Consider the following 288,358-nt stretch of genomic DNA (forward strand, 5'->3'; position numbering starts at 1 on the left):
TACATCTCTATGACTCTATGACTGTAAATTGGTGAAGGTGAGCAAAGGTCCATCTACGTTGATGGTAAAACCACTGGGCATGTTTGCCTCCTTCATTGATGATTAGAGTTTAAATGTTCCAGACTGCACCTTCAATGGCAGAGTTATAACAGGCACATTTGGATAGATTCCAAGGCATGTTGCTCATTCATTCAATGAAACAAACCTGAATAAGGTAATTCTTGACATTGAGGACATCCTGACAATGATGGTGCTCTGATGAGACTTTCAGTATCAGCACTGGTTCAAGCCTATCCCCTGTACAACCAAAGAACCTTGACATTCTACTTATCCTTCCCGACCTCCTTTTTCATGTCCCCCTGTTCCCTGTTCCCATCTTTCCAGACTTTCACTCTTTCCAAATTCATACCTCATGGAGAATGTAGCAGGCCTCTGCAATGAGAAAGGAGTACATTGTATATTCGATTGTTTCAGGAGCAAGAACCAGTGGTTGTTTAAGCAGGTGGCTTCATTTGTCTCACCTGTCTCATGTTTTCAGAAAGTGGTAAGTAGCTATCTCTTCAAGGGATTTCCCTTCTCCTCTTGAACTTCATCAATGGAATTTGATCAGCCAAGAACACCTCCCCACTGTAAGTTTCCCTTCAATCACTTAGCCTGCCCTCGATAGTACATCCTGTTTTTGTACCCCATCTAAATTGGAATCTGCCTTTTAAGAACCTCATGATGTTCTTTGACAATGTTTACTGGCTGCCTTCTTCCTTTACCTGGTGAAACTCACTGAATCAGCAACAGCATCAGAAACCTCCACTTGCATGCCTCCAACCCAACAACTCTTGACTCCTTTGTAGATCAAATATCTGCCTAATCTAGCCTTTAACGTATTCAGTAACACTGGGGCAGAGAATCTGCAAATACTAAGAGCCCTCCCTTCTCAGATAAAAGATTTCTCCACATCTCAATTTTAACTGGAAGACACACCATCTTGACTTGGGACTATATCATTGTTCTTTGGTTACAGACAATATTCCTGAACTGCAATCTTAAAAGCACTGTCCCTTAAGTCTGCCTGGTTAAAGAATTCATCATCACCTTCTCATGGACAGTTAGGATCGTTCTGTTCATGCACAGAAAGTGGGCATCACTGAACAGACTAGCATTTATTACCTATCTCTAATTGCCCAAAGGGTAGTTCGGCATTAACCACATTGCTGTGGATCTGGAGTCACATACAGACCAGACCATATAAAGATGGCAGTTTTCATCCCTGGTGTGCATTAGTAAGCAAGATGGGTTCTTCTCCAATAATGGATTCATGGTCATTATTAAAATCCTAATTCCAGATATTTACTAAATTCACTTCTATCAAGACAGAATTCAAACCTAGGTCCCTTGGATATTACCAGGCTCTCTGGATTAATGGTCTAGTGGTAGTACCTCTAGATCATCAATCCCCCTTTGCCCTTGGAAAGTAAATGTAAGTTTTACCAATGAGGTTGACATGCCAGGAGTGAATAAAAATCACCTTTCCGACGTTACAGCAATATTGGCCGAATCCTTTCTTTTAGCGAAAACAAAGCAAAGAATTTGTTAAGTATCTTGCCATGTCCTTTTCCCACATAGGATTTTCTTTAGGTCCTTAATTTATCCCCCTTTATTTGGGATCACCACTTTTGCTTTTTATAAACCATTGAACATAGAAACTTCTTGTTATGTACTCAAAGAATTCTAATAATTTTGTCACATAATTACTTTTCAATCAATATTTCATCTGCTAATTTATAATATAATTTGACATTCTAGAATCCAATCTCTTTAGAAAGTTCATAACCAATGTGTTATTTATTTTATGGTTATTTTATAAGTAGAATGTTGAACATTAGTCCTGTGGATTTGCCTAATGTTAGTCCCTAAAGTTTCTCTGATACTTTTTCTCTGCTGCTGTTAATTATTCCACCTGCCTCACCATTATTAACTCCTTGTGACACAGATGGTAGTGTCCATTTTGCTGAGCCAGAAACCTTGGGTTCAACTTCAAGTTGAGAATTGCATTCATTATGCAACCAGTATCAACTTTTGAATCCTTCCAGCAGGAATATTGGCTGTTGATAAGAGGGGCAAAAAAATTCTGGTCAGTTATGTGATGGAGAGAAATTGAATCCTCCATTTTTATCAATAGCTCCATTCTAAAACATGTGTGTAAAAGTGTATGCTGCCATCTTATTTCCAACTCCTCGGGCGGCAGTTGGACTTAATTGTTTGGCTTCCTAGTATGGATCAGATTAGTGCCAAAAATTGATTCCAGATGAGGTGAATTCAGGATCTGCATCCTTATCCCACCTGTGGTGGAGATTGTGGCACTGTGGGTCACATCTCCCTCTGGGGAGAGAGCTGACAAAGAATTAGCCCCTCTTTTTCAGGTTCGCAATTATTGTTCGGAATCTTCCAAACAATGACTTGCAAACATTTTCCAGATCCAGCATTGCTACATTTCCTCTGTGATCCTCCAATCTCACTGAAAAACAAATGTGCAGAGCAGATTCTCCTGGGAAACTCCACTGAAGTAGAGTGGACCCAGAAAAATTAGTATGTATCCCATTTGTACACCATTAGCTGCTGTATTCAGCTAAGTTGAAAGGTCCAGTCTCTGTTTGCAGATCATGAATGGATAAGTAGATAAATGGATGAGGTGTTCAAGGGATGGTTGGGAGCAATCAGGTGGCCAAGAAGTAGTTGGGTCAGGGGTTATTTGGTTTGTCAAAGTAGTAGTCAGATCTTGTTGCCCTGTAATCAGGTCTGTGGTAATCTGGTTCACACAAAGAGGCATTTGAGGTCATCAGGTCAGGTCAGACAATAGTCAAGTTTTGGGTGGGTGGTCAGCCATGTGGAAAAGTCAAGTGTTTGGCTAATCAGTCTGGAGTGTGGCAGAGAGAGTGCTCATGTGATTGGCTCTTGGTCAGATTGTCAGAGAGTGGCTGCTGGGGGAGTTCCTTGTTGAGTTATCCAGGCTTCAATCTGGTTTCTACATTAAAATTTCCTTGATACCTTTCAAGTTAATTTATGTGTATCTGTCCCAAGTCATTGACTCTAGGTCAAGATTGGAGGTATTTGTGCAGGGTCGTAGACAGCAAGGAATTATCCAGCATTTAAAATTTTCCAACTCATTATGAGCAATGTTGCCAGGGTTGGAGCGTTTGAGTTACAGTGAGAGGCTGAATACACTGTGGTTATTTTCCCTGAAGCGTAAGAGGCTGAGAGGTGACCTTATATTGGTTTATGAAAGGCATGGAAAAGGTGAATAAACAAAGTATTTTCTCCATGGTGGGAGAATCCAAAATTAGAAGGTGTAGGTTTAAGGTGAGGGGGGAACTTTTTCACGCAGAGGGTGGTGCATGTACAAAATGAGCTGCCAGAGCAAGTGGTAGAGGCTAGGACAATTATAACATTTAAAAGGCATCTGGTTGGGTATATGAACAGGAAGGGTTTAGGGAGATATGGGCCAAGTGCTGGCAAATGGAACTAAATTAATGTAGGATATCTGGTCAGCATGGACGAGTTGAACTGAAGGGTCTATTTTTGTGCTTTATATCCCCATGATTCTATGACACTATGAATTCCACAGCTCCTGATATATATGTTTCTGTCATACATCTGGACCCTGATTGCTTGGAGACTAGAAGTTTTGGGCCTAAACCTTCCAGCATAGAGTAATACACAGAATATTTATTTCCCATCTCTGTCATTTCCTCATTCCCCATGAAAAGTTTTCCAGTCTCTGCAGGGTCAACATTCATTTTCTTCACTCTTCAATGTGTTTGTAAAAGCTCTTACAACTTGTTTGTATATTCAGGTCTAGTTTATTTGTCATTGTCATATTCTACTTTCCCCTTTTTTGGTCACAATTTGTTTATTTCCAAAACATTCCCAATCCTCAGGTTCTTCTTTACAACTTTATGAACCTCTTCTTTGAATCTGATAATGCGCTTCACTGACTTGATAAACTTGGTGCTGGTTATCAATTACTGAGCTTCTGTTGTTTGAGGTTTTATTTATTTTGCTGTCTATTGTAGAAATCTAGAAGCAGAACAATTTCTCTTTTGCATTTTAACTTGTCCAAAAATATCTTTGAATCCTCAATTGTATAATACACAGTACATCCACTGAATAAGTGAAATTCTATTTTATGAAAATTTCACCCATGGTTTGGGAAAACATTCTTGATGGTATTATCAATTTTACATTTCTTCCATGAGATTTCAGGATTTGCATTGTTTAAGGTTTGCAGATCACGAGCCTGTCCACTTATCGATGATATCCTTGGTGATGTGCCATTTGTGAGTCTGCAGTATTAATCTTTAAATACCTATAGTTTGCAGTAAAAGGAGAAACACACAAACCAACAGGATTTATGCAGCAAATCTGAGTTTGCAGATGCTCTGTTAAAAATTTTAGATATGAATATAAAGGAAACTGAAAATAAAACCTTACTATTGCTGTATTTTCAAGTCCTTTGTGATGATATTTAGTCAACACATACTTGCCATGCTCTATTTCATCATACATCTCCTCTCTGCCCTTAGGGAATGTATTCAGACAGATGAATTGCATTTTAGGCGATGAAAGATGTTACTGCTAAAATTGAACTGCTAAAATTATTTTGTCAAGAAAGCTTTAAGAACATTTTAATGTTTATTTACAATCTTAGTTCAGCATCAGAACATAGGGACCTTCATTAGCCCATCTTATAATAGCAGGACTGTAAAAGAAAATTAAAATGATAAATAATTTTCAACATGAAAACCCAAAATGTCACAATATGAGCTGCACATCAATTATTGCCTACAGAAAAAAAGATAATGTTTTTGTTTCACATACAACCCTTGAACAGAACTAACACAGTTTGGATGCAAAGGACTATTCATGGGACTGCTAAGACAAGATAGGAATGTAAGTTCATTGCTTCAAGGATTGTACATCTCTAATCTGTCTACTTTTCTGTGAAAACTACAAATGGTAGCCTTGGTCATGAGCCATTTGTGCTTCTGCATTATTAATCTTTATATACCTACAGTACTTAAAAAATATAATTAATGGTTACTTCCAATTTAAAACATTTAGTCAAGATATATGTTCCCATTTTCCAGCCATGTTGGCATTGCCAGTAACACAGCATGTAAATGTATGGGAAAAATTACTTGCAAGTGAAGAAAAATATATATTTAAACTGTGTTATCTTACAAAATAGCAATTTTCTGCAGCTCTTCCCACAGTCATCAGTTATTATTCTGTTTTGCCAGAAAATCTGCAATTTGTTTAAAAAAAGGATTACCATCAAGAGTCTCCTTTGGGTGTGAAGCCCATTATACTTGAGTAAGAAGTAACTTTATTTTAATAATTATTATGCCAATGTAACAATCTCAACTTTGAGGAGCAACAGGTTGAAAAACAATTCCCCTATTCATAAATTTTGTCCACTATGTTTTGATCACATTTATTTGTGCTTGAAACATGGCATGATCTAAACTTACTATCAGTCTAACTGTATCACTGATTGTAAGCCAAGAAAAGGCAGTTTCTAAAAAAGAATTGTGGACGAGGGTTTCATTTCACTGGCTGAAAGGACTTACAAATGACCTAAAAGCTGACTTGTACAATTTTGCGGCCGCTGCTTAGTTGTGTTGAACTTATTTTGAGGAGAACCTAGAAGCAATTGTCCTCATCAAAATGGAGACCTCATTTGGGGTATGGCTGGATCTGGTTTAAATGGAGGAAGAAGAAAGGAAATGCATGATGCACTTTTAGATTCCAGAGTTGTAAAGGCATCATGAAAGGAGGAATTCAGTGATAGCTTTTGAAAAGAGTATGCTTATTGCTGGATCTTAAAAAGGAATCGCGGGGGGATCCAAGATGGCGGCGACCCAGCAAGTCTGAGTCTATAGTGCTCCTCCCAAGACTTGGGTAAAGTGGGTCACCCATCCGCACCACACTCACCAAATCATTTATAATAGCTGTTTAATTTAATTAGTTGCTTAGTATTAAATTTAAACAATCTAATATTTAATAAAACTGACCAAAGGGAAGGGAGCCCGCAGCTCTCAGCAAGCAGGAACCCCTCCCCCCACCCTCTCCAGCTGCAGCTGAGGCGTTCTCAGCCGCCCCGGGGGACTTACCTACAGTGACAGGCCTTGTGGAAATGATCTCCAAACTGGATGCGAAGGTCGACACTTTTATCAAAGAATCCCGAAATCGATGGGACTCACTCTCGGCCGCGCTGCAGAAGCACGACCGAGACATCCAGGAAATCGAGCGCCGAGTTGGAGGGGCGGAGTTAAAGGCCGCAACCTCCGAAACAACAGCTCAATCGGCCCTGGATCAGGTCCGGACTCTCGAACAGCGAGTCCAGACCTTAGAGAATCACATTGACGACCTCGATAATCGAGGTCGTCGAAAAAGTATTCGTTTGCTGGGCCTTCCCGAATGGGAAGAGGAAGGCCAGTTTACAGCATTTCTCAAGCAGTGGCTGCCACAGCTTTTAAATTTGGAAGCTGGATCAGGCCAGGTAAGGGTGGAATGGGCCTACCGGGTCGCACCAGTGCCCACACCCGGTCCTGTTCCGGCTGCAGAGCTATAGGGAGAGGCAGATACCCCTAGAAGCTTCTAGAAATCTTGGAAAAGACCCCCAAGTTATGATCTATAAAGGATCCAAGATCATGTTATTCCAGGACATTTTCCCAGTTCTGGTCCGAAAGAGGAAGGCATTCGACGAGGCGAAGAAGCCGTTTAAGGGACTTAAATATTCAGTACTCCTTACGCTACCCAGGGACGCTACGCTTTAACCATGAAGGATCCGTGTATAACTTCGGATCGCCGGAAAAGGCCAAGGAATTCTTGGACTCTCTTAGATAAACTGTAAGAGATAAAGGATGTTGGTTTGCCTTTCCTCCTGCTTTGGTTTATATCCTCCCCCCTTCTTTTTCTTTTTTCTTACCTTACTGTTTGATATTATCATGGGGGGTGGGGAGAGGGATTTGATTTTCTCCCCTCCCCCCCGGGGTTGTTTTCTTTTATTATTTTATGTATATATGTGGGTATGTATGTATATGTGTGTGTGTATATATATATATATTATATATATATATAAGCCGGGGGATTTGGTTAACGTTGGTGGGGGGAGGTGGTTACCTTATTCTATTTTACCTCTGTTTTTAGGAGCGGGGTTGTTTCTCCCTTGTTATTTTGTATTATTATATTTAATTATTATTTGTTGAGGTTGTAATTTTATAGTTATATGTTTATATATGGTATTAACATTACCAAATATATCCAGGTGTTGGTGTGGGTGGGGGTAGGGTGCTCACTGTTAACTCTAGCTTTGTATTATATCTGAATTCTCCTCATTTTATTGAGGAGCGCCTGGGACAAGGGTGGGGCATTGGTTGGGAGAGGATATGATGGACTTTGGAAAGGAAGTGACACCCCCTGGGAACAAGGGGGAAAATCTCCACTTAAATACGTTTTATATTTTTTTTATTATTTAGAAATAGTTTTTATTATACTGTTGTGAGCGTATTAGAGAGCCTTTATTTTTGTGAATTTTATATGCTCTATGCTCGGGATGTTCTGGATAGGGTTTCCCCTCCTGAGGGGTCTCAGATTGGCCCGGATGATTATGGTTGATCAGTCGGTTAAGTGGTGCACCTGGAATGTCAAGGGGAGTAATTTGCCAGTCAAAAGGAAGAAAATATTATCAAATCTTAAGAAAGAAAGAGTTGATATAGCTCTCCTACAGGAGACACACCTGCCGGATAAAGTACACTTGAAACTACGACAGAGTGGATTTGATCAGGCCTTTTTTTCTTCTTTTAGCTCAAAAAGCAGGGGAGTTGTTATTCTTGTTCGGAAGAATTTCCCTTTCAAAATCCTAAATCAGATAAAAGACGAATCTGGACGATATATTTTGATTAAGGCCCTTATAAATGGAGAGGAATATGGGATTTTAAATTTGTACTGCCCCCGGCACACCCCTTTAAACTTATAACGGAAGCCTTTTCAAAATTGATGGCTTTTGGTGCCCATCATACAATTATAGGGGGAGACTTTAATTGTATTATGGATCCGGAAATAGATAGGATTCCCAAGAGTACTGCAGGAGTATCTCCCAGATCTAGACAATTGGTGGATCTGAACGAAGAATTAGGATTAGTAGATGTATGGAGATGTCTTCATCCACAGGGCAGAGATTTTTCTTTCTACTCCAATCCACCTAAATGGCATACCAGAATTGGTATGTTTTTTGCCCCCTCGATTTTTAAAAATTCCATATCATCCTGTAAAATAGGTAGTATAGCAATTTCCAACCACACTGCTGTGTATATGGAAACTAAGGCGAGGAATAATGGGACATCTCCTCGGCATTGGCGTATGGACCCCTTCCTGATGGAAGATAGTAAATTTGTAAAGTACTTCTCTCAAGAATTTAAAACTTTTTTAGAAATTAATTCAGGTATGGCTAGCAACCCATCAATGATGTGGGAGACCATCAAAGCTTACACGCGAGGTTTGATCATCTCCTACTCAGCGACCCAGAAACAATTGAAGGGAGAACAACAGCGTCTGCTTGAAGCTCGCTTAAAAGCGGCTGAAACAGCATACACTGATAGACCTTCTATTATTAAATTTCAAAGGATTACGGCTCTTAGGACAGCTCTAAACACTACGCTTACTCAAATGGCTAAGAGGGAAATATTATTTGCAAAACAAAGGTTATATGATTATGGCGACAAACTGGGTAGATACTTAGCATTTCTTGTAAAGAAGAAAAAGGCCCCTCAGACTATTACGTCTATCAAGGAAAGTACGGGTATTTTGACTCATGATCATAAAAAGATTAATGTGATCTTTAGAGAATTTTATTCTGAGTTATATAAATCGCAGAATTGTGAAGATAGGACTAGGAGGATACAATCATTTTTTAAAAATCTGACCTTTCCGGGCCTAACTCCGGAACAGGTATCGGTCCTAAATGCTCCTCTAACAGTCCAAGAAATACTTGATGCAATTAGGCAACTTCAGAGTGGTAAGGCACCGGGCCCAGATGGTTTTCAAGCTGAATTCTATAAAGAATTTACAGAAATATAGGCTGGTCCACTTATGGACATGGAAAACTATGCATATAGTCAGGGCTGTCTCCCGCCTTCACTGAAAAAGGCAAATATCTCTCTTATCCTTACAAAAGGAAAGGATCCAGAAGATTGTACATCATACAGACCAATATCCTTGCTAAATGTAGATTTTAAAATTCTTTCTAAAACGTTAGCATTGAGACTAGAAAGGGTACTGCCACATATTATAAAGGAGGATCAGACGGGGTTTATTAAGGGCCGTAGATCATCCAATAATATTAGAAGGGTTTTGAATATGATTCAAGCCTGTCATCAGGGAAAGATACCAGGAGTAGTAGTTTCATTAGACGTGGAAAAGGCATTTGATAGGGTTGAATGGTCATATTTGTTTTACACATTGGAAAGGTTTGGCGTTGGACAGGTGTTTACCAAATGGGTCTCAACATTGTATAGTGATCCCAAAGCAGTTGTGGTTACCAATGGATTAGGTTCGGATAGCTTCAGTGTGGGTCGGGGCTGCCGTCAGGGATGTCCTCTCTCGCCATTGTTATTTACGCTAATAACCACTAGCAGAAGCTATACTAGCTGATCCTAATATAGCGGCCCCGAGGATTAGTACAGGTAAGCATAAAATTACCCTTTATGCAGATGATGTTCTTCTATTCCTCAGTAATCCTCTGATGTCTGTACCTCGCTTAATCCAAGTTATTAATACATTTAGCGCATTCTCAGGCTATAAAATTAATTTTTCAAAATCGGAGGCTATGCCAATGGGTGGCCTTGCTATGACATCCCACTTAGTGGACGGATCCCTTTTTCCCTTTCGTTGGTCCCAGGAGGGCTTCTTATATTTAGGCATTTTTATTACCCCAGTATTTGGTCAGTTGTATAAGGCTAATTTTGCGCATTTACTGGAAAGGATAAGGCAGGACCTCCAACGATGGGGAGACCTTCCAATTTCCTGGTTGGGCAGAATAGCACTAATTAAAATGAATGTCCTGCCCCGTCTCCTATATCCTATGAGAATGCTTCCAGTGATGCTGCCGAGGATGACTCTACGTAAATTATATGGCTGGCTGGATTCCTTTATCTGGAATCATAGATGGACCCTCATTCAGCTGAAGAAGCTACAGCTTCCACAGGCAAGGGGAGGATTGGACTTCCCAGATTTTAGGAAGTATCAGTTAAGTTCCTTATTAAGTTACTTAGCTGATTGGGTCTTGTCTGATCCACAATCAATCTGGATGGATATCGAGGCCTCTCAAGTAAAATACCCACTTATTAACCTTTTATTTTCACACAAGAGGAAAATCATTACAGATCACTGTAAAAACCCTATAATACTAAACACAATTAAGGCTTGGAATATAATGTGGCAAAATGAGCGTAATTCACATAAAACATCTCCCTATGCACCGATAGTGGGAGCATGGGGATTCCAACCGGGGTTTACAGATGCCACTTTTAAACTCTGGAGATCCAGGGGTATCTCATGTCTAGAGGACCTATTTAAGGATGGGGTCTTGATGTCATTTGAACAGCTGTGTCAGAAATTCGGATTACCTAATGGAGACCTTTTTCAATACTTCCAAATTCGAGACTATATACAGAAGAAGACTACATTATTAGATAGTCTTTATAAATCAGATAGAGAATGTAGTGTCCTACAACCAGTGGGGGTATCTTCCGTCAGTACTATTTATCATTTACTACATGATGAAGTATCGGGAGATATGGATAATCTGCTTAAAACATGGGATCAGGATTTGGGACTAGAAATCTCTATAGAAACATGGAATGATATTTGGGAAAACACTAGAAGAATTACTATCTGTAACAGAACCCTGGCTATCCAGCTGAAGATACTTCATAGGGCCCATATAGCACCGGTTTGATTGGCAAAATTTAAGGCAGGAGCATCTCAAAGGTGTCCCAAATGTAAAATAGAGGTGGGCACTCTTGTACATTGCCTATGGACCTGTCATAAGATCTATAGATATTGGACTAAAGTAGCAAGTACCATGACAGAAATTTTAGGAACGGAAATTAAAGTGGACCCTGTATCTCTCCTTTTGGGCTTTTCGAACTTTCCCTCCCTGGACATGTACGGGAAGAGACTATTTTCTATTCTCTCTTTCTGTGCAAGGAAAAATATTTTGGTGAACTGGGTGGCTGAGGGCCCCCCTGGACTTTCAAATTGGCACAGATTAATTATGGAATGTATTCCCCTTGACCTCCTTACAAATATGGTGCACCGAAAGACCGAATTATTTTATAAAATGTGGCAGCGGTTCTTGAATTACATAAATACAGATATCTTGGCTATCCTAGCAAGGGCTTTTATTTAATTGAGATTACAAACCTGGCTGGTCCAGGCCCCTTAGGATAGGAATCCCGCACGAATACGGGTTTTATTACATTTGATGTTAACACATTCCGAGCATGTAAGAGATTTAAATATACACTCTGGTTAGTTGTAGGTTAGATTAGTAGACAGTTGAGTTTTGTTTTTTTTTTCTTTTTTGGTATTTTTTCTTTTGTTAAATTTTGGCTATTGTATATTTGATTTAATTGTATATCAATGTTTGTATTTGAGAGTTTTGTTTATTTTTGTAAATTTGTAAATATGTTAAATTTCTAATAAAAATATCTATTAAAAAAAGGAATCGCAGCTTTGAATGTTGTATAGGAATTGCAAGAAAGCCGTGGGTAACACGGTCCTGCAGCCACAGTCCATCACCTGTTTTGGGCAGTTTTGCTCATTTCTAACTGCTCTCTGTTCCTTCTGTTCTTCTGTTCCTTTTTTAATTTTTCTCTGTCTCTATTTCTATTAGTTCACGATAAATGAATAATCATTGCAAGACCATTGTTCTTATGATTCTGTATCTTGGTGCATGTACCTTGGATGGCACCTTGTGTGGCAACACTATACACTTTTCATTGTACTCCTGCACGTTTGTACTTGAGAACACATGGCAATAAAATCTAAATCTAAAAAAATCCAAATCTAAAAGTAAACTTGACCAAACTTCCTCACACCCCACATACTGCAAAATCTCTGTTGCATTCTATCAGTCTCACGCTTCCCATTGCATATGTTCAGATGTGCAGACTTCCATTCCAGTGTTTTCAATATGTATTCCTCTGTCCTCAGCCAAATGCTCCCCCCCAATGTGATTGACAGGGCCCTCCAGATGTCTGATCCAACACCCTTTGTACTTTTTAAGGTTTGAGGCCTCAAAAGTGATCTTAAGGCAGTTTATTAAGTTTATTATGAAGCAGCAACTTGGCTATGATAAATGACTAAATAGTCAGGAAAACATATGGCCTGTGACATATAAGAGCTGTTTATTGATCCCAGAGGATAAATGGACAGATGGTGCAGAGGGAATGCTGATCTCTGTACTTTGTAATAATAGTTGTCTGCTCAGAAGTCAACGTGTTTGGAACCTCTTCCCCCAGGCTTCCCTCATCTTTCCTGGCCTTCCGCCATCAGATGAGCACTTCCCTCTGACCAAACTAACATTAAGTCATTTACCCTATTTCTGTATCTTGCAGTTCACGCTGTCAATCACCTGCTTCTAACCGATGAAAATGGGTTAACAAACCCAAGATATCAGGGTGGTCATGTTCTCCCTTTTCTCCCTTAGACTATTGTTTCGTTTACTACAGGTTGAAGTATCTATGTTAACCTTTACCAGCCACTTGTACAGATAAGATTAGAAGACACCGTTCTACTCAACTGGGAATGTCAGCTTGGAACCCTGAAAGAAGAGATCTCAACATTTATAGGAATTGCGTTAAATTAAACCTACTAAATCCATATGAATTCGATAATGTTCTTGAAAACATTGTATCTTACAGCACTGGATTAGTGGTGCTGGAAGAGCACAGCAGTTCAGGCAGCATCCAACGAGCAGCGAAATCGACGTTTCGGGCAAAAGCCCTTCATCAGGATGGGCTTTTGCCCGAAACGTCGATTTCGCTGCTTGTTGGATGCTGCCTGAACTGCTGTGCTCTTCCAGCACCACTAATCCAGTATTTGGTTTTCAGCATCTGCAGTCATTGTTTTTACCTTATCTTACAGCACGTTTGGTCTCACTCCATCATCATCCTCTGAGGATCATGGAAGGGAGTTGCTAATCTTCACTTTCTCTTGAAGCCTCAATAGATCATCCTTTCCATTTCTATTTCTTCCAGCATGATACTACCACCAAACACATCTTCCATACTACTTTCAGCATTCTGAAGGGGCAATTCACTAATCCAATCTTTGATATGTCCTCGAACTGACCTAACCATGCCACCTTTCCATTGTCATGAACACAGGTCAGAACCCCAAAGTACTGTGAACATTTTTAATTTGTAATTTCAAAACTTTCTAGTTGAACAATTAGTACATCATAAACACGATTTGCCCAGGAACTGGACTGTAGCGGTAGAGAGCTGTGCATCATCAGCATCAATCAAACTTCCTGATCCGTCTTGATCCATGGTCAAAATGAGTTGGAGATTGATCTGAATACAGCAGATGAGAATTATCTTTATACCTTAATACCTTTTCATACTCCAAGTGTTCCACAGTGGTGCTGAAATGCCTCCAAGACCTTTGGACTTGAACTTGGTCCCACTCACCCAAGCCTTCACATGCCACTGTAAGCAAATCCCTGAATCACTAATGCTACCAGACTTTACAGCTGCTGTCATTTGGTGTTGCAGCTCACATCATGCTCAACACTGATTGAAGTGGCAGAAATGGACACTCTATCAGCTCCTTGGGTCCATCAGTAAAATCGAGGAATAATACAGGACAAGCCATTTCAAAAGTGCAGGGAGGCTACTTTGAGAGATGTTAATCTTCCCTTACATACTTTACTCCCCATAAACACTGATAGATGATGCAAGGCAGATTTATTAAACTTGCTTTTGAATTGAAATTATCCAAACTGCGTCAATTTCATGAATCGAACTGAAATTTATTGTCCGAAATTTACAATATGAATCAAGTTGGTTATGGTGAGGGAGTTGAAATACTGTTTGTTGAGAGTATGAATTCTCATCAAGTTGCATTGTACTTTGATTATATTTTCCTACACTGCTTTTTGACCAAAAGGTCTACTATTGGAGTACAATGTCACTACAGGATACAGCTTAAACATTTTAATTCACTTTTTCAATTTCTATCCAATTACGGAGATGAAATATAGTTATTCTGAAAACTGTGGATGAAACACTGGAGACCAGGACCTTTCAGTTGCAAATGGAAATCAGCAGTCAGATATCCAATTGTTTTACAATAGTTGAAAGGTTTAACATTGAAGATTTCTAAATGTAGATGGTGTGATTTATATTTATGTTTTAACATAACTTATTTTAGGTTTGAAATTTGAATTAGTGGTAAATGGGTTTTTCTAGTTTTAGCCATGGTGATTCTTTTAAAATGACTTGAGAGAATAGCTTTCAGAACGACTGGGTTTTTATTGACAGAGGGTTTATGATTGAGAAAAATAGATGATTATGTATCAAGGTTTTAGCCAGAAAAGTCCAGAATTTTTTTTTTAAATCTGAAGGGAATCACCCATTGTATGGAGAAAAATATGTTCTTTGGTTTGCAGTTTGGGAGTTTTACAGAAGTCTTTGGATGACAATGAATGTAAAAAGCAATCTCCTACAATGGAAATAGAAAATAGTTCTCAATCTTTGGACACTTTGGAGAAAGATATTCAGGTTGAGCTAGAAGCAGAATCCAGGAATAATAACAGACATTCTGAAAGGAGGATAACGTACCATAGGAAAGCAACAGAATTTACACATTCATAAGATGAAGACACACATGAGGAGCCAACGCAAACAGGAGGCCAAACAACAGGTACTAAGAGTCAGTGTCAGCTCTGTAACACACTTTACATGTGAGGCTGCAGTCATATGATGGTTATGTCACTTGCTTAGTAATGCAGCACCTGAGCCAAATGCTCTGGGACACGAATTCACATCTCAATGGCACATGTAAGCATAGTTGTGGATGTAATTGATTAATATGGCTGATTCACCATTGTCCTTCAGGGAAAGAAAGCTGCCATCCTTGCCTGCTCTGGCCTACTTGTGAATCCTGATCCACCGCAACGTATTTCGCTCATAACTGTCCTCTGGGAAATTGTGATGAGAAATAATTATTGGCCCATCCAGTGGTGCCAGTATCCCATGAATGAATAAATATAAGTAAAGGTTCATAGGAATAAGCAGTGTCCAGTTATGAGATTGCTCAATCTGTAAAACTACAGGTCACTTCCAGAGCGTTTCCAGAGATACGACAGAAAATATATCCAATGCAGAGGAAACTAATGAACTAACTAACTGCAATTTGACAGAACAGATTTGCATCTGCGGACACCTCATTAATTTAATGTTTGTGACAGGGGGTCAGTGTCACTGTTTTAAATGATCAAATACACAAAAACTAAAGTTACAGCTTACAGAAGTAAGACTACATAGTACAAGAGGTATAACTTTTAATTTTAAAGGTACACTACAAGTAATATATCTCCAGGCCAAGATGGTCAAATATGGAAAAGTATGGGACTAGAGTAAATATGTGTTTGAGGACAGAGTGGGCTGCAAGGTCTCTTTCTGTGCTGGACAACTATATGAATCTGATCACTCTGGATCTCAAAGGAGACAGATATGGTCAATGACTAACTAGCTCGTGTAACTTTTATTTAACTACTATCATGTGATAAACTGCACCTTGGTGAGTAAAGTTTCCTCTTGTTAAGACTTTTTTAAAAAATTATTCATTTTGTGGGATGTGGTCATCGCAGGATGGCCAGCATTTATTGCCTATCACGAGTTGCCCTTGAAAAGGTGGTAGTGAACTGCCTTCTTAAACTGCCGCAGTCCACCTGTTGAAGGTTGACCCACAATGTGATTAGGGAGGGAAGGCCAGGATTTTGACTCAGCAACAGTGAAGGAACCATGATATATTTCCAAGTCAGGATGGTGAGTGACTTGAAGGGGAACTTGAAGGTGGTAGTGTTCCCATAAATCTGCTGCCCTTGTCCTTCTAGATGGAAGTAGTCATGAGTTAGGAAAATAGTGTCAGAAGATCTTTGGTGAATTTATGCAGGACATCTTGTAGTTAATACATGCTGCTGCTACTGAGCGTCGGTGGTGGACAGACTGGATGCTTATGGATGTGGTGCCAAGCAAGCAGGCTGCTTTGTCCTGGATGGTGTCAAGCTTCTTGAGTGTTATTGGGGCTGCACTCATTCGGGCACGTGAGGAGTATTCCATCACATTCCCAACTTGTGCCTTGTAAATGGAGGACAGACTTCGGGGAGTGAGGTGGTGAATTACTTGCCACAGTATTCTTCGCCTCTGACCGGCTCTTAGACTCTGTGTTTATGTGGAGAGTCCAGTTCAGTTTCTGATCATGGATAACTCCCAGAAGTTTGATAGTGGAGGATTCAGTGATGGTTAATTGAATGTAAAGGGGCAGTGGTTAGATTGTCTCTTAATGGTAATGGTTATAGCCAGGCATTTGTATGGCATGAATGTTAATTGCCACTTGTCAGGCTAAGCTAGGATATTATCCAGATCTTGATGCACTTGGACATGGGCTGCTTTAGTGTCTGAGGAGTAATGAATTATGCTGAACATTGTGCAATCATCGGTGAACATCTCCACTTCTGACCTTAAGATGGTGGGAAGGTTATTGATGAAGCAGCTGAAAATGGTTGGGCCTCGACCACTATCCTGAGGAATTCCTACAGAGTTGTCCTGGAGCTGAGATGACTGACCTCCAACAACCACAACCATTTTTCTATGTGTCAGGTATGACCCAAACCACCGGAGAGTTTACCCCCTGATTTCCATTGATTCAAGTTTTGCTGGGGCTCCTTGATGCCATACCTGGTCGAATGCAGCCTTGATGTCAAAGACTGTCACTCTCACTCACCGCTGAAATTCAGCTCATTTGCCCATGGTTGAACAAAGGTTGTAATAAGGTTGGAAGCTGAGAGGCCCTGGTGGAACTCCAACTGGTCATCATTGAGCAGGTTATTACTGAGCCGGTACTGCTGATAGCATTGTTGATGACATCTTCCATCACTTTACTGATGCTCGACAGTAGAGTGGTGGGATGGTAATTGGCCATGTTGAAGTTAACCAATAGACCCTTAGATAAAGTCAAGGCAATATGAATGGTGGCAGCATCCTTCCATCTACAAATAGCTCACTATTTAAGGCTGGAATTTTGGAAAGGCAGAGGGGAAGGACACACAAGATTCATTGGTTTTTCCTTTATTTCTCAGGAAGGTAGAAAAAACCCATGTTGAAGCATTCAGAGAGCATTCTCAATTAAATAATGAGATGGGAAACATGCAATTCTTCTTCCTGCCTCATTTTAGTGCATCTCTTTGGTCCAAAAATACATCAGATCCAGCATACGTCATACCCTATCGCACATCCCAATCACCACTAGAAATCCTTGGAAACTCTGTTTCTGCATTGAATGGAAACAAATTCAGTCATCTGAGTCTTGCTATCCTTTCCTGAGTCTTACACAGGGGACATACAGGATCCTAAGAGGAAAATCAATGCTAAAATTTCAAACCATTTTACAAGACTAATTGCTCTGAGATTCCAATTGGCATTCTGACTAAGTCCATTAAAACATAAAACTAGGAAGCTGCCAGATTTGGTCATCATACTGAGGCAGATGGCTGTAGCTGAAGTAATAACAAAAGCACCCTATCCCTGGGCTAAGCAGAAAGACGTTTAACAGATTTCCAGTTATTTTGTACTTGATTGGGACGAAATTTGAATCAGTTGATATGCTTGGTGAAGATTCAAACCCCCTCAGGAAAAATTAGTTCAGCTAATTTCGGCATGGTGGCTCAATGGTTAGCACTGCTGCCACACAGCACCAGGGACCCAGGTTCAAATTTAGCCTGTGCGAATATCTGTGCAGAGTTTGCACATTTTCTTTGTGTCTGCGTGAGTTTCCTCCGGGTGCTCCGGTTTCCTCCCAAAGTCCAAAGATGTGCAGGTTAGATGAATTGACCATGTTAATTTGTCCATAGAGCTCAGGGATGAGTTAGTTAGGTACATTAGTCAGGGGGAAATGTAGAGTAATAGGGGAATGGATGGGAAACTCTCTGGAGGGTTGGTGTGGACTTGCTGGGCCAAAAGGCCTATTTCCACACTGTAGGGATTCTATTCTATGTTCATAAACTGGAACATGACAATGATCGGTGGAAAATTTCTGAAGATTCATCGTCATTGGTAGGACTGTATGATAAGGAAATATTGAAGGATTTAAATGACTAATCAGAAAGTAAAGCTTTTCAAATACATTACCTCCTTGAAGTCAATACCTATTTGCCGATTTTATTATTATTTGTACAATTACAGTTGTATTTCTTACTCCCAACATTTCAAAAAGGAGCTCTTTAGCTGTAAAGCGTTGTGAGGTATCTGCTTGTCATGAAAAGTACAATCCGAAAGCAAATCATTCTTTCTGATGCTGGTTTGTGCTGATTGTGCTTGTTTGACAATAATAGTGCAGAGTGCTGACGCAAATGATTACAGTGCATCTTCACGACAAGCATGACCAAACTGCAGGGTAACTGGATGCAATGAAGTTACTGCAATTTTAGGAAAATAACTTATTTTATCAAATTTCCAGGAATCGTGGTTGGTTTTATGTAAATTAATTATACATTGATCAGCTGTAGCTATCAATCACTATTAAACATCAGAAGCTTTAAAGAAATAAAAAGGATGAATTTTGACCGGACTCCTGTTTATAAATTATTCGTTCAGTGGAAGATATGTGAAATCCTAAAAATAATACAGAAACATGATTTAAATTGCCTTTTTCAGTATTACTGTTTCTCCTCAACTGAAGGTACAGAACATTGAATGCTTGCAGAAATTCATTGCAAACTATTTTTTTCTTTACTGTTTAGATATTAGGTGTCACCTGAGATGGGAAAATCCAGTGGGAAGGCTCATAATCCCATTATGAAATATATCTGTTTCCACCTATTCATTAAATGGAAAGAAAACCAAGCATGTCATGCCATTGGTATATCAGCATCTTTTTCAAATTGTCCTCTCTGTGCTCCACTCAACGGAGCAATTCAAAATCTAAAGAATATACACCAAAATCTAATCCTTAATTACACAATATTATAGGCCATATACCGCAATATACTTGGACAAGAGGGAATTTAGAATAGGGAATAGATTTTGTTTCATGTAAAGATTTTAATTGCTACTGCCTCTAAAGTGACACCAAATTACACTAGAGGTCACATAACTATGGCAAGCCAGAAGTGAACAATATATAAAAGCATTACTTGCAAATATGATTTCCTCCATTCACAAAAATCTTGCATGCTCTATTATTTGTTATAAGTTACCCAAGGTCACTCCTATGCTTGGACAATAATGTATTAATATTCCTGAACAAAACTTCTTATTAGTACCAGTTGGTCATACTTTCATCAGTCTTCTAAGATGTATTATTCCATATCTGGGAACTGTTATTAGGGTAACTGGTATTGCTGATCCATTGCACTTGTTGGGGAAACATGGACCTCTGGGACTACTGGCCATCCTGCAGACTGTGCAGTGGGTAAGGTTCATCAGCTGTGTGCAATGAAGAAACAGTTTCTCTACTTGCACATATATGTCTGCTGTTGCAACAATAAAGCTGGTCATTCATGTCTACTGCATATGATTGAGGTAACAGCAGTTTCACACAGGTCCCAAGATGTCACACACCAACTCTTGTTGAGAATGTTGAACGTTTGTAGTCTGAATGGCCTTTAAGTGCAATGATTGAGAAGTTTTATCAAAGAGAAATTTGGCTTTTTGTCACTTCACATTGATTTTGTCACTCATTCCTGTTACTGCCTCTGGTTTCATTTAGTTTTTACCTCTATTTGTTGTATAGATAGAAACTAGTGTAACATTGGTCATTGGTCTAGACTTCACCCCTTTCCTTCAGTAGATGTATTTCTCCATTATAATGTTGTCTTTTACAATATTGCACTGAATTTGATAATTTTTATGATCCTTTTGGCAATTTTCAAATATGCCAATGACCTCAACTCAACAACCTGCCCAATGACTCCAACATCCCAAATGCCAAACGCAAACCCTCAGAGTCCAATTCCTGACCCTACAAACCTGATTGCCTATCCTGTTTCCTCAATGTTACAGTTTAGCCTTTCTAACTTGACTGGTCATCCTCTAAATCCCTACCAACCCAACCCCATTTCCCACATCTCCAACTCCATTCTCCCATCCAATCATCCATTCATCCATCCACTCCCTCTCACACATCGAATCAACCATCCACTCACCCCTTCACTTATCACACACTCAATAATCCATTCACTCACCTACCCACTCTCTCATTCATGAAACATTCACTCACCTAATCATTCTGCCATCACTCATGTAGCCAGTCCATCATCTTCCCACTCACTTTTGCACCCTTTCACTTCCACTCCCTGGCAAAGCTATCCAGTACAACTACATCACTAATATTTCACCAATCATGTGGAAAATTGCCCAAGTATGTTCTGCCACAAATGCAGGAACAGTCCAATTCAAGTAATTATTGTCCCAACATTCAGCTCTCAATTAGTAATGAAGTGAAAGAAATAAGCAGTGCTATCAAGCAGTACAACATCCAGAAAAAAGGAACTTACCTTGACTGGCATCATATCTACAAACATTCACTCATTCCACCACCAACACACAGTAAGCAGCAATGTGTAACATCTACATAATGCAATACAGAAGTTCAGCAATTCTTTTGACAGCACCATCCTCATTCACAACCTTTACCATTTAGAAGATCAGGGGCACCAGTTATATGAAAACACATGCAAGTTCCTCTACAAGCCATATATCATCCTGACATAGAAATGTATCATTGATTCTTCACTATCATTGGGTCCAAATGCTGGAACACACTCCATCAGCACTACAGGTGTACCTGCATCAAATGTACGGTAGTGGTCCAAAGCAGTTCACCAACACTTTCACAAGAGAAACTAGGAATGGGCAGTAAATGCTGGCTAGGCAGTGAGATTCTATAATGAACCTCAGATTACAACAGGATCTGGACCAGATGGGCCAATGGGCTGAGAAGTGGCAGGTGGAGTTTAATTCAGATAAATGCAAGGTGCTGCATTTTGGGAAAGCAAATCTTAGCAGGACTTATACACTTAATGGTAAGGTCCTAAGGAGTGTTGCTGAACAAAGAGACCTTGGAGTGTAGGTTCATAGCTCCTTGAAAGTGGAGTTGCAGGAGATAGGATAGTGAAGAAGGCGTTTGGCATGCTTTCCTTTATTGGTCAGAGTATTGAGTACAGGAGTTGGGAGGTCATGTTGCAGCTGTACAGGACATTGGTTAGGCCACTGTTGGAATATTGCATGCAATTCTGGTCTCCTTCCTATTGGAAAGATGTTGTGAAACTTGAAAGGGTTCAGAAAAGATTTACAAGGATATTGCCAAGGTTGGAGGATCTGAGCTACAGGGTAAGGCTGAACAGGCTGGGGCTGTTTTCCCTGGAGCGTCAGAGGCTGAGGGGTGACCTTATAGAGGTTTACAAAATTATGAGGGGCATGGATAGGATAAATAGGCAAAGTATTTTCCCTGGGGTCGGGGAGTCCAGAACTAGAGGGCATAGGTTTAGGGTGAGAGAGGAAAGATATAAAAGAGACCTAAGGGGCAACTTTTTCACACAGAGGGTGGTGCATATATGGAATGACCTGCCAGAGAATGTGGTGGAGGCTGATACAATTGCAACATTTAAGAGGCATTTGGATGGGTATATGAAAACGAAGGGTTTTGAGGGATATGGGCTGGGTGCTGGCCGGTAGGACTAGATTGGGTTGGGATATCTGGTCGGCATGGACAGGTTGGACTGAAGGGTCTGTTTCCATGCTGTACATCTCTATGACTCTATGACTCTATAATCAAGTAAAAATCAAAGGGTAGTGAGAAATGGTTTAAAGTTAGTTGGGAATGTAACAGAGTATGTTGTCCTTGGCTGTTTCTTTTTCTCAGAGAGGTTGTAAAAGACTCCAAAAAGTCTAAGTTGAAAGATTGTAGGGCCAGTTTGATTATACCTAACATACACTGCCTCAGGAAAAAGGCTTTCAAGTTCGTAAAAACACTCATACTAGGAAAGGAGAGTGGCCAGTTCTCCCAACTCAGCTTTTCTCTGGTTCGGATTGGGTTTTAGCAGTCATATTGAAGAAGGTGCTGGACCGAAATAAGCAGATCCAAACTGGAACTCTCTCTCTCTGACTTTTCTCCTGTAAGAACCTGTGTTTGATTTTACCTTTTGTGCTGTTTATAAACGGACTGTTTATGGGGATTGTTGCAAGCATTTGGAACAGCATCATTAAATTGGGATGATCTGTGGGTTTTGGGATAGATTAAGTTATTCTGTAATTTGGTCTCTTTTGTTTGTGTTTCATTTGGTAATCTTGTAAATAAATTCTGTTTTGTTTAAAACTAAGTGATTTGACCAGCTGCCTCCCTCCTGGAATATCCGCATCACACCTGCTTAAGACAACTAGCAAAGTTCAGGTCTGGGCTACTTTCTTGTTTTGAGGGGGTCTGGCCTGGTCCATAACACATTGGAGTTGGAACTTTAATCTAAATGACCACCAATCAGTAAGAGATAGTCCTGAGGGGGCACCAGTTTATCTCTGAATGTCCTGATGGCTGGTATAATAACCATTTGGAAGCCATTTGGCATTGCTTCTTTAAAATGTTCCCCAATATCTGAAAGATATTAGTTAAAACATTCACTTTGAATGCACTTGCTCTCCTGGAGGTCTCATTGTCACAGTGCAGATGTTAATGCTCCTGATGTGCTACCTATTTTAATATGCACCACTGACATAAAATCCATCGAGGGCACTTTCCTTTTTATTCTCAGGGTGCAATCATCACAGAGATGGCGAGCATCTGTTGCCACTCTTGGTTGGTCCTGAAGCACATAGTTAAGGTTCTCCATCAAATCTATTGGGTGGAAAGTTCAGGATTTTGATTGATTGATAATGGATGCATGGCAATAAATATCCAAGTTAAGATGATGCATGATTTGGAGGTGAAACTTAAGATGATGTTGATCCCATCTACTGGCTGCCTTCAAATTTCTAAGTAGTGGAGGCTGATGTGTTGCTACAGATGAGTCTTAGTAAATTTCTACAGTGTACTTCATAGTTAATATTAACTGTAGTTACAGCCATGGTAGAACAGCTCGATATTTATGCTAATGAGTGAAATGCTTATGATTTTGTGATTCTTGGTATTATTGCAGCTGCACACACCCAGACAAATGACAAGTATTTTATCATATTTCTGGTTTATGCCCCATTGGTAATGGAGAAACATTTTACAGTCAGAAGGCAAACCACGCAGTGCGGCATGCCCTGAATCTGACCTACTCTTATAATGGATGCTCTAAGTGGTTGGTCTAAATTAGTTTCTTGTTAATGATTACCTCCAAGATTTTTTGTCTAGTGCATATGTAAGATTGAACAAGTTAAACCTCAGATGGAGACTTGTGCACAGTTCTCAACATCACACCTTAAGAAAGTTCAGATAATCCTACAGTGTGGAATCAGGCCATTGAGTCTAAACCGACCTCCTAAGAGCATCCCACCCAGTCCCATACACCCTACACAATCCCATAACCCGGCACATCCCATGCTAATACACATACACATCCCTGGAGACAATGGGCAATTTAGCATGGCTGATCTACCTAGCCTGCACATCTTTGGACTATGGGAGGAAACTGGAGCACCTGGAAGAACCCCATGCAGTATAGGGAGAAGGAACAAACTTCACACAGACAGTCATCCAAGCTTGGAATCAAACCTGGTCCCTCACACTGTGGGGCAAAAGTGCTAACCACTGTGCCATCTTGATGTCAATACACTGCAAAGAGTTAGAAGGGGTATATGTGAATGATTCCAGGGATAAGAGCTCCCGCTGGGAGGATGAATTAGAAAAGTTGGGACTCTGTTCCTTGGAGAGGAGAAAGCAAAGAGGAGATTTGCTTCAAAATTTCAAAGTCATGCATGGTCACAATCAGGAAGGAACTGTTCCCTTTCATAAACTAATCAAGAACAAGAGACAGTAGATTTGAAGTAATTGGTAAATGGGGTTAATGTGTAGTGAGAAACATATATTTTTACACAGCGAATGGTTTGGTGCTGCCCTTTCAATTTCAAATAAACCTGTTGGACTATAACCTGGTATCATGTGACTTCTGACATTGTCCAACTCAGTCCAACACTGGCACCTCCACATCACTACTTACAGAGATTATGTAATTACAATTGTCTCGCTCAAACTTAGTCAGAGTGGGCAGCAATAAAGTTCTGGAAAGTGCTAAGTGTCAGGTCTTATTTGAACTCTTTAGTTGAATGGGTCAGTTGCTTGTCCTACTAGGAGTGGGACAGACAGGTTGTTAAAGTGATAGTCAGGTACCTGATGCTTTCTTACCAACGTGTAACTGCCTGCATTGGCATTGTCAACCTCTAATAGAGGCTTAATAAATATTTAAACATAACACTTTGTGGAGCACTTCTGTTCAGGTTGCTCTGAACTTCCTGTCATTTTAATTCTCCATCTTGCTATTCAGAGCATGGAGACTACCTCAACCTGTCCCAGTTTTTAATTTGTTGGCAAAGTTGCCCTCTATGATTTCTTTGCAGCACTCGACATGACCAGTGCATATCACTTTCCTTCATTACCCCATCCCTGTTGTCCAACTTCATAAAATTGTCTTTTGCACTTGTGCAGTTGCAAGTTTAACTCAGGATTAAAACTCAGGGTGTAAGTGTAAGAGCTGAGGTGAGTAGCACATCGTGTGATCACCTCTGACAGAAATCAGACTCCTGCACCATAGCAAAAATTACCAGCTGGCCAGTAGGTAAGGAAGGATTCTTGGATGACAGGATGCCCCAGTAGGATCTAAATAGAACAAACACCGATATCAGTTAAATGTACAGAGGCTCAGATAGGTTCAAAGGCAAGTGGGCTTGAAAAGGGGTAGGGAGAGCCAGTGAGTTCTATTAGTCCAAAAGCATACCTACAACTTTGAGCTTACCTGATCATCCAGGCCACAATGCTGTAGAATTTCACTCATGGCCAGCTACTGAGAGCTACTGATGGTATCAACAGTTCTGATTGTATCATAGTCTCAGCAACATCATCAGATTTCAAACTTTAAATCAAAAGGGAAGATGCTGAAACTCTCAGCAGCATAGGCAACATCAATGGAAAGGGAAATGTATTTGATGTTACAAGCCAAATGATCTTTTGTCAAAACTGACATATCTAATGTATATCAAATTTTTTAAACAAGTACAGAAATTAAGTACAGGCGAGGGGGGGTTACAGACGGATATGTCTGTGAAAGGACAAGATGCAGCCCTGTTCAAATGACAAAAGAGAGCAAAGCAAAGTAAAATTCCAATTGGAAAAGCAAAGAGACTAAAAGATGAGAATTGGGAGACTGTAAATGATACCAGCAGAATCATCACCAAAACCTGGGTATCCACACATATAGGATCAGTGGTAATGATGTAAAATTTTAAACTCAGGGTTGAGAGCATAAATTTGTAAACATATAATCTAAGGATGAGATGTTGATACTCAAGCTTCAGTTATTTTTTTTAAAATTGGAACAATGTGTGAAAATGTGAGAGGTCAAAGTGGGAGTGAGGTGGAGAAGTAAAATGACAGGAAGCTCAGAGCAGACTGAACAGATGAGCTCCACAAAGTGTTTAGCTGATGTTTGAGTATTTATCAAGCCCCTATTAGAGGTTGGCAATGCCAATGCAGACAGTTAAACGTTGGTAAGAAAGCATCAGGTACCTGACTATCACTTTAACAACCTGTCTGTCCCACTCCTAGTAGAAAAGCAACTGACCCATTCAACTAAAGAGTTCAAATAAGACCTGACATTTAACATCTTCCAGAACTTTATTGCTGCCCACTTTGGCCAAGTTTGAGCTAGATAACTATAATTACATAATCTTTCTAATCACCCGATCACATTATTAGGTTAGTAGGTAGAATGACAGATATAAAGCTGCTCAATAAAGAAGTGACTACATAAATGTTTTGGCCTTAGACTTATTTTGAAAATCATAAAACCTAAAAAAAAGTAAGTTGTCTTACATTTATCATCATCATTAAAAAATGATATTAATTGGCTTCACAAAGAGATTCATTTGTTTTACAGAAGTGTAATCACTGAATATACTCAGTAAGCTAGGCAATATGTATGGAGGTGCAAACACTTCTATTACATCAGGGTTTCATGAATTAATTCAATTTGTCATTTCCTCTTCCCAACACTGAGAATACTGAAGGAATCATTTTCAGCCTCTCTGTAAATTAAATCTGTCGCCACTTCTTTCACAGAGATATAGTGAAAAAAGACCTTCAACCCATTGTGTCCATGCCAGTCAAAAGCAACTATCTAACTATTATAACTATTTTCCAGCACTTGACCGACAGCCTTGTTTGCTTTTGCATCCACAAGCTCATATCTAAATACATCTTAAATGTTATATTCAGATCAAAGTTGCTTCAAAAGCTGGACCCAACATTCAACTTCTGCAGGCATTCTTTAGGCCTAATTGGGCATATAGGCCCCACGTTTGACACCACCATTTTGAAGAATGTCAGTGTTGAAAATCTCCTTGGAACTGCTCCTGCTTCAATTCAGTCATTTCTCTGGAAAAGCCATGGAGTAAGGAAAGCTCCAAAGACTCCCCAAATGGTAATTTTCTTGATGATTTCTGGCACCTTGTGGTATTATCTACTGCTGCCAGCACAATGTCCTGAATAAGGGCTGTTTAAGTTAGTTTTTTGCACATAATTGTTTGCTTCTACTTTTTCTTGGACCTATGTAGTGATTACTGGTAGAGGATGTAACATTATAAAATATCTACAAAAGACTCACGTTCTTAGCTAACAAGAAGATTTATTGCAATAAGTGCAACTGCAGCTGGTCAGGCATAGTTTGATGGCCTGAGGTAGCTGGTATAGATAGTTCTGTCCCTTCCAAAAGCTGGAGTACACTTCCTTGCCTCTCCCACCAGACAGTATGTGACATCAGTAGATTAATGTGTACATTAACCACTATTTTATAAAACTATCAAACCATGTTCACCAGGAGCCTCCACTACCTATACTATAATAAAACCATAGTGATTGAAATAAGGGCCAAGTGAATATCTTTGGCTATGACATCCTTGATTGGGGCTTTTAACCTGGGCCAATCAGGGAGCCCTGGCTGATAGATATAAACAGGAGATTCAGTCTCCTCATTATAGGGTTGGCTCTGAGCTAGATGGTCAGAGTTCATGTACTGTGCACATGTAAATAAAGGGGGCTTGGTGATTGGATATTGGCCTCTGTGCAGTTATTTCATAAACAAAGAACTGTACGTGCTGGAAATCAGAAACAAACTGAAATAGGAATTGCGGAAGAAACTCAGCAGGTCTGGCAACATCTGTGGAGAGAAAGCAGAGTTAACATTTCGAGTCCTGTAACCCTTCATCAGAACTGAAAACAACTGGGAAAAGCTGGTATTTCAGTTGATGAAGATGAGGAGGGGTTTGTGGGGAATGAGTCTGGGGGAGGGTGGGCGGAGAGTGAGACAGATAGATGAAGACAGTAGCCAGAAAGAGGCAGAAATAAAAGAGAAGCAGACAAAGGGGTTAGTTGATAACATACTGGGGAGGAAGAGAAGCTGAATAGGTGGTAACAGAGGGTACTGAAGAAGGGTCACTGGACCCAAAATGTTAACTCTACTTTCTCTCCAGAGTTGCTGCCAGACCTGCTGAATTTTTCCAGCAGTTTTTGTTTCTGATTTCCAGCATCCGCAGTGTTTTTTTTCTTGATAATGGGCGTTATGAATCGTTGAAAATGAGTTGGCTGTGCTGAGAGCAACCCATACAGGACAGGACCTGAGGTTGTGGGGGTGGGCAGCAAACATGAGAAAGGTGTTCATGTTCTGAAATTGTCAAACTCAATGTTGAGTCCTGAGGGCTATAAGATACCTGGGTAGGAGATGAGGTGTTATGCTTCCAGCTTTCATTAAGCTTTACTGGAGCACTGCAGTGGGCCTAAGGCAGCAATGTTGGCATGGGAACACAGTGCTGCATGAAGTAGCAGGCAACTGCAAACTCAGAGAGAGAGCAGATGTGTTCAGCAAAGTGATCAGCTAGCCTGCATTTGATCTCATGGTAGAGGACACTCCACTGTGATGCAAGTACAGTAGACCCACTGTCTTGTCTGGAAATCGTTTTGTATGGAGAAAGGATTAATCGCATATTTCAGTATTAGAGAAGCTGTATTTGAAATGCTGTAGCTGAACTGTAAGCAGGGATGTTAGTGTGTGGCTTTTACTGTATCATCAAGACTCGTAATTACATTGCGGCTTCAGTCATCAATTTCTCTGGAACTGGAAGAAATGAATGTCTCTGAAAATCCAATTATAGACATTTTATTTAAAAATATAATGTAAAAAAAGCTATATGTCTGGGGTATATTACCAACAGGATAAGTTTTAGGCCAAAATATTTACTAAGTCCCTTTTTTATTGAACTATTTTATCTCTGTTATTCTATTGCCAATTTAATATTGGAATCCAGCTGGAATCAGGATATTATTTACAATGCTTGGTTCATTGTAGAAACAGTGTTTTTTTATTTCATTAATAATAGCTTCTTCCACCCACAGGCTCCCCGCAGAAACATGCAACCTGCAAAGAAACTGATTCAGTCAAAACAGATCAATACAACTTAGCACAGTGATCCGGAATTGACGGTTGGTAGCCTACTTACATCAAGAACTATATTGCTGTTTGATTTACGAACAGTTCCATTCTCTCCTAGCTGTTGGTATAATTTGTTCTGAAGATTGAAATGGATGCAGCTATTAGCCATGTTTTAAGGCAGAAGTGACATTGCTCCATAAATTTAACAGAACATTTAACAGAAAAACTGGAAAAGGTCGCTTGAACAAAGTGATACAAATTTAATAAATATGCAGAAACACAGATCTCTAAATTTAGATTTTTTTTCTTGATTCATGAAACATGGACATCACTGACTGGACAGACTTGCCCTTGAAAAGTTGATGGTGAGCTGCTTTCTTGAAACGCTGCAGTCCATGTGTTATAGGTGGACCCATTAGGGAGGATTTTAACATGGCAACAGTGAAGAAACAGTGATATATTTCCAAGTCAGGATGGTGAGTAGCTTGGAGGTGCATTTATAGATGGTGGTGTTCCCAAGTATCTGCTGCCCTTGTTTTTTTAGGTGGAAATGGTCATAAGTTTGGAAGGTGCTGTCTAAGGAGCTTTGGTGACTTTCTGTGGTGCATCTTGTCAATTCTACACACTGTTGTGACTGAGCATCAGTGGTGGAGGGACTAGATTTTTATGGATATGGTGTCAATCAAGTGGACTGCTTCCTCCTGAATGATATCAAACTTCTCCAGTGCTGTTGGCACTGCAGTCACCCAGACAACTGGGGAGTATTCCATCATGTGCCTTGTTAATGGGGAGTCAGGAGGTGAGTTATTCATTGAAAAATTCCTAGCCTCTGACTTGCTCTTGTAGCCACAGTATGTTTGTGATGCGACCAAAAGAGATAATGCTAGAAATTCTCAGCAGGTCTGGCAGCATCTGTAAGGAGCTTTGACAAAGGGTCAGTTAGACTTGAAACATCAGTTCTTTTCTCTCCTTACAGATGCTGCCAGACCTGCTGAGATTTTCCAGCATTTTCTGTTTTGATTTCAGATTCCAGCATCCGCAGTAATTTGCTTTTATTATGTATGTGGTGAGTTCAATTTTGTTTCTTGTCAATGGTAATCCTCAGGATGTTGATAGTGGGGGATGGTAATGTCATTGAATGTCACGGACCATTGGTTAGATTGTCTCTTATGGGAGATGGTCATTGCCTGGCATATGTGTGGTGCAAATGTTACTTATCACTTTTAAGATTAAGTTGGATATTTTCTATGTCTTTTTGCATTTGGACATGAACTGCTTTAATACTTGAAGGCTCATGGTTGGTGCTGAGTATTGTGCATTCATTGGTGAAAATCCCCTCTTTTGACCTTACGGTGAGGGAAGTTCAGTGATAAAGGATCTCTGGAGAACTCCTGCAGAGATGGAAGAGCTGAAGGAAAGAACGTTGGTAGGGGAGCAGCAAGTTCTGGAGCACAAGTCATCATTGCTCATACTTAGTGCCTCCAACTATTTCATGATGTGACATGGAGTAAATCGAATTGGTTGAAGACGAGCATCTATGATGCTGGGGAACCTGTGGCCAAGTCTTCATCAAATCCCAAGGATTCCAGAACCATTAAAAATAGAGACTGAGACCAAAATCCAGATTCCCATCCCATTTCCAGTGCACACACTTTCTGGTAGCATGAGAAAAGAAGGTAAGAAGCAGGCCGACATCCTGCGCAGCCGAAATGGGATCATTACCACCATCCATTAGTCCCCTACAATTCTCTTTAAGTCAGGCCACTTCTCCATGACATCTGGTTCATAGAACTCCAGTGAAGTCATGAACCATAGACAGTATTTTTGGAATCTTTTGAAATGTAAATGCAAAAGTCTTAACCATGCCCCACTTCATCCACCTCTATGGCTTTTCATACTCTTCATGCCAACTCATGGTCACCCACACACACCCCATAGCCACTCTTATCCACCATCCCAGTTCATGTCACGTTCATGCCCATTCATTCAGCTTACTCTCCATACAAAACCAATAAATCCTACCATACAAATTGCTGTTATGGTGAGAGGGAGCATCTTAGTCATGATTAGAAAATGGGTCTTGAATTTCAATCTTCTACCAAAAAGGATACCAATTTGATGGGAAACGTGATACAGTCTGAGCAAGTGTCAGCAAGTGAAAGAAGTGGCGACAGATTAAATTTACACAGAGGCTGAAAATGATTCCTTCAGTATACTCAGTGTTGGGAAGAGGAAATGACAAGAAGTGTCAAGTGTTACAGCATCTGTTATAATTTAAAAGTTCTGGTTGATTGACACATCTAGGTTGTAGCATAGTAGCTTTTAAAATCAACGGGTGTTTTTGAGCATTCCTCGCAATTTGTATTGTAGGATTTATTGATTTTGTGCAAATAAACATTAAACTATTGACAAAAGAGATCACAAAGAACAGATTATTATAACATCAGTAGCTTGACAATCTGCTTCACACCTATGTCAATGAATTCATTCACATAGACCTTCTGTGGGTATCTGGACTTTTAGTAAAGCCTCATTATGCTGAGAGGTGCAGGAAAAATTTATTTTAAAAGAAAGGTTACGAATAGGTGCTTTACGAGGACAGTTGAGAGACAACCACTTTGCAATACGTTGGGAGTCCCACAGCTATAGGATGGCAGATTTCCTTCTCTCAAGGATATTAATACTAATTAATAATAGCTTCCTAATCACTATTATTGTGAGTAGTTTTTAATTCTAGATTTATTTTTGAACTTAAATTCCACCAATGTCCTCAGGCGATTAGCCTGGGCCTTCAGGTAACCTGTGACATTATCCCTACACCATTACCTCCCACAAAAAGTAGGTCAGAGGTTCAGAATTCTACAGCAAGTGACATCCCAACTTCCCAAAACTGACCCACTATCTACAAACCATAAATCAGGAATTTGATGGAACTTTCTCCACTTGCCTGGACAATTGCAGTTCCAATAATATTCAAGAAACCTGAGTCCAAGCCAAAGCAGCCCATTTGATTGGTACCTCATTTACCACTTTAAACAGCCACTCCCTGCACCACCAATGCCCAGAGGCAGCAGTGTGCAGCATATACAAGATGCACTGGAGAACTTAAGGTTCCTTTAACAACACCTTCCTCTTCCACATCACCGCTATCACTCAGAAGGGCAAATGTATCAGGTATATGGGAACACCCTCCAATGTACACAATATCCTGATTTAGTATAATATTGCCATTCCTTCACTGTCATGGGTTAAATCCTGGAGTTCCCACTCTGAGTAAGCTTACATCACATGGACGCAGCAGTTAAGGAAGATTGCAGAACACCACCTTCTCAAGGGCAAAAAAGAATAGGCAGTAAATACTGATTTAGCCAGTGAAGCCCATATATAGTGAATGAATAAAAAAATACAGTGTAGGATTCTATCAGAGTGGGGAAAACATGGTGTAGGAACAAGACTCAAATCCACAGGCTGCAAGGGAGTGTAGCAGGATCATATTAGCAATTTTCCCAAAGATTGGTGAAAAAATGGCACCATCACCAAATCCTGCCAATTAGGAATAAGGGGTGAGCTCATTACATTACTACCCCAATCAGAGTTAACAATGAGAAAGTGGTCCTTCTCAAAAAATAATCAAGATAGTGTTGTGCAAAAGATATAAATGCAAGGTAAGATAAAACCTTTTCGCACAGTGGCGACAGTTGAGATTTACAATGCACTGCCTGGAACATGGTGGAAGCAAGTTTAATTGAGATATTCAAGAAGGAATTGAATAATTGTTTGAGTAGAAACAACTGGCAGGGTCATGGGGAAGACAAGGGAATGGACAATGTTGAAGTGCTCAGAGAGTCAATGATTTTGGATACCTGAGGAGAGCATCACTGACCTGCACGTTCTGATGCAGGATGACATTTAGTCCCTCAGATTTGGGGAACCCAATGCCTGTGGCTGTGAAAATGACAGTGACAATGAAGTTCTATACCAGCGGCTCCTTCCAAGGTGCCAATGATCACGGCATTAAAGAAGTGGCAAATCCAGTCTTTTAAAAAGGCGAGAGTTTTTTCATGGCCCAGCCGATGAAGATCATGTGCCCTGAATGAATAAAAAGAACATAATTACAGTTGGTCAGCCATTCCCATCTACTAGTAATCCGATTGATGAGTATCAAAGGAAGGATTACCCTTCCATTGACAGTAGTCTATGGGCTTACTAATATTGGAATGAATCATTAAAATGCCTTTGGCAGACGGCCAGGTTTTTGAGTAGCAAGAAGTACATTATTACATAACTGTAGGCTAACAGGTTATATCTGTTTAAAACTGGTTAACCACATTAATGCAAAGAAAGAAGCATCTCAGAAAAATGAAGAAACAGTGGCACTTGAAATGAACATACCAGTCATACAGGTCCTCAAGTTCAAAGTCTACAAGACTAGTTAATCTGCTATATCTCATTCACCAGTTTTGCTGGGTTATTTTCCTTCTGGGATTGTTGTTTCCTAAGAAATAGGTTGATACCACATGTCTGGTGACTGTTGAACAGACTAACAATAAAATGACTAGAACTGACTACTCACAGCTGATTATTTCTTCATAAAGTGTACAATTTATATTCACTGGACAGAGCTATTTCAAAGCTTCTGGCTAAGACATAAGACCAATTGACTTAACGTCAACATTGCTATCCTTTGTAAAGTTTTTTTCCAGATTCCAGGCATTTTGATGAGTTTTCCATCTAATCCAATGCAGCAGGCTATGTTGACTGCTATCAGTGATTAATTGTTGAGACTGATCCCAGCTACAGACACAACACCCTTCCCCATAACTACAGATTTCTTGATAAAGAGACAATAGGGAAGATGGCAAAATGCGGACAGACTGTCTGCCAGTCTTTTGGAGCTGGTTGTCTTTTTGGGCAAATGGACTAGTATTATTAGAATACAGAAGTTCTTTGATTGAAATATGAGGCATTTCTTCTTGATTTTCATTCTTGATAGCTTGAGGAGGTTCTCATCTGATCATCTTTGGATTTACAGTCCTTCCATGTCAGCAGAAAAATATATTAGTTAGGAAGACAGCGAAAAAGGGCACCAGGCACAGCAGGCTAAGACAAATACAGTTTCATTCCATTCTTGATCTCACAATTGTCAGGGTTGGAATGGTGGGAGTGAATTGCAAGTTATCATAAATGCGTGAGACTGTGAGGCTTGGGAGGACAGCAGATTTTCTCTAGCATCTGGTAGAAGTCAAATTCTTCTGTGAGATCCATAAAATCAAGTTGGGGTGGTGTTTGCTGCACTCTACTGCAAGAGTCCTCAATTCATTCCAGTTGTGGGTGGGAAACCCCAGATGGTTGCTCCTGGATGAAGAGGAATAAACTATCTCCCCTTCTCTATTCAACCTCTCCCTGGCTGGTCACTACAATGTTAATTTTAAAAGGATCCCATACTTCATAGACACATTTTTCCTGCCCAAATGTGTTTACCCTTTAAAAGGAGCCAAGCTTTCTTGTGTAAAAGAAAGAATGGGCTCATTAGCTCCTAACATTTGAGTAATGATCACGAAACACCAGTAAAAATGAAAAAAATCAGGTCTTGACTTGTCTGTGAAAAATAGATTGTGGAATATTGTGGCCACTAAAGAGGGCAATTCTGATATCTATAACTTTGACAGTTAGCAATTACTTGAAAATTCTTGGTCCTGCATTTAAACACAAAAATTTGTTTAGCTTCTTTCAAAAGTAGCTTTGCTGATTTTATTTGTCTTCTCCAATCAGAGAGTGACCTTATTTCTCTTCATCTGAATGTAAAAGGGTGTCCAATGGATGTTCTCAGCTTGTGTTAGCACATTGAAATAATACTAGCACACCAGTATCACATAACGTATAAACCATTGGTTATAATTGATCTATAACCTCCTTTCTTGTGTAAGGATGAAATATAAGCATGTATTTGGCCCAAAGCTGCCTTTCTTTCGAAACATCTCATGGTGGTAATCGAAGAAACATGCCTTGGAAGATTGGTTTCTGCCAAAAGGTGGTGGGTAATCAGCCCCTCATTATCAGTGTAGTCATGGGGGGTCACAGTGCAGATTTTCTTCAATGGCATTTCTCCATTGCTGTCTGAAATTGTCTTGACATTCTTCAGGTGCAACATTCTGTGGTTCCTATTGATGGTCAATGTAATCTACACAAATATGTTAAAGAAAGCCATTGATTTTACTTTCTCAGCTTGCATGTACTTCTTTTAAAAACACATATTGTATGTATAAGTTCAATATATCCATAAGTAATTTGGGGTTACACCCATTGTGAGAGCGCTCCTCTCTTGAAGCTGAAAGAGAGAGAGGTTCACGTCGACTGTGGATGTATCTGTTCTGAAGCCTTTGGGTCTATTTTGTTGGCTGATGAATTGTACCTCATTGGAATGATTCTGACAAAGGCCTTCACTGAGATGCTGAGAATGAGATGCCCCAAGAGCTGTTGCATCTATTGAATTGCCTTTGATGATGTTTGTGTTATCCATATCCTATGGAACCAACTCTTGGAGGAGGAGGAAGTTGTCAAGGTGCAACTAGGGATAGGGTTTTCCCTACTTGAGTAGCTCCGCTAGTATTTCAAAACTTCCAGGCACTTTACTTCCGACTGAGGATTCAATAGGCTTGTCTATTAAATAATACACTAAGTTCATATATAACAAGTAGCTGCAGAACTTTACATAACTTGCCTCTAATGCACCCAATTTCTTCCATGCAATTTGAGTTGTGTTTTCTCTATTCTCGAATGCCAAGTGACTGTCATATCTCATGTTTCAACAAGCTCCCAATGCCATCTTGACCTTGCCACGTTATTTTAAGTTCTACTCCGAGCATTTCGGGGCGCAATTGGAGCTGAGAGTTGAGGAAGAAGTCTATTACCCACAGCCCGTGAATATTCCAACATGTCCTGGCCCGAACTGAAACAGCAATCTTGGATCATTTCGCTTCATCCACAGGCACTACCCAGCCGGCTGAGCAATTGCAGCACGTTCTTATGTTTCAGCTTTCAGAATGTTTAAGCTCTGGGAGAATGCTGCTTCGTCATTTCCATCTTCCTGTCGATTCCATTCCAGGTAGGAGCAGAGATCTGGAAAGATTTGGACACAGCCCATGTGCATTTGGCTCACAAACCGAGGGGAGAGAGGAGCCAGGTCGCAGATTTATTTTCAATGAGGGGAAATACATTTATCCTTTTTCTGTTTGCTTGTAAAAATGTAGTATTTGAGACAGAATACTTAGCTCGCTGTGCGCTGCAGCTCTCTGCTGTTCCCTGAGGGGCTCTCCTGATGTTTGGGCTTTCTGAAGTGAATCAAGCTGACAGACAGGTTTATCTAAGCATCATCTTCTCTCCCCAGCTCCTTACGTCTCTGAAGCCCCTGCAGTCAGCACATTTGCTAGCAGCAGAAGGTCGTGGTTTGCTTGTACATTAGGAACAAGCAGTTTCGGCCGCTTCCTGGATGATTATTTTGGAAACTGTCACATCCCATCATCGTCTGGTCGCTCCTCCCCTCCGCACCGAGTTCACTCACTACTGCATCCCTCTTGCTCTCTCTCTCTCTCTTTCCTTACTGCTCTCTCTCTCTCTCTCTCTCTCGCTTCAAAACAGACTTTTCACCTTAATACTGGCCGAACTTCATTTATTTATTTATTTATTTGGCTTTGTGATTTGCTCCTGGTGTTTTTGTTTTCATTTTGTTCCCCCGCTACCTCCTGTAGAATTCAGTAATTTTGGAGGCACAGGGAAGGATTTCTTCCTCAGCTGGTGTCGAAGGTAAGTCCTTTATTTCTTAATCATTCCCTTCATATTGTGCAAATCGGGTTCCTCGGTTAAAAAAAAATAAATCTGGGCCATAACTGCTTTGCAACACCTTTTATTTATTGTGGAAATGTATGGCCGAGCAGCGGGTTTGTATTTTGTTTGTTTGTATTCAATGGGCTGTTTACACAAGTTGTGATGCTCTGCTGTAAAATAAATGCCGTTCGTTTTGTTTGTCAATAACGAGGCTGCTGGAATCCTACCGCCCCCTGTCACCCCTATCCGGAGGGAGAGTGAGGAATGACTGAGGTTTGGCAGGAATAGAGTCCTCATTGAAGATTTTACACTTGAGTTTCCCTCCTCGAAATTCACGGTACAGTAACTGATTTATCACAGCGTTATAATCCTGGTTATCGCTCCCCTGAGAAGGTTTAGCAAGAGCTGCTGTCCAAAATAAAACATAAATTTGTTCCAAATGTGCTGGAGGCGAATGCCAGTCCTAATGACAGATCACTTGTTCGATATTAATGTTGTCTCAACATGTGTTGTATCAGCGAGTTTTTTTTTGTTTCAAATGTCAAGGTAGAGGGTGGGCTAAGTGTGCTATATATATATATATTCATTACATATTCTGGGGATAACAGTTTGTTGGCGGAGGTCAGAACTTGTTAGCTTTTACACCAATTGTCAAGCCTAACTGCCTCAATGTTAATAGGCAGCACGGAGGGGACAATCTCGCAATGATAATTCCCGTCGAAAGGCGTTTTCAGGTTTGGGGACATGTCTGTTTCCAAAATCGCGCTGTGTTACCTTCTGTCTTGGAATCAGTGTGCCCAAGCGGCTTTTCGAGTTGATCTCAGTAGCTGCTAGAAGCAGAATACATTCATCCTGTCAGTCTAACAGAGTTATAAACTTTTTTAAAAATCATTATTACAATTATTGGATTTCGAATACTATCTGGAATATCGGGATTCTAGTGCAATGTGACAGTCGATTTTCTTTCTGGTGGGTGTCGCTAGCTGGCCAGCATTCATAGTCCATTCCAGCTGCCCTTGAGAAGCTGGTAGGGAGTTACCTTCTTCAACTGCTGCAGTCCCTGTGGAAAGGACTTCCAGGATTTTGGTCAAACCCTAGTGAAGGAACACCTTTCCAAGTCAGGATGGTGAGTAGCTAGGAAGAGGACTCGCAGGAGGTGGTGTTCCCATGTCTCTGCTGGCCATGTTCTTCTGGGTTGAAGCGGTTGTGGGTTTGGAAGGTGCTGTTTTGCTGACTTTCTGCAGTGAATCCTGGAGATGGTGAGCTCTCTGAGCTGTTACTGAGTGTCAGTGGCGGAGGGAGTGGATGCTTGTGGATATGGTGCCAATCAAGTGGGCTGCTTTGTCTTGGGTGGTGTCAAGCTTCTTGAGTGTTGTTGGAGCTGCCCTCATCCAGGCAAGTGGGGAGTATTCTTTCAGACTCCTGGTTTGTGTCTTGTAGCTGGTGGACAGGCATTGGGGAGTCTCGCCACAGCTAATGCTGTTTGGAATGCAAGTAGTCCTGCTTGGTAGCTTCACGAGGTTGACATCTCATTTTACATATGCCTGGTGCTTGTCCCCCTGGCATGCCCTTCTGCACTGTCCACTGGATTGATCCCCTGGCTTGGTGGTAATTGTTAAGAATAGCATATGCAGGCCATGAGTTTGCAGAACATGCTGGAATACAATTCTGCTGCTGTTGATGGCCCATAGCACCTCATGGATGCCCAGTATTGAGTTGCTGGATCTGTTCTAAGTCTAAAAGTGTGACACTGGAAAAGCACAGCAAATCAGGCAGCAGCTAAGGAGCAGAAGAGTCACCGTTTGGGTCATTAGCCCTTCTTATGCCCGAAACATGAACTCTCACCTGTTCCTCAGATGCTGCCTGACCTGCTGTGCTTTTCCAGCACCACACTTTCCGACTCTATCTCTCACATCCTCAGTCATCAGTTTTTCCTGTTTTAAGTCTATCTCATTTAACACAAGGGGTGATAGTGCCACACAACGCAATGGAGGGTACTCTTAATGTGAAGGTGGGACTTTGACTCTACAAGAACTGTCACTCTTATCAATACTGTCATGGAAAGATGTATCTGCAGCTGGCAGGTTGATAAGGATGAAGTCAAGTATGTCTTTCACTCTTGTTGGTTCCCTCACCCCTTGCCGCAAACCCACCCTGGCAGCTATGACCTTTAGGAGCCAACCAGCTCAATCAATGGTGCTGCTGTTGAGCCACTCACGCTGCTACCAGATACTACAATGCAAAAAGTACAATTTTCAGTTATTTTTTTCGTAAGTTATTATACAGTTCAATCTGTGGAGTACATTGATAATGATAATATTTAAAAAGCTTACATTTTAGAATTGGAGACGTGCTGGTAATTGGGACTTGATAAGCAGCAGGTCAGATGCAAAACTAAAGCCGACAATATTAACTAAATGCTTTGAAGAGAGAGTACACATGAAATATTTATCACTTATTAGGAGGTTAACAAGTAATGATTCATAAAGCTACAAATTTAAACTTGCTGATTAAGCAGCATGCATGATTAGAAGCTTCAGTTTGTCACTGTAAATATAAATTGTCTCTTTGAAAATCATTCTCATCCTTGTAGATCATTAATTAAGGGTAGTTCGGTAAATTCATTAGATTTATGATTACTGCATTGTTGAAGTTTTTTCACTTTTCTGGAAGTCATGCTGGAGGATGGTAGTCTTGAGAGTTGACATACTGTTCATGGACTGCATCCTATAACAACCTCATGCGTCAAGCAGTCTCTAAATTTCCCTGCCAGTATGCTTCAATTTCAACCTTAGAATGCCTCAACTCATTGCTGTAGCAGAATCATATTTTCCATTTTTCATTCCTTCCATGTATTCTCTGGCCTATTTGAATGAGATTTCTAATGTTGTGCCAAATTTCTGTTATGGAGCCATGAACATTGGTAACTAGATTCAGACTGCCCAGAATAATATTGTACATGATCCTTAAATATAGCAGAAAATGGAAACATGAATGCCATAATTTTTGATTGTGTAATGAATTCAGAACAAGGTTATGAAATTTTGGTGTCTAACTCATGTAATTGCCCAGCTGTTCAAACATATTCATTTTAAAAAACTATATATATATATATATATATATAGACAGAGAGAGGCATGTAGCTTGTGGACTTGTTCTAGTGGCATTATTTTGTTCCTTGGAATGTACTTTATATTAAAATATTATGCAATTTCCATAATTTTATTTTTAAAAAGAGCTAAAAGAAAGATGAGAAGCATCTACATGATTTGTTGAGGTGACCAATGTTACTTCTAAATGTTATTTCCTACTCTACTGAACTATTCCATTGTCGCTCAAAATTCTAACGACAGGCAACAGATCAGAATCACAAGGACAGTGATGAAATTGCCCTACTCCCTGATAGCACCTCCTCGTTCTCTTGCTTTAATAGAGAAGATGAAAATGAGTCTACACAGAAAATTCTAATCTAATAAGGGGTAGTCAACATAAGAAAAAATGGGTGGCACGGTGGCACAGTGGTTAGCACTGCTGCCTCACGGTGCTAGAGACCTGGGTTCAATTCCCACCTCAGGCAACTGTCTGTGTGGAGTTTGCATGTTCTCCCCGTGTCTGCGTGGGTTTGCTCCGGTTTCCTCCCACAGTCCAAAAATGTGCAGGTTAGGTGAATTGGCCATGCTAAATTGCCAGTAGTGTTAGGTGAAGGAGTAAATGTAGGGGAATGGGTCTGGGTGGGTTGCTCTTCGGAGGGTTGGTCTGGACCTGTTGGGTCGAAGGGCCTGTTTCCACGCTGTAAGTAATCAAATCTAAAATTGGCAAGATTTGACCAGCAAATGAGGGATAAGAAGAAACATGATCATGGGGAAATGAGCAAGAGAGATAGGTTGGATCAGTAGTATTCAAGCAGCGAGTTTTGTTTTGGGAAGCATAACTTTCATTTAGAATGTACATTTTTTCCCCTTTGTTTTGATCTTTTTGTAGGTCCTTTTCTGTACTCTGCTTCTATTATAGATTTTTAAGGGTATTCAAATGCTGTTCATTTGATTGAAACAATTTTGATACTACCTGATTATATAATGCCATACCCAGCCTCTCCATAGCTGGAAATCTATGAGATGAACATAACAAAGATCATCTTTTAATATGCAGATTTACATTTTGATGCTCCCAAGTATATCTTAGGAGACCTTTTGCAAACAGGAATAAACACTCTCGTCCCCAATCTATGACCTTTAAAATTCTGAGTACTTGCTATTTTTAAGAGATTTTGCGACCGGTTCCAACAGTAACTGCACTGATATAAGACAGTTAAATACCACGTTTCATACAGTAAACTGCATGATCATTCTTTTACAGCTGTGTAATATTTCAAACCATTGCAATGAGTTTCATTTCAATGGATCATTAAAAGCTTAAGTGCGAGGATATAAAAATAAGCTTAAAAGAGGAAAGAAGGGCGGCATGGAGGCTCAGTGGTTAGCACTGCTGCCTCACAGCACCAGGGTCCTGGGTTCGATTCCCACCTGTCTATGTGGAGTTTGCACATTCTCCCTGTGTCTGCATGGGTTTCCTCCGGGTGCTCTGGTTTCCTCCCACAATCCATGGATGTGCAGATCAGGGGAATTGGCCATGCTAAATTGCCCACAGTGTTAGGTGCGTTAGTCAGGGGTAAATATTGAGTAGGGGAATGGTTTTGGGTGGGTTTCTCTTCAGAGGGACGGTGTAGACTTGTTGGGCTGAAGGGCCTGTTTCCACACTATAGAGAATCTAATATAATCTAAAAAAAAGATAGAAAGGAGAAGGAGTTCAAGGCGTAGACATTACAGGTGCTCTGTGACACAGTATTAAAGACAAGAGGTCTGAGTGGGAGAACACCATGAGCCAAATCTTCAAATAGAGGGAGTTAAAAATCACGTAACACCAAGTTATAGTCCAACAGGTTTACTTGGAAGTACAAGCTTTCAGAGCACTGCTCCATCATGAAGAGCTTTTACTCGAAATGTCGATTTCCGAGGCAGCTCCTCGGATTCTGCCTGACCTGCTGTGCTTTTCCAGCACCACTCTGATCTAAACTCTGGTTTCCAGCATCTGCAGTCCTCACTTTTGCCTGGTTTTTAACTTTGTCCACCCCAGTCCAACACTAGTACCTGTACAACATAGGGAGTAGCAGTGCACTAAACGTACACTGCTAGTTTGCATCTAATCCCTGAGGAAGTCCAGATGCACTCACGCGCACTGTATTTGCCTCAGAAGCTTACATTTCCCAAGTGCTGATTTGTGTTCTTTGGGATCCCTCATTAAACTGCTTCTTACACTGATCTGCAGTATTGAGACTTCAGCTAAGATGCAGGCTACTTACCCATGTGATTCCCTGGAATTGTTAGGTAAGGTAACCATATCATCCTAGTCCTGCACTGGTGTTAGAGAGAGACAACTGGTAATGGTTTAACCTGCTGATCACTGCAATTGAGGCGACGGGACAGGTTGAGAGGGAGAGACCGTAATGATAAACTTCACCAGTGCAGGAGTTAACACATGCTGTTAGCATTATTCTATATCGCAAACCAGCCATCCAGTCAATGAGCTAACCAACTACCAATGGTTAGGACCCTCATCGAGATAATTGAGACCACTAGGCATTTACAGTGTATGGTCAATGAAATGCAACAGATATAAATCATTTATCCCCCTTTTAGTTTTCTTTAATGTTCCAAGTTTAAAGAAATAGCTAGCAGGAAAGCTTTAGTTTTAAACAAAATCAGAGGTTAGTTTATTGTACAACTATTACCAAAGTTACCAAGTGAAGGTGTGATAGAGCTATCAGATACAAGACTAAATAGAATCAGATACACAATAGCTAATAAGATGAAGTCATTTGGATGTCCAAGAAGCAACGTCCCAATCTTGAATTTGAATCATGATGATACGATTGCAATTAATTTGAGTGGGAGATCCGAAATAGGTAAATTCAAATTTTGATTAGGGTCAAGCAAACCTGTGTTTTTGGAAGTTCTTGTACTCTTCGTAGTCTATCTGACCATGGCTATTCACATAAATAAATGTTAAATGCCCTCTACTGCCAGTATTAAATATTGCTTTGTTGGAAACCCCTTTAACCTTAGTTGATTCTGTGCCAAAACTAAACTGGCTATCATAACCATACACAATGTACAGTTTGCAGATGACTACAATGCAATGCTGTTGTCCACTCGGCACAAGATTTGCAAGCCACTCGCAATCTTGTCAATTTTACATCCAATAAAATGGCAGGTCCTCGAATGCTGCTAAAACAAAACTCCTTTTTCAACTTGTACTTGGTCTGCTCAATATTTCACCGCCAATATATGTTGAAGGAGAGACTCTGCAATATGTTGAACATTTCCCATACTTTAGTGGTTCATCTTTCAAAAGACTACCAGTGGCATAGAGATCTAACACCAGATCAGCTGTAGCAACTCAACTTTCCGCAAACTACAGCAGTGAGTGATAATAAACACCTCCACAAGTCAACAAAACTCCTAGTGTACAGAGTAAATGTCCATCAACACAGTTATGTATTAAGGTAAGATTTGAAGTGTGCATCAGTGAGACAAAAGTGCTAAAGAAATTTCACCAGCAATATATCTGCTGCATTTTCCCAATTCATTAGGAGGCCCTTCAAACAAACTCTAATGTGCTTCTTGAAATTCTCTGAGTATTCAGGCAAAATTTCTGCAAAATCAACTTTTGATGACTCTGTTCAGATAGTCAAAAAAGAATGTCCTCTACCAATTCCTGTTCTCTCAACTCTCAAATGACTAATGTTCCTCGGGAGGACAAATGAAACACTATAAAGACATGCTGAAGCTCTCTTTGACCTGTAACAGCATTGATTTAATGACGGTGAGGAGTGTGCTGCAGTAATTCGAAATGTGGACAACACATCCAATAAGCTCTATTGTGCTTTGATTCATAATATTTCAATAATTAAACAGAGTGACAGCAGAGAAAAAATGAAAATTAAACAATTCAGATCACACTAGTGGATTAAACATCTTGCCCAAGTGCCCAAAGAGACACAGGTCAAAAATCATCCTGTATCATCACATAAAGGCACTTGACAGAAATCGTCAAATCTAAATAGATGACATTCTTGAATACAGGGACAGGTGATGATAAAACCATATAAAATGGGAGGAGAAGAAGATCATAATTAAAGTATTGTGTACAGTTCTGGTCGCCGCTGTACAGGAAGGATGTGATTGCACTGGAGGGATGCACAGGACATTCACCAGAATGGAGTAGTTTATCTATGAAGAGAGGCTGGATAAGCTCAGGTTGTTGGGTTTTGTCAGTATAGACTTGATGGGCCAAGTGGCCCATCTTTGCTGTACTGTATGAATCAATGATTCTAGGCTATTCAGTCCATTGAGTCTGCTCCATCATTCAATGTGATCATGGTTGATCCTTATAACTCTAGATTTCTAACTGTTTTGTTCACTGATGAGAATACTGAACTCTGCATGAGCAGTTTTCAATTTTATTTCATTGAAAAAACCTCATGGCTCTATGCCTTACCCACAGATAACCTGTAGAGACCCCCACACTGAAATGAACACTGTTCAAATGTTCTTAGGCAGTTGCCTGTGGATGAATGGTGGGTACCTTTCTGTCTCCACTGAATACAAAATTCACATCATTGTTACTTCGTATCTTGTCTTTACCATCCAATACTAAGGCATTTACAAATCTTCTAATGTCTAAAAATTGTAGCAAATTAGTGTGTGTATAAGGCAGGTCATAATAATTCTAAAATGTGTAATCATATTTTATAAGTGGAACAGTAAAAATTTATAAGTCTTTAAACAAATTTGATTTGATTATTTCCTAGCTTTGTTTTATGGAAACTATATTATATCCAAAAATAAATTGGATTTTTCATTGAAAATAGAAAAAAATGGTTTTTCATTTCAACATGTTCCTTTTATAGCTAAACTCCAGTTGATTCTGATTATCATTGTAAATTGTGTTGAATGCTTACCGTACCAGCAATATAAATCCTAATGTTTTAACAGTTCCAAACCTTATCACTATTAATTGGGTAAGTATACAGATTAGCGTTGAAGACCAGGAATCATGATACAATTTATGTACAAGGTTCATTTTAATTCTGTTCAAATATTTACAAAAAATGAGATTTATTATAGCATGATTGAATTCTGACCCATTCAGTGTTGTATGATTTCACAGCATGTGCACAGAGGAAATGCACGTGGAAAGTACCAGTGGTATAAATATTTAAATGCTCTTTATGCTTTTTGAATAATATTCAAATACCAGGTGAAAATAAGATTATGCAGGTGTTTTCCAATCAATATGTTGTTTTCATGTATCAAAGAAGTATTATATAACTCAATTGTGAAATACCTTTCATACTGAGCATTCAGTAAGTTGACACAACTATCTAGAACTTTATTTCAAAACAAAAATGTATTGGGGTGAGATTGCCGAAAATTTATATGTTTTTAAAAAATACCATTTTGTAAAGTATAACTTTTCAAATTTATTCAAAAGGAAAACTTTTCTCATTAAGTATTTTGCAAGTTAGTAAATTTTAAAAGTTTGCAACCTAACAACAGCATTTAGGTATTTCAAATGCATAAAGCTGTGGATAGCTTATATATCCTTAAAGCACAGGCAGGTGGGAGGAGTTAAATTTGGGATTACGGTTGGCATGGACTAGTTGGGCAGAAGGGTCTGTTTCCATGCTGTATGACGCTATGACTCTTAATTTGAATAACGTTATTGCATGAGATTAATACTTTTCCAGTCTTCAATGAAAAAATATTTGTATGTTTTCATTCTTGCCATTTCAGATTATTGTTATTTATAGTTTTCAACAACACTGATAAACTAATTACACTGGCAGAAATGAGGCTGGGTGCAGCTTCTTCCTCCAGCTTTCCTCTCCATAACTCCATGCCAGTTCTCCACCCTGTTTCAATTCTACTCCAAGAAGAGAGTCCAAGTCTTTTACGGGACAAGATTAAAAATGCAAAGAGGACCCTTGAAAAGATGAATGCTTCTGCAAACTGCTTGGCCAAACAAGCATGAGCTGGGCAAACCTCCAAGTGTAGCCTCAATACAATCTGACTCACTCACAGCATATTATGGTGTGGGTATTGGAAATGCCTGCTCTTCCTGCACTGAAATTTCCATATTAATAACTGAGACAGAAGAGAAACAGATCTGCGTTCTGCTCCAAATGTCAAACTTCTACACTTGTGATAACTATTTTGGAATTTTGCCTCACTTCCTGCTTCTTAGTTTGAACTCCATTTTATTTAGTTTGCTGTCACAATGTCCCAAAGTTAACATTATCCTGTTCGAGTTAATTTAATATACAAAGAGATTTTAAGCTGCAAATATTGCTGGAAAATAAATCACCAGAATTAACAATCAGAACAGCAGCTTGCTTACCCTAAAATAAAAGCAAAATACTGTAGATACTGAAAATCTGAAGGAAACACAGAGATTGCTAGAGAAACTCAGCTGGTTAAGCAGCATTGATGGAAAAAGACTGTCAACATTTTGACTTCAGCATGACTTTACTTCAGAATGCAGGGTGATCCAAAGAGTTGTACTGGGCTCAAAGCGTAAATTCTGTTTATCGCTCTCCTGATGCTGCCAGACATGTTGAGTTTCTTCACGATTCTCTGTGTTTGTTAGAGCCCTCCTCCACTTACTACCAACCAAATCAGACAGGCAGAAGTTGAGCAGTGCTGCTAGAGTGATGATTATTGCTGAGACAAGCTGAAGACTTGGATCCTACTGCAGGTAGGCAAGGACAAGATATAAAATTATGAGAGAGTTGAATGCTGGAGTGAAAATCACTCTGGGGAAAATATTAAGGCCATGGTGATTGAATGCCAAATCCAGATTGAAAGGGAGATGAGCGGGTTTAAGAGTAGCATTGCAAACTTAAATAAGGGCAAGCAACTATGTGGGCATGAAAATTGAGCTAACCAGGAATAACTGAAATGTTAGGCTAGGGATGGATCAATGTGGAAACAATATCAGACACTTACGGGGATATTTCAGAACACTTGGAATAACTGCATTCCTACATCAAGAAACTTACTAAATTACTAAACCCACCATCAAATTGAAGGAAGAAACGTATCGTTGGGCAAAGATGAATGGCAGATCAGATGATTGATAAAAATATAAAGAAAAGCAGAGGATGATTAGAAGGTTAGTCAGGAGGAAAAAGTTAGAATATGAGACAAGCTACCTTGAAATGTAAAAAACAGATAGCGAGAGTTTCTACTGGTCTTTAAAAAGGAAAATAATGAGTAAAATGAGTGATGGTATGTTCAAGAGTGACAATGGGAGTTAATAGTTAATAGGAGAATATTGAAATGGAATATGAAATGAACAAGTATTGTGCTTCTGTCCTCACTATACAGAGTACAAAAAACACTCCAGAATTAGCTATAAAACAGGAGGTGAAGAGAAGAGAGAAACTCAGTTAAATTACAATTGCCAGGGAAGAGGTACCAAGCAAACTAATGGAGTTGTGGTTGACAAGCCTCCAGGTCTAGATGGACTTCATCCTGGAAGATGTTAGAAGAGATAACTAATGAAGTAGTAGATAGATTTCTGTTAATTTTCCATCATTCTTTGGATGCTGATAAGTTTCTTTCAGACTGGAAAGTAGCAAATATAATACCTCTCTTCAAAAAGTGAGGAAGGCAGAAAACAGGAACATAGACCAGTTAGCCAACATCTGTCACAGGAAAGGTGTTAGAATCAATGATTTAGAGAGGTTTTAGCTACGCGCTCAGAGAAAATCAAGGTAATCGGAACAATCTGTATGGGAAAGGGGTTAACCAATTCATTAGACTTCCTTGATAAAGTAAAAAATGTTATGGATCAAGGGGAGTCCGTAGACAGACTGTACATGGATTCATTTGAAAAGTGTCACATCAAAGATAATTGTGGGAAGTGAAAAATTGTGGCGAACACTTGTGCTTTTAACACAGATAGAAGATTGGCTGACTAGGAGAAAATAAAACATGCATAAATGGATTTTGTCTCGTTAGCAAAATGTGGCAAGTGGAATCCTTCAGGGATCTGGGCTGTGACATTAACTTCTTATAACTTACATCAATGACATAGATGAGGGGAGAAAAAGTATAGTAGGTAAATTTGCAGAAGGCACCAAAATGGATAGGAGGACATGATGTGAAGAAGACATAAGAAGTTTGCAGACAGAAGTAGATCAATTGAAGGAGAATACAGGAATCTGGCAGATGGAGTACGACCTGGGAAAATGTTCTTTTTGGCAGGAAGAATTTTTAAAAAGTTATCCTTAAACAGATAATGTCTGCAGAATTCTGAGATGCAAAGGAATCTAGGATTTCTCGTCTGTGATACGCAGCTACAGAATGTGTTCAGGAAGACTAATGAGATGTCATCATTTATTACAAGATTGACTAAAGATAAAGGCAAGGATAGAAATTGCTGGAGAAACTCAACAGTTCTAGCAGTAACTATGGAGAAAAAACAGTTAAAGTTTCAGATCCAGTAACCCTACTTCAGAATAGATTCAAAACGTTAAATTTGTTTCTTTCTCTACAGATGCTGCTAGACCTACTGAGTTTCTCCAGCATTTTCTGTTTTTATTTCCAATTTCCAGCATCTGCAATTATTTGTTTTAATATAAAAGCAAGGATGTTGTGCTTCAGCTATTCAGGGCTTTGGCGAGGTCACATAGAACATAGAACATAGAAAAATACAGCGCAGTACAGGCCCTTCGGCCCTCGATGTTGCGCTGACTGAAGCCTACCTAACCGACACTAGCCCAATAACCTCCATATGCTTATCCAATGCCCGCTTGAATGACCATAAAGAGGGAGAGTCCACCACTGATACTGGCAGGGCATTCCATGAACTCACAACCCGCTGAGTAAAGAATCTACCCCTAACATCTGTCCTATTCCAACCTCCCCTTAATTTAAAGCTGTGTCCCCTAGTAACAGCTGACTCCATACGCAGAAAAAGGTTCTCACTGTCAACCCTATCTAAATCCCTAATCATCTTGTACACCTCTATCAAATCTCCCCTAAACCTTCTTTTCTCCAAGGAGAACACCCCAAGTGCCTCAGCCTTTCCTCATACGATCTTCCTACCATGCCAGGCAACATCCTGGTAAACCTCCTCTGCACACGTTCCAGTGCCTCCACATCCTTCCTATAGTATGGCGACCAAAACTGTACACAATACTCCAGATAAGGCCGCACCAGAGTCTTATACAATTGCAACATGACCTCAGGACTCCGGAACTCAATTCCTCTACCAATAAAGCCCAGTACGCCAAAAGCCTTCTTCACAGCACTATTTACCTGGGTGGCAACTTTCAGAGATCTGTGTACATGGACACCAAGATCCCTCTGCTCATCCACACTACCAAGTAGCCTACCATTAGCCCAGTAATCCATCTTCTTGTTACTCCTACCAAAGTGAATGACTTCACACTTAGCTACATTGAACTCCATTTGCCACCTTTCTGCCCAGCTCTACAACTTATCTATATCCCGCTATAACCTGCCACATCCTTCTTCGCTGTCCACCACTCCACCGACTTTCGTATCATCCGCAAACTTGCTCACCCAGCCTTCAAGCCCCTCCTCCGGATCATTTATAAAAATGACAAACAGCAATGGTCCCAAAACAGATCCTTGTGGAACACCGCTGGTAACTGCACTCCAAGATGTACCTTTACCATCAACTACTACCCTCTGTCTCCTTCCAGCCAGCCAATTCCTAATCCAAACCTCCAACTCACCCTCAATGCCATACCTCTGTAATTTATGCAGTAGCCTACCATGGGGTACCTTATCGAACGCCTTGCTAAAATCCATATACAACACATCTACTGCTTTACCCTCATCCAGTTCCTTAGTCACCTTCTCAAAGAACTCAATAAGGTTTGTGAGGCATGACCTGCCCTTCACAAAACCATGCTGACTATCCTTGATCACATTATTCCTATCCAGATGTTCATAAATCCTATTCCTTACAATTCTCTCTAAGACTTTGCCCACAACAGAAGTGAGACTCACTGGCCTATAGTTACTAGGGCTATCCCTACTCCCCTTCTTGAACAAGGGGACCACATTCGTTATCCTCCAGTCTTCTGGCACTATTCCTGTAGACAACGACGACATAAAAATCAAGGCCAATGGCTCCGCTATCTCCTCCCTAGCTTCCCAGAGGATCCTAGGATAAATGCCATTAGGCCCAGGGGACTTATCTATTTTCACCCTTTCCAGTATTCCCTGGACCTTTTCCCTACATACCTCAAAGCCATCTATTCTAATCACTTGTGACTCAATATTCACATCAGCAACAATGTCCTGTTCCTGAGTGAATACTGACGAAAAGTATTGATTTAGTGTCTCTCCAATCTCCTCTGCCTCCACGCACAACTTCCCACTACTATCCTTGACTGGACCTATTCCTACCCTAGTCATCCTTTTATTCCTGACATACCTATAGAAAGCCTTATGGTTTTCCCTAATCCTGCCAACCAAGGACTTTTCATGTCCCCTTCTCACTGCTCTTAGCTCTCTCTTTAGATCCTTCCTGGCTACCTTATAACTCTCAATCTCCCCAACTGAACCTTCACGCCTCATCTTTACATAGGCCGCCCTCTTCCCTTTTACAAGGGATTCCAATTCCTTATTAAACCACGGCTTCCTCACAAGAGCCTTTCCTCCCTGCCTGACTGGTACATACTTATCAAGGACACCCAATAGCTGCTGCTTGAACAAGCTCCACATATCATTTGTGTCCTTCCCTTGAAGCCTATTTTTCCAATCCACACATCCTAAGTCATGCCTCGAATAGAATGCGTAATTTTGATCTTATATAAACTCCACAAAGATAGCTCAGAGGAGATGCTACCTGAAATGAGTAGATTAAGGAAGGCTGCAAGGAGAAGCCTGGGAACTATTGACAGGTGAATCTGAGGTCAGTGCTGGGTAAGTTGTTGGAGGGGATTCTGAGAGACAGAATTTGGAGAAACAAGGGCTGATTAAGGATAGGCAGCATAGCTTTGTGTGTAGGAAATTATGTCTCAGAAACTTGACTAAGTTTTTTTTAAGGAGATGACCAAGAATATAGATGAGGGTACAGTGGTAGACGTTGTCTACATGAACTTTAGTAATGCCTTTGCCAAGGTTCTGTATGATAGACTGGTTAGTAAAGTTAGATCAAATGGAAGCCAGGGAGAGCTTGCCAATTTGATGCAAAATTAGCTTGACAATAGGAGACAGTGATTGGTGGTGGAGGATTGTTTTTTGGAATGGATGTGTTTGACCAGCAGTGTTCTACACCGAACAGTGCTGGATCCACTTTTGTTTGTCATTTATGCAAATGATTTGGATCAGAAGATAGGAAGTATAACAGTCAGGAAGTTAATCTAAGTTTACAAAGGAAGCTCGATCAATTGGGCCAATAGGCTGAGGAGTGGCAGATGGAGTTAGTTTGGATAAATCGAAATGTTGCATTTTGATAAGGCGAACAAGGGCAGGACTTAAATAGTAGGGCCTGGGAAGTGTTGTAAAACAGAGAGATCTAGGGATTCAGGTGCATATTTCGTTGAAGATTGCAAAACAGGCAGATAGCTGGTAAAGAAGCATTCATTGCTCAGACCATTGGGTATAGGAATTCGAGTGAAATGTTGCAATTGTACAGGACATTGGTGAGGCCAATTTTGGAATACTGTGTACAGTTCAGGTTGCCCTGCTATAAGAAATGTATTATTAAATTCAAGAGGGTACAGAAAAGATTTGCAAGGATGTTACCGGGGCTGTTGGGTTTGAGTTATAAGGATAGGCAAGTTAAGCTGGGACTTCTTTCACTGGAGCATAGGAGATTGAGGGTGACCTTATGGAGATGTATAAAGTCCTGAGGGGCATAGAAAATGTGAATAGCAAATGTCTTTTCCTAAAGTTGGGGAGGGGGGTGGGGGATGTTCAAAACTAGAGGGCATAATTTTAAGGTGAGAGGAGAAAAATTTAAAAATGACCTGAGGAACAACATGTTCAAACAGAGGATGGTTTGTATGTGTAATGAACTGCCAGAGGAAGTAATGAATGCGAATAGAGCTACAACATTTAAAAAACATTTGGACAAGTCCATGAAAAGGAAAGGTTTAGAGGGACGTGGGCCAAACACAGGCAAGTCGGACTAGTTTCATTTGGGAAACTTGTTCAGCATGGATGAGTTGGACCGAAGTGTCTGTTTCCGTGCTGTGTGACTCTATGACTAAAACATTAGTTAAAGGTAGGGTTTATTTAGAAGAGTGAGGGGTGACTTGATTGAAATGTATAAGGTCCTGAGTGGTCTTGACAAGTTCAATGAGTAAGCAATGTTTTCTGTTGTGGGTGTGCCTAAAACTAAAGGACGCTGTTTGAAAATTAGAGGTTGTCATTTTAGGACTGAAATGAGGCAATTTCTTTCTCCTGGAGTGTGGTGCATTTTTGGAACTCTCTGACTCAGAAGCTGATGGATGTGAGATAATTGAATATTCTTAAGACAAAGCTAGATAGATTCTTGTTAAGCAGTGGAATCAAAGGATTTCCGAACTGGATGGGAAAGTGAGATTTGAGACAGAAACAGCTCAGCCATGATTTCACAGGATCATGGAGCTGTGGCAGTGCAGAAGGAGGCAATTTGCCCTGTTTTACTGAATGTAGACAAGCAGGAGGCTGGAAGAACATAGCAAAGCAGGCAGCATTAGGAGGTGGAGAAGTTGACGTTTAAAATGTAACCCTTCTTCTGCACTGGGGAATTCCTGAAGAAGGGTTACACCCAAAATGGTGACTTCACTTCCTGATACTGCCTGGCTTGCTGTGTTCTTCCAGTCTCCTGCTGGTCTACCTTGGATTCCAGCATCTGCAATTTTTTTTGTCTCCATCTTATTGAACGGCATAACTAGCTTGAGGAGCCAAATGGTTTACTTCTGCTCCTACTTTGAGTGTTTGTATTTATGTTTGTGATACTGTCTTCTTACTCTTGGCTCTCTCTTTATCTCATATATGCTTATTCCCTGAGCTGTAGCTGGGTGGTTAGTGTCAAACTGTCCATAGCAAAATGCTGAATGCACCATAAAATGGCCCCTAATTCTGCCCCTTAGTAACAGAATTATCTTCTTTGGTCAGCAGCCTTTCTGCCTCCAGTCAAGTCACTGGTAGAACCTATGGCTGACAAGAACTCATCAAGGAATGTTTCAGTACAGCTCCCTACAATTTTACTTTACCCCCATCTTCCAGCCTCCCTACCAAGCATCAGTAAAATCCAGGACAACGATTCAAATAAAAATAATGTAGCTGAATCACAACAGGATGCTTTCTGGAAAATTCAGTTTGCATTCATATAAATCTTTAAGGTAATGAGTATTCCAAGTTACTTTGCAGAGGATAAATTAAACAACAGTAGAAGAGTTAGGAGAAAAGATTGGTTGAAGGTGTCGTTTAAGAAGTAGTAACAAAGTATGCAGGTTTTAAAGAGGTTTTTCAAAGTTTAAACTCTCCTGTTGGTGATTAAACAGAGTGGGCCGAGAATATACCAGCAAGCAGTGCTGGAAGACCAAAGGACATTACATAGGAAATATGGAAAGGGAAATGTTAGTTGTGGTGTTAGTTGATAAAGGTATTTACAAATTTCTTTGCAAACAAGGACATTGATGAGACATTTACTGTATTGTAGGCTGTAAGCTAATGGAATTGTGTTAAGGAAGGACAACTGCAGCATGTATATCAGACGTTTTGATGGCTTTGGAGCATAGATCTTGAGATATTGAGTCTGAAGTTAGTGGAGACATGGATTCAGTTTACAACCGACATGGTGGTGAGATAAAGGTGGAGACAACCAATGTTCCACAAGTGAAAGTAAATAGTCTTGGTGATTGAAAGGATGTGGACATTGAAATCCAGTTTGATTCAAGCAGGACAATAAAATTATCTCTCCTTAGGTTCAGTATAAGTGAGAGTTCACATTGCTAAAATAAAATAATCTTAGGATGTCTCCAGAAAAGATCAGAGCCAATTAACTACTTTTGAAGTGTACCCATTGTTGGAATGCATGGATGTGAGGCAGCTATTTTGTATATAACAATGCTCCATCACAATGAGTTGATAACCAGATATATTGCTTCAATGATTTTATCCAAGGACAGGTATTGTCATCTGAGAGAATAATCCAGCTCTTTGAAGGCAGATGAGGTCTCCGTTTAATTTTAAATCAAGTTTAGAATCAAAATGGCATTTTCTATATTTTAATTAAGTGACCTATGCAAATTTTTTCATCAGGAATTTATAATTCAATTTTACTCCATAATCTAATTGTATTAACAGAAACCACCAGTATTTTCCTTTCACTTACGTGTATGAGACATTAAATCATAATTTTCTTCAATGACTTGTAATGCTCTGTAGCAATGTGTAGCAATATGTGATGCGGGGCCTATAATCAGTTGAGTAGATTGATGTTAAAGAGCAAATGCAAACATAGCTTAATTCTTACATTTCATTTTAATTTGTGGCTTGTGTCTGTCAGTTTGATGGAAATACCACCCAAGCAATGACACTACAATTTTTTTTACTCACTTCTAGTACCTGTGTGTTGCTGGCTGGGCCAGCATTAATTGCCAATCTCTAGTTGCCCTCAAGAAGGTGGTGGTGAGCGAACATCTTGAACCGCTGCAATCCTTGAGCTGTACATTCACCCCACAATGCTTTTAGGGAGGGAAAATAACTTATTCATTTCCAGTGTCAAAGCTAGGGTGCAGGATATAAGGATGCAGAATGCGTGAAAGTTCCAGAGGGGTAATCTTTTATTCCACTGGCACCAAGCATATAAATAGTTCGGTGAAAAAGCTTATCTGAAGGAAGTTAGCATTTCACAATGGGTACCCAGCACTGAACACTCCAAAATAATGAAAAGCCATTCCTGATCTAAACGGTTTTGAGAAAGCTTGTCTTTTGTCTTTTGCCATTCAAGGATTTAGAAATGTGAAGAATAATGCTGTCACCAATTAAAGAAGTTTGGATTGAAGAATCAGACTCTTCAAGTTGCAAGTGGCAAGGTATAATGGTTGATCTTTTGGAAATCTCATGTCTCAACTTGAGACCATTCCACACAATCAACGTGGTCCCACACCAGCAACAAAATCCTTTGCTGTGGCCACAGTGTCTCTGCTGTTTCTCGCTATGTCACAGCCTGTTCCTCCAAGCTGTACTGTTTCTGATCCTGCCATCTGTGAGGCCACCAATGAAAACTGCTTCCTTCTCTGAAGGAATCCATGAGGGCCAAACAATACTTCAGCCCAGTACTGTCAGCCACATCTCCACCTGTTAGCAAGGTCCAGGCTAGCAGCCATGCAGCAGCCATTGTGAGTTGTCTCCCCAACTCAATCACCCCATTATGAAGCTCTGCATGCTTTTCTAAGTTCTGGGTCTGATCATTGAGAATTTCATTGCCTTGGTGCTTGTGCTTTCTTTAATACTGCTTGTGGCAATGGATTCTCTTCTTGCTTCAAGGGCATTGGTGTTCAGCAAGGAAACCAGTTCATCATTTGGTTTGATGGTGCCTCAAATGTTAAGTTGGCTTGCAGAGCCAATTGCAGATATTCCATTTGACACCGCTGTGAGAAGAATATGTAAAGACATTGACTTTTGATATGCTTACTTGTCGGAACCTGTTTTTGTTTTCCTCAAATTTTCCAATTGCTTGACGACAGAGACTTCTCCATTTGGATCAGTCCACACTTGTTCTTTTCAGTGTGTTGGGGTCCACTTAACAGTACCAGAATCGGCTTTCAGAACATTTTGTATCAAAGTTTGGGACATTCTCCAGTCCAGGTTCCCTTGCTCGTTTAGAGATGGAATATTAAGTCTGTAAACATCAGTCCTCTCAGCAAACCACATTGCAAATGTAGCAAAGCTGAGTTCTGATAATTGTGATCAATACCACATGTGGAATACTTTTCAAGAACATTATCCTACCACCTGATGTTGTGGATGGATCTGAAATGGTGAAGGTGAAATATATCTGGTTGTTGAATTGTCCACGCCTCACAAGCATGAAGATGTTATGTGAGAACCTCATAGACAAAGATCTTTTTGAGTCAGATGCACGCTCTCTTCAAAGCCTGTGGCTAAGGCTGCCAAATGCTGAGTTTGTTTTTGTCAGGAGATAGACGGTCCCATCACTTAACCTGCCTTTACTGGAAAGGATGCTTCCGAGATATCAGAATTCTGTGTCTGAGCTAAGGGATGTATTGTTGATTGTCACTATGTGGTCTTGGAGTTTGTGGCCAGATATAATATACGAGCTAATATACGAGCTCTCTCCCATTTGCATTTATTATGAGAACATACAAACTAGGAGCAGGAGTAGGCCATCTGGCCCTTTGAGCCTGTTTTGCCATTCATTAAGATCATGGCTGATCTTTTCATGGACTCATCTCCACTTACCTCCTCTCACCATAAGACTTAATACTTTACTGTTCAAATATCTGTCTACCTTTGTCTTAAAGACATGCAACAAAGTCTTCATTGGGGAGAGAATTCAAAACCCTTTGGGTGAAGAAGTTCCTCCTCAACTCAGTCCTAAATTTGCTCCCCCTTATTTTGAGGCTATGTCCCCTAGTTCTAGTTTCACCGCCAATGGAAGCAACCTCCTTACATAGAACATAGAACATTACAGGGCAGTACAGGCCCCTCGGACCTCTCTGAAGCCCATCTAACCTACACTATTCCATGTACGTCCATATGCTTGTCCAATGATGACTTAAATGTACTTAAAGTTGGCAAAACTACTACCTTTGCAGGCAAAGCATTCCATACCCTTACTACTCTCTGAGTAAAGAAACTACCTCTGACATCTGTCCTATATCTACCCACCCCTCAATTTAAAGCTATGCCCCCTCGTGCTCGCCATCACCATCTCCCTGTCCACCCTAACTAACCCTCTGATTATCTTATATGTCTCTATTAAGTCACCTCTCAACCTTCTTCTTTCCAACAAAAACAGCCTCAAGTCCCTCAGCCTTTCCTCATAAGACCTTCCTTGCTTCTATCTTATCTATTCCCTTCATAATTTTATATGTTTCTATAAGATCTCCCCTCATTCTTTTAAATTACAGAGTGTATTCCCAGCCTACTCAATCTCTCATCATTAGCCAAATCATTATGAGCCTTTAAGGAGCCCAGGTGACTGCAGGTAACTGGATGCTCTCTGGAGAGAATACTATGAGAGAGCACAGTCGTTATTGAACAAGAGTTTACTGTCATTGTGCACAGTTCATTATGTGTTGCTCCTGGTGTTTGTTTTTTTTAAGTATGGCTGTGCTATTTATTTTAACTCCCACTTTCACTGTTTCTTTCTCTTGTAATTATAACCCTGCTATTCATTCATGTCAACTTTTAACATGATAAATGTATTTATCCACATTTAAAATGGAAACTCTCCATGTAAACTTGTCATGCTATAATTACACGCTCTCACATCAAACTATTGCAGAGTAACCATTGCCAAGAGGGTGTAATTACAGGATGGTAGGTTTATGTAGGGAGGTACCAACATCAATGAAGACATATGAATTTATGATATAAATATAAAAATAGAATAGAATGCATAATTACAATGATCATTATCCTGAAATGATCCCTGACTGATTCTTGATCCATCTGGTCCACATCATTCCCATGAAGCATATCCAGCAGTGACTCCTTTCTTACTGAACTGGAAACATCAGATGTAGAAAATTCTCCTGAATTTAATCATGGAGTTCTCTGCCCTTTACACACTAATCCAGTTTACATTAGAATATCTATGTCACTCTGTATAATTAATCTATATTCTTGCACTTCTCTGCAAATTTGTTTCTTGAATTTTATCCCACTATTTGGTGCTCTGTAGAATTCACTGAATAATGTAATGTTACCTGAACTTTTTTTTTAGCACAAATCAAATGGATTCTCTCCCTCCAGTACATCCTGTCTCTCCAGCAGCGTAATACTTACCTTCAACAAAACTGTCACCTTTCCTGCTGATATTTAATCCCTATCTTTCTTGAACATCTTGCATCCAGGGATATTTAGGACTTTGTCCTAGCCTTTTTTGTGCCAGATCTCCATTATCACTTAAATAAAGTATCTCCATGCAGCAATCTAATCTGTATTTATCACATTCCATGTATTCACATGCATGCGCAGTATCCTCAATGTAGACTTTATTACTTTGTCTCTTACTTACTTTGATTCTGATTTGCTTCATCCTGTACAACCGTGGCATCATGATGCCATAGCCACCGCGTTACAGTGATCAGTTGAGAATGTGGAATGGAGGACACAACTGGGCGGCACTGGGCGGCACGGTGGCACAGTGGTTAGCACTGCTGCCTCACAGCGCCTGAGACCCGGGTTCAATTCCTGCCTCAGGCGACTGACTGTGTGGAGTTTGCACGTTCTCCCCGTGTCTGCGTGGGTTTCCTCCGGGTGCTCCAGTTTCCTCCCACAGTCCAAAGATGTGCAGGTCAGGTGAATTGGCAATGCTAAATTGCCCATAGTGTTAGGTAAGGGGTAAATGTAGGGGTATGGGTGGGTTACGCTTCGGCGGGGCGGTGTGGACTTGTTGGGCCGAAGGGCCTGTTTCCACACTGTAAGTAATCTAATCTAATCATCTAATCTAATCTAATCTAATACACTTCATTTCTGACTGGGGTTATCTTTGATTAGTGAATGTAACCCCATACCTCAGCATCAACTGTTCCATACCATGCCTTCCTACTATTTCTAACCATTAAGCTGCAGTTATAACATAAGAACCAAAACAAAATAAACAGACAAGTGTTTTAAATAAAATGTCAATATACCATACAAATATCAACCAGTCACCCTGGAGCAGTCTCTTTGTGCCTGTCTTCTATGTGCCTTTGCTTCTCCACAGCACTAACCCACTGATCGCAGCATTGGTGCCCGATGTCTCCTGACATCCAGTGAGAGAACCTGTAGTTGGCTTTACAAGATGACCTTGAGCGTCCTTAGCATGAGCAGGCCTTCTTTCTGACTGAGTTATCTCAGGCCTGGCTGCCTGAGGGGCAAATGTAAGGCCATTGGTTGGGTGGCAGAGTGGGATCATGAATGCTGTCAACCTGAGAGAAGATAACAGATTTGGGTTGTAGGCAGCACCTCAAAAAATCCAAGCAAAGGTTCGTACAAACTTTTGGACTGTTCTGAGAGCCTGCAGCCCACTATCTACATTAATATCCACAGCTGTAATGGCTGCTGTCTGAGCTTGTGTAGAAGCAAGCTATACTTGAATTGCTTCAGTCTGAGCTTACACTACAGCAGCCATATGTTGAGTTACTGATGCTGAAGTTGACTTGGAAGCTCAGACATCATCCATTACATGCTATACCATAGGGTGGCGCAGTGGCTCAGTGGTTAGCAGGGACCTGGGTTTAATTCCAGTTTTGGGTGACTGTGTGGGGTTTGCACATTCTCCCCGCATCTGTGTGGGTTTCTGCAGGTGCTCCAATTTCCTCCCACAATCCAAAGAAGAGCAGGATAGGTGAATTGGCCATGCTAAATTGCCCATTACGACCCAGGATGTGTAGGTTAGGTGGATTAACCATGGGAAATACAGGGTTACGGGAGGAGTCTGGGTGGGATGCTGTTCAGAGAGTCGGTGTGGACTTGTTGGGCTGAATGGCCTGCTTCCACATTGTAGGGATCCTACAGTTTGATCCACATGTGAGCTGAATGATGTTGGCTATCACTTCCACCTTGGAAAGGATAGACTCCAAACTCTGTGCCAAACCAGTGCTGGAATAATCTATATTTACTGACAGTGACCATAGACTTTGCTACATGCACAATGTATCATGTGTGTATGCCCATTATCCTTTGTTGTAGGTAACCTCATCTGGATTCCCTGCAAGACAACTCTTGTGCGACCTCGCTCTGTTCTCACCTTCTACCCCACCAACCTCTGCATTCAAAGCATCGTCCTCCACCACTTCTGCTACCTCCAAAGGAACCCCATCACCAGAGATATGTTTCCCTCCCCAACCCTATCAGCACTCTGAAAAGACCATTCACACTGCAACTCCCTTGTCAAGTCCATACCTCCCAACAGTCCACACCCCACTCCTGGCACCTTTCCCTGCCACTGCAGCAAGTGCAAAACCTGCGCCCACACCACTCCCCTCCCTCCATCCAAGGCCCCATCCAGTCCCTATACACCTCCATCCCCCATCACAAAGGCCTCAAAGCCCTCCGCTTCTTCCTTTCCCGCTGACCCAATCAATACCCTTCCACTGAAACCCTCCTTCGACTGACTGATCTGGTTCTCACTCTGAACAACTTCTCTTTCCAATCCTCCCACTTCCTCCAAACCAAAGGAGTAGCCATGGGCACCCGCATGGGCCCCAGCTATGCCTGTCTCTTCATCAGATATGTGGAACAGTCCATCTTCCGCAGCTACACTGGCACCACAGCCCACCTTTTCCTCTGCTACATCGATGACTGTATCGGCGCTGCCTCGTGCTCCCACGAGGAGGTTGAACAGTTCATCTACTTTATTAACACCTTCCACCCCGACCTCAAATTTACCTGGATCATCTCTGACTCCTCCCTCCCTTTCCTAGGCCTCTCCATTTCTATCTTGGACGACCAACTCAACACGGACATTTCCTGTACACCGACTGACTCCCACAGCTACCTAGATTACGCCTCCTCCCACCCTGCCCCCTGTAGAAACGCCATCCCATATTCCCAATTCCTTTACCTCCGCCGCATCTGCTCCCAGGAGGACCAATTCCAATACCAAACAACCCAGATGGCCTTCTTCTTCAAGGACTGCAATTTCCCCTCAGACGTGGTTGACGATGCTCTCCACTGCATCTCCTCCACTTCCTGCTCCTCCGCCCTTGAACCCTGCCCCTCCAATCGCCACCAGGACAGAACCCCACTGGTCCTCAACTACCACCCCACCAACGTCCAGATACATCGTATCATTCTTCGTCATTTCCGCCACCTCCAAACAGACCCCACCACCAAGGATATATTTCCCTCCCCTCCCCTATCAGCGTTCCAGAAAGACCACTCCCTCAGCAACTCCCTCATCAGGTCTACACCCCCCACCAACCCGACCTCCACTCCCGGCACCTTCCCCTGCAACCGCAAGAAATGCAAAACTTGGGCCCACACCTCCCCCCTCACTTCCCTCCAAGGCCCCAAGGGATCCTTCCATATCCATCACAAATTCACCTTCACCTCCAAACACATCATTTACTGCATCCGCTGCACCTGATGTGGCCTCCTCTACATTGGGGAGACAGGCCGCCTACTTGCGGAACGTTTCACCTGCACCAACCAACCCAAGCTCAACCGTGGCTGAACACTTTAACTGCCACTCCCACTCCGCCAAGGACATGCAGGTCCTTGGCCTCCTCCATCACCAGACCATGGCAACATGACATCTGGAGGAAGAGCGCCTCAACTTCCGCCTAGGAACCCTCCAACCACAAGGGATGAATGCAGATTTCTCCAGCTTCCTCATTTCCCCTCCCTCCACCTTATCTCAGTCCCAACCCTCAGACTCAGCATCGCCTTCTTAACCTGCAATCTTCTTCCCAACCTCTCTGCCCCCACCCCATCTCCGGCCTATCATCCTCACCTTAACCTCCTTCCACCTATCACATTCCCAATGCCCATCCCCCAAGTCCCTCCACCCTACCTTTTATCTTAGCCTACTTGGCACACCTTCCTCATTCCTGAAGAAGGGCTTATGCCCGAAATGTCGATTCTCCTGCTTCTTGGATGCTGCCTGACCTGCTGTAATTTTCCAGCAACACATTTTTCAGCATCCTTCCACCTCCATCAGAAATTTAGCTGCATCTCTACCAATGTCATCTACTGCATCTGTTGCACCCAGTGGGGTCTCTACATCAGGGAGACAGTACACCTTCTTCCAGATCATTTCAGAGAGCATCTCTGGGACACCCACACCCACCAACCCCACCACCCCATGGCTGAACACTTTAACTCCCCCTCTCACTCCATCAAGGACATGCAACTCCACCACCAAACCATTACCACCCGATGCCTGGAGGAGAAACACCTCATATTCCGCCTTGCCACCCTGCAACCACACGGGATAAATGTGGATTTCAACAGTTTCCTCAATTCCCCTCCCCCCATATTATCCCAGTTCAAGCCTCCAACTCGGCACCACCCTCCGGACCTGTCCATCACTCCCCCACTGACCTATCACCATCTCCCATACCTTCATCCATCTATCGCTTTCTCAGCTACCTTCCCCAAACCCCAACCACCTCCCATTTATCTCTCAGCCTCAACCCACAAGCCTCATTCCTGATGAAGGGCTTATACCCGAAATGTTGATTCTCCTGCTCCTCGAATGCTGCCTGACCTGCTTGCTTTTCCAGCACTAGACATTCGACTCAAGGGCTGAAAATGTGTTGCTGGAAAAGCGCAGCAGGTCAGGTCATCTTCCTGAAGAGGTGCTTATGCCCGAAACGTCGATTCTCCTGTTCCTTGGATGCTGCCTGACCTGCTGCGCTTTTCCAGCAACACATTTTCAGCTCTGATCTCCAGCATCTGCAGTCCTCACTATCTCCATTCGACTCAAGGGACTTTATACCTGTCATAGCTGTACTATCTTCCTTGGCTGCAGCTCATTTCTGTCAATTATAGTCATAGAATCATCAAGATGTACAGCATGGAGACCCTGTGGTCCAACTCAGCCATGCCAACCAGATATCCTAACCTAATCTAGTCCCATTGCCAGCACTTGGCTCATATCCCTCTAAACCGTCTCTATTCATATACCCATCCAGATGCCTTTTAAATGTTGTAATTGTACCAGCCTCCACCACTTCCTCTGGCAGCTCATTCCATACATGCGCTACTCTTTGCATGAAAAAGTTGCCCCTTAGGTCCATTTTAAATCTTTCTCCTCTCATCCTAAACCTATGCCCTCTAGTTCTGGACTCCCCCACCCCAGGGAAAAGACTTTGATTATTTATCCTATCCATGCCCCTCATGATTTCATAAACCTCTATAAGGTCACCCCTCAGCCTCCGATGCTCCAAGGAAAACAGTCCCAGCCTATTCAGCCTCTCCCTGTAGCTCAAATCCTCCAACCCTGACAACATCCTTGTAAATCTTTTCTGAACCCTTTCAAGTTTCACAAATCCTTCTGATAAGAAGGAGACCAGAACTGCATGCAATATTCCAAAAGTGGCCTCACTGATATCCTGCACAGCCACAACATGTCCTTCCAATTCTTATTCTCAATGTTCTGACCAATAAAGGAAAGCTTACCAAACGCCTTCTTCACTCTCCTATCTACTGCGACTCCACTTTCAAAAAATTATGAACCTGCACTCCAAAGCTTCTTTGTTCAGCAACACTCCCCAGGTCCTTACCATTTAGTGTATAAGTTCCTGCTCTGATTTGCTTTTCCGAAGTGCAGCACCTCACATTTATCTAAATTAAAATCCATCTGGCACTGCTCCGCCCATTGACCCATCTGATCAAGATCACATTGTACTTTGAGGTAACCTTCTTCGCTGTCCATTACACCTCCAATTTTGGTGTCATCTGCTTCTATACCTCCTACATTCATATCCAATCATTTATATAAATGATGAAAAGTAATGGACCCAACACCGATCCTTGTGGCACTCCACTGGTCACAGGCCACCAGTCTGAAAAGCAACCGTCCACCACCACCCTCTGTCTTCAACCCTTCAGCTAGTTCTGTATCCAAGTGGCTGGTTCTCCCTGTATTCCATGAGATCTAACCTTGCTAAACAGTCTACCATGTGGAACCTTGTCAAGCGTCTTACTTGAGTCTATATAGATGACGTTCATTGCTCTGCCCTCATCAGTCCTCTATGTTACATCTTCAAAAAACTCAATCAAGTTCGTGAGACATGATTTCCCACAATCAAAACCATGCTGACTACCCCTAATCAGTCCTTACCTTTCGAAATACATGTAAATCCTGTCCCTCAGGATTCCCTCCAGCAACTTGCCCACCACCGATGTCAGGCTCACCAGTCTATAGTTCCCTGGCTTTTCCTTACCAACTTTCCTAAATAGTGGTACCACAATAGCCAACCTCCAGTCTTCTAGCACCTCACCTGTGATGATCGATAATACAAATATCTCAGCAAAAGGTCCGGCAATCACTTCCCTCGCTTCCCACAGAGTTCTGATCAGGTCCTGGGGATTTTTCTACATTTATGTGTTTCAAGACATCCAGCACCTCCTCCTCTGTAGTATGAATACTTTGCAAGATGTCACCACCTATTTCCTGACATTTTCCCCCAATTTCCCCACATTCCCTCCCCTCCCCCACCACCACCAATTGTTTCATCTTGAGCTGATCCTACCTCCATGCTGTTCTCTAAAGTATGAACACTGCCAGTATCTGATCTGATGTCAGACAGTTCAAGGATGCATGATGCCTTTTCTAACTGCCTTGCTGCTTTTCCACCTCCTTCACTTGTATCACAGGTCAGTTCTTTGAAATGTAAGAGAAGGAAAGTTAAAGTTGTGTTTGTGTGAAGGCGAGGCTGGGGAGAGGTGGAACAGGATGACTGGCTTTAAGTAATACAGGATAGCTCTCAATGGTATTGGCTCTCTTGGTTTTGCAATTGCTGCTTAGACATGCACAAGAATTCAGCATGACACAACAACCTAGTAAATGTAAACTGCACACAGAAATCACTTAAATAAGCAGGCAGCGCAAATTTTACATTCTGGCTTACATCAAAAGACACAGTCAAATTTGTGAGATCTGCACTCTTCCGAGTGAACAGCAATTGGCTTTACTGAACATAGTTACACATGTTGGATGGTTAGAGAGGATGTCTTAGTGCAGCCTCATAGACCTGGCTCCAACTCTAAATGACCTGACATCACTGTGACATTATTCATTTTTCACATGCTCAGTAACTGTCTTTGGAGTAAAGGTGCAATTCCATTTACTCTGTATCTCACTCTTAATTCTTCAACAGTATTCCCTTCATCAATAACATTTGATCATGTGCATTCAATACTTTTACTCTGCATCGCAGAATGGCATCAACAGATTGCTGAAGGTGTACAGCTAAACACTGCCCTGATCCTTGTCAAGCTTCTTCTTCATACCTGTTACAACTTGGTATTTGCTGGAATGTTGGCACCGGTTTACCCAATCCTGTTGAGCATTTTCTAACAGGTACGGTAAAGTTTCTGAAAAAGGGTCACTGGACCCGAAATGTAAACTCTGATTTGTCTCCACAGATGCTACCAGACCTGCTGAGTTTTTTTTCTGGCAATTTCTGTTTTCTCTTCTGATTTTCAACACTCGCAGTTTTTCCTTTTCTTGTCATCTAAAGAGAAGGTTTTTCTAATGATAAAAGTACTTGCAGTGTGGATTATGGAACTAAATTACTTTTGTACTTCCCTCAATCTGCATCTGTTCTCTCAAGTATTTTTTTTCCTTTTTTACAGTCATAGAGTCATGGAGTCATACAACATGGAAACAAACCTTTTGATCCAACTAATCCATGCCAACCATAATCCCAAAGTAAACTAGTCTCACCTGCCTGTGCTCAGTCCATATCCTTCCAAACATTTCTTATTCAAAATTGCCCCTCAGTTTTATTTAAATCTTTCTCCTCTCATTATTAAAAATATGCCCCCCTATCCTTGATGACGGGGATGATTGATTTCTTCCTGTGACTAGCCACGTGCTCTGCCATCGGCCCTTTCCCACACTTTCTCCAGGCCCTGCGAGATCTTTCCCATTCTGCAGTTCACCACCTGGGAATGCCTCAAAGTGTGGTAGCAATTCCTCTCCACTTTCATGGAGTTTCTCTTCAAATATTTTCCACACTGCAGCTTTTGGACCTCTGGATTGGCTTCATGTTTTGCTCTTCACTTCAGCCTCTTAACCACAGTCTCCAGTTCCATGGTTCTGGTCATCATGTAGCAATGTGAATGAGCAAAACAAACTTTTTTCAACAAAGTGAGCAATAAGAGAGATCATCTATGCAATCTGATGACAATCTGTCATAGCACCTTTCACACATGGCTCAGTAACTATACTTAGAGTAACGTTTCAATTCCCTTTCCTCTACAGGCACAAGCATGGGAAAATAGAGGGTCACACATATCTTTCTCAGGGTTTATTATCATTTAGAGCCAGTCTGGACTCTTTGTTCAATATTGATGGAGATAAACTGGCAATATTTTATCATAATATTTGAATAGAGTATAGGACTATGGAATCTTATATCTGATTACACTGAATCTGAGTACTCACTGAATGGCAGGACATAAGAAGCTCAAAGAACAGCGAAGATCTTAGGGTGTTGGTCCCTGAAGGTAGCAGAACAGATTAACAAGGTAATTAAGAAGGCATACAGGACACTCAGTTCTAGCAGTTATGGCTTAGATTATATAAGCTGAGAGGTTATACTGAAGCTGTACAAAACTTCAATTAGGCAACAGCTGGAGTACTGTGTGCAGTTCTGGTCACTGCACTATAGGAAGACGGCAAGGCACTGGAGGAGTTGCAGAGGAGATTCACAGAGGAGGATGTTGCCTGGGATCATAGAATCACTACAGTTTGGAAAGAGGCCATTCAACTTACCAATTCTGCGCCAATCCTCCAAACAGATTCCCACCCAAGCTTTGCACACCGACCCCATCTACATAACCCTGCTTTTACCATGGCTAATCCACCTAGTTTACACATCCCTCAATAATAAGTGCGTGTGTGGCCCATCCACCTAAACTGCACATCTTTGGACTGGGGTAGGAGCAACCAGAGGAAACCATGCAGACATCGGGAAAATGTGCAAACTCCACCAGATAATCACCCAAGTCTGGAATCGAATGTGGGTCCCTGACACTGTGAGACAGCAGTGCTAACCACTGAGCCACCATGCTGCCCTGGTGAGTAAAATGCAGTTGTTCCCCTTAAGTAAAGGGTCAATGACAAGAGGCCATAATTTTAAGTGAAAGGCAGGAGGGTTAGAGGGGAAATTGAGGAAAAGTTTCCACCCAGAAGGTGGTGGGAATCTGGACCTAACTCTCTGAGAGGCTAGGTGAGGTGGGAAACCTCACAACCTTTAAAAAATATTTGAATGAACATTTGAAATGTCATCACATTCAAGCTATGTGCCAAATGTAGACTGAGAGTAGCTTTTATCAGAGCAGACTCAATGGGCCGAATAATCTTTTCGATATTGCATGATTCTATGATCTCTTTTATTGTCTGTAATAGCAGCTATATCCATTGTTGCTAACAAAAGACAATATTTAATGTGTACTCACTGATATCCCATGGTCTTCACAGAATGAAGTCATAATAAAACAGAGTTATGTGGTTTAAGCTTTATTATTTTGCATAGATATATTCAAGCCTCAATTTTAATGTCAAATATTCTATTCTTATTTTTGCATATTCAATTTACAACTTATTGTATTTACATTTATAATACAAATGGCCTATGTAACTTGTTAAATAGTAATTATGCTATTGCTCATGAACCCATCCTCAAACATGACCCAAGTGAAAGTGCAGCATTTATTTTATGTTCTGTAAAATGTTAGAAGTACGAAAAATAGGGAAAGGTGAAAAGAGAAGGAAAAGGAGAGCACTTCTCGCGTAATTCCTTCAATTTTCAAAAATAAACAGTTCAATTAATTTTGAACGTTTGTCTTATTGCCAGTTTAAAAAGTTCACAGCTTCCTGCCTGGAAAGGCTACTGCCTGTCGAAATTTGCTTGATCTATGGTCATTTGCTAGCACTCCAGTTAGCGGGAGGATTGGGTTTCCAGGATCTTCAGTTAAGTATGGTCAGGGATCTGGACAGAAGAGGTCTAACCTTTCCTTGTGGCAACCGAGAAAAAAAAGCACTTCTGCTTCTCTCGATCCACAAAGGAAAGGTAAAAGCCAACACATCTTTGAAGAGCTTCACTGTTTCCAATATTCTTCTGAATATAGTTTTCTTCTAACTGCAGTGACTTCCCTGCTCACTGTGTAACTGTCATGTCCTAACAAATTCACAGTTGAAAAAGGATGCTGCTGACTGCTGATGGGTGTCTTTTTGCCTCTTTAGAAGATTAGGTTATTGAGAAGACATTGGACTCCACATCACACAGCAGAAGTTAAATCAACTGGATAAAAGCAAATTACTGCGGATGCTGGAATCTGAAACCAAAAGCGAAAATGCTGGAAAATCTCAGCAGGTCTGGCAGCATGTGTAAGGAGAGAAAAGAGCTGACATTTCGAGTCTAACTGACCGTTTGTCAAAGCTTTTTAAATATTTTTGATTTGTGCTGGATGCAAATACAGTGAGTATTGTTTAAATTAGTGATGCAGTACAGGAAGAACACTTTCTCCAATGAAGTCACCATACTGAAGGTCATATTTTAATTCAATATCTCAGTTATTAAAAATGTCAAGTACCTGTAGGTTTTTTGCCTGGATTATTACAGTGACTAAGTGACAATCTTGTATAACTACGTTTTCTAATCCATGCTATATTAAAAGACCAGCTAACACAGTAAAATATTGACAAGGATTGTGCACAGCAGGTTGGGACACTAATTTTTTTAGAACCACTCTTCCGTTCTTCCTATGATTATGAATTCAACTCAGCAAAAATAATTGAATTTTCATGACTCACTGGGGTAGCATGCTGGAAATTAAACCCCTCTAGTCCTGGGTTTGTCACAACAGTTAAAGATTTTAAAACAAGTATGCAGAATTCCCCAATTCACCTGACTTTCAGACTCAGGTCGATAGAAAGCATGAATCAGGTTTCTGTACCAAGCAAGAATTATTGACACACTTATCTGTATGTTGTTCCCATTCCCAAGCTCTTCTGTTACCTGACAACCAATCTCACAGTTGTTGGCAAGCAAAAGATCTTTGTCATCAACGATTGGTCAACTTCTTCTTGCCACCCAGAGTTGAATACAGAACCCTTTGACTTCTGTTCATCTGCAAGCATTTCAATTTCAACTTGTTTGAAGAGAAACTTACAACGCTGGCTATATGAGTAGCAGCTTACTAGCTTTCAAGCATTCCTTTAAAACACTGCTTTTAAAATAAGCTTTCCTCATTTCAGTTCACAGTCTTAAAAAAAACACAAAATAAAAGGGCATGATTCTGAGAAGGCTTTTGTTTAACTGCTTGGTGTTAAACATTATGACAGTACACCTTATAACAAGAACATACAATTCAAAGACACTCCAATTTGACAGTTTTATGTATTGTATGGGAGATTTGGAATTAATTCTTTTTATGAACGATGACATTTCTTGCCAGGTCAATAATGATGGTGCATCCCCAATTGTTCTTGAGAAGGTGATTGTGAGCTGTCTTCATGAACTGCATTGCTTCAAGAGATGTAAGGACATCCACAATACGATTAGGAATGGCGTTCTAGGACATTGACCACCAATAGAGAAGGAACAACAATGAGGTGACAAGTCAGGATTGTATGTAGTGTCGAAGAGAACATACTAGTGTTGCTGCACCTGTGCATCTGCTGCCCTTTTTCTTTTAGGTAGTAGAGATTGCAGGATTGGAGTCCAAACGGAGTGTCACAAAATAGGTTATTTCTGAGTCAGTGCAGTCTGATAGCTCTATTGATAATTCCTTCCGTCACTTTGCTGATGATCAAGAGTAGACTGATAGGATTGTAATTCATGAGGTTTTATCCTCGTTATCAGGCGTGGCTAGTTCTAGACCCCATGTCTTCAGTGTTATGCCAGCATGTTGTGTCAAGGCCCAGAGCTTTTACAGTACACAGGCACTTTGGCTGTTTCTTCTCTCATGTGAAGTGAATTGAATTGACTGTAGACTTGCATCTGCGGTACTGGAGACTTCAGTAAGAGGATGAGATGGATCACTTCTGGTTGAAAATTAATGCAAGTACCTCAGTCTTATCATTTGCACTAGTGTGCTGGGCTCACCCATCATTGAAGATGGGGATATTTGTGGACCCTTTGCCTCCTGTTTATTAGTTATTTAATTGTCCACCACCATTCATGGATGGATGTGGCAAACTGCAGAACCTAGATCTGATCTATTGTTTGTGGGATTATGTTAGCTGTTTGACATTCAAGTAGGCATGTGTTGCAGCTTCAACAGTTTGCTACCTTTTGTGTTATGCATGGTGCTGCTTCTGGCATGCCCTTGAACAGTCTTTATTGAATGCAGAACAGTGGAAATGAAGCCTTCTTGTTATATAAGGAATGTTTATTTTATTATTTGAAACATTTTAGTCTGTGTTTTACAATTTCCATTTTCAGTAAAGTTACCCAATTAGTTTGAATCTTCAATTAGAAGTTATGCAATATTTGTTCCATTGAATTTGTAATACCTAAATGTTTCATACTTATTAATATATTTTTGCAATTCATTGTATACTCTGGAATGTTGCCAGGGTTGGAAGATTTGAGCTAGAGGCAGAGAATGAATAGGCTGGGGCTGTTCTCCCTGGAATGTTGGAGGCTGAGGGGTGACTTTATAGAGATTTATAAAATCATGAGGAACATGGATAGGATAAATAGACAAGGCCTTTTCCCTGGGGTGAAGGAATCCAGAACAAGAGAGCATAGGTTTAGGGTGAGGGCAGAAAGATTTAAAAGGGACCTAAGGGGCAACTTTTTCATGCAGTGGGTAGTGCATATATGGAATGAGCTGCCAGAGGAAGTAGTGGAGCCTGGTATAATTACAACACTTAAAAGGCATCTAGATTGTTATGTGGATAGGAAAGGTTTAGAGGGATATGGGCCAAGTGCTGGGAAATGGGGCTAGATGAGGTTAGGATATCTGGTCAGCATGGACGGGTTGGATCGGAGGGTCTGTTTCCATGTTGTGCATCTCTAATGACTCTATGGTGCCTCACAACTTTCCTCAAAAACAAAGACATAGCTGTGGTAATGTTGTGCAGTGCATTTGAGATATAATAGTCACTGAACTGTGTTGCTCAATGGTCTGCAAAGGAGTTCACTTGTTATAAGTATGGCTCAAGCGGTACATACTCTAGTATTACTCGACACTGCCCCTGGAGACAAAATGATCATAATCAATGCTAACAATGGAAATACTGGTCACGCTCTACACTTAGAAGTAATGCATAATAATTATGAATATATATCAGATTTAATAAATAATGTTAGCTAATATTATTGAGTAATGAATAACGGCAAGTATATTCCAAGGCCTGGGTCCTCTATTTTCATTAACATCTGTTACCTCAACTTCATGTGTTTCTCAAACTGCACTACATCAGCATTGTGATGCAGTTCTGTATGTTCTACATTAAGGTAGAACAAAGTACCATGAGTCTTTATCATTTTATATTGTTGCACAATTTTAAGGGTGATCTTAAAAGCATTGTCTATTGTGAGTTTATGTTGTGAATAGAAAAGTTTACAAATAGATTTTTAAACTCAGTTTTGCAAAGTACGTATTGATGGCAGCATTTATTGACCATCCCTAATTTATTTGCAAAGTTGTTGCTGCACTAATGTCTTAGAAGGTTCGTGTGTCATGTGGTGGGAAGAATCACATTGATGCATGGAGGGTATTCTAGGATTTTGAGTCAGCAACAGTCAACTAACAGCGGTATTCTTCCAAGTCACGATGGGGTGTGACTGGGTGACTTTCAGGTAGCGGTGCTCTTATGCATATGCTGTCTTGTTCCTTCACATGGTAGAAGTTACAGATTTGGAAGTTGCTGTTAGAGGAGCCTTGATGCACTTTAGTGAGTTGTTACAGTGTATCTGGTAGATGCACATTACGCTATGATGTACCAATGGCAGACTGTGTAAATATTTAAGGTGGTGTTGGGGTGCTGTAGATGCCTTCTAATTATTTTTCTTTCCCTGTATTTCATGCTCTCTACTTGATTCTCTATTGTGTGTTCTACCTAACATTTATTATAGGTTTCCAATTCATGTTGTGTCAGTCACTGGGATGAGTGCACGGTGGAAGAGGTTCTGTGAAGCTGACAAACTCTAAAGGCTTTGATCAATTACACTGTAAAGCCCCAACTAGAGGCAACCTTATTGAGACATATAGGATCATGAGGACTCTTGATGTGGCAGATGTGGGAAAGTTGATTTCCCTTGTAGGAGATTCTATACCAGAAAACATAGTCTCAGTGAATGTTGTCACCCATTCAACACAGAAGTAAGGAAGAATTTCTTCAGGTTGCAGTGAATCTGTGAAATTATTTTCACCACAGAGAGTTGCAAAGAACTTGTCATGAAGTATTTTTAAGGTTGAGGTAGACAGTTAGAGCCCAGGATGGAAGGATGGGCCTTGGGGTAATTAGAAGGAGGTCATTTGGCTCACTGAATCCATGCTGGCTCTCTGTAGACTTACTTAATCAGTCCCAATCCCATGTTGTATCCTTTTGGTCCTGCAGGTTTGTTTCCCTCCAGTATTCATCCAATTTCCTTTTGAAATCATTGATTGTTTCAAATTCCATCGCACAGAGTTCCAATTCAATGCATAAAAAAGATTTTCATATACTTTTCTGACTTCACTTGCCCAAAGCGTTGTCCATTTACATCAATATTGTAAATATTGTGTTTTCCTTTGCATGTACTCATTGTATTGTACTGTACTCATCTCCACATTTCCACATCTCCACATACCTTGATGTTGTCCTATACCCCAGTCCAGGCATTCCCCACATGCGTTCGGGATACCACCCACGCCGTCCACCTCCTCCAAAACTTTTGTTTCCGGGCCACCAACACCTCATCTTCACCATGGACATCCAGTCCCTATACACCTCCATCTGCCATGATGAGGGCTTCCAAGCACTCTGTTTCTTTCTCCACTGGCATATCCACCAGTACCACTCCACTGATACTCTCATTCGTGTGGCTGAACTGGTCTTCAACCTCATAATTTCACCTTTGAATCCTCCCACTTCCTCCAGACAAAAAGGGTAGCCATGGGCCCCAGCTATGCCTGTCTCTTTGTCGGTTGCGTGGAACAGTCGATCTTCCGCAGGTACACTGGCACCATTCCCTATCTTTCCCTCTGCTACATTGATAACTGTATCAGTGCCACCTCGTGCTCCCACAAGGAGGTTGAACAGTTCATCAACTTCACCAACACATTCCACCCTGACCTTAAGTTCATCTCTACCATCTCAGACACCTCGATCCCCTTCCTGGACCTCTCCATCTCCATCAACAGTGACCAACTCTACACTGACCTCTTCCCAATTCCTCCGCCTCTGCCGCATCTGTTCCCAGGTGGACCAATTCCACCACAGAATACACCAGATGCCCACCTTCTTTAAAGACCGCAATTTCCCCTCTCATGTGATTGATGATGCCCTCCAGTGCATCTCATCCACTTCCTGTGCGTCTGCCCTCGAACCCCACCCATCCAACCACAACAAGGACAGAACCCCTGGTCCTCACCTTTCACCCCACCAACCTCCTTATACAACGCATCATCTTCCGCCATTTCCACCACATACAAATGGACCCTCACCACCAGAGATATATTTCCCTCCCCCTCTCTTGTCTGCTTTCTTAAAGACCATTCTCTCCATGACTCCCTGGTCAAGTCCACACTCCCCACCAACCCACCCTCCCCTCTGGGCATCTTCCCGTGGCACCACAGAAATCGGGAAACCTATGCCACACCTCCCCCCTCATCTCCGTCCAAGGCCCCAAAGGAGCCTTCCATTCCATCAGAGTTTTACCTGTAGTTCCACACATGTCATTTACTCTACCCATTGCTCCTGATGCGGTCTCCTCTACGTTGGGGAGACAGGACACCTACTCGCTAAGCCCTTCAGAGAACATCTCTGGGACATCCGCACCAACCAACTCCACTGCCCCATGGCCGAACACCTCATCTCTCACACTCTGCCAAGTACACACAAGTCCTGGGCCTCCTCAATCACCAAACCCTAACCACCCGACACCTGGTGGAAGAGTGCCTTATCTTCCATTGGGACTTCCAACCACACGGCATCAATGTGGATTTCACCAGTTTCCTCATTTCCCTCCCCCCCCACCTTATCCTAGTTCCAACCTTCCAACTTCGCACCACCCTCATGACCTGTTGTACCTTTCCATCTCCCTTCCCACCTATCCACTCCACCGTCCTCTCCGACCAATCACCATTACCCCCACCTCCATCCACCTATCACAGTCTCAGCTACCTTCCCCCCCAGCCACACCCCCCTCCCATTTATCTCTCCACCCCCTCGGCTCATAAGCACATTCCTGATGAAAGGCTCTTGCCCAAATCGTCAATTCTCCTGCTCCTTGGGTGTTGTCTGACCTACTGTGCTTTCCCAGCGCCACACTTTCAACTCTGATCTCCAGCATCTGCAGTCCTCACTTTCTCCATATATTGTACTGTAACTTATTGTTATGGAAATTTGCATTTATATAATGCATTTCATGATCTCATAATATTTTGAATGCAAGTAGTTTTGAATGTTGTCACTGTTGTCAAACGTTGCAAAGTAGGTCTACCAATTTGAAGGAAGATCCAACACGCAGCCATGAACCAAATGAACAGATACACTAATTTTGCAGTATTGTTTTTCAAACATTAGCCACAGGAACACTGACATTCTTCTTTGAATACTGCTGTGGAATCTTCACCAAAGCTGGTTTGTGGGTTTTCAATTTAGAATCCAATCTAAACTTTGACAATTAATTCCTGTCTTTGTGTTGCATTAAAATGCCAGCCTAGATTGGGTTTTCAAATTCTGGAGTGTGGGTTGAACCCATGCCTTCTCAGGCAAGGATGCTACATCTTAGCACAGTTGACACAATAGGGGGAAAGGGAAGGGTGGGGTAGCAGTAAGATTTTATTGCAAGGCTAATTATTCCACAGATGTGATTGTCACTTTTTCTCTAAACGTCATTCCCAGTGGAATATTCGGATGCTAAAAATGTTGATGTTCAAAATATTGGCTTGCCATGCTGTGCAAAAATGGTCAAAATGAGTCATCAGTTGCTAGGTGGAGACATTGCTGAATTTTGTGTTTTTCTTCCACATATATTTGTTTCCATGATAAACCAAAAATACGTTTTTTTAATCAAAATGAAATCATTTACTGTATTTGAAACAAATACAGGGTGTATATACCTGGGTCAGGAAGGTTAGTCTGAGGGAATTAGACCAAACTAAGGGGCTGGGACATTGAAAAACTGAACGAGTGAGGGTGACTTTGACCTGGATATTGACAAGGAGGACTGGGCCAGATGTGTTGTGAAGGTCAGTGGGATTTGACTGATCTGCTCTGGCGCTGCCTGCCACCCCCTGCACACCCACTCCCTTTACCAGAGTCTCCACGTGCACTCTCTCACCTCTGCAGCCACACGCATGCGTCTAATGTATCTCTTTTCATCCCAAACGATAGGTTCCAGGAGGAAGAGGCGGGATGGGACCGTTTAATGAATATCACAAGGTAATGTCGCTCTGGTATTCCCCTTTCTTAACCCCATTGCCAGCCCTCAACCTGATGGTGCCCCAGGATGGGTTAGATTCTTGTGTGGGAAGGGGTTGCTGATGCTGATGTGGGAGATTTTGTCGCATGTGTGTGTGTAGGGAGGGAGGGAGAAATTAGTGATGACTGTTGGCGTTGCTGCAGAAGGTGACTCCCTGAAATGCTATTTTCTAGATCGAGAGAGAGAGAGAGAGAGAGAGGGGATGGAATTTTTTTGGCGCAGTGAGTTGTCTATTTGCATGGAATTGGAGGGGGGAGTGGAACTGGCGTGTCGCTTTGCAGCTCTCTCTCTCTCTCTCTCTCTATGTGTCTGTGTCTCTGATCGCAATGTCTGACCGAGAGGCTGACAGCAGCAACTCCTCCTGCCGCAGACACACAGCCCCTGGCTGCCTTTAGAGGCACAGCACAGCCGGGATGGAACAGGTATGTTGTTCCTCTGCTTTATTCCCGGCTCGGTTCGGACGGGAGGATGTGTGCAGTCTCTCCCCCTCTCTCTCTCTCTCACACACACGTTTTTTTTCTCTCTCTCTGTTGGGCAGGATCAGAAGGTGCGAGAGAAGCGAAGTCCACGCAGCCGCATCCCGAGACTGGTTCTCCGCCCTTATCCCCACATCCAGAAAGGATCGCCCTCCTCCGAGTCCCCGATCTCCGAGGAGGAGAGTCGGGATTACGACCTGAGCTCCGGGCACTCCCGGAGGTCCACCACCGTCAGCAGCATCAGCTTCTGTTCAGGTACCTCTCTGGCGAGCGAGCGTTCATTATTCGGGTTTCCTTGCATTATTTAAACCTCTCCCAAGGACTACGTGCTCTCTCCTTCATTGCACAGACATCTGTTTTGTGTGGAACCCAGCATTTCTGTTTACAGTTTGATAACAAGGCTGTACCCGGTTAGTGACTGTGCTGCAGTCTCTCCTATCTGTAGGACTGCTGCCAAAGTCAAGACAATGTGATGTCAGATAAAATATTGGAACGGTCCCAAAGAGGGTGGAATCCAGATGCAAAACGTTCACTGGTTACCATTTTCAGCTTTGAGACAATGGAGTGTTCTCTCTCTCTCTCTGTCTCCCTTACAGGGTCATCCAGCTGTGTCCACAACACATTTACATGGACACTGTCTTACCAAATTATTTGGCAAACTTTTTTTTTCCTCATCCCTGAATGGGCGTTACAAAGGCAACCACCCTTCTCAAATGAAAGCCAATCCTTTATATCATAAAGTGTAAATAATGCAGGCCCTATGGGAGATGTGTTTATCAGCAACGTGTTGAGTGTAGATTCTGAGCACGTTTTTCTGTGTGGCTTTCAATGTTCCTTTTATTTTCTGGCTGTGGTTACTCACTCTGTTGTTTGCATCAATAATTTCAGACAGAGGTTACAACCACAACCAGGGAACTTTAAACCTTTATCCAAGGATGAGTTTGAGCTGGGCTTTTGGGGTAGGGGTGACTTAAAGTCTGAAAAATTCAGCTGAAACTAACTGAGTCAGGAAAATGGAAAGTATAAAAACATGCTGCAAAGAGATAGTTTGGAACATTTAATTGATCGAAGTGGTGAATTTTATTGGAATATGTTTTCCAAGCCGGAAACACAGTAGCTTCATCAAGGCAAACACTTTGTGTAATTCAGGAGATGAGTGCCTTTTACATTGATGTTTAGGATTTAGGCCTCAGTTTCTGTTATCAGGCACCACCATGACAATTTTTCCCATTTCACCCCCATCCCACGGATCCTCAAGGCACCCAATTCCAGCAGGGAGTAGTCTCTACACTTGCCCCTCGGCTCCTGTTCCACTTGCCCAATTTCTGAACCACTGACTCCCCCACGTCTCTCTCTGCAATCTCCTCACTTTGCCCCTACCACCACCTATCATCCACTACATCAGGATTCTTCACCATCCACAGCAGCCCCCAATTCCCCTGCAGCATATATACTCACCCTCACCCTCACCCCATCAACCGTTAGGCTTCCAATCCAACTTCACTACCAGACCACCCATATTTTCCCCACCCTCCCAATGGCCACACCACTGATTTTCTCCTACCTTACCCTCTGAGAATCCTGAATTCTTTCCTACCTCACAGCCAACCCCCCAACTCCACTCATTGGGCCTTCAATTCAATCTCCAAGCTACTAATTTCTCCATAGCCTCCAATTCTCTTATCTGAAGCCTTTGACCTCTTTCCAGCCCTCTGGTTCTTCCCTTCAAGGTTCATGAACATCTCCTAGGCCCTGGTTCCTTTTCCATCCCAACTCTGCGCCATCGTCCAGGTGTTCGACTTTTTCCCTCCTCTCGGAACGCTGAAATCTCGCTCTAAGGAACCTGTCAACCAACATCCTCAGTAAGCCAACATCCCATCTTTCAAGATTGTCCCCACCTTACCTGGTCTTGTTTCATCAAGAACTCCTTGCTGTATCAGGAGTTGGTTGCTGGTTGGCAAGCGATGGTCTGATTGGTGACCTCACACAGACTTGGTCTGGAATAAAAACTCCAGCCTGCGTATAAATTCTCAGTTCTTGAGATCCCCATGACTGACTGACCCAGCAAGTGATTCAATAAGTAAAAGTGCAGCCCAATATTCCTCATACGTCCTAATGAAATGGTGCAAGCATAGTTGCCCTAGCTGTCTCTTAAAAATAACTATACCGTAACATTGCAGATTTGGTCGAGGCGTTCAAGAGAAAATTGGATTGTATTCTGAAAGAAAACATGCACAGGGCTATGGGGAGAAGGCTGGGGAATTGCAATAGCGAAATGCTTCTTCAAAGAACCCACACAGATGTGGTGGGCTGAATGACCTCTTTCTATGCTGTAACCATTCTGTGATTTGGTCAAAGTGATGACTCAGTCTCATAAGAAAATAAATTTTATAATAACATCAGTAAGTTGGGAGAAAATATTCTCTCAATACCATACCATTAACTGAATATTTTAAATACAGCTGAATACTTCTTTCCTTTGGGAAGATATACATTGTATTTGGATGCGTTTTTGAACAGTTTTATGTATATGTTTCATTCTATCAGTGACTTAAGTCCTAATCTAATATGTTTAGCAATAAATTAAATTGATGCTACGACTCTACAGTACATTGTGTAATATGATGAATAAGTAGTGAGTAATTACAATAGACATTGGGATTTGAACAGTTTAATAGCATGTTATCCTAAAGAAAATTGAATTTGAATGTAAAATATTAAGGGATCTGTGACTAAACTTTATTTTGAAGACATGCCTGTTAATTGATAAATGTTGGTAACAGGACCTTCTGTGAAACCTGATTGGAGATGTCTTTAGTTGGGTGAACATCTGAGACAGTTGCATTTCTGTACTATCTGTCATTTGTATGACATCAGAGGTCAAAAAGCAATGGTTAAGGTAATTACTACGTTGGATGTGCTGCTTTGGAAACAAATCATTTTGCAACTCTCAACCTTGGAGTCAGCAGTTAGTTTTAATTAAGTATTTATTTTATGTCATTCAGTTCTGAATGAGTCCATTAATAAATAGATTAATTGTAATAAGTATAGGCTTTTGCTTCTCTTTTAAAAAGTCAGCAGAGACATCAATTAATGTCTCCTTAGTTGGACCTGTTTGTAAATTTATAACTTTTAACAAAGTGAAGCTGAAGCTAATATTTTTTTTAATAAACTGCCAAATACCACTATAGCTTCATTACTCTGGTAACCACTTCAAAATGTCTGGATGAAATGTTAAAATGCAATAAAAGAACTTATCTCATCAATCTTATCGATCTCTAAGTCAGCTATTTATTTGTTTTAGATCTATATTTTAACCAAATCTAAACATCCTAATTTCAGCACCATTCTCCTAAAAATACTACTTTGTTTTACTTGAAGATGGCAGCGACATGGGTTTATGTGTAGATGTCATCAAACCTATTTATTTTGTGATTATAGAATCAGAGTCATACAGCATGGAAAGAGACCCTTCGGTTTAACTTGTCCATGTCAACTAATTTTCCCAAACTAAACTAGTCCCATTTCCCTGCATTTGACCCTGATCCCTCTCACCCTTTTCTATTGATGTACCTATCCAAATGTCTTAAATGGTGTAACCAAACCTGCATCTACCACTTCTATTCCATACATGAACCACCCTCTGTGTGAAAACATTGCCCCTCAGGTTCCTTCTTAAATCTTTCTGCTCTCACCTTAAAAATTGCCCTCTAGTTTTTAACTCCCCTGCCCTAAGGAAAATAACTTTGCTAGTCACCTTGTCTGTGTCCTTCATACTTTTGTAAACTTCTATAAGGTGACCCTTCAACCTATGCTCTATTGAAAAAAATCCCAGTCTATGCAGCCTCTCCTCACAACACAAACCTTCCAATCATGGCAATATCCTGGTAAGTATTTTCCGAACCCCCTCCAATTTAATAGTATCCTACCTACAGCAGGATGACCTGAACTGTGCACAGTACTCCAAAAGTGGCCTCTCCAATGTCCTGTACAACTTCACCATGACGTCCAAACTCCAAATTCAGTGGTTTGAGCAATGAAGGCAAGTGTGCTAAATGCCATTCTTTACCCCCTGTCGACCTGTGATGTAACTTTCAAAGAACTATGTATCAGAACTCTTAAGTCTCTCTCTGTTTGACACTACCTAGGGCCCTACCAGTAATTGTGTAACTCCTTCCCTTGTTCATCTCACCATCTGTTGAAATGGAAAGGGCTGATGAAGCACAAATGTTTTGTTATTGAAGACATTCAAAAGTGATACTTTTTTAAAAAAAATTCACAGAATCTGAGCATTTCTGGCTGGGCCAGTATATCTTGTGCATCTCTAATTGCCTGAAATTCAGGAAAGTGGCGATGAGTTGCCTCCTTAATCTGCTACAGTCTTTGGCCTGTACTGACACCCACAATGCTATTGGAAAGGTGGTACTTCAGGATATTGTCTCAGTGACTGTGAAGAATGGTAATACTTTTTAAGTCTTGGTTGCGTGTGCCTTAGAGGTTCCCATGCATCTGGTGACCTTGTCCTCCTATACAATCGTAAGGAACAGGTATAGGCCATTCAGCCTCTTGAGCTTGTTGTGCAATTCAATAGCATCATCGCTGATTTGACATTCCTTACATCTACTTTCCTACCTCCACTGGTTGCAGGTTTGGAAGGTGCTATTGAAGGAGACATGATGAGTCACTGTGTGGCAACATGTAAATCATCCACACTGCTCCCATTGTTTATCAGTGTTGAAAGTGATGGGTTGCTAATCAAGTTGTTACTAGCATTGAATTTCTTGACTGTTGGAACTATACTCATCCAGACAGGTGGAGATTGTTCCTGTTCATCTGGGCAAATGAGTAATCCATCACACTCCTGATTTGTTCTTTGTAGGTGGTGGACAGAAGGTGAATTACTTGCTGCAGACTTCCTTGCCACTGACCAGCTTTTGTAGCCATAGTATTTATATGACTGGTCTAGTCAGGTTCTGGCCTATGATGATCCTCAGGATGTTGATCGTGAGGAATTCAGTGGTAGTAATACCATCAAACATCAAGAGGTCGTGGTTAGATGCTCTCTTGTTGAAGATGGTCATTAATTTGAACTTGTGTGGAATGAATATTGCATGCTACTTTATTAGCTCAAGATTGGATATTGTCCAGGTCATGCTGCAAATGGACACTAACTACTTCAGTAGCTGAAGAGTCATGAAAATTGCTGGATATTGTGCAATCATCAGCAAGTATCCCCACTTCTGATCTCATGGTGAAGGGAAGGTCATTGATGAAGAAGTTGAAAATGATTGGGATTTGGGAAACTTTCCTGTGGCAATGCCACCCTCCGGATGAGATGATTGATCTCCAGCAATCACACACGTACTCCCTTGTGCGAGTTGTAACTCCAACAAGCAGAAGATTTTGCCTGATTCCCAGTTTTCCTTGGGTTCCTTGATACCATTCTTACTTGCTGCCTTGATGACTAGGGCAGTGTCACTCACTTCACAGCTGGAGTTCAGCTCTTTTGACAATGTTGGAGCAAAGCTGTAATAAGATCAGGAATTGCATGGCCCTATCAGAACCCAAACTGAGTGTCAGTGATCAGTCTATTTCTTTACATGTGCTGCCTGATGACAGTATTGACAACCCTTCCATTACCATGCTGATAAATGAGAGTAAGCTGGATCAGTCAGTATTGGCCAGGTTGGATTTGTTCTGCTTTTTATGGACAGAGTATACCTGGGCAGTTTTCCACATCTGTTCTGAGGAAGGGTCACTGGACATGAAATATTAATTCTGTTTTCTCTCCACAGATGCTGTTATACCTGACTTTTTTTCTTTTAGCAATTTCGGTTTTTGTTTCTGATTTCCAACATCCACAATACTTTTTGGTTTTCAGTTTTCCACGTTGATGGGTAAATGCCATTATAACAACAGCTTGGTTAGTTAGTGGTGTAGCTAATTCAGAGTACAAACCTTCAGTACATTATGGACTAGGCCATCGAAGTATTCTAAGGCAATAACCTAAATCCTAACATTTAGTTAAAGGTATGTGCAAGTGCTGTGTCCCAGATGTGATTTGTTTTGTCCGCTATTAGGCCTTGATCAAAAAACGCTTGTTCTTACGACACAACTAAAATACAGAGAAAAGAAGAATTGTCATAACTTTCACTCTATTGAAATAGTCAACAAGACAATACATAATGTAACCACTAATCATTAACTGTCTGATATAGGCAGCCTCACAATGAACATACAATTTGGCAAAATTGCAATTCAGCAAAATGATTACGATCCTCATGTGCTGTCTTTCTCCAGTCCAGAAGAAAGAAACCATCTGTCCCTTTTGATTCTTAAAAGGAGGTTGCTCATCTGAGACTTTACTCGAGCTGTTTTCATCAGCCAGCCACCTTCAACTCACTAAAAGTAAAACTAAAAATGACTCTGGGTCTGTCAGCCCTGACCCCGCCCACTCATTATTCATTTGGCTCATTTTAAAAAAAAACACCCAGGGAGAATTCAAAAGCTGTTCACCAAGTGCCTGTCCGAAGGAGTCATTTCGACATCCCTATGGCAATAATTCTCTGCAACAGAAACAGGACAGACACATCTGTCTTAAAGGCACAGTATGTCACAAGTACTATTGCCTAAATATTGTCCGGCCTTAGCCTTTGTAGTAACCAGTGCCTTCAGCTAGATGAATTGAATTGGTTGAAGACTGAGTGTGATATTGGGGACTTCAGATGGACGCTGAGACGGATCATCCACACCATATATCTGGTTGAAGATGGACACCAATGCTTCAGCCTTGAATTTTGCACTTACATGCTGGACTTCCGCACTGAAGATGAGGTTATTTAGCTTCCCCTTCACCACAGTTCATGACTGATGGGCAGGACTGCAGAACGTGGATCCAATCTATTGATTGTGGAATCATTTAGCCCTAGCTGTTGCATGCTAATTCTGCTGCTTAGCAGATCTGTAGCCGCATCAGATTAACACCACATTTTTAGGTATTCCTTTTGTTACTCCTGGCATGTCCTTCTGCAGTCTTCATTAAACCAGAATTCATTTCTCAACTTGATGGTAGTGTTGAAACACAGTTCTATTGCTCATGGCCCAGAGTATCTCAAGTGCTAGGATTTGAGTTGCTAGATTTTTTTGAAATCTATTCCATTTTACATGCTAGTAACAATGGAGGGTAACCTCCGTGTGAAGATGGGACTTTGTTCCCACAATGTCTATGCTGTGGTCACTCTTAACAATACTGCATGGGCAGTTGTAGGTGTGACATGCATATTTGTGAGGACAAGATAAAAGTTTTTTTCCTCTAGATTACCAATGGGGTGACATTCCCACTACTCCACTAGCTCTCCAACATAAATGTGTCAGTGACACAGGAAACATTAAGAGCCATCACATCTTATGAATTATTCTCTCCCAGCTAAAATTTAATGCACTCAATTTTTTGTGTGTATGTTTCAATGTGACCAATTACAATTATTTGATTATTAATTAAAGGGAGGAAAGCTGTTTTACTTTCGTTTAGCATTTTAACCATATGCATGTGTATGTTAGAAAATTGAAAAATAAGATGTCAGATCACTTTTAATGTACTTTCCATTTCCTCTTTAAAAACCCTTTTTCCCCAAATAAAAGACAATTTTCTATTTAGGAGGCCGTCATCCTAAATGTAATGTATGGACAATTTTGAATTACTATTTGGAGATTATGCAGCTGCAAATAGCTCTCCTGACCCCCACATATAACCCCAAATGAGTTGGAAAGAACTAATCCCACATTTTGACAAAATACTTGGGGCAATTATGAACCATAAACAGGACAGTGCAGAGCTTAAGGACATTGGCACATTGCTGGAGAGAGCAGGCAGGTGACAGATGTAGGTCAGTTCAGAGAAATGTGAAGTGATACACCTTGGTACAAAACCAAGGTGTAACCAAGGAGAGCCAGGTTACTATTCTACATGTTGTGCAAGAGCAAAAAGGTGGGGTGTGTATGTACATAAGTCAGTAAAGTTGGCAGGACACTTGGAGAGAGTAGTTAATGAATAATTAATATTCTAAAGTTTATAACTAAAGGCATAGAGTAATAAAGCAGGGTGGTTATTATAAACTTAAATAAGACCTCACCTGAAGTATTGTCAGGTTCTGAGTGCCATGTTCTTGAGAAGAATGTGAATGCAATGAAGACAATACAGAAAAGGCTTATGAGAATGAAACTTGGGATGAGGTTCCTCAGTTATCAGGAAAGATTTGAGAAGTTGAGACTTTTTTTTGTTTTCTTTAGGGGCAATAGGGAAATTTAGTAGAAGATTTGAGGTCATGAGCAGATTGGACAGATTTAAATCTGTCCAAACTGTCCACACTCAATGAATGGAGATGGCAGAGCTTTAAAGAAACCAGTGTGAAGTTAGAAAGAAAATCTCACATCGCGAGTTAGGATCTGAAATGTACTGTGTGGAACTGCGGCAGGGGTAGGTTTAATTAAGGCATTCAGAGAGCATTGTTTTCTATTTAAATTATCCAATATGCAGGGTTATTGAAATTAAGGTAAAATGCTTTTAGAGAGCAGTGCAGACAGTTGAATGGCCACTTCCTCCAGTATAACAATTCTGTGATTCTATTGACAGTTCCCAAATGAACATTATATGAAATGTAAGCTGAGATTGCATTTACCAAGACCATGGGCAGAATATTAAGGGTAAACATGTATCTGTTCTGTTTGTTCTTAATTACTAATTTTCCATTTCGGAAGTCTGGTGTACAATGACAGGTGAAACAGCAATGGAACTGGGACAATATAGAAGCTAAAGCAACATTATCTTCCAACATATGAATCAAAAGAATCAGATTGTTGCTGCTGGGTTTTTAGATTTTTGTCAAATTTAAGACATTTATAGCCAAAGCAAAATAGAGCACCTCTACAGCAGGAAGAATATTTACCAGATGGTGGAATTGATCTGTACTTCCCGCATTCTTTCAATTGCGAGTCATACATCTTCATAAAATGTTGCATTTGAGCCTGAAGTTTGAATCTCACCCGTAGTGCTTCATGCAGTTGCAAAAAGGTGTGGAAGGCTACACTCCGATCTAAAATATAGACTTGACTGTAAGTTCACCATCCTACGAGGCAACTGGAGCCATTGAACTTTTTTTTTGTCCTTTGGATGTGGGCATCACTGCGTGTGCCAACATGTATTCCATATCTCTAACCACGCCTGCACCTTCTGAGGGGCAGGCGAATAAGGGAATAAGGGGGGAGGTAGATCACTACCTTACTGAAATATGTAGGATTCTTAATGGGTTTGACAGGGTAGATGCGGAAAGGTTTTTCCACTTCTAAATGAGACCAGAATCAAGACACACAATCTCTGAATAAGGGGTATCCAAATCGAACAGAAATTAGGAGAAATACCTTTGCCAATTCAAACAAATTAAAAGTTGCTTTGCAAAGGCTAGTGAATGTGTAGAATTGTTTACCACAGATGGGTACAGAAAATGGATCATGATTTATGTTCAAGGCTGAAATAGACAGATTTTTAATCAGTAAGAAATTTAAGGGTTATGGGCAAAAGACAAGAAAATGCAACTGAGGATTATTTGATCAGGCCATCACCTAATTGATGGCAGAACAAACTCCATGGGCTGAATGGTCTGCTAATCATGATCCTCTGATTTACTGTCCCTTACCCCATTTCCTAGTCCGCGCTTTTCCAGGTATGGAAAATGTAGCACACCCAACCACAGGAAGCAATCATTGCTGGTTTATGACAGTGGAGTCTTAATATTTCCAATTCTTCTTAGAGCTGCATTTGAACACTTTTTTTTTCTAATCAATTTGTTCAGAGCAGACCTCTGGAACCAATGTGGAACCTGAACCCGGTCCTCCCAGTTCAGGGTTAGAGACACTACCATTGCACCACTAAAGCCCATGACCTAATTTTCTCTAATCCACCCATTGAGAGATGCTGTTACACACCTCTGGAGCAATTAGGGCCTCCTAGTTCATTACCTACGTCATAAGTGCCCTAGAGCAATTACTATGCAAATCAGCTGACTTTGCTTGATCCGGTGATGTGGATTCATTCGTTCACAGCTAAATATGACGCAGCTCCTGTAAGCGTATTATTGGCCCTTGATGCAGACCTTTTTTGAAGTTAGAATATTATTTAAGGTTATTTAACAAGAAGAGATTGTAAATAAACAATTGGTTTTAATAATCTGGTGGATTATTTCTGAAATTAGCAAAACTTTCCCTCCGATTCATGCCTTAATTCCCTGCATGCCTCCACTATACTGTCTTGTGCATAATCAATCCTCACAAGGTTCTTGTCTGCTGCTACTTTGCCTTGCTAAGTTTCTCACTTGATCTCTTGTCACTATCTGCAGCTATTTCTAGCAGTCCAGAGCTCCTGCCTTTAATCATGCACTTGGGAAACAGCCACCTCCTCCTCTTCCCCCCCCATTAACGAAATGGAAACATACTTCAACTATTTCAAGTATTGCCTGATAGACGAAAGTAAACAACATCTATCAAAACAATATCTGGTTATACATCTATTTATTAAACAATTGTCTTGAAATGATTATCATATATTTGTATAAATGCTTCAATTGATAAGTGATTTTACAAAGAGAGATTGTTGTGCAAAAGTAAATTAGGGCAATTATTTCTTAAGTCTAGAATCTTCCTGATTCTACTTACTATTTTGAACAGGGCAATCGCTCCCCCAACACTCCCCACCCCCACAACCACCATCACTTCAGACCCCCAACTCATGGGAGCTTACATGTTGCAGCAAGGAGCATTCATGAGTTATTCTTACATAATGAAGCTTTTATTAGTTTAAATTGTGTTCTCCTTTTCCCTTGAGCCATTTTGCTGATGAGGTATTATCACTCATATGCTACAAGGACAAAATATAATAAATACAGAAGGATCATAGATTGATGTAGTGCAGAAGGAGATCATTTCATTCAGTCCATCATGGCTCTGATGGAACTATCCACTAATCTCATTCGCCTGCTCATTTCCCAATCTCCTGTCAACGTTTTCATTTCAAGTACTTACCCAATTCATTTCACAACATCATTACTGAATTGCTTTCAATCATCCTTTCAGACAATGCATTCCAGATTGCAACTGGGTGTGTAAAGAAAATGTTTTGCTCAAGTTCTTTTGCTAATAACTTTAAATCTACATCCTCTAATTGGCAACCATTCTGCCAGTGCCTTATTAACTCTATCAAGACAATTCAATTTGGAACAACTCTGGCAAATCGCCTCGTAACCACTCCTGCTTTAAATTTATTCAGCATCTCCACAATTAGTTGAATTTATATAATAGAACATAGAAAAGTACAGCACAGAACAGGCCCTTTGGTCCACAATGTTGTGAGGTTTAATGTAAAAAATAATAACTTAACCTACGCATTCCGTAACTCTCAGCTTTCCCTGTGCCTGTCCAGCAGTCACTTAAATGCATAACACTAATGTGTACGAACAAGCCACTCCCTGGTGAGAATCCCACCTGGCCCTTCAACATTTTTTTAGCTCTCCTCTTTCTTGCCAATGCTCATGATCAATGGCTGGGAAAATTCAACCCATGATCCTGGATTTCCATTTTTGGTAATTCCTGAAGGTAACCATATGTAGGATTCGTAAATTAACAACAAAATTGTTGGCCATTTCCTATTTCCAAATAGGTTTTGGCTTTAAAGCTACAAATCTAACATCTTCAAAACTAATGTACTGAAAATATAACAGTTGAGCATCAGTAGGTGAAATAATTTACATCGCTTCAGTCTGCCTTAGAGTTGTTTCACCTTGAAGTTAAAAATTGCACAACGGCAGGTTATAAGAGGAAGTGAGGACTGCGGATGCTGGAGATCAGATTCAAGAGTGTGTTGCTAGAAAAGCACAGCAGGTCAGGTAGCATCCGAGGAGCAGGAGAATCGACGTTTCATGCATAAGCCCTTCATCAGGAAGGGCTTTCCAGCAGCGCACACAATACCAGTTTATAGTCCAACAGGTTTATTTAGAAGAACTAGTTTTCGGAGCGCTGCTTCTTCCAACTCCTGTTGGACTGTACCCTGGTGATGTGTGATTTTTAAACTTTGAACACCCTAGTCCAACACTGGCACCTCCAGATCATTTCTGCTTGAAGGTAGCTTGGATGTAGATGAAGACTGAACTCCTCTTTAGCTTAACTAGAAACTTTGCACATGAAAGTAACATTGCATCATGAACCCAGAAATAGCATGTTATCAGGTCCTGCGAATGATCCGAGCTTCCAATCACCTGATTGTTTTCTTTCTTGTCCTCGTTGGGCAGATGATACAGGATGTCCCAGCAGCCAGTCAGTGTCTCCAGTTAAATCCCCTTCGAAGTCAGCCAGTTCCCTGTTGACGTTTCCCACAGTGAGTGAAGAGGAAGAAAGTGGACGGAAACCAAACTCTGGAGCTGCAACAGAGTGGAGCGTTCAGCACATCAAACACAAGAGGGAGCAAACGTTATGTCTGGTGCAACCAGGTAGGGAACCCTGATTTAAATTAGTTGATATCATGTGAACAATATTGAAATATATCCAAGCACAGTTGGGTTGTCCCCAGCTTGAGAGTTTCAAGAATAAGGAAAGATTGTATGCATTAAGTTCTGTTAGCAACTTTTAGAACTGTCATGGTGGCTTTGTAAATTTACATCATGATGTAATAGGCCAGATTTTCCTGAACCATTTTAAAAATGAAGAGCGACATGCATTTTTGACCCATTCCCAGCTTTTATGAAATGAGGTTGAGTGTAATGAACCCACATCTTTATTTCCTTACCTGAAACGTTCCACAGCCTCTGCATATTTTCCAAGTCAAATGCTTTTTATGTACTAGGCCCGAATCCACACCGTACTAGGTTTATGGGCTTACCAGTGGTGTGTACCCAGCTGCAACTGCGGGGTTTCCCAACTGCTGCTCCAAGATAAGTGTCCTGTAAAGACTAGCTAGAGTGGGTGAGAGGAGAAAGATTTAGAAGGTACCTGAGGAGCAACCTTTTCACGCAGAGGGTGGTTTGTATGTAGAATGAACTGTCAGAGGAAGTGGTGAGTGCAGGTACAGTTACAACATTTAAAAGACATTTGGATAGTGAATGAAGGGGAAAGAATTAGCAGGATATGGCCCAAATGCAGAAAAGTGGGTCTAGTTTGCTTTGGGAGACTTGGTCAGCATGGACAAGTTGGCCTGAAGGGTCTGTTTCTGTGCTGTATGATTTTATGATTATAACTGGTGGTTTGTGGACCCTCAGAGTCATAAGCCATGGTCTGAATGAAGGGATATTTTGAAAGGTAATCTCAAAAGATCTTTCTTGTCTATCTTCATAACAGCCTCCTTGCAAGTTCATGTCCCCCAGCTGAATCCCAGTGGCTCATCATACCCTTCATGATAAATCATCCCCTTCCATACCTATTTACACAGTATACACAACAAATATTTGTAGTGAACCCTACAGTAATGATTTGTGTAAAGTGCCTGAGAAATAAAGTAAAAGTAACCAATGTGCCCCAGCCCTACAGAAGCATCAATGAGATAAACCATGAAGATGTCAATAAGAGAATCATTTAAACTTATGCAAATACAAAATGAGACTATGATGAAAGAAATCACAAGAAAAAAAATCTTCTAATCCATGAAGATTAAACAAGATCCTGGCTTGACCCTAATATTGAAACCAGAGAGATTTGAGGTAGCCTTCACATAAATCTATGTGATCAACTGGGGAGCTTGCATGAATAGTGAATTAAGCAAATGCACTCAGAGGGAGAAATTAATGAATTGAAATGAAAGTTGAAATCAGCTAGAGTTCAAAGCCATTTGGTTCTTGGGGTGGAAAGCAGTTAAGAGAGTTTGGTGAGAACATTGGCCTGGTACTTGAAGTTGTAAAGAATCAAGATTTGGGGTAGCACGGTGGCTCAGTAGTTAGCACTGCTGCCTCACACAGCGCTAGGGACCCAGGTTCAATTACAGCCTTGGGTGACTGACTGTGTGGAGTTTGCACATTCTCCCCATGTCTGCGTGGGTTTCCTCTGGGTGCTCCGGTTTCCTCCCACAGCCCAAAGATGTGCAGGTCAGGTGATTGGCCATGCTATATAGCCCATTGTGTTAGGTGCATTAGTCAGAGGGAAATGGGTCTGGATAGGTTACTGTTCAGAGGGTAGGTGTGAACTTGTTGGGCAGAAGGGCCTGTTTCCACACTGTAGGGAATCTAATATAAAAAAAAATCTAATGAGGTGTTGAAGAGGTAGATCGGGACAAGGTGCTCAATGGAGGATCAAGTGCTAGGTGTCTGCGAGGACTGACTTGGTGGTAAGTGCCACAACACTGCCACAATCATCTTGGTCAGGCAATCAATGGAACGTAGAGCCAAGGGATGAGGCTACAGTTGTGGAGAATTTGTTATCACCCCTCAGCCAGGCTTGGGTCAAGGCTATAAAATTAACATAATCATCCACAATAAGTTCATAGATGGAAAGGACTTTGTTCATAAATGAAAATACCTCTGCAGAGAGATGCATCAAGGAGTGTAGCAGCTGGGCCAATACTAATGTCCATAGGTTGAACACTCATAAGAAGTTAGTAAGGTGCTCAAACCTTGAAAATGGGAAGACAGCCTGAAATGTTATTATAATGGGAGAATGTGTAATAGGCATGGAAGACTCTTCTGGTGTAATTGAGGAATAAGATGACTATTTAGTTTATATTATAATGAATGAAGCGTTGACAAATGTAAAATCAGTTATATTGATTATAAATGGGATAATCAATTGGGAAGATTGATTATCTGTACGAAGTATGAGTCAGTGATGCAATAAAATTTCCTGCTTGTGGTAATGCAGACAAAATGATACAGTAAATGATTTTTGAGTATTTTTGAGTGTAGTTCTGGGGAAATGGAGAACGGGAAGCATTGGGACATTACATTGCCTGATCTCTCAATGTGCTGGTTGTAATAATTGCAGAATAGTAGGAAAGCTTTGGGATTTGGTAGCATTAAGGAATAGAATAAGAGATCTTCGTACTATCAAAGCTATTTAAACATCAAATATTGTTGTTAAAGTCTGACAGATTTTTTCCATAAGGAAAATGCAGTGAGACAGTCCCATGGGATACAGCCTTTGCAGTTTACACTTTCCACTGAGAACAGAATATCATCATATTTTTTTTTGTTTTAAAGCTGCTCTTTTAAATGATTTGATTAGTTCTGTTCATTGTAGGGTTCTGTCACTGCTCATAGTTATGATTTGTTGTAGTTGTTTGCATGCAAAGTGGAATTTAAAGGAAATACTGATGTATACAGTACTGCTGTATACCATACAGGGATAATCCCTGATACATTGCCCACAATGTATCAGACTAAGAATTGGTTTATAATGTCGGGAGTGTTATGCTAAAGTGTACACACTTTTTTTGCTGCTAAGCTGGGGCTGTGTTTCAAGGAAATACGTTTAACTGGGGTAAGTAATCACAAGCTGCGATCACTCAAATCTGATGTTTGATAATGCAAACTAACAACTTGGAAAATGCTTTTACGTTTCAGATTTCACCTGAAAAACTGCCAGCAACTTGAGTGATTTGTATGTGTTACAAAGTATGGCTTACCCCTTTTCAGCATTAATTAATGCAATTCCAATTTGCTTTGAGTCAAGAGATGTTATGTCATAAATATATTTTGGCCACTGACTTACAACCATTGGAATAATTAAATTTTATTCAAGTATTGTCAACTTCAATGAAATTTTCTCAACTCTGATTATATACAAATTTGCATACAAAATGTAAAATTGTTTGAACATTTACATGATAATGTAGCTAATTTATTGTTTTCTGTTTCAAAGCTGGCTACAGTCCCTGCAACTGGTGTATCATGACACTATATTGAGACATGGTTATATTTTTGAATGTTACATATCCACACTGTACTCTCTGCTCGTCCTCCACATAGTACATATTAAATCAAGGGGCTTACACAGTCCTGTTGTTGAAACAATGTCTATTTGAAAACAGGTCTGCATCTCCATACAACTTAAAAGGCTTGCTATTTTCTGTTGCAGACAGCTCCTATGGATTATTTTCTTATCTGCCTGCCTGGTAGAAACCAGGCGAGGAGATAGGTGGTGAAGATGGAGTGGGAATATAGCAGTCCCTCATCCATCTCAATCTGACCTCCTGCACCAGGTAGTAAGATGGCAGAGTTCTCTTTTAAAAATTCAAATTTGGCTTGAATGATGATTATCAGTTTTAAATGAAATATGTTGCAGATAAATGATCAAGAACACTGTGTACCTGCAATTAGTAACAAGGCAGTAATACCAAGGGGGGTTAAGTAATGTCCAGAAGCAGAGAGCAAAGCCTTAGATAGGGTGAGGTTAGAGCCTTACAGTTACCTGTCTAAAATGCAAGACGTTTAAAATTCAGAAAGAGTGCACATGTCAACATTATCATTAATACAAAGATCTTTAAATAAATAACTGGATATTCATAGCAAGGGCATATGCCCAATCAAATTTCTTTCCTGACAGGCCCAATATGTTCTGTTGCTGTGCACGAACAGAGCTGTTTATCAGGCAGACTTCTGCATTCCCTCAAGAACAGGCTTTCTTTTAATAGGCTCAGTTTTTTTTCCTTCGTTTTCTGTTGTCATGGCAAACCGTACGGCTGATTTTGTTGAACTGCTAAATCATTTAAGGACTGTTCCCTGAGCAACAGCAATGTGTAGTGTATCAACAGCAAGGTCGGGAGAAGAAAGCCTGGATAGGACCCTTGCACATATTTAACTTTGTAAATTTGAAGTGAGACACCAAGATGGAAGAAAGTAGAGGTAAAAATATACTCGGGGTATTTAGTTTTCATTCAGTCTGAATTCCTGGCTGCAAACCTTGATGCATTTATGTTATAACTATTCAATTTATAATGGCTAACAAAAAAGTAGGAAGTATAACAACATGAATACTAATTCCAGGCAAATTGCTAATCTGGTCAGGAATTTGCTGAGAGATAAAGAGCAGAGTTATGGGCAGGTGCCACATTTGGACGAATGTGACCAATACCCCACCATATTTATGAATAACTTGGAAGATGGAATAACGACCTTTGTTTTAAGTTTGCCATTGACATTAAAATATGAGTATTAAAAACAATATAAATGGTAACATAACTTGACAAGGGTATGTTAATAGGTTAAGCAAATGGTCTAAACTGTGGAAAATCAGTTTCAGTACAGGCACATTTGAAATCATCCATATTAGTCTCAAAAAGTATTAGTCTCAAACACAGTATTTTCTACGCCATGTAAAGCTTGAGGTTTGGAGGTCCAATAAGACTTGGGAGCTCTGATACATAAAAAGAAACCTCAAATTTTCTGCTCTCACTTCCCAATATATATCAATGTGTATCTTTTATTTTGTTTGCCGCATTAGTTTTTGTTATTATAGATTGTGCCAATTTTGAATAGTCAGGTGCTTTTAAAAGCGGATTTTCTTACCGGACATGACAATATGTTTACATCTGTCATTATTTGATGCCCCACATTTACTGAGCTGGAAATATTAAAAAAATCTGTCTTCTCACCTCCCCTTAAAGTTAGCAATACAATCCTTTCTGGCTGATCTACGTCGCTTCCCGTAACAGTGAAGCTTGACTAAGCAGTCAGCTATACAGCACCATAAACTTCTAAACCACTGCAAGTATTTGACAGATCAACCAGATTGTCACTTTCTCCACCGGTGACAGATGCATTGTTTGCTGGTGACAACATCTTCATTTTTGCAATTGTCATGACCAGAGTCTATGAAGGGAATGCCAAAGAAAACTCGATTGTTGTCAGTATTTTTCATTTGAATTATTCTTCTTTTAAAAAATTGGACCATCTTGTTGAACTCAAAATGGCCAAAGCAGATCATCTAATTAATTTTCAAGCAAGCTTTGGATAAAAGAATACATCAAGGCCCAAGAAACTAAATTGAGTGCTAATGCTATTACAGGAAAAGAAAGGAGAACCACATTAGAGAGTCTGAAGGGGGGGGTTGATAAAGCTACATTGTTAGCTTAACAACCTTTCAGTCAAGATGGGACACTTGACACCTGATATACCTGACTTTGTCATATATTTGAAATCTGAATTTGATGAATTGCTTAAATAAAGCATTCTGGGAGTGTAAGTCAGTTGATGTTTGACCTTCCAGAGGGAGAGCAGGCGTTTGCAGCCTGCCTCAGACACTCTGTCTCTGTCTCCAAGTTGCTGGCTGGAAGAAACTGAAACTTTGCCTGCAAAAAGGAAAACTACTCACAAACAGAAAATACAAATTTCTGGAGAAACTCAGCCAGTCTGGCAGCATCTGTGGAGCAAAAACAGAATTAATGTTTTGAGTCCAGTAACAAATTCAGCAGGGCTTGCAGTTCCAAAGGAGGGTCACTGGACTCAAAACATTAACTCTGCTTTCTCTCCACAGATGCTGTCAGACCGGCTGAGTTTCTCCAGCAATTTGTTTTTGCTGGTCTTGGATCTCCATCAAGTTCAATCCTCTGTTTTATTTTTGGACAACTACTAAGCTTAGTTCGATGAGGAAACTGTCATTGGACAGTGACCTTCCAAGAACTTATAAGTCGTGAGAATTGATTTCCAATGCCTTTGGATTTAACAAATCTTGTAATTTATAACTTATCTTCTCTCATGTCCTGTCCTCCTCTTTGCTGTTTATAAGAAGTAGCGAAGCAATCACTCTGTGTGTCAGTTATGTAGTTAATAAACTTATCTTTAATTTCAATTTTGACTTTACTGGGACCAATGTCAATGATGTCCTGTCTGGCTTGTTGTGTCCGATGCTACAGTACATCATGCAGAAGGTGATGTTGCTCTTGCACTGTTTGCTCTGCTTCTAGTTCTTCAGAGTCTGTCACATTACCTATTTGCCTGCTTCAGTTGTGTAGAGCACAGTGTACCAGGATTATATGATGCACATGATCGGTGCTGTACTTCCAATCTTTGGGATCTAATCTTTGGGAGGTTTACTGTTATCTCTACAAAAGTCCTGGCTGCGATGTATTTGCACTCGGTCTCAGTCAGGGATCATCAGGCATGGTTGAAGAGGGTAAATCTTGTCTCCCAGGAGCCATCCTTGTGAGGAATATGGCTCTTGGAATGAAGAAGGAACAGAAGAGTTCTCAGAGATATAGGCATAATGGCAGCTCCCGCAGTCCGTACCCAGACTTTCAGACTTTGAGGATGGTCAGTTTTAGGCCTCCTGTATATCCTGTCCATCTTCAGCTGTGATCTTGTCATATGGAGACTGTTCAGCAGCTGTTGGAGGTTGTTGTTGATCCTGTGCTTGGTGGTGCATCTGTTTCTCTGTCTTTGTTGACTTGACTACAGCACTTCAAATTTGAGACTGTTCCTGTGTGTGTGTGTGTGTTGGTTGCATATGCTGCTGTCACTTGTGATATTGATATAGCTCAGTGAGTACAGCAACATTTTCACTCCCTTGCCTAATGACAGTCATAGACTTAGCCTTATCAATCTGCCAACCTCCGATGCAAATATCCATGACGGGAAGAGTCAAGACCATACGTTTCTTATAGAGACAAAGTCACGCCTTCACATTGAGAATATCCTCCATCATGTTGTATGGCATTATCGCTGCGAAATGGGACAGACCATGAACCGATCTAGCAACTCAAGACTGGGCATCCATGAGGTGCTGTGAGCCATCAACAACAAAACTTACTCTAACACAATCTACTGTCTTGCAACCTGGCATATCCCATTCCCTTCCCCTTCCCCACTTAATCGTTACCATCAAGCCAGGGGGTTAGCCCTAATTCAATGGAAAGTGCAGGAGAGCATGCCAGGAGCAGCATCAGGCATACCTAAAAATGAGGGGTCAACCTGGTGAAGCCAACAAACAGGACTACTTGCAGCATATGTAGCAAGTAATGGACTGAGCTAAGTGATCCCGCACCAACGGAACTGATCTAACCTGTGCAGTCCTGCCAAATCCAGTCATGAGTGCTGCTGGACAATTAAACAACTCACTGGAGGCAGAGGCTCCACAGATATCTCCATCCTCAATGATGGAAGAGCTCAATACATCACTGCAAAAGATAAGCTTGAGCATTGACTGCAATCTTCAGGCAGAAGTGCTGAGTGGATGATCCATTTCCGCCTCCTCCAGTGATCCCCAGCATCACCAACACCAGTCTACAGCCTATTTGGTTCACTCCATGTGATAGCAAGAAATGTTGCAGCTAGTGGATACTGCAAAGATAATACTAAAGACTTGTGCTGCAGAACCTGGTGCACCCCTAGCCAAGCTGTTTCGATATATCTACAATAACTGGCATTTACCTAACAATGTGGAAAATTGCCCAAGTATGTTCCATATACAAAATTACTGCCCATTGTGCTGGATGGTGTGATCAACAGTGCTGTCAAGCAGCACCTGCTCAGCAATAACCTGCTTACTGACGCCCAGTTTGTGTTCTGACAGAGCTAATTAGCTCCTGACCTTATTACAGCCTTGATTCAAACATGGACAAAAGAGCTGAATTCGAAGTGAGGTGACAGTGATAGATCTTGACGCCAAGGCTGCATTTGACTGAGTGTGGCATCCAGGAGCCCGAGCAAAGCTGGAGTAATTGGGAATCAGGAGGGAAGCTCTACTGGCTGGAGTCATACCTGGCCCAAAGGAAGATGGTTGTGGTCGTTGGAGGTCAGCCATCTCAGCCCGAAGACATCTCCACAGGAGGTCCTCAGGGTAATATCCTCAGCCCAACCATCTTCAGCTGCTTTATCAATGACATTCCCTTCATCATAAGGTCAGAAGTGGGGATGTTTGTTGATGATTATACAAAGCTAAGCACCGTTTGTGACTCCTCAGATACTGAACATATCCAAATGCAGCAAGACCATACCCAGACCTGGCCTAACATTTGCAACCACAAATATACCAAGCAATGACCATATCCCAGTAAGAGACAATCTAATCACATCCCCATTACATTTAATAGCATTATCATCACTGAATCACCCACTGTTAAATTCCTGGGGATTATCATTAACCAAGAATGGAACTGGACACACCATGTCACATGAAGAGTGCTGCATGTATGGAATGAACTGCCAGAGGAGGTGGGTGGTGGTATAATTACAACATTACAAAGGCATCTGGATGGGTATATGAGTAAGAAGGGTTTAGAGGGATATGGACCAAATGCTGGCAAATGGGACTAGATTAATTTAGAATATCTCATTGGCATGGATGAGTTGGACTGAAGGGTCTGTTTCTGTGCTGTACATCTCTATGATTCTATATAAATGCAATGGCTACAAGAGCAGGTCAAAGGCTAAAAATACTTGCCTCCTGACTCCCAAAGCCTGTGCACCATGTACAAAGCACAAGTCAGGCGTGCAATGGAATCCTCCCACTTGCCTGGGTGGGTGCTTGAATAGTTATTGGGAAGATGCAGCAAAGTTCACAAATAAGTTTCCAGTGTTGTCGGGAGATGCTGATGTTCAGAATTTGGATTAGAGTCATGGCGGTGAGTAACGTATTTTGAGATGCTTCTTGTATCAGAACAATTTCATCATTTTCCTAATAGCGAATATCTCCTTCCAGATCTTTCTATTTTTCAATGAAGAGCAACATACCCATATTGTCTTCCTAACTGCTTGCTTTACCTACTGTCCACTTTCATTGACTGGTATACAATGGGTGAACAAAGGGAGGTCCCAATCTATCACTACTTAAATAATATTTAGCCATTCTAGTTTTCCTACTGTACTGGACAAATTCACATTTAACCATGTTAGTCTACCATGCATTCCCCCCCCCCTCTCTAAATTGCTTTGAAAGCTTTTGATATCCTCCTCACTGTCTCAATCTCACAGCTTTTTGTCATCAAAACTAAGGCTCACAGGATTGACACTCCTTGTTATGCAGAGGAAATTCATCAACACCAACATTCACCTGCTGTGAGGTAATTCTGCTGCAGTCAAAGTCTAAGCAGAATCGATGGACCAAGGAGCCTTATTCTGCATCTATATCTTGTGATCTTATTATCTATGTGGGTTAGATTTATATTGCTCAAATGCCTACGGAGCTATTCTGAGAGTTTAGGTGACTAATGCTTACATCAGAACTCCCTTAGTCTCAACAGCATCAGTACTTCGCCTGTGGAATTCTCAAAAGGTTGTGTTGTCACACAGAATTCAACTCAATAAATGGAAGAATTTACATGCTAAATTGGATTGATTTTTGGTATTAAGCAATTACTGAATTTGCTTACACCTCTGTCTTATTGTGATGCTATCTAATCTCCTATTCATTAACATATCCAACAATATATTCTGCTTTTGAATTCTCCTTTCATGTTTGTTTTTGCATTATTGTTTCATTTTATTTAAAAGAAAAGAAAATCTCCAGGTACTGTCTGTTACCAACTCCTGCAGACAGGGAAGGTAAGACATTGTGGCTGAGTAGCTTCTGCCTAGTCATTGTTAGAACCATTGTATAATCTTCAGATATGAATCATCATTCAGACAAAAAATATTGGTCGACTCTTGCTTTCAAATCTCAGCCACTAAATTTCCTTGAATGTATTTTGGCAACCTGATACATTAAGGAAAGCAAATCTTAGCAGGACTTATATACTTAATTGTAAAGTCCCAGGGAGTGTTGCTGAACAAATAGACCTTGGAGTGCAGGTTCTTAGCTCCTTGAAAGTGGAGTCGTAGGTAGATAGGATAGTGAGGAAGGCGTTTGGTGTGCTTTCTTTTATTACTCAGAGTATTGCATACAGGAGTTGGGAGGTCATGTTGTGGCTGTACAGGACATTGGTTCGGCCACTGCTGGAATACTGCGTGCAGTTCTGGTCTCCTTTCCTATCTGAAAGATTAGATTACCTTAGATTACTTAGTGTGGAAACAGACCCTTCGGCCCAACAAGCCCACACCGACCCTCTGAAGAGCGACCCTCTGAAGAGCAACCCACCCAGACCCCTTCACCTAACACTACGGGCAATTTAGCATGGGCAATTCACCTAACCTGCACATTTTTGGACTGTGGGAGGAAACCCACACAGATACAGGAAGAATGTGCGAACTCCACACAGACAGTTGCCTGAGGTGGAAATTGAACCCGGGTCTCTGGCGCTGTGGGGCAGCAGTGCTAACAACTGTTCCACCATGCTGCCCATGTGAAACTTGAACGGGTTCAGAAAAGATTTACAAGGATGTTGCCAGGGTTGGAGGATTTGAGCTATAGGGAGAGGCTGAACAGGCTGGGGCTGTTTTCCCTGGAGCGTTGAATCTATTCGCCATGCATAGAGTAGAATGATCCTAATAAAACAAAACTAAAGGTACATATTGTAGCATCTGCTCTGTGATGTCCTAACAAGGGAAATCATTATCATTGGTGCTGTTCGTACCAGGATGTAATGTTCAACCCAAACTGGGCTCATTGAAGTAATTTAGAATGTAGATTAATTTTATTCTGTTTTAGCTGGTTGTGGGTTTCACTGGAAAAAGCCAGTTCTTACAATTCATCGGATAAGAAACTGAATGACAGCTGAGTACTAAGTTGAGGCTAAGTCAGGTTTTCACTAATTGCTGTCTTTGGATTTCAATGTTCTTACACACTGTCTAGAAGTTTTGCTAGTTTCAGATTCTTTATTCCGTATTTTGCAAAAGATTTCACATCACAGCTATTTCTTCTTTAATTGTTGCAGTGGGATTGAAAAATAAACTGCCTTTAGTTTGGACATGTGCAATAAATTTTCATTTGGAAAATTGTTCTGGCATTGGCAGTAGTAGGAGCCAGTGTTGTTTTGGCGACATGTGCTCTGCTTTTTATATTAGTGCTTTCTTCGTTTACGTTCAGAAGTAAAATACAGTAGAATGAAAATCCAAAAATCTAAAAGAACAAAGCAATTCTCAAAATGTGCAGAAGATCTGGCAGCATCTATAAAGAGAGGTTATAGATAACATTTCAGAACTGTGACCCCAAACATCTTGTATTGGGAAACCTGGTGAAGGAGAGAGCTGGCACAGGATTGGAACAAGCAAATTTTCACATGTCTCACAAAAATACGGACATCGATAGGACACCTGCATTTCAGATGAAAGATCACACTATTTAAGTACTCCATTTATCTCTATAGTATATAGTAACTCTATTAGTCACTATAGTAACCCTATTTACCAATAAGTACTTTCTTTTTATTGTCTTGTATCTCAAAATGGCAACGGATTGTGGCGACAGAATACTGTTCATTGTATCTCCCTGATTATATGTGAAAATAAATCATTCCTTCATTCAAATCTGAGATTGCCTGACTCCATCAATCCAATTTGGGAGAACCAGCTCTGAGCCTGTGGACTTTTATTCTGGGGGTTAGGGTTCTCCGTGCCAAATGTTTAAAAAGTGCCTAATTAAAAAGCCTGCCTCAAAGCTGTGGGACTGTGGTTCGCTTATGCTGTCAGTAAAACAAAAGGTAACCTTTAGTCCCTACTCCCTTCTCATTCCCCATGCCTCCTAGACACCCTCATGGCTCACTTAAAACTCATTGGCAATCTGGGCCCCTTCATCCATCCTGTAGCCCCAATGCCACTCATCCCAACTCTCCCACTCATCCCAGGACCCTCCCTAAACCCTGTGATAACCTATACCTTTCACTTTATATCCCCATATCAACTAACTCCATATCCACCATGGGCAGACTTCAGGAGCCATGTTGAGCTGAAATAAAATAAAGTTCTAACTACTTATCAGGTATTTCACTATGATGTTTACTAAAATACCCACATCAATAAAAGCTTGTTTAAAGTATTTAAATCCATTCAAGTATTTAATTTCATACAAGAACAGTCATTTGTATGCAGAGCCTCACATTAAGGAAATAGGGAAATCCCCGGCAGTTACAGACCAGTCAGTCTCACGTCTGTCATCTGCAAGGTGTTAGAAAGGATTCTGAGGGATAGGATTTATGACCATCTGGAAGAGCATGGCTTGATTGAATGCAGTCAACATGGCTTTGTGAGGGGCAGGTTATGCCTCACAAACTCAATAGAGTTCTTAGAGGATGTGACTAGAAAGGTTGATGAGGGTCGAGCTGTGGATGTGGTTTATATGGACTTCAGCAAGGCATTTGATAAGGTTCCCCATGGTAGGCTCATTCAGAAGGTCAGGAGGAATGGGATACAGGGGAACTTAGATATCTGGATACAGAATTGGCTGGCCGACAAAAGGCAGCGTGTGGTAGTAGAAGGAAAATATTCTGCCTGGAAGTCTGTGGTGAGTGGTGTTCCACAGGGCTCTGTCCTTGTCCTTGGGCCTCTACTGTTTGTAATTTTTATTAATGACTTGGATGAAGGGATTGAAGGATAGGTCAGCAAGTTTGCAGATGACACAAAGGTTGGAGGTGTCGTTGACAGTAGAGGGCTGTTGTAGGCTGCAGCGGGACATTGACAGGATGCAGAGATGGGCTGAGAGGTGGCAGATGGAGCTCAACCTGGATAAATGTGAGGTGATGCATTTTGGAAGGTCGAATTTGAAAGCTGAGTACAGAATTAAGGATAGGATTCTTGGCAGTGTGCAGGCACAGAGGGATCTTGGTGTGCAGGTACATAGATCCTTTAAAATGGCCACCCAAGTGGACAGGGTTGTTAAGGAAGCATATGGTGTTTTGGCTTTCATTAACAGGGGGATTAAGTTTAAGAGTCGTGTGATCTTGTCGCAGCTCTATAAAACTTTGGTTAGACCGCACTTGGAATACTGCATCCAGTTCTGGTTGCTCTATTATAGGAAAGATGTGGATGCTATGGAGAGGGTTCAGAGGAGGTTTACCAGGATGCTGCCTGGACTGGAGGGCTTATCTTATGAAAAGAGATTGACTGAGCTCGGACTTTTTTCATTGGAGAAAAGGAGGAGGAGAGGGGACTTAATTGAGGTATACAAGATAATGAGAGGCATAAACAGAGTCGATAGCCAGAGACTATTTCCCAGGGCAGAAATAGCTAACACGAGGGGTCATAGTTTTAAGCTGGTTGGAGGGGATGTCGGAGGCGGGTTCTTTACACAGAGAGTTGTGAGAGCATGGAATGCGTTGCCAGCAGCAGTTGAGGAAGCAAGGTCATTGGGGACATTTAAGAGACTACAGGACATGTATATGGTCACAGAAATTTGAGGGTGCATACATGAGGATCAGTGGTTGGCATAGCATCCTGGGCTGAAGGGCCTGTTCTGTGCTGTACTGTTCTATCATCTATTAAAGATGACTAACTTGCGGCAGTTCATCACAGTGTGAGCTTACAACCCTCCGTCTGTCACCGTGTTGGATTATGGAGCAGTAATGCAGAAGTAGTGCTATAATGATGGCCCTCAACAAACAGCTGTCAAAATTAGAAGCCTTTTTTCATCTATAGGTTGTTTCATTTTCAAAAATGTAACGATAAAGGGATTCAAATTACTTGACAGTTCCGTAGAACCCATACGCTTTCTTCATGCAATCTATTCTTAATAATCCCAAAAGGATGCCTTACGTATCCAAATGCCTACAACGCACGCACCCTTCATCCCGTAAAACCGGTGTGCGTGGGATACAGGTACAGACCTTCCGCATGAAGACCTTCCACATTCAGGCCTCCAGAGCCATTTCTTCCCTTCCAATCCATCTCCATTTGCAACATCCCCACCTTCTGGAAATGTGTAGTCTGGCATATCATAATTAATTCCTCAAAGCATAAACCCGAGGGGCTGCTTTTCATGTCTGGACATGTTCTGGTAAGAGTTCAGGTGGTTGATTCTTAAAGATGTGGGCTTGCTGTACCATACACTTAGTTTTTCTTCTCAAAGGAGCAGCTTTCTGTTTGGCTTGGACCAAACAAAATCTATGATCTAAGTAGAAGAAAACTTTGCTGTGATGGATTTGAGGTAATATGTTTACTCCCTGTTGCAGGAGACAATAAGAAGGTGGGTACTGTTATTGGAAATTAACATCATTAAATCTGATATTCAGCAAATAGAATGGCTGACAGCAACGATCACGTGGAAACAGAGGAGGCACTGCACCAGTGTATGCAAATACACACTGTAGAGGGTATACTTGAGCATGATCCATTTATGTAATTAGAGCTGATCTCCACTAAACAGGATTGATTGTGTCTTACTGCTGACAGTTCATTGTTGGCAACTTAAGCCAAAGCAGCTTTTGCTGAGGGATTTTGAAAAGGTGTAGCCAGTTTTGTTCAGCCACAGAGAATGTCTATAACCGGAAGGTACAGCAGTGTGTACTATTCAATTAACCTTAGGTTGATGTCTAAAAATTTGTTTTCATTTCTGAATTATTTAACAATTGTCAATTTAATTGTGATTTTAGTATGGAGTGCAATGGGAACAGTGTGGACCCACTATGCCTACATGTATACATGTAAGTTCTATCTATTGCATACAGCTGTGCTGGCTCCTGAGATGTCCCCTGATCCAGGGAAACCAGCTGCATAACATGTAATAATAGAAAACAGTGCACTTTTGGTTAACCTGTGATTCTTTTTAATACAATTCTGTTCTTGTGTGCAGGCAGTGAAGCTGACTTTAGTTCCTCCAGTAGCACAGGCAGCATCTCAGCACCTGAAGGTCTTATGTCCAGTACAGGTGGTAAGCGGAGCTCGGCTTCCCGCAGGTAAGCCTTGTTAACTTTGTAAAAGTTACTGAGGGGTTGTCTGGTTCATGCAACACAAGCCTATTGAGGTAAAAAAAGGACATTGAGATCTGCAGCAATCAGAAATATCAAATATCCATTTTCTCAAGGACCTTTATTACAGTGTCAATTTGACCACTGACTAAATGGATGATTTTTTTGGAATTTTACGGAGATGATTGCCTGCAACTTGGTGAAAAATGAAGTCGATGCAGAAGGTGGGGTGACTTGTAATATACCCTCCCTCCCCCCAAAACCCCCATCCTTTTCCCTCACACACATACACAATGTGAACTTTGACTTTGAGAGAATTGAAGGGAGCATTCTCTAAATCTAGCTGTTTGGAGTTGTACCAGAGTTTTGCTTCATTGTTGTGTGGAGCAATGCCCAGCTTCTGCTGTTTTCAAATATTATCAGAGCATTCCAGATGCTTGGTATCCAGGGAGTTACAGGTCAAACCTTCCGCCAAACGAAAAACTAGCTTAATGCAATCGTGTTCATTAACTAAGTAACTTATAAAACTTTAAAGTTTAAACAATGAACCAGTCCCCGGTTGGTTGTATCAAAATTTGTCTGTGTTGGCATATTTTTAAATTCTCAGACTATTTCCTACATGTAAGGTGCAATCAGGGTTGTGATTCCAGGGGCAGAAATTTCAGGCGAGAGGCTGGAGGTTAGCAGTTCCCCATGGTAAACCAACAACAGAGTGCAAGCCTACCTTGTGGCCATAAAGTCAATGGTATTCCTGCCCCTCGTTGGCATGATGCCCACCCTGTGGAACTGCTGGAGCTCCTACTGACCCGATGGACACGGAGCTCCATACGGGGACTGCAGGCAGGCTCTCAAAAGAGTTCCACGGGAACCCTGGGCTAAACTAAGCTTGGGGGCTTTGACTGTGGAGGGTTTGCAATTTTTGGTGTGGTTTGGGGGTTTGATATGAGGGAGTTGGAGGTGGGTTTTGAAGTATATGTGGATCAGTGTATTGTCTTGTCAGGGCTGCCCCCAACAAAGGGCACCTTCCAAAATGAGTACGTGCATCCCTTACCTACCCACCGTTTCAGAACCTTTAAACCGACTGCTCAGGGGATTGACATTATACTGTGGGCTGGGTGTTATTTGACTCAACCACCAGCCTCCCCGTCCATACTGAGCAACGTGGGTAGGCTAGCCAACTGATCTTTTTTTTTAGTTTGGTTCTGTCTTTAGAATGAGATGACTGGTGGTGGTTTGACCTAAGGGTCACCGCACCTCAGGTGATGGATGAAGAGGGCAAGTCCTTTTATGGTCATCTCGGCTGGTGCAGGAATTGAAGCCACACTCTTGGTATCACTGTACATTACAAATCAGCTGTGCAGCCAGCTGAGCTAACCAACCTTTTTTACCAGCCACAGTTTCTTACATACTGTACCTCTTTTCAGTCCTTTATACCTGCAAGACAGGCCTGTTCTGTCTCCAGTAACTACTGCTCCATACAGATGCACCATCCTTCCACTCCAAAGCCAAAACACATCCATAGGAGTGGGAGCATGTAATATCCAGGCTAAGAATCAAAGAAAATTTATTTTCAAAGTTTTTATCATGAGTGACTCATCCATAATGCTGATTTAACACCTGAGTGACAAATTGAAAAAGTTCCTCTCTTGCTTTTTAGAAGAAATTTACTAAATTCACAAACTTACCAAACATGTTAAGATGTTCACAAAAATCTCCAACAGTTTTTGTTAATTTTGTAGTTTCCTTTGCCAGTTTGAAAAATAAATAGTGCACTGATGTATTTTACTGTGTGAAATTTCAGCAGAACCAAAATTGTATACATACATAACTGACATTCTAAATTTTATATATAAAAGACTAAGAATTTTGCATTGAAGTTGCCAGTGAATCCTCACTAACTTAAGAAAGGAATAATCTAATGGCTGAAATTAATATGTTTGGACAAAGCAACATAATAGAATAATATATGGTCATGCCATGGATTGACTATTGTAAACATTAAAAAGCAAGCACATACTTTTCAAATACCCTTTAATTCCTCCACATTCCATGGATGACTAATCAAATATACAAGTGTGCATTGGTCATCAATTGTTACATTGTCTTATGCGTTTTAGGACCCTCATCATAAGTTGCCTGTAAGTAGATGTTATACTGAATATTTACTCAATGACATTATGAACGTGTATTCCAGCGACAATGTAAATGTAGGCTATGGGCAACATTTACCAATCAGTCACTGAAACATTGCTGTCAGGAATGCCTATCATTCGTTAAATTGCAAATGTTAGAAAATACAACTGATCTCTCAGTGCCTGTAAAGAAAAAAGATTAATGATTTGGATGTGATCCTTGACCAGAATACTACAAAGGGCTGGATTTTAATCAACTCAGTAGTCCAATAATAGAATGGAGGCATATTGTATAATCATCTCCTTAACTTTTGTCAACAGAATATGGTCACCTGGTTTTGACCTTCATAAAATAATTGCTCTCTGAGCTACACAAAGGTGTTATTGAACTAACTATGACGCTTAATGAAAGAGTATTATATGGCATTGTATGTATTCTGCTGTTTGTTTTGTTGTAAAACTTGCCCTTAATAGCTCTTGTCACTTTTCCTTTAATGATTGTTCTGTGTGTATTGATTATAAAGCAATATCAAGTTTCTCTTGAGGTCATAGATTTATTTCCAGTGTTGGAAAAGTTGCTGATTGAGATTGCATACTTTGTGTTATGTAATACGAATTTAATCTATACTTTATTGATGTAAGAATAACTTGTTCTCAAATTGTCAGCCGTGGTGTTCATGGGAGAGGTAATGCATCGAGTGGCCTCAAACAGTCGGGGAGCCCAACTGTAGCACGTGAGAAAGATCCAGTCTCAGCAGTGTATAGAAATACAGCGAACATTCGCGATACCTATGGAGCTTCATCTCGCAGCAGTAGCAGTAACTCTGGTTCATATAAAGGCAGTGACAGCAGTCCAACTATCAGGTATACCAACGAATGCTGGTAGGAGTTACTTATTATTTTGCTGGTCAGAAGTACTTGGCATCTGTATATCTTATGCACAAATTCTGATTAAGTGTTCAAGTTTGAATATTTGGCTTAGACAAAAGTCTTGACTAATCAATTTACAATTTTAATGCACATCTTTCTTCAGTAGTGTACAGTCAATATTCTAAAGAATAAAGTGTGATTCTATTAACTGTTTTGATTATTTCATTGCTTATTATGACAAAGAAACTGTGTAAGGAGATATTCCTTTTGTTTGCTGAATGTGGAAACCAAAGTAAAACAGTTTTCAGTGGATTGTTTAACAGAGACCTGCAAGTGTAATTACATCTCTAAAGATGGTAAGATACATTTGAGAAGACTAGTTGATAAAAAGCATGTAGAATGCTTTGGAAAATGGGCACATTTGGATTTGTTAGATATTAAAATGTTAAAAATCTGAATCTTGAACCCAAAAACCGCCTTCTGGTGTTAAGAGTTGGAATAAAGACTGAGTTCCCACAAGATGTTATAATAATTGAAATATTATGGTGAAACTGCATTCCTTTATGTTTAAGAATTATTTTAAATTTAACCCTGGCTGGTCTCTGGAAGTCCAACGACTGAAGGAAGGCAAAGATGGCTTTATCCAGTTGGTAATTCTCTATTCTCTTACTTTCAGGATTCAGTTTACCTCTTCACCTACTGCTTGTGATTGAAGGCCCTACCCTCTAAACAATTCCACTCATTTCTGGTTTCTCATCTCTCTCTGATGCTTTTAATCTCTGTTTAACATATCCAAACCATTGCTTAACTCTTTTGATAAACCTTCCCCCAAGCGATTCTCCAGCTTAATTGATAGTAATTTAATTGGCAAAAGTAACAGAAGCGTGATGAGGACGGAGTTACTATGATCTGGCACTTATTGATTGAAAAGATTTGGAAGCAGGTTCAGTCATCAGTTTTGAAGAGAATTGGTTTCTGTGAGTAGGATGTTAGGACTAATTGGGTAACTCTTCTAAAGAGTTGGCACTGGATAGGCTAACTGGCCAATGTTGGAGCTAATTTGTTCAATGATTCTGTGTGACATATATAGCTAACCAACAACAACTGCAAATAACTAGGCACAAAACATTTGAGAGGAACATTCTCTTAGCTAATTGTGTAAATATTAGGTTGTAAGTGATTTGCAATGAGTTTGTCCATAAATGGCAAAATTAATACTTAAGCAATGGAATGATAAAATGCTTGAAAATCATTTTTCCCTTCACTTTATATAGTCGAAAATATAGTGGAAGTCTAACTTGATTGCTTAGGAAAACTACATGCTCAGCAACTACATTGAAGCTGTGTGCTATTGAAGAATGATGACATTGCATATTTTCTCTTATTCCCATGTTGTACAATTGTTTTCTCTTCTCTTGGCTAGGGATTTCTCATAGAGTCATAGAGGTTCACAGCTAGAAACGGGCTCTTCGGCCCAATTTGTCCATGCTGCCCAGTTTTCACAATTAACCTCGTCCCGTCGCCTGTGTTTGGTCCATATCTCTCCATCCTATTCCATCCATGTACCAGTCCAAATGTTTCTTAAATGGCAAAATTGTACTCTCCTTCACCACTATCTACAGCCCATTCCTTTCATCTTGTTGCAGCTGTATAAGATGCTGGCAAGGTCACATTGAGTGCTGTGAGCAGTTCTGGTCGTCCAACTACAGAAAGGTGTCCTGCCTTGGTTTAACCTGCCAAAATGCAACACCTTGCATTTATCTAAATTAAATTCTATCCGCCATTCCTCAGCCCACTGGTCCAGTCAATCAAGATCTCCCTGTATTTCCAGATAACCTCCTTCACTGTCCACCATACTACCTTCCTAGTGTCACCTGCAAGCTTATAAATCAACTAGAGTTCTTCTATTTGCAATCCTCTAGAGTGGAATTTCTATTACTTCACATGTTTTACTGGGATTTCTAGTCTGAGACCAACCATGAATACGACAAATACCCGTCTCTTCCTATTGGTCCACAAATCTGAATAAAGTCAGAAAATAAATGTGGGGCGCTCAGTGGCTCAGTTGTTAGCACTGCTGACTCACAGCGCCAGAGACCCGGGTTCAGTTCCCGCCTTGGGCAACTGTCTGTGTGGAGTTTGCGCATTCTCCCCGTGTCTGTGTGGGTTTCCTCCCACAGTCCAAAGATGTGCAGGTCAGGTGATTGGCCATGCTATATAGCCCATAGTGTTAGGTGCATTAGTCAGAGGGAAATGGGTCTGGGTGGGTTACTCTTCAGAGGGTCGGTGTGGACTTGTTGGGCCGAAGGGCCTGTTTCCATACTGTAAGGGAATCTAATCTAAACTACATGTTGCTGAGTTAATGAGCCTAAATATAAACCCAAAAGTGTCACTGGAAATTTCTGAGATGCCGCTTACACAGTCAAAACAATCAGAATGAGATACTACCCTTTTGACCTTTGCTTATTGCTTAGGAGTTTTATCATGTGAGTTTCCCATAGTTCCAAATCATTTTATAACAGAACCATGTGTTTACCTGGATCATAACAATTAGCATGCTCATTTTCTGAAATAGTCACTGTTCTGCAAACACTCCTTTGAGTACACAAGCTGAGAACAATTAGCAATCCGAGAAATGCTGATTTAAAAATCACACCAAAACCAGGGGGTGAATTTCCAGCTGCATTCTTCCAATTTTCCACTGCAACGTTGGCAGAAGAGCAACAGAGTTCTCAGAAATGTAAAAACTGTTCATGCTAAGAAAGTAAGTTTCCGTGGCACTTGCACTGCAGTCACTATGTATGAGCAGGGAAATTCCCATACAAAATGATGCCCTACTGTTTCGACAAGTGTCATTCTGAGCTTAACCAGATCACCGGCAGGCAGATGAATCAAGGAGAGGACCAATCACAGAAGGACTGGCAATAGTGGCCTAGAATATTGTTTTGGAACCTTGAGAAGCATTCTTTTTGCATGCATGTATAAGACAAAAATGAATCGGCTTAATGGTGTAGGCTATCGGGTTAGAAGGTGAAGATGTAGAAAATCATCTATTGAAGTACTTAACTGCAGTGTCATGATAACATTTAATGTGTGCATATAATTTACCCAAAGGCAATCAAATTCACTCTACTGTATTGTTTGTGCAGCATAAAGTTTATCCTTGTCATCAGAAAATTTAGTTGTCATTCCTTCAATCCCTTTATCAAAATCATTTATATAAATTGTAAAGAGTTGAGGCTCCAACACTGACCCCTGTGATGTCCTGCCAGGCTGAAAAAGATCTGCCTGTTCTTACACTCTGTTTCCTATTAGCAAGCCAATCTTGTATCCATGCCAATACACCATGAGCTTTTATTTTCCATGATGTTTTTTGATGTGGCATACTATCAAATGTCTTGTCAAAAGCTAGAGCCTCAAAGGTTCAGTGCAGACCATTCCCCACTTTTGCCAGTTTTGAGACAAGTGCCCTGTGAACCAGAACCCACTTCTCCCACACCAGTCTTTGAGGCACATATTCATTTCATGAACCGAACATGCGCTCTGCCACTTAGTAATCCAAAGGTTATTCCTTTTGAGATTCTGCTCTTCAGTTTGATGCAGAGTTTCTCTTATTGTATAAGCGCATCTTCTGCCTAAGTCATTTGGAAGATGTGGAGTTGCCTGTGTTGGACTGGGGTGGACAGTGTTTAAAAATCACACAAGACCAGGTTATAGTCCAACAGGTTTATTTGGAAGCACTAGCTTTCAGAGTGCTGCTTCTTCTTCAGGTGGTTGTGGAGGATACAACCATAAGAGACAGAACTTCTAGCAAAAGATTACAGTATCATGCAACTGAAATGATAACATTAGGAAGATGGATCATGACAATTGAATGCTCTCCTTCCCATTCCAAGTTCCTGTCCAGAAATGGCCCTAAGCTTGACACTGGGCAAGGAACAGTGCCATCTGAACTCCCTCTCTTTGCTGCAGAGAACAGTGCCCCCTATAACTACTAATTCCTTTTTTTTTGTTGACTCCCCCTATACCACTGTGTCCTCCTATATGACTGTACCATGGTCAGACATCTCATTGCAGCCTGCACTCTCAACCAAATCAGAGAGCTTGAAACCTGTTGGACAGTTGCAAAGGCTGAGGGTCCTGAACTTATTTTTCTCTGGATCCCATTCCCTGCCTCACTCACAGTCACAGCCTCCTTTCCCTGACCGCTGTGGTTTAATATTAAAGTATAGTTACAGCAGCACAGTGAATAAGAGCTGTATTTAGAGAAAAGTAGAAATAGCAAGGAAAGATCTAAATTAGGATGGTAGTGCTATGCAAGCCTGCATTTTGCAATAAGTCCACTTCTTATACTGTGGTTATCATCAAAATTAATAGGAAAGTATTGAAGCCATTTTTCTATGGTCCCTGTGCCAGCTCTTTGGGAAAAATCTCCAGTTAGCCCCACCTCCTCCTCTTTCCAAGTAGCCTCGAATTGGGCTTAAATGTCAAAATTATTACAATTTAAAAATATGTACTAAAAAATTCAGTATCAATGTGTTTTTTCATTACATAGTCAAATCAATTATTGGTTAGATACCAAATGTGCACCTGTAAAATTGAATAAATAATTTTACCTAAGACCGTCAATAGATTGCAGTTTAACTTTACATCATATCTAGAGGAAAAAAAAAGTAAAACAATATGAATAATGTGTGTAAGGAAAGAATGAGTTCTATTGTAGATGAGACACTGATCTTCACCTCCTGGAATTAGTGTTCGAATCTATCCTGAACTAAGAAGATGGTATTTAATTTGTTTGTAAAAGAGGCTGTGAACTGAGTTTACAAATTTTCAATACAGTTTTCAATTGGTAAAGGGCTAGAACACAAACCTGCCCTTAATTGACATTATTTGATCTTCTCAATTAGACTTAAAGTGGGGAGTTCAAGAAAAAACATAATTGCAGAAATTATTTTCTCAAGATGATACAGTATATTGTTAATTGTGCAACTATGCCATTGGACATAGTGGTGCTGTGGTAGTGTACCTACCTCTGGGCCAGAAGACCTGTGTTTAAATCCAATCTGCCGGAGACGTGTAACAGATGTCTGATTGAGGTTCATAAACAATATCTATAACTGTGCTGTGCCATGGATAACTTGGTAAACCTGACCCGAAGAGTAACCCAGAAAATAGGTTATGCATTTTCAAGCATGTGTAAACTCTTACTCTGATAAAATATATATATTTATTAATGAACTCCAAGAATCAGGTAATGGTGTTTGATTGAAGGTTTAAAGGAGCAAGGATATTTAATGAACTAAAACAAGTAAAAATTATGAACACATTTACAGATATGGGGAAAAAAATAAAAATTAGAACTGTTGCAGTAAAAACTAAACACTAAAACATTAATGAATTATTATTGTAGGTTGTGGTGTAGAATTTTGCGGATGTGTAAGTCTGATTTGACACTCTGGATTCAAAATTGTATTACAGGCTACAAATTATTCATAACTAATGGCCTCAGGCATATTTTTGTCGGTGAACAAATTATGGGCCGTGCTATGAAAACAGCCGAATTCATGTGTGGAAGGAGTAGTTTAATTGATTTATTATGAATCTTTTTGGGCAAACCTTGGTGTTTGTTACCAATTACTGCTTTCACTACAGCTGACTTTAATTACTTCAATAAACAAAAGGAACCATGTTCCCTTCCCTACACACTTGACAAAATGTCAGCCAAATCCTGACTCCATTCAGTTGAATTGGCAATGGCTCACCTTTCCTCTGATGTCTGTTTTCAATCCTGTGATAGCCCCACAGTGTTATATATGTAGAACAAAGTGTTGAAATCACATGGTTTACTGTGAACAATTCCATGGCAACTACCTGTTGATTTTTGTTTTTCGGATTGTCCTAGATTTAATTTTCATTGCAGCAGCTGCACAACAGATGTCTGTGCTTTACTTCTAATTTATTCTGGGTCTATTTTCTCTCCATTACTGTTATTGATCTTTTCTTTCAGCTGAGAAGGCAGAAAACATTATACTATGACAAGAAAGCCATAATACCAATAATTTTAACATTTCTTATGCTTCTGAAGGACTTGTGTGGATTTGTACCAAAAAATGGATTGTGCTAAATTGCTGACACCAGAAGAGAGTCTTATTTTGTCACTCGTTTTGTGCTGCACAACTCTTAGAAGTGCATATTTGCAATTCGGTCATATTCAAGTATTAAAATAGTTGAAGTATGTGATGCATGCTTGTATCTAATAATGTACTCTCTCATTTTGTGGGGTGATAATTGCAGTATTGAAAGAACACGATGCATCATGCGAATGCCAGGGAGTAGACCCAAGAATGGCTTTATACATGGACAAGATTTTGATTACAGTTAGGAACTTACAGATTTCATTACTTCTCTGTTATAGTCCAACAGAAGGCCAGTAGTTATAATGATGAAGAGATCGAAATTTTGGAGGTCACATAATAACTTTGTTTGGTTTAACTAAGAGAGAAAACCTGTCCTTATGTTCTGAAGGTTTCTGTTAAAAGATGCTGCGAATGTTATTTGTATAAACGTTACTTGAAGTAGTGTACTATATTGGTGAATAATGGCTCTGTTCTATCTGACTTTCATCTTGGGAAAAAAAAAATCCCGAAAAGACTGCTTTTGAAGTAATCATAGTAGCTGCACTCAGACACGCAAATGTCACATTCTGGAGTGCTTCTCTTCCTCTTTCCTATTTTTAAACATTGTGTCAAACACAACCAGCTACTCTTAACCCAAAAAACTGAAAACCTCTACATGCTGCAGTAAGATCAGCAGCAGATATGAAACCATTGGTACACAGTTATTACTGAATCATGCAATTTGCAACAGTGTAGATTGTCATCTGAGGCAGGCAGAGTTGATAAACTGCTATCTTACAGAACTCCTCTGTGTATTCCTTTTGTAGATAAGTTTCCTTATTGTGATTTGGTGTAAATCTGAATTATAATTTCTTTCTATTCCTACTATTAAGAATGAATTGAGATTTTTCCAATTCCGTTTAAGAAAAATTGAGCAATGAAAGAATGGCTCATTCCCCAACACTTTATTTTTCATTCTACTATCACCCAGTTGTACTGACCAGCTGTCCACTGTTTACAATTGTTATGAAGAGAGCAAAGAGAGAGTTTAGAATGAATTTCCCTCTGTGGAATATTATGTAGTATGGAGTGTTTTGCCTTAGTTAGACGTTAAGGTATATTTCATTGATGGATGGATAATGAATTACCATGAGACTGTTGCTAACTGTTGTTTAAGACACATCTGGTTCACTAGTGTCCTTTAGGGAAGGAAAGATGCCATTCTTATGAGGTCTGGACTACATGCGACTCCAGACCCACAGTAATATGGTTCACTCAGTTGCCCTTTGGGTTGGGCAATAAATGCTGAAACTTGATCAGAAATTGCTAGAAAGACTGAGCAGGTCAGGCAGCATCTGTGCAGAGAAAGCAGAGTTAATGTTTTGAGTCCAGTGACCCTTCTAGAGAACTCAGAATAGTAAAGTGGATGGCATGGTGGGTCAGTGGTTAGCACTGCTGCCTCACAGCACTAGGGTCCCAGGTTTGGTTCCAGCCTCGAGCAACTGTCTGTACGGAGTTTGCACATTCTCCCTGTGTCTGCATGGGTTTCCTCCCACAGTCCAAAGATGTGCAGGGCAGGTGAATTGGCCATGCTAAATTGCCCATAGTACTGGGTGTATTTGTCAGAGGGAAATCGGTCTGGGAGGGTTACTCTTCGGAGAGTTGGTGTGGACTAGTTGGGCCGAAGGGCCTGTTTCACACTGTAGGGAATCTAATCATCTAATCTAAATGCTGACCTAGCCAATAATGTCCATATCCGATGAATAAAGAAAGAAAAAGAATCAAAGATAATGTAAAGGCTGCAGCAAAGTGAATTAAATTTGCACTTGCAAAGTGTTAGCATTACATGATGGCTGAATAGTCACATCTGGAGCTATAAAATGTTTGCAAACTTGTGACTATTATGGTATTCTTGAAATTTAAAAAAATAGCCCCAATAACATTTTAGTGACTACTAGGAAATTGTGTCCCAGAATTCATTCAATAGAAACCACCTTCCTCCATCAATATATGGATCATTCTTTGTGACAGCCCTACTTTATTTTTTAATGAAAGTGAAATCATTTGAGACTTTAAAAACCATTAATGCAGAGATTGAATGTCTGCTGTAAGGGCTTGTGCTCAGTCTTGTGGATGTTTAGGTTGAGTTAAGTATTCACAAAGCCTACCTTTTCCTGTCCCATCATTGACAAGTCCTTGAGTTCTGCTGGGCCACAATGATGTACTGAGCAAAACTGTGTGCATTGCTGAAAAGCAAAAATGGCTCTCATTGGTAGAGAGCCTTGAGCATAGGAAAAGATCATAAGATGCTTCACAGGAGCATAATAAGACAAAAAAAATGACACCAAGCTGTAAGGGAAGGTATTCACGCAGTTTAGCCAACTATATATAGCTAGTCAACAGCTATGTATTAAAAAGGATCTTGAATAAGTGCGAAAGGTTGCAAGATAGAGAGCTTTTAAGGAGGGAATTTCTAAGATTGTAACCTGGACAGCTAAAGTAATGATTGTCAGTGGTGGGAAAGAGAGGGCGTGCTAAAGATCAGAATTGGATAAATGCAAAGTTCTTCGAGGAATGGGCTATCATGAATTTTGAACGTGAAAATTTTAAAGTTGAGCCCTTGTAGACAGTATTTCAATGTGTAAGTAAGAATAAAATGCAGTTGTTACAGCGAATGTGGCACAGGAATTCTAGAGTAAATGTTATTGTGCTCATGTGGTGGGAACTTTACACAAAAGCATGGGGTTTACCTGAAGACAGCCAAGTCCAATGGGCTGCATTTCACCACACCAAAGCATGTGGGTTGGAAACAGGTTGGGTTAAAATTTTTAAAATCTCAAAAGCAATTGTATCATTCCTTCGACCTGCACACTCCCAGGTTTAATTAGACCGTCCATGAGACAGGCTGGTAATTTAAATATGTCAAGTGTGGTGCTGGAAAAACACAGCAGGTATTTTATCCCCACCAACGTCCATATACATCGCATCATCCTAAAAACACAGCAACTGAGGAGCAGCATAATCGACATTTCGGGCAAAAGCTCTTTGTCAGGAATGAGGCTGCGAGCCGAGGGGTGGTGAGGTAAATGAAACTGGGTTGGGCTGGGGGGAGGTAACTGAGAGTGCGATAGGTGGATGGCGGTGGGGATGAAGGTGATAGGTCGGAGAGGAGGGTGGAGCACATAGGTGGGAAGCAAGATGGGCAGGTCATGAGGGTGGTGCCAGGTTGGAAGTTGGAATTGTGATAAGGTGGGAGGGAGAGGAAATGAGGAAACTGGTAAAATCCACATTGATGCCATGGGGTTGGAGGGTCCCGAGGTGCAAGATAAAACGCTCTTCCTCCAGTTATCGGGTGGTTAAGGAGTGGCGATGGAAGAGGTCCAAGGCCTGTGTGTTCTTGGTGGAGTGAGAGGGGAAATTGAAGATATCGGCCACGGGGCGGTGGGGTTGGTTTTTGCAGAGGAGACTGCATCCGGAGTAATGGATGCAGTAGATGACGTGTAGAAGTGCAGGTAAAGCACTGATGGATGTGGAAGGTTCCTTTTGGGGCCTTAGACAGAGGTGGGGGTGGGGGGGGGGGGGAGGTGTGGGCGCAGGATTTGCAATTCCTGCAGTGGCAGGAGAAGGTTGGGTTGGTGGTGGGCCTGGACTTGACAAGGAGGGAATGGTCTTTACGGAAAGAGATAGGGATGGGGAGGGACATATATCTCTGGGGTGGGGTCCTTTTGTAGGTGGCGAAAATTGTGAAGGATGATGCGATGTATGTGGACGTTGGTGGGGATAAAGGTGAATCCCAGGAGGGATGGGATTCGAGGGTAGATGTGCGGGATGTGGATGAGATGCATGGAGGGCATCATCAACCACATGGGAGGGGAAATTACGGTCTTTAAAGAAGGCGGCCTGGTCTACACCACCTCCCATCCTGCTCCTGTAAAAACATTATCCCTTATTCCCAATTCCTCCGAATCTGCTGCATCGGCTCTCAGGAGGACCAGTTCCGCCACAGAACACACTAGATGACCTCCTTCTTTAAAGACGGCAATTTCACTCCCACGGGGTTGATGATGGCCTTCAGTGCATCTCATCCACTTTCCGCATCTCCATCCTCAAACCCCACCCCTCCAACCGCAACAAGGACAGAACGCCCCCCACCCTCCCCACAACCCCCCCCCCCCCCCCCCGGTCCTCACCTTCCACCCCACCAACCTCTGTATACATCGTATCATCTTCCACCAGTTCTGCCAACAGACCCCACCAGCAGAGAGATATTTCTCTCCCCACCCCATCCACTTTCCGTAAAGACTATTCCCTCCTCGACACCCCTCTCACCAACCCACCGTCCTCTCTCGGCACTTTCCCCTGCCACCACAGGAATTGCAAAACCTGTGAACCCCCCCCCCCCCCCACCACTCGCAACCTTTATCCAACTAAGGCCCCAAAGGACCTTCCACATCCATCAGAGCTTTACCTGCACTTCCACACATCATTTACTGTATCCATTGCTCACGATGTGGTCTCCTCTACATTGGGAGACAGGATGTCTACTTGCAGAGTGCTTCAGAGAATATCTCCGGGACACCCGCACCAACCAACCCCACCACCTCGTGGCCAAACACTTCAACTCTCCTTCCTACTCCGCCAAGCACATGCAGGTCCTGGGCTGTCGCCATCACCACTCCCTAACCACCCGACGCCTGGAGGAAGAGCACCTCATTTTCTGCCTCACGACCCTCCAATCACCTGGCATCAGTGTGAATTTCACCAGTTTCCTCATTTCCCCTCTCTCCTCCGCCCCCAACCATATCCTGTTCCAACCTTCCAACTTGGCACTGCCCTCATAACCTGTCCATCTTCCTTCCCACCTATTCACTCCACCCTCCTCTCTGACCTATCACCATTACCCCCACCTCCATCCACCTATTGCACACAGTTACCTTCACACTTATCTCTTCCCCAACCCCACCTCCCAATTTATTCCAGATGAATTCTCCTGCTCCTTGGATGTAACCTGACCTACTGTGCTTTTCCAGCACCACACTCTCAACATTAATCTCTAACATATTTAAATATCACACCAAGACTGACGAGCTCTGTCTTAACCTGCTCAGTGGGTTAAATTCTGACCAGTTCACTTTCTCAGGCCAGGGAAAGGCCATCAGCTAAAGTGATCTGAAGTCATTAGATGCCTTTATGTTACAGCTTGTGGTTGGAAAATAGGATCTCATTACCCCATTTGGCCCGGATGCAAAGGCCTTCTGGTCTGGAATCAGACCCTGAAATGTCCCTTCTTCCATCCTTTTGCTTCGAGGCTTTGGATCGGATCTACATGGCCCTGTGACTTGTCGTATATTTCTCATTCAAAATTTATCCCGTCCTTAAAATGTAATCTATACTGGAGCCAGAGAATAGTTGGCATGGGATCCAGATGAGCAATTAGCTTATGTAGATCTATCAATGAAGTATCATGTGAGCTCAATCTTTTTATGTTGCTTAAGTAGAATAGATCAGTTTTGTTAACTATGTAGTTACAATAGAAACCTGTGGCTTGTGAACAGAACTGTTTTTTATCATTCTGCACATGTAACCAACATAGCAACTTTTTCTCTCTTTCCTCTTTTCACTGACTTTTCAGAGAGAATTACTAAAAATAAATAACATAAGTAGATTCAATTTCTGGGTGAATAAAACAGTGGAAAGGATGGTTTGCCTGTCGTACTTATATCTTTGAAGACTGCTCACAACATTCGGTTCAGACAAGAAACTGAACTCAACCATTTGAGCAAGATGAATGAACATATGTAGTCCAAATGACAGGATTGGGGAACTGTTCTGAGTTACTGGTTTCTCTTAACTCAGATGTCTTACAGTAAGCTTCAAATGTTACCTGTAGAATCTGCCATAATATCATTGGGAACAGCTTAAAGTATTCAACTCATTTTTATAGAAAAAGATAGAAAATAAGGTATATATTGAATTCTTCACAACCATTATTGTTTTTATTTAGTTCATTAAAAGTGAGATTTCCTTTTTTGAATCCTTCAATTGTTTTGTTCACCTGGACTTCAATAACTCACTCTCTTCTTTCCTTTTACTGTCATTATCTGCATTTTCCAGGCGGTCTGGTAAATACACTTCTTGCAGTGATAATCATGGCATTACGCCCCCAAATCCGGAGCAGTACTTGACTCCACTGCAACAAAAGGAGGTTACCATTAGACATCTGAGGACAAAACTAAAGGATTCTGAAAGCAGCCTTCAAGAGAGGTGGTAATTATTTTAATTCTAACAACTAATAAGTTGTTTACATTCAACTTAGATTTTGGTGTCAAACTTGCCTAACCTTTCCTGAATGAAAACCTGTGGTGAGCTGATAAGGCATCACATCTGAGAGATGTTGGGAAACATGGCAGGGGATCCCATTGAATTCATATCATCATTTTTCTTTAGTTATCAGATTTGCATATTACAGTCAATGGTGAGAAAACTGAAATTAAATTCAAAATTACAGATTGATCTTGATTTTAAAAAGGTACATAAGGTGGACTATCAGAGTTGGCAAAGCAACCCACACTAAACAGGTTGTGTGCAGCTGTTTAAAGTGTTCACTGTGAAAACTAAAAATTACTGCGTCAGATTGACTTGAGAGTTTGGGGTCACTTTCTTTTTGTATCATTGCTACCTTTGTGCTTTATCTGTTTTTAGATATACTCATCATTACCCCCTTCTCTAAATCTATCTCATTCAACCTTCAGGCCAGGTAATATGCGCACAAACTTGAGTATGTGGAATAATTTATTTCTGTAAATGTGCCATTGCAGGTCTGGAGGTTCATAGAGATATGAGAACAACAGGCATTTGTATTTTTTTTAAAGACCTCTTTCTACTCTCCATTCCCCATCTCCAAATTGTAGGAATTATTTATCTTGCCACTGACACTAGAACACAAGGTTATGTGCTAGGTCTTAAGTTTGTATAGAAATAAATGTATTTTCTTGAATAATTCATGTGACATGCCTATTAGGTAGGTATCCACACGCACGCACTCACTCATTCACTCACTTAGGACACCTTCACTTCTATTACACTTTTTCCACCAATTGTTCCTGCTCTCAATTGAATTGATTCATGGCCAAGTTTATGTCAGAGTAGACAAGCAGGAGGCTGGAAGAACACAGCAAGCCAGACAGCATCAAGAGGTGGAGAAGCCAACATCTTGGGTATAACCCTTCCTCCTTCAGATGCTGCCAGGCTTGCTGTGTTCTTCCAGCCTCCTGCTTGTCTACTTTGGATTCTAGTGTCTGCGTTTTTTTTTGTCTGTAACTTAATATATTGTCAGAAATATGAGGCAACCTTTGTGAAAAGAAGAGTGATACTGAACATTGAGTGTGTTTTTGGGACAGGGATTAAGGATTTACTCAATTCTTGCAGAAGTGAGTCTGGGAATACACCAAGCAAGAGAAGGCTCACAATGCTGATTCTTCACCTCGGAGGTAGAATTGTAAAATACTGCAGTCACAACTTGAGAATAGAAATCAGTGGCTGCAGAATTGTAAGCAAATGTCAAATTTATTGCCCATTTTCTTACAGTCTACCAAAATAAGGGGGTGTTAATAGTTACTGCACACATTCATTGGCATCGGTATTTGCTCCAACAAACACTGAAGGTTATTATCTAGATTCATTTCTGGTAATTAATATTTCTTTTCCTGTCTTTCTTCCTTCCTTCTATCTGGTTTTTTAATCTTAAGTAGGTCAGTATTCTCACTTTCATCACTCCCTCTAGGTCTATATTTTTAGTTACTGATTACACCTGCTTCCTCCTCCTGTCACTAACTTTAGTCTAAGTTCCAGCAGCTTGAATCCTCTCTCTGATTCTTTGCCTTTCCTCTCTTTCATCTCTTTTTCTGAAGGCACGCTACTACATGTACTTTTTCCTTTATCTGAGGTCCCCATGTCAAGTATTTCTGAAGCTAAGTACCCACTGTATACTCTGTCTCCTGAATCCAAGATCCTACTTTCTGCAATTTATTTTTTGTAAATCAAATTGTGGTTGTTCCCCTCTTTCTCTCCTGTGTTGTAACTCCTACTCCTGCTTTCCTTCCCAGTCTAAATTTGAACTCCCACTGGTTTCTCCCTGTCTATTAGTACTTCTCGCTTCCTGTGTCTCTTTCTTCCAAGCCCCTGCTGTTTCTTGAACCCAAAAACCAAATTCCTGCGCTTCCACTTACTTTACTCTCTTGTAAAGTAATTTGCTTCTTCCTCTGTCCGCATCTTATGCGTGTCTGCTTCCTATTGGTCTGCTGTCAAAGTTCCAACACTTGCTGCTACCTGTCATAATTCACAATCGTCTGTCTTCTCTTTGCCTTCTGCTTGAGTGCTTCTTGATTTTGACCCCAGTGAGTCTGATTCTTAACTTAGAAAAATGTTAACGTAGATTAAATTATCTATTTTTGAAAACGGTAGTAGAATACATTTATCATGAATTTACAAGTCTTCCCTCGACTTGAATGTTTTGCTTACTCAAAGTAATTCTAAATGCAACGTCTTGCGAATTCTCCTCAAGGAGGTCATGGCTTTGCGGTCATATCACTGAGCTAGTAATCCAAGCTAATGTTGCGGTACACAGATTTGAATCAGAATCAAACATTTGAATTCAATGAGATCTGAAATTAAAAGCTAACTTAATAGCAACCATGTAACCACCTTGGATTGTCATTAAAACCTATTGGGCCTGTTGATGTCCTTGAGGGAAAGAAATCTACTGCCCTTACGTGGTCTGGCCTAAGTGTGACTCCAGCCCCACAACAATGTGGTTGACTCTAAGCTGCCCTCTGAAATGACCAAGCAAGCCAGTGTTGGATTAAACTGTTCGAGCCTAAAGGAAGACGATTGGTTGGGAGTGATGTGCTTGTGCCAACATTGGGAGACCTTTCCCCCACACACTTTGACCCCCAGCATCTGCAGTCCTCACTTTCTCCTCGAAGATTTTAACCTACTGCGAATCCTCTTGCAAAGATGCCTTCCTTGAAGAAGCTCTCTTTCTCCCTCTACGAGGATTTCAGTGAGTCCCTCTCTCACTGCACACCCCAGGTCATCTCCTCTGCCCAGAGGCTCTTCAGCCACATTCTCAAACAGACTCGCTACCACAGCCACATCTCCTTCCTCAGCACCTGCCTACGGAACCGACTGACCCCACACGGACTCTGGTCTACGTTCAGACCAACAAAATTTGGACCCAACCAGGACAACCAGTACCCACAACAAATCCGAAGCCTCCTGCAACAGACCTCCCTCCGATCCTCCGCTCCACACTTGCAGCCATGCGCCGCCACCTACATTCCCTACAATTAGACCTACCCCAGCTCAGGACAACACTCTCACAGACTTGTAAAGGACCTCTACTATTCTTCATCCACAGAAGAATCCATACACTAAACAAACAGTTCTTCCTAGCATTCCTGAAGAAGGGCTCGTGCCCGAAATGTCGATTCTCCTGCTCCTTGGATGCTGCCTGACCTGCGCTTTTCCAGCAACACATTTTCAAAATGAGTAGCACCCTGGTATTGTCAGTAATGTTTCATTCCATGTGACCCAAACACCACCACCACCTTCCCTGGATATGATCACTTGTATCAAACCACCAGAGGTGGGAGTGCAGTTGTATACAGAGGAGAAGCCGTTGCACTGAGGGAATTCAACATTGACTTCAGACACTCCCATGGCAGCATATTACATACTGCTTCAGAAACCCATCCTGGACATACTCTAGAAATCCATCTCCACAGTATCATTGCTGATTAGATTTACCTAGACAATATACAAATTCAAATGTATAAATCAATACAGAATCAATGACTTGACATGAAGTGCAACTTTGTATGTACTATTCTCACTACAAAAGTTTGGACTTGAGGAAATCCAGCTTGGAAGCCAGCTAAATCATCATGGGCAAGACTTTTGAAAAGTCAGCCTTACTGTCATCTGACAACAAAATCTAGGCCATAATTTCCAAATAGTCATACAAAATTGTGATTGCTTCCTTGGTGATGGTCAACAAAACAACATAATTAGTTAAAAAGAACTTTGGGAAAGTTCTGACAAATTATCAGAGCTTCGCATTTTTAATCAAGCAGAAGGATGATCTTTACAATGAACAGAAAACAAACTGAAAGTTATGGCTTTAAGAGAAAGCAAGATACAGATAAGGAAGAGTCAGGATGTGCAGGTGGTGAAAGAGAAGTGGAAGAAGAATAAATATTTAAAAAGTTAATTTCAGCAGATTTCTAGAAATTCCTTCTTGAGGTGAAGGTGATGCTCGCTAGGCCAATATTACTTACTCCCATTTGCCCTGGAGAAGGTTGTGGTGAGTTTCCTATTGAACATCACATGGAGGAAGCAGAGATTGGCAATGGCACAGAATGCCCTTTTGGTGGGAGAGATCAATGTCTATCACCTAGAGTGCCTCAGTAGCAGCATTTTGACTGAGCTGCCCTAATCCAAAGGGACATAGCTGTTGGCCTTGTTCTCTGGTAAGTAGTGAGGGAAGCAGCAAGAGGGAAAAATCCACCTGACCTAATCCTTATCCATCTACCTATCATAGATGTGTGTCCATGACAGAATCAGTAGAAGTGGCCACCATACTGTTCTTGTGAAGGCAAAATCGTATCTTCACATTGGAGATACTGTCCAACATATTGTGTGGCACTACCAGTGTGCTAAATGAGTTACACTTCAACCGTGAAGCATTGTGTGCCATCTGCGTTGTCGCATTCTGTAACCTCTCAACCCAGCTTATTTCCCACTCTCCCATAATGATCAAATAGGGAGCTCAGAGGTTCAGTGAAGAATGCAAGAGCAGCACCAGGCATGCCTAAAAATTAGGTGTCAGACTGGTGAGGCTATGACAAACGTCTACCTCTGTACCAAACCGTGGGAGGAGCATGTAGTAGATAGGTCTAAGTGATCCCATGACCAGTAGAACATGACTCTGTCTGTAGTCCTAACACATCCTGTCATGAATGGTAATGGACAATTAACAAGATGTGAAGATTCTATAGATGTCCCCATTCTCAACAATAGGGGAACCCAAGTGCAAAGGACAAGGATGAAGCATTGGCATCCAAGTGCCAGGTGGATAATCCATCTCTGTGCCACTTGATCCCCACCGTCAGAGATGCCAGTCTTCAACCAATTTTCTCTAATCCATATGATGTTAAGAGAAGCCTGGGGGCACTGGTTAATACAAGAATGATGGACCCTGACAACTTTCCAGCCATTTCACGAAGATGTGTGCTCCAGAATTAGCCATGCTCCTAACAAACAGCAGATACATGGGAACCCCACAAACTGCAATCCTCCTCCAAGTCACACAATATAACTGAGAACTCTGTTGCTATTCCTTTTTAGTCATTGAATCAAATATATTGGAGTCTTCCAAATAGCATTGTGGATGTTCCGATATCCCAAGGACTGCGATAATTCAAAAAGGGAACTCACCACAACCTTCTCCAGGGCAAATGGGAGTAAGTAACCCAGCGAGCATCACCTTCACCTCAAGAAGGAATTTTTAAAAATCTGCTGAAATTAACTTTTAAAATATTTATTAGATTAGATTACTTACAGTGTGGAAACAGGCCCTTCGGCCCAACTAGTCCACACTGACCCACCGAAGCACAACCCACCCAGTCCCATTCCCCTACATTTACCCCGTCACCTAACACTATGGGCAATTTAACATGCCAATTCACCTGACCTGCACATTTTTGGACTGTGGGAGGAAACCAGAGCACCCGGAGGAAACCCACGCAGACACAGGGAGAATGTGCAAACTCCACACAGACAGTTGCCTGAGGCAGGAATTGAACCAGGTCTCTGGTGCTGTGAGGCAGCAGTGCTATCCACTGTGCCACCCATTCTTCTTCCACTTCTCTTTCACCACCTGCACATCCTGACTCTTCCTTATCTGTATCTTGTTTTCTCTTAAAGCTATAACTTTCAGTTTGTTTTCTGTTCATTGTAGAGATCATCCTTCTGCTTGATTAAAAATGTGAAGCTCTGATAATTTGTCAGAACTTTCCCAAAGTTCTTTTTAACTAATTATGTTGTTTTGTTGACCATCACCAAAGAAGCAATCACAATTTTGTATGACTATTTGGAAATTATGGCCTCGATTTTGTTGTCAGATAACAGATAACCTTTTCAAAAGTCTTGCCCATGATGATTTAGCTGGCTTCCTAGCTGGATTTCCTCAAGTCCAAACTTTTGTAGTGAGAATAGTGTGTACAAAGTTGCATTTCTTGTCAAGTGATTGATTCTATATTGATTTATACACTTGAATTTGTATACTGTCTAGTGAAATCTAATCAGCAATGATACTGTGGAGATGGATTTCTAGAGTACGTCCAGGATGGGTTTCTGAAGCAGTATGTGATGAGACCAACTAGGGATCAAGCTGTTTAGATTTAGTAGTATGTTATGAGAAAGGGCTAATTAATAACCTCACTTTAAAATAAAAACCATTAGGAAATAGTGACCATAACATGAGAGTATTTTACATTAAGTTTTATGTGACGTAGTTAATTCTGAAACTAGAATCCTACATCTAAACAAAGTGAACTCTGAATATATGACGGGCACATTGATTATGATGGATTTGGGGGAAAAAAAAATTAAAATATTTGATAACACGCAATATGTAACATTTTTAAAAATCAATACATGGTCTACAACAAATAAACATTTGTATTGAGGATTTGAATCTGAGGTAAGGTGAATCATCCATTGTTAAGAAGATAAGTTTAAAAATCGCGTTGGATCAAATTAAATTACTTTTGATTTTGCTAGAAAAATATTAAGCCAGAGGAGACGGAAAGCTTGAAATGCAGCAAAAGCTGACCAAAAAAACTGATATCGAAATAGGTTAAGATAATACAAATGCAAGCTAACAAGAACCACTAAGTCAGACTGTTAAAAACTTCTTTAGATCTGTGAAAAGGGATAGATTTGCAAGGAAACATGTGGTTGCATTCTGGCAGAGACAAATGAATTTATAGTAGAGAACAGAGAAATGGTGGAGTCACTTTTGGAGATGACTTGTGAATGTTGGGTATTTGGATTTTCAGAATGTTTTTGGTATGGTCCCAGGCAGGACATCAGTAAACAAAATTAGAATCCACTGAATTGGAATAATGATGGATTGAAAATTGATCAACAGACTGGGGACAGCAATTAGAAATAAATGAATCATTCTCAAGGTGACAGGTTGTTATTAGTGTGGTACTGAGAGTTTCAGTGTTTAGGCAGTGCTATTCACATTCTACATTAATGATGTTGATGTTGTGACTAAATGCAATATTTCTAAATTGGCTGCTGACGCCAAACTTGCACTCGCACCTTATAATGAGGAATGTGCACAGAGGCATCAGGCACAGAAGAGAAGAATTGGTTCCCCTCTTCATAAGCCCCTGGACTGTTGCCCCCCTCCACCATCACCACCACCACCAAACATTGATTGCCTCAACAAAGATTTTTAAATACTTTTTCGAACACAGCTATATTATACTTCAGTTAAGACATAGTACTAGCCAAGACTAAGGAGCCAGTTACAAGATTTTATTGACTGATGGAAAGAGGACTTATGTACTAACTCTAAGAAAAATAATAAAACACAGCATCTATCACAAAGGTATAAAGTGTAAAAATGGAAGAAGTGCCAAGTACTAAAAAAAAATTAAAATGGGGCAGTTTAAAAATCAGTAGAGTCCTTGATATTACTTTTTATCATGAGGCCATGATTGTCTTGTATCCTTTACAGCAGCAGTAAAATTTGTAAGTATTTTTTGAGTTCTTGGTGAATGAATGTTCCTTCAATTTGCTGTGTCACTAGGCTCAGTTTTAAGACAGTGAAGTAAACAAGCAAGAGGCTGAAAGGTGGCATCAGGAGGTAGAAAAGCTGACGCCTCAGGAATAAGCCTTCTTCAGGAACAGTTATATCCGAAACGTTGACTTCTCTATCTCCTGATGCAGCCTGGCTTGTGTTCTTCCAACCTCTTGTTCATCTTCGTTTGGATTCCAGCATCTGCATTTGTTTTCGTCTGTATTTACGAGACGGAGAGGGACTGAGACTTCCAGTTGCTGCTGTTTGAGTCTATTTTCACCTCTCTCTTAAAAGTTGATACCTGAAATGCAATTACTTCGTAGACTCTCACATCTGGCTTTGTTATTTTTCACAAACCAGATAATTTGCAGATAACTTTTATTCCAATATGTGAACCCTCCAGAGATGTGTAAATCAGACAGAGAACATTTCTCAAAGACTTCTTCTTTTCTATTTTGTCGGCATGTTAATTTCCGTTTATACTTAGTCTTGTTTATTTGTACCTCCAGGAGCTTGTCTAGATGGCCACTACAACCGTCTTGAGTCAGTGTTTTTGCTTATGTAAAGCCACTTTAGCCTATTTTATCAAATCAGATATGGAAGTTGAACAAGCTGGAATATAATGTGAATAACTGAAGTTATTTGTTACAAAGAAGCAGAAATACATATGGTATTTATTGATATACGAGCTGTTGGGAATTCTTAATGTTGAGAAGGACCTTGGTGTCCTTTTTTGTGAGTCATTAAAAGCTAAATGCAGCAAGCAGTTAGGAAGGCAAATGGTGTATTGCCTTTCATTGCAAGAGGATTTGAATCCAGGAATAGAGTCACGATGCTGCAATTGACAAAGGGCTTGTTGAGATCACTTATTGAGACTGATTGATTGATTGTGTATTGTTGTGGTCTCACTATCTAAGGAAAGATATACTTGCTATAGAGGGAGTACAATGGAGAGAAATAAGAATACTTGGGACTGTGGGATTACATTATAAGGAGAGTTTTCAGAAACTGGGCAGGCATTCTTAAGAGTTTCAAAGAATGAAAGGTGATCTCACTGAAACTTATGATCCTCTTAATAAGGCACCAAAATGTGGATGTGGGATAGAATGTTTCCCATAGCTGCTAAGTCTAGAACAAGTCTCAAATAAGAAACTTAAAGAACATTTAAGACTGAGATAAGGAGGAACTTCTTCACTCAAGCTGATGAACCTTTGAAATTCACAAGTCTAGAGGGCAATCAATCACTGAGCATGTTCAAGACAGATGTCAGTAGATTTCTGTATATGGTGAAGCCAGTGCAACAGTATGCAGATCGGCACATGCAGAATGTGCCAACAGCTATACATCTTAAAGGGGACTTCAGTCAAGAGATAGGGGACTTGTAGGGAAAAATGGCAATGAAGTAGATGATCAGTCAAGATCTGTTTGAGTGGCATTTGCTATGTCCCTGTCTCTCTTTGTTCATGTGTAAAGAATGCAACAGTGCACCCAATTTAGTACACTAACAGCAGTATCAAGATTTTAGCTATGTATGTGTGATGCTGTAAGTTGTCAGTTTTTTGCAGTACAGACTTCAAGTAATAAGTCATTGCACCTAAATAGTGAATTAATGTATATCATCAAAGGTAGAGTTGCCATAGGAGTGTGCTGTCATGAGACGGGTGAGGGAAGAGATTGAAAAGGACGGTCCTGCACAGTCACATCAGCTGGTGCAGGAATTCAGCCCACACTGTTGGCATCACTCTGCATCACAAACTGGCTGTCCAGCCACCTGAGCTAATCAACTCCCAAACCCAGTTCATCAAACTTATGGGTGGCACAGTGGTTAGCACTGCTGTCTCACAGCGCCAGAGACCCAGGTTCAATTCCTGCCTCAGGCAACTATCTATGTGGAGTTTGCACATTCACCCCGTGTCTGTGCGGGTTTCCTCCCACAGCCCAAAGATGTGTAGGTTAACTGCATTAGGCAGGGGTAAATGTAGAGTAATAGGGTAGGCGAATGGATCTGGGTGGGATACTCCTCGGAGGGTTGGTGTGGACCTATTGATCCAAAGGGCCTGTTTCCACACTGTAGGGTTTCTATGATTCTAAATGGTCATGTTCAGACCAGAGGGCCCACAAAAAGGGAAAACAGCAAAAACAATTTTACGAGGCTGCACTGGCAGGACATTAGTGGTGTCAGGCATAGGTTCTGAAATCAGATTGAGGCATATTTCCATCTGTGACGATACAAGACTTTAAGAGGTATATTTCGTCTTTTTTAATGAAGAAAGGTTGAGACAGAAGTGGCAAGCAGATTACTCCAAACCAATAAAGTAAACAGTTTGTGAGGCCTTGAGTTTTTTAAAATTGGAACAAAAGAAGCAGCCTGAATGGGTAGGGTCCAGCGACCACAGAACCAGAAGTTTTAGTTTTAGCTTTCTGCATTTGCTGGGTACTTGAAGCTGGATGTGGAAGCTCTTCTCCTCTCTCTGTTGCAGCTAAAAGCTGATGTTCTGTTCCTGCTGCTAGAATTGCACATGAGATCATCTATTTTACTGAACTTGCCTTTGCTAAGCATGATTTTATGGGATGTTACTATATCGGAACAGTTAATTAGTAATGGGACTTTAACTGTGGTGGGTGCCAACTGTTAATTCTCAAGCCCACCAGGTAAAACCTGGCAGAGTGGTAACCAGGCAATGGAAAGGAAGTTTCTTTTTTGGCCATGTGACCAGTGGAGACTTCCCAAAGGTAACGTTTCCCTTAGGGTTTCCATATCCACGGACCTTGCATCTCTGGACTTGGGAGCCTGAGTACGGCATGAATCTGGACCCAGCTTTTAGTCCAGCTCCATTGCTGCATGTGCTGATGGATCAGGAGAGGGGCCAATAATTTTACTGGCTGCAGCTCTCAGAGAGAAGGCCTCATTTCCAATGGGGTATATTATGACCAGACCAAACCTTCTCAAAATATATTAAGAAGCTAATCTAGACCCTTAGTTTTTCTTATTTTAAAAGGCAAATGTAGGGCATTGCATTCCAGACGCCATTCCATTGGTCAAACTACTCGACTTTAAGTAAACACACTTTATTTTTAACACTACAGTAAAAATACAAACAAAATAAAAATAAAAGGCTTAACTGTAACTCTACTGGAATGCTGAACAAAATAATATAAACTATTACTAATTAACTGTTCCGATATAGTAACATCCCATAAAATCATGCTTAGCAAAGGCAAGTTCAGTAAAATAGATGATCTCATGTGCAATTCTAGCAGCAGGAACAGAACATCAGCTTTTAGCTGTAACAGAGAGAGGAGAAGAGCTTCCACATCCAGCTTCAAGTACCCAGCAAATGCAGAAAGCTAAAACTAAAACTTCTGGTTCTGTGGTCGCTGGACCCTACCCATTCAGGCTGCTTCTTTTGTTCCAATTTTAAAAAACTCAAGGCCTCACAAACTGTTTACTTTATTGGTTTGGAGTAATCTGCTTGCCACTTCTGTCTCAACCTTTCTTCATTAAAAAAGACGAAATATACCTCTTAAAGTCTTGTATCGTCACAGATGGAAATATGCCTCAATCTGATTACAGTGGAAGAAGACCATTAAATCATCATTCATCAACCACTTAAGATGCTCAATTGACTCTGCAGCAAACAGACCACCGTAAGTCTTCATTACAGTCAGTGAAGTCACAGAGAATTGAGTTTCAGCATCCCGGCCGACAGTTGCACTAATGAGAGCCCGTAAACCTGCAGTCAAAGAAGGGGAATTATGTTGTGCATTTGTGTTCACTAAACATAACGTTTTATTTTGCATTTGCAATTTCTTTTAGTGGGTTTTACTTAGTGGATTAGTTTTGTTTTCAAGTTTTCTGGGGTTTTTTTCCATTCCTGCCAGAACTGTTCTTTATTATTTTTGTTTCTGGTTTCTATTTAAATCATACCAAAGTGGTGAGGTTAAGAATTCCTTTGGGGTTCCAATATAACATTTTTTTAGATTAGATTACTTACAATGTGGAAACAGGCCCTTCGGCCCAACAAGTCCACTCCGACTCTCCGAAGAGCAACCCACCCAGACCCATTCCCCTACATTTACCACTTAAAATGAGAAATGAAATTTCTTTTCAACCGTGGGCTGGATATTACATGCCTTTGCCAAATGTGCTTTTGGTGGTGTGGTACATTAAAAAGGGTGAGTGCCCAGCCCGCTACCTTCCTGTTCTTCCACATAATATAAAGGGTGGGCAGGTCCTAAAACTGTCAGCCTATCCACTCTATGTAAATACATAAAGATCAACTGAACTTGTTATTAGTTGACCCTAGTATATTAAAAAAATTGCAGGTAAAGACCAGCAGGTCCGGCAGCATCTTGGAGAGAAATCAGAGTTAACGTTTCGGGTCCAGTGACCTTTCCTCAGAACTGATGGTGACTATATTGCTCATGTCATAATAAGGTTGGCATGGGTAGGCAGGTTGAGTGGGCAGCCTGTTGTTTCAAACATCAGGAAGGAAGGTGAGATATTTTGTGCAACAGGAATACCACCCCAGAACACAGTGTACCCACTTCCTTCCTCCCTGTGTGTACTTTACAACCCTAACCCTCCACTCCCCTACCCCTGTCTCTAAGACTGCCGAACAGTCTCCATCTGATGCCCCTTGCAATGTTAATGATAATAGTCTAATAATCAGTCACGTATCAGGGATTCAATGAGTTAGCTTAGTTAACTAGTAAAACACATTAAAGTTATGAAGCAGACTTTGCAGAAAGCCAACTAATTTCTGATTGTACAAACCTTTCAGACCTACAGCAGATTTGCAGACAGAGTTGCAATATTGTATTCGTAGAGTGCATAGAGGCCTTAAATGTGAACACTCTTAAAAAAGGGAAGGTACATATGTAACATGTCTGTCCATTCCAAAACAAAGTTAAACTGTTTACAATAACAGCTGAGCGTACAAATCTATAATAACATAGAGGCATTTTGCTGATGCATCCAGATCTTGTATTGGTGAAATTGTCTGGGGGTACCATTGATTTCCACAGTCAGTGGTATTGTCCATCATTCTTGTTTGTGTTGGCATTTTACTTTGAAGGAATGTAGTTGCTGTCCCAGAATTTGCTAACCCTAAATGGCACCAGAGTCCGGTTTGATTCCAGATTGGATATTGCTGCTCAGAATTCCAGTTTGAGAGACTGGCCTATGTCGAGACTTATTCATGTGGCAAGCAGAACAGCTCAAACTTTGAGGGAACCAGAAGAAACCAAAATTGAAATCAGAAGCCTCAAAATGAGCTGGAAGCTCTTGAGGATTGAAACAATAAAAGCCAAGAAGATTTGAACCATAAGAAACAGCTGGAAACAAGCTCAGTCAAGCTATGATTCAAATCTTCTTGGGATTTATTGTTTCATTCCTTAAGAGCATCCAGCTCATTTTGAAGCTTCTGATTTCACATCTTGGTTTCTTCTGGCTCCCTCAAAGGTTGAGCTGTTCTGCTGACTACGTAAAAAAAACCTCTGTTTCCAATCCACGGTAGTCACTTTATCTGTCGGAAAGGCTTCTTAACCACCCAGTTTTAGCAAAATGAATGTGCATGTGCAAAATTGAATTCTTTCGGTTGGCTGGCTTGTTGGTTTATGGAGCAGTGCGATGCCAACAGCGTGGGTTCGGTTCCCATCACTGGTTTGAGGTTACCATGAAGGACTCTCCTTCTCAACCTGTTCCCTCAGCTGAGATCTGGTGGGCCTCAGGTTAAATCACCACCAGACGCTTCTCTTTTATGAGAGAGCATCCCCTCTTTGTGCATCGCTTAAAATAGTACTTCCCAAGTGGGTGCGAGAGGTACCAACTTGGACTTTTATCTTTATTGGTACTTACTGCAAGCAAGTCACTTTCTAATTTATAGACCGATGTAAGGCATCTTAGCGATTGCACTGATTTCAAGTGGAAACCTTCACCCATGCTGTAAATATGTCTCATCCTCCCTTGGTCCACATCTGCAGTGGCATTGCCATCACTTCCATCGGAAAAGGAGCAACTTTGCTTAAAACTGACCCAATAGCATTCTGAACAATTGGGTCAACTTTCTTTCGACATCATTTCTAGTTTTGAACTGCTCTGTTGTACCCTGTGCATTCAAAGTATACTGTGTAGGCAGCCAATGAGGGCAAAGTATGAAGAGGAATTAAAGTTGTTTGTCAGAGGGTGGTTACTTTCATGAACAGAATAAAGTGAAGCATAGCAACCAGCGAACCTGTGTTTGGTCTCCTTAATTTTGTTTCCAGTAACATCCTATTTATCGTGTTGTCATATTCACAACCAGTTACAAATAATGAGTTCTGCCAACAGCAATTTCCATCATGTTGCGGATTTATCTGCAAGGCTGTGGGTCTGCAACTTATAACGTTCCAGACACTTGTGGCTCTTTTCCAGTTGGATCACCTTAATGTGGAAAGAGAAAAGCCTAGAAATAAATTAAGAAAATTAAGAGCCTTGCTTTTATCACAAAAATGAAAAAAAGCTAAGCAATGCGCTGCACTGTAAAAATCAAATGATTGTGTTAATACAAAAAAACTTTGTCTTTATATAAACCTGGTCATCTGGCATAGCCACCTCATAGTAATTGTCTACATATAACTGGTTTCAGGAGCAAGTTTTATGTCTGAGACCATTATTGTTTCTAATATATCTGAGAAAGTAAATTATTCTGAACTGCTAGAAGCATTTTTATCTCAAAAATGAATAATTTCAGTGCATTCAATTTGATTAGTCATGTATGCAAATTTTGCTTGCTACCCAACATTTTTAGACAACTTATTGTGTATTTGATAAAGGATCACCAAATTTCTACCTGTGGTTTCGAATTTTTTAAGCAAATTTTATTTATGAAAATCTTTTCAAGTGAAAGAAAGGTAGGTTCCTGAGCTAGGTGATAGTCATAGAGATGTACAGCATGGAAACAGACCATTCGATCCAACTCGTCCACGCTGACCAGATATCCCAACCCAATCTAGTCCCACCTGCCAGCACCTGGCCCATATCCCTCCAAACCCTTCCTATTCATATACCCATCCAAATGCCTCTTAAATGTTGCAATTGTACCAGCCTCCACCACATCCTCTGGCAGCTCATTCCATACACGTACTACCCTCTGCGTGAAAATGTTGCCCCTTACTTAAACGTTATGTTCGGCCTGATGGAACCTTTGAATTTTGTCCTCTTCCATCGTAGTCTCATTTGTACTTTTCTCACAAAAAAAATGAAAAATTACTTTCAATATTATTTCAAAATGCTCTATTATCTTGTTTTGTTCCATTCACTTAATTTGTATTCTTCATTTTTTTTTAAATCTTCCCATTCTTAACTATATTTGCCACAATTGTTCACTACAGTGTTAATAAATGTCCATTATCAAGACCCTTTAAAATGTAAAGACCTATAACTGCAAAGAGCATTTTACAGCCAATGTCCATCACTATATTCTGTCCCACGGATAGGAAAGATACATGTGGGGTAGGAGCACGGTCATATACAGTCAGGAGGGAGTTGTCTTTGCAGTCCTTAATATTGACTCTGGATGCATGGTATCAGTTCATACTTGGGCACGGAAACCTCCCAGTGGTTCCCAACTATCAGCCATCCTCTCCTGGAGTGAATCATTTCTAATCAATATTGAAAACGTTTTTGGAGGATGTAATGGGTATAACAAAGGCACAGAACATACCCTGGGTGGACAAATTGAATATCCCTCGCCAAAAGTGACTCAAAAATGCCACTATTGACCAAACTGGGCAAGTGGTAAAGGACATTGCTGTTGGACTATGCCTGTTGTAGGTGGTGAAGGAGCCAACAGGGGGAAAGAAGTACTTCACATTGTCCTCACTAGTTCATCTGTGGCAGATTGAAATGTTCATGACAGATTTGGAAAAGTGACCATCCTATACAGTCTTTGTGTGATACAAAACCAGGCTGAATGTAATGTATTGGAAGATCTGTTTGAAATCTAAGACAGAGCAACGAAGAAGCCCAGTGGTCAGTAGCAACAAATGAATAACCTCATGGCTCAGTATATCCCCACTCCATCAAGCCAGAGGACCAAGCCTGGTTCAGTGAAGGGTGCAAGAGGTTTACCTATAAGTGAGATGTCAACTTGCTGAAGGTACAAGACATGATAACTTGTATGCCAAGCAGTCTAAGCAGTATATGTCAGACAGCACTAAATAATGCCATAACCAATGCATTAGATCTAATCTCTGCAGTCCTTACTCAGTCATGAATAATAGGGGGCAATTAACAAATTTGCCAGAAGAGCAAGTTTCACATCTTCAATGATAGAGGAGCCCAGGACATCAGAGTAAAGATAAGGCAAGCGGATAGATCATCTCGGGATAAATTCTAGGAACACAGAGAACCATCCTGGATCATTTCTCAAACTGAATATGTGAACATGACCACAGTGTACATTGTATGGTTCTTGTTCAATTCGAGTTTATCAGTTAGGGTAAAGTGGTGTGTTTGTGATTTGTTCGCTGTTGGAGTTTGAATTCAGCCTTTCACTGTAAATAGCAGCCAGTAAAAAAAGTCGATTGTTACAGAGAATTTCATGTTGACATTGGTCTGCCGGTCCCAATATTGATACTCTGCTGCATGGACGCTGTTTGGGCAGCTCAGTGGTTAGTGTCTGGTGCTAGGGACCCGGTTTCAGTTCCAGCCTCGAGTGACTGTGCAACTCCACACAGGCATTCTCACTGTGTCTGCGTGGGTTTTCCCTGGATGTTCTGGTTTCCTCCCACAATCCAAAGATTGCTAAATTGCTCCATCGAGCCCAGGAGTGTATAAACTCGCTGGATTAGCCTTGGGACAATGTTGGGTTACGGGGAGAGGATGGGGAAGCTGGGTCACAGTGTATTGTTGTTCAGTGGGTTGGTACAGATCAGATGGACCGAATGGCCTCTTTCTGCACTGTAGGGATTCTATGAATTGGAATTGTTGTGTGGTTCCAGTGCATCTAGGCCTGAGGTCACTGCACAGTGCATGAAGACCCGATGTGTTTCCTCTTCCAGTATAATATTCCAGCTCTGCTGCTCATACAGCATTTATCTCTGTAGTTTGTGGTGAGTTTTCCATAATACAAACCTAAGATTCTGGAATGTTTGAATTCTATACAAGATTACTAATGTTTCAGGGAAGATATTATGTACAGTGTGCTGACTCTGAAGACAGCTGACATTATCGCAAGGAGGCATCAAGTCTCCCTACATGACACTCATTCTCCCTAGGAGTTTACTATTAAGGAAGAGAAGAGCAGCTAAAAGGTTTCTTGATGACAGTGTCACACCATGCAACACTATTAAAGCCTCAAAATTATTGGTGATTTCTGTTGATTTAAAAACTCAATGTAACTGGTTATCATTCCCGTGGACAGATTAAAGGCAGAAATTCGGAGCCTGGAATAATCCCACCTTTACAATTCCACCTTCATCATCAACCCACCAGGAAGCAGGGTTTTGTGGCTGCTGTATTTTAATTGGCCTTCGTGACAGATACGTGATGGGAACAGAATCATGGGTGACTTTGGAACAGTCACGTTAAAAGGCATACTTTATCTCTCAGGAAACAGTAGCCTGATTTTTTTCCAAAAGAACCAGTAGCAAAGGTTGAGCTGAATTGGAAAGACCTCCCAGGCAATAGACCTTTAAGCCTTTCAAGCAGTTTAACCCTCCCCCTACCTTTAATCCTACCTTATCGCCATTATCCTCCTCACCTTCACCACCCTCCCTCTCTCACCGATGTTTCACTTCATGAAGAGAGCTAGCTAAACCCATAGGTCTTCCGAAGTTAACAAATTGCCTCTTTAACTCAGCTATATAAACAAAGTCAAGCATTTACAAAACCATTAGGCAGTTGGATTTCAGCCAAAAGCTCAGCTCTCCCGAAGTAATCAAACTGACTTCACAACTGCTATCTTAATAGATATCTAGACAGAATAGATAAAACAATGGGAAAAGCTTAATCATTTAGACATCATTATCAAACTAGGCTTTGTTTTGAATACTGTAGAATGTGTTCTACCATCCTATTCATTTTATGGACAATTAATCTATCTTACAAATTTCTGTGTGTACAAAGTTGATTGCTTTTTACTGAACAGCATGCCAGAAAAGAGAAATAACAATATGGCACAGCAATATTTAAACATCTTCCAATCACAACACAGTCATGCCTCAATGAACACCAGTAGAGTTCATGCTACAGCAATTCGTGATGAATTGCAAAGGAAACTAACTCATTAGATTTCCTTTTTAAAATCTTCTTTCTTCCAATCCATGGTCTATCCCACCAAGGCACCTGCTGAAGTCTGGCCACCTTTCTGGAAGTTTAAGAGTTTTATGGGCATAGAATCGCTGTTAGTTCACAACTCTTTCTGGTTCAATCCGTGTCTTTGTGAAAATGGTTAAGGGCAGTAACAGAGGCAGGATGTGAGGGTGCACAGAGTACTGGCCATTTTTTTTTACCAATTGCACCTCTGGAGAATACAGCCAGTCCTGACCTGGTTTTCATGGGGACATCAGCCCTTTCAAAATAAATGAACTGATCCATTGAATGTTAAACAAGCGTCATACAAGTGCCAGGCAATGATGTCTCCAACAAAGGACCATCTAACTAGTACCACTCAACATTCAATGGTATTAACCATTACTAATACTCCCCGCTATCAAAATACTTGGGCAGGGTTGGGAGAAGGTGATGGTGTTATCATTGACAAGAAACTGAATTGGACCAGCCATATAAATACTGTGGACACAAAAGCAAGTCGCAAACTAGGAATCCAGCAGTGAGTAACTCATTTCCTGACTCCCCAAAGCTTGTCCACCATCTACAAAGCACAAGTCAGAGGTGTGATGGAATACTCCTTTCCTGGAAGAATGCAGCTTTAATAACAATTTTCAGGAGAAAGTAGCCCATTTTATTAGCATCCATCTAACAATAATGTTCAGTTCATCCACCATTGATGGATAGTAGCTACAGTGTGTACTGTCTATTTACCAAGGCTTCTTTAACAACATCTGTCAAACCTGCAGTCTCTGCTGTCTCGAAGCACAAGAACAGTAAATGCATGGAAAGACCCCCCCCCCCCGCAAATTCCTTTCCAAACCCCATTCCATCCTAACTTGGAACTATTATCACCATCCCTCCACTATTGCTGGGTCACTTACCCATCATAGCACTGTGGGTGTACTGACAGTACATGGATTGCTTGAATGCATCCCACTATCCATTCTTAAGGATAATTTGGAATGGAGAGGAAGTGTTGGCCTTACCAGGAGCACCCATATCTCACCATTGAATTTAAAATTGTGTTAAATGTTGAATGCTAATACTGACAACTGGAATCTCTTAGATCAAATGTTGGAAAGGTTGGATCTCAAGTAGAATGCGACATGAGCTTGTATAAAGCTAGATCAAAATAATCAGGTGGCAGAAAGTTTGTTTTTTTTCAAATGAGTTGATCTTGTACTATTAGGATATGTGCACACAATGTCTGAACGGTAAGGGCCCTTCAGAATACATAATAATTATTGAATTGCTGAGATAGGTGAGGAGATCAGCAGACCCACAGGATCATCTATCCCTTAATATTCTGGAATATGTCTAATTGTCCAGATGAAGTAAAAAATCACATCGAGTGAACCCTTTACTTTTGTTCCCTGTAAAAGAAAATTATGTATGTGTGTCAATGAAATGGCAATTAGTGAAGAATCTTAAATTTAAGTGAATAACACACTGCTATCATTTGAATTTTGCACATAATATAATTGACCAGTGAGGAAGATGCCCAAAACATTGGGACAGTTTGGCTAATTCATACAGTTTTATAATAATTTTTTTACTGAGGCTGCAACAAATCGCTCCCAAGTTGTGATACACAGGTCGAGTTCCACTACAATATGCTGATACTATCCAGTATTCTCCACAATATAATGTGCAAAATTTCATTAAGCTGTATTCATAAGACTCATCATTTATTTTGTCTCTCCAAACATATGCCTTCAATTTATGTTTAATTTGATATCTTTTACTACACGTTGCGAGGATTCTATGCATTCATGTTACAAAAGTACTTAAGGCTTCCTGTGCATTTTTAGGTACATCCATTTATTTGGCAAATTTAATACTCTGTAGACTATATTTATCATATCTTATGTTCTAACAGGGAATCTGAAGTTGCAGATCTCAAGTCCCAGCTTGCTCGCATGCGAGAAGACTGGATTGAGGAAGAATGCCACCGAGTTGAAGCCCAGTTAGCGCTGAAGGAAGCTCGAAAGGAAATCAAGCAACTACGTGAGGTGATTGACACTATGAAGAACAGTCTGGTTGAAAAGGACAAAGGTGTTCAGAAATACTTTGTTGACATTAACATCCAAAATAAGAAACTTGAGTCTTTGCTGCAGAGCATGGAGTTAGCTCAGAATGGTACTTCAAGGGATGATTCATCTCTGGACTGCATGTGTCCATCACCAGTAAAGTCATTGGCTCGAAGCACTACCTACACAAAAATGACTGAAGCCATGGGCCTAGAAGATCAAGCAGTTGAAGAAATGGCTGATAGTGGTCTGTTGGCCAATGATGACATGGCAAGCAGAACAGATCTCTTTGATCAAATTCTTAGGTCAAAACCTGTTGAAGGTAGCCCCGGAGATGGCTCTTGGCCTCAAACCGCGGAAAGGCAGGTAACACTTGTTAACAGGGCAGCACGTGAGATTTCTGATCAGAGTGGCATGATCTTTGTAACCAATGATAATAAGCTGGTGAGGGAGCAGGCTATCCAGACTGATGTAGTACCGTATAGCCCAGATGTACAAAACCTCATTCTGCATATTTTGAAATCACAGCATAATAGCCCAGTCAGTCCCATATCTTCAACTTGGGTGTCAGATGTCAGTCAAGCAGCAAGTGCCCCACAGTTTGAAACAACAGTCAGTGATGCCTTGCTGGATTTGACTCCAAACAATCCTAACACTGCGATTCTGGTATCTAAAGTGGAACCTGTTAACCATTTCATGAGCCCTGAGGCATATACTTACAATCAACATTTGCCCAGATTAAAACATATGACAGAACATACTTTCACATCCACGCCTGATGTAAAAGATGGTGGTGAATGTCTTGTGTCAGAGGAGCAGCCATCTGCACTGTGTCAGAAAAGCTACTGGAGCAGCCATTTTATCGTTGATTTATTGGCAGTGGCTGTTCCTGTAGTGCCAACTTTGGCATGGGTATTTTCCACACATAGAGGAGGAACAGAGCCCCTGTACAATATTGGGACTCTGCTGCGTGGATGCTGTTTGGTGGCCTTGCACTCTTTGCGCCATACACCTCGCACACTGTTTTGCCACTCCGATAAAAATAAAGACAACCACTAATTGCACTTCGATTTTAGTTTAGGATACTTGAAGAGTACTGGAATTAGCTTATTGCATCGTCTTTGTATGTGGCTAGGTGTGTTTCACCACATCAGTGAGGTTTAATTTGCACTGTTAATAAGTATAGATATATTACTTGACTTATGGTGGAATGAGTTTACAGTGTTGCAAGCTGCTTTTGAAGAATGGGTAATGTGAATGCTTTCCTTGAGTGAGGGAAATAAAATAAATTTATGTGGCCAAAGTTGATCCACTACTGAGCACTATGTCAATAGACTTTGTAGCGGTGACATTTTTGAAAAGACATGGAAAAGTATGTATTTTTGTTGACGTATATGGGCCTGGATCTCAATTTGAACACTGTTGTAGGCATTAAAGTATAGTTCTAAACACTTATTCTTCCTATTGGTGAAAACTGCCTTCAGAGTTTTGAACAGAAAATAACTGATACTGATCTTCTAAGGCAGCTGGCTCCAGAATCTGCTTAAACATACTTTTCAATGGCTTATTACAGCTCAGCTGTGTACTTTATTGCTGCTTTTAGAAGCTTAACAAGTTTAATCGTCATGCTGTACTTTTATGTTGATGATAAAACTGAGTGCAACCAAAGTTTTTTGGTCTTCTGTTGTCTGTATGTTTTTGATGGTATGGGAATGTGTAATGGAAACTGGAACCTCTTGTTACTGTTCAGTTGCATCAGTACAAGCATTGATTAGTTGGATCAAGTGATATTACAGTGACCTGTATAAGTAGTTGCTACGTGCAGTACATTGACATGTTTTTAAAGTAATCAACAAGATGCTTTGTGTATTTGCTTCTGGCAAAGGAATTGCATTTTTATGATTTATGTGTTGTGTTCGAGCCATGTGCAATATTGTTGAATTGTTTACTTTTACTTTACTGTATTTCAGATGTTTCTAAATTAAAGGTTATAAATTTATTACATTAAAGCATGCCAGAAAAAAGTTACTGGTACTTTTGTCTCTTGCTTTGTACCTTAACACAGTTTTTAAACTATTGTTCTATGAATTGTATCTGAGACACACAAAACCGGAGTCTTATTGTCCACATTAAGTACATTCAGATCAAATAAATAATCTTAATAACCCTAGAGTCTGCTATATTGTAATCATAAACTCCAAAAATGACTCTTCAAACCTCCATTAGTTTTTGTTTTAAATTCCACAATAGTCAGTTATTCAATACTCTTTGCCTATGCTTATCAATTAACATCAATCCAAGTGTATAAGAATTGATCATTTTAACTAGGACAGCCAGAATTGTGAATCTTTTATCTAATTTAGATGTTTTTGAATGTTTGTAATAGTTTATGTATATCTATACTGTTGTTCATCTGTGAGTATAATACTGTACATTGCCTTATGGTTTTGTAACCTAGGAAAGAACTTTATCAGAAATCGGATAAGTGTCAATATTGGAGAGGTTCATGGACAGTTTTTCTCTTTAAGCCTCAATGTGTTCTCTGAAGCTATTCTTGTCTAATTACTTATTACCTCAGTGCTAAGGTGCCCCAATTAACCTCACTTCCTCTTGACAGAGGTGGAAATACTTGCTACTTTCAGAACCTTCAGGGATTCCTGGTGTCATGCCATTTGTGTAGCCCAGCCATACATGTTGTCAGTCAGGAGTTGTCCTGTCAGGACGCATAGATGGAATGGCTGACACTTTGTGCATCTCTATTCGCTATATTCATATGTGTACTACATCTTCAGAAACAAGCTACCCAGGTTAGTTATCCTTATCAGAAATCCTATCTTCGAACCGTCAAAGGGATTTTTTTTCACAATTCACAACGTAGTCGAACATCTCTTTTCTCAATGTGTGACTAGGACATGCAGGAAAGCCTAAAACAGTTGAAAATGTTTACTTTTACTTAGCAACAACAAAAGCAAGCAATAAACAAACAGAAGCTGAATTTGCCTTTGCGAACTGACAGGGATTGCTTGCTCTTGAGCCACAACAAACTCACAGTCAATGAGTGATCATCACACCCAGCTCACCCCTACTGGAACCACATGTCAGTTTGTCCTGTCTGTCTTTTTGAGTTTTGTGTCATCAGCAAAGTTTGAAATTGACCCCTGCACACAAACTCTGTATCACATATATTTAAAAAAAAGCAAGGGTCACAATACTGACCGCTGGGGAACTCCTCCACGACCCCTCCTTCATCTTGAAAAGTATAATTGACCATTGCTCTCTGTTTCCAATGACACACAGCTAATTTTGTATTCAAATTGCTACTGTCTTGTTAATTTCATAAACTTTCTCACAAATCTGTTGTGCAGCATCATATTGAAAGCCTTTTTGAAGTCCATGTACACCACATCAAAAGTAATACTCAACAGCAGGAGTGAAAATTAATCCAAGATTATTTATAGAGAATAGACATTTGGTCTAATCAAATAAGTGTTTGTTTATTCTTATGGTCAACGTTTTTCTGATTTTATTGTCACCCTAAGATTTTTTTTCGATATTGGGGCATTTTTTTAGTTGCTTAAAACTGCAGAATGATATTAATTTCAATATAACGTTTTGCATGCAGTTAAGGTTTCAAAAATGGGTAATCTGTTTGTTGAGACAGATCAGGAAACTAGGGCAAATGCCACCTTTTATTCAAAGCAGGGCCATTGGAGTATTGACATCAAACTTAGGGAGCAGGTAGGATCTTCACTTGATGTTTCATCTGAAAAATGCCTCTGAACATTCCCTCAGTACCACATTGAAGAGTCAGCCAAGATTTGATGCTGCAGTAATCGGAGTAGCCCTTGAGCCCATAAGTTTCTTATCCCAGAATGCTATTGTGAGCCAAAGCTATGTCTGAGGTAAATATTTTGAAAAGAGTTATAGATGTCAGTAAAACTCAACTGAAATGGGTTTAAAATACCAAGTTACTGCCAACATGATAAGCTAGACAAACCACAAGTAGTAAGTTTCAAAGATTAATAGATTAAAATTTACTAGTAAATTTGCATATACTCTAAAGATGGTTCCACAACCTTAAAATGTTGCATGTTATTTGGCAAATTATCTAAATAGGAGAAAGTGAGGACTGCAGATGCTGGAGATCAGAGCTTAAAAACGTGTTGCTGGAAAAGCGCAGCAGGTCAGGCAGCATCAAAGGAACAGGAGAAACGATGTTTCGAGCATAAGCCCTTCTTCAGGAAATATTCTTCTGAAGAAAGGTTTATGCCCGAAACGTCGATTCTCCTGCTCCTTTGATGCTAACTGACCTGCTGCGCTTTTCCAGCTACACATTTTTAAGTAAATTATCTAAATAACATGGAAGCGGTAAAAGTCATGAAACAAAATGTACAAAAGCTGGTTTTTATCAGATTAATTGAAAGATAAGAATAAAGATTATGTTTCACTCTGAACATAGCTTGCTTTTTTTGGGTATTTGGCTTTACTGGGTAAAGCCTGGAAAAACTGCTTAAATCAAAATGTACTATATCTGTTCTTGAAAGATTAATTCAAAGTTAACAATAATGACTCTGAATACTGCTTGCATGACAGAGAATCTATAGTTAAATTAAGATCAGAAGAAAAAAGCTAATATCAGTTGGAGCAAGTGGATGTATCTTTTACCTAATGTTGGGGAAATTGTCAAATTATTATGGTGCAAAAGTCAAAATCCTTCAAGATAGAGTCTTGAGCTGGAAAATCAGGCTAGCTTACATTCATTGAAAGATGCCATCATAAAAAACAAGTGAGAGACGGTGTTAGATGTGGCGGCTGCCAGCAGGCTTGTTCAGGGGCTCATTGTTCTACAATACACGATGAATGTTACAACTATGTGTGATAGCTAGGGAATCACAAAAGTGGAAATACATGATTGAGAGCATTTGCAAATAAAATTGTTCACAAACTGAAAGATCATCTCAATCTATAAAAGAAGCACACCAGTATAATCACATCTAATGAGTTATCCAGTAATTATGATACACAAATATTGAAAGGATGTATCATTTGCTTAGCACATGAAGAATTGACAAGCTATCAACTCTTCTATAGTTGGCTGTCACAAACAGGTATTCACCAGTGGGAAAATCTGTAAAACCATGGCGAACTTCATTCCATCATCTGAGAGGTAATGCAGACATCTTGAGACAATTAGTGATTTGATATGATGGTTGTTTGACATTGCAACTCATTGGTTTTGTCTGCAATGTCAAACAACCATCATATCAAATCACTAATTCTCTCAAGATGTCTGCATTACCTCTTAGATGATGGACTGAAGTTCACAATGGTTTTACAGATTTGTCCACTGGTGAATACCTGTTTGTGACAGCCATCTATAGAAGGTTCTCACTTGTAGGAAAAACAAATGTCAGATTCAACAAAAGCAGACATCCTAGCATTTGGCCAAATTTTTGTTTGGAAGTTTCTCAAATGGTGAGAAGGGATGATGAATCCCATTCAACAATGATGATTTCAGTAAATTTGTACAATTGTAACATTTAAAAGGCATCTGGATGGGTATATGAATAGGAAGGGTTTAGAGGGATATGGGTCAAATGCTGGCAAATGGGACTAGATTGATTTAAGATACAGAACGTTCTGATATAACATGGTGGTTGCATTCTTTTGCAAGTTCATACTATAGAAAAGTGTGTTATGGAAAACCACTACAGAAAATCGTGCTGTAGAAGATCACTAGAGAAAATCTCTATACCCATTTAGTAGAAAGTTCACGTAATCCAAACAGTGCGCACAATTCGTCAATTGCATTATTGCCAGTTTGTGCTGATGACATACCAGAACAGCCTGTATCTGGTCGACATGGACGAGTTGGACTGAAGTGTCAGTTTCCATGCTGTACAGTTCTATGACTCTGTGTATGGCTACAGCGGAGAGCAAGTGATGGAATCAAGAGTGGTATGACTTTCTTTTCAGCAGAAGGACGCCTCTCCCACTAAGTGCATCTTTGCCCATTTTATACACATGGTTTCCTGAACTACTCCTTGAGCAAATGATAACAATGCATGCAATCAAGAACAGAATGATCAAACGAAGAAAACACAAGAACTATAGTGATCTCTGCAGAGAACAATAGCTTGAAGAGATTTAAACTTCTAGTTATTAACTCAAAGAATGACAGGACAGGAATTCATGCTTTAAAACTTTTCCTGCAATAAATGACAAAAACTATTAATCACACTACCTTATTTCTGAGGCAATTTAAACTACAGAAAAGTGGTCTTCCCTTTATGCATTTATTGCCCCAAATTTTTCAATTAGTCCTGGAAACCAACCTTCTGATTTGGGATCTTGTAGAACTTACCACAGAAAGAGATTATTGGAGAGAAACTGCATGAAAGCCCTACCCATTTCTGTGAAGACAGCTATATATTCTGGTAAGTTAACAGTTTCGAAGTCACAGACCTTCAGCATGTTAGTGTACTTGTTTGAGTGAATGTGGAGGTGTGTAAATGGGCAGTATGGTTTGTGCATATGTGAATAATGTAGCAGAGACATAAGGTGGATGTTGATTCTAAAATCAACAACTCAGATAACCAGGGTGACAGTTTTAAGGTGAGGAGCAGGACCTTTAGAAACAAAAACAGAAGCAAGAGATAGCTATTCAGCCTTTTTAGACTGCTGTATTTTTCATTATGATCATGACTGATCATCCAACAATAGCTGCTTCCTGCTTCTCCCCCACTTCCTTTGATCCCTTTAGCCACAAGCACTATATACTTCATCTTGAAGTCATACAATGTTTTATCCTTGACTGTTTTCAAGATAACAACTTCCTCAGACTTACCACTCTCTGGGCAAGTAAATTTCTCCTCATCTCAGGCCTAATTAATTTACCCTTATCCCTAGACTGACCCTTGGTTCTGGACTCCCCACTCTTAGGAACATCCTTCCTGCCTTTATCATGTCTGGTCCTGTTAGAATTTTATAGATTCCCCCCCTTCTTCTGAACTCCATTGAATGTAATGCGAAGCAATTCAACCTCTCCTCGTATGTCAGTCCTGCCATCCCAGGAATCAGTCTGGTAAACATTCACTGCACTATGAGCAAGAGTATCCTTCCTCATATAAGGTGACGAAAACTTCACACAATACTCCAGGTGTGATCTCACCAGGGCCCTGTATATGTGCAGCAAGATGTCCTGCTCCTGTACACACATCCCCTTGATACGAAGGCTAACATAAATGCTTTCTTTTTACTGCCTGCAGCACTTGTGTTCAGTGACTGACACATGAGGATATCCAAGTCTCATCGCTCATTCCCCTCTCTGTTTATGGTCATTCAGATAATCTGCCTTCCTGTTTTTGCTAGCAAAGTGGATAACTTCATATTTATCCAAATTATACTGCATCTGTTACACATTTTCTCACTCAACATGGCTTATCCAAGTCACACTGAAGCACCTCTGCATCTTCCTCACAACTCATCCTCCCACCTAGCTTTGGTGTTTAAAGGGTACCTGAGGAAATTTTTCTTCATTCAGTACGGTGGGTATCTGGATCACACTGCCTATAAAGGGTGGTACAGGCAGTAACCATCAAAATGTTTAAGAAGTATTTAGTTGAGCATTTGAAGTCTATTGCACAGAAGGTTATGGGCCAAGGGCTAAAACATTGGATTAAAATAGTTAAATGCTCAGACACAATGGGGCATTTAAAATATTGTTAAAAACTCATACTCTAATCCTTTAACCTTTATTTTAAGTTTAAACAGTCCCTGATGAGACACTGTAACAAAGATACAAATAGAGGTTAATGAAAACTTACAGAAGGGAATAGAACTTACTTCAAATAACAATGTCCAGGCAATGATGCATCCCAACCCTTGTGATGCCAACCAGCTTCTATCATCTGGTGAACACCACATGCTCCCTCACCACCAACAACTAAGTGTGGACATAACTGTGAAACAGGGACAATCAGGCACAACGATCCACAGCTTAAGAACACTCACTGTATAGTGTGTTACAAGTTCATACCTGACGTCAGACAACAACCTACTTGTGAGTGTAAACATTGACTGTACTTGAGTGATTAAATTTCTAAAATGAATTATTTTCAGTTGGCAAACAAGTCTTCAATCACATTGTACATAAATTAGTAATTTTAAACTCAAAAGTAAGAGCACATAAAAGAGTTATTGGGAAATTCAACCTTCATACTAAAGTTTATGTTTTATATTTGTGGAAGCAAACTACTTACATGTGCTAAACCTCTCATTCATTAATGGAAGTGGGAGGTGAGATAATATAGTATTGAGATTTATATTAAGTTAAAAATCTCACAACACCAGGTTATAGTACCAACGGGTTTAATTGAAAGCACTAGCTTTCGGAGTGCTGCTCCTTCATCATTTGTATATTTGTATTGTGCATTTTAGGCACTGAGAGAGGGAGTCTAATAATATAAAGGAATTCATGTTTTAACAACTTATGCTTCCTGCTAAATCTTACTTTTGCTTCCCAAGAACTGCACACCACCGATTTGGAGGAAGTGACTTGTTATCATTGAGATTTTAACTATTTAGTGCTTCCTTCCTACATGTACCTTAGCAATATTTTTACTGTATCCTTAAATTAATTCCACCCTACTCCCTTCCAGAGCATCATTCTTAGAGTACTGTGCTTGGAATACTTTTTGTTTGGGAAAATCAGCAAAATATGAACTCAAAGCTCTGAAATAAAGTAGATCTGATATCTATCTTTTTCATTCTCATGGAGACAATTTAGATTGATTTCGAATGGAAATAGGAAAACATGACCTGGAAATTAGCTACTGCTAATGATAAATGCTATTTTTATGGAGATGTTAAATCAGATTGTCATTTTGAATGAAGCAAGCAAGCCAGGCAGCATCAGGAGGTGGCAAAGTCAAGGTTTCAGGTATAAACACTCTTCAGGACTGAAGGTGGGTATAAGGGGAGCTGCAGATAAAGGAATTGGGGGGGGAGGGTTTTGGGTGGGGAGACGTGTGAGGTAGGTGAACACAGGTAGAGGGTATGATCCGGTTGGTCAATAGGAGGAATAAATCCATTTGGTAGCTGGAAGGAAGGGTCGGTCAGAGGAATGGAAGGGAGGGGAAGGGGCTTGGAAGGGAGTCAGAGAAGGGGAAGGAAAGTTATTTGAAATTAGAGAACTCAATGTTCAGTTCTCCGTGCTCTAGGCTGCCCAGGCAAATTGGAGGAGCAACACCTCATCTTCTGCCTGGGCAGCCTACAGCGCAATTCTCCAATGGAGTTGTCCAATTTTAATTAACTTCCCTTCCCCTCCCTTCCATTCCAGCTACCAATTGAATTCATTCCTCCCATTGACCCACCAGGTGATACCCTCCACCCGTGTTCACCTATTCCCACCTCAGCATCCCAACTTCCCCCAACCCCCCACCCTTTTATCTGCAGCTCCCCTTTCACCCACCCCCAGTCCTGAAGAAGGGTTACAACCAAAACATTGACTTCTCCCCCTCCTGATGCTGCCTGGCTCGCTGTGTCCTTCCAGCCTCCTGCTTGTCTATCTTGGATTCCAGCATCTGCAGTTTTTTTTTGTCTCCAACTAAGTTTATACAAAGTGAAGCTTTCATTAAAACAGTTAATAGGAAGTCATACGAATCTGCTGTGGCATTTTCCATCTAATATTTTAAAGTTTGTTCATAGCAAGTGTAATAAGTTGTGAGGTGTAGGATAGCACGGTGTGAATATTACTGGAATAGTAATGCAAAGGATTAGAGTTATGATCCAGACAGGCCATTTTAAGCCCTGTTGTGGGAGGTAGGAATTTAAATCTATTTAGATCTATAACAGAGCTATAATCAACATAATGATCAGAAAACTACCGATCATAAAAGCGCATCTGGTTTATTAATGCCCTGTAGCAAAGGAAACCTGACATCTTTACCCATTCAAGTCACATATGACTCAAGATCCAAGTTAGTTGACTGACTCACCTGCAATTGGAAATTATCTAGCAAACCGTTGCCATATTAATACGATAGAACTCAAAGTATAAAAATTACTAAACCAAATACAGTTATTGAAGAACATAGATTACCAACATCTTTGAGGACCAATAGAAATTAGTAATAAATACTGAAATCATCAATGTCCATATTCCATGTATGAATTAAGTTATAGAAACACATTATACATATTAGTAGAGAAGCATGTAATGGTAATTTATAGTCAAGTGACATTAAGAAGTGATTCAATTCAGAATCACTAGAACTGTTTTCTGGGTTTTTACAGTAACTGCTTGAAAAATCTTTTTCCTGCCCAGAAGTAGCCACTCATCTAATCTAGGTGTTCACTACAACAGAGAACTGCAGCTAAAAGTCCAAGGTTAAGAACTAGTCCTTGAAGAAGCTTGTGTTCCCTCTAAATGCATTACTAAACCTTTTAGGTGGTGGCCTGGTGTGCAAACTAAATTTTAAAGACACATCATCTATTTGAATGCTGTCAGTGACTTTAGGATGTTCTGTACCACTGTAATGTGAAAGTGCAAACTTCTTTCTGTCTGTAATCAAAGCTGGACATGAACCAAAATATAAAACACAAATGTTTATTTTTTCAACAAAAAAATTACTTTTTAAAGCAACCAAAACATAGAAATCATTTCAAAACATTTGAACGTGCAGTTCTGATTGTTCACCCCTATTAGGAGAAAGTAAAGGTTTTGTAGGAAAAATCAGATAGTAAAAGCTATAGTGCTTCATGTTTCATTAAGTGTCCCACTCATTGAATAGAACAAAAATCACATGAGTTTTCAACGAACCTTTTAATACTGTACAATGTACTGTGCAATAGATTTAAACATGGGTATTGTACAGGCAGGAAAATTTATACAATTTACATTGCTTTGTGTAAAGGTTGCTGAAAAGAAGTAAAGCAGTAGCAAAAAACAAACTTACAGATGCTCAAAGAAAGAATTACACTTCAAAGAGGCAATGATTATTAGCTTGTATGAATTCAAATTATTGGTCAAGTCGACCTGCAAAGACATCGGATATGGCCACTCAAGATCTCACTTTACTGTTCAATGCCAAAACCAAGGCTGTTGAAATAATTTCGGATGTTAGGGATTGTTTACTGGATTCAGTAATACTTCCACCAAATTTGTTTGAAGTAATAACAGATTTGAGAAGCACTGAATCAGAAAGAAAATGTTACTACAAAATGCTCAATTGCAAGACATACGGTGCACAGACTGAAACATGCACCCAACCACAAGAGATATTGCATGCATCATTTAAAAGCTACCATCAGCTTTTTATGATGATGATGCATGTTGCTATGTTTAGCATACTAATAGAAATGCCAAATGTAACTCTTCATTTTATTTTGAAAAGTTACCCTAAAATGAAGTGCACAGAGTAAATATGCACTCATTTTGGAAAATGGACCCAAAGTTGGAAGCACCTTAATTTTGAAAAGTCATATGCAAACCAAGTGTATTTTAACAATCCAATAAGTATGTTTAAATTGAAACATTTGAAAATAGATGGGGAGGAGTAGCATTAAAGTATGAGTAGAGAAAGCTTAGGTTTCCTTAGGTTTGTCTTATTTCAGACAATAATAAAAATGTTCTCAGTTATGAATTATAGAAATCAAACTACAAATATGCATCACCTTACAGCAGAACAACTGCCATCTTCACTTAAGACATCATCTGAAAGTAACCAAAGGGAATAAGAAAAACAGTTTAATTTTTTAAAAAAACTGACTTGGCTGGTTTCCAAAAGACACAAGTATGGCAAATGCTGCAGAGTTGTAAACTACATAATATTTCAAATTTTACAGTGCTGTGATAAAGACCATTTTCTATGACTTTTGATATAAGCTTCTTGCTTCCTGCAGAACTTGTACTTTAATTAGTAATCTCAACCAAAACTGTTAACATCCAGAATATCAAAAGGTTAAGAATTTAAAACTAAAGAGTTTCAGTGACATTTCTCTATTTAGCTGCAGCCAATTACTCCAGAGTAGACAATTTACTCAATATATACAAATGCATTTAGTAACTTCTTTTAAATTTATTATTCTCAATAACCCGTTAAAAGGAATATATACAACACAAAACCTCATGTTTTGATAATTCATTGATTTCATTGGTAATATTTCAATGCCTGGTGTAACAGAACAGATGGAAAACTGATAAATCCAGACACAAAGGAACAAACCAGCATACATTGGTGATTAAATATAATTCCAAATAAAATATATTTTACACACAGATAAATTATGTCCATCAAGCTATAAATATTCCTATATTCAACCTGAAGAATCAGAAAAAAACTCCAGGAAACAACCTATTAAGGTGATCAGGAACTGGTGCAATGAAGTACTGTACTCAACAATGCACTGACTGGATAGCTGAGAACATACTGTATATATACTGTAAAATCTTCTATCTAACCCAATGATTTCCAGTAATTCATGAAGTTTTCTGAGCATCAGATGGTGAGTTGAGCTAAAATGGTCAAATGCACATCAGTAGAAATTACTTATAAAAATGTTCTTCATTGAAGTGTACTGATCATCGTTGGCCATGGGAGGGAAATACGACTTGCTCCTTCGCTGACAGTGACAGGTCCATACATCGCTCACAGTTATGAAAGTTTTACAGCAATTTTATTCTGTTCTTTTCTCAGTAATCTTTGTGCATCCTTCTCCATCTTCTTCTTTTGTTGCTCAGCTGACCTCTTCTCCCTCTCTGCAAGTTTCTGCTGCCTGAAGGGTGGGCAGAGACAGGAAAAAATGAACAGAGAGCCTTAGAAACATTTTTGAGAACTAGAAAAATAATGCATGGCTCAAGTGAAACAAATATTGGAAAAAAATTGATATAAAAACAACTTGCACAGTAATCCAAAACAGTATTTGAAATTACTTTTGAGCAGCTCTCAATATTGATGCTTCAACTAGGGACTTCAAATCACTGAACTAAACCTTTTGCACAAATCAGCATTTAACAGTTCCGTAACTTTGTAACAAGATGCAGCTTTTCAATGTTATTTTATTTCAGAAAAAGGACATCTGTATTAAGCACATGCATACTTTAAAACAAAGTGAATAATTTTATATTAAATTTCTGAACATTCAGTCCATCTACTGTACTTTAAGTCATTCTCGGGACGTGGGTGTTGCTGGCTGGGCCAGCACTTACTGCTCAATGCAAGTGTCCTTGAGAAAGTAGTGGCAAGCTGCTTTCTTGAACTGCTACAGGTCACTTCGTGTAGTAACACTGACAATGCTGCTCGGGATTTTGACCCAGCAACACAGAGGAGGACAATATATTTTCCAAGTCAGGATAGCGACAGTCTTGGAGAGTAACTTCAAGGTTCTCACATATCTACTGCCCTTGTCATTCTGGATGGTAGTGGTCGTGGATTTGTCCAGGTGCTGTGCAGGGGAGAGCTCGTGAATTTCTGCAGTGCATCTTGTAGAAGAAACACAATTCTGCTAATGTGCATTTGTAGACTCCAAGCCATACAGCAAGGAAACAATTTTTGGTCCAACCAGTTCAGGCCAAATATAATCCTCAAGTAAATTAATCCCACCTACCCTAGCTTGGCCTATACCCCTCCAAACATTTCTTCAACATGTACTTATCAAATGCCTTTTAAATGCTGTACTACACCTGCATCCACCATTTCCTTGGAAAGTTCAGTCCATTTGGGAATTACTTAAAAAAAAAGTTGCCTCCTCAAGCCTTTAAATCTTTCTCATCTCACCTTAAAAATAGTAATAAATAGCCTGAATAGCCCCTAGTTTTAAAATCCCTAACCCTAGGGAAACCATTGATCATCTATACCCTTCATGATTTATAAACCCCTATAAGGTCACCCCTCAACCTCCTATGCTCCAATGAAATATATCCCAACCTATCCATCCTCTCCTTATAATTCAGACCCTCCATTCCCGTCAACATCAGCAAAGAAAAGTATTTAAAATTAAGTATTTTAAATATTTGAAAATGTTGGAAATACTCAGATCAAGCAGCATCTATACTGAGGAAATGAATTAATGTTTCAGGTCATAAGAATCCAGAACAGCAATATTTTACTTATGTACAAGCACTTTAAAAACTGACAGAGTTACACAGTCAGCAAGCTAATCGAAATATGAGAGTTGAAGCATACACAGGGGAAACATTCCAAATAAGTTCTGGACTACAGAATGGAAAGAGTTAGATAAAGACAAAGAGCTATCCTTTAAAAGTTCACAAAGTCTTCACACTGAGTCAGATCTATGTCTGTATCACTATAACCACCAAATAACACAAGTCAAAATGCAATATAATGAAAAAGCAAATTAAAATCACAGATGACGTCCAATGACAATTTGAAATAGTTTAAAAGCATTGAAAAGCAGACCTTTCTTTTGTGATTGCACATTATTACATAGAAATATTACATAAAAACCAGATGCAAGGACTTTGGGGGATAGCAGTTAATAGAAATGGAATTTAATTAATAAGATCCGCAATGAAAAGCTGAAAGTGTCATATGGTGTAAATGCCCACATGATTCGCTAAAATTCTGCTGTCCTTATCTGGTTTGGCAAATGTGCAACTCCAGATCCAAAGCTTTCACAAGTCACTCAGTTCAAGGGTAATTTGGGATGGGCAACAAATGCTGACTTCATCAAAGACACTCAGCCCATGAAACAATTTTTAAAACTGCTTTACTTCAACCCTGGTTGTGACGGATTTCTCACCCCATTTGCTCCACTACCAGTAGCTTCCACACACTGAATATCTCTTTCTTTAGCTCATGTCAGGTTTTGCCTGAGTGGACTCCTATGAAGCTCCTTGGGACTTCTACAATGTCAACTTATTGTTTAACATTTGTGCGCTTTGGTTAGGGTATTAATGTAAAAACAATAGTGTAAGCCATTATACACAACTTAGTATTACTGCACTTGTTGCAGTATCAAATGGTGGTTCTTTTATGATGGTTTCTTGTCTACTATTAAGACTTGCAAGCTTATTACCAATTTGTGCAGATTCAAACAGCTGAATACTTCCAGGAAAGGTGGGCATAACTACTGCTGTCTCTCAAACTTGGAGTATGGCACTATGGAACCCTGACAAGAATTGGGTCAAAGAAAAATCTTGTATTCAGCTAGATGTCAGCAAGTCGCAAAGGAAAATGATTGCACTTGTAAGACAATGGTCACCACAGCCCAAGGATGTTGTCTTGGAGTGGATTCTGAGTCCAATCGTCTTTACTAACGGCCATCCCTACATAAACAAAGCAGCTGGCCATTGCACTGACGATTCCAGTGTTCTGCTGAATACGTAACCCTTGTGACTGAAGAAGTGTATTTGACCTTACAACGGAATTGGGTAATAATCTTGAAAGTAGAAAAGCCCATCACTATTGACATTTATATTTGTGCAGATGGGGATGAACTAAACGAGCTGCATCGATACAGTGACTGCTAGAATAGAGCTTTCAGTGTGTTTTTAAAAGTTCAAGTCAGATGTTTGATGGAATATTTGCCAGTCTCCAGATTAATGATGTTCCTCCTTAATCATGGAGGCCAATATCCCTACCTAGCATCAGCACTGCTTTCTTGGAGGCTCCTTGGGATATTAGGAAATGTAACATTCCAAATGTTTTCCATATATTCAGAACAAAATAACTTCACCTAGTCACAAAATCTTAACGACCTTCAGTGACTCAGTGGTTAGCACCGCTGCCTCAACGTCAGGGACCCAGGTTCAATTCGGTTCTTGGATGACCGTCTGTTGGAATTTTGCACATTCTCCCTGTATCTGTGTGGGTTTCCTCTCAGCCTGAAGATGTGCAGGCTGGATGGATTAGTCATGGGAAATGCAGGGTTACAGGGATGGGTCTAAGTGGACTGCTGTTTGGACGGTTGGTGTGGACTCGGTGGGCCAATTGGCCTGCTTCCACACTAAGAATTTTATGATTCTACTCTATTTGGGTACCAATAGCATCTAAATTTGAGTACCTCAGCACTTCCTCTGCCTCCCAGGTGGCATCACCCTCCTCTTCCCAGGCATTAGTATTTTCCTGCCAAGTCTCAAAATCCCCCAATTCAGGCTGTAAGAGAGGAAGAAACAGAAATCATTTTCCATGGAAGTTGTAACGGAATGCAATATGATCCAGCTTTAAAAACTAGATATCTACAATGAGAGTTAATTAATCTATTAATTATAGACATTTCTGAATTTTGGATACATACAAAAGAACTATTGTATCACCATCCCTTTACTGTTAGTAGGTCAAAATCTTTGAAATTCCTCCTTCATCACATAGTGGGTATACCTACAATTCACGCATTGCAGTTTTTCAATGGGAAGTGGCTTCCCATCACCTTCTCAAAGGCTACAGGCAATAAATGTTAGCTTTGCCAGAGATGTTTACATCCCAAAAACATACAAGAAAGATTGCCTAAAAATTTTCCAAACTAGGTCAGAAACAGTTTCTAAATCAGGTAAGATTAAAAATGACCCACAACCTTTGATCTGGTTTTTCTGGGTAAACCTCTGGGTCAGGAAGTTAACCAACTGAATGTGATAGAGGAACCCAGGAATCCATGAAGATAGGAACAGAAACCTGATGTGAAAATCATGCTCCCTTTGTCAAATGAGTGTGCCATCTTCTGAAATTTGAAGCACTGTAGCCACATTTACAGTTATTGAGAGAATCAGAGTCTAAGGTAAGTGTGTGGGTAGGGTGCCAAGAAAGTGGGCCAGTACTCCGTGACAGCAGTTAGGACAAAGTGGCACTGCTGGAGTGAGACAAGTAGGCTGAGTCCGAAAAGGTCAGGTTGGAAGGAGGTGGCAGTGATGGATGGGATGCTTCTTTCTGGTGCCGGTCAGTGGGGAGTTGGGCCAGAGATGGGTGGAAAAGATGTGCTTTGAGGCTGCTGGGGTGAAATTGTTATGCCAGATGTGGTGTCAGTGGTGAGTTAGTTTATTGATCATACTGAAATTTCAACGGGTTTCAAACTTATAACTTCTTGGACAACTACAAAGCCTAAATCAGTCAGAACTGTGCAGACTCTCCAATTCTGACCCAGCTTTGAGGAGTGCTATGGAGGATTCCAGTCTGGATAAGAGCCCATTAGTATTTTCAATTTCCTTGGCAATTCCCATGCAATCAGCTACAGCAAGACACCCCCAGATTCTGACCCGCTACTCCAGTCTACCCTGCTGCAATGACTTTCTTACTAATGGAAGATCTGAGCAACTTATACTGTCTTTCATGCACACAATGCATTTCAAAGTCAACTGATTAATGTGTAAGCAACTGTAAGCAATAACACCAAGGAAAACAAAGCCAAGACACTGAAAAACTTGGATTCAAGTTAACATTACTGGGCGATATAGACGTTTCCTCCCCTACCACTTTTGCTGAAGGTGAGAGAATGAAAAACAATATTAATTAACAATTTGTGAAAGAATTTAATCATTATAGTGATAAGGCTTTAGGCACTTTAAGCAAACTTAATTCCATGCCTGACATTGTAATTTAAAACTCACTTGATCAGTTAACATTTGTAGAATTGCACTAACATTTCCAATAATAATTGCAGAACAACAATCGGTACACTCACAACATAAAGCTTAAGGGAAATTCTGAAATATCATGACCGCTAATTAATTAGAATCACTTGATTTTAATTCTGCAATAAAAGTTCAAATGTTTTACAAACATAAAACAAAGCCTAGCTCTGATCAGTCACTTAATCCTTTTTTTTCCTGGGAGCAATTAAAAATAAAATTCAATGCAATGTAATTAAAATACTTACTGATGGTTGATTGAATGGGATGTCCTGTGTAGCTGCTAGTCTACTGGAAAATTCTACATTACCATCTTGCATTCCAAAATTTAACGGTTCTTTTTTCTTAATAATAATCTATGAAATAAAGAAAATGTGTTAATTCAAGCAAAGACTTACTGAATTTAAGATAGGATTTTAAGAGTTTTGTATTCTTCAACAACCTTTACAAAAATTGAAATCAAAGTCTGTCCAAGTCCAACCAAAGTCAGTAGTACAAATTGAAACTAAAATATACAACTTAATTGGATAATTTTGTTACCAATAGTATAAAAAAATTAATAACCTGCTTATTAAAGTTTGCTTAAACATTTTTCTACTGTTCATTTTTAGCAGAGAACATTAGTATGACATACTTTTTGAGGTTTTCGTATGGTTGGTGTCATATCTTTAAAGTAATCAGGTTCTTCAGGCTCTCCCGTGCCATTTTGTTGTGTTGCTATATTACCATTGCCTCCCTCAATTTTAATACTTGTTGGACCGTCTTCATCCCAGGAACTCCATTCTTCGACCTCAGGCTTAGGAGATTTAAAAAATGGATTACATCAACTCCAAATAACCAACCTCCACATTATCAAACAATCTTTTTAGTTTTTTTTTTGTTTTGTCAGCTTATAAATTGGAAACCCTTAATTCAACTGAAGATTCTATAAATTGAACCTCTCAAATGCACACCGGCAGAGTTTTCTTTTTACCAATATGTAGTGCATACTCCCTTCCTACAGGAAAATGCTATTTATTGAAGCCCAAAATGGCAACAATCAATCATTTTGTGGCTGCACAAGTGGTACACAGGTTAAAGACCACGTTAATTACTGTCAGCTCAACAAAGCCTAAAGGTGCTGTACTCTTAGACATTTACATCTCAGAATACACTCACTAGTAGCTTCAAAAAGGAACACAGTTCAACTTCTCTCAAATATCTTGAACTCCGAGGAACTGTTTCATTTCAAGTTTGGTCTGCATGTTTGAGGAGCTGGGTTCAAGAGTCCTGGCCAGAAATGTGGGAGTTTCGTCCTCAATGAAACAAAATGAGAGTACAGCGGTATTCTAACTGTGGCTGCCACTCCTTGGAATTTCCAGGCCCATGTTTAACCAATTAGATTTCATTGACGGAATAAGATATGTTGCAGATAAAGGGGTAGACAAGCAGGATGCTGGAAGAACACAGCAAGCCAGACAGCATCAGGCAATTCAGCCTGTAAATATGCTGGGCTTTGATTTCCAGAAGGCATTTGACAAGGTGCCCATTTAAATATTTTGTAGAAAATAAAAGTTCATGGTGTAGAGGATAACACATTAGCATGGAGATAAACTCACTGACTGGCAAAAAACAGAAATCAAGAATAAAACATTTTCAAACCGGCTGGACATGACAAGCAAAATCCTGACCGGGTTTGTGTTTACACACAGTAAGCTTTTACAAATTATATCAATAAGTTAGATTTGCGGATGACAAAAAAGATAAACAGGAAAGTATATTGAGAAGACACAAGGGGTCTGCAGATGGATATAGACAGCTTGAGTGAGCTCGCAAAAAATCTGGCACATGCAAATATAATCTGAGAAAATGTGAAATTGGAGAAAACAAAACTAGAATATTACTTGAACAGAGCACAATTGTGGAATTGTGAGATGCAGATGGATTTAGGTGTTTGAGCGCATGAGACACAAACTGGTAATATGCAGGTTAATTAAGTAACTAAGAAAGCAAATGGAAGACTATCCTTTATTACAAGAGGAATTTGACACAAAAATAAAGAAAATATGCTTCAGTTATACACAGTATTGGTGAGACCATGTCTCAAATACCACATGCAGTTTGGTCTCCTTTGCTCGGAAGGATGCAAATAAATTGAAGGGGGTTAACTAGACTGATACTCAGAACGACAGAGTTATTTTATAACAATCGCCGAAACTTGTGAAATTTAAGTTCAAGGAAAGAAAAAATGAAAGAAAAACAAAGTTATCAACTGCCATAAAAACCCATCTGGTTCACTAATCTCCTTTGTTTATCATCGTTACCTGGCATGGATAGGTACACTGCAAAAACCATGCTTCAGGCCATGTACTTTTACCTCTGTATTTGAAACAGAATAACTATTGACCCCATTGTGATTTTTTTCCAGTTTTCACACCACCTATGCTTATGCTAATAGTTATCCTGACAATCATCCTGAAATGTGGTGCAGTTTCTTTACATGGAACAATGACATTAAGAAAACAAGTTAGCTCAACAGATGTTTCTCAATCTTATGTAAGAAGATACCCATTTGTGTGCCATTTTCAGGGAACCTGGATTAAAATAAAGGGGTGGAGGCTCTTAACATTAGTCTTCAGTGCCCTCAGTCACAATGGTCTTCCATGAAAGGTAGAATGTTTCCGATGGCTACAGTGTATAGCTACATTCACAACACTTCAGATAATAGAGCAGTTAGTGCCTACATACATGCAGCAAAACCTGAACATTCAAGTTTGTGATATGTGGCAAGTAATATGTACACCCTACAACAACCAGACAATAAGCATCTCCACAAGGAGGGTGTCTAACAATGTTAGTTTGACATTCAACAACCAGAGAATAAGCATTCACCAAAGAACATACACAGCACTTTCCACACAAATACTGTGGCTGTGGAGTATTCTGTGCTGAGTAACTCACTTTCTGACTCCTCAAAGTCTTTCCAACCTCATCCAGGAGGTGAAATACTTCTACTTGTCAAGGTTGCTCCAACACGCAGCTGGAGTATACGTAAGAGGGAAATCAGGAGGGCCAAAAAAGGGAACATGAGATAGCTTTGGGAAATAGGGGTAAGGAGAATCCAAAGGGATTTTGTAAATACGTTAAGGACAAAAGGGTAACTAGGGAGAGAATAGCACCCCTCAAAGATTAGCAAGGCAGTCCATATGTGGAGCCGCAGGAGATGGGGGAGATACTTAACAAGTATTTTGCGTCAGTATTTACCTCGGATGCTGCCTGAACTGTTGTGCTTTTCCAGCGCCACTCTAATCTAGAATCTGGTTTCCAGCATCTGCAGTCATTGTTTTTACCCCTTTACTGTGGAGAAGGACATGGAAGATATAGAATGTAGGGAAATAGATGACGACATCTTGAAAAATGTCTATATTACAGAGGAGGAAGTGCTGGGTGTCTTGAAACGGTTAAAGGTGGATAAATCCCCAGGACCTGATCAGCTGTACCCAAAAACTCTGTGGGAAGCTAGGAAAGTGATTGCTGGGCCCTTTGCTGAGATATTTGTATCATCGATAGTCACAGGTGAGGTGCCAGAAGACTGAAAGTTGGCTAACGTGGTGCCACCATTTAAGAAAGGTGGTAAGGAAAAGTCAGGGAACTATAGACCGGTGAACCTGACATCGGTGGTGGGTAGGTGGTTGGAGGGAATCTTGAGGGACAGGATTTACATATATTTGGAAAGGCAAGGACTGATGAGGGATAGTCAGCGTGGCAAATCATGTCTCACGAACTTAATTGAGCTTTTTGAAGTAGTAACAAAGAGGATTAATGAGGGCAGAGCAGTCAACATGATCTGTATGAACTTCAGTAAAGCGTTCAACAAGCTTCCTCAGGGGAGGCTGGGAAGCAAGTTTAAATCTCAAGGGATACACGGAGAACTAGCCATTTGGATACAGAACTGGCTCAAAGGTAGAAAACAGAGGGTGGTGGTGGAGGGTTGCTTTTCAGACAAAAGCGAAGAAGGTTAGCTGAGTATAATTGGATCTTGATTAGATGAGCCAATGGGCTGAGGAGTGGCAAACAGGAGTTTAATTTAGATAAATGTGAGGTGCTGCATTTTGGACAAGCAAATCAGAGCAGGACTTATACACTTAATGGTAGGGTCCTGGTAAGCGTTACTGAACAAAGAGCCCTTGGAGTGCAAGCTCATTATTCCTTGAAAGTGGAGTTGCAGGTTGATAGGGTAGTGAAGGCAGCTTTCCTTCATTGGTCAGAGCATTGCAAACAGGAGTTGGGAGGTCATGTTGCGACTGTACAGGATATTAGTTAGGCCACTGTTGGAATACTGCTTGTAATTCTGGTCTCCTTCCAATCCAAAGGATGTGCTGAAACCTGAAAGGGTTCAAAAAAAAAAGATTTACTAGGATGATTCAAGAGTGGGAAGATTTGAGCTGTAGGGAGAGGCTGAATAGGCTGGGGCGTTGGAGGCTGAGGGGTGACCTTATGGAGGTTTATAAAATCATGAAGGGCATGGATAGGATAAATAGACAAGGTCTTTTCCCTGGGGTGCGGGGAGTCCAGAACTAGAGGGCATAGGTTTAGGGTGAGAGGGGAAAGGTATAAAAAGGGACATGGCAACGTTTCACACAGAGGGTGGAGTGTGTATGGAATGAGCTGCCAGAGGAAGTGGTGGAGGCTGGTACAATTACAGCATTTAAAAGGCATCTGGATGGGTATATGAATAGGAAGGGTTTGCAGAGATATGGGCCAAGTGCTGGCAAAGGGGAATAGGTTAGGTTATATCTGGTTGACATGAACAAGTTGGACTGAAGGGTCTGTTTCCATGCTGTACACCTCTACAACTTTATGACTCTAATGCTCAGATAACTTAAAATCAATAATGCATGACTATGATTCTTGATTGACTTCTTGTCCAACACTTTAAGCTTTGCCCGGAGGCCCACTGAAGATGTTACCTAGTATGGTGATGAAACGTCTGGAAATGAACCTTCCAGCTCAGCGAGCAAACCTACATCCAGAACTTTAAGCTTTTATTTTCTTTAGGATTGACCTACTGTGGCTGCGGTCAGCACAATACAGTAATGCATCAAGCTTTCTATAATGGTACCCTCCAAAACTGCAATCTGTTTTGCCTAGAATACAGTCAGCAGCCGCATGGGAACACCATCACCTGTAAAACGCCCTTGATAACATGTACCCTCTAGACTTGGAAACATATTGCCATCACTTCACAGGGTAAAAATCCTGAAACTTCCAATCTATCTGCACTTTGGGTGTACTTCGCCAAGAAATCAGTTTACCACCATTCTCATAAGGACAGGTGGGTGAGTAATAAACGTTGGTTAATCAAGAATAATGACATCCTTTGAGAACAAGTAATAAAATGCACCTGGTTAAAACAGGTAAAAACAATGACTGCAGATGCTGGAAACCAGATTCTGGGTTAGTGGTGCTGGAAGAGCACAGCAGTTCAGGCAGCATCCAAATAACTTCGAAAATCGACGTTTCGGGCAAAAGCACTTCATCAGGAATAGGGCTTTTGCCCGAAACGTCGATTTCGAAGCTACTTGGATGCTGCCTGAACTGCTGTGCTCTTCCAGCACCACTAATCCAGAATAACATGCACCTGGCCAGAGGTACAGGCTGTTTTTTTCTTTATTCTTTCATGGGATGTGGGTGCCAATGGCAAGGCCAGTATTACATATATTGTCCATCCCCAATGTCCAATGCACTGAGTGACTTGTTAGGCTATTTCAGCAGCCTGTTAAGAATCAAATTGCTGTGGTTTGCAGTCACATGCAAGTCAGACCTGGCAATGATAATAGTTTTCTTTCCCTAAAGAACATTAGTGAATGAAAGGAGTTTTTATGTCAATTGAAACTAGTTTCATAGTTATTAATTTGCTAAAAAAAATCCTACTGTCTTGCAGCTGATTACAGCAAATAAAGCACTCAATTAAAATGACCACTGAATGGCAAGACTAATGTTTTTCAAAATGGGTACCTGCTTCGGAACAGATGGATAATCAACTGTTGTTGGTAAGGTTATTTGATCGCCACTCAATTTCCTACCCCTTCCAGACCTTGAGGGAAAGAATAATGCAGCATTAGCACATCATGTGTAATTTTTCCATTTTAAAAAAATAACAAAACGTGCTTAAATAGTCTCAAATACTGTGCAATTGTTTTACAAAAAAGCTAGACGATAATTAGCCACCTGAAATTCAACATTACATGAAGGAGTTACCCCAAGGATTTTTAGTTAACATCATGTAATAACGTAAAACAATTGTTAAATTGCCAAAATTGGATGTTAAGATGTAAAACTTTAAACTGACTTGTACTTGTTTAATTTCAAGTTTAATATTTTACTTGCAATTAAATATTAAGGAAAGGGGCAGTATTCAGTCTGCCTGCTATCTATTCAAACAGGCTAAACTGAAAGTGGAGTACTGTAGATGCTGGAAATCAGAAACACAATGTGCTGGAAAAGCTCAGCTGGTCTGAAAGCAACCATAAAGAGAGAAAAAAAAGAGTTAACATTAAGTCCAATAGGATTTCTTCAGTGATCTGAAACATGAACTCGTTACTTCCCTCCATAGAAGCTGCCAGACCAGTTGAGCTTCTCCAGCTCTGTGTGACTTGTTGCTTCATGCAGATTTGCTCCCAAGTAACAAGTTCAGGTTTCAATTACAAAACAGTGGCTCAGAATCAGTGATCAAGGTGAAACGGGAAGCTTTATTTTTACAGAGCACGTCAAACAAAGGTACTGCAATATCAGTAACCATGAACATGAGAAGAAGGTGGTGCAAAACAAAAATAATTATGACTGCAAACTAGTCAAAGTTGTTTTTCGCAACAAGGGCACCCTTAAGCATTACTGCTTTCACATTTCAAAATACTGTTAATTCTGTATACAAAACATGACTGTGAACTTAGTTTAAATGTGGAAATTCTGCAACTGATTAGATAAAGAAGGTGCGTACGTCAACTTTGGTTTGTAGCAACTTGGCAAGTTACAGGTAAATTAAAACTTGCCTTTCAACAATTCGCCAACTTGCTACACTAATAGTCGATTACCCAATGCTCCCCTGCCATGTGGTAATTCTGTTCCCATCTCATTAATATTTGTATCACTAAACTACAAGGCAATGACCAACTCCAAATAACAAATCATAAATACCAAAGACACATGGTTACTCTAACATTATCATTGCCAAATTCCCTTAAATATCAACATCTTTGGCTAAGTATTAACAAGAATACAAGAACAGCCACAAAATTGCCATGGTTATTGCAAGCATATCAGCAGCAGCACATCCTGGACTCGTGGTGCTGGAAGAGCACAGCAGTTCAGGCAGCATCCAAGGAGCAGTAAAATCGGCGTTTCGGGCAAAAGCCCTTCATCAGGAATACAGGCAGAGAGCCTGAAGCATAGAGAGAAAAGCTAGAGGAGGGTGGGGGTGGGGAGAAAGTAGCATAGAGTACAATAGGTGAGTGGGGGAGGGGATGTAGATGATAGGTCAGGGAGGAGGGTGGAGTGGATAGGTGGAAAAGGAGATAGGCAGGTATGACAGGTCATGGGGACAGTGTTGAGCTGGAAGTTTGGAACTAGGGTGAGGTGGGGGAAGGGGAAATGAGGAAACTGTTGAAGTCCACATTGATGCCCTGGGGTTGAAGTGTTCCGAGGCAGAAGATGAGGCGTTCTTCCTCCAGGCCTCTGGTGGAGAGAGAGCGGCGGTGAAGGAGGCCCAGGACCTCCATGTCCTCGGCAGAGTGGGAGGGGAGTTGAAATGTTGGGCCACAGGGCGGTGTGGTTGATTGGTGGGGGTGTCCCGGAGATGTTCCCTAAAATGCTCTGCTAGGAGGCATCCAGTCTTCCCAACGTACAGGAGACCGCATCGGGAGCAACGGATACAAAAATGGCATTAGTGGATATGCAGGTAAAACTTTGATGGATGTGGAAGGCTCCTTTAGGGCCTTGGATGGAGGTGAGGGAGGTGGTGTGGGCGCAGGTTTTGCAGTTCCTGCGGTGGCAGGGGAAGGTGCCAAGATGGGAGGGTGGGTTGTAGGGGGGCGTGGACCTGACCAGGTAGTCACGGAGGGAACGATCTTTGCGGAAGGCGGAAAGAGGTGGGGAGGGAAATATATCCCTGGTGGTGGGTTCTTTTTTGGAGGTGGCGGAAATGTCGGCGGATGATTTGGTTTATGCGAAGGTTGGTAGGGTGGAAGGTGAGCACCAGGGGCATTCTGTCCTTGTTGCGGTTGGAGGGGTGGGGTCTGAGGGTGGAGGTGCAGGATGTGTACGAGATGCGTTGGAGGGAAAGGGAAAGGGAAATTGCGGTCTCTAAAGAAGGAGGCCATCTAGTGTGTTCTGTGGTGGAACTGGTCCTCCTGGGAGCAGATACCGCGGAGGCAGAGGAATTGGGAATACGGGATGGCATTTTTGCAAGAGGTAGGGTGGGAAGAGGTGTAATCCAGGTAGCTGTGGGAGTCAGTGGGTTTGTAAAAAAATGTCAGTATCAAGTCGGTCGTCATCAATGGAAATGGAGAGGTCCAGGAAGGGGAGGGAGGTGTCAGAGATGGTCCAGGTAAATTTAAGGTCAGGGTGGAATGTATTGGTGAAGTTGATGAATTGCTCAACCTCCTCGTGGGAGCACGAGGTGGCGCCAATGCAGTCATCAATGCAGCGGAGGAAGAGGTGGGGAGTGGTGCCAGTGTAATTACGGAAGATTGACTGTTCTACGTAGCCACCAAAGATACAGGCATAGCTGGGGCACATACATGTGCCCATGGCTACCCCTTTGGTCTGGAGGAAGTGGGAAGATTCAAAGGAGAAATTGTTAAAGGTGAGGACCAGTTTGGCCAAATGAATGAGAGTGTCGGTGGAAGGGTACTGTTGGGAACGTCAGGAGAGGAAAAAGCGGAGTGCTTGGAGGCCCTGGTCATGGCGGATGGAGGTGTAGAGGGATTGGATATCCAAGGTAAAGATGACGCGTTGGGGGCCGGGGAAATGGAAGTCTTGGAAGAGGTGGAGGGCGTAGGTGGTGTCTCGAACGTATGTGGGTAGTTCCTGGACGAGGGGAGATAGGTAGAGATGAGTTCAGTGGGGCAGGAGCTTGCCGAGACAATGGGTCAGCCAGCGTGGTCAGGCTTGTGGGGATCTTGGGAAGGAGGTAGAACCGGGCAGTGCGGGGTTCCCGGACTATGAGGTTGGAAGCTGTGGGTGGGAGATCTCCTGAGGTGATGAGGTTCTGTATGGTCTGGGAGATGATGGTTTGGTGATGGGGGGTGGGGTCATGGTCGAGGGGGCGGTAGGAAGAGGTGTCTTCGAGTTGGGGTTTGGCTTCAGCGGTGTAGAGATCAGTGCGCCAGACTACCACTGCGCCCCCTTTATCTGCTGGCTTGATGGTGAGGTTGGGATTGGAGCAGAGGGATTGGCGGGCTGCGCGTTGTGAGGGTGAGAGGTGGGAGACTCCCACAGCTACCTGGATTACACCTCTTCCCACCCTACCTCTTGCAAAAATGCCAACCCGTATTCCCAATTCCTCCGCCTCCGCCGTATCTGCTCCCAGGAGGACCAGTTCCACCACAGAACATACCAGATGGCCTCCTTCTTTAGAGACCGCAATTTCCTTTCCCACTTGATTAAAAATGCATCTCGTCCACATCGCGCACCTCCACCCTCAGACCCCACCCCTCCAACCGTAACAAGGACAGAACGCCCTGGTGCTCACCTTCCACCCTACCAACCTTCGCATAAACCAAATCATCCGCCGACTTTTCCGCCACCTCCAAAAAGACCCCACCACCAGGGATATATTTCCCTCCCCACCCCTTTCCGCCTTCCGCAAAGACCATTCCCTCCATGACTACCTGGTTAGGTCCACGCCCCCCTACAACCCACCCCTCCCATCTTGGCACCTTCCCCTGCCACCGCAGGAACTGCAAAACCTGCGCCCACACCTCCGCCCTCACCTCCATCCAAGGCCCTAAAGGAGCCTTCCACATCCATCAAAGTTTTACCTGCACATCCACTAATATCAGTTATTGTATCCGTTGCTCCCGATGCAGTCTCCTGTACGTTGGGGAGACTGGATGCCTCCTAGCAGAGTGCTTTAGGGAACATCTCCTGGACACCCGCACCAATCAACCACACCGCCCTGTGGCCCAACATTTCAACTCCCCCTCCCACTCTGCCAAGGACATGGAGGTCCTGGGCCTCCTTCACCACCGCTCCCTCACCACCAGACGCCTGGAGGAAGAACGCCTCATCTTCTGCCTCGGAACACTTCAACCCCAGGGTATCAATGTGGACTTCAACAGTTTCCTCATTTCCCCTTCCTCCACCTCACCCTAGTTCCAAACTTCCAGCTCAGCACTGTCTTCATGACTTGCCCTACCTGCCTATCTTCTTTTCCACCTATCCACTCCACCCTCCTCCCTGACCTATCATCTACATCCCCTCCCCCACTCACCTATTGTACTCTATGCTACTTTCTCCCCACCCCCACCCTCCTCTAGCTTATCTCTCCACACTTCAGGCTCTCTGCCTTTATTCCTGATGAAGGGCTTTTGCCTGAAACGTCGACTTTACTGCTCCTCGGATGCTGCCTGAACTGCTGTGCTCTTCCAGCACAACCAATCCAGAATCTGGTTTCCAGCATCTGCAGTCATTGTTTTTACCTAGCAGCAGCACATGACTCACCTAATTTTTCAAATGCATCGCCAGCATCAATCAGGTTTGAATCAACATTGTGACACAATACTGCCCGCTTGCTTGGTTTAGAGGAGCTACACCACTCAAGCAGCTCAATAGCAATGAGGACAAAAGGAATTTGCTTTATTGATATCCCACCCATCCAAAATTTATCATCATTTTACCACAGTTGCAGTGCATACTATTTATTTGGCAACTTCAGCAATATCTCCTAGGTCATAACTGTTGCCATCAAGAGGCACAAAGTCAGCAGGTATAACGGAACCAGCAATATGAATTCCTCTTCAAATCACACACTGCCCTTATGCGGACATATGGTATCATTCTTTCTTCAACAAAGGTTGCTGTATTTCAAGATCCAGTATGACTTTCTGAAGGACAAGTAGATAGATGCCACAAACTACTTTAAAATAAAACTTGCTGTCGGAGTATTACTTCAAAAGACAGTGATCCATTTGAATTTGACTCGAGTGAATATGCACAATGTGCCTGCACAATCCAGTTGAACACAAGGAAACATCACTCCCAAGTATGATATTGCTCTTGCCTACATCCACATTTCAAACAATAAGTCAGAATAGAAATAAATATGTCCCTTACCACCTCCGATGTGAGTGATTATTTATAATATTCCAACTGCTATCCAGCTGAGATGCACAAGAATTGTGAGCTTCCTTTGCTTATGAGCTAGTTACTTAGAATATTACGTAGTTAATCGAGCAGTAACTACTGAGTAAATAATTTTGCAATACTAATTTAAGTTGCTTAAGAAGACACATTTGTTGACAACAAAGCTTTAGAAGACAAGGGTGGCAGACTGAGTGGACAGGGAACAGACAAACTTTAATGTGGAGATTTCTAAAACCAGGAAAAAAAACAGGAAGGGGAATAAGGTTAAATGATCTATAGCGGAAGAGAGAGAATCCTTTAAAACACAAGTGCAGATAAAGTCTTATGAGACTTAAAATGCTCATTTTCTTTATAAAAGGAACAAACAAGGGCTTGCTGTAGTATAATGCTATAATTCTCAATCCTTTTTGGCTAAAGGATCCCTTTTCAAATGGATTAGTAAACAGAGCACTCCAAATCAAACACAATGATAGGATTTGTTTCACTGTCCAGGTGTTTTTTTTTAATCTGTCTTTCCTTACTTTGATTCAGTGAGATGGCAAAGACACTATGGTCCAGATTTTCCGATGGTCAGATAATCATTTCTAAACCATAGATGGGATTTGTGCAAGGAGATCCGAAAGGAATTGCCCAAGAAATTCAAAATTCCACTTGCTTAATAGCCAAAGCCTCCAGAAGTATCTAATTAAAACCACAAAATACAGAGATCCACTGCAATTATGTATACAGTCACTCTGGAAAAGCAAGACTATTAAACTAGGGTAATTCCTTGGTAACTATTTTGGTGACTGTCGAGATCAGAAACATTATAAGGGTCAACCTACTTGGCACTCTACTCCCTCCTCACTAGGTGCCTCACTCTCCTGGCATCCTAACACTTACCGAATGGTCTTTTCCCTGAGGTGCGGGAGTCCAGACCTAGAGGGCATAGGTTTAGGGTGAGAGGAGAAAAATATAAAAGGGACGAAGAGGCAACTTTTTCACGCAGAGGGTGTTGCGTGTATGGAATGAGCTGCCAGAGGAAGTGTTGGAGGCTGGTACAATTACAGCATTTAAAGGGCATCTGAATGGATACAGGAATAGGAAGGGTTGAGAGGGATATAGGCCAAGTGCTGGCAGGTGGAATTAGATTAGGTTAGGATATCTGTTTGGCATGGAAGAGTTGGTCTGAAGGGTCCATTTCCATGCTGTACATCTCTCTGACTCTATGACCTGTCAAGATGGAAATACAGTTTTGCTTTCTGAAGGAACACTATGTAAAAATCTGCTATCAGAATAAGGAGCTGTTTTGTTGCTATTACGCACTTTCTAATGCGATGTGCATATGATTACCACTCCTGAGAAATGCATTCAGTTGCATTTATTCAACTCTCAGACAGGATCAGAAAAACATCTATTTTCAGTGAATAATTCATTCATTCGTATTAAAAGTACCCTATTAAACAGGTCTTTCTGAGATTATAAATGAATGGTTAGAATTGAGGCCATAGAGTTACTATACCAATACTGTTGTACAAGTGTGATTATACATATGTAATTATGCACATGTGACAAGTATACACTTTAACTAATACATAAAACATAATACTAATACTTGATGTTGTCTTTTGTCATGGGAGTCGGTGGTGAAATAGCAAAGTCAATGATAATCCAAAAGCCCAGGATCCTGCTCTAAGGGCACAGGTTCAAATCCCAACAAGGCAGAAATCGAATTAAATCTGGTATCAAAATCTAGTCTTAACAGTAACCAGGAAATCATTGTAGAATGTCAAAAAAAACCCCACAGAGTTCACTAATGATTTTTAGGAAAAGAAATCTGCTGTCCTGAATTGGTCTGATGTACATGTGACTCTAGACCCACAGCAATGTATTTTTCTCATAAATGCGCTCTCAATCCATTCTATTGTATCATATTGCCACAAAGTCTAAGAATGAAACTGGACGGACCACACTGACTCGGCACCCACCCAGCTACTGGAAAAACCCAGAACTCTCAATGCTGCAAAGTCTACCTTGCTAACATCTGGAGACACATGCCACAGTCTAATCAGGCAACAGCTTGACACAGTCACACTCCGAATCAGAGGCGGTGGTGCAAGGCGACACAGTCAGGAGGGTCTTGCCCTGGGAATCTTCAACATTGACTCCAAATTCATGAATCTCAAGCATGAAGTTAACATAGGTAAGAAAGCCTCATGCTAATTGCCATGTGCTGCACCGACCTGCTTGGCTAGTAAATCTAAATATTATTTCATGTGGAACAATCATTGGAGGACTCAGAAGGTGGCAAATACAGACAATATACGAAGTGAGGGACTTCAACATCCATCACAACGAATAGCTCAGCTGCACCACAAACAAAAATAGCTGAGTTCTAAAGGGTTTTTTTTCCCCTCTATTTTTATATTCAGAAGTGCTAGCAAGTTCTGAAGCTGCCAGACTTGGCTTGCAGCAGGTGGTCAGTGAATCAAAAGGCAAACACCCATTTGACTTCATCCTCAGTCTGCCTGTTAAAGATGCTTTTCTTTCTGGCAAAATCAGCAGGAGTGGCCACCCCACAGTCTCTGTTAGGACAAAGTCCCACCTTCACAGTGAAAATACCCTCCATGTTATATGTCATTACCAGTGTTAAATCAGATGCAGCTTAAATTCAAAACTGGGCACACATGTGGCACTTTAGACCATTAGCAGCAGTAAAACTATATTCGATCACACAACACCAGGTTAGAGTCCAACAGGGTTATTTGGAAGTGCAAGCTTTTGGAGCGTTGCTCCTTCTTCCGGTAGCTAGTGGGGCAGGATCATAGGACATAGAATGTATAGTAAAAGATCAAAGTGTCATATAACTGACGCGATGTATTGAACAAAGCTGGATTGCTGTTAAGTCTTTAATCACTTCGAATGGGTCACTTGCAGGTTTTGATCCAGTAATATATAAATCCCAGAACTTCTTTCAAGTCACATTCCTGACTCAAGATGAAAGATTTAACAGCAACCTAGGTTTGTTCAATACAATCACATCAGTTGTATGACACTTTGACCTTTTACTATACATTGTGTCCTGTGTCCTATGATCCTACCCCAATAGCTACCTGACTAAGGAAAAATGCTCCAAAAGCTTGTATTTCCAAATAAACCTGTTGGACTATAACCTGGTGTTGTGTGATCGCTAAACATCGTCCAGCCCAGTCCAACACTGGTACCTCCACATCATCATAATCTGTCATCACAAGCCTAGCATATCTAACTCCACCATTTAGTAGGGGACCAAATCTGGCTCACTAGGGAGTGTGCAGGACAGCATTCATGGAACACAAATAGACATATCCAAAAATGAGGTGTCAACCTGGTGAAGCAACAACGCATGACTGTGCATGTCAAATACAATATGCAAGTTTGACTGATAGCACTGCAAGATCCCACATTCAGATCAGATCAAAGCTTTGCTGTCCTACCACTTCTAAACTTGAATGGTGGGGGAACAATTAAAAGCTAACAGGAGAAGCTCCCACAAATATCCTATCTTCAATGATAGAGAAGTTCAGCATATCAGTGGAAAAGGCAAGACTGAAGTTTTAGAAGTAGCTTCAGCCAGAAGTGCCAAGTAGATCATCCATTTCTACATCTTCCTGAGGTCTCCTGGATCACAGATGCCAGTTTTTGACCAGTTTAATTCACTCCACATAACAGCAAACTATAATTGAAGGGGCTGGATAATAAAAAGGCTATTAACCCTGACACCATTCTGCCAACATTACGTAAGACTTCTGCTCCAGAACCAACCAAACCCCTAGCCAAGCTGTCCTAGTACATCTGCAACACAGGCATCTACCCAGCAATGTATAAAATTGATCACATATGTCTTCTCCACACAAAAAAAAGATAAATTCAACCAAGCCAATTGGTGCCTCAGTCTATCGTTGATTGTCAACAAAGTGATGGAATGGGTTATTGTCAATAATATCAAGTCACAATGCTTACCAATTACTGGCTCACATACTGAAGATTATCAGCCCAGAAACTGTTAATAAAATATTATGCATGACTGATCCCAACTCTGCTTTCAGAAGCAAATAATATAATTTCCAAAGTTGGACCAACAGCCTAGAAATTAGATTTAGGATTTGGAACAATTTCAGTTTTTGTTTACCCACCCTGAAGCTCACACATCTTGATTAAATCACTGTACTTCAAAGCACCCAAATATGTATAACAACAAGTGCACTTTTATGTAATAATCACTGACTATTTTTCAAAAGCGCAATCAGACAAAACTTTGCCAAATCATGAAGGTTATAATAGGATAGACTAGTAATATTTAGTCATGGAATGTCAAAGAATGGAAGAGAGGGGTGAAACAGTTCAGGAAAGGAACCTGCAGCTTAAGCTTACAAATCTGTAGAAAGACTCACCTGTAAGGAGCAGGACCATCATTTCTAGTTCATCACCAATTCAAACATTTGTCATGGACTTTACATTTGACAGGCTGACTGGTTGTGTCAGAGGGCCATTTTAAACAGTACCAGAGTCACTACAGGTCAGGCCAGGACTGAATGGCATATTTCCTTGACTAAAAGGTCAGTTTCTTTTTATGACAATATGACTTTGCTCGCCAAGCCAACATTTATTGCAGATCCCAGTTGACCTGGATGAGGGGACAGTGAGCCACATATTTGAACTGTGACAGTTCTTGGAGTGTAGGTACATGCACAGTTAGATAGGGAATTCCAGGTTTCAAAACCAGAAAGAATTTGACAGGTGTGGCTATTCTGTGCATCTGCTGCCCTTGTCCTTCTAGACAGTAAAGCTTGCAAGCTTGGATGGTGTTGTCAGAGCAACCTTTGGGAGTTGTCACAATGTATCTTGAAGAAGGTACACACTGCTGTCACTGTCTGTTGATGGAAAAGGAAATGAGCGTTGTGGATGGGTTGCCAATCAGCAGGGTTCCAGGACGTTTTAGGGCTCCTTGATCTGAATTCTGTCAAAAGCTGCTTTGATGTTAAGAGCATGACAGATCCTCTTTTGGTCATGTTTGGACTACGCTTTGATCAGGTCAGAGCTGCATGGTCCTTGTGGACCTTAACAGGAGTGTCAGTGAGCAAGGTTTTGGTGTGTAAGTGCCACTTGATGGCAGTGGTGATGAACCTTCCATCATTTTGCTAGTTATTGATGGTGTACTGGCAGAGAAATAATTGACCATGTAACATTTGTCCCACATCTTGTGGACAAGTGTGACTTTCCATAATCAAAACAGAAATGTTGGGGAAACTCAGGTGGTCTGGCAGCATTAGTGAAGAAAGAAACAAGTTAACGTGTCAAGTCTAACATGACTGTTCTTCAGAACTCTGGCAATTTTCTACTTTGGTCGGTAGCTGCCAGTGCTGAAGGTATACTGAAATATCCTAGCTTGGAATGCTACTCGTTTTAAGAGCACAAGTATTCAGTTAGAAGAGCTGTACAAGATCAATCATGTTTAATGTAATATTTTATTATCAATGTTTGCGAGATAATCCCTAAAGTGTCATTAGTGGAGTAAATATGTGAATACACATAATGCCATCCAATTCTGTAACCAAAGGAAACCTAAATGCATGTATATTATCCATCTCTTTCATCATTTTACAATGCCATCAATCTCAGTTCCATAAGACTTTTATCAGTTTTATGACAGCTTCTGGACTTGTATTGCCCTTTAACATCATTTTGTATGTCAACTCATCACAGGTTTTTAATGCTACCTGCCTTTTCCTTTCAATGTAAGAGCAAATGTAATGCAAGTTATACTGAAGTTACCTTTAACAACAATGCTGGTTTTGGTGGAAGCTGTAAAAGAACAAATATCTTGGAAATGCAGGCAGTCATTTGGGGGCGGCACGGTGGCACAGTGGTTAGCACTGCTGCCTCACAGCGCCAGAGACCTGGGTTCATTTCCCACCTCAGGCGACTGTGTGGAGTTTGCACATTCTCCCCGTGTATGCGTGGGTTTCCTCCGGGTGCTCCGGTTTCCTCCCACAGTCCAAAGATGTGCAGGTCAGGTGAATTGGCCAAGCTAAATTGCCCGTAGTGTTAGGTAAGGGGTAGATGTAGGGGTATGGGTGGGTTGCGCTTCGGCAGGGCGGTGCGGACTTGTTGGGCCGAAGGGCCTGTTTCCACCCTGTAGGTAATCTACTCATCTTCATCAAGGCTATTCACTCCTCATGATTTTAAAAACCTCACTGAGTCAACCCCTCAGCCTCCAACACTCCAGGGAAAATAGCCCCAGCCTACACAGCCTCATCCTTTATCTTAAATCCTGTAACGCTGGCAACATCCTTGTAAATCTTTTCTGAATACTTTCAAGTTTCACAACATCTTTACTAAAGCAGGGAGACCAGAACTGAACACAAAATTCCAAAAGTTGCCTAACCGATGTCCTGTACAGCTGCAACATGATCTCCCAACTCTGACACTCAATGCAATGACCAATAAAGACAAGCACCCTAAATGCTTCCTTCACTATCCTATCTACCTGCGACTCCACTTTCAAGAAACTATGAAACTGCACTCCAAGATCTCGCACTTTGGCAGCACTCCCCAGGACCTTAACAATCAGTGTATAAGCCCTGCTTTGCTTTGTCTTACCAAAGTGAACACATTTACCTAAACTATACTTCATCCACCACTCATTAGCCCATTTTCCTATTTTATCAAGGACCCGTGGTATTCTTGGTTGTCCACTGCACCAATTTTGGGGTAATCTGCAAAATTACATCCCACACTTCCTATATTCACAGCCCAAATCATCCTTCATAGTTTGTTTTGAAGACAGCCATTTTTCCTATTTCAGTCCACAATCAAAAACGCAAAAAAAAGTGCCGTTACAGGTTCTTACGAGGAGACAGCTTTCTCAGCTGGAATCTTATCTTTTGTTTAACTTTAAGAAAACGCCAGAAAATTTATGAAAAAAATGCTGGTGTGGTACATTAATATTTCAATTAGATTCTATAAAATAGCAAAGACAATAAAATATCACATTGAGAACAGTGGAATATACCTCCTGATGTGCAAGATGCTGTATGAATTTCTGTTTTACAATCCCCTACATCAGACCAGTATTGAAAATGCCAAAAATTGAGATAAGTGTACAGCAACAAACGAACAATTTTAAAGAAACCTGCTTTAATATTTCTTCACATTTATATGGCATTGATTTCACATTAACAATTCTACGCAGTATGGACGTTTGATAACCAAATTGATGACTTGAACAACCACGTACAATCCTGGTCATGGCTGCTCCCTCAGCTGTAAAGCATCTTGAGCCAGAAGTCTCAGCTAGATTCTAACTTTACTTATGACCCCAATATTCAACCCTCACAAAATTATTTTTATTTAAACTAAATTTTCAGTGCTACACAAAAATACTCCTGCAGTAACACCATCCCTAAAATCACCTATTTTCATCTGCATAACATCACTTGACTCAATGGGTGGCATGCTGGCTCAGTGGTTAGCACTGCTGCCTCACAGTGCCAGGGACTCTGGCTCAATTCCAGCCTCGAGCGACTGTCTGCATGGAGTGTGCACATTCGACCCAGGTCTGTGTGGGTTTCCTCCGGGAATTCCAATTTCCTCCCACAATCCAAAGACATGCAGGTTAGGTGAGCTAGCCACACTAATTTGCCCATAGTGTTCAGTGATGTATGGGTTAGCTACATTAATCAGGGGCAGATGTCAAGTAATAGGGTAGAGGAATGGGTCTGACTGGGTCACTCTTCGGATGGTCAGTGTGGACCTTTTGGGCCAAATGGCCTGTATTCACAATGTAGCGATTCTATCTTTGAAAACCTCATTCACGTCATCGTTAGTTCTAGAGTTGACTACTCCAACCTCCTTCTTGGCAGCCTCAACAAACTTGAGGTCATACAAAACCAAGTGCTAACTTGCACTAAGCATTGTGGCCCTCATCTATTCTCATTGCATACATCAATCCCTGGTTCAGCTATGCCTCAAATTAAAAACTTTGATCCTTGTTTCAAAATCCTTGCACCTCCTCATATTCATGTATTTGCCTTCAGTCTTACACATTTCCAAGACCTCTGCACTCCTCAAGTTCTAGTCTCTTGAACATCCCTTTCTAAATGATAACACAATTGCCAATGTGTTTTCAGCTGTTTGTCCCTAAATGCTAGAATTCCTTCCTAACCACTGACTTTTCAACAAAGACACCCCTTAAGAGCTACCTTTGTTCAAATTCCTGGTCGCCTATCCTAATATTCCCTTCTGTGGTCAGATTTCAAATTCTATGTGATGCCTCTTCTGTCAAATACCTTGGGATTGACTTACAGCATTATTGCATATATTAAAACTTATTATTCATAAAAACCAATAGGTCCCAAATCTATCAGTGCAGTGCACCTAATGAATCAATTGAAGTTCTTGAAACACACCATTGTGTTGTTCTCAGATGGTTAAAAGTCGTTTTGCACTCCAAACCCATCGAAGATTAGAGGACATTAACAGCCATTAACTATAAACAATATGCATTCTCAAAGATGTATATAGTTCTTGAATATTATCCCAATTTTCTTCTTAAAACCAGCACTAGATGTAATTACTTAAATTTCCACACCGAGAGCACTTTTTTCCCAGTTACACCTTTATGCTTTGAATTTCAGGTCTCAACATTTCAGCTGTTCAGCTAAAGTCTAAACACACATTTAAGAAGCATCTAATTGACCTACCCCAGTCCTACATTTCCATACTCTCTCATCGTTCATTTGTTTCTCAACAATGTCGCAAGAGGACAATCTTTCACCCAGATAGTTTTAAGCATCAAGTGGACAATGTGCCATATTATCCATGATTGAATGGTAGAGCATACCCGATGGGCTGAAAGGCCTAATTTCTATTCCTGTGTCTTATGGTCATACTCTGAGTCAGAATTGCTCCATACACCAATAAAAGGTTTTGCCATTCAAAATCTGCAGGCATTAATAGCACCATTAGTCACCAGCAGTGCCAACTATCTGAGATTAGGAGGTTGAAAAGTAGCAATGTGATAACACAAATACAAATATATTTTGAGTGATAAAAATACTCCAAAAAATGCACTGATCAAATAAGGGGGGGGAGGGGTATTTGCAAATGTAAAAGGACAACTGTTGGAAGGAAGTAAATGTTATGTTTTAATTATTGATTTTAAAGCTACATTAGCCTTCAGACAGTTCACGACAATAAGCCAGTGATTATATGAGGCCACCAGTACATACAATACCTGCAGATGAGCCTCTTGAACAGGGACAGCAGCCACGCTAAACATGTACACACTCTGAGTGAGCGTAACTGACTGATGGCCATGGTCACCTGGGGGAGAGATCACCAACACTGCACAGCTCCACGGCCTCCCCCTCAACCCCGCCACCTCAATCACCACAACGTCGACCATGAAATCAAACCATGCACCGACTCCGGGGCCTACTCTCATAGAGCAGAGCAGCACACCCAAACCCAGTCCCAGTCACAGGCCGACGCCAAACCAGCCGGCACCGACAGCGCGTGCGCACCATCCGCTACTCCCCACCCCCAGCACGACCCGGAAATGATCGTCATCACCCCCGCCCCCTTTCCGACAAAAGGGAAAGGTCAGTGCTCCTACATCACACTGGTGTAGGTCAAAGGGCAATGACATGGAGTTGGATTTTAGAGGGGGAGGGGAGAGCGAGAGAGGGTGGGGATTATAAAGGGGTGTGGGGTCAGACAGGGTGGGGACTGTAAAGGGGTGTGGGGACAGAGAGGGTGAGGGCTGTAAAGGGGTGTGGGGACAGAGAGGGTGGGGATTGTAAAGGGGTGTGGGGACAGAGAGGGTGAGGGCTGTAAAGGGGTGTGGGGACAGAGAGGGTCAGGGCTGTAAAGGGGTGTGGGGACAGAGAGGGTGGGGATTGTAAAGGGGTGTGGGGTCAGACAGGGTGGGGATTGTAAAGAGGTGTGGGGACAGAGAGGGTGAGGGCTGTAAAGGGGTGTGGGGACAGAGAGGGTGGGCACTGTAAAGGGGTGTGGGGTCAGACAGGGTGGGGACTGAGAGGGTGGAGATTGTAAAGGGGTGTGGGGTCAGACAGGGTGGGGATTGTAAAGAGGTGTGGGGACAGAGAGGGTGAGGGCTGTAAAGGGGTGTGGGGACAGAGAGGGTGGGCACTGTAAAGGGGTGTGGGGTCAGACAGGGTGGGGACTGAGAGGGTGGAGATTGTAAAGGGGTGTGGGGTCAGACAGGGTGGGGATTGTAAAGGGGTGTGGGGTCAGAGAGGGTGGGGATTGTAAAGGGGTGTGGGGACAGAGAGGGTGGGGATTGTAAAGGGGTGTGGGGACAGAGAGGGTGGGGATTGTAAAGGGGTGTGGGGTCAGACAGGGTGGGGACAGAGAGGGTGGGGATTGTAAAGGGGTGTGGGGACAGAGAGGGTGGGGACTGTAAAGGGGGGTGGGGATTGTAAAGAGGTGTGGGGATTGTAAAGGGGTGTGGGGACAGAGAGGGTGGGGACTGTAAAGGGGTGTGGGGACAGAGAGGGTGGGGACTGTAAAGGGGTGTGGGGTCAGACAGGGTGGGGATTGTAAAGGGGTGTGGGGACAGAGAGGGTGGGGACTGTAAAGGGGTGTGGGGTCAGATAGGGTGGGGACTGTAAAGGGGTGTGGGGACAGAGAGGGTGGGGATTATAAATGGGGTGGAGACAGGGTGGGGTTTATAAAGGGGTTGGGGAAAGAGGGTGGGTTTATAAAGGTGGTATGGATAGAGAGGGTGGGGTTTATAAAGAGGTGGGATAAAGGGGTGTTGTTTTTAAAGGGCGTAGGGGAGAGGGTGAGTCTTACAAAGGGGGTGAGGATAGAGGGTGGGGTTTATAAAGGGGTTGGGGATAGTGAGGGTGGGGTGCATGGGGAGAGTGGGTGGGGCTTATAAAGGAGGTGGGATAGAGTTGGTGGGGTTTTTAAGGGCGTGTGGATAGAGAAGGTGAGGTTTATCAATGGAGTGGGATAGAGAGGTTGGAGTTTATAAAGGGGGTGGGGATAGAATGGGTGGGGGTTTATAAAGGCAGTGGGACCGAGCAAGAGTTTATAAAGGGGTTGGGATATAGAGAGTGATTTTCAAAGGAGGTGGTATCAAGAGGGAGGGGTTTATAAAGGGTGGGGATAGAGAGATGGGTTGGATATAGAGAGTGGGGATAGAGAGGGTGAAGTTTATAAAGGGGGTGGAACAGACAGATATATATATATATATATATAGAGAGAGAGAGAGTGGGATTTATAAAAGTGTGGGGAGCGAGAGGTGAGGTTTAGATTCTCTTGGTACTGTTAGTCTCTTATTGATGGCTGTTCAAAGTAGTATAGCATTATTTGTTATGTAGATTGGCCAACCTTTCAGGCAATATTTCCTTATTCGGATACGTTCCACATTATATTTTGTTTCCTGGATTTTTTTTGGTGTTTTCTTGTATAGCTGGTAAATGTTTGTGACCTCTGACGTATAAACTCCAACCTCTTCTATGCAATCTAAATGTGCATTCTCTGCTGCACTTGCTGATATTCTCAACATTGAGTCTACGAGTACCTTGCACTTCCCTCACATGTAATCAATTGTTGAAGTGTACCTCATTAGCCTGAAAATGAATTATCGGTGGCTCCTTGACTATTTCATTGATGTTCAGAAGAGTTTATGGTGTTTTTATCTTAAATTGTAGGCCCATTACAAAAACACTTTTTTTTGTCATGCCTATGTTATGACTAAAGCCTCCTTTTCAATCACTGCTCTTTCATCTTAGTGAGTGAAACATAGTAGACTAATCCACACTTCCCATTCTTTGCACCTGCAATAGTACTGTCCTAATCCTCTTGAAGATGCTTGATTTTGTCAAATGCTTTTTCCTGATTAACATTCCAGTGCCATGTTGACCCTGGTATAGTAGCTACCTGAAAGGCTCATTTATTTCTACCATGTCTGGCAAAAACTTAATCACTAGGTTCAATATTCCAAGGAATCTTTGAATCTCCACAATGGTTCTTGACAGTTGAAAATCTCTCATAGTCTTTGTTTCCTCATGGCCATCTGTAATTCCAGTAACTTGGATTTTCTACTCAAGAAATTTTATTCTCAGTTGTATAAAGCACAGAGTTCTTCTTCAGTGCACACAACCTGCATTTGAAGGCACCTTTATGACTGTTCTAACTTTTTGGTTGTGTTCATTATTTGTGGCTCCATGCATTAGTCAACCATGTGACCCTGACAGTTCTGCTGGATCTGGCTCTCATTGGCAATTACCAACTGTCCCATGACAAATGTCAAATGCTCACATGCTGATGCTGGAATAGCACTCACAGCTTGGATGGACCTCTCTGACTTTTGCAGAAGGCAGCATCTCACTCCTTTTAAGAGCACTGCCTCTGGTTATAAGAATCTGCTATAAGCAAACGAGGATTGAGTATCATCCCATTGGATGCATCACCATTTCATGAACTAAGCAATTCCACAACCAATGGATTGGATTTAAACTACGTAGACATGTCATGTACAGTCGTTAATGGTGATGGACAACTAGACAATATATTGGAGGAAGAGGCTGCACAAATATTCCCAAATTCAATGATGGAAGGCCAACACATCAGCACAAAAGATAAAGATTCGCAGCAATCTTCTGCCTGAAGTGCTGAGTGGTAGATACATCTCTGCCTCCTCCATGGTCCTCAGCACCACAGCTACCAATTAATTCGATTCACTCTGCATGATATCAAGAAACAGTTGGAGTCCCTGCATACTGCAAAAGCTTTGTTCATTGAACATATTCCAGCAATAGAACTGAAGACTTGCCCCTCCCCTAGTCAAGCTCTTCCAGTCCAGTTACAACACTGGCACCTACCCAATGTGAAAAGTTGCCAGGTACGTCCTGTACTCAAAAATCAGGTCAAATTCAACCTGGCCAATTACCTTCCCATCAGTGTACTCCCAGTCATCAATAAAGTGATGGATGATGTCATTAACAATGCTATCAAGCAGTACCTGCTCAGCAATAACCTGATAATTTGGGTTCCATCAGGGCCACTCAGTTCTTGACATCATTACAGCATTGGTAAAAAATAGAGAAAAGAGCTGAATGTGAGAGTGATAGCCCTTAACTTCAAGGCCACATTGACCAAGTGTGGCATTAAGGAGTCTGACATAACTGGAATCAACGCTTATCATGGGTAAACACTCCTGTCAGATAGGAAGATGATTGTGATCGTTGGAGGTCAGTCATCTGAGCTCCAGGATATCTCTGCAGGAGTTCCTCAGGGTAGTGTCCCAGACCCAATCATCTTCAGTTACTTCATCAATGGCCTTCCTTCAATCATAAGGTCAGAAGCAGGGATGTTCACTGATGATTACACGATGTTCAGCATCATTCGCAACTCCTCAAATACTGAAACAGTCCATGTTCACATGTAACAAAATTTGGACAATATCCAAGCTTGGGCTGGCAAGTGGTAATGTAACATTTCCACCACAAAAATATCAGGCAATGATCATGTCCAATCTATCAAGAGATAATCAAACTACAGTCGCTTGATATTCAATGGTATTAACATCACTGGATCCCCCAGTGTCAACATCCATTGACCAGAACCTTAAATGGACTTGCCACATAAACACAATTGCTACAAGAGCAGATTAAAGGCTAGAAAAATGCAGTGAAAAACTCACCTCTTGGCACAAGTCAGGAGTGTGTTGGATTATCCCTCACTTGCCTGGATGAGTGTAGTTGCATCAAAACTCAAGAAGTTTGACACCATTCAGGACAAAGCAGTCAGCTTGATTTGGCACCATATCTTCAAATATCCATTCACTCCATGACTGACACTTAGTACCAGCAGTGTGCACTATCTACAAGATGTACTGCAGAAATTCACCAAAATTCCTCAGACAGCATCTTCCAAACAGTCAACTGCTTCTAACTTGAAGGATGAGGGTAGCAAATACATGCAAATAAAAGCAGCTCACCACCACCTTTTCAAGGGTAACTTGGGACTAGCGGTAAATGCCGGACAGCCAGTGACACCCAGGCTCCATGGGTGAATAAGGTAAAAAGTTGAAGTCACTGATACATTTAAGTCTGCATGTTCTGTTTGATACAGAGATATGCAACACAAACTCCTGTGTAACAGCGTTCTGCAGTCGCAAAGTGACATTGTTTGATGACCTTCTAAGGGTCAATTTTCAATGAGTACACAGTTCCATTTAGCCTTCAGGGGCACAGGAAAGCGTTCATTATCCTGCACTGGACCCAGCTTCACTTGTGGACCTCAATGACAAGGGGAACCTGTGTCACACAACAAGCAGGCAATGACTTTAAAGAACAAAAGAGAACTTAATCATCTCCTGTCAACCTTCAATCATCTTACTATCACCAAATCTCCCACTTTAAACTTCCTGGAGGTTATCTGTGCATTGATGAAGAACTGAGCAGGACCAGAAACATAAATACTGGGGCTACAAGAATAGATCGGAAACTGGGAATTCTATGAGAACTAACTTATCTCTGATTAACTGACTGACTAACTCACCTCATGACTCCCAAACTCTGACATCTCGCTCCCCTTCCTGGACCTCTCCATCTCCATTAGTGACGACCGACTTGACACTGACATTTTTTACAAACCCACCGACTCCCATAGCTACCTGGATTACACCTCTTCCCACCCTATCTCTTGCAAAAATGCCATCCCGTATTCCCAATTTCTCCGCCTCCGCCGTATCTGCTCCCAGGAGGATCAGTTCCACCATAGAACACACCAGATGGCCTCCTTCTTTAGAGACCGCAATTTCCCTTCCCACGTGGTTAAAGATGCCCTCCAACGCATCTCGTCCACATCCTGCACCTCCACCCTCAGACCCCACCCCTCCAACCGTAACAAGGACGGAACGCCCCTGGTGCTCACCTTCCACCCGACCAACCTTCGCATAAACCAAATCATCCGCCGACATTTCTGCCACCTCCAAAAAGACCTCACCACCAGGGATATATTTCCCTCCCCACCCCTTTCCGCCTTCCGCAAAGACCGTTCCCTCCGTGACTACCTGGTCAGGTCCACACCCCCCTACGACCCACCCTCCCATTCTGGCACTTTCCCCTGCCACCGCAGGAACTGTAAAACCTGTGCCCACACCTCCTCTCTCACCTCTATCCAATGCCCTAAAGGAGCCTTCCGCATCCATCAAAGTTTCACCTGCACATCCACCAATATCATTTATTGTATCCGTTGCTCCCGATGTGGTCTCCTCTACATTGGGGAGACTGGACGCCTCCTAGCAGAGCGCTTTAGGGAACATCTCCGAGACACCCGCAGCAATCAACCAAACCGCCCCGTGGCCCAACATTTCAACTCCCCCTCCCACTCTGCCGAGGACATGGAGGTCCTGGGCCTCCTTCACCACCGCTCCCTCACCACCAGACGCCTGGAGGAAGAACGCCTCATCTTCCGCCTCGGAACACTTCAACCCCAGGGCATCAATGTGGACTTCAACAGCTTCCTCATTTCCCCTTCCCCCACCTCATCCTAGTTTCAAACTTCCAGCTCAGCACTGTCTCCTTGACTTGTCCGGACTTGTCCGACCTGCCTATCTTCTTTTCCACCTATCCACTCCACCCTCTCCTCCTTTACCTATCACCTTCATCTCCTCCCCCACTCACCCATTGTACTCTATGCTACTCTCTCCCCACCCCCACCCTCCTCTAGCTTATCTCTCCATGCTTCAGGCTCACTGCCTTTATTCCTGATGAAGGGCTTTTGCCCGAAACGTCGATTTCGCTGCTCGTTGGATACTGCCTGAACTGCTGTGCTCTTCCAGCACCACTAATCCAGTATCATGACTCCCAAAGCCTGTTCACCATTTACAAGACACATGTAGATGAGACTGGTCCCAACAATGCTCAGGAAACTTCACTTCAAGCAAGTCCCCTGATCAACACCCCAGCCACCATCTTAAGCATTCACTCATCCCCACCACTGGTGCATAGTGTCAGCAGTCAGTATCATATACAAGATGCACTGAGAATTTCACCAAGGCTCCTTTAGCAAGATTAGGGAGGGTGGTAAAAAAGGAGGGGGGGTGGCATTGCTAATTAGAAATGGTATAACGGCTGCAGAAAGGAAGTTTGAGGGGGATCTGCCTCTGGAGGTAGTATGGGCTGAAGTCAGAAATAGGAAAGGTGCAGTCACCTTGTTGGGTGTTTATTATAGGCCCCCCAATAGCAGCAGAGATGTGGAGAAACAGATTGGGAAACAGATTTTGGAAAGGTGCAGAAGCCACAGGGTCGTAGTCATGGGCGACTTCAACTTCCCAAATATTGAATGGAAGCTCTTTAGATCAAGTAGATTGGATGGGGCGGTGTTTGTGCAGTGTGTCCAGGAAGCTTTTCTAATGCAGTACGTAGATTGTCCAACCAGAGGGGAGGCCATATTGGATTTGGTACTCGGTAACGAACCGGGACAAGTGGTGGGCTTGTTAGTGGGTGAACATTTTGGTGATGGCGACCACAATTCTGTGACTTTCACCTTGGTTATGGAGAGAGATAGGTGCGCACAACAAGGAAGTTTTTACAATTGGGGGAAGGGAAATTACGATGCTGTAAGACAGGATTTGAGGAGCATACGTTGGGAGCATAGGCTGTCAGGGAAGGATGTGGTGGAAATGTGGGACTTTTTCAAGGAGCAGATACGACGTGTCCTTGATATGTATGTACCGATCAGGCAGGAAAGAAATGGTCGTGTGAGGGAGCCTTGGTTGACGAGGGAGGTTGAATGTCTAGTAAAGAGGAAGAAGGAGGCTTACATAAGGTTGAGGAAACAAGGTTCAGACAGAGCAGTGGAGGGATACAGGATAGCCAGAAGGGACCTGAAGAAAGGGATTAGGAGAGCTAAGAGAGGGCATGAAAAATCCCTGGCGGATAGGATCAAGGATAACCCCAAGGCATTCTATGCGTATGTGAGAAACCTGAGAATGACGAGAACGAGGGTAGGTCCGATCAAGGACAGTGGTGGGAGACTGTGTATTGAGTCGGAAGAGATAGGAGAGGTCTTGAACAAGTACTTCTCTTCAGTATTTACGAACGAGAGGGACCGTATTGTTGAAGAGGAGAGTGTGAAACGGACTGATAAGCTAGAAGAGATACCTGTTAGGAAGGAAGATGTGTTGGACATTTTGAACAACTTGAGGATAGACAAGTCCCCCAGGCCTGACGGGATATATCCTAGGATTATGTGGGAAGCAAGAGAGGAAATTGCAGTACCGTTGGCAATGATCTTCTCGTCTTCACTGGCAACTGGGGTGGTACCAGGGGACTGGAGAGTAGCGAATGTTGTGCCCCTGTTCAAAAAAGGGAATAGGGATAACCCCGGGAATTACAGGCCAGTTAGTCTTACTTCTGTGGTAGGCAAAGTAATGGAAAGGGTACTGAGGGATAGGATTTACGAGTACCTGGAAAGACACTGCTTGATTAGGGACAGCCAGCACGGATTTGTGAAGGGTAGGTCTTGCCTTACAAGTCTTATTGAATTCTTCGAGGAGGTGACCAAGCATGTGGATGAGGGTAGAGCAGTGGATGTAGTGTACATGGATTTTAGTAAGGCATTTGATAAGGTTCCCCATGGTAGGCTTATGCGGAAAGTCAGGAGGCATGGGATAGAGGGAAATTTGGCCAATTGGATAGAAAACTGGCTAACCGGTCGAAGTCAGAGAGTGGTGGTAGATGGTAAATATTCAGCATGGAGTCCAGTTACAAGTGGAGTTCCGCAGGGATCAGTTCTGGGTCCTCTGCTGTTTGTAATTTTTATTAATGACTTAGAGGAGGGAGTCGAAGGGTGGGTCAGTAAATTTGCAGATGATACAAAGATAGGTGGAGTTGTGGACAGCGAGGAGGGCTGTTGTCGGCTGCAGAGGGACTTAGATATGATGCAGAGCTGGGCTGAGGAGTGGCAGATGGAGTTCAACCCTGCCAAGTGTGAGGTTGTCCATTTTGGAAGAACAAATAAGAATGCGGAATACAGGGTTAATGGTAGGGTTCTTGGTCAGGTGGAGGAACAGAGGGATCTTGGGGTCTATGTACATAGATCTTTGAAGGTTGCCACTCAGGTGGATAGAGTTTGTAAGAAGGCCTATGGAGTATTATCGTTCATTAGCAGAGGGATTGAATTCAAGAGTCGTGAGGTGATGTTGCAGCTGTACAGGACTTTGGTTAGGCCACATTTGGAGTACTGTGTGCAGTTCTGGTCGCCTCACTTTAGGAAAGATGTGGAAGCTTTGGAGAGGGTGCAGAGAAGATTTACCAGGATGTTGCCTGGAATGGAGAGTAGGTCGTACGAGGATAGGTTGAGAGTTCTCGGCCTTTTCTCGTTGGAACGGCGAAGGATGAGGGGTGACTTGATAGAGGTTTATAAGATGATCAGAGGAATAGATAGAGTAGACAGTCAGAAACTTTTTCCCCGGGTACAACAGAGTGTTACAAGGGGACATAAATTTAAGGTGAAGGGTGGAAGGTATAGGGGAGATGTCAGGGGTGGGTTCTTTACCCAGAGAGTAGTGGGGGCATGGAATGCGCTGCCCGAGGGAGTGGTAGAGTCAGATTCATTGGCGACCTTTAAGCGGCATTTGGATAGGTACATGGATGGGTGCTTAATCTAGGATAGAAGTTCGGCACAACATCGTGGGCCGAAGGGCCTGTTCTGTGCTGTATTGTTCTATGTTCTATGTCTATGTTCTATAAGATCTTTTAAAGCTTCTTTAAATTCAAGAAATTAGTATTTGGCTGTGTCAGCAACCCAATCAATCTTTATACTGAGGTCCACCTGTCTAATCAAGATGGAAGCTGGGGAGCTTTCTGTAAAGTTGATTCTGAAAACAATCAGTGAAGTTTAGCAGAGTGAGAATCTGAATGAGCTCTTCCAAGGAGCATTCTATATTAGTGAGTGGGAAATGTAATGTGACTGCCCTTTGCCAGTGTGTTAGCACTATAATAGGATATCATCTATGTAATTCTGACCCATGATGGCCATTCCCTTAACTAGCATGGTGGCTCAGTGGTTAGCACTGATGCCTCACAGCACCAGGGACCTGGGTTCAATTCCAGCCACAGGTGGCTGTGTGGAGTTTGCATATCCTTCCTGTGTCTGCATGGATTTCCTTTGGGTTCTCTGGTTTTCTCCCACAATCCAAAAGATGTGCCAGTCAGGTGACCGGCACATGCTAAATTGCCCATTGTGTTGGGAGAAAGGTGTAGGAGAATGGGTCTGGGTGGGTTACTCTTTGGAGGGTCAGTGTGGGCTTGTTGGGCTGAATGGCCTGTTTCCATACTGTAGGGAATCTAATTTAAAGTTTTCTAGGTATCCTGTCCTGAATTTCCACGAAAAGTCTCCCAAATGTCTTTCAGAATGAAAATGGCTAGATAGCTTCCCTTGTCAAATTTAAACCTGTATCTTTGCTGAATCCAGGTCAGCAGGGTCCGTACTTAATCAATAACCTAAATTGCAATAACTTCTCACTGGAAGACATGTAAGATGTTAACGACCGTTTCTTCACTTAAGATGCTCGAAAGCATATCACAACTAGGCCACTCTATACGCATTGAGTTAATTCATTAAACATGTAGTAATGAATATGTGAAATACTAGCCCACACAATCATTCAATTTTCATTACATGTACATATTGTATTGTTTGTTTTAAAAGAAAATCTTATGTTTCTCCAGGTTATCTCTTTAAAACGCACAATGTTTGGCAAAGCGATATATTTGAGCACAGAATGTGAGAAAGACTCATCAAAAACTGCTGTGATATTTATCCATACCTGATCCAACTCAAAGCTCAACAAATGCTATTTTAGACTGGATGAGTTTTAAGAATCAGGAATCTAAGAATCAAGAATGAGATATTAAATTGGGGAAAAACTGGGCCTACTAAATAAAATGGTGTATTTCTTAATGCTGGTACTTTCTGGAACAATATGTCCTACAATCCACAAGAGGGCAGATCAAGCCAGATTTAGTAATGATTATAAACCAAATTTTGTCAACAATCTATCTGTAATGGAAAAATTTGTTAAACAGTGATTACAATGAGGAGAACCCTCACAACCAAAAAGACTCTGGATTTTGTTACGACTAACTTTTTTGGGGAACAGATGGGGATTCATTATACCAACTAAATCAAAACATTATTAAATACAACTACAGATGAGGAATGGAAGCTATTAAAAAGAATTTAGCTTATCGTCAAATAACCCTGAAGGGTAGATCAGGGAACGGAGTAAGATGTGAAAAAGTATTAACAGAAGATTAAAATCCCAGACCATTAGTTCTAACCCTGGATACCACTCCATAGGAATGCCGTAGACAGGGTGCAGAGGAGATTCAACAGGCTGCTATCTCGACTCGAGTATTTTAGCTTTGAATGGAAACTAGATAACCTGTTGTTTTCCTTAGAGCAAGAAGGCTGGGAGTGGTGTGGGGGGAGGGGCGGGTGTATTGTTGCATACAGAATTATGAAGGGCATAGTTAGGGTAGATATGGAGAGACTTTTATCATGGGTCAAAAACTGGGGCATAGATTTAAGGTAAGGATATAGACTCATAGAGATGTCGGCCCATATCCCTCCAAAACCTTCCTATTCATATACCCATCCAAATGCCTCTTAAATGTTGCAATTGTACCAGCCTCCACCACTTCCTCTGGCAGCTCATTCCATATAAGTACAAACCTATGTGTGAAAACGTTGTCCCTTAGGTCTCTTTTATATCTTCCCCTCTCAACCTAAACCTATGCCCTCTAGTCCTGGACTCTCCGACTCTAAGGAAAAGACTTTGTAAAGTTTTTCTTTCAATGCTCCTCATAATATTGTAAACCTCTATAAGGTCACACCTTAGCCACCGACACTCCAGGAAAACAGCCCCAGCCTGTCCCGCCTCTCCTTATAGCTCAAATCCTCCAACCCTGGCAACATCCTTATAAATTTTTTTCTGAACCCTTTCAAGTTTCACGACATCTTTCCAATAGGAAGGAGACCAGAATTGCATGCAATATTCCAACAATATCTACAGTTTTAGCAGATATTTAAGGTAGAATATTTTTTCACCAATATGTGATGGTTATCTTGAACTCATGGCTTGGTAGAAGTGGGAACCATTACAACATTTAGATGTTTATCATTTATTATTTAGATTAACACTTAAAATGCCATTGCATGCAACTCTACAAGCCAAGTGACCGAATAAGAGACTAGTGTAGATTGATGATTGGCATGGACAGAATTGGTTGAAGGATCACTTTCCTCACTGTAAAACCCATTGACTATGAGGTAAACAGGCAGTGTTACAAAAAGTAAGCACAAAAAGAAACTTGCAAGGGGTGTAAGGTTAGTAGAAAATGTTTTTACAGTTATCTTAGAAGAAAAAGGATGTAGTGATGTAGGCCTTAACAAAACGATGAGGTAATAGTGTAAATAAGAGTAGGGAAGTGGAAGACTGGTTGAATAAAGGCTCTTCAGACAGCATCTTCGAAACCCATGACCATTACCATGTAGGAGGACAAGAGCAGCGAATATGTAGGAACACAACCATTGTAAGTTCCCCGTTGTAAGGTGCAGAATGGCCTGCCTGCAACAGTACTAGACTCGCTGATATTAAGGGCATTTAAATACGCATTAAACATACATATGGATTGTAATGGAATGGTGTAGGTTAGATGGGCATCAGATTGATTTCACAAATTGGCACAACATCGAGGGTCGCTGTAATATGCGCTGTAACATTCTATGTTCAATGAAACTGCCTTTCCATGTCCACATCGTCAAGACAATTCAGGATCTTACACATTTCAATCAAATCATCCTTGATTCTTAACACAGTTCACTTATTCCAATATCAATATTGTAAACCACTTCTGAAACACCTCCAATTCTGTTACGAGAGCCCCTAAATAAGGAAACCAAAAAGGTGTAATTAATAAGATGCGGCCTCATCAATGCACAGCATGACTGAAGTTTAACATCCTTAACTTTATGTTCAATTCTCCTTGTAATAAAATATAGCATCCATTAGTCTTCTTAATTACATGCTGTACCTGCTAACATTTACTGACTCATGCACTAGAAACCTAAATCCTTCTGTGCATTGGAATTCCGCAGTTGCTATCCATTTAAGTAATACTTTGCTTTTACATTCTTCCTACCAAATGAAAATCTTCCCATTTCCCGCATTATACTCCATCACCAAATGTTTGTCCACTCGTTCAACCCATCTGCACCCATGGGCAACATTTTTAATGTCTTCTTCAACATGCTTCCTAAGTATCTTCATGTCTGGAAATTTAGCCACCATGCATTTCTCCCCTCATCTAAGTCAGTCATGTAAATTGTAAAAAATTGAAGCCCTAACACAGACCCCTGCAGGACTCCACTGAGCACAATTAGTCAAGTAGACAAATGATACATTTACTCATTCACTGTTTTCTACCAGAAAGCCAACCCTCTATTCATGCTAATATGTCATTCCCTATACCACGAGCTTTCATTTTCGACAATAACCTTTGATGTGACACCTTATCAAATTTCTTCTGATTGGTTAATCTTGATTTCTGTGATGAAATTATGCTAGCTATTTTTCATTTCCAGGAGTTTTTTTTTCTGAGTGTGCATTTATAATCTCTTTAAAAGATTGACTGTAACACCTGTCCTATAACAGATATCAAGCTAACTGACCCATGGAGTCCTCATTCTCTTCTCAAATAAAGGGATAATATTTTCTACTTTCTAGTCTGGTTGATCCTTTCCTGAATCAAGGAATTTTTGGAAAATTTACACTAACTCATGAGCAAGTCTTTAAAGGCACAAGGATGAAGTCCTTCTGAACTCAGAGATTTCAAAATCATAGCGTCTCAGAAATGCTATCATGCAGAAGGAGGCCATTCAGCCCATCATGTCTGCAGTGGTATCATTCCTTATTTCCATTCTCCTGCCTTTTCCCCATAACCTTGCACATCATTTGCATTTAAATTCTCATCCAATATTTTCTTGGATGCCTCAATTGAACCATCGCACTTTTAGGTATTGCAATCCAGACTTGAACTGGAAAGGTTTTCTCTCACCTTGTATTTGTTTTTTTCCCTGAATCATAGTAAGTCTATATCCTCATGTCTTGATACTTTTATGAGCAGGAACAGTTTCTCCCTCACTGCATCACTTGCGTGATTTTAAAAAGTGATATGAAATCTCCACTAAGCTTTCCCCTTTCCAAGGAGAACAGTTCCAACTTCTCTCCTCTATCTTCATTTGCCTGTCCCTAATATTGCCTCACTCAACTACTGCCTCAGCTCATCTTCTGCTGAAAATCTCATCCATGCCTTTCTTACCTAGAGTTGATGAGCTGACTTTTACTGTGGGTCAGGACTCCAGCTTTGAGACCATGTGGGGATCTGGAGTCCATATGTCGAGCAGTGAAATTGGCTCAGCAATCTTACCAGAGGTGGTCTCTCCATTTCCCACTTTCTGGCTAGCCATCCCTTTCAAGACAGACGCCTATGTTGGTGGCCAATTTAAGTACTGGCAGTCTGAAACCTCAATACCTGGCCTGTTGAAAAGGCAGCTTGGAGATCTTGGGGCACCTCCTGCCAAGTAAATGAAAACTTTAAAAAAAATGTTGTTGAGAGTCAGAGACACAAATTTTCTCAGGGAATGGTTGGTGCTGTCTGGGCTGTCTTCCTTTCCCCACAGCCCTCTGGCTGTTCAATGGGCTATCATAGCATGATTCACTCCATCTACATCTTCCCGAATGATGGGGGTCATCTCTGTTGATCGCAAAATGGTGGCGTATTTGCTAATGGACCCCAACTGGAGCTTTAATGTCAGAAATTTTGTCTGTATGAAGCGAGCAGCCCAACTGCATCCAGTCGCCGTGAAGCATTCCTACCAATTGGATAACTTTGGGAGCTGACCTTCAGTAGTTACTGCTCTATTTTAACTGTCACTGCACTTCCATCCCTGTAGCTGGGGCTGATAAAATTCAGATTGACTGCACCAGGTCCTAACTTCTGCTCACTAATACTTGAGGTTACTGAATACTCTGCTACCCATTCAGGTATCACCTTTGTGGTCCCTGTGTCATCTCCCAGCTAAACACCATCTTTATTTCAAAACTCTAATCATAGAATCCCTACAGTACCGATAGTGGACATTTGGCCTGTTCAGTCTGCACTGAGCCTCTGAAGAGCAACCCTCTCCCCACCCTATACCCAATGGCTAATCCATCTCGTCTGCTCAACCTTGGAACTTTAGGGCAATTTAGCCTGGCCAGTTCACCTAGCCTGCACATCTTTGGGCGGTGGAAGGAAACCAACACAAACACAGGGAGAGTGTGGAAACTTCACAGAGACAACGGCCCAAGGCTGAACTCAAACCCAGACCTTTGACATTGTGAGGCAGCAGTGCTAACCACTGAGCCAATATGCCGCCTTTGTTTGCAAATCTTTCCAAATCCCATCCTGCATCTGAAGTCTCCCCAGTCCACAACTCTCCAAGATCTTTGCAGTCTTCTCATCTTGGACCATTGAGCAGCTCTAATCTTAATCCTTCTACCTTTAGTGACTGTGCCGTTAGTGGGCTGGACTGAAGTTCTCAAATTCTCTCTGTCTCTCTATCTCATTTTCCTTCATTAAAACGCAGTAAAACCTATGTCTTTCATCATCTGCTCTAGTATCTCCTTATTGGCTCAATGCCATGTTTATAATACTTCCAGAAAGTGGTTTGGGAAATTTCATTATGTTATAGGCACTATATAATTAGAAAGTATTACTGTTTACCAGGAAAAAAATAATATAAAAGCTAATGGCACAGGTGACTGATACACCACAGGACCTGATTTCAGATATTTTAGCCATTGTCTAAAATTTAGAAAAAATTTTCTTGGGATTTCTGGCATGCCAAACTTTTTCACTGAATTATACAGACCAGCAAACTCAGGAACTTGTGATGATCACTATGAAAGTTGCAGATCATGGTTTTGCTCCACCTGTTTTTTTCCCTCTTTCTCCCCTTTTTCCTCCCATCTCTCGGCCTCAGACACCTGGCCCCAGCCTTTGACTCACAGCCTCTAATGTGGGGATGCCACCAACCAGCAGCCTGAAGCGGGGGTCAGTGATTGGCAGCCTGAGGCCAGATGCTGGTGACCAGAGCCCAGAGTGGGGATAACAGTGACCAGAGGCCCGGAGTGGGGATGACAGTGACCATCGACTTGGAGTGGGGATGATAGTCATCATCGACCCGGAGTGGGGATAACAGTGACCAGAGGCCTGGAGTGGGGATGACAGTGACCAGAGGCCTGGAGTGGGGATGACAGTGACCAGCTGCCTGGGGTGGGGATGACAGTGACGCCCGCCCAGAGTGGGGATGACAGTGACCAGAGGCCCGGAGTGGGGATAACCGTGACCAGCCGCCCGGGGTGGGGATAACAGTGACCAGCCGCCCGGGGTGGGGATAACCGTGACCAGCCGCCCGGGGTGGGGATAACAGTGACCAGCCGCCCGGGGTGGGGATAACAGTGACCAGCCGCTGGAGTGGGAATGACAATGACCAGCCGCCCAGAGTGGGAATGACAATGACCAGCCGCCCGGAGTGGGGATGACAGTGATGCCCGCCCGGAGTGGGGATAACAGTGACCATAGACCCGGAGTGGGGTTGAGAGTGACCAGCCGCCCGGAGTGGGGATGACAGTGACCAGCCCCCAGAGTGGGGATGACAGGGACCACAGACCCGGAGTGGGGATGACAGTGACCAGAGGCCCGGAGTGTGGATGGCAGTGACCATCGACCCAGAGTGGGGATGACAGGGACCACAGACCCGGAGTGGGGATGACAGGGACCAGCCGCCTGGAGTGGGGATGACAGTGACCAGCCCCCGGAGTGGGGATGACAGTGACCAGAGGCCCGGAGTGGGGATGATAGTGACCAGAGGCCCGGAGTGGGGATGACAGTAACCAGGGGCCCGGGGTGGGGATGACAGACACTAGAGGCCCGGCGTGGGGATGACAGGGACCAGCCGCCTGGAGTGGGGATGATAGCGACCAGAGGCCTGGAGTGGGGATGACAGGAACCAGAGGCCTGGAGTGGGGATGACAGGGACCAGCCGCCTGGAGTGGGGATGACAGGGACCAGCCGCCTGGAGTGGGGATGACAGGAACCAGAGGCCCGGAGTAGGGATGACAGTAACCAGGGGCCAGGGGTGGGGATGACATTGACCAACGGCCCGGAGTGGGGATGACAGACACTAGAGGCCCGGAGTGGGGATGACAATGACCAGGGGCCCGGAGTGGGGATGACAATGACCATGGGCCCGGAGTGGGGATGGTAGTGACTGGCCACCCGCAGTGGGGATGACAGTGACCAGTGGCCTGGAGTGGGGATGCCAGTGACCAACCACCCGGAGTGGGGATGATAGTGACCAATGGCCCACTGCAAAGCGATGACAGTGACCAGTATAGCATGGCAGCAATGGCTCAGCATGGAACTCGCAACCAGCAGTCAGACCACATGGAGACCCCCTGCACTGGTCTGCTGTGTAGAGCCCTTGGAGGGAGACTGTAACATTTGTCTTTTTAATTTTACAATTCAATGCAAGTATTTTCTTATGATGTCCTTGCAGATTATGTCCCCCAATAACTTAATGCCAATAACTGTGACTGGTGCACTGCCCATAACAAGTCCAACCCTAAAGTATAATTTACAGTAGACCTACCTAATCATTACTTAGTTTGTTGAAATTCCTTTCAGACTCCTGATTTGGTCATTTACCTATTACCATAAGATGTTAAACTTACCACAGGTGTCCTGGGCATGTTTTTTGCCAAATATATCAAACGAGAGAGTTTTACATAATGCCTGTTTCTGAGTTGCTGAGCCACATCTTAACCTCTGAAGCCACTTATTTGGCCAAGTTTTTGGGAAGGATTCTCAGAGCTGTCCAATTTTAGTATGTAAGAACTTCTTATAGGTTATCTTTTGAAATGGGAAAATACAGGGTAGGTAAAGATAGAATTTAGGTATTATGTTTCCTTTTTATCTTTTATTTTTCTTTGCTTTTTAAGGACATTAAGCATCTGAGAGAAAGTATTCTCTGTTGTGCTTGTCCTGTTATTGACCCCACACACTTGCTCTCAAGTTATAAGAACAAAAGTTAAGGATGAGAGATGGTCACTCAATCTATCTAAACCCATCCTGCATACTGGTTCCTCAAATTTTTCATCCAACTGTATTTTCAGTGCTTCAGTGTTCTGAACATTTTTGCTTGTGTTAATAGATTATTCCAAATGTTATTTTCTTTTTGAGTTTCTTTTTCTTTGAACATTGTGCTGTAACTTTACTTTTGACTTATTTAAGGATGAACATCCTTGATCCAATTGGCTTTACTTACTTTAAAGTAATAATTCAGCTTTAGATTGTTTATAGAATTTAATATTTCATATGCTGAAATTAGTTCCACTTCTCAAATCTTCACTTTGGATTAATAAACTTAAACATGTCTTTTGCTGTCAGTGATGTAGTGTACTGTCATTCACTGTAGCATATGGTGACTTCCACACATTTTTGACCTTGGCAATGGGAGCTGGTACCAGAGCTAAATGCAGCCCTGCATCTTGTGCAAAACATGGTCTAAACCTGTGTTTCAGCTCAATTCACCACCTTAATCGCCATGGAATATCTTTGGTGCCTGAAAGTATGGACTGGAATGACGGCATTATCATGAATAGGTATTCCAGAAGCATATTTGGTTCTGTTGTTTCTCTATCTTAGCATCATAACTAATCAGCTCTATGCTCCTTTTCAGTATGTTTTATTCACATCTGAAATGCGGACATCACTGACTCACATTTAATCCCCGTTCCTGAATGGCCTGGAGAAGGTGGAGGGAAGTTTTTTTTCTTAAACCGCTACAGTTCATGTGGGGAATTAGGTAGATCCACTGTGCTGTTGGAAAGGAAGTTCCAGGATTTTGACTAAGAGACAGTGAAAGGGGTATTGATACGGTGTTTGGATTGAAGGAGAAATTCACATGCATTGATGCCCTTGTCCTGCTAGATGTTAAGAGATCACAGATATAGAATATGCTGTAAAAGACTCTGATGGTACGCATCTCAGAACTGAACTTTCAGGCTGCTGGAAAAAAAAGTCCTAGAACTCCCTTGATATCAGAACCAAGGGCATACCCTCACCAGAGTGACTACAACAGTTCAGAAGGGTGGCTCATCACTACCTTCTCAAGGGCACTAAATGTGGCCTTGTCAGTGGAATGCACAAAAGGTGATCTACATATCAAACTCTCACAGTCTTCCACAGCACCCCTACACTCTGCCACTCCCCCATCCTGCCACAGATCTAACAAGACACCTCTCATGTCTAGTCTCCATTTTCTCTGTTTTTATACAACTTCTTAATATTCAATATTGGATGTTATGTTTATTATTCATGTGGAGCCACTTCAGAAGCTTTGTGAAAATCCAAATATGTATGTCATCAGGAGTTTCATTAATTTACTTTATTTGCAATGTATTTAAAATCAAGGCTTAACAAGCAGGATCATCCTCCTTGCGAATCCATGCTGGCTGTTTTCTTGTCAAACTGTTAATAATGTATAGGTGTGCCTCTAACTTACCCCTTAAAATGGTTTCTATTCCATAACCTTTATCAATGTTGGACTGATTGCCTGAGTCAGATTTGTTCTCCACTTTTTAAAAATATAAGCACCATATCTGTCTGCTTCTAATCCACTGGAACCGTACCAAGCAATTCGTCCATGATTTTTGGAAGCATATGATAAGGTTTCCTCCCCTGACACCCACCTGGAGTGTTATTTGATACACTTGGAGGCTGATTATTTGATCCAGCAATTTAATGGTGCTTTATTGCAAAATTAGTAGAACCCTGCTCTGCACATACTGCATCACAGAACAAACTGATTTTGCAAAACTTTTGTCGTAAGTATTCGTTTTGTAACTGATAGATTTTGAAATGTTGTTGTATAATATGTCACATGCTTTCAATTTAAAATATGCCTACAACAATGATCAAGAAAGAAATTGATAGGACAAGAAAATGAGATTGATAAAGTATAATATTTATGAAAAAATATATAGATCTTAAAATTTGACCAACAATCCACACATTAGTTTGGCGTGACCTAACCACCTAACAACTCATAATTTGCACCTAAAATAATAACAGCCTAAAAATAAGAAGTGCCAGTCAGTTCCATCATTCTCTCTGTGCAATCATGACAGTTATCTGTTAAAACATCATAATCTTCACCACACGCATTAATAAATTCAAGCATTTTTCTTTTATATGCTGGTCTTTCTTCCTCTACCTGTAACAGAAAACAAAAACGAAAAGTTAATAAAAAAAATTGATTCAGTTTTTAAATTAGCTTGAGTTTGTGGGTCTACAATTTCATACACCCTAGTGTTTCAGTGCAGTGAAAGAGCTGGAGCTTATCTTAGAATCACAGTAATGTTACAGCACAGAAGAGCACATTCTGCCCATTGTGTCCGTACTGGCTCTCCAAATGAGCAATATGACTTAATGTTAATTTCCTGCCTTTTCCCCATAGCCCTGCACATTGTTTCGCTTCAAATAATCAGTTGAACCAGCCTCCATAACATTTCAGTGCAAAACATTTCTGGACTCAGATGCTCATTGTTTGAAAAGTATTTTTTTCTCATATTACATTTGTGATTTTTGCAAATAACTTTTCCTCTCATTCTCAATTCTTTTATGAGGGGGAAGTGTTTCTCCCTAATTTCTGTCCAGCCCCCATGTGATTTTGAAAACCTCAGTCAAATCTCCTCTTCATCTAATGTCTGGGAAAAGAAACTCCAACTTCTCCAATCGATCTTCTTTACTGATATCTCTCAAACTTGGAACCATTCTTGTCAACCTCTTCTGCCTTCTTGTCAATGTTTTTGCATTCTTCTTAAAGTGTGGTTGCCAGAACAATACGTAATACTCCAATTGATGCATGTCTATGGCTTATCCAAGTTCAGCATGAACTCCTTGCTCCTTTAGTCTCTGCTCCTTTAATGCCCTGGATATTGTCTACTTTATTAACTGGACCCTTCATCTGGGTCGTTCTTCTTAGACAATAGACAATAGACAATAGGTGCAGGAGTAGGCCATTCTGCCCTTCGAGCCTGCACCACCATTCAATATGATCATGGCTAATCATCCTTAATCAGTATCCTGTTCCTGCCTTATCTCCATAACCCTTGATTCCACAATCCTTGAGAGCTCTATCCAACTCTCTTTTAAATGAATCCACAGACTGGGTCTCCACTGCCCTCTGGGGCAGAGCATTCCACACACTCACCACTCTCTGGGTGAAGAGGTTTCTCCTCAGCTCTGTCCTAAATGGTCTACCCCATATTTTTAAGCTGTGTCCTCTGGTTCGGCACTCACCCATCAGCAGAAACATGTTTTCTGCCTCCAGAGTGTCCAATCCTTTAATAATCTTATATGTCTCAATCAGATCCCTTCTCAGTCTTCTAAACTCAAGGGTATACAAACCCAGTCACTCCGGTCTTTCAGTGTAAGGTAATCCCGCCATTCCAGGAATTGACCTCGTGAATCTACGCTGCATTCCCCCAATAGCCAGAATGTCTTTCCTCAAATTTGGAGACCAGAACTGCACACAGTACTCCAGGTGTGGTCTCACCAGGGCCCTGTACAGCTGCAGAAGAACCTCTTCGCTTCTATACTCAATCCCTCTTGTTATGAAGGCCAGCATGCTATTAGCCTTCTTCACTACCTGCTGTACCTGCATGCTTACTTTCATTGACTGGTGTATGAGAACACCCAGATTTCTCTGTACTGCCCCTTTACCTAAATTGATTCCATTTAGGTAGTAATCTGCCTTCCTGTTCTTGCCACCAAAGTGGATAACCATAAATTTATCCACATTAAACTGCATCTGCCATGCATCTGACCACTCACCTAATTTGTCCAGGTCACCCTGTAATCTCCTAGCATCTTCATCACATTTCACCCTGCCACCCAGCTTAGTATCATCAGCAAATTTGCTAATGTTATTGCGAATACCATCTTCTATATCATTAACATATATTGTAAAAAGCTGCGGTCCCAGCACTGATCCCTGCAATACCCCACTGGTCACTGCCTGCCATTCTGAAATGGAGCCGTTTATCACTACTCTTTATTTCTTGTCAGCCAACCAACTTTCAAGTTAGTACTTTGCCCGCAATACCATGCGCCCTAATTTTGCTCACTACCCTCCTATGTGGGACTTTATCAAAAGCTTTCTGAAAGTCCAGGTACACTACATCTATTGGATCTCCCTCATCCATCTTCAGAGTTACATCCTCAAAAACTTCCAGAAGATTAGTCAAGCATGATTTCCCCTTCATAAATCCATGCTGCCTCTGACCTATCCTGTTACTACTATCCAGATCTGCCGTAATTTCATCCTTTATAATAGACTCCAGCATCTTTCCCACCACTGAGGTCAGACTAACTTGTCTATAATTTCCTGCTTTCTCTCTCCCACCTTTCTTAAAAAGTGGTACAACATTAGCCACCCTCCAATCCGCAGGAACTGATCCTGAATCTATCGAACTCTGGAAAATAATCACCGACGCATCCACAATTTCTCGAGCCACCTCCTTCAGTACCCTGGGATGTAGACCATCAGGCCCCGGGGACTTATCAACCTTCAGACCTAACAGTCTCTCCAACACCAATTCCTGGCAAATATAAATTCCCTTAAGTTCAGGTCCTTCAGCCACTGTTACCTCAGGGAGATTGCTTGTGTCTTCCCCAGTGAACACAGATCTGAAGTAGCAATTCAATTCTTCTGCCATTTCTTTGTTCCCCGTAATATATTCCCCTGTTTCTATCTTCAAGGGCCCAAGTTTAGTCTAAACCATTTTTTTGCCTTTCACATACCTAAAAATTCTTTGACTATCCTCTTTTATATTATTGGCCAGTTTACCTTCGTACCTCATTTTTTCTCTGCGTATTTCCTTCTTAGTAATCTTCTGTTGTTCTTCAAAAGCTTCCCAGTCCTCCGTTTTCCCACTTATCTTTGCTATGTTATACTTTTTCTCTTTTAACTTTGTATGTTTCTTAACTTCTCTCGTCAGCCACAGCCACCCATGCCTCCTCCTAGGATTTTTCTTCCTTTTTGGAATGAACTGATCTTGCAACTTCTGCATTATACTCAGAAATATCTGCCATTGTTCCTCCACTGTCATCCCTGCTAAGGTATTGCACCATTGAACTTTGGCCAGCTCCTCCCTCATAGCTCCATAGTTCCCTTTATTCAACAGAAATATTGTCACTTCCAATTGTACCCTCTCCCTCTCAAATTGCAGATTGAAGCTTATTGTATTATGGTCACTACTTCCCAATGGCTCCTTCACTTCGAGGTCCCTGACCAATTCTGGTTCGTTGCACAATACCAGATCCAGAATTGCCTTCCCCTGGTCAGCTCCAGCACCAGAATCCATCTTGGAGGCAGTCCACAAAGTCTCTTTCTTGAGGTCCAATACCATCCTGATTCTCCAAGTCTACCTGCATGTTGAAATTCCCCATAATAACTGTAGTAACATCTTTGCGACAGACCAATTTCAGCTCCTGATTCAACTTACATCCGACATCCAGACTACTGTTTAGGGGCCTGTAGATAACTCTCAAGAGGGTCTTTTTACCCTTAGTATTTCTCAGCTCTATCCACACTGACTCTACATCCCCTGATTCTAGGTCGTCCCACGCAAGGGACTGAATATCATCCCTTACCAACATGGCCACCCCACCCCCTCTGCCTGTCAGTCTGTCCTTACGATAGCACGTGTAGCCTTGAATATTCATTTCCCAGGTCCTGTCCACTTGAAGCCACGTCTCAGTTATTCCCACAATATCGTATCTGCCAATTTCCAAAAGAGCCTCAAGCTCATCCATCTTATTTCTAATGCTTTGTGCATTCATGTATAGTATTTTTAATTTTATTACTGCCCTCACCTTTCCCATCAACTCCTATTTCACTCAACCTTACAGCATGATCCCTTTCTGAGTTTTCTGCCTCATTGATACAGTTGTTTTTCTTGACTTCCCTTGTTCTGACTTTCCCTCCAATATCCTTCTTAAGCATCCAGTTTGTCCCCTTCCCCCCCCCCCCCCCCCCCCCCCCTCACTACTTAGTTTAAACATAGCTGTGTTGCAGTAGCAAACCTGCCTGCCAGAATGCTGGTCCCTAACCTATTAAGGTGCAAACCGTCTCGCTTGTAGAATTTATGCTTACCACAAAACATACCCCAGTGATCCAAGAATTAAAATCCTTGCTTCCTGCACATTTTTTTTTTGACTTAAGGACATAAAAATCCCTCTGCTCCTACACCCCATTTAGAATAGCACACCTCATTTTGTATTGCCTCTGTTATAATCCCTTTGCCTGAATAATGAAGGCTGAGGCGTTCATGAATTTGGTTCTCATGCCTTACTTCACTAGAGCTGGTGAGCTGTGCAGAGCTTTTAGCTGAGCATAACTAAAGACTAGATCACTGTAGCAGCCGTCAAGTAAGCTTGGAAGGGTTTGTGGTTAATTCAGGCACTGGGGAGGTGGGGGATCCAGAATTTCACAATTTTCTGGATTCTTTGATTATAGGGTTTGGTGTTGCAGAAATTGCTTCATCTCTAGCTCCAGGTTCAAGTAGGTATGGGAATCTACAGCTGGGTGTCCCAGGCTGAGAACACACAAGAGAAGCCCTTGAAAACTGACAATGAAAGGCAGCTTCTGATGCATTCTAAGGTTTTCCAATCTTTAAATATTCTTAACATGCACTCGCATTACTAGTATATTCACCTTATCCAATATGACTGGCTAGTAGTCAATGACTTACACTCTTCCTGCCTGCTTTATACAAATTTAGTTACCTGACCAATCAAACATTATTTGACTGAATTTTTAGCTGATGGTGTTTAGATTCCTACAATTTCAAGAGAAGGATTGATCTCTACCTTCCAGGCATTTGCCAAGTGTTTGGCGTCCTCAACCACAGTCTTAGACTTGCCAATCCTGGCAAGTATTTCCACTCCCTTGTGAATAAGACATTTTTGTCCTCCTGCCACTGTAACCCTAAAAATAGAAACAACTTTAGTTAGCATATTAAGAAAGACTCACGGAACTTCTTTGAAAATGTTAAGATCTTTTCTTGGCGTTACTATTGGTAGCCCACTTAAGTTGTTTGTTTCAATGGTTATAGTTGAATTTTCCAATTAACTGAACTGAGCTAAGCATCAAATGTATTACAGCAATTGAATTGTCAGTCCAACTGGGGAAAAGATCAATCAGCCAGCATCATAATCTGGTTATTTTCTAGTGACATCCCATTAGTCCAAATTCACCTAAATAACCTGTTGACGACTTAAATCAATGTCCATAAACAGCAATTTTTAAGTCGGGTACTAGGTGACAATTTTTGGCTGTGGTGTTACAGCACAACAAGGAGTAAGGAGAGGAAAATTGTTGGGTTGCTTCCTTTTTATTAAGTACAAAATTGAATTGGCATAATAGGTGAAAACGGCAATTATGACTTGAGCTTCTAAATTTGCAGGGCTGCTGAGCAAGATTTACTGAGGGTAAAAATTCAACATAATAGAGATGAAAAACAGTCAATATCAACATCTCGTCCTTATATCATGCCTTTAACATAGTAAACTATTACATGGCTCTTCATTGGAGTATTATCAAGTTAGTCAGCTTAAAAACCTGCCTGTTTACCCTTTCCATAGAACTTATGTTCCCACAAGTCACTGCTCACATGATTAGCCGAATAAAGAAGATATTAATGCTCCATTCAGATTTCAAACTTGAATGAAATATTTCTCAAGTTGTTTTTGGCTTCCTTCCAAATGTATCATCGACCTCTACATCTTTCAGCCAGCAATCCCAATTTGTTCCTGAAGTTCTTGTTTGTTCGTTTTGGTACAATTATAATTGTTCAAAAACATGCAAACTCCTTAATTTTAAGAGACGCAGTCAAGTTATTTAACCTTGGTTTTGTAATAACTTTGCAGTACAGACAGACGAACAAGTACTAAATAAAGTATGACTAACAGCAAGCTGGCTTAGTGCCAAGAGACACATGGCATGCTGTTATGTCTTCTCAGGCTATTAGTAGAGATTCCACAAACAGCTAATTGTGTACTTAAGTTATGACCAAAATTACCTCTTCAGCAACATAGGGAAACACCTATGAAAAAGGCATTTTACCTTCACAAATCATTTGTCAGGCAGTTTTGCATTTTGGACAATTACTCAGTTGTTACTTGCTACATGTTCTTGCGGACAGACTGACCCATATTACAGGAAATAGCAATGGGTTATGAGTTGATATGACCTTCATTCACTGACTGCCTCAGTGAAGGACTGGTTCAGATAAGATGAAGTCAGTGAAGTTCAGGTTAATGAAGTACTTGACCACTGTAAACAAATGTGACCTTGCATAGTGTTGACATTAAATGGCTGGAAGGAAAACCAAATTGTAAATTCAACCATGCAATAGCTCAGCTGCCAGGAATGCAAATTGGGAAATCATGAGGATTGTGCTGAGGATTTCTCAATGTGAGAGTTTATCTGTTATCATGAAATTGTATATTCTGTTTTGTTTCGCACCAAGCTTTATAAATTATTTAAGACTGGGAGAATACATTTCTTACTAGTTCTGTATGTGATAATATTCATGATGTGGAAGTGCCACTGTTGGACTGGGGTGTACAAAGTTAAAAATCACATAACATCAGGTGATAGTCCAACAGGTTTATTTGAAAGTACTAGCTTTCGCAGCATTGTTCCTTTGTCAGGTAGTCAGTGGGACAAGATTATAGGACACAGAATTTATAGTAAAAGATCAAAAGTTTCATAGAACTGATGCGATGTATTGAACAAATCTAGATTGCTGTTCAGTCGTTAATCACTTAGAATGGTTCCAGGTTTCGATTCATTAATATTTAAATCCCAGAACTTCTTTAAAGTTTACATGAATTAGCCATGCTAAATTGCCCACAGTGTTTAGAGATGTGTAGGTTAGGTGCATTAGTCTGGGGTAAGTGTAGAGCAATGGGGGAATGGGTCTGGGTGGGTTACTTTTCTGAGGGTCATTGTGGACTTGTTGGGCCGAAGGGCCTGTTTCCACACTGCAGGGATTCCATAAAAAGTCACATTCCTGAGATAATTTAAGGTTTTATTTTAAAAAGTGACATCCTAGCTCAGACAGTGCATTAAAGGTGTAAAGTTAGAGTCTGTCTGTATTCAAACCTTGAGTCAGACCGGTTCTATTTCCAAAGTAAGAATTTGTTAAATGTCACATGAATGATTGCCTATGGATTGTATGCAAAATTGAACAAAATAGAATGTAACTGCAAATACAAATCTGCAAATGCAAATTCATCCCATAGACTTATATGTGTGTGTGCGTCCGTGTGAGGGAGTGTGAGAGGGAGAGAGTGTGAGTGAGTGAGTGTGTGTGAGGGAGAGAGAGTGTGTGGGTGTGCATGTGCATGTGTGCACGAGTGTGATGGAGTATATACCTGTGAGAGGGTTTGTGCGTGAGCATAAGTGTGGGGGTATGTGTGTGAGTGTGTGAGTATGATTGTGGGGGTGTGTAAGAGTGTGTGTATGTGTGTGTATAGTGTACATGCAGACAGTCTCTCATACACACGGTCTCTCTCTCTCTCTCTTTCAGGCAGACAAACACCCCCTCCCACACTCACATTTATGCGTACACCTTCTCACAAGTGTATACTGCATTACACACACACACCCACACACTCTCCCACAAACACACACATACATTCTCTCTCTCACTCTCTCTCTCCGTCACACACATATAAGTCTCTAGGGTGAATTTTCTATTGCAGATTTGTGTTTGCAGATACATTCTATTTTGTTCAAAAAGCATACAAGCTGTAGGCAGTCAGTCCATGTGACATTTAGTAAATTCTTACTTTGGAAATAGAACTGGTCTGACTCAAGGTTGGAATACAGACAGACTCTAACCTCACACTTTTGATACTTTGGCTGAGCTGAAATGTTAGCTTTTTTTAAATAAAACCTTAAGTTATCTTGGGAATGTGACTTGTAAGAAGTTCTGGGATTGACATATTAATGAATTGAAACCTGCAACCCATTCTAAGTGATTAAAGACTGAACAACAATCTAGATTTGTTCAATACATTGCATCAGTTATTTGACACTTTGATCTTTTGCTATAAATTTTGTGTCCTATGACCCTGTAGCACTAGCTACCTGACAAAGACGCAGTGCTCCGAATGCTTGTGCATCAAATAAACCTGTTGGACTCTAACCTGGTGTTGTGTGATAATATTCAGAAAACATTGCCAGTTGCTCAGAGCCCTTGAGCAAATTATTCTCAGCTAAATAAAGAGCTCTGCAGATTAAGCATTGAATGGCATGCTATATATTGTGCATTGACTGTACAGAGGTAGGAACGAATTAGCCAGGAAACAATTGCTATGTGTAAGTGCTTTAGAGGATCACATTCATGGCTGCACTAGACAATCAGCTGGTGTGTATAAAAGACACTAATATAAGACAGTCTTCTTAACAAACAACATGGAGTAAGTGAGAACTGCAGATACTGCAGATCAGAGTCAATAAATGTGATGCTAGAAAAGCACAGCCAGTCAGGCAGCATTCGAGGAGCAGGAGAGTCGACGTTTTGAGCATAAGCTCTTCATCGGGAATGTGGGTGGGCTCAAGGGGGCTGAGAGATAAATAGGAGAGGGGTGGGGCTGGGGGCAGGTAGTTGGGAATGCGATAGTTGATGAAGGTGGGGGTGATGCTGATAGGTCAGAGAAGAGGGCGGAGCAGATAGGTGGGAAGGAAGATGGGCAGGTAGGACAGTTCAAGAAGGTGGGGCCGAGTTGGAGAGTTGGATCTGGGATAAAGTGGGTGGAGGGGAGGTGAGGAAATTGGTGAAATCAACAAGGCGGAAGATGAGATGTTCTTCCTCCAAGCATTGGGTGGCTAGAATATGGCAGTGGAGGAGGCCCCTTCAAACAATGCAGCATCTTATGTTAAACCATCCATCAAAGTTAACATGGTTTTACGAAGGGTAAATCATGTTTGACTAATTTAGTAGAGTTCTCATGGGTAACAAGCAAAGTTGATAGTAAGAATCCTATACATGTAATATATCTGGACTTCCAGAAGGCATATGATAAGGTGCCACACAAGAGGTTAATTCACAAGGTTGCATCATATGGATTTGGGGTAATTTATTAATCTGGATAGATGACTGGCTGAGGGACAGAAGACAGACAGATGAGAATTTTTTTTTTCCCTGAGTATCCAAATGTAACTAGAACAAAGAAAATTTACAGTCCAGGAACAGGCCCTTCAGCCCTCCAAGCCTGAACCTATCCAAATGTACAGTCTAAACCTGTCGGTCAATGCCTAAGGATCTGTATCCCTCTGCTCCCCACCTACTCATGCATCTTATTTGAGGAAAGATGTAGTGGCATTGGAAGCAGTTCAAAGAAGGTTCACTACATTGATCCCAGAGATGAGGGGCTTGTCGAATGAAGAGAGATTGAACATTTTAGGCCTATACTCTGTGGAATTTAGATGAATAAGGGGAGATCAAATTGAGGTATTCAAGATGATAAAAGCTAGATAAAATAGATGTGGAGCAGATGCTTCCTCTTCTGGGACATTCTAGGATGAGAGGTCATAGTCTTAGGATAAGGGGTAGCAAATTTTAAACAGAGTTGAGGAGAAATACTTTTCCCAAAGGATTGTGAATCTGTGGAATTCGCTCCCCCAAAGTGCAGTGGATGCTGGGACAGTGAGTAAATTTAAGGAAGAGTCAGACAGATTTTTAATTGGTAATGGATTGAAGGGATAAGGAGAGAAGGCAGGAAGGTGGGGGTGAGGAGCATATCAGCCATGATCGAATGGCGGAGCAGACTCAATGGACCAAATGGTCTAATTCTGCTCCTTTATCTTATGAACTTGTAAACACCAATGACCTCTAATCTCTCCAAGTCTAAAATGTGATTATTTTGAAGAAATGAGAACCAGAAGAGCATAGTGCCAATGGGATGTCTGTAAATAAATCTAAAACATTACAAATTAATTTAAAGTTGTTTAGGACATTTGGCACAAATAATGCCAGAGAGAAAATGAAATTAAAAGAAATGAGTGTATCGCATGTAAACTGAGAAATGGAATGTTGACCATGACAGCAAAATGGAAAAGACATTTAATCTTCACAAATCATTTGTCAACCAGTGTGGCATTTTGGACAGTTATTTGGTACAAGTTCTTGTGGACAGACTGACCCATATAACAGGAAGTAGCAATAGATTATGAGTTATACTTCATGATGAATTGGGAAGCTAATGATGTAATGGAGGTATTTGAGAAATTTAAACAATAGTGTGGATTGACATATAGTAGATTCTTAAAAGGTGGTAGCAATGAGGAGGAAGTCATAGGTTAGGCCTTAATAAATTTAGAGTCATAGTGTCATAGAGATGTACAGCATGGAAACAGACCCTTTGGTTAGGAGGGTGGGCAGAAATGTGGTAGATGGAGTTTAACATGGATAAGTGTGAGGTCATGCACTGCGTGCAATTTGGGTCTCCTTTCTATCGGAAGGGTTCAGAAAAGATTCACAAGGATGTTGCCAGGGTTGGACGATTTGAGCTACAGGGAGAGGTTGAATAGGTTGGGGCTGTTTTCGCCTGTCAAAGAGTTTGCCTGGATTTCTGCTGGTGTAAACTCCTGTACAGAGACAAATAAATTTAGAGTCAGAGAGTCATAGAGATGTATAGCACAGAAACAAACTCTTCGGTCCAACCTGTCCATGCCGACCAGATATCCCAACCCAATCTAGTCCCAACCCGGCCCATATCCCTCTAAACCCTCCCGATTCATATACCCATCCAAATGTCTTTTAAATGTTGCAATTTTACCAGCCTCCACCACTTCCTCTGGCAGCTCATTCCATACACGTACCACCCTCTGCGTAAAAACGTTGCCCCTTAGGTCTCTTTTATATCTTCCCCCTCTCACCCTAAATCTATGCCCTCTAGTTCTGGAGTCTCTGACCCCAGGGAAAAGACTTTGTCTATTTATCCTATCCATGCCCCTCATAATTTTGTAAACGTCTATAAGGTCACCCCTCAGCTTCCGACGCTCCAAGGAAAACAGCACCAGCCTGTTCGGCCTCTCCCTACAGCTCAAATCCTCCAACCTTGGCAACATCCTTGCAAACAGCTGGTGTGCAATTCTACTTAGTTCATCATAGGGTCAATGCTGAAAAGCAGTTCATTATAGCATCAGAATGTCAGTCAAATATGGGGGATAGTGCTGGGCTGACAAGGACTATTTTCTGACAATATGGCTCTTGTCTCCAGTGTGGAATCCTAGATGGCATGTATATTATCAGAGCCATTCTGTCAGCATGTAGACCATACACAACATATCCACTGTCTGGAATGAGATCTTGCAATAGTCGCTGGAGTTCATGTCAAGATTTATCATGATCTACTGCACTGTGCACAGTCTTGTCACCAGGTATACAGCAATGAGCTGAGGAATGAGGAGTTGGAAAGAAGGGAAGGGGAAAGGGAGGATGACAAATGAGGAGGAGGTAGCAAGGTGACTAATGCATTTCATTTCTGGGAACGGGTAATCCGACTGGAGTACAGTGAATGCAGTCTCAATTCCCCATTCACACAAAGTCCCTAAGATCTTTTTCCTCTGTTAATCTCCATCACAGTATCTTCTCAGCCACAATGCTAAAATGAAAGCCAATATAAAATAAACATTCCCAACCAAATTTCTTATTCAAATCATATCGAAGTGAAATACCTCCATGGAGACCGGGGTATCCCGTGACATGTCACCCTTTATTTACACGTGCACAATACATGGATTCTGACCAGCTAGCTCAGAGCCAGTCCCTCGAGTGAGGAGAATCTTTGACACTTCTGTTTATTTTTTTTTCTTTTCAGAGAGAACAGGCTGTCTGACACTCCTGTTCTTGCTTTTTTTTCTTTCCCCCACACTCCCACCTAACTGCGGTAGTGCTTATTTTTCCCCCAGCACCCATGGTGTGTGTGTGTGCAGGTGTGAGACACAGTGAAAGACACAAAGTGCACAAATCTTTATTCAAATTTCCACCACCAGGAAGAAAGGAAACACCCGAGTGGCCTGTGATAAGCAGTGCCTTTCTCATCAAAGGGCAATGCTGCATGATCAAACAGTGAAGGGGAGGGCAGGGATTAAATCAAAATAGAGTTGGAGGGATACTTCTGTTTATTTTGTTTTAGAACTGAAGACTTTAATCATTCTCCAATAAACAATGCACACATTCAATATTTCTTGCTCGCTGCTGCGACCTGGCCAGCAATACAGTCTAGATCCCTCTGACCTTGTGGAGTCAGTCTGCGGCCACCATTAGAACCCTTCTCCACCATCTTCAGGCCTTCCGGTGCTTGCAGCACCTTCCAAGCCACAGACTTGGAGCCGTGGCTGAAGTGTCTGGGCTTCACACTGTTCCGTTGGCGCCCACCATAGATCTTGGTCATGGCGCCAACTCCAACACCGCCACTCAAGTACAGGTGATGCACTGTGGAGGCAGCGTGGGTGTAGAACCAGTTCTCATCATATGAAGCAAGTTCTTTGTGTTTGCCCAATCGGGTACCTTTAACTTGTCAGACCTCTTGAGAAAAGCACCCAGGGCTTTGACAAACTCCTGCTGGTTCACGTCCTTCAATATGACACCAGGCATCATGCTGCCACGCTGTTGGGATCCGGGGCGGAAAAGGCCGGCGTGGGGTCTCTCACCCCGCTTCACAGGGGCGCCGCACACTTCTGTTTATTTTTTTTCTTTTTGTTTTATGAGCAGTACCCTTAATCCTCTATTTTTGTTTTCTTTTTTTTTCTTTTATGTTAACCCCCACACTACCGCCTAACTGCGGTAGTGACACTTCTATTTATATCTGTCAGCTAGGGCTCCCTGATCGGTCCAGGTTAACAATCGGAATCAGGGATCTCATGGTCAATGAGATCCACCTGGCCCTCATTCCTGTCACTACACAAAGTCAATGAATTCCCCTAATGTATTCTGTTAGTAGGTTCCTTCTGCATACTTTTGTCCAACCTAGTACTTCTCCATATTCCTACCACAATGATTTCAGCATGACGGGTGAAGGCTGACTTTCATTGGACTCACTGCAGAAAGCCCATTAAATGGAAAAATAGAAATAAGCCCTCTGTCCCATTGCTACTCCTCAGTTTCTCTCATTAAATGCTCTCATTCTCATACAATGAGATTGTGGTGGGTCTGATAACCCCTAATGCTACTTTCCTGGCTTTTCCTTAATACTTTTTACTGATTACAATTCTGTATATCTGAGCCATAAAAATATTTATCAACCCAGTCTCTATAGTAGTCTGTGATAAAGAATTCCACAGATGCACTACCCTCTGAGAGAAGAAATACCTCCTCAGCTCTGTGCTAACTCAGCAAACCCTTGCCCGGAGATTATACCGTCTGGTCTTAGACTATGTCACAAGGAGAAACAGCGTGTACTCTGTAAAGCTCCCTAAGAACCATTTATGTTTCATTAAAGTCGCCCATTCTTCTAAACTCCAGTGAGCAAAAGCCCAACTGACTCAACCTCTCCTCAAAATAAAACCTCTCCAAACCCAAGATCAACCTCATGGACCTTCTCTGGCCTGCTGCCAATGTCAGTATATTTTTCTTTAGATAAGGGGACTAAAACTGTTCTCAGTATTATGGGTGGTCTAAGTACTGCCTTATATAGTTTTTGGAAGACTTATGTATTTGTGTATTCCATTCCCTTCGAAATAAAGGCCAGCATTCCATTTGTCTTCCCCATTACTTGCTAAACTTGGATGTTAGCTTTTTGCGATTCATGCACAAGGATTCCTGAATTCCTCTGTGCTGCCGCTTAATGCAGTCTTTCACTATTTCAATCATATTCAGTACTTTATTCTTCCTGCCAAAATGGATAATCTCACATTTCCCGCGTTATAATGAATCCGCCAAGCTTTTGCCCACCATGGTGGCTCAGTGTTGGCACTTCACAGTGTCAGGGACCCAGGTTTGTTTCCAGCCTTGAGTGACTGTCTGTGTGGAGTTTGAATGTTATCCCTGTCTCTGTGTGACTTTCCGCCCACAAAATTATCCCATGGTGTCCAGCGACAAGCAGCTAGGAGGATTACCCATGGGAAATGCAGGGGTATGGGGATAGGTGGGTGGGCCTAGATCTGGGTGGGACACTTTTCGGAGGGTCGGTGCTGACACGATGGGCCAAGTTTCCCTTTTCAGCACTTCTGCGATTCTAAGATCGGTTTCTCTTCTTCAGCCACTTTCAGTACCTTCTCCAGGTGTAATTCCCATTTAAGAGTAGGTTGCCTTTAAGTACTAGGTAAAAACAAGGACTGCAGATGCTGGAAACCAGAGTCTAGATTAGAGTGGTGCAGGAAAAGCACAGCAGGTCAGGCAGCATCCGAGGAGCAGGAAAATCGACATTTCGGGCAAAAGCCCTTCATCAGGAATAGAGGCAGAGAGCCTGTAGAGCGGAGGCATTCTGGCTTTAAATATTGCAGACTAGTGTCACATCCCAGCTCATGCTCTTTTTCCGAGCTGAATGACAATGGGTATCAAGCAGAATATGTATCATAATTTAAATTTCAGTTTTCAATTAGTGAATAGATATTTTGTTTACCTTACTCCTGAATGTTTCAAAGGTCCCATCATTATCCAAGGAAGATATTTCAAAGGCCTCACAACCTTTTCTGCTTTGACAACATATTGATTGTACATTGTGCTGCATTGTGGTACTGATTGCAAGTAACTGGGGAGATGATGATCTGCACAATTACAAATGTATTTATTAGAATAGACTCATTGTCTCTTACTTATCCTTAAAGTGGCAAAAAGAACTAATTATGGATAAATCAAGCAGCAAAATTACTAATTCTGGATTTTTTTTTTCATTTGAATTATGTTTTACCAGATTATGCATTAAGTCTTTATTCGCTAAAATTAAAAAAATTAGTGAGTTAACTTACACACTTCAACCTGAGCTACAAATCTTCCCCAAAATTGGTACTGTTTAATATTTTATAACATTGCATGGAAGCTCGTAAAATTTTACAATTATCTTCAGCACAGTATAATTTTTGGAATGAATTTCCAGAAAATCTTTAATTGTAGCCAAAATAACAAAATTAATTTAGAATTGCCGAGAAAAAGACTTTTTATCAAAGCTTGCACTCATGAATACATTTTGCAAGAACATTGAAAAGCTGTAATTGGTTTTTCCCCTTGCATATTTCTCGTGAATTCTCATGATAAGTGCAAACAAATAGCTTCAATAAAGTGTATCATTTTTCTCAGAAATACCTAAATTCTGTACGACCAAATGATTAAAATGTATCTAGTATAAAATAAATGGGCTCAGTGGTTAGTACTGCCTCACTAGCACCAGGGACCCAGGTTCGGTTCCAGCCTTGGACTAGTGTGTGGATTTTGTACATTCTCCACATGTCTACATGGGTTTCTGCTGGGTGCTCTGGTTTCCTCCCACAGTCCAAAGATGTGCAGGTTAGGTGAATTGATCATGCTAAAAAAAAGCTTATAATGTTCAGGGATGTGTAGATTAGCTGCATTAGTCAGAGGAAATGGAGAGTAATAGGGGAGATGAGTGGTTCTGGGTGAGTTACTCTTCGGGGGGTTAGTGTGGACTTGTTGGGCCAAATGGCCTGTTTCCACACTGGAGAGATTCAATGATTTGATGACCAAGATTTCAATAGGATGGGAGAACAAAAAAAAATTGTGGGTCTATTTTGCTCATAGGAATTACTTCATCTCTTGATCTTTGTCAATTACATCTCTACGCAGTTCATATCTACCTTTGTACATTCCGTCTGTAGCTACTTGTATGAGAAAAGGCACCTTTCTGTGGGCAGGTTTTTAACCTGACTCATGGATCCAGTCACTGTTTCAAAGGGCTGCTTTTGGCGTGGCTGTTATAATTTGATCTGTTAGTTTGGATGGCTCTGCTCCTGTCAGTATCGACCTTAAGTTCAGAGTACCCACAATTATTCCAAACACACCTAATCCGTTAAAGTGGAGCCATTGCAATCTTTTCCAAGGTCCTCTAGTTGTTTCAAATGTTGTACCTTGTAGGTGCTAAGTCTTATTTTAAATAACTTAGTTAATTTATTTTCATTTGGACCTTTGATATTAAACATGTAATATTAACCATGCTGAACCACCCAACTGCTGACATTAGAAAACTTTAGTAGATTTCAGATTAATAAGGAATGGAAACAAAATAAAAACCAGAGGATATAAGGTATTGAATCATCATTTAAAATATCATACTATCTTAGTACAACCAAAAATTTTAAACTTCAATTAAATACATAAATGTTTTAATACTCACTATTTACGTCCCTGTTACCACGTCGATGTTTACGGATGCTACGTGAAGTGACACCATCGGAACAAAACACAACTAGGAACACAAAGAGCATGGTGCTGCAAAAACCTGGTGAGAAACAACATGATGTTTTAAACATTGCAAGAAGTTAACAATACAAGAATTTACCGTTATCAGTTACCAATGATCTTTTAAAAATAACAACACATTGTTGCTTGTCATTAACTATTTGGACAAAGATAAATGTTAATGTTTGAGGAGATTTGAAGCAATTCTATATTGACACCACTCTTAGAAGATGCATAATGTTACAGTGCGTAAATTCTCTTCAAATATGTTGTTGCCGTATAATAAATACATTCCTCCATGTGTACAATCCCCAACCTCCATTCTTTCTGATTTCTGTTTTATTGAAAACACATCATATTCTTTAGCATGATGGCACTGCCAATGTCTCTGAATTAGGTTTATGGCAAATAGTAATGCCAAATAATTTATTATAGTAGCACAACAAACACTACACACAAATTTAGTGTGACCTATCTCTTGAATTAATGATGCATTAAAAATTCCAGAGGCAGTGAAAATGCTGCTTTGCAAGCAGATTTGAGCAACAATAAAACAAACCATTTATCCTATTTATATGCTGATTACAGTGCCATGCAATTGAAACTTCACTACAGAAGAATCTCTCTCTATAGTGGAGCCAATTTAGATTACTTTCAAAAACATAGATGGAGGAAACTATTAACAACATAAAACTCTTTCTCAGAACATTAGGAGCAAGTTATTTGTAACACGATTATTTCAGTCATAAATAAGGATATCTTTGGTTACCTATTAGTGTCATTTTCCTACCCTCATTCCCTTTTCTATTACTAACCCTATTCCTTCTCTGTATGTCCCTTAAAATATTTCCCAGGTTTCAACTTGCTTCTAAGTAGTGTCCCAAAATAATGCAACATCCATATGAGTTGAATCTCGCAAGATTTAATTCTTGAGTTCAGATGTTATTATGTAGTTTTTGCTATTTCTGCAGAAGCTAAAATGAACAACTGTAGCTTTTTTAAAAAAAATAGATAGCCCTCAGCGTTGCAAGAATTTGACCAATTCTCCATTTTGAAAAGAAAGAACTAAAGTATCATTGTACAGCAATGTATATGAGCACCTACTTTGCCCCTTCAGGCAAAAGTAGGGTAGAGACCCTTCAGTTGTCTTCATCATATTCTGATGATCTTTAGGATTTGCTCATGAGCAATGCTCCTCACACCAATCTGAAAGTAAGTATTCTTGTCTCAACCTGGACTAAATACTGTCAAACTGTGCAAAACAATTTAAATGTACAACGCATTAAATATCTGACTACACAGAGAATGAAGTTTTTGCAGGGAATATTTTGCAACTGACTTGTCTGGATGGCTAGTTGGTGGGTGCAGTGATGCCAGCAGCATTAAAGCCCACATCAGGACTCTCCTTCTCAACCTTTCCCTCACTTAAGGCGTAATGACCCTCAAGTTAAACTACCACAATTTGTCTCCATCTAATGACAGTCCACTGGATCTGTGGCAACTTTATCTTTATTCATCTTATTATTTAAATCACTCCCACTGACAATATTCCCTGTCAAATTTTATTGTTGTTTAGTATGCTGAAACTATAAATTGTTTTTGCTCAGTTTTATCGTATTTGATCCAGATTGAGACAAGGGTAGTTGTTTCTGTGTTGCTGTGAGGATCATTGCTCATCAGCAAATTCTAACTCCTCACAAAGAGTGTCCTTTCCTTGAGAGTTAGGTAAGAGTTTGAAAATGTGCCAGGAGATGAACTAATAAACCAGTTCAGTTCTCTTATGTGTTTATGGCTTGTCCTATGTGTCCACATAGCTGATGCTAGGTGCCAACTCGCAGGCACCTCCTCCTACTGCCCCCTTGACCATGACCTCACCTCCCATCACCAAACCAACATCTCCCAGATTATACACAACCTCATCACCTCAGGGGATCTCCCACCCACAGCTTCGAACCTCATAGGTCAGGAACCCCATACCAGTTCTACCTCCTACTCAAGATTCACAAACCTGACTGTCCCAGCTGACCTGTCATCTCAGCCTGCTCCTGTCCCACCAAATTCATCTCCACATACCTTGGTACTGTCCCATACCCCCTGGTCCAGGAACTTCCTACCTACATACGGGACACGACCCACACCCTCTACCTCCTCCAAAACTTTTGTTTCCCTGGCCCCCAGTGTCTCATCTTCACCATGGACATCCAGTCCCTATACACCTCCATCCACCATGACAAGAGCCTCCAAGTCCTCTGTTTCTCCCTCGTCCTACATCCCCACCTGTACCCTTCCACTGACACTCTCATTCGTTTGGCTGAACTGGTCCTCACCCTCAATAATTTCTCCTTTGAATCCTCCCACTTCCTCCAGACTAAAGGGGTAGACATGGGCACCAGCATGGGCCCCAGCTATGCCTGTCTCTTCGTCAGATATGTGGAACAGTACATCTTCCAGAGCTACACCGCACAATTCCCCACCTTTCCCTCTGCTACATTGATGACTGTATCAGCGCTACCTTGTGCTCCCATGAGGAGATCAAACAGTTCATCCTCTTCACCAACGCATTCCACCCCAACCTTAAGTTCACCTGGACCATCTCGGGCACCTCCCTCCCCTTCCTGGACCTCTCCATCTCCATCAATCGTGACCAACTCAAAATGGACATCTTCTATAAATGTACCGACTCCCACAGCTACCTGGACTACATACCCTCCCACCCTGTCTCCTGTAAAAACACCATCCCTCATTCCCAATTCCTCCACCTCTGCTGCATCTGCTCCCAGGAAGACCAGTTCCACTGCACAACACACCAGATGGCCTCCTTCTTCAAAACCGCAATTTGTCCTCTCATGTGGTCAATGATGCCCTCCAGCACATCTCATCCACTTCCCACACCTCCACCTTCAAACCCCATCCATTCAACCGCAACAAGGACAGAACCCCCTGGTCGTCACCTTCCACCTCAAACTTTGAATATGTCGTATCATCTTCCGCCATTTCCACCACCTACAAACAGACCCCACCACCAGAGATATATTTCCCTCCACACCCCTATCTGTATTCCTTAAAGACCATTACCTCTGCGACTCTCTTGCCAGGCCCACACACCCCCTACCAATGCCAACCCCCTTCCCGGCACTTTCCCCTGCCACCACAAGATTTGCAAAGCTTGCACCCACACCTCCCCCCTCACTTCTGTCCAAGGCCCCACAGGAGCCTTCCACAATCATCAGAGCTTTACCTGAACTTCCACACATACCATTTACTCTATCTGTTGCTCCTGATGCAGTCTCTTCTACATTGGGGAGACAGGAGGCCTACTTGCAGAATGCTTTGGAGAATATCTCCGACTCACATGCATGAAGCAACCCCACCACCCTGTGGCCAAACACTTTAACTCCCCCTCCCACTCTGCCAAGGACATGCAGGTGCTGGGCCTCCTTAATCACGAAACCCTGACCACCTGATGCCTGGAGGAAGAACGCCTCATCTTCCATCTGAAGACCCTTCGGCCACACGGGATTAATATGGATTTCACCAGTTTGCTCATTTCCCCTCCCCCCACCTTATCCCAGATCCAACCTTCCAACTTGGCACCCCCCTCATGACCTGTCCTACCTGTCCATCTTCCTTCCCACCTATCCTCTCCACCCTCCTCTCTGACCTATTACCATTACCCCCTCCTTCATCTACCTATCGCACTCTCAGCTCGTTTCCCCCCGCCCCACCCCCCTCCCATTTATCTCTCTACACCCTTAGCTCAGAAGCCTCATTCCTGATGAAGGTCTTATGCCTGAAACGTGGATTCTCCTGCTCCTCAGATGCTGCCTGACTGGTTGTCCTTTTCCAGCACGACCCTCTTGACTATGTGTCCATATCCTATCATAGCATCGTACCAGACCTGATTTTAGATTACAAATATCAAATAAATGAATTTGTACAGAAAAATTGAACATGAAAGTAACAGTCTTTATCTCGATGTAGATGACATGCAGTTATCCCTTTATGTAAACAAAACAATAAAAAAATGAACTTATTTAAATAAATAATGTGCAGTTTTTATTTTACTAAAACTTCCTGTCGCATGGAAACAGATCCTTCAGTCAAACCAGTCCAAACTGACCATAACGCCAAACTGAATTAGTCCCACCTAACTGCACTTGGCCCATATAACTCCAAACCTTTCTTATTCATATACTTATCCATATGTCTTTTAAATGTTGTAACTGTACCCACATCCACCACCTCCTCTGTCAGTTCATTCCACACATGAACCACTCTCTGTGTAAAAAGAAAAGCTGCCCCTCATATCCTTTCTAAAATCTTTCTCCTGTCATCTAAAAACATGCTCTCTGGTCTTGAAATCCCCCACCATAAGGGAAATACAGCTGCCAGTCACCTTATCTGTACCCCTCAAGATTTTAAAAACCTCTATAATAATGGGAACCTAATAATTCTGAACCCTTTCTTGAAACTTCAAGTTGATTATATGCTTTCAGGAATTTCAAATCAATTGATTTCTTAAAGCCATAGAATTTTAAATTACAGGAAAATGTATTTTGATGCACCATGTTTCTGCTAACTCTTTGCTAGAACATTTCAAAGTTAATCACATGTCCTATTTTCTCCCAGTTGTCTTGATTCTTCTTGTCGTTCAATATTTACCTGCTCTTTTCCTTTTATAGATTCAGTGGTCTCTACTTCAATCACTCTACCTCAAAACACCGTATACCTGTGAAAGATAAGCACTGCATAGTTCAAGACTAAGGGGTGAACTTTTAAGATGGGAGGAGATAGATTTATAAAAGACATGAGGAGCAACTCTTTTACATAGAGGCATAGAGATTTACTGCATGGAAACAGACCCTTCGGTCCAACCTGTCCACGCTGACCAGATATCCCAACCCAATCGAGTCCCACCTGCCAGCGTCCGGCACATATCCCTCCAAACCCTTCCTATTCATATACAAATCCAAATGTCTCTTAAATGTTGCAATTGTACCAGCCTCCACCACATCCTCTGGCAGCTCATTCCATACACGTACCACCCTCTGCGTGAAAAAGTTGCCTCTTAGGTCTCTTTTGTATCTTTCCCCTCTCACCCTAAACCTATGCCCTCTAGTTCTGGACTCCCTTACCCCAGGGAAAAGACTTTGTCTATTTATCCTATCCATGCCCCTCATAATTTTGTAAACCTCTATAAGGTCACCCCTCAGTCTCCGACGCTCCAGGGAAAACAGCCCCAGCCTGTTCAGCCTCTCCATGTAGCTCAGATCCTCCAACCCTGGTAACTTCCTTGTAAAATTTTTCTGAACCCTTTCCAGTTTCACAACATCTTTCCGATAGGAAGGAGACCAGAATTGCTTGCAATGTTCTAACAGTGGCCTAACCAATGTCCTGTACAGCCGCAACATGACCTCCCAACTCCTGTACTCAATACTCTGACCAATAAAAGAAAGCATACCAAATGCCTTCTTCACTATCCTATCTACCTGCGACTCCACTTTCAAGGAGCTATGAACCTGCATTCCAAGGTCTCTTTGTTCAGCAACACTCCCTAGGACCTTATCATTAGTGTATAAGTCCTGCTAAGATTTGCTTTCCCAAAATGCAGCACCTCGCATTTATCTGAATTAAACTCTATCTGCCACTTCTCAGCCCATTGGTCCATCTGGTCCAGATCCTGTTGAAATCTGAGGTAACCCTCTTCACTGTCCACTACACCTCCAGTTTTGGTGTCATCTGCAAATTTACTAACTGCACCTCTTATGCTCGCATCCAAATCATTTATGTAAATGACAAAAAGTAGAGGGACCAGTGGCATTCCACTGGTCACAGGCTTCCTGTCTGAAAAACAACCCTCCACCACCACCCTCTGTCTTCTACCTTTGAGCCAGTTCTGTATCCAAATGACTAGTTCTCCCTGTATTCCATGAGATCTAACCTTGCTCGTCAGTCTCCCATGGGGAACCTTGTCAAATGCCTTACTGAAGTCCATATAGATCACACCTACTATTCTGCCCTCATCAATCTTCTTTGTTACTTCTTCAAAAAACTCAATCAAGTTTGTGAGACATGATTTCTCACGCACAAAGCCATGTTGACTATCCCGAATCAGTCCTTGCCTTTCCAAATACATGTACGTTCCTGTCCCTCAGGATTCCCTCCAACAACTTGCCCACCACCGAGGTCAGGCTCATCGGTCAATAGTTCCCTGGCTTGTCTTTACCGCCCTTCTTAAACAGTGGCACCACGTTTGCCAACCTCCAGTCTTCCGACACCTCACCTGTGACTATCAATGATACAAATATCTCAGCAAGAGGCCCAGCAATCACTTCTCTAGCTTCCCACAGAGTTCTCAGGTACACCTGATCAGGTCCTGGGGACTTATCCACCTTTAACTGTTTCAAGACATCCAGTACTTCCTCCTCTGTAATCTGGACATTTTGCAAGATGTCACCATCTATTTCCCTACAGTCTATATCTTCTATATCCTTTTCCACAGTAAATACTGATGCAAAATATTCAATTAATATTTCCTGATTTTCTGTGGCTCCACACAAAGGCAGCCTTGCTGATCTTTGAGGGCCCCTATTCTCTCCCTAGTTACCCTTTTGCCCTTAATATATTTGTACAACCCCTTTGGATTCTCCTTAATTCTATTTTCCAAAGCTATCTCATGTCCCCGTTTTGCCCTCCTGATTTCCCTCTTAAGAATACTCCTACCTTCTTTATACTCTTCTAAGGATTCACTCGATCTATCCTGTCTATACCTGTCTAGACAGTGGCTTGTGTGTGGAATGAACTTCCAGAGGAAGTGGTCGATGCGGTAACACTTACAACGTTTAAAAGACGTTTCGATAAGTACATGAATAAGAAATGTTTGGAGAGATATGGGTCAAATGGAAAGCAGATGGGATTAGTTTAGTTTGGGACTAAGGTCGGCGTGGATTGGTTGAACCAAAGGGTCTGTTTCTGTGCTGTATGACTCTATAACTCAATCTCAACAACCTGCTATAACCTCTTTTTTCACATGCTTCATGGAACTTTGAAAATAAATTATCATTACTCATTCTTCAGCAAAAGGCAATAGTACTTCAGTACTCATTTAAATCAAACATTTTAAAAATCTTAAAACAGAATAAAAGAGTTTCCTGCTACTTCTCTGTTTCTGAATCTCATGACTCCCCTCAATACTATGATTTCCTGTCTCTGCCATCAACCTGTTGATTTTTTGTTGTAGACTCTTGATGGCATCAATCTACTATCTGCAATGTGGTTCCTAAAACTGTGGCCTAAGTAAGTATTTTACAAATTTAATATTGCGTCTTTACTATTATTCTTTCTGCTATTACAACTGAGGTTGGAGAGGTGCACAATGTATATTTAAGTGCTTATACAGTTACTGATTCAAAAAAAAATGTTTTTACTTGTCGATCTTCTATGTAGCTTTCTTTAAGTAAATTCCAACTTTGGCAAATTATCTATTTGTTTTTTTAGGCAGAGGGGTTTCTCATTTATTCACAGCTCTCGTGTATTTCTTGTCTTTGTCTGCCTCCCATCTTGAATTGCCACATAGTGGCATGTATTATATTTTCTAACTCATCATTTTGTTGTCTACCCCTTTGTTGTCGGTATAATTGCATGATTTGGATTCGCCCACAAGGAACACAATCACAAATTTGGCTGATGACACAAAGGGCAAAAGTGCGGACTGCAGATGCTGGAAACCAGAGTTTAGATTAGAGTGGTGCTGGAAAAGCAAAGCAGGTCAGGCAGCACCGAGGAGCAGGAAAATCGACGTTTTGGGCAAAAGCCCTTCATCAGGAATCATCGGATGCTGCCTGATCTGCTGTTCTTTTCCAGCACCACTCTGATCTAAACTCTGGTTTCCAGCATCTGCAGTCCTCACTTTTGCCCTTTGTGTTATCAGCCAAATTTGTGATTGTGTTCCCTGTGGGCGAATCCAAATCATGCAATTATACCGACAACAAACAACTTTGACACAGTAAAACCAACTGTGGGTGTCCCTAAACTTCAAAGGCCACAATGGTTCAAGGAGGCAGCTAACCAGCACCTTCTCCAGTATAATTAGGGATGAGAAATGAATCCTATCCAGAAATGCCCTTGCCCCATGAATTAATAAAAGTAAAACCAAAACAAAATAAAATAAAACTTTTATTCATTTGGACTTTCAGTGGACCAAACGCACGGTGGCACAGTGGTTAGCACTGCTGCCTCACAGCGCCAGAGACCTGGGTTCAATTCCCGCCTCAGGCGCCTGACTGTGTGGAGTTTGCGCATTCTCCCCATGTCTGCGTGGATTTCCTCCGGGTGCTCCGGTTTTCTCCCATAGTCCAAAAATGTGCAGGTTAGGTGAATTGGCCATGCTAAATTGCCCGTAGTGTTATGTGAAGAGGTAAATGTAGGGGAACGGGTCTAGGTGGGTTGCGCTTCTGCGGGTCGGTGTGGACTTGTTGGGCCAAAGGGCCTGTTTCCACACTGTAAGTAATCTAATCTAAAACCATTCTTCCATGGGAACTCTGCAGGGTCCCCATTATGTAGCACACTCTGGAGCAATTGCTTGGAAAATGGAGCTTTCCACTGGGCAATTGCTCTACGCCTGAAACTCTCCAAAGGTCTCTTTTTAAATCAGACTCTTCTGAAGGTTCTGATGAAATTAAATAACATAGTTACTGAGGAAAAGTTAGTTTATTAAATACATAGCTGCTAAGGTGTGTGATAGTTTAACAGATCTCAAACTAATCTATTATTTTCTAAATAGGGAAAGGTTTTGGAAACCTGAAGCATAAGTGGACTTCATTGCTCAGGATTCACCTCAGGTCAATATGCAGATTCAGTTGGCAGTTAGGAAGGTAAACATAATGTTGGCATTCATTGCATTAGGGCTAAAATCGAGAGCAGGAATGTACTGCTGAGGCTGTATAAGGCTCTGGTCAGACCGCATTTGGAATATTATGTGCAGTTTGCTTGGACCCGTATCAAAGGAGGAATGTGCTGGCCTTGGTTGAGGGATGGAAAAGGAAGGGGAAGCAGAGGAGATTCAAAATAATGATCCTGGGCATGAAGGAGCAGCGGAGGGTTCTTGGTCTGTATTCGATGGAGTCTTAAAAATGCATGTTATAATTAAGATTTAAGTACATCTATTGGTGATTTAGGGTTATGATCCATGTTCACATCATGAGGACTAAGACAAGTGTTTGTTCACTGATCTTGGTTGAGTGACTGCTCTTGACCAAGGACATTTGGAAGAAATGCCATTCTCTTCTTCAAAGTAACATCGCAAGCTCATTTTTCAATAAGTGTAGCTCTCCGCCAATACAGCGGGGGAATATCAACCTAGAGTTGGTGCCAAACAGGGGTTTGAATATTCATTATCTCGACTCAGCTGCCAACTGAGTGATGGGCTAATACCTTATTTGGAGCCAGCAGTGAACCTGGGGAAAAGTGTCAGGCAACCTTGCCTCAGTGGGTGAGGAGAACCAGGGCAATCTCTCACAACAGCAGCTAATTTCATGGCCAGATGATGGCTCTGCCCCAGGATTTGCTCACTAAATGAGAGGGCTAATGGTTCAGCAGCTATGGCCATTGCTGAGACAGACAGCAAGCCTGAGGCCTACAGAAGACAGTTGAAGAAAGACTTTCAAGTAATCATAGCCAAAAGTGTTGGAAATACTTCAGGGGGATAAAAAGAACATTGGATTGCAGCGCTGCCTCCCATCCTGCAACCCCATCTTGGTTTCAAGAAGACCTGGCTACTGGGAGACTGCTTCCATTTAGCTAGTGATGCCCTCAGATGGTGGGAATGTGACCCACTGTTGGCAAGATGCCAATGGCAACATAAAATGGCCCCCCATTGGGCCTTTAAATATTGGCAGCAGTCCTTCTCAGCCTGGCCCCTTATGTTCCTCCTGACTGTAAAACACCCCAATCCAACGATGTGACACCATTCCCTGTGATTTTACCCCCACCTCCTGCATCACACGTCCCCTCCCCTGGGCCTGTAAAATGGAAACCATGGAATGACAACCACATCAGAGGATTCCGCTGGGAGGTGGCGGTTAGCAGCACTTAGTTCTCTAACAGGTTTTGATAGCATGGGGAATTAATTCAATTGGCATTCTGTCCCGACAAAGGTGGGGTTAGAACTGCTGTAAATTACCTTCCAGAGACGGGACAAAAGCCCAATTATGGGGGGATGCTGAGTGCACTCTCACCAACACCCAAAAGCCACAACACAACAAGCATGTACTTTAGGAATAAAGAATAGCTTCAAAAAACACAGGTCTGTATTTAATTCCTTTACAGCCACAGCAGACAGTCTGTAAATGATTATGTTGTAACTTTGCTCCTCTATTTGTTTCAGGCGCACAGGGCTCTTAATGCCACTGCAGGATCCCTCTGGCAAAAACATCAGATTAGCTCTGGGTAGGCAGTGTGAATGCTAATCTGTCGGGATCCTGTGTAATTTAAGGTGTTTCTCCTTGATAGGAGGCCATTTCTCAGAAAATCATCAGGCTGTGGGACTGAATTTTGGAGGTTTTCCTAATGGGAGACGCAAAGCATGTCTCCCAACAGTTTGCAACAAGGCCAATTTAGGGCAGAGAATAAACACTACCACAGCAATTCACATATCTAATCATACAAAAACAACACTTCAAAACAAGTAGGCAGAGAATCAATTTAAACAAAAACCCGCAGAGACCAAGGATATGCAGTTTTCTTCCAGATTCGTATTTACTTCGGTTAAGGATGGAATATTGTTTCTGTCTGTCAAAGGGAACACTGTAATTAATGGCAAAGCTTAGCTATATTTTTAATGTAACTCACCTAGTTCTTTTAATAAATCAGTGTTTTAAATGAAGGTACAAAATTATGAGGGGCATGGATAGGGTAAATAGGCAAAGTCTTTTCCCTGGGGTGGGGGAGTCCAGAACTAGAGGGCATAGGTTTAGGGTGAGAGGAGAAAGATATAAAAGAGACCTACGGGACAACTTTTTCACACAGAGGGTGGTACGTGTATGGAATGAGCTGCCAGAGGAAGTGGTGGAGGCTGGTACAACTGCAACATTTAAGATGTATCTGCATGGATATACAAATAGGAAGGGTTTGAAGGGATATGGACCGGTTGCTGGCAGGTGGGACTAGATTGGGTTGGGATATCTGGTTGGCATGAACGGGTTGGATCGAAGGGTCTGTTTCCATGCTGTACATCTCTATGACTCTATGATTGTATGACAAGTACTGGTACCTGCTGGAGATTCACAGCATTACATTATTGGGGTAGATTGATTCATAATCTATTAAAGTCACTAATTGTTTCTTTCCAGTCAAATAGAAAATGCTGAAATATGTGACTTGCAAACAAAGAAAAAAAATCAACAGAGAAACTCAGCAGGTCTGGCAGCATTTGTAGAGTGAGAAACAGAGTTAATGTTTCAAGTCCAATATGACTTTTCTTCAAAACAGTTTAATGTTTTGTGATCAATCACTTTCGATGCCGTATCTGCCATAACCTAAAGAAACTCAGATTCCTTTTATCTTTAAGTGTCATCAGCAGCATTACCCTATATTTCCTCTTCACTCATGTCAATAGACTTCCAGCTCACTACCACCTTCTGCAGGACAATTACAGCTGGCCAATACTGTCCTGGCCTAGCCAGTGACATCCATATTGCATGACTGAATAATTAATGTCTTTTTTCTGGAATCACACTAGGTGCTGGATCACTCACTTAGAAAGAAGATTAAACACTGGAGCAAACAATGGCACCAGTGATTACCTACTTCCTTAATTTGTCATCTCATTTTACATACTATATCCTGATGAAGCTCAGAACTCAATGTTGGGGGAATGCAACTGCACAATAAGTAACAACCACTTTGTCTTCCTTTTCCATCACTGCGCACTAAAGAAAGTAACCTTTGGAGAGACGTATATCTCTGCTAGACTGTGTTTCTAAGAATGATGAATGTTTCTGAGCATAATTTGGGGAGCAATTTATGATGAGCTACTGGTCCAGATTATTCTTGAATGGCCCAGTTGACAGCAGAAACCATAGGTGGAGGAGTAACAGGAGCAGCATAAATAGACTAGGAGCACGGAGCTAGGAGGTAGTTGGATGAGGAATATACCAGCACACATTTGGCAAGAAGAAAATAATTGAGTTGACATCGTAGGATGGCAAATAGACAATCGACCAGAAAATATAGGTTACTAGTTTTAGTGATAATGTTCTGTCTAGGCTGCATAAGTGTACAATCACACAGCAATTGAGAATGTGTCATGCAGGGAACAAAACCAGCTGTATACAAGCAATAATCTTTTCAGGTGTTATATGTCAGATCCCACATTAATCTTTTAATTTAAGATTGCAGTCTCTTAAATAGAGGCACAATAGGGCACTTCAGTCCAATTTAATTGACATCATATGCAATGATGTATCTGTAAGATGCTTCTCTTATCCTGGAGAACTAGAAATGTCAACAGTGAAACGAGCTTAAGCTCTGAATTTTGGTGGTTGAACAGTGGCTATTCTCACAGTAGTTCTGTTGTAAGGCTGAGAACTATGTAGAGAAAGAAGGGAGTTGAAGTAATAATTAACAAAATAATTAAAATTATGAGGGTTAATGACATGCTAAAGTAATCCTGAACTAACACCATACAGGTTAAACTGAGGGACAAAAGAGGACACTGGGAGTCAATGGGAGGTAGAAGAACAACAAGCAAACAGGTGAAAAGCAAAAGGGCAGTAACACATGAATTCAACACTCTAATATTAATGTGGAAATTTAAAAATGTAAAAGGTATATAACAAAATTCTTAAAAACATTCAGAAAAATATGTTTGCCAATAAATGACAAACCAAACAAGAGAAAATCCAATTCCGTGCTAGAGTTTCAGGGAATGAAGCAGAGCAATAAAGGTAGGTCTCAGGGGGTGACAATCTTAAATCAGCTAATTTAGCATAGTTATGGAAGGGTACAAAGAGAGATCAAGAGTAGAAGTTTTAAACTAGAGAAAAGCTAATTTTATTAAGCTGAGATCTGATTTGGCAAAGTGAACTGGAAACAGCTACTTGAAGGTAAATCTGCATGCGAGAAGTGGAGGCCATTCAAGGACAAGGTACAGATGGGAGGAAATACATATAGATGGGGGAGGTATATATGGTCACGTTGTGACAAAGTTACTGGACTTGAAATCCAAAGGCCCCAGATACAGAGGAACTCTGATTATCCGAACGACACAGGTGAGGAGTATATTTTTCAAGTAATCGAATGTTCAAATAATCAAATGTGGATAGCACAGTTTAGCCAAGCATCGGGACATTGTGACCTTGTTTGGATAATCCAATATTCGGATAATCAATGTTCGGATAATTGAGGTTCCTCTGTAAAGCCATGTGTTCAAATCCTACCGTGGCAGTTAGTGGAATTTAAATTCAATTAGTAAATCTGGAACTGAAAGTGAGTCATGCAACTACCATCAACTGTTGAAAAACCCATTTGATTCTCTAATATCTACCTTTACCTGGATTAGGTTGCTTGTGATTCCAGACCCACAGAAATGTTGATTCCTAATTGCAATTGGGGATGAACAACAAATGCTGGCCATATCAGTGACACCTACATCCCATGAAGCAAATGAATAAAAGAAATATATTCCCAGGGCTCACATATCTAGATCCCCTTCTGCTCATTCCATTTCTTGCCTGGATCACAAAGTGTATGGAATCAAACAGTGGAAGGAAGCATATCTCAGATGCCAATATAGCTCAGTGCTTCAAACGTTTAGCAGAGATAGAAATTTGCAGGCATGCAATTAAAAGGGAAATTAAGAAAGCCAGAAAAAAGTGCAAAACAATATTGACCAGCAAAACCAAAGAGAACCCAAAAATATTTTATGATAACTCAGGAAGAAATGTAGCCAATTAGAGATCAAAAATACAACATGTGTGTGAATTTGGAAGATTTAAAGGCTCTTAATAAATACTTCAAATCTCCATTACAAAAGAGAAGGAAAAGACAGACATTGTAGATGAGGAAGCTGTTTGTGATAAATTAGAAACATAGAAACTCAGAGCAGGAGTTTGAAGATCCTATGAGGAAAGGCTGAGGCACTTGGGGTTGTTTTCATTGGAGAAAAGAAGGTTTAGGGGTGACTTGATAGAGGTGTACAAGATGATTAGGGGGTTAGATAGGGTTGACAGTGAGAACCTTTTTCCACGTATGGAGTCAGCTATTACAAGGGGGCATAGCTTTAAATTAAGGGGGGGTAGATATAGGACTGATGTTAGGGGTAGGTTCTTCACTCAGCGAGTCGTAAGTTCATGGAATGCCCTGCCAGTAGCAGTGGTGGACTCTCCCTCTTTATGGGTATTTAAGCGGGCATTGGATAGGCATATGGAGGATAGTGGGTTAGTGTAGGTTAGGTGGGCTTTGATCGGCGCAACATCGAGGGCCAAAGGGCCTGTACTGCGCTGTATTCTTCTATGTTCTCTGTTCTATGAGTAGGCCATTCAGCCTTTGGAGCCTGCTCTGCCATTCCATATCATCATGGCTGATCCTTTATGTCAATGCCATAATCCTGCTTTCTCCCAATACTCCTTCATGTCTTTAAAATCTAAAACTTTATCTCTTTCTTGAATATTTTCAATTACTTAGCCTCTATAATCAACTATTTGAGTGAAAAATTGTTTCTTCATCTGAGTCCTGAATAGTTTACTCTGTATTCTGAGACTATGACCCTTGTTTCTCGTCTCCCCAACCAAAGGAAACATCCTCATTGCATCTAATCTGTCCAGTTTTTTTGCATTTTATACATTTCCATTGGACACATTTCATTCTTCTAAACTCTAGTGAATACAGGCCCTATCAAACCAATCTCTTCTCATAGAACAATCCTACCATTCCCAATATCAGCTTAATGAACCTCTATTGCATTCCTTCTGCGCCAAATATATCCTTTCTGAGGCAGGGCAGTACTCTAGGTGTAGCCTCACCAAAGCCCGCATAACAACTTCTGAACTCCAATCCTCTTGCAGTGAGGACCAATATGCCAAATACTTCCTAATTGCTTGCTGCCTGTTAACTTTCATTGACTGATATACAGGAATACCCAAAACCCTTTTCCAACCACATTCCCCAAGCCATCACCATTTAAATAATACTCTTCCTTGCTGTTTTTCTTACTAACATGTATAACTGCACAATTAGTCACATCATACTGTCCCATGTACTTGTCCATTTACTCCACTTGCCTGGAACACCTTGAAGCCTCCTTGTATCCTCCTCACAACTCACAATCCCAACCAGCTTTGTGTCATCAGCAATTTTAGAAATGTTGTCTTCAATTCCCTCATCCAGGTCATTTATATGTATATATTATATAGTGAATAGCTGAGGCCAAGCTCTGACCATTGAGTACCCAACTTGTCACTGCCCGTCACTCAGAAAAAAGGCCATTCATTCCCATTTTACATTTCCTGTTTGTCAACCAATTCTTGATCCTTGCCAATATATTATCATCATCCAATGAGCTTTATCTTTGTCTACTAACCTATAATCGGATCTTCTTATCAAAGCCTTCTGAAATTCAAGTACACCACATCCACTGGTTTATGTTATCTATTCTATTAGTTGCATCTTCAAAAAACAATTTTCAAGCATTATTTGCCTTTCATGAACCCATGCTGGATTTTTCCAATTCTGTTAATGCTTTGTAAATGATCTGTTATCATGTTTTAACGTTCTTCCCAGGACTCTCGTTCGGATTATTGCATTCTTTATTCCCGTATGGAATAAAATTAAAGAAGGATGGTGACCAATCATGACTTACAGCAGAAATCAATGATAGTCTTAGATCCCAAGAGGAGACATACATAGTTACCAGAAAAAAGAAGCAAACTAAGGATTGGGAGCACATTAGGATTCACCAAAAGAGGACAAAACATTTGATCATGAGGGGGGAAATAGAATAGGAGAGTAAAGTTACAGGGAACTTAGAAACCGACCATAAAAGCTTCTACAAATATGTGGAGGGAAAAAGATTAGTAAAGACAAATGTAGGCCTCTTACAGCCAGAAACTGGGGAATTATAATGGGGAGCAAATACATTGCAAAAAGAATTAAGTATATATTTTGGTTCTGTCTTCACAAAGAGGACACAGATAACTTCCCCAAAATGTTAGGGAACCAAGGATCTGGTAAGAGGAAGAAATTGAAGGAAATCAGTTTCAGGAAGAAAATAGAGTCAGAAAGGTTAATGAGATTAAAGGCTGCCAAATCACCACAGCGTGATAATCTATATCTTGGAGTGGCCCTGGAAATACTGCATGCATTGGTGGTCATCTTCCAAAATTCCATAGACCTTGGAGTAATTCCCACAGACTGGAATATAACCCCAGTATTTAGAAAAGGTTGAAAAGAAAAACATTGGATAAATATACAGAAGGAGAAAATATTACATTATGTAGCTTTAGAAAGTAAATTCATCTTTAGAATTTGATGAAATGTATCTTGGGATTTTAAGAGGAACAAGGTCCAAGGTTTTGCTTTCCAATTCTTTCTACAGGTGTTGTGCCAGAGGCCAGGAGAATGGCTAATACTGTAAAAACACATTAAAAATGAATGAAGGAATAACCAAGTAATTATAGATTCTTTAGCATAACTTTGCTCATGGCCAATTAGCTAGAAAAAGCTCTAAGAGATATGTTTTAAGTTCATTGCAGGTTGCATATGAAGGCATTACAGCAGAGGTGTAGCACATGACTACAGCAAACCAGTCAACACACTAACTATAATTACATTTCTCCAAACAGACTGTATAAATTGTCAAGTAGAAAAACACAGAGTCGGCAAGGAAAGTCAGTATGGAGTTATTGAGGAAGGTGATGCCTTACAAACTTGTTTATGGTTAGTGGGGAGGTAAGAAGCAGAATCAATGAGGTTAGCACATCTTGGGCAGAATTTAACAGGTAGTGCAGAATCCATCCCTGCTTTTACTTGTTGTTCCTCAATCATTTGGAGTGTTAATGGTTGGACGTGAGAATTTGCCCCTCACTCAGAGAGCTGCCAGTTGTGAAAAACCACCAGAATGACCTTGAACTTTGACTACTTCAGGAAATACGAACAGTGCCCAAAGACCGAGTCCTGGACCCAGTAATCTGCCTAGCTTCTCTCCAGGCTCTTGGACTCCTCTTACTTTCTCATCTTGGCCTGGAGCCTTTCTTGCATTGAAGTTGTCCCAGAATGGAAATGCAGTAAGGTTTCATGGCAAGACTGTTCCTGATATTATCCTTGGTCCCCTGTAACGTGAAGAAAAAAGTAACAGCCAGAGCTGGGATCCCCACCTTAGCTCTGTCCCCTAGTGCAGTTACTGAAGTAAGAAGCAGATATAGGTTCCACATTTTCTATGCACTGCCCTGGACTAGGTTTCTATTAATCTAGGATATCAGGATATCATAGATATGCCCACTCCAGTTCATCCTTCATATTAACAAGAACACCATGCACGGCCTGAAACCAAAAGAGAAAATGCTGGAAAATTTTCCAGCATTTTCTCTTTTGGTTTCAGATTCCAGCATCCACAATAATTTGCTATTAACCACGCATGACCTGTCATTTCTAAGGCAAGCGAGGTCTCAGAACATAAGTGCTTCAAAAACAGGAACAGACACCATGGACAAGGATGCATTTAACACAATGATATCAATTGTATGAGATTAACAGCAGGAAAAACAACAATCAGCATGGATTTACATATGCAACACTTTGTCTATTTACCTCCATTACTCTTATAAAGTGACAACACAAGTATAGTGTGTTAAATTCTATGAAGTATCTTGACCTTAAAAGTCTTTTGATAAATTTCCATAGATAAAATTATACTATAAATAAGCTGTGGGGGTGATGTAAACCATGTGAATGAATAAGAAACTGGCTTAAGAATGAAAAACTGATTTTAACTCTTTTTTTTCCCCCCTTTGTACACGAATCAATTCCACGAATGATGAAATCAAAGAAACCTATCAGCACATAAAGTGTAGAGGTCAAAACAATGGCTGCAGATGCTGGAAACCAGATTCTGGATTAGTGGTGCTGGAAGAGCACAGCAGTTCAGGCAGCATCCAAGGAGCAGTAAAATTGACGTTTCGGGCAAAAGCCCTTCATCAGGAATACAGGCAGAGAGCCTGAAGGGTGGAGAGATAAGCTAGAGGAGTTGCTCTTGCCAAATAAGGAGGAACAGGACAGTTCTGAACAAGATGAGGTACTATGTCCAAGTGTATTTCTTGCTTTTGGATTCTTAACCTTGAAAGGATGCATCTAGAACTGATGTTATAGAGAAATTTCAGATCCTTATTATGTTGAAAATGTTAACCTCAAATATTAGCTTGAAATAAATCTTGGGAGTAGAGCCAAAGGTACAAGTTGAAACTAGTGGAAGACAGTTTTAAACTGGTGAGTAAATTCAATACTGATTTTAATTGCTTTTGAAAATTACCTTCTTTACATGATTTGACATGAAATTAACATTTACACCATCATTTCCTAGTTTAGCCTCTGTGATTCTCGGTGAAGACTCTTCAATCTGATTTCATAAGCAGGCAGCTTATTGCTTACCCTGTTCACAAAAGTTTCAAATTCTGGGAGGATGCTGCACTGTAATGGCTTCCTAATCACAGCAATTTGGAAGTAAAATCTCTTCGGAAATCTATGTCAGACTAATGTTGTGCTGATATCTTTATTCACCTTTACCATAAACCTGCAGCACATTGGTTCTGATTTATTAAGACTGGCTAACCATAAAATATGATTTATTTAGTTGTGATAAAGAGCTGCACTCAAAATGTTTCTCATTTTAAATGGATTTGCTGTTTATTTCTACCATTTTTCGTTTCCATCCTAAATTGGACAGCACAGAGCTGTACACATACAGTTCTCTTGAAAGAGTTTGCACCACAGACCATCATTTGATTGTCTGGGCAATAATGAGGTTAATGAAAAGTTAAAGGGGTGTGTAGACAGTCCAGGAATGTGGGAGGAGTGTGTACGTGGGTGGTCATTAAAGATCCCTATCATAAGTTTGTCAGTGGTTGCACCCATGTCAGTGATCATCTCCCAGCATACATCCTTCAGCTGCGTGTGCCCAAAGTCAATCTGGTAGTTATTTCAGTCTTCCTGCTGGAATAGCAATATGATGTTCTTTTTTCAACATCTTTTCTGAGGCATTTCATTATTCCCACATCAAATATGATCGCATGTTACTGATTATTCCTTTCTTGTTATTTTAAGGGAACAAGTGTGAACAGGGTTCAGTTTTTACCACCTGCTAGCAATAGCAGTCGGGCAGTATTGATGGCAGTGACACAGTGGTTTAACAAGAGTCCCTGGCTAATGGGTAAAGGGTGGCGATTGAATCCTAATATAGCAGTTGGTGAAATTTTGTTAAAAAGCTGGTGTAATGTGAGACTACCTGCTCATCTGAGAACAGCAGACTGCAGCCTTCCTCATTGGTTTTTGTGATATCTCTGTCTCTCTTAGGAATGGCCACAGCCCATTTAAGCCAGTTCTACTGCCTGTTCTTTGTCTGGGGTTAGGATGAGCAGGGAACTGATAGGAACAAAAACAGAAGTTGCTCAAAAAATCTCAGCATGTCTGGCAACATCTGTGAAGAGAAACCACAATTAACGTTTTGGGTTCAGTGACCCTTTTTCAGAACAGTTTTAATTTCTTTTGTTTCAGGTTTCCAGCTTCCACAGTTATAGAGTCATAGAGATGTACAGCATGGAAACAGACCCTTCTGTCCAACCCGTCCATGCTGACCAGATATCCCAACCCAATCTAGTCCCACCTGCCAGCACCTGGCCCATATCCCTCCAAACCCTTCCTATTCATATACCCATCCAGATGCCTCTTAAATGTTGCAATTGTACCAGCCTCCACTACTTCCTCTGGCAGCTCATTCCATACGCGTACCACCCTCTGAGTGAAAAAGTTGCCTCTTAGGTCTCCTTTATATCTTTGCCCTCTCATCCTAAACCTATACCCTCTAGTTCTGGACTCCCCGACCCCAGGGAAAAGACTTTGCCTAATTACCCTATCCATGCCCTCATGATTTTATAAACCTCTATAAGGTCACCCCTCAGCCTCTGGCACCCCAGAGAAAACAGTCCTAGCCTATTCAACATCCCCGTATAGTTCTTTCCATTTATTATCTAGGGAACTGTTAGAATATTGACAGAATGAGGTCAACACATTTTTCAGCTCTGATCTCCAGCATCTGCAGTCCTCACTTTCTCCTAGCATGAGGTCAGCCCTTCAAGTGCATATCATCCATGTGATGCTAAGATTTGCATGTAGTTGTTCTTTCTGACATGCCAATGCAGTGGCACAGTTAGACTGAGTAGTGTCTCAATGAGTCACATTGCAATGAGATGAAGGGCTTTTGCCCGAAACATCGATTTTGCTGCTCCTCGGATGCTGCCTGAACTGCTGTGCTCTTCCAGCACCACTAATCCAAAATCTGTTTCCAGCATCTGCAGTCATTGTTTTTATCCAATAAAATAATGGTACCACTCGCCACTGTGGAGCACCACTCACTTATCCTCTTTTTACACTGGATCCCGGGTTCTTTTCTGAGAGACACGAGAGCTGACCTGCTGTCTAACCTCTGCTTGGGAGGACTTCTGCTGCCAGTCCTGGAGAAAAGGACCTCCCTTCTTTCATGCATATTCTGGTCAAGACATTGCTTAACTTTGGGGCCAGTTATTGTCTGGTCTGAAATGCCTCTGCAAGAGTGGTTGGGACTGACACCAGCTCCAGCAAAGCTACAGGCCTGCATTAAGTGAAAGCCTTTCTCTGTGACCTTTGATTATGGAGTCCAAACCTTTGACCCTGGAATGCCCCAGCAAGGGCAAAAAAGCCCTAAGCGTCAATGACAACTTGCGCATACATAATAAAAACTTGTCCTGTATCTAAATGCACGCAATAGCCTTTAACATGCCCAACACAACACTTGAATTCTAAGTGGAAGATACTGTTTATAGGATGGTATAGAAAGAAAAAAGCAAGGCCCATTTAATTTAACATGTCCCCTGTTGATTGTCACATGACAATAATAATGGATAATTGACTTATCGTAACAATTTATCTTTGCAAGTAATCCATTGAGAGCCGGAGATGATATAAAGAAAACTTCAACAATGGTGAGCTTTGGGAATTACATTGGCTCCCAATGCTTGCAACACCAGACCAACAGTTACCACATGTTGTGTCTCCATTTACTCAAACTGTATTCCAAACTAATCTTCTGATTTGTAATTGTCTAGAGCCAGGATGGAAAGCACCCACACCTGTAATTATGGAGATCAGAATCTGAAAATATAAGTAGGACCCCCAGTTACTATTTTAAGTTGGAACTGGATACAGCCTGCACCATTATGCGTAATGGGACTGAAGGGGCCAGCCAGAAATAAAGAGCCAATTTTTTGTGTGAGCTGGGCTAATAATGTCTAGAATCACTACCCTGCACAGTTGTGACATTCTCCCCCTTCCCAACAGCATACTTTGTGATGGCTATTCTTTTCTCCATCTGACCAGTTTTACCAGGAGGCCGCTAACACAGCTTCTATATGTGGAATAGGTCAGACGCCAAATTACAAACATGGTTTTGCTGATGGGACAAGAGCCTGACCAGTGCATTCTGACGTTCAGCTATCCAAAAGGTAAATCTGTCCCTGTAAAGCTTCATCTTATTGAAAGGGTCACTGAGCTCAAAACTTGCTTCTGCTGTTCACTCCTCTAAAGCATTATTGCATTAAAGATCGAGTTTATGATTTGTTACCCCCAACATATGCTGGACGCAGCTAACGGAAACTAAAAATAGGGAAAGCAGTGGGATCATCCTCAATCTCCATCCAATTCTGATTATATGGATATTTGTCAATTAGCACATGAAGCTATGTTATTCTTATCTGATGTTTCTTGTTATGTTTGACAAGCCCAACGTGGCTGTTGAATGATATGATATCCAGGAATGTGGTGTCCTTTCAACATGATTCCTTACCCAAAGGAAGATTGCTCCTGGGGTGTCTAAGGTTTGCAGTGCAGAGGTCTAATTTGGGGAAATGTACAATTAAGTAACAAAATTCAAATTCACTGGTTAATGTTTCCATAATTTTAATTTATTGAAAAAAATGATCAAACTGAAGGATGAAGGGTTATCTTCAAGGTATAGTCAATATTTAAATAAATTAAAGAGGAGAATGTAAATTAGGAAAGAGTGATATTTAATTTAGCTTTTAGCAGGACGATAAGACTGAAAGAAGTAAGATTTGCAGTCCTGTGAAAATATGCTACATTAAGTGACAGTGCATAAAGTGTTAATTTCAAAGCAGCGAGAATCCTGGGTCAATGGGTCAACATTGCGAATGGTCTAAGAGGAACTAATGAGAATGTAGCCACATGCACAAATAAGCAACGAAAAGAAACATTATTACAATGTAAAGAGAAGGTAGGTTCTCTCAGTTACCATCGGGATACCTTATTTTTTTCCTGCATCTTTTTCAGGCTTAAGGTTCAAAAGACCCCCCAAAAATATAGGAATGCTATTCAAATTTGAGGGAGGAAAGGTACAATGTTGGAAATCAAATGTTTTGGAGCAACTGTGAGGGGGACATAGGTACCTAACTTGAGTTCTGAGGTTATGAGGATAATGTCTGCAAGTTAAAATTTACCAAGTATTAAATTTCTCTGGGCCTCAAACTGCTGGGTCCAAGGCACTTTCCTGCCTGATTGACTCTTGTCCTGAATTGAAATTATTATCAAGGAAACAAAGAATTCCCATATGATTGCTCACAATGTCTACGTGCATTGGAGCATCCCCAGGATTGGCCTTTATGTCTCTGGTCCTTCTGAAGAATAAGGGCAGGAGAGAAATGTCTAATTTAAATGGCACTGGATCCTGGACAAACATACACTAACTTCATTGATATATTCATGACACAGAAACTGAAGTCAAGAAAATTTCTGGCAACAAAATCCTTCCTGTTGACCTGCCCACCTTGGGCATCCTCTTGGAGATGTTTGAAGCACCCAAAGTTATTATCTATCCAGGTCCCATTGACTGACTAATAGATTTAAGGCAGGTTTGTAGTTGTATGCTAGAATTTTTGCATCCATCCGAGTTACAGAGCTCAATTTCTAACAGAAGTTCTGTGATTGAATACAGAATGTTTTAACTCCTGAAATATTATGTTAGTCAGAAGTAGCTCAAATTCTGTGGAGCAACATCCAATCTCATGTGGACGTCTTCTTAATTTGACTGTTCAGGATTTTTAATTTGAAATTTGAATACAGTTAGCATATGCCCAAATCGATGACTTTGAAATTCAGACAGTTATTTCAGCAAAAGCAACAACCAATCTGAAGAAAAGGAAGATTCCACCACATTGATAAGATGAATAGCCATTAATCTTTGATAGTGATAGTGTTTAAGTGACAATTTATACCCAAGGACCTGTGGGGTGGAGATAGACCCACTTCTCTTCACTTCATTCCATGGAATCCACAAGGACAAACCTAGGTTTAATGTTTCGCCAATATGATGATGCATCAAACAATGTCGCACTCCCTTAGTACTGGGCTGTAATAGCAATTTGCATGAAAGGGAGTATCCTTATGCAGAACCTGAACAACCTTCTGACTCCGTCAAATATGCGAACAACTAATTAAGCAAATATTTCTTTGCCATTGTTAAGGCTTTTCTCTGTGCTTTGAGATGCTTTTCTACATTTCATTCATCATGTAAATGCAAGTTATTGTTGTTATGTTCTTATGCCTAATTACTATGCACATTAAATCTATGACACTCGGTTTTGCTCTTCTGAACTGATTGCTAATGGTCAAATTATTTTGTTTCATTCAATTGAGTAGTTACATGTCCAAAAATCATGACTTTATTTTGAAGAGGACAGGTTACTGGTCATGTTTTACTTTTTTAGGGCCCAGCTTGTATGAGCTGGAAATTAGAAGAGACTTTCATTGAAACATACAAGAATCTGAGGGGTCTTGACAAGGTACATGAGAGAGGATGTTTCCTCTTGTGGGAGAATCTTGTGGGACGTTTATATATACATAGGAAAAAGAAGTAAAGAATCTCCTTATATACATCCATAGATTTTCTGCCACATTTCCATTATAATTACAATGGTGGAAAGACTGTCCTGTCTGAGGAAATTCCCTCCGTTGTTAATACTGTCAACCATCTTGTTTGTGTGTTAGAATGTTGGAACTCAGGTTGCCAAATTGAAACACAGTTTAAAGAATTGTAATGTCAAATTCAGTGTAATGAAGATGAATTTTCCATTTCTTACCTCGCCCTCCCTTTGCTTTCCCCATATCCTTACATTCCATGTTTGGTATTAGAGCAATATCAGACAGCAAGCTGTTTTCTTCCAAGCTGAGACTGCTATATTAGTTGACCAGACAACTCTTGCTTGATGGTTATGTGCAACAAACAGGTAATTTTCACTTTTTTGTGAAATGAATATTAGGTGACTTCAAAGGAATTAGAAATCTGCAGTTAAGTATACCATGCAACTAATCCATTCCAGTGTGGATCATTTTACCCTAACACCACAAATTAAAACAGCACCTTTTTAATCCCCAAAATGTTTGGCAAAATTTTCTCGAAGAACCTTATGACAATATTAATAAAGGCTAAGACTCAAAACATTTAGTGTAGTGTCATAGAGTTATACAGCACAGAAAAAGACCCTTCAGTCCAACTCGTCCATGCTGACCAGATATCCGAATCTGACCTTGTCCCATTTGCCAGCTTTTGGCCCATATTCCTCTAATCCTTTCTATTCATATACACCTCCAGGTGACTTTGAATATAATTGTTCCATCCTCCACCAGTTCCTCTGATAGCTCACTCTATACACACATCAACCTCTGCATGAAAAGGTTGCCCCTTAAGCCCTCTCCCACCTTAAATCTATGACCTCTAGTTTTGGACTCCTCCACCTTCGGAAAAAGACCTTGGCTATTCACCTTAACCATGCCCTTCATAATTTTAAAAGCATCTATAAGGTCACCCCTCAGCTCCAGGGAAAAAAGCCCCAGCCTATTCAGCTTTACCCTACAACTCAAATCCTCCATTCCTGGCAACATCCTTATAAATCTTTTCTGCACTGTCTCAAATTTAACAACATCCTTGCTATACAAGAGCGACCAGAATTGTACACAGCATTCTAAAAGTGGCCCCACCAACATCCTGGACAGCAGCAGCAACTCCTTTATTCAATGATCTGACCAATGAAGACAAGCGTGCCAAATACCTTCTTCACCACCCTGTGACTCCACTTTGATTGAAATAAGCACCAACATCCCCTAGATCTCTTTGTTCGGCAACACATCCCAGAGTCCTACCATTAACTAGTTCTTGCCCTGGTTTGCCTTACCATAACTCAAAACCTCATATTTTTCTAAATTAAACTCTATCTGCCACTCATCAACCTATTGGCCCATTTGATCAAGGTTTCATGGTATTCAAAGGTGATTCAGGAGCCATGTATCGTTGTATCACATCAATCTGATGATCAAAGTTTATTCATCTCATTTATAAAGAGTGGTGCCCCTTGGGTTGGCATTTAGTGTATTTCCCACAATGACAAGCGCCTAAGAATTTTTTAAAGAATCTTCACATTCAGATGGCCCCGCTTTTGGTACAGAGCATACACAAACTTGGCAAATATAGTTAACTGTTCAAATATGAAAAAGCATTACATAGCTACACCACTGCTGCAAAATCTCTGAGCCAGTGTTATCCTATAATCATGTGTAAAATTCTATAGTCATCCATGGTTTTAACTGACACCTTCTACAGAATTGCCCTAACATTTTCTTTACGTGAATGAACCTCAAGTATTAATTTTGGAACTTTTAAGTAACTCGGTAATTGATGGCATTTTCAGATTTTTTAAAAAGAGTCCATTTTAGTTCAGAGTTCCGGCACATTGTGCATTGCATCTTATATCCTTTACAAGTATACACATGCTGCATTATTGAAGTACTTTTGTAACAATAAGCTTTTTAAGTTTTGATTAAGGAGCCATTTGAACATTCCCTCATTTTAAATGACTGGCAATCGCTATAGAGAAGGGAAATGTAAATCATCATTTTACCTGAGAAGGAATTCATGCTGTTGTTATCACAAATCTTGGATCACAGATCTCTTATTCTGTAATACTAAGCTCCAGGTTCTCTGTATCTGCTATACTGAGCATTTTATAGACCAATGCTGTTTATACCACAGATCTTGGGTGGGGTTAAGCTAATTTTCATTTAGCAGGAAAAAACGTATAATAAACAAGATACAAGGAAGCATTAGAGAAGATTGTCAGCAGAATGTTTTTGAGTAACTAATGCTTTGGTTTCATTTCTGATGCTCCAATAAACCTAGAAAAATATGTCATGAAAAGATTGGATGGTAATTATGAATAAAATTAGATAGGGCAAGTAATAACTGCAAACAAATAAATCTATAATATTTTTGAATACAAATTCTAAAAGTCTGTTGAGATTGTCAAAGGAATTAACTGCTCCCAAAATTTGTTGATTGAAATCCAGTCTGTCTAATATCATTTTACAAAATGCCACAAGTAATGTTAGTGAAAAATTTGAATGTATTTCTTTTGTGTTGAAATGATAAGAAACAGAATAGAAAGATGTGATTGGTTAATTTGTAAATGGAAGTTAAGCCATAGCTTTACGACTGAATACTTTATTTAATGCTGTACATTAGAAAAAGTGGAACTTTGTGACATATTAGTTAATACATACAACAGGGGTATAAGTCACTGTCTTCCAAATTTCCATCATTTGCAAAGAAAAAAAACCTATTCAAGTCTTCCTGCTATTATTGCACTGACATTTACACTGCCATTAAGAACATAACAAGATCACTCTCTATAAGCGCAGCTATCCTGATATACTTAGTACAATTTCCTAGATCCCATATTTTGGAATTCCCTCCCCAAGCTTCTCTGCTTTCTCCAGCCTGTTTCTCCTGCAAGATTCAACTTAAAAACTCACGACTTTGTTAAAGTATTAATCACCCCTCCTGGTAATTTTTTTCTCTCACTTGGCTTGCTTTTGAAAATTGCTGTAGTTTTATGGGGAGCTTAAGGGCATTTAAGTAGATTTAAGAAGAAGCTAGGTAAGTATAAAAGGAGAATGAAACGCTAGAGTATGTTGATGGGGTAGGATGGAAGGAGGTTCTTCTGTGGAATAAGCACTTGATGGACCTTTTGGGCCATATAGTCTGTTTCTATGCTGTAAGTACGATGTCATTATGAAATGAGCAAACATAAGCCAGCTTCTGTCATTGGGATATTTCTGATAAATTAACAATAGCGCCAGAGACCCGGGTTCAATTCCCACCTCAGGCGACTCTCTGCGTTGAGTTTGCACATTCTCCCCGTGTCTGCGTGGGTTTCCTCCGGGTGCTCCGGTTTCCTCCCACACTCCAAAGATGTGCAGGTCAGGTGAATTGGCCATGCTAAATTGCCCGTAGTGTTAGGTAAGGCGTAGATGTAGGGGTATGGGTGGGTTGCGCTTCGGCGGGGCGGTGTGGACTTGTTGGGCCGAAGGGCCTGTTTCCACACTGTAAGTAATCTAATATAATCTAATCTAATCTAAAAAGTAATCTAATCTAATCTAATCTAATAGGATGGGACTGATGCAGTGAAAATGTCTTCTTGTCCAGCTGTAAATTCTAGTATGATGTAAGTGTAGACAAGATCACATTGGTTATCAGAAGCAGGTCATGACTGATTAATTGTGAAACCAACCTGGAGATATTGAGACTAGCTACCCCATTTAAAATCCACAAACTGACTACACTTCCAGATTTAACCTGGGGCCCTTATGAACTGTACAAAAAAGAACTGGGGATTTCACTTGCTAAGATTTCATGAGACCGTAGGCAAGAGTTTAAATAAAGTATTATATTTGTTCAAATGTACAATAGTATTATTTAACCATAGCTTATGTAATGCATCATGATAACTTATAGCTTGTGACCGGACATTTCCATTCAAATTTGCTGATCAATTGAGCAGAAATTAAGAAAACTGTTTGAAAAGGTTACTTGAAATTTCAGCCCAGTTTGTGTCCAGTGCAGACAGACTTTCCATATTCTTTTCCATTACGTTTAGCAGTATCCTGCTGAAATCTCATAATATTTGTTGGATTGGTAACAGTCTTGGGGAGCTGTCCCACAGACTAGGTAAGCAGCAACCAACCCCAGAGCCATTACTCACAGAATCGTGCTTTAAAGTCAGGAAAGAGCAGTCCCCAGAGTTGTCAACAATTGGCAGAATCATTTCAGCAATCGCTGGAGTCATAGAGTCATACAGCACAGAAACAGACACTTGGGTCCAACCAGTCCATGCTGACCATAATCCCAAACTAAACTAGTTCCACCTGCCTGCACTTTGTTCATATCTCTCTAAACCTTTCTTATTCATATACATATCAAAATGTCTTTTAAACATTGCAACTGTACCCACATGCACCACTTCCCCTGGAGGTTCATTCTACACAGAACCACTCTCTGTATAAAAAAGTTGGCATCATATCCTTTTTAAATCTTCTCCTCTCACCTTAAAAGTATGCTCCCGAGCCTTGAAAACTCCCACTCTAAGGAAAAAGACACCTGCTCTTCACCTTATCTCTACCTCTCATGATTTTAAAAATCTCTATAAGGTCACCTCTCAACCTCATATGATCCAGTGAATAAAGTCCCAGTCTGTTTAGCCCTTCCCTATAACTCAAACCTTCCATTCCCAGTAACATTCTGGTAAATCTTTTTGAACTCTCTTCAGCTTGATAGTGTCCAGGGTGACCAGAACTGGCCTTATCAACGTCCTGTACAACCTCAACATAATGTCCCAACCCCTGTACTCCAAGTCTGAACAATGAAGGCAAGCATGATAAACTCTTTCTTAATCACCTGTCTACATGTGATGCAACCCTCAAAGAATTAGGTACCTGAACCCCGAGGTCTCTGAGTTCTACAACATTACCTACTTTTGGGTGGAGCTGGGAGCAGTATTTGAAAGTTGTGCATTTGATAGCCTCCTGACATTCCTGCCTCTGTATACATCTGCTGGAGGCATATTCTAAGTGATGGTGGTTAACCATCCAATAGAAGCAGTTAGTTAATTAGTGTCAATTAAAAACTCAATTGGGTCAAGGTGTAGGTTCTGCCAGGACTTTCCCTTTTGGGATAGGCAACCATCATCTTCAACCCGCCCCACTGAGTTAAAAAATCAACGGAAACCAAAAAGTGGCCAGCTGTCCCTCATCTCAATGACCCCATGGTTGAGGTACATGAAGGGCTCTTGTGGTGCAGTGGTAATGTCACTACCTCTCAGCCAGGAAACCATTTTCAAGTCTCAACTGCTACAGAGTTGTGCCATAACATCTCTGATCATGTTGATGAGGAAAATATCTATTGAGCTATATGATAGCGCAGTAGTAGTGCACCACTCTGGACCAGGACACCTGGGTTTCAAGTCCCATCTGCTCAGGAGGTGTATGATAATATCTCTCAATAGCTTGATTAGGAAAATATCTATTCAGCTATTTGAAGAAAAGATGTATCAGCTGAGTCATGAACATTCCTGTGGAGTGCATTCTCTTCAACATTCTACAAAAAGCTACAGATCTTCCATGTGTTTACATTTTCAGCTGGTTCCCTGGAGTGCGTCCCGTTCATTGATCATTCATGCTTCCCTCCCATGGCTGCAGTGTCTATCATTTTCAATAGCGTTTGGAGACCCAACATCTCGGCCAGGATATCACTGCAGTATTTCCTCAGTCCTAGGCTCAACCATCTTCAATTGTTTTATCAAAGACCTTCCTTCTTTCCTAAGGTCAGATTTGGGAATATTGACTCATGACTGCACAGTATTCACTATTATTCACAACTCCTCAGAAACCAAAGCAGTCTGAACCTTCATATAGTGAAACCTGGACAACATTTAGGCAATATCAAAAGTTACACAACACTAGGTTATAGTCCAACAGGTTTACTTGAAATCACATGCTTTCAGAGCGCTTCTCCTTCATTATAGTGAAGTCTTCACCTGATGAAGAAGCAGTACTGTGAAAGCTTGTGATTTTAACTACAACTGTTGGACTATAACCTGGTGTCATGTGACTTCTGACCTTGTCCAACACTGGCACCACCACATCAACATTTAGGCAAGTAATGATAAGTGATTGGTGACATTAACATCACACTGATTCCATGCAGATCTTCAACAAGGGACAATCTAAACATCTGCCCTTCAACATTTAAAGCAATATCATTGATTAATCTCTGTTGGGGATTACCATTGACTAGAAAATTTAGTGGAATAACTATATAAATACAGTGGCAACAAAAGCAAGTCATTTCCTGGCTCCGCAAATTGTATTGACATCTATAATGTACAAGTTAGGTGTCTGATGGAATATTCTCTACTTGACTAGTTGGGTGAAGCTGTAAGAACATTCAAAGAAATCTGACACAATCTAGGAAAAAGCAGTCCATTTGATCAATACCCCATCCAAGATCTTACGCATTCATTCCCTCCACCAGCTGTGCATGGTGGCCTCAGGATATCCCATGTACCAGATGCGCTGCAGGAACTCGCTACAATTCCTTCAATAGCACTATACATATTCAATTCCTCTGCCAAGTAAATGGAAAAAGACTAGGCACGTGGAAATGCTAGCATCTGTAGGTTTCCCTCCAAGATGCACACCACACTAACATGAAAGCTGTCCCTTCGCTAGTGCTGGTTCACAATCCTGGAACTCTCTACAAATGGATTGTAACTAATCAGGAAGGTGGCTCTCTCTAGCTTCTCAAAGGCAATTAGTGATAGCCAATAAATACTAATTTTGTTACATTCCATGAACTATTATATATAAAAATATTGAAAATGGTATTTACCATTCTGTTGGCATTTTGTTTTAGTATTTCGTGAATTTTTGTAAACATCTGAAAGCCATCGCCCAATTTATGATTGAATGCGTCAAGATTCAGCACCATTCTAATTGTAGACTTGATGCTGTAGAAAGCGTCGTCATATAAATTCCAGCCAGTCTCCATGGGATCAGAATAGATAAAAATATATTTTCAAACTGTCACTTTTTAAGTTATATTATCTTAATTTGAAAAATTACAGCTCTGTTTGTAAGTTTACTTTTGACAGTTTAAATGTTTATGTATAGTGTGCAGTTGTTAGCATGTATTTTGCAGTGTAGGGAAATCCAGGAAAAAATGTGGGCATAGTCTCAGAATTACAGTTAAACCATTTCAGCGTGGAATCAGAAGTCAGTTTTCTTCATGAGTGTAGTAGAAACCTATTACTCTTCCACCTAAAAAAACAGTGGATGCTGTGACAATTGAAATGCTCAAGTAAGACATTTTTGTTGAGTTAGAATACTAATAAATGTGGAACAAAAGCAGGGAAATGAAGTTGAGATATAACTTAGTTTTGATTTAAAGGAAAGAACTGCTGTAGGCAGGGAATGGACCTAATGCTGTTCCTGTAAATTAGCCAACTTTGCATTCTTTGTCTTATGACTATATTAAAGACAGAATGGTCGATCAGGAACTTGTCAGAGTTACACTGATCAAGATCCTTATATAAATAGGATCCAAGGCCTTATTAAGGCCTTATTTAGAGCATTCTTCAGACAAAATGACGAAAGGGCCATTGTTCCACTTCTTGTGCTGGTCTGGGATGATTCTAAGGGATGGACAGCAGATGATTGGCATGGAGAAGATGAGAACATAGAGGAGAAGGGGAGTTGATGTTGATGGTGGGGTCTTATTAAAGACAGTGTAAATGGTTGTGGCTTGTCAGATAAATCTAAAGGTGATGGGATGGAATGTGAGGCCAAAGAACATTTTTTCATAATTTTGAGAAGGGGAAAGGGGTAAGAGAGGAGATGGAACAAGCTGATTATGCCAATTATCTACTGTCCATCCCCTGGAATCATCCTAGACCAGTGCGAAAGATGCAACAATGGTTCATTCATCATTTTGTCTGAAGAATGCTCCAAACTGTAGTCCTTAATAAGGCCTTGAGTCCTGTTTATATAAGGATCCCGATCAATGTAACTCTGACAAGTTCCTCTCGACTATTCCCTCTTTAGTTTGGATAAAAAGCAAATAATCTAATCCAGGGTGCTGTCTGGCACTGTATAATTCTGAGCTCATCTAAAAGAGACACAATTAAGAATTACTGCTGTGGAAAGTGGTACCAGAGCAGAGTGTCAATCCGGTGAAAGAATTTAAATCCTCAAAAGAAATAGGGCAGGAAGAGGTTTAATACAATCGGTGTCTGTAGAAATCTCATCCCCAGCCTGTTTTAGGACTTAAGGAAGAAAAAGAAGACTAGGAAGGCAAAGAAAAATTCAGAAATGAACAAAGTATATGTAAAGAATGAATGGAAATTTGAAGTAAAGTTAATGGAATTAATTAGAATAGAGAAAAACAGGGAGGAACATGGGTAGTTGGAGCCTCTATCTCAGGTCTCCAGAATATTACCTGCATCTTTGGATTAACAGGCCAGCAATAATATCACTCAGCCATTGCCTCCCAACAATATTTTCCATCAGCAGATACTCCAGATGAGGGGCCATGTCAGCCACAGAAGAACTGGTTGCTGACCCCAAAAAGCTGCTGAGAGGTCTCTGAGATAAATCCCAGAATTTTACAGACGACTTTATGTCGAATAGCCTGACTGCAGAGTCAATCTACTCCATCAATTGTGCTCCACTAATTGTATATTTTGCAAGCCAAAATGTTTATGCCAATCCTTTGCACTTAGTGCAATATTAGACACCGCACCCTGTGTACTCCCTGTCAGACTATTATAGTCCAACACACTGTCAAGTATCATTTTCATGTTTTAAAGTTTGTATTGTTTTTGTAACGAATTCTGCTCCATTTCCCAAAAAGGAATATTCCGATTAAATCTTATCAGATGCTGACGAGTCGACTGCATTGTCTCATGATATTTTTGCATTCTTGATTTCAAGCATTGGCAATGTTTATTTCTATTTCACATGTATTAGTTCTGATCTTGTGTTAGCTCTGCTTCCTGTGACTAAATAAGTTCTTCTGAAATACATTATCTTATTCTGTACCAAATGCATGTATTCTAACAGGGTCTGTAAATCCTCATCCTTTTCAGCATAATAGATCCATCGAAATGTGCTGGAAGGGAAGGGAAAGGGTGAGACTGAGATGTTTGGCAATTGCAAATTGTTAATTGAACATTAAAGCCCCCCTCGATTAAAGACATAATAATTCTACTCTGAAGTTTTTCTCATGTATGAATTTTGTTATTGCTTGAGGAGAATCTTCTAAAACACATGCAAATAAAAAAAAAACATATTTAATCACACATAAATATAAGTTGCTGAGAATGATGCTAGATGGGATATAAGAGGCATATTCTGTGAACAGGACATATTTCTGACCCAGCATATCCAAACATCACAGCAGCAAACAACCACGCAAATATAATGCTGAACTACACAGCCAAAACAGTGGTGCATCGATTTTTGTGGATGTTGGACTTAAATAGTGCTGACCATTTAAATCCTGATCCATTTCTGGTCATAATGTCTCAAATGAGATTTTCAAGCTCCAGAATGAGTTGTAAAAGAGTTATAAGATGGATCTTACAATGAGAAGAAGCTAAGGTTATTTGAACATTTCACTTTTAAAGGAAAATATTTGAGAGTAAACATATTAGACATATTTAAAATATAAGTAATGTAGAAAGAGTATAAATACTACTCTTAATCAAGGTTTGGCTGTCGGACAAGGGTCAGGGTTCGTGTGAATGAACTGTAATTTGAGAATTTGCATCTCATAGATCTTGACACAAGGGATCAATATAGAATGTGTTGCTGAGGAGTGGAAGCAATAAAACATAAAATTATTTAAGAAAATGTTAGATTTTTCAATGGGGGAGTTGTTGATGTATGAGCTCAGAGAGATTTGATAGCTTTACTCATTGCTATAGAACACAAAAGCTAACAGACAGAAGCAATTATCAACAGTACTTTCCACACAACTATTATAATTAAACTATTTGTCACAGGCCTGACTCTAATTCACTGTTACACCATTTGCAATTAAGTATGATTTTCACAATTGCTTCTCATGTTATTTCGTTACTTGTCCCAGGATTTTGCAAGCCAAAACAGTATCAGCGAGTAACTATATTTTTAATGGAGGAGTTAACTTTAACCAAATCTATTTCTAGGTTGATGTAATCCCTAGTTTAGATTAGAGTGGTGCTGGAAAAGCACAGCAGGTCAGGCAGCATCTGAGGAGCAGGAAAATTGAGGTTTCGGGCAAAAGCCCTTCATCAGGACGGAGGCAGGGAGCCTCCAGGGTGGAGAGATCAATGGAGGGACGGGGGCGTGGGGGGGAGGTGGGCATCAGGAAAGGTAGCAAACAGTACAATAGGTGGATGGGAGTGGGGATGGAGGTGATAGGTCAGAGAGGAGGGTGGAGGAAGGTAGCAAAGAGTACAATAGATGAATAGGGGTGGGGATGGAGGTGATAGGTCAAAGGGTGGAGCGGATAGGTGGGAAGGGAGATTGGCAGGTAGGACAGGTCATGAGGACAGTGCTGAGCTGGAAGTTGGAACTGGGGTAAGGTGGGGGTAGGGGAAATGAGGAAACTAGTGAAGTCCACATTGATGCCTTGGGATTGAAGTATTCCAAGATGGAACACTCCCATTTACCTCTCCACCCTGGAGGCTCCCTGCCTCCATTCCTGATGAAGGGCTTTTGCCAGAAACCTCAATTTTCCTGCCCCTCGGATGCTGCCTGACCTGCTGTGCTTTTCGAGCATCACTCTAATCTAAACTCTGGTTTCTAGCATCTTTAGTCCTAACTTTTGCCTGCCTGATGTAATCCCGAGGTAAAAACAATGACTGCAGATGCAGGAAACCAGATTCTGGATTAGTGGTGCTGGAAAAGCACAGCAGTTCAGGCAGCATCCGAGAAGCAATAAAATCGACATTTCGGGCAACTGCTCCTCGGATGCTGCCTGAACTGCTGTGCTTTTCCAGCACCACTAATCCAAAAAATGATGTAATCCCTAGTTATGTCTATAATATTAAGGTTTTCTTTTCTGAAACTGGTTGCCCTGTCTTTGATTTGTTCGATAGCTTATCTGGCATCCAGTACTGTATTAACAGAAATTTCTTCTTATTGAGTATTAGAAAGACTAAAGCAATTGCCTTTGATCAACATTATCAGTCCATGTCTTAATTATTGACTCCATCCTGTTTCTTGGCAATTATTTGAGTTGTAACCAGGCTATTTGTAACACTAATGTTCAGTCCAACTCCGAAATGATGTTCTTTCATCCTCCATAAACATAAGGCCATACAATACTCTGCTGCTTGTATCTGAACTCATAGCAAGTATCATGGACCCATCATTGCCATGTGCTCACATATTGATGGAGAATTAAGGGCTTATTAGTTGTTAAGCTAAAAGCTAGAGTACATCATCAATAATGTCAACTGATGCCGCATAAGGGAATTCTGCTGAACCATATAGATAGTTGGTTCAGATGATGACTGGAGGCCACGGACATTTATTGGCAATAAATATCCATGGCCTCCAGTCATCATCTGTCAAAAGCATCCAGAACTGGACTGTGATATTTATACAATTTACAGTTCCCCTACACTCCAACCCAGTTGGACAGTACCTCAATTTTAAAATGCTCATCTTTGTTTCAAAACCTTTCATTGCTTCATTCCCCCTACCTGTGTAATCGCCAGCCATATAACCATCCAAGCTATTTGTAGCTCTTCATTAACGTACTGATTTCAATTGCTCCACCTTTAATGGTCATACTTTTAGCTGCCCCAACCCTACGTTCTGGTATTCCCTCCCAAACTGATTCCAATTCTCTACCTCTGTATCCTTCTCGATATTTTGTAAAATTTAACTCTTTCACTAAAGATTTGGCCATCTGTCCTCATGTCAACTCATATGGTTCAGCATCAGATTCTTTCTTCTAACACTCCTTAGCGTGTTTTAGAATCACAGAATCCCCACAGCCCATCAAGTCCACACCAACCCTCTGAAGAGGATTGCAATGGAAAATTAACAAATTTAGCATTTACTGTGAAATCTGAAATGTTTTTCTAAATTTAAAACTTTTCTGACACTTTGCAACATTGCTGAAGTCTGCAGTTGAGGGACAGCTTGTCTCTGCGGAACTTTGTAAACTTTCAAACTGGCCTTATGAGCAGTCGATTTCAGATTTGAGCTAAGGAAAGCATAAGAACAGTATGTCCACAACAAGGGAATGAAAAAAAACAACTCAAGTCTTCCCAATCTTTGTCCTTGAGAGGGTGATAAGAATGGTATAAGAAGAGTATCTGAATTATGCCCAAGTGCCCTTACACAAGGCATTTTTGCCAAGTGTATTGGTCCCTCTGCATGCAGAGGTTAAAATATCATAAAGTTATTTTTCTTTGCTCTTGCTAATAGTTGAGTCGAGTCAATTTAATTTCCATGACAAGCATCCTACCCAGACCCAACCCCTGCTACCCTAACTCTGTAACCCTGCATTTCCCGTGGTTAACCCACCCAGCCAACACATCCCTGGACACTATGGGCAATTTACCTAATCTTTGGATGTGGGAGGAAACCGTACCACTTGGAGGATACCCAAACAAACTCCACACAGACAGTTGCTGGATGGTGGGATTGAACCAGGTCCCTGGTGCTGTGAGGCAACAGTGCTAACCACTGAGTCACCATCCAGCACATTTACTATGTTAAATTCTGTATCTAACTACAAATTGATGTTGTGTTTTGAAACAAATTGGCTTTCTGTACAACTTGTTTGTGCAAGCATTGCTGTTATAACTGCTTTAAATTTCTGCTGTTTTATTTTTCTGATGTCTGTCATGACCTGAGCTGGAAGGTAATTGAAATCCTTGGGAAATGCTTCTAAATGGCTGAAAGCAACTGTTTTGCCTGGTCACCAAAACAGTACAAATCCTCAAAGGGAAACCCTCACAGAAATTCCAGTTTGATTTATCCAGACCAAAATACTTTGGATTTTTACCATTGATGAATGATGTTTTATTTTTGCTTATAATTGACATCAAAGCTGTTGTTTTACAGAAAAGACTGGTGACAAGTTTTACTTCCTCTCACCAACTTTCTAAGAGGCGAAAAAATTGAAGACTGAGTTTTTTTTTGTTGAGAAGTCAACCAAGAACTTAATGTTTGAGAAAGGCAAGGGAAGAAACAGGGATTGGTATAAGCATGTTAAATTCAGCAACTGTGATCCTTATTTATACAACTAAAACTCTATTGATTTATTTTCCTGGAACCAGTCTGGTTTTGGGAAGAGCACATCTGTGACATTATATAATGTTTTGTTATCACTCTGTGCCACATCATCTCCCACAGGAAGGACAGATTGACTTCAGAGAAAGGAAACACGTCCGAAAGAACAAGTAAATGGACCCTCAGTTTAAGTGAAATGAACATTTGAGTGCAAAGTTAATTTATCCCATTATCTGTGTGTGTCATTGAAATTAAGGTGGTAAGACACATAATTCATCTTACACACCTTGTTTTTATGATGGGAGTGCAACCATGAATGGGTCCTAATGAAACTTCAGTCTGGAGTTGAATTACCAAGATGGATTCCTTGAATCGGGGAACTTTGTAAGTGGGCGTAGCTACCTCGGTTTAAAAGGCCCTGTTTGACTCAATTTAGGTTCTACATCAAGATGGACCCATGCCCATTGACCATAGCATTGGATTGTGGGTGGCTATGGAGCTGGCAGACTGCCAGGAAGGGCTGGTTAGAATGTCCTTTTTGGTTTTCTGAGACAGCATGAAACTTGCATTTGAACCTGTTAGTTCCTGCAGCCATCAGTCCTCCCTTTGCTCTGGTCTTATTGGTGCCCTTCCTCAGCCTAGTGCTCCCTACAGCATGCTACCCCTACAGCATGGCTGTCACTGTGAAAAACTGAAGATAGGCTCAAGTAGCTCTGGCCTTGAGGACTCAGCTTGTAACTGCATTGCGGTTGCTGCCAGGAGATTGTGTATTTACCAAGATGTGGTATGACCCTCCATCAATTGTCCTTTGTCAGTTTGGTTGCCCTTCATTACCCAATCAACAGAGTCATACATGTGACCAGTCAATGGCTTATTAGACCAATGGAGAGCTTGCTATCCTGGAGAATCTTTGATCTTCTTTATCTGGATTTTTCCTCCTGATGGAAAAGGGGCTGAAGTTCCACCTCCTCCCACAGAACAGCTCTATTACCTCCCAAATATCCCTGTGGTTGGGAAAGCACATTACATTGTCAATCATCTACTCTCATTTGGAATGGCTCCCAGTGTGTATCAATAACCTTCACAGTCCCTGAGAGAACATTCAGGCTTCATCTCATTGTGAAGAAAGTGACACAAATCTGTTACCATCTCCTTTGCACAGTAAAGCTTCCTGAAGTATTGCTCCTAACTCACTGCAGCATTGGAGTGGTGCTCCAGAGAACCCTGTTAGAATGTGGTAACTTAGGGAGAGCTCTCTTTTTTTCTCCCTCTTCACAGAGTTTCCCTTCTCTGCTTCTTTCTTTGTTTATCCTGCTCATCTTACAGACCCAGTTGCACTACAATCACTGTGGCAATATTCACACAAAGGGAGAAAGTGAGGACTGCAGATGCTGGAGATCAGAACTGAAAAATGTGTTGCTGGAAAAGCGCAGCAGGTCAGGCAGCATCAAAGGAGCAGGAGAATCGACATTTCAGGCATAAGCCCTTCTTCAGGAATGAGGAGGGTGTGCCAAGCAGGCGAAGATAAAAGGTAGGGAGGAAGGACTTGGGGGAGGGGCGTTGGGAATGCGATAGGTGGAAGGAGGTTAAGGTGAGGTTGGTAGGCCGGAGAGGGGTTGGGGGCAGAGAAGTCGGGAAGAAGATTGCAGGTCAAGAAGGGGGTGCTGAGTCCGAGGGTTGGGACTGAGAAAAGGTGGGGGGAGGGGAAATGAGGAAGGTGGAGAAATCTGCATTCATCCCTTGTGGTTGGAGGGTTCCTAAGCGGAAGATGAGGTGCTCTTCCTCCAGGCATTGTGTTGCCATGGTCTGGCGATGGAGGAGTCCAAGGACCTACATGTCCTTGGCGGAGTGGGAGGGGGAGTTAAAGTGTTCAGCCACAGGGCGGTTGGGTTGGTTGGTGCAGGTGTCCCAGAGGTGTTCTCTGAAACGTTCCGCAAGTAGGCAGCCTGTCTATTCACACAAAGCAATGTTATTCTCACAGCCTCCTGTATTCAGTAAAAACCATCAAATTTCTCCAAAACCTCACCCTGATGTTCCCATAATTTTCACTGCAGCACAGGTACATTGTACTTCTGGTGTAATATATAGATTGGCTTTTTAAATAGCTCCAGAGAAGAGATAATCTTGCATTGAAATATTTGCTGTTTCAGGAGACAATAGGGAAGATGCATGTTTGTGAGACATTGGATCATTGGATTCATTGAAGTTTTGATCTCTCATATTCAGTAACTTTGAGTATAAGTAACAACGTACCAACTAGCTCCATTCCATTTGACATGATGCACAGGCCATGCTAGAAACACAACAATGTGGATGAATTGTGTGCCGTTTGTGGTTTGGGTTTGGATATTCTGGAGAGACACAGGGGAAAACCTTTTAGGAGCCTGATTGGTGGGAGATGTGGCATAAAATCTGGTAGAATCATGTAAGAAATCCAGTGAGACCTATCTCGACATCAGGATCAGCTCGCTTCATCTTTTAACAAAGTGGAGAAGTCAACGTTTCGGGTATAACCCTTCCACCTCCTGATTCTGCTTGGCTTGCTTTGCTCTTGAAGCCTCCTGCTTGATTACTTTGGATTCCAGCATCTGCAGGGTTTTTTTTTGTCTCTTTTAAGTAATTTCCAGGCATTGAAGCAAGATTCTCACAAGGCAGTGGCAGGTTGCCTATGAAGGGGGAGTTAATGCTTCTAACTGACCTAAAAACGGCAAATGTCACCACATTAATATGCAGCTTTCTGTCACACCATGCACTAGGAGTGAACCGGATGACATAAATCCACAAATGTGGACATCAGAGTGGGTATATGGTGATTTTAGTCAAGATTAGAGTGGTGCTAGAAAAGCACAGCAGGTTAGACAGCATCCGAGGAGCAGGAAAATCGATGTTTCGGGCAGGAGCCCTTCATCAGGAATGAGGGTGACCTTATGGTGACTTTAACTCACTGCTTGTTCCAATGGTCCTCCATGATGGATACCAGACACCAATATCTCATAGGCACCAACCTCATGCTGTTCATGTCCACAGACATTGGCACCTGATGTGTGCCAATCTCTAAGAACCTTTACGTCACATCTGTGATTTCCTTACATGTATGCTGATGCAATTTAACACTGCACCTTGGGGTGTAACAGCAACTATCACTGTAATGCCACAGCAAGGACATTTTTCTTTCAGGGACAGGCAACTAGCTCATGGATGGGACAGGCTACATCTCAGGGCTTTTCACTTGCTCTTTTGGTGATCACTGAATGCCTCGCTGGACATTCACAGCATCCCTGCCTTTTTGCACTTTGCTCCTCAAGCAGAGACAAGGCCCACAGTACTGCTGTCTTGCCTTACTGTTTAATGTGGATAGATAGGCATTACGTTTGTCAGCTATCTCCAGCCAAATCAAGGGAGACAGCTTTAGCTCAGGGTTTGGCAACACAGTAGGTCAGGGGCAGCCTCCAATACCCATCCAGCTGCTTGGACAGAGTCAGTCAGTGACTCGGGGTGGTCAGAGTCATGATGTTCACGCATAAGAGGTAAGGAGCCATATTTCAAGAATTTTAGCAAAAGTCTTAACACTTTTAACCTTATTGGTGGCTGCTTTCCTCCTGACAGAGACAATAAGGTTTGAGTCAAAAATTGTGGCACTAGAAATGCACAGCAGGTCAGGCAGCATCTGAACAACAGGACAATCGACATTTCGGGCATAAGCTCTTCATTAAAGTGAAGGGTTTATGCCCGAAATGTTGACTCTCCTGCTCCTAAGATGCTGCCTGACCTGCTGTGCTTTTCCAGTGCCACACTTTTCGACTTTGACTCTCCCGCATCTCCAGTCTTCACTTTCTCCCAGAGACAGTGAGGTGTTAAGGGAGATGAAAGTGGATGGCACAGCTGTTACTGTTGTTACAGTTGGAGTGGTGTTCTGAATGAGTGAGTGAGTGGGCAGCACTCTCTCCATGAGGTCCAATGAGTTTTCTTGCCACATCTTTACCAAATTTACCTCAAACTACCTACCCCAGTGTATTCAGGATTAGTGGTGTCAGGGGTTGGGATGAGTAACAGTGAAGGAAGCAAGATGTTGATAGTGACAGAGCATGAGCTTTGAAGGGAAATGGGTGCAGTAGCAGCGATAGAGTGAGGTGTCAGAGAGGAGATAGGGTACTTACATTGCTGAAATGGTGAAGGTTATTTACTGACATACTTCCTACAGTGCTGGTTGTTCCGCCAGGTGGCTGAGACTGCACTGACCTAGATGGCAAACTCAGACAAGGCTGGCATGGCCTGGTATTCTGGCTTCCACTGCTGGTCCTGGGGGGAATGAAGACATCCTGCCCCTGCATTACATCTTCAACAGGATTTCCAGGCCCCAGCCTGCAAAGCAAGGTGACAGTTTTCCCTTGACTGCTACTATGCAGGGCAGTTCCAGACTGGCACAACTTACCCAAGCACCCAAAAGGTTTTTTTTTAATGGCACTGATACCAGAGATGCCATTCCATTTTGGGATATCTGAGCAGTAAGGTGAGTGGTAGAACGGGGCTACAATCAGTCAAGATGGCTACCATTACACTGGGGTAGGTAGTTATGAGGTAAATTTGGTAAAGATGTGGCAAGAAAACTCACTGAACCTCATGGAGAGAAACTCTCCACAAAATTCAACAGAACTGACACCTAGCAAGCAAGCACAGTAGCTCAGTGGAGGGCAGCATGATGACTCAGTGGTTAGCATTATTGCCTCACAGTGCCAGGGACCCAGTTAATTCCAACCACGGGCAATTGTCTGTGTGGCGTTGACACGTTCTCTGAAAAACAGAAAAATCACATAACAGGGCCGCAAGCACATTTCAAGCATTCCCACTGGAGCATTGAAGACTTTAACATAGGTGTTTTACAGGATCAGATGTGCTCAAGCCACAGAGGATGAATGAACCTCCAGACAGTCATTGCAAAGCAATGGAAGTGGAGAACTACAGCCTCAGCAATTTTCGTCTCAAGAACCTAGATCCAATTGTGCAAGGAGTTCAATGACCTCACAATGTAGGTCAATGGCTTAACCTCCGAATTTCATACTCTTATGGAATCACTAGCCTCAAACTTTGGCCCTTCGATTGCCTAGATTTTACACACAAACAAACACACGCACACACACATACATACGATTGCGCACATGCACCGCGCGCGCACGCACACACACACACGCACGCACACACACACACACATTCTCATGAGCCCCGAGTCAGTAAGAAGGCTGAAATCATTGAAGGTGATGATACATTTGAAGGTAATCCTCCTTCTCATAACTTACTTGCCCTTCAGACTGCAATGTATTTGTATTTAGTGGTGAAATGATTAATTATTTAGTTTCCCACTTGTACCTTCTTTGCAAACCCTTTTTCCTTTCAGATGTCCAAGAACAGTAACTTGGCCTGGCAGTGGTGGAACAGCAAGGAAGTGGAAGGGCGGTGCAAGTGATGATGAAGAAACATTGTTACACTGTCTCACAAATGCAGGAATCTGCCCAGAGTGTGCCATTCCACATCATTTAGAGAGTAGCCTTATGGTAGGAGATGGATGTGGTAAGTCACTGATAAAGATTCACCTGCAGACCCGTGATGAGGTGACAGTCAAATGCTAGCTTTCCAGAGGCTGATTGCATACACAAGTTCAGTTGCAGAGGATTCTGTTGGAATTTCTTGTAAATAATTCTTTGAGTGGATATTGTGTCACTGGCAAGCCAGTATTTGTTGCCTATTCTTAGTTGCCCTTGAACTAAGTAGCTTTTCAAACATTTCAAAGGGTAGTTACACTACATTACTGTGCATCTTGTAGCACATATAGCCTAGACTGGGTAAGGAAAGCAGATTTCCTTCCCTTCAGGGAAGTAAGCCGAATGGATTGTTATAATAATCATTGATAGGTCCATGGCACCATTACTGAGACTAGCTTTCAATTTTATATTTTGATTAAGTAAATTAATTTAGTAATTGAATTTAAGTTCCAAATGTTGTTGTGGTGGGATTCAAGCCCTTGTCCCTAGAATATTATGCTACATGCCAGGATTAATAAAATACTAGATCATAATGTCCCATTGATTAATGATTTGTCATAGCAAAGGGTTAATGGAAATTCACACAGATATATTTAGTGTGTCTGTCAGAAATCCTTCAGTCACTGTCAAGGAGAATGGAGAAATGCAACATTCACTTGACACAATGCTTTGTGCAGAGTTTGGAATCTGCTGTTTCCAATTTGAAAATTATGAACAATTCCTTGGTAGTCTTTGTGGACTAAATCCAGACACAGCGTTTGTTCGCTAATGCCTCAGTGTCAATTGTAGTAATGGATTGCAAAATGCAAAATTTGGCTTGTTCCACAATGGGAGGTCCCTAATGTATAGTCATGGCCACCTTCTTCACAGCCATTGACAATGACAATGACATTGTCACTCTGTTCCAAGTTTGAAGATCTGCCTGCAACAGGGTTGGAATCAGTGAGCATCTGCTTAGGGGGACAGATGTTGCACACATTGTTATTGGAGATGGTCATTGCCTGAACTTGTATCACTGGGTATGAAGATCTGGCTATTTTGGGGCAGAGACTGCTTCAGTAGAAGTCATAAATGGTAGTTTGATCATTAACAAACATGCCCATTTCTGACCGAATGATGGAGGCAAAGTCATTTGAAGTAATTGAAGATGGTTGATCTTAAGAATCTACCCTGAGGAACTCCGACAGCGATTCCCTGTTGTCTTAAATGCAATGGTGAGCAGCTGCCTACTGAACATAATAAGCTTTTCCTGATGCTGCCTAAGGAGATTCAGACACAAATAAATTCAAGGCAGTGGTAACCTGGACTAGAACAAGCAATATTGTTAATTTGGTGGAAATGGGCTTAAGACTTTTACTGAAATGTATCCCAACTGTATGCTAGAGAAAGCATAGATGTACAAGGGCTGATAGTGTAGCAGAGCATTTACGAGATTTATAAATCCACCAGTACCCTATGAGGTACTGGTTTCAGTGCATAGGGTGGAGACATCTTCTGCAATAGTTCACTCTATTAACCTTGAAAAACAGAACGTAAAAGAGCATCCTCCATTTGGCATCAACTTTTTCTTTACTCATTTAGGGATGTTGGGTGTTGCTAGCTGGGCCAGCACTTATTGCCCATCCCTCGTTGCCCTTGAGCAAGTGGTTTTGGTGTTTTCATAGTTAACTAAGAAATTGTTTGTTCATGAAACTTCCAACTTCTCGTTTAGCAACTGACAAATGGGAGTTAATTACAGTTTTCTTCATGTTTTGCTGCAGTTTTACTGTGATTCATTCAGATTGGTCAATTGCCAATACAACTTGGAATGTCCCAAGATGACTTAATATAGAGACATTATGAATCACAGATGTGAAAAACAGGTCTCAAACAAATGATGGGTACATTATAAAGGAGGAAGGGCTGCCTGTTACCTTTTAACTAATAGAGTTCACAAATTGGAAATTCCGATGCAATGGGCTAGACTTTTTCAACATGACGTACTCACCACAGAAATTGTACAGAAACTGCAATTCTGCCCATTGACATAACTCTACTAAGAACGAGTCTATCTTTACACTGTGCACTTGGAATGGAGTCTTCACAGGAGGCAGGGTGTGAGGATGTATAGATAACTGTGTGGGTTAGCAGATTTGTATTGGATATTTGTGGTCAGCCTATTCCCAGAAATGGAAACAGAAATATTGAGGAAGGGAAGGGGAGAATCAGAGATAGATCAGGTGAAGGTGAGAAGAGAGTGGAAAATGGAAGTGAATTTGATACATTTTACCAATTCTGGATGAGAGAGAGAAGCAGCACTGATGATGTCATTGATTAATCAGAGAAAGACTTGTGAGGACAAGGAATGGTCCACAAACCCCACAAAGGGACAGACATAACTGGGGACACATGTATCCATGGCTACAGCTTTGATCTGATAACAGTGAGAAGAGTTAGAGAAGTTGTTCAAAGTGAGGACAGGCTGGGCCAGGTGAATGAGGGCAGTGGCAGATGGGACAATTCAGGCTTTTTTTTTTCCCAGGAAGAAGCAGTGAGCCCTAAGACTATCCTGATGGGGGATGAATGTGTAAAGAGACTGCATGCCCATGGTGAAAAGAAGGTGTCTGGAACCTGCAAACTAGAAACCTCTGAAATTGGAAATTCTTTATCGTGTCTGAATAATCACATGTGTAAACGAGAAGGGACTGGACAAGGGGAGATAAAATAAAATCACCAAGTTGTGTTGTGCACCAGCAGAGGGAAACAGTGGGAATGCCCAGGCAGTCCTGTTTGTGGATTCTAGGAAGTAGGTAGAAGTGGGTTGTTCGGAATTAGGGACTATGACCTAGGTGGCTGTAGGGGTGAGATCACCAAATGAAATGAGATCACTGACTCCTGACTCATGAACACAATAGCTTGATGCTTGACTGTGCGTGTGTGTGCGTGTGTGTGTGTGTGCGTGTGTGTGTGTGTGCGTGTATCCGTGCATACGTGTTTGTGTGTGGAATGAATGAAAGAATGAATGAATGGTCAAAAGTCCAGATGAAGTAGTGATGCGGATACAACGTTTAAACGACATTTAGATAAGTACATGAATAAGAAATGTTCGGAGGAATATGAGCCAAATGCAGGCAGGTGGGACCAACTCGTTTTGGATTGTAGTCAGCATGGACTGGTTGGATGGAAGGTGCAATTTCCTACATGACTCTATGACTCTATGTCCAAGAGCTGGTGTTCCACCATTCTATAACTTCATGGTAAAATTGGTTATAATTTAAACTCGATTGCACAGTATTATCCCTCTTAACTCTCCGATGAATAAATCCAGGGATATGTGGAATTAACTTTCTCTGAACTACATCTGAAGTTATTGCATACTTTATCAAACAAGGAGACTAAAACCATGCACAGCACCCTCAGAAGTGGTCTCAACAAGGCTTTGTGAAGCTTATACAATTTCCCTACTCTTTTCTTCTATTCACTTTGAACCTTTATATAATTCATGCACAAGGACACCATGATCCCTTTGTACCACTGAGTTCTGCAAACACTCTCTATTTAATTAGTGCACTTCTTTTAATTTATTTGTCAAAGTAAATAAATTCACATTTTCCCACATTATATTTTATCTGTCAACGTTTTTGCTTACCCATGTAACATATCAATAATTCTTCCCTACTCTCTACCTCGTCCTCGTAATTTACCTTCTCAGCTATCTATGTGTCATTGGCAAATGTAGCTACCATACATTTGGTCCTCACATACAGGTTATTGATATGTATTGTAAATGGGTCAGGCCCCTACCCTGATACCTGTCGCACTGCAGTAGCTACAGCCCACTAACCTGAAAAACAAGATCCATTTATCCCCTCTGCTGCTGATAAACAATCCTTTATCCTTACTGATACACTGTTGACATCAAAAGTTGATACAAAGTAAGAGCATATGCTATAGTACTTTATTTTGGAAATTCAATAATATCCCCATATCCAAAGGTTCTTCTTTATACATTTATGTGTTAATTCCTCAAAAAACCTCTATTAAATTACTTAAGTATGATTTCCCTTTCACAAAACTACCATATCGTGTTATGATTTTGTAGGTTTCCTGCTATAAGCTCCTCAAACATTCATTGCAGCAATTTCTCTGTGGCAACTATTAGGCTAACTGGCCTACCCTTTTCTGCTATCTGTCTTCCTCCTTTCATGAACAATGATATTACATGAGCTATTTTTCAATCCAAGGGGTGGGTTTCAGAATCAAAGGAACTTCTGAACATTGTAACCAATGCTTTCAGTAGTCACTTCCTTAAACACCCTTTCACATATGCTATGTGGTTCTGGGGACTTGACAGATTTTACCTGTAGTAGTTTTCCCAGCACTACTTCCCTGTTGATGGTAACCTTTTCAAGTTTCTCTTTCACCTCTTGATTTTCAAGTTGATGGGAAGTTTTCTAAGTATTCTACAATGAAGGAAGACTCAAAATACCTGTTCAATGCCTCTGTCATTTCCTGTTTTCCTATTATTAATTCTCCAAGCACTTTCACTAAACGACCAACATGACATTTAGTTACTATTCAAATACTTGTAGAAACTCTAATTAATTGTTTTGTTAATTGCTCACTAGCTTTCCCTCATGCCCTGACTCTTTCTGAGTCTTTCTGCTTTGTTCGTCATTCTTTGCTGGTCCTTAAAATCTTTGCAATGTTGTGATGCATCACTAAAGTTTAACATCCTTAACTTTGTTATTTAGCCATGGATGATATAAACATATTAAAAAAAATGATGAAACACTTGAAAGAAACATTTGCTGGACATTATTAAATATCGTCCTAAAAATCTGCCACTGTATCTCTGCTATCTCACCTTTCAACCTAGATTCCCAGCTCATTTTAGTGGGATCTGCCTTCACACCATTATAGTCACCTTTTTATTTAGGTTATAAACACTTGTCTTAGAACCAAACTTCTCACTTTTGAACGACTCATGAAATTCTATCATGGTGTAATTCCTGTTGTCCAGAAGATCCTTTTCCATGCGCTTATTATTTAATTCTTCTCATTGCTGATTTCCACATGTAGAATAACTGATTTCCTTTTTGCTCTAGAACACACTGCTCTCAGAGACTACCTTGGATACACATTATCACCTAATTTTCTAGATTATTTTTGCCAACTTCGGTTGCCCGATCTACATTCTGATTAAAGATACTCATGATTACTGTAGAACATTCTTTACACATCTCATTTATTTCTTAAGTGTAATTACTGTTTGAGAATATTTAAACTGCAAATGACCCCTTACACTATCTGTCTCTCATTTCTACCTATACCGACTCTACAGCTTGATCTTTTTAACTAAGGCAATGTGTCACTTCAGTATGAATTGGATTCTTGATTAACAGAACTATCTCAACACCATCTTCTGGTATCTTGTATTTTTGAAACTCAAGCAATGTCAAAAAATCAGGTCCCACTCTTGCGAATATGTCTTAGTAAATGCTACAAGGTCATACATATTTGTAACTATGCTAACAATTCACCTATTCTGTTATGAATGCCTCATGTATTTAAGAAAATCCTTTAACTCTGCCTTTTCGACGTATTTTCAAACTTTCGCATTTTCTGAGTGCTTTTCTTAAGATAATACACTCTGCCCCTTCCTTCTGTACTTTAGTTATCATTACCTAAATTGCTATCCTGTTCTGCTACTTTGTTGTTTCCTATTGATCACATCTTCTCTTTCATGATCCTTTCTACCACACTTAGTCTGAAGCCCACTCCACCACCATATTTATATTAATTCATGAAAAGACCAGTTAAAATCCCTCCTGCAAGACAGCTCCCACTTTTTGCATAGTGCCAGTACCCCATGCATGGAAAACCATGCATAGTTATTAGTAACTACAAGTTACTAATAGTCCAGTAACTTGTCCATCTCTCTAATCTTATTGATCCTATGTCAGTTTGTTTGGGTAACAATCCAGAGATTTGAAATTCTGCATTTCACAGCCCCAAGCTACTCCTGAAGCAGAACGTCTTTCTTCGATCTAGCTGCATCACTGGTGACCTTAGCCTGACAGATTATAAAGTGGCCCCCACTTTGTAATTAAATAAGAAAGGTAACACTCAGAAACCAACGAACCACCTGTTTTCCTGTGACACAACAACTGATTTCCTCAGAATATGGTTGGTCACCTTTGAAGCCACAGAATAGACTGGGCCAGCTACCCATTGTGGATCCTCCTCTTGTCCACTACTTGCAGCTGGTTGCCTGTCTCAGATCCTTCTCTTACTCTTGTGTGCAGTCATGTGAGTGATTGTCACATGATGTTGTCCAGCTTCTTTTGCGTGCAGTTTATGTGCACAGATCATTGAATGCAGCACAGCAGGTTAAGAACTTCCTGAGCTTTATAAATCGAGGCTTAGAGAGCAAAGGCCAGGAAATTATGGTGAATCTTTATGAACAATCCTTCAGCCTCAAATGGATCTCTTCATCCAATTTGAGGCACCGCACTTTAGGAAGGATGTTAATATTGGAGAGGATTATGAGAATGGTTCCAGGGGTGAGGGACTTCAGTTACAAGCAGATAGGAGGGACTTCAGTTACAAGCAGATAGGAGAGACTGACCATGTTCTAAGGGAGTGTATTGACATGGGATTTCGCAGAGGTGTTTAAAATCATGTGGGTCTTGACACAAGAGATAAGGATCAATCCTTTCCATTGGTGAAACAATTGAGAGCCAGAGGACACACTTTTAAGATGGATGCCAAAAGAATCAAAGGTGATCAAAAAACATACCTCTGCAGGCAACAAAAGAGAGAATCTGGAATTCTGAGGCAGATTCAATTATAGCTTTCAAAAGGGAATTGTATAATTGAAGATAAAAATATTGCAGGTCACAGGGAAAAGGGTGGGAGAATGGGTCTAATAGAGTTGCTTTTAGCTTTTGGGCGTGGAACAGGAGGATAATTAGCCTTCTATTGTGCTACTACCATTATATGATTCTAAATAAGAACTCTGAAAAATACAGGTCATGTCCCCAGTAGTGCTGCAAGGTGAGATGCTGGGGTTGCAAGTTCTGAGGCAGTAATGGCTGCTGTGAAACTCATTAAAGTCTGATTACTTTTTCAAAACAGACACCCCAAAGTTAGGTTTTAAAACATTTCCAAAACTAAACATGATTCACCTGCCCTCCACTGACTACTCTCATTCTTGCTACTTTGTCAGGGCAACTTTCAAACCTCAAAATGGGAACAAAATGGAAAAAAAAGACAATTGGGAAGTTCTAAATATATAGGGCTTTGGCATGACTGGATCTGAAGTACTGCATGTAATCTTAGCCTCTATGGTCAAGGATGGCTATGTCTGTGTTAGAGGTTGTGCCGCAAAGGTTCATTAGAATGATTCCTCGGATGGTGGGGTAGGGGTTGTTCAGTGACGAAATGCCGACCAAATTAGGCCGATGTTCTCTGGGGTTTAGAAGAATGAAGTCAATTTCATTGAAACTTTTAGGATTCTGAATGGGAGGTTGTTTCTGAAAATAGGAACATAGCCTTAAGATAAGTCATCAATCATTAGGACTGAGAACAGGAGAAACCTTTTCAGGAGGGTTGTGAATCTATGGAACTAGAATGTTGCAACTGCTCCATGATTGAGTGTTTTCAAGGCTGAAATAGATTGACGATTTCTCAGGTAATTGAGGGATATGAGGACCAAGTGAGAAAATGGGGTTGAGCCAAGATCAACCATGATGATATTGAATGTTGGAATAGGCCTGAACCGTCACAACAGTCTAGTCCTGCTGCAAGGTCCACTCTCTGAGAACCCTTTTCTCCCACCTCCAACCTTCCTCTTCCTCTTGAACTCCTCCTCCCAGCCCCATACCTACCCTAGACCTCCTCACTGCTGAATTCAGATGCGACATCAACTGCCTCGATTTCTCCACCCCCTCACCCACTCCAAACTCACACCCTCCAAATGTGCAACACTCCGCTCTCTCCACTCCAATGCCCATTTCATTATCAAACCTGCTGACAAAAGTAGGGCTGTGGTAGTCTGGAGGATGGCCTCTATATCATGGAGGCCAAATGCCAGCTCTCCAAAACCACACCCTACCTCCCCCTTGAACACCAACCAACCATGGCTCATCAGGCCACCATCAACCACACTGTCCATGACCTCATCACCTCCAGTGACCTCTCCTCCACCGCCTCCGACCTCAAAGTCCCCAGCCCTGCCTGTCTCTACTTGCTCCCCAAAATCCACAAACCCAACTACCCCGGCTGACCCATCATCTCCACATGCTCCTGCCCTACCAAATGCATTTCTTCCTCTCACAATGACAGCCTGCAGGCCTGCATTTTTTTTTCCAACAGACCTATCCTGTCCCCTTCCTCAGCCTCGCCAAACTAGTCCTCACCCTCAATAACTTTTCCCTCAAATCGTCCCACTTTCTCCAAATCTAGAGGGGTGGTCATGGGCACTTGCATGGGCTCTAGCAATGCCTGCCTCTTTGCCGGTTATGTTGAACAGTCCCTCTTCAGTACATACACTGTATTGTGCTCCAACCCTTCCGCTGTTACGTTGATGACTGCATCGGTGCTACATCCTGCACCCAGGCTGAACCAGAGCAGTTCATCAACTTACCTACAACTTGCACCCTGCCCTCAAATTCACTTGGTCCATCTCAGACACCTCCCTCCCCTTTCTTCACCTCTCCATTTCCATCTCCAGTTTATGGTCTGGCATTTACCATAAACCCACAGACTCCCATATCCACCTGGACTACATCTCCTCACACCCTGCATCCTTCAAACACTTCATCCCGTTTTCCCAATTCTGCCATCTCCACCGCATCTGCTCTGACAAGGAGATGTTCCATTTCCAAGCATCCCAATGCCTTCCTATTTCAAACAACATTTTTTTCTCCCCCTCTGCCATCCAGAAAGGGGGGAAAGTCTCAGATACAGTCACATAGATGGGTTAACTACAGGAAGGGTAAGAGAGGTAGGCAGCTAGAGCAGGAGTCTTTTGTGGATATACCCATTTCAAACAGGTATGCTGTTTTGGAAAATGTAGGGGGTGATGGATTCTCAAGGGAACGTAGCACAAACTGCCAAGTTTCTGGTATTGAGACTGGCTCTAATGCAACAAGGGGTATGTCGGCTTCCAAGAGATCAATTTTGTTAGGGGATTCTGTAGTCAGAGGTACAGACAGACGTTTCTGTGGCCAGCAGAGAAAAAGCAGAATGGTGTGTTGTTTCCCTGGCGCCAGGATCAAGGATGTCTCAGAGAAGGTGCAGAATGTTCTCACGGGGGAGAGGGGCCAGCAGGAAGTCATTGTCCACATTGGAACCAATGACATTGGATGGGAAAAGGTTGAGACTCTGAAGGGAGATTACAGAGAGTTAGGTAGAAATTTAAAAAGGAGGTCCTCAAGGGTAGTAATATCTGGATTACTCCCAGTGCTACAAGCAAGTGAGGGCAGGAATAGGAGGATAGAGCAGATGAATGCATGGCTGAGGAGCTGGTGTATGGGAGAAGGATTCACATTTTTGGATCATTGTAATCTTTTTGGGGTAGAAGTGACCTGTACAAGAAGGACGGATTGCACCCAAATTGGAAGGGGACTAATATACTGGCAGGGAAATTTGCTAGAACTGCTTGGGAGGATTTAAACTAGTAAGGTGGGGGGAGGGGGAGGGGAGGGGAGGTGGGACCCAGGGAGATAGTGAGGAAAGAGATCGATCTGAGACGGGTACAGCTGAGAACAGAAGTGAGTCAAACAGTCAGGGCAGGCAGGGGCAAGGTAGGACTAATAAATTAAATTGCATTTGTTTCAATGCAAGGGGCCTAACGGGGAAGGCAGATGAACTCAGGGCATGGTTAGGAACATGGGACTGGGATATCATAGCAATTACAGAAACATGGCTCAGGGATGGGCAGGACTGGCAGCTGAATGTTCCAGGATACAAATGCTACAGGAAGGATAGAAGAGGGGATGCAAAAGAGGAGGGGGAGTGGCATTTTTGATAAGGGATAGCATTACAGCTGTGCTCAGGGAGGATATTCCCGGAAATACATCCAGGGAAGTTATTTGGGTGGAACTGAGAAATAAGAAAGGGATGATCACCTTATTGGGATTGTATTATAGACCCCCTAATAGTCAGAGGGAAATTGAGAAACAAACTTGTAAGGAGATGTTGTGGTTCTGTTCGCCGAGTTGGGAATTTGAAATTGCAAACGTTTCGTCCCCTGTCTAGGTGACATCCTCAGTGCTTGGGAGCCTCCTGTGAAGTGCTTCTGTGATGTTTCCTCTGGCATTTATTGTGGCTTGTCTCTGCTGCTTCCAGTTGTCAGTTCCAGCTGTCCGCTGCAGTGGCCGGTATATTGGGTCCAGGTCGATGTGTTTGTTGATAGAATCTGTGGATGAGTGCCATGCCTCTAGGAATTCCCTGGCTGTTCTCTGTTTGGCTTGCCCTATAATAGTAGTGTTGTCCCAGTCGAATTCATGTTGCTTGTCATCTGCGTGTGTGGCTACTAAGGATAGCTGGTCGTGTCGTTTTGTGGCTGGTTGGTGTTCATGGATGCAGATCGTTAGCTGTCTTCCTGTTTGTCCTATGTAGTGTTTTGTGCAGTCCTTGCATGGGATTTTGTACACTACATTGGTTTTGCTCATGCTGGGTATCGGGTCCTTCATTCTGGTGAGTTGTTGTCTGAGAGTGGCTGTTGGTTTGTGTGCTATTATGAGTCCTAGTGGTCGCAGTAGTCTGGCTGTCAGTTCGGAAATGCTCCTGATGTATGGTAGTGTGGCTAGTCCTTTGGGTTGCGGCATGTCCTCGTTCCGTTGTCTGTCCCTTAGGCATCTGTTGATGAAATTGTGCAGGTATCCGTTTTTGGCGAATACATTATATAGGCGTTCTTCTTCCTCTTTTTGCAGTTCTGGTGTGCTGCAGTGTGTTGTGGCCCTTTTGAACAGTGTCTTGATGCAACTTTGTTTGTGTGTGTTGGGGTGGTTGCTTTCATAGTTTAGGACTTGGTCTGTGTGTGTGGCTTTCCTGTAAACCTTTGTGCTGAATTCTCCATTTGGTGTTCTCTGTACCATCACGTCTAGGAATGGGAGTTGGTTGTCCTTTTCTTCCTCTCTCGTGAACCAGATTCCTGTGAGTGTGGCGTTGACGATCCGGTGTGTGTTCTCTATTTCTGTGTTTTTAATGATTACAAAGGTGTCATCCACATATCTGACCCAGAGTTTGGGTTGAATTTGTGGTAAGACTGTTTGTTCTAACCTTTGCATTACTGCTTCTGCTATGAGTCCAGAGATCGGTGAGCCCATGGGTGTTCCGTTGATTTGTTCGTATATCTGGTTGTTGAATGTGAAGTGTGTTGTGAGGCACAGGTCCAGTAGTTTGAGTATGCCGTCTTTGTTGATAGGTTCAACATCCTGTTGTCTGTTCTGTATATCCAGCAGGTTGGCTATTGTTTCTCTGGCTAGGGTTTTGTCGATAGAGGTGAACAGTGCCGTTACATCGAATGAGACCATGGTTTCTTCCTTGTCTATGTGTATATTTCTGATGATGTCCAAGAATTCCTGTGTTGATTGTATAGTGTCTGGATCCACTGATCAGGTGTTTCAGTTTCTGCTGTAGTTCATTAGCTAGTTTGTGTGATGGTGTCCATGGTAGTGATACTATGGGTCTGAGTGGGATGTCTGGTTTGTGCACTTTAGATAGTCCATAGAATCTGGGGGTGTTGTTGCTTTCAGGTTTCATTCTTTGTAGGTCAAACCTGGTTATCTGTCCGTTTTTTTGTAGATTCCTCAGTGTGTTGTTTATCCTATTGGTGAGCTTTGGGGTGGGGTCAAACTCCCTCTTTTGGTAGGTGTTGGTATCTGCAAGTAGTTGTTGTGCTTTTTGGATGTACTCTGCTTTGTCCAGGGTGACCGTCATTCTGCCTTTGTCTGCTGGTAGTATGATTATGTTCTTATCGTTTCTTAGTGATTTTAGTGCTTCCCTCTCCTTGCTGTTGAGGTTGTGTTTGTCTTTTCCTTGTTATCAGAGGTACGATACTTTGTCTCACTGTTTGTTGTGTCTCTTCTGTCAGTCCATTGTTCCAGAGTGTGCATTCTACTGCTGCTAGGAAGTCTGCTGTCTTGGCGTCCCTGTGGTTGTAGTTGAGTCCCTTGGCCAGTATTGTTCTTTCCGTGTCTGTAACCTGTCTGTGGGAGAGGTTTTTAACCCAGGTGTGTGTTGTGGTGTCCTCTTCGTTGTGTGTTAGTTTGGCCACTTTTTCTTTTAGTGCCGTTTTTTTTGCAGTGTGTGGTCCTGTTCTGTCCTATGGTGACGGCCTGTTCTATGGTCCAGGTCCACTCCTGATTGGTGGTTTTTGAAATTAACGATTTTTGGCGCGTAATTTCTTGTCTGTATTTGTAAAGTCTGTTGTGAGCGTCTGTAATCATTACCTGGATCATCCTGAATGCGTTCTGTCTGGCTGTGTCCCTGGCTTGTGGGTTGTTGACTGGTGGTCTGTATCTGACACATGGTGGAAGGATTCGATTCTTTCGGCTTTCGTGCAGGAACCGGAGTTGTTCGTATGTGGCGCTTAGGCGGTTGGCACAGGATTCCCATTTCCTGGCTTGTCTTAGCACCTCTCGCCCGTAGGTGTTCAAAGTTTGGGAGAAGCTTTGTAGCTCGGGTGCTCGTTGTTGTGGTTCTGATTGCCGAGCTGGGAATTCGCCAAAAACGGATACCCACGCAATTTCATCAACAGATGCCTAAGGGAAAGACAACGGAATGAGGACATAACGCAACCTAAAGGACTAACCACACTACCATACATCAGGAGCATTTCCGAACTGACAGCCAGACTACTGCGACCACTAGGACTCATAACAGCACACAAACCAACAGCCACTCTCAGACAACAACTCACCAGAACGAAGGACCCGATACCCAGCATGAGCAAAACCAATGTAGTGTACAAAATCCCATGCAAGGACTGCACAAAACACTACGTAGGACAAACAGGAAGACAGCTAACGATCCGCATCCATGAATACCAACTAGCCACAAAACAACACGACCAGCTATCCTTAGTAGCCACACATGCAGATGACAAGCAACATGAATTCGACTGGGACAACACTACTATTATAGGGCAAGCCAAACAGATTACCTGGATCATTAGCCAAACAGCCAGGGAATTCCTAGAGGCATGGCACTCATCCATAGATTCTATCAACAAACACATCGACCTAGACCCAATATACCAGCCACTACAGCGGACAGCTGGAACTGACAACCGGAAGCGGCAGAGACAAGCCACTATAAATGCCGGAGGAAACATCACAGAAGCGCTTCACAGGAGGGTCCCAAGCACTGAGGATGTCACCTAGACAGGGGACGAAATGTTCGCAACACAAATTCCCAGCTCGGCGAACAGAACCACAACAACGAGCACCCGAGCTATAAATCTTCTCCCAAACCTTGTAAGGAGATCTCAGCTATCTGTAAGAATAATAGGGTAGTTACGGTAGGGGATTTTAACTTTCCAAACATCAACCGGGACTGCCGTAGTGTTAAAGGTTTAGATGGAGAGGAATTTCTTAAGTGTGTACAAGACAATTTTCTGATTCGGTATGTGGATGTACCTACTAGAGAAGGTGCAAAACTTGACCTACTCTTGGGAAATAAAGCAGGGCAGGTGACTGAGGGGGAGCACTTTGGGGCCAGCAACCATAATTCTATTTGTTTTAACATAGCGATGGAAAAGGATAGACCAGATCTAAAAGTTGATGTTCTAAACTGGAGAAAGGCCAATTTTGATGGTGTTAGGCAAGAACTTTCAAAAGCTGATTGGAGGCAGATGTTCGCAGGTAAAGGGACGTCTGGAAAATGGGAAGCCTTCAGAAATGGGATAACAAGAATCCAGAGAAAGTATATTCCTGTCAGGGTGAAAGGGAAGGCTGGTAGGTATAGGGAATGCTGGATGACTAAAGAAATTGAGGGTTTGGTTAAGAAAAAGAAGGAAGCATAGGCAGGTACAGACAGAAGAGAGCGAGTGAATCCTTAGAAGAATATAAAGAAAGTAGGATTATACTTAAGAGGGAAATCAGGAGGGCAAAACGGGCATACGAGATAGCTTTGGCAAATAGAATTAAGGAGAATCCAAAGGTGTTTTACAAATATATTAAAGACAAAAGGGTAACTAGGGAGAGAATAGGGCCCCTCAAAGATCAGCAAGGCGGCCTTTGTGTGGAGCCACAGAAAATGGGGGAGGTACTAAATGAATATTTTGCATCAGTATTCATGTGGAAAAGGATATGGAAGATATAGACTGTAGGGAAGTAAATGGTGACATCTTGCAAAATGTCCAGATTACAGAGGAGGAATTGCTGGATGTCTTGAAACGGTTAAAGGTGGATAAATCCCCAGGACCTGATCAGCTGTACCCGAGAACCCTGTGGGAAGCTAGAGAGGTGATTACTGGGCCTCTTGCTGAGACATTTGTATCATCATTAGTCACAGGTGAGGTGCTGGAAGACTGGAGGTTGGCAAACGTGGTGCCACTGTTTAAGAAGGGTGGTAAGGACAAGCCAGGGAAGTATAGGCCAGTGAGCCTGACATCGGTGGTGTGCAAGTTGTTGGAGGGAATCCTGAGGGACAGGATATACATGTATTTGGAAAGGCAGGGACTGATTCGGGATCGTCAACATGGCTTTGTGCATGGGAAATCATGTCTCACAAACTTGATTGAGTTTTTTGAAGAAGTAACAAAGAAGATTGATGAGGGCAGAGCAGTAGATGTGATCTATATGGAATTGAGTAAGGCGTTCAACAAGGTTCCCCATGGGAGACTGATTAGCAAGGTTAGATCTCATAGAATACAGGGAGAACTAGCCATTTGGAATCAGAACTTGCTCAAAGGTAAAAGACAGAGGGTGGTGGTGAAGAGTTGTTTTTCAGACTGGAGGCCTGTGACCACTGGAGTGTCACAAGGATCGGTGCTGGGCCCTCTACTTTTTGTCATTTACATAAATGATTTGGATGCGAGCATAAGAGGTACAGTTAGTAAGTTTGCAGATGACACCAAAATTGGAGGTGTAGTGGACAGCGAAGAGGGTTACCTCAGATTACAACAGGATCTGGACCAGATGGGCCAATGGGCTGAGAAGTGGCAGGTGGAGTTTAATTCAGATAAATGCAAGGTGCTGCATTTTGGGAAAGCAAATCTTAGCAGGACTTATACACTCAATGGTAAGGTCCTAGGGAGTGTTGCTGAACAAAGAGACCTTGGAGTGCAGGTTCATAGCTCCTTGAAAGTGGAGTCGCAGGTAGATAGGATAGTGAAGAAGGCGTTTGGTATGCTTTCCTTTATTGGTCAGAGTATTGAGTACAGGAATTGGGAGGTCATGTTGCGGCTGTACAGGACATTGGTTAGGCCACTGTTGGAATATTGCATGCAATTCTGGTGTCCTTCCTATCAGAAAGATGTTGTGAAACTTGAAAGGGATCAGAAACGATTTAGAAGGATGTTGCCAGGGTTGGAGGACCTGAGCTACAGAGAGAGGCTAAATAGGCTGGGGCTGTTTTCTCTGGAGCTTTAGAAGCTGAGGGGTGACCTTATAGAGGTTTACAAAATTATGAGTGGCATGAATAGGATAAATAGACAAAGTCTTTTCCCTGGGGTCGGGAAATCCAGAACTAGAGGGCATAGGTTTAGGGTGATAGGGGAAAGATTTAAAAGAGACCTAAGTAGCAACTTTTTCACGCAGAAGGTGGTACGTGTATTGAATGAGCTGCCAGAGGATATGGCGGAGGCTGGTACAATTGCAACATTTAAGAGGAATTTGGATGGTTATATGAATAGGAAGGGTTTGGAGGGATATGGGCTGGGTGCTGGCAGGTGGGACTAGATTGGGTTGGGATATCTTGTCGGCATGGACGGGTTGGACCGAAGGATCTGTTTCCATGCAGTAACTCTCTATGACTCTATGACAGATCTCCACCCCACCTCCTCCGTTCCCTGCTTGACTGGTCTAAACCACCCTTCCTCCAAGCATAATAAAGATAGGCCCACCCATGTCCTCACTTTCCACCCACCAGCCTTTGCATCCAACATATCATCTTCAACCAATTCTATCAACTCCAATTATTCCGCGCAAACCAGAACATCTTCCCCTCCTATCCCTCTCTGTCATCTGCAAAGACCGTTCTTTTTGCCACTCCTTGGGTCGCGCCACACTGCCCATTCTCCAACCTCTCCCTGCCAGTACCTTCCCCTGTAAGTGAAAAGAAGTGCCAGTACACCACTTCCCTCACCTCCATCCAGGGCCCCAAACAGTTCTTCCAGGTCAGAGGGAGGTCAATCTACATTTAGATTAGATTAGATTCTCCTCCAACCTAGTTTCCTGCATCCGGTGCTCCCGGTGTGGTCTTTTCTACGTCAGTGAAACCCAACAGAGCATCTTCGCTGGGTCCGAAACAGCCAGCCCAACCTCCTGGTCACTGCCCGTTTTAATTCCCTCTCCCACTCCCACTCCGATATGTCCACCTTTGGCTTCCTCCATTGCCTGAGTGAATCAGACCACAAATTGGAGGAACAACACCTTACTTTCTACCTAGGTAAAAACAATGACTGCAGATGCTGGAAACCAGATTCTGGATTAGTGGTGCTGGAAGAGCACAGCAGTTCAGGCAGCATCCGAGGAACAGCGAAATCAACGTTTCAGGGGAAAGGCCCTGATGAAGGGCTTTTGCCCGAAACATCGATTTCGCTGCTCCTCGGATGCTGCCTGAACTGCTGTGCTCTTCCAGCACCACTAATCCAGAATTTACTTTCTACCTAGGCAGCCTACAGCCCGGAGGGCTTAACGTTGAGTTCTCTAATTTCAAATAATCTTCCCACCTATCCCCCAACTCCCTTTCCAGCCCCGCCTCCTCCCTTCCATTCCACCTACCAACCCTTCTTTCCAGCTACGAACCAGATTAATCCTTCCCATCAACCAACCAGGTCATACCCTCTACCTGTGTTAACTATCAGTAACCCACCATTCCATTATTCTCCCCAGCCCATGCACCATTCCCCTCCCCCAGCCCCACCTTTATATGTAGCTGTCCCTACTCACACATCCATTCCTAAAGTAGGGCTAGACCTAAAACATTGACTTCTCCATCTCCTGGTGCTGCCTGCTTGCAACTTCCTGTTAGCTATTTCTTATGCTCACCATGATTTACAACTGAATGTGGAATGACTTGATCCGCTGGGTGTGGGGTTATTTCACTCTGCACTCGAACACTGTTTAGCATGTGGGCAACCATGTGCTGTAACTTCACCAGATTAGCACCTTGTTTGTAAGATACACAGAGTGCTGATCCTGGCACATTCTTCTGCACACAATGAATTGCTGACTTGCTGGCTTTGGCAGAGTAAGGAATATGTTAGGGCATGAGGATACAAAACCTGGCTCATTGATGCCTAGTTTTGAGATTGAAGATCTGTTGTAAATCTATCCCACTGAGAAAAATCAAACAACATAATGGAGGGTACCTCTCATATGCATAGGGTTTCCTATCACTACAATTTCCATGTTAGTCATTTCTAGCAATATTTCATGGCCTGATGCAGTCCTAGCAGATGGAATGGTGGGGAGAGGACAAAGCATTTTGTTTTTCCCTTTGTTGTTTCTCCCACCTCTTGCTATTGGCCCAATCTAGTAGCCATGTCCTTCAGGACTTGAGACATTATGTGTTAGAAATGGTACTCCTTAATAATGGACATTGGAAGACCGCACAGGTCAGAGAGTATTGTGTGCTCTCTGCCTGAATTAATTTGTTTGCTTTTTAAATCTCCACACTCATGCTTGAACTGCTAGAACATGGTGCTCAATAGGGCAGGCAGCCCTTAGTATTTCACCAGAGCTGTTACTGTTCATTTGTTAATCTTAGCAATAAAAGTGGTCAGGATATTCATCACAAACAGGCTCTTTTTTCTTCTAGAAATGCATGATTTCAAGCATCTGGGACTGAGTAGAAATCAGGATGAGGAATCCAGCTGCCCTTCTCCTTTCCCTGGAGATGACTTGAATGAAATTTCAGTTACCTGGAATGCAGTGACTACAACCATAGGGCCATCACCAACTCAGAAGAGACTGTACTGGTCTTCATCGGCCAGTTGGATACTGATCAGCGCTCGGAGTCATTATTTAACCTGCATACTTTTCTTGTTGCATTAAGATTATTGGATAAACAAACTTGTGTTCAAAGGCAATTTTTCTTTAGTTTGTACAGATGTGCAATTTCATACAAATGTTATCAAATGATCACTACAATTTTAAAATCCATTCAACAATTTAAGTTGGATTTAAAGACACTTTATTACACAGAATGTGCAAATGCCAACATTTCCACCTAATATATAGATGAAAAGCAATCATAACATAAATATCACAGAGAAAAAGGCCAAATTCACAGCTGCAACTAAAAGCATTGAATAACAATCTGTCAATATAAGATTTAAAGCAACAAAGGTTTTTTTGTAGTCTTCATTGCAGACCTTTTTTTGATGCTGTCTTTTACCCAAATAACTAAGCCATTTCTGTTCCTTGTCCTTTGGTAGAAATATTGGATAGTAAGGACGCCTCCGTCTTGGGCGCTGACAAGGTGTGCTTTTTTCTTTGATGTAACTGAGGATCACTGGCAGACATATTTGAATTTGAGAGATTTGATTACTTCAAGTTGCAACTTAAATTAAATACCACTAGGTGGTGCAATGTCAGCTCTCAATGGAAAAGGAAAGTAGAAATGGTGTTAGATGGAAATGTCAAAATAAATGTATTTCACCGGAGAAAAGTGTCATTTTGCATTCTGTCTGATGACAACCTATTTGCAACTTTGACTTAATACTCATGACGTTTATTTCTTCATTCTGTCTGAGATCTTTATTTTATAGCAACACAAAGATCATACAATTACTGTGATCAGTTTTGCTGAGTTCCCTCATTGCAACTTGGCCTTATACAGGGTAAAAGTAATTACCATGCCTTATTCCCCATTTCAAGCAGATTGCCTTGCATGATTTCACAATAATTCCCCAAGCCAATTGCCTGTCTTCCACTATTCTCACTGCCCTTTGTGGTCTGACTGCCTCTTCATTTCATAGCTCTCTCTTTTCCAATAGCCTATCCGAGTGTCAAACTAACTGCTGTATTCCCAGAATAAAATACAGCAAACTAACTATACAATGATCTGCAAGAGTTCAAATGAAGATAGATATGGCAAGTTATAATAGCTCGAGAAGAATTGGAGTGAACTACTGGAACACCAAACATCTTTTGCATTATGTTAAAGATACTGGCCCATGGACACAAAAGAAATTTATTCAGCCTCCGGAAATTCTAAACTCCATAAATATAAAAGTATATTTTCTCCCATATCTCTCTGCTGGCCTTGTTTGGTGCACATTGGAAAGTGGCTGTATATTGTGGGAAAGTTACAAATTCTACTTCCTATCCTGCTACCTGACTGCTATGAATAGCAAAGTTTCTGTTAAGGCATCTAATTCTACACTTTGAGCTGTTGTTATAAGAGCATATTTAAATTCACATTTTAACTTTGTACCATAGTTGATGTGTCTTGGTCACACATGCTTGGCTATTAGTGTAAACATCTGTGCATTGATTTAAATATTTTGAGTGTATTATTTTGTATTTTAATGAGGGACCCAGCCCTCTTCTGTTGGACCAATAAATAGTGCAGGTCACTAAACAAACATCCGTACAAGTGCTTCTTTCAGAGAACCATAAATATTAAGAAGCACAAGGTCCGATCAAAGTTAGTCTGAAACTCGATATAATTTTTTTTTCAAAAATCCCACCAACAACAAAGGAAACTTTCCCAACCAAATTGGCATAATATTGGCATCAGTAAGACTGTCTACCACTGCAGGAGTTTCAAAGAGAGATTGAATAAACACTTGAATGGAAATAAATTGTTGAACTACAGAGTACAACACGAGAAGTGGGACTGTCTAAATGTAGTTACGGAGATCCAATAGCAGCTTTACACACTGCATTGCTTTCTTCTGTGTAGTCATCATAACATTATACTTAACCCATTACGAATTAAGCTTGGCAACAGTACAAGCACTTTGGACTATTAGCATTTCCAAAGTGTGTTCTTGTGTTATTCCATAAGAGGCAAATAGGACTAGATTAATTTAGGATATCTGGTCAGCATGGACGGGTTGGGTCTGCTTCTGTGCTGTACATTTCTATAACTCTATCACTCTACGATAAGGTCAATGATAAACATCACATCAGGTTTCCCTGGGGCAGCATTGTCTGAAGTCCCAAAGCAGGGAGAACAATGGTCACACCAGATTAATTTAAAAATATAAACATTAAGTGAACACTGTCCAAAGCAAACAGAGTTATATGTAGGAATGTAGACAATAGACAGTACGAGAGAGAGAGAGATTTCCTAGAGACTAACAGGGTTTTGATTTCACTGGGAGAGTTTTACAAGTGAACAGAGCAAAGTTGTACATTTGGTGTCAGCTAGAAGGCTCAAGAATTGTGCTTTTAGTGAAGGGAAATACTCACAGCTTAGAAAAGTTTCTTAATCTCAGTTTGGTAAATTTATTCTTTAAAGCTGAAGCTGAGCATAAAGACAATTGCTCCGAAAGAAAGAAGATAGTTCAGAACCATAACAAAACAGATTGAAGCTAAAATCCAAACACAGAAATAAAGCTCCAGACCAGAAGTTTTTAGTTAAAGTCCTGAAGACACATTTGAAGCTGAGAAAATCTAACCTCAGTTGTATGAAGATCCAAGAAGAGACAATTAAATTCTCATGACTGGGAAACTGAAGCACAGTTAGTTTAAGCCCTCTTGATGTGACAGGGAAGGGAATTTTCTCTTGTGTGAATTTTATAAAGTAGAGCTGTTCAAATTAATTGGATTATATTTTACCGAGTGCTTTGAAATCTTTAAATTTGTGTCATATGTAAATAGTTTGAGTAATTTATTTTTCTTTTCGTTAGTGTAATAAATTCTTTGTTTCTGTGAAAATCAAATAATTTCAGCTTTGCATGCTTGTGTTTCAGAGAAGGATCCCCTTGTTAAAACCAAAAATGATGATCTATCAAGGCACATTTAAGTCTTGGATGTAGCTTGTAATAACATTAATTGGAAACATAACACTTTGAAACAAAGCTTTGTACAGGCCAGAGATAACCCTATGAAGACAGTCCAAGCACTATCTCCCACTCTTCACTTGCCTGGTTTCCCATAAAGGTATTCATTGTCTTTCTGAAATTCATTACATTCTCTATCTCACACTGTTTTCTCAGCAGATTATTCCATGCTTAAACTATTTTTTGCAAGAAGAAATTATATCTAAGCTATCTGTCAACATTTCCTCATCTAAAACATGAATCCTTATCTCCTTGCACTTTAATATAATACACTCAATCAGTGCTTTAAGTTGACTGGCTAAATAACATTTTGTTTTAACGTTGTTAACTCACTGGGGCTTGTTTTTTTTCTGCCTTTCATTGCCAGTTTCATTTTAACATTGTTTCCCTGAGTTGACAGCATTGAAGTTCAGCACCTCCATCAGGGTTGTACATCACAGAACAGTGTTCAGTGCTGCCTGCACTCCCCCACCACCCCACCCCCACCGCCCCCCCCCACCCCACCCCCCACGTTTTCTGCTGATGGGCTTTGTTTTGTCCCAGTCTTACCTCTTTGTTCACCGTTAAAAATCACACAACACCAGGTTATACTCCAATGGGTTTATTTGGAAGCTCTAGATTTCAGAGCACTGCTCCTTCATCAGGTAGTTGTGGAGCAGAACCATAGACACAAAATTTATTGCACAAGTTTACAGTATCATGCAACTGAAATGATATATTGAACAAACTTAGATTGTTGTTAAATCTCTCATCTTTTAAAATGTGTCACAAAGCTGGTCCCTTCTTTTCTAAAGCTGTTCCTTTGATTTTTTTCAGAGGGGTCATAAACCAGGCCGGGTTCCGAACAGTCTTGCTTGGTACAGTGATGCAAAGTATTTTGAGGGGTCTTTTGTTTATATGTAAACAGATGAGACTTCAGGCCAAAGTGGTCATGTTTTAGAAGTGACCTGTGTAATGAAAGGGGAGTGGTCAGCTCTCTAACTGAGCTGTTCAGTCCAGAACTGGTTGGGAGTTCAACAGTCAGCTGTGTGTAAACTGTCTGTCTGTCTCTCTCTCCCTCTCTCTCCCTCTCTCTCTCTCTCTCTCTCTGCCCTTCTAACTTCAACCTGTAAGTATCTGTTCCTTTTTCTTCATTTTGTTTTAATGGGGTTTGTTTATTGGGACTGTTGTGTATATTCGGAACAGCATGATTAAGTCTAGTTTGGATAGGCTGAGTTCTGTAGGGTTCTTTATTCTGATATTTGTGTTTCATTGTATAATTTTATGAATAAATTTCTGTCTATTTTAACATCTAGTAGTTAACCTAGTTACCTCACTCCAGGTAATTTTCACTGTACACTTACTGAAACAAATTGTTAAGTTATGGTCTGGGCTGCCTGCTTAATATTTTGAGTGGTCTGGCCTCGTCCATAACACAGGTTTTGGTTCATTAATACGTAAAACTTCTCTTAAGGTCACATTTTTGAGATAACATAAGGTTTTATTTTTTTAAAAAAGTGACATCTCAACTCAGACAGTGCATTAAAGGTGTGAAGTTAGAGTCAGTCTGTATCCCAGTCTCGAGTCAAACCGGTTCTATTTCCAAAGTGGAATTTACAAAATATTACATGGATTGACTGCTTGGATGGATTGCCTGTAGATTATGCATTTTTTGAGCAAAATGGAATGTATCTGAAAATATAATTCTGCAAATACAAATTCACCCTGTCAACTTACATGTGTGCATGCATGCATGAGAGAGAGAGAGAGAGAGAGAGAGAGTGAGTGAGTGTGTGCACGTGAGGGTTAGTGCACGTGAGAGAGTGTGTATGTTTGCATGTGCGCAAGCTTGGTAAAAGTATGTGTGTGAGTGTGATGGAGTATAAGCCTGTGAGAGGGTGTGTGCATGAATGTGAGTGTGGGGGTGTATATGTGTGTGTATGAGAGGGAGCATTCGTATGAGAGAGGGTCTGCATAAGTGTGTGAGCATGTAAGAGTGTGTGTGTATGTGTGTGTGAGAGAGTGTATAGTATAGCGGGGTCACCTGTCATGTGACATGAACCCAAGGTCCTGGTTGAGGTCATCCTCAGGGGTCCTGAACTTGGCAATCAGCCTCTGCTCAGCCACTTTGCATTGTTGCCTATCCTGAAGTCCAGCTTGGAGGATGGTCATCCGAAGATCCAAGGCCAAATGTCGCTCACCGCTGAAGTGTTCACCGACTTCATTCTTACCTTTCGGCTCCAGGTCTGTTCTTCTCTTCATTCATGAATTCAAATTAGATGATGACATCCATCTAGTGTGGAGCTGCACATTCTCCCCATGTCTGTGTGAGTTTCCTCCGGGTGCTCTGGTTTCCTCCCACAATCCAAAGATGTGCAGGTTAGGTGAATTGGCCATGCTAAATTGCCCGTAGTATTGGGTGAAGGGATAAATGTAAGGGAACGGGTCTGGGTGGGTTGCACTTCGGCAGGTCGGTGTGGACTTGTTGGGCCAAAGGGCCTGTTTCCACACTGTAAGTAATCTAATCTAGTGGCAGAAGTCAGTCAGTGCAAGTAGCTCTGGGAGTCCAGCTCCACCAATTAACTTCTGCCATTAAAAGGCATGATTTGGAGATGCCGGTGTTGGACTGGGGTGTACAAAGTTAAAAATCACACAACACCAGGTTATAGTCTTATAGGTTTAATTAGAAGCACACTAGCTTTCAGAGCATCGCTCCTTCATCAGGTGATGTGGAGGGCTCAATCCTAACACACAGAATTTATAGCAAAAAGTTACAGTGTAAATAAGTGAAAATATCATGGTATTCAAACAGATGAAAGCCTTAACAGACAATCAATTTTTCAATGTATAATTTCAGTTACATCACACTGTAAATTTTTGCCATAAATTTTGTGTGTTAGGATTGAGCCCTCCACTATCACCTGATGAAGGGGTGACGCTCCGAATGCTAGTGTGCTTCCAAGTAAACCTGTTGGACTATAACCTGGCGCTGTGATTGCCATTAAAAGGAGTCAGTTCAATCTGACAAGATTGTATTGGACAGTAAAGGCAACAGTTGTTACTTTTTAAATACCATATTGCATTTCCTTTACATGTATTTTTCCCTTTTGTTTCCCAAACCAAAAATGTCCTAACTCTGGCTTTCACATTGATTCCTATTCTTGGAGTAAAGATCAGCGTTCACCTCAGTTGCAGACAATATGTAACAGTGAATGAGAAATATTGTCCAATACCACAGAAATTACTCTAATATTTGTAATGCATCCAATTACTGGCTGATCAGCAGTAGCTAAGACTTACTGTCCCATTAGAACATCAATTACTCCTGGCTGAACAAAACTGAAGCTTTATAAATCAGTCCTCAGTGTATTACAGAGGGTCATTAGCTTCGGACCATACAGCAATGTCTATGTCTATTCAATTGGTGAAAACTGCAACACTTTGGAGTAGCAGGGTATCTGACATTAACATCTAACTCCTGAATACCAGTAGAATGGCACTATTGGGATCAGTATAGTGAGGCTCTTAAGTGAGCGTAGTTGGCCAGTTTAGGGCATCAATTGGCATTGAAGTGGCATAGCCCAACTTGAGCTTGTCTACATCTTAAGCATGGGGCAGTTAGAAAATGATAGGCTCTCCACCTGCATTTACCCACCCGCGTTTGAGTAGGGAATTAAATTCCACACTAGAAGATGACAGCATTCCATCATTTGTTTGATGACGTGTTGAATTACAAAGGTTTGTAAGTTAAATGTTAACTTTATGTTTTAATATTGCTAATTGGTATATTGTGTCTTTGCATTAAATTGTGCTGTTGACGTTAATATAGAATGGCTTCTGAGTTAAAAAAAAATTCTTCTTGTTTCCTTATCAAGGTTAGACTGGTTGATTCTTAGATTAGATACAGTGTGGAAACAGGCCCTTCAGCCCAACAAGTCCACAAACCACCCAGACCCATTCCCCTACACCATGGCCAATTCACCTAACCTGCACATCGTTGGATTGTGGGAGGAAACTGGAGCACACCCACGCAGACACAGGGAAGAATGTGCAAACTCCATACAGTCAGTCGGCTGAGGTGGGAATTGAACCCAGGTCTCTGGCGCTGTGAGGCAGCAGTGCTAGCCACTGTGCCACCGTGATTCTTTTGGTTTTAGCGATGCACTTTCACTCACATAAGTGTAGTGCCACTTCACTTCATTGGCGACCATATAAAGTGACAAGGGAGTGCTCATTCAAGGAAAACTTGTTAAAGGGTCATTTAGGCTAGTTGGGGAATGAAGGAAAAGGTGAAGGCACACAGCAAACCAGCTGTTGCCATAGAATGAGACAAAACTATCTGCAGACACAAAAATATCTGTAATCCAAAGTAGACAAGCAGGAGGCTGGAAGAACACAGCAAGCCAGGCAGCATCAGGAGGAGAAGAAGTTGACGTTTTGGATGTAACCCTTCTTCAGGACTGGGGATTGGTATAGGGACCTGAAGGGCAAAGTTTCATGTAAAGGGTGGTGCATGTATGGAGTGAGCTGCCAGAGCTGTATGTATGTCCTTGTTTAATATGATCTGCCTGTAGTACACAAAAAGTTTTCATGTATTTAGTACACGTGAGAGGAATTCAAGTCAATATCTGACAGCAGTGTGTTCTAGAGCAAAACTGGAAACAGTTTATTCTAAACCAAGAAATGAGCAATGTGAATAATTAAATAATAACCTCATGGAAAAGTATCTTCTGAACAACAGCAATTGTACCATGATAGAATTTCATATGTAGTTCAAAGGGGAGAAGATTTTTAAGGAGATATTTAGTAATGCCCAGCATATATTTCTTTCACCTGTTTCACCATTTCTTTGCGATGTATATGTTATCCGTGACTAAACAACAAAGTTAAGGATGTTAAAATTTAGTGATGCATCACCATATTGGAAAGATCTTAAGGACCAGCAAAGAAGAACGAACAAAACATAAAGATGCAGTAAGAATCAGGGCATGAGAGAAAGCGAGTGAGCAATTAACAAAACAGCTAATAAGAAATAAGACAAGTATTTGAATAGCAAAAGAGTAACTAAGGGTAACGTTGGTCATCTAGTGAGGGTGCTTGGGAAATTAATAAGGGGAACCAGGAAATTGAACAAGTATTTTGAGATTACCTTCATTTAGAATACTTAGAAAACTTCCCACTGATTTGAATTTCAAGAAGTGAAAAAGAAATTTGAAAAAGCTACCATCAACAGTGAAGCAGGGCTGTGAAACCTGCTCGGGCTAAAATCTGTCAGTCCCCAAGACCACATGGCATACATGACAGGGTCTTTGAGGAATTTACTACAGAGATAGTGGAAGCATTGGTTATAATGTTCAGAAGTTCTTTAGTCTCTGAAAAGTTCCCCTTGGATTGAAAAGTAACTCATGCAAAGTCATTGTTTATGAAAGGAGGTAGACAGATAACAGAAGAGGGTAGGCCAGTTCGCCAAATATTTATCACAGGGAAATTGCAAGAATAGATTATTAAGGAGTTTATAGCAGGATATTTTTGTGGGATATAGGTAATGTAGTGTTACTTCTGCAATCATAATTACTTATGCAAGGTAAATGAACTCACACCAGTGTATAATTGTTTCAGCCAAGAGCTGAGTCAACAAGAATGAAAACTATGTGAAGGATATATATTTGTGTTTTTGTATTAGCTAAAACGTGCATACAAGAATGAAATGTGCCTGCAAACAATGGTAGATGTTACAGACAAATAGATAAGGTGCTGTGAGGGGAGGGGGTTAAGCTAGATATGCCTGTACAAACAGTAGTTATAAGTATCTATTTCCCGCTTCTGCAAAAACAAGAACAAACCACAATCAAGAAGTCATGAGGTCATAAGGTCATAACAAAGAAGGGAAACAGATGGTAGTGAAGGAGGATATACCTAACAATGGACCACAGCAGGATGTGGTCAAACGGCCTTGTGAGGCCAGAAATAAGCATTTTGTCACAGACAAGGCAAGAGATAAACAAGAGTAATGGGCGACGGTCTTAGAGAAGTGGGAGATCTAAACAGGGGAGGAGCAATGGGAGGAGAGAATAGGAGCGAATTACATAAATATTTGTACTTGTTGAATTCAGTGTGTGTGTGTGTGACTGCCTTTGTACAGTAGGCACCACACCCCTCGTGCACGAGCAAAATAAATGACACTGATTCAGATCTTGTCTCGGATAAAATTATTGAAGTGAGTGAGCTTCGTTTCTCACAATAACATGATCTGATATTTGTGTCAAAGGGCTTTCATTTGAGATTTTTGAGGAATTAACAAATAAGTGGATAAGGAAGAACCTTTGGATATGGGGATATTATTGAATTTCCAAAAGGCATTTGATAAACTGGTACAGCATAAGTTCTTATTTTATATCAACTTTTAATGTTAATAGTACATCAGTAAGGATAAAGGATTGATTATCAGAACCAGAGGGGATAAATGGATCTTGTTTTTCAGCTTAGTGGGCTGTAGCTATTGCAGTGCGACAGGTATCAGGGTAGGGGTCTGACCCATTTACAATACATATCAATAACTTGGATGTGAGGACTGAATGTATGGTAGCTATATTTGACAAATGACAGATAGCTAAGCAAGTAATTTATGAGGAGGAGGTAGAAAATGTATAAGGATTATAGATAGATTACTTGTGCAGTCAAAACATTGACAGATAAAATATGATGTGAGAAAATGTGAACTTTGACTGCTTAGAAATTCAATTTAAACTACAACAAATTGACCAGTTATGGAACAGTGGAACAGGCTTGAAGATAAATGACTATCCTTTGATCCAAAGTCCAATATTCCTGTGTTCTCTGTAACTTTCTTTTTGTTGCCTCATTGAGACATGGCACTGCAGAAACATGTGTGCCAGTTGATGCTTCCCTCCTGGTTGGGTAATTGGGTCAGGTGGTTATTTGAGATGATTCAGGGTGAGTAGTGGGTTCTGTGGGTTACCTTGGCAGAGCACAGTCAGATCATAGGAAAGGTTAGTTGAGTGAGGCCAGTATAGAGATGGTCAGTCTGGGTTCAGTGAATATTTGTATGGGAACTAGGTAAAGGCTACATCTGTTCAGGCGCTGTTACATGCAGAAGATTTGATGGAATTTTATTGCAATTAATGCAGTGTCAATTGTTAAATTTAACCTGAGATTGCTATTTGATAGGTAATAACAAGAGTAGCACAATCACTGAATCCCATATTATCACCAACAGTGAGGTTACTAATGATCAGAAATTCAACTGGACTTACCACATAAACACAGTAGTGGAAACAGCAGGTCAGAGGCTGGGAATACTGCAGCGAGTAACTCACCTCCTAACTCCCAGAAGCCTGTTCACCATCTTACAAGGATGTTGCCAGGGTTGGAGGATTTGAGCGATAGGCAGAGGCTGAAAATGCTGGAGCTGTTTTCCCTGGAGCTTCGGAGGCTGAGGGGTGACCTTATAGAAGTTTATAAAATTATGAGGGGCATGGATAGGATAAATAGACAAAGTCTTTTCCTTGGGGTCGGGGAGCCCAGAACTAAAGAACATAGGTTTAGGGTGAGAGGGGAAAGATATAAAAGAGACCTAAGGGGTAACCTTTTCACATGAGGGTGGTATGGGTATGGAATGAGCTGCCAGAGGAAGTGGTGGAGGCTTGTACAATTGTAACATTTAAGAGTCATTTGGATGGGTATATGAATAGGAAGGGTTTGGAGGAATATGGGCCGGGTGCTGGCAGGTGGGACCAGATTGGGTTGGGATATCTGGTTGGCATGGACGGGTTGGACTGAAGGGTCTATTTCCATGCTGTACATCTCTATGACTCTATAAGTCAGGAGTGTGATGGAGTATTCACTTGTCTGGATAGGTGCAGCTTCAAATACACTGATGTAGCTTAACACCATCCAGAACAAAGCAGCCCACTTGATTGGCATCACACCCACAACCATCCACATCCAACAGTGCATCCTGTCTACAAGATGCATCGCACATAGACAGCATCTTCTATGACCACTTCCATCTAGAATGTCAAGGGCAGCAGATGCATGAGAACACCACCACATGCAGTCACCCTCCTAGTCACTCAATGTCCTGAATTGGAAATATATTGCTGTTCTTCACTGGTGCTGGATCAAAACCCTGAAATTCCCTCACTAAGGGCATTGTTGCTCTACTCATGTGGACTGGAGCAGTTCAAGAAAATAGCACATCACCACCTTCTCAATGGGATCTCAGCTTGGGCAGCAAAATACTGGCCAGCTAGCAACACCCACAGCCCCCGAGTGAATTTACAAAACTCCCAGTTAAATATTCCAGCTTTGAGTAAGTGTGATCGAAGCAGAGTTTTGCAACAGAAAATAACAACATTTTATTTGGAAGATTATCAGCATTATTAAAGTTGAAAATAGGTTCATCTGAAAAGCAGAAGCAGAAATAAAGCAATAAGATGCAAGAGTTTTGGATGATAATAACAGCTTGAAAGCATTTTTACATTTTCAAAGACACTTCAAGGCATTACTGATGGGGAGTAATGATGAACGGCCCCCCATTTCAGATTCCAGAATGAACCCCTTTGTGAAATATGCAATCAAAATACCAACTTTGTAGTTGGAAATCATTGATCATTTTAATACATTTTAGTGGAACGATTTAAGCCATTTTACAATCCTTGCAATGCGCAATGTAGCATTTCTCTAAATATGTGTTGGAGCAGTCGGATCAGACTGTGCCATGTATTGTGTTGTATTCTGAACATTTATATGTATGTTTTCTCCAGAGAATCCCATGCAGTTTATGGGGAAATGGAAATGATTGCATCAAAAAGACGAGACAGATTAAAGATATCTCTTTTTTTTGTTTTAGATTATGTAAGAATCCAACATTTAGCTTGATTTAGCTGACTGTCTTGTAACTAGGATCATTGAAACATTTCCTCATTACAATCCATAATGTATAGCAGTGGAATTGTTTAATAATTAAACATTCTTTTTGCAGCTTGGAGGCAGTTGTTAGTAAATAATCTATACGCTTCACCGCCCACTCGCACGTAGTCTCCGACTGTACGACCCCGTACTGTCTTCACAGCCGTCACCTACACAATGAAAAATGATGTTAACTTATACTTTATTCCATAAATTAACTTGGGCTTGAGAAAGAGCTTCAGAAGATGTTTATACTTACTCTCCACTCAGGTGACATGTGAACAGCATCAACGACAACAGTCTGAGATGAGATGCCAAATCCATTTCCTTTATGAATCAGCCACTGGTGTCCATCATCTGTGGTAACTCTGAAACATTGACAATTTTTGTCTTTAAATGATCCAAATTTTCACAAATTAACTAACAACATTATGTTTCTGCTTTGCTGCTGTTAAGGTATTTTTTATAACTTTGTCTGAAGATTATTTTAAGAGCGAGTGTTTATCCCTACTTTGAAGATGGTTCATCAATTTTGCCGAACAAGTCTATTGCATATGAAAATGAGGTACCATTGCCCACAAGCACAATATTAGAGACACGAGATTAGCTGGGAAACTGGTGTGATGCAGACTGATGCCAACAGCAGGGGTTCAATTCCTGCACCAGCTGAGATTATCATGAAGGCCTCTCTGTGTCTCTTCCCTTGCTTAAAGCATGTTACCCTCAGGTTAAAGTCACCACCACCATGGGCAGCAAAGTGGCTCAGTAACCAGCATTGCTACCTCCAAGCACCAGGGACCCGCAGTCGATTCCACCCTTGGGTGACTGTTAGTGTGGAGTCTGCATATTCTCCTCATGTCTGTGTGGGTATCCTCTGGATGCTCCATGTTTTTCCCACAATCCAAGGATGTGCAGGCAGGAGGGATTTGCCATGGGAAATGTAGGGTCACAGGGATAGCGTGGGGAATGTGTCTGGGTGGGCTGCTCTTCAGAGGGGTCAGTGTGGACTCAATGCTTCCACACTGCAGGGATTCTATGATTCTATGATCATTCATGGCCCTCTAATGAGAGAGCAGCCCTATGGCCCTCTGGGATTTTATCTTTCTTCACAAATAACAACAAAGTTGTTGATTCTTTACTAATCCTGGAAAAGATAACTTATATAAACCACTGCAGGAAATTCAATTAATAAACATGGGGGTTGACCACCCATCATAAAACTAGACATTAGTAACCACAAAGGTAAATTCTACCCTGAGAGAAATCACCCTTTCCTCATATCTGAGGATTTTTGTGAAAAGTGGGAAAGCCATCTCAAAACCTAGTCAAGCAGAAATCTAATATCGTCCTATTCACAGAATCAATCAATGTCCCAGATTCCTCCATCACCTCCCTTGATATTTTCAGTCTCACTATCAGAAGCATTGGGCTATTGACAGAACTATATGATCCTACAACTGAAAAACCAGATTAAAGGTCTGAGGTCATATTTCATCCAATAGAGAATGGTGGTGAACAGTAAAACAACTAACTGGAGAAGGAGGTTTTACAATCACCTCATCATGAATGATGGCACAGCCCAGCTTAGCTGTGCAAGGAATAAAACTGAAATGTTTGCAAACTTCTTCAGCCTCAAGCATTAAATGGATTCTCCTGAAGTCCCAACATCACAAACACCTCAGAGAATCCCCACAGTGTAGAAGCAGGCCATTCACCCCATCAGGTCCACACCGACACTCTGAAGAGCATCCCACTCAGAGCCCCCAACCCTCAAACCCCATGCACTCTATCCCTGTAACGGGGCATTTCCCACAAC

The 288,358-nt window shown here is 41.2% G+C and overlaps 2 protein-coding genes and 1 pseudogene across 10 annotated transcripts; 1 reads left to right on the forward strand and 2 right to left on the reverse strand.

Moving 5' to 3' along the window:
- Positions 1-28,995: 28,995 nt before the first annotated feature.
- LOC140477411 (syntabulin-like) lies at positions 28,996-140,977 on the forward strand. 7 transcript variants are annotated; one of them, XM_072571253.1, is made up of 8 exons: positions 28,996-29,013; positions 75,302-75,349; positions 75,928-76,120; positions 88,201-88,398; positions 103,484-103,586; positions 106,397-106,594; positions 118,834-118,986; positions 138,793-140,977. In XM_072571253.1, exons 2-8 carry the CDS (start codon positions 75,323-75,325, stop codon positions 140,000-140,002), a joined length of 2,082 nt encoding a protein of 693 aa, XP_072427354.1. In that variant the 5' UTR covers positions 28,996-29,013; positions 75,302-75,322; the 3' UTR covers positions 140,003-140,977. The 7 variants fall into 7 exon arrangements, with proteins under 7 accessions (XP_072427354.1, XP_072427348.1, XP_072427349.1 ...); XM_072571247.1 differs by lacking the exon at positions 28,996-29,013 and adding an exon at positions 29,733-29,762; XM_072571248.1 differs by lacking the exon at positions 28,996-29,013 and adding an exon at positions 29,733-29,762 and having other exon boundaries at positions 118,834-118,983.
- Positions 140,978-149,536: 8,559 nt separating this feature from the next.
- On the reverse strand, positions 149,537-177,412 carry ebag9 (estrogen receptor binding site associated antigen 9). 3 transcript variants are annotated; one of them, XM_072571255.1, is made up of 6 exons: positions 177,122-177,411; positions 162,525-162,603; positions 157,162-157,323; positions 156,776-156,883; positions 154,970-155,061; positions 149,537-151,720 (listed from the first exon to the last, which is right to left on the reverse strand). In XM_072571255.1, exons 1-6 carry the CDS (start codon positions 177,334-177,336, stop codon positions 151,600-151,602), a joined length of 777 nt encoding a protein of 258 aa, XP_072427356.1. In that variant the 5' UTR covers positions 177,337-177,411; the 3' UTR covers positions 149,537-151,599. The 3 variants fall into 3 exon arrangements, with proteins under 3 accessions (XP_072427356.1, XP_072427358.1, XP_072427357.1); XM_072571257.1 differs by having other exon boundaries at positions 177,127-177,410; XM_072571256.1 differs by lacking the exon at positions 162,525-162,603 and having other exon boundaries at positions 177,127-177,412.
- A 31,846-nt stretch (positions 177,413-209,258) lies between these two features.
- LOC140476782 (small ribosomal subunit protein eS19 pseudogene) lies at positions 209,259-209,733 on the reverse strand (annotated as a pseudogene).
- Positions 209,734-288,358: the final 78,625 nt, after the last annotated feature.

The sequence above is a fragment of the Chiloscyllium punctatum genome, chromosome 5, assembly GCF_047496795.1.
Source record: "Chiloscyllium punctatum isolate Juve2018m chromosome 5, sChiPun1.3, whole genome shotgun sequence".
NCBI lineage: Eukaryota > Metazoa > Chordata > Chondrichthyes > Orectolobiformes > Hemiscylliidae > Chiloscyllium > Chiloscyllium punctatum.

Bases quoted from the DNA above. Each gene is read 5' to 3' on its own strand.
- LOC140477411 (XM_072571247.1), top strand. The intron at 88,399-103,483 runs GTAGGGAACCCT...TCTTGTGTGCAG, and splicing joins GTTATGTCTGGTGCAACCAG to GCAGTGAAGCTGACTTTAGT. The intron at 103,587-106,396 runs GTAAGCCTTGTT...TCAAATTGTCAG, and splicing joins CGGAGCTCGGCTTCCCGCAG to CCGTGGTGTTCATGGGAGAG.
- ebag9 (XM_072571255.1), bottom strand. From the start codon at position 177,336: ATGAGAGTAGGCCCCGGAGTCGGTGCATGGTTTGATTTCATGGTCGAC. The intron at 155,062-156,775 runs GTAAGTATTTTA...CCTCTCTTACAG, and splicing joins TCCCATTCAATCAACCATCA to CCTGAATTGGGGGATTTTGA. The intron at 151,721-154,969 runs GTACTCAAATTT...CCCACCCTTCAG, and splicing joins GAGGCAGAGGAAGTGCTGAG to GCAGCAGAAACTTGCAGAGA.